This window comes from Trichosurus vulpecula, chromosome 1 (assembly GCF_011100635.1).
Source record: "Trichosurus vulpecula isolate mTriVul1 chromosome 1, mTriVul1.pri, whole genome shotgun sequence".
NCBI lineage: Eukaryota > Metazoa > Chordata > Mammalia > Diprotodontia > Phalangeridae > Trichosurus > Trichosurus vulpecula.
In genome coordinates, this window is record NC_050573.1 from 244011719 (window position 1) to 244255511 (window position 243793).

Here is a 243793-nt window from a genome sequence, read left to right on the forward strand (position 1 = left end):
CTGTGAATCAATCAATCATTGAAGGTCGAGGTGAAATTTTCAATTTTGACACCTATTATCTTGGAGGAATTCCACTCTCACTCCGGGAAAAGTAAGTCAATACGGTAGGAAAAAAAGAAAATTATTTTCTGTGATCTTTATTTGTTTAATTAATGTCTATACATCTATTGCATTTCTTTCCCCCAAAAAAGAACATAAAAGAAATTGTCCACCAGCTCGAATTGGGCAACTAGTCTGAATGGAAAAACCCAACAAGCAGAGAAAATACTGAAATAGATAATAAGGATAATAATCGCTCCCATTTACCTACCACTTTCTAAACATTTAAAAAGTATTCTACATGCATGATCTCATTTGTTAATTATGAGATTAACTGTAGAAAGAAAGCAGGTCAGGCGAAAGTCTCTCCTTGTGAGCCATCCAATGACTAGGGTACTTTCCATGCTGTTGAAGTATAGATTCTTTGGGTAATACTCAAAGCCGATTGGCATTATTTTTCCAGTTTATAAACTCTATGGAAGATTACCAGGCATTGCTCCTATGTGTTTCATTTAGGCATTTGGCAGAGGCAACTTCTCCTCTGAGGTCTTCCAAATTTTTATGGCATTTTATGAAAAAGGAATTCTTTGTGTTAATAGGACAAGTTTTAAGCCATCAGGATACCTCTAAGAAACCCAGAATGAGAAAACTTAAAAATATTATTTCAAGTAGAGCTGTATAATGTTTATATGTTATTCTTCTATTAGGTGCAAATTCTAAGTTCCCCATAATCTTGACTTTTATTCAATTAAATAGACTAATTTAAGGTTACTTGCTCTTTATAGTGTGCCAGAGAGCAGAAAGTAGAAGATAAAGCAACAAAGAGTCCGTGTGTTGAGCGATACAAAAATGAACTGGATTAGCACAAGTACTATAAAGAGGGATGAGACTTCAAGACAGCAGTGTCTGCTAGCAAACAGCTTTAGAATAGCAGTATCTAACATGTCCGTTGACCTGAGTAAAGATTTTCTTGGCTTACTTAACTAATTTGCAGACAACCTAAAGCCAAGAGTAGTGACTAGTCCAATGGATGACTGTCCATATCCAAAAATTTTTTGATAGTCTAGAACAGGGATTAGCAACCTATACCCTGCCACCTGTTTTTGTATGGCCCACAAAGTAAGAATGGTTTTTAAATTTATAATTACATTATTTATAAGATGTATGTGGTCTTCAGGCCATAGCTTGTAGACCCCCAGTCTAGAACACTGGCAAAATATACTAAGGGAAAATTTAGTTGGGATCAATGTAAATGCATACACTTGGTTTGAAAAAAGTCAAGATGGAAGACGAGTGACTTGACTGCCATCAGTCTCTGTGGAAGTGATCCGGAGGTTTTAGTGGATCGCAAGCTCGATATGAATCAACAATTTTTCTCTCCATTTTAAAAATGAGGAAGCCAAGACTCAGAGTAGCTAAGTGCCTTCCTCAAAACCACGCAGCTAGTGAGTGGGCAGCGTGAGTGCAGAAGCAGACCCTCTCACCCCAAATTCAGGTCCACAATAGCACATTGGGATAAACTGTCTTCCTGCCTAAAACTTTTTAGAGATCAAAGGGAGTTTATTAAGCTGAAAATATGTATAACGATTAGAAAAACTGTAAAAAAAAAAAAAGTCATACTTCCCCCTAGATCTGAGACAAAAAAAAAATGCATTTTGTTTTTAAAAAGGCTACAGTGCGATGAATATTTGTTTCCTCTTCTTTTTAATGATATTTCTCTTCATACATATTATATGCAGCTCAGCTGCTCATAATGAGTAAAGTAAAAATTAATACAAAAGCATTTCCATTTCGGGAAGAGAGCAACCTGAGAAATTCATAAGGAAATCTGCTTTGTGTTTTTCTTAGCATATCATTTGTTTAGGAAATCCAAGTCTTTTATCTAGCTAGCTAGCTTCGGGCAGCTCTGCCTAAATTCATATTCAGACAGATCCAAGGCCAAATCCAGATGCAAATGACTGAGGTGGCTGTGCCTTTGTCCTAGATGATGTTGTAGAAAGTACAGAGGGTTCTTCTCTCCCTTCTTTGTTTTTCAGCTGTGGTCCCCTTTCTCTCCTCCCAGTCAAAGTCAACTTCTCATCATTAAAACCTTGAAGTTCAAATACCTACAGCTTCTTGGTGTTCTACTTCACCAAGCCTTGGCTTCTTGCTCTGGATTGGCCACCCCTCACTAGCTTTATGATTATGGGCAAGTTGATTTTTGAGACTTTTAATTTCCTTATGGGTAAAAAAGTCGGAATTGGAATTGATCCCCTTTAGGGTACTCTCAGCTCTAAATCCGGCCTTCCTGTAGTGTCTCCATTCATTTTAGAGACTGGAAACACAGGTTTATAAGGACAAGAGTTGGACTCTCCCTTTGTCACAAAAGCCAGTCTCTTAACTCCTGTCTTTATATTCTATCTATTGTGACCACCTTGTGAGTTCTTCATGAGAACAAATAGCTAACTCTTGCAGCCACTGTGAGCTGAAAAATGCTACCAAGTACAAAATATTGCAATTAGCTCTGACACTCAAAAGGAATGGGAATGTTACACTAATCTCCTTTCCCCACCCCACCCCCCAAATCAGGTTTAACATATCCACTCCTGCTTTCCGAGGCTGCATGAAAAATCTGAAGAAAACCGTTGGGGTTGTTCGGTTGAATGATACCGTAGGAGTCACCAAAAAGTGCTCAGAAGACTGGAAGGTAATGTGGAGAATTGATTCATGACTAATTGTTATGAAGTTCCATGATTCCTGGATTCTAGTACTGACTGTCACTATCTGTGTAACCTTAGGCAATAATACTCTATGGACCTGTTTTCCTATCCATAAAATGAGGCCATTGGATTAAATGATCTCTAAGTTCCCTTTTAGCCATTAAAATCCTATAAATCTAAATATCCCAGCCCTTAAAGAGTGCAACTACCAAACCAATTTATTTTTCGTGTTCATGAAATTTTAATCGCATGACCTTTTCTAGTATAGTGCCATTGTGTTTACAATCAGAGATATCAGACTCAAATAGAAACAGATCCCTAAGGGCCACATATTGACTAAGAAAACCACAAATTAACATTATCTATGTTACACTGTATTTTTATTTATTTTGTTTAGCATTTCCCAATTACATTTTAATCTGGTTCTGTCATACTTGGGAGTTGTAGGGTGTCGTGCAGCCTGTGGGCCTCAAATTTCTGGTTTAAAGAATCACATGGTGTGCACAGATTATACAATATACAACCACCATGAATTTATAAAGCTAAGTTCTATACCTTTTATATATACATAGCAATATTATTATATGATGATCAATTGTCAATGAGTTAGCTATTCTCAGCAATACAATGATCTAAGACAATTCTGAAGGACTCATAATGAAAAATGCTATCCATCTCCAGAGAAAGAACTAATGGAGTCTGAATGTAGGTTGTAGCCTACTTTCTTTACCTTCTTTATTTTTCTTGGGAGTTTTTTTGGGTCTTTTTTTATTTCACAACACAGCTAATATAGAAATAAGTTTTGCATGACTGTACCTGTACAACCTATATCAAATTGCTTGCCTTCTCAATGAGTGGGAAAGGGAGAGGGGGAGGGAAAGAGAATTTGGATCTCAAAATTTTAAAAAACAAATGTTAAAAATGTGTAACATGTAATTGGAAAAAAGTTAAAATGTTTTTAAAAATAAATATACACAAAGTGCTTAGGAAAGACACAAATTTACAAAAGAAATACATGAGAACATAAAGATGGCTGACCTGCAATGTTGTCATAGAATATCTCTCATTTCTTTCTGAAGATGTTGAATAGATTTCAAACCACACGCAATTCTTCAGACAGAACCAGTGAGATCACCCAAGCCATAAATTTGTATTTTAATTTTAATAGCGAAATACATAAGCCACCAGTGACTGATTCCCTGTTTGTGTTTCAGCTTGTACGGACCGCATCACTCTCCAGAGAAGGACAGCTAAGTTTCATTGACGTGGGGCTGCCTAACCCCAACAACTTTCAGTCTTCGTTTGGGTTTCAGACCTTTCAACCCAATGGCATGTTATTAAGACACCAAATAGGGGTAGGAAAATGTTATTTACTTTAAATATGCAACCACTTTTTATAATCCAGTTCAAAGACTGTTGGTAGAAACAAGCTTTGGAGGTGATTGGTCAGTAAATACAATATGTTTACTCCACAGCACTCAGCAAACATTGATTAAATGCTCGTCATGGGCAGACCCCTGTTGTGCCACTTTTTTGAATTAATACATCAAATGTAATATTTTTCAGATACACAATGAGCTATGCCTTCAGGCCTGAGCCGAAAAGAAATCAAACTCATAAAAATTAAATATTTAGGTAATACGCAGATCTTTATTGTGCATATTCATGGAAATATGTCAATTAAAATAAATAATAAGTTATTATTCTATTCAGTGGCACAGCTAGACATTTTGGGGCCCTTAAGAAATAAATATATTTAAAAGAATCCCCACAAAAGAACACTGGACTTGGAGTCAGAAGCCCTAGGTCTGTATTCTTATCATTTAAATTTTCTGAGTCTGTTTGCTTATCTGCAAAGCAGGGAAAATGCTTTCTCTAACTACCTCACTGGGCTGTTGTAAAGATTAAGTGAGGCCATTTATGTGGAGACAATTACCAAACAGCCATATGAACGTTAGCTATTATTGTTGTAATGATCTCCGGACCTTCTATAGTACAGGGGTGTGAAGAGAAGTATTTACTTCCCAGGAAGGACCAAAAAAAGGATGTAGGCAGACTTTCCATGCAGGTCCACAGTAGGCCTCTGCAGCTAGCTGAGAACTTATCTTCAGCTAATAGTGGATAATAGAACCTGGGACTTAGAGCCAGGAAGACTTTAAGTTCAAATCCCACCTCAGACGCTTAATAGCTGCATGACCGAGGGCATGCCTCAGTTTTCTCATCTGTAAAGTGGGGGTAATAATAGCACCTAACCCCCAGGTTGGTTGTGAGGATCAAGTGTGAAAATATGAGTTACTACATTTTTGCCTCTTTTTATATGACCAGCGCTTAGCGCACAGCACGTGGCACATAGTAGGCACTTAATGTTTATTGATTCATTGATTGACATACCTGAAGTAAATATGTAAATGTGTTCTGCTGGGCCTTATACATCATGAAATTTTACAAAGTTCTAGCATTTTTTAAAAAATTCTCCTATTGAGCTGTCAGAACTCTAAATTAGGCTGAGATAGCTTCTCCTTATAGTTCCCCTACTCTGATTTCTTCCGGTCAAAGTCTTGTTCCTTGAAGGAGATAACTTCTTTTCGTTTTGTCTTTGTACTCCCAGGGCCCTGCACGGTCCTTTGCTCCTCGTAACTCCTCACTGATTCTGGGATGGTTGCTTAAGTTGCCTTTGGCCTCTGTGCCCCCAAACCTGGCGGAGGCCGCTTTAGAAGTAGTGATTCTTACGGTTGTACAATATTAGAAATGCTCAACCTTTTGTGGGGCACAGAGGGGAGGAGCAAACAACTATCTTTAAACCCGTAGGGCTTGTCTTGGCTCAGGGGAAAGCCCATACTATCTATTCCCTAGACAAGATTTTGGTAATGAGTTTGCCATGTGAAATATTCATATTTAAATGAAAATTCATTGCATTGCTCATTGTGTGGGGTTTTGTGTTGTTTTCAGACAAATACCCTACAAATCTCTCTGGAAGATGGTTACATCGAATTAAGCTCTAGAGATCGGGGCACTATTCTGAAATCTCGCCAGACATATATGGATGGTTTATTGCATTATGTGTCTATAATAAAAGATGATACTGGGTAAGTACACATGTATTCGTGCTAGAGGAAAGGATTTCAAAATATCTTTGATCTTTATCAGTGTACATGCTGCTTTAAACAATACAAAATGTGACCCTTTCACTCCTTAGTAAACAGTTTCGTGAGTTGGCTCTGGCCATGAAAACCTGTCACCTACTGGCCAACTTTGTGGCGATGGGCCTTTCCGTAGCTAGGCAGGTTGGTCTTCAGACAACAAGGACAGAGTCCATCATGAGCCTGTAGTCCAAGGCTTTCCTATCTAGTAGGACCTGCCAGTGCTTGTGCTACATACATATGCGCGTTGATCTTTGAGAATTCAGGGTCACCTTGACACCCCACCTTAGAGAAGCATCAGAATAGAACGCTCCAAATAGAGAAAATGAAAAATGTTGATTTAACCTTTTTTCAGGGAATTAGCTATCAGGTTTTCTGATTTTTTATAAGACATGTAGAGGCCACTGTTTTGTAGTGGTATAAAGAGCTCCCCTCAGAGCCAAGAAGCCTTGGGTTTAAGTCCTGCCTGTGACTCATACTAGCTGTGTGACCCTAGGCAGGTGACTCAATCTGTCAGTACTCTAGGCAACTCTCTTCAGACTATAAGTTATAGAGAAGGTGCCAGCATGTATTGGTAGAAGGAATGTCCTCATCAGGGAGTTCCCTATATCGATTAAATCACAACTCTAGTCACTCTCCCCTTATAAGACACACTATCTTTGATTCCACCATGACCTTGCTTCTGAATACAGAAGTTCCTTCAATTTTATGTATTGATTTCCTCATAAAGAAAAAAATAATGGTGACAAAAGTTATGCAGGGTATTCCTAAAGTCTGGACACATAGGCAAAAATGCATATTTTAAAGAAATGAAGTGAACGAAATTTTCAACAACATTTTATTTAATTGAAATCTTAACAAATAACATCTTCAATATTATTTCCATCATTTGTGATACAAAGGTTGATGCCCTTTGCAAGATTCACTTTAACTCAATGCAATAACTCCACATTGCCACCAATTTTAGCACATTCACTCTCTATGCGTTCAATCAAGTGTGCTGCATCTGTGATTTTCATTGAGTACACCTTCTCCTTTAGCATATCCCAGAAAAAGAAGTCGCTGAACAATACAGAGTATACAGTGAAACAGTTAATGTTATGTTAATGATATTTCCTATGTGTCCAGACTTTAGGGACACCCTGTAGAATAGATTGATTAATGGGCTATTTTCTGTAAAGAATTTGAATATGTTAAAAATGTTGGCTAGTTTCTTCTCTAGGCATATTTCACTTGCATTGGGGCAGCTGGCTAGCAAGGTGGAAAGAGTACCGGGCCTGGAGTCAGGAAGACCTAAGTGCACATCCAGCCTTAGACATGTACTAGCTGTGTGACCTTGAGCAAGTCATTTAACCTCTGTTTGCCTCGGTTTCCTCATCTGTAAAATGGGGATAATAACGGCACCTACCTCCCAGGGTGGTTGCAAGGATCAAATGAGATAATAATTGTAAAGCGCTTAGCATAGTGCACATAGTAAACACTATGAAATATTAATCATCATCACCGTTATTATCATCTTCCCAGACTAAGTCTTCTGATTGATGACAAGTCTCAAAGAGACGACCAAAGGCTGCGGATATTCCCAGACTCACAGCAATCCCTACGCTTTGGTGGGAGTGATTTTGAAGGATGTATCACTAATGTGTTTTTCCAGAGGTATGTGTTTTTTAAGTTTTTAATCATTGAGATTCAAGTAAGGTATTACTCACATTCACCTTCATAGAAATGAGTTAGATTTTGTTTTTGTCCTGATATAGGAAGGATTCTTTTTGTCTATTGGTGACTAGGCATATGCACAGAGCCAGAATTTTGAATGTGGGCTTCTGCATTACTCTCATAAAATCCAAATGTCTACAAGACCTTTGTTTATACGCTACACAAATGTTTGAAAAATACATGCACACAATTAACCTGCAAGCGTGTTTTTTTTTTTTTCAGAAGAAATGTGACCCGAGTACTCATGGCTTGAGCATGCCTGATGTTCCTTGCATGGGCTCTCTCCTTTCTCCTTTCTTCCTTGATGTTCCTCAAGACTCTATTTCCCTCCTGCAGGATATGGGCTTCCTCTTGCACTTCCTTCTGGAAAGCCCAATCTTCCTAGGACTTCCCTTCTCTTGAGATCTCACCCTGTTCCCCCAGCAGCTCGCTTTACTATGCTGCTCATTGGTGCCAGTGATAGTGAGGGCTGTTTGGTGGTGAGAGAAAGAAGGAGAAGAAAAGGTGAAAGAGTGTCCTACCTACCGCTCCATCTTGTATAATAAAACAGGGAGACTGAAATGGGGAACCAGGTAGCTTGTGTTAGCCTGCATAAGGCACTGAACTTTGTCTCCTTGGTTGGCAAGGGCTAGAATGAAGGGAAAAGGCAAGATGGAGAATGCAGGTATATTCTTCAAACTCTGAAGGCAATTTCCCACAAAAATATTTTTACATGAAGTAGTTAAGTTCTTGGGGCGTTTAGGTGGTACAGTGGATAGAGCACTGGGCCTGGAGTCAGGAGACCTAAGTTCAAATGCGGCCTCAGACATTTACTAGCTCTGTGACCCTGGGCAAGTCACTTAACCCCTATTTGCCTCGGTTCCTCATCTGTAAAATGGAGACACACTGGAGAAGGAAATGACAAATCACTCTAGTATCTTTTCCAGGAAAACCCCTTGGACAAGTTCATGAGGTCATGAAGAGTCAGATATGACTGAACAACAACAGTTAGATTCTACACTTCAGATGCATAACATAACGTGTAAAAATGATATTTTTGAAGCAAGATACCTCCGGATATTAAGTTCCTAAATAATGTTTCCAGATTTGAAGAACTTTTGGAGCAGGGGTTCTTAGGGGTGTGTGTGTGCGTGTGTGTGTGCGTGTGCGTGTGTGTGTGTGTAGTGGGGGGATGTCCGTAAATATTTTGTAAATATTTTGATAATTATATTTCAACCTAACTGGTTTCCTTTGTAATCTTGTTTATTTTATTTTATGCATTCAAAAAACATTCTCAGAAGAGGTCCATAGTCTTCACCAGATCATCAGAGGGGCTCATCATTCAAAACAGGGCAAGAAGCCCTGCTTTGGTAGTACCTGGTAGTTTGTATGTAGGAGCTGTCCAAGGTGATCCAGATAAATGTTCCTTTCTTTCTCTTTTTTTCCAGGTTAGCACAGAGTCCTGAGGTTCTCAATTTAGTCAGTCATACTCGGAGGGAAAAGGAAAAGGTGTCCCTAGGAGTCTGCAACTTAAATAAACCACCTTTTCTCCTGCTGCTGAAAAACTCAGCAAAGATCAGCACACCCAGGGCATTCAACATTGATAGGGTATGCATCATAGCCATCAACTTTGCTTTCTCTCTATCCACAAGCTTCCTCTGCTAGAGGTTCAAGTGTTCTCATTTATTGCCTAGATACCAACAGAGACTGAAAAGTCAATGACCTACTTTATGACCAGGGGAGAGATTGAAAGCCTCACAGTAGGCCCAGTGCTAGATTAGGAGTTTAGCTAGGGAACCTGGGTTGTAGCCCCAGCCTGATTATGTGACCGTGAGCCAATAATGTCTCCTCTCAGTTAATGGAGAGCAAAGTGAGATTTGGATACCTGTCTCTCTCTCTGAGATACAGAAATGCTTTGAGCCTCAGTTTCCTCATCTGTAAATTAGATTGCCATGAGGAAAGTGCTTGATGACATCTATAGTGCTATGTAAATGGATGCCTGGATTATTAATATTTTTACAGTATTGCCCATATTATTACAACCCAACTCTGGCAGGGGGAAGAAGTAGAAAGATTCACTGGGCTTGGCTCCTGATTAGATGAGGGAGAGAGAAAATGAAGGATCCGCAATGACTGCAGTTTTGAGTCTTGATGACTGGGAGAAGGGCAATGCCTTTAATAGAAAGAGAGAAGTCAGATGGCAAGGTATACCGACACATCCCATTAGCTGTGATTCTAACTTAATGCTATAAATATCTGTGAAAAAAGGGAGTGCGGCTTAATAGCATAAATGACAGCCCAGAAGCCCAAGGGTTTTTATGAATTCTAATCCTAGCGTGGTCCATTGTTGCTCTCCTGGGACCTTTTGTCAAGTCTCAGCATTCTTGTCTCATGGTTTTTCCTGTAGTTAAACTTCTGTCCTGGAGATACAAAGAGTAAGAAAGAGTCACTGTGTGACATATGAGAAAACCATGATAAAATAAATGTGAAGTTATAGGACCTATCTTACCTCAGTCGTAATTTCTAACTTTTCTCCCCCATCCTTTTGTACAGCTACAAGGGGATATGCGTCCTGCCTCCCTGATGAAGAAAGAAGTTCAGACAAACACCCAGCACTGCCTTGAGTCGACTCAGTCCCAGACTTCTAAAGGAGCTTATCAGTTTGGAGACAGTCCCACCAGCCACTTGGTGTACACCTTCCCTAATGAGATGCTGAAAGACAGGTATTGGTATATTGTTTTGAAATTTTATTTTACTCCAACTCAATCAAAGTACTTAGCTATGTTTCTAAAAGCCCTAAAATAGGACGAATAGAGAAGAATTATTTAATGAGAAGGAAGGAAAAGGGACCTGGCTCTTTAATCAACCAACAAACATTTATTAAGCACAGTGTGCTAGGCAGTGTTTCAAGGGATACAAAGAATAGACAAACCCTTGCCTTCAAGGAGCTTACATTCTAATCACAGAGAGATGGACTATTTGGCTAATGAGTCCATTTCCCTGACTCTTTCTCTATAGGATGGCCACTCATGAAGCTAGGTTAATCTTGGTGATAATACATGACGTTCATACAATACTTAAATAGCAGCTAGATGGAGCCACGGATAGAGTGTTGGGCCTGACATCAGGAAGACTCATCTTCCTAAGTTCAAATCTGACCTCAGACAATTACTAGCTAGGTGACCCTGGGCAAGTCATTTAACCTTGTTGGCCTCAGTTTCCTCAGCTGTAAAATGATCTGGAGAAGAAAAGGGCAAACCACTCCACTATCTTTGCCAAGAAAACCTCGAATAGGGTCGTGAAGAGTAAGACACAACAGAAATGACTCAACAAAAACAATGACACTTTAAGGTCCATGAAGCGCTTTACATACACTATCTCTTGGTCCACACCACAACCTTGTGACATAGGTAGGGTCATTATTTTTGTCCCCATTTTACAGATAGGGAAACAGTCACTTGTCCAAAGTCAGACAGCTAAGTAACACAGTGAGGCTTCGTATCCCTAACAAATACTAAGTATTAGGGTGTTATGTGGAAAATGCACAAATGCAAGCTATCATCGTAAGGAGCACGTCAGATTTCTGTCTCCTTTGCCAATGGTCTCCCATAGTTATAAAATAAAAACAGCAGCACACTGAAATGCAGAGGGGATTGCTGACAACACTGAGCTCAGCTTCAGTAGACCTATTTGTAAAAAATCCTTTAGCTCCAACTATTCACACTGCTCCTTTGCTATTTACATTTGCAGAAAGATGCAAGGGTTTTGTGTATTCCACACCTCTTGCTCTCATTTAGGCTCTCTCCCAGTCGCATGCCTCCTCTGACTCTCATTTGATGCACCATACAATTAATTTAGCCCTTAGGCAACTTGGGGGGAAAAGTGTAACTGTCACACAAATTTCTGTCTGGTCCCTTTTCCCTCAGCGATATAAGGGCCATCGGTGATCATTATTTGCATTAATGAGAACTGTAACTATGCAACAGAATGTAACATCCCAGATATTTAGCTCTCTCACTGACTTTCCTGAGCATCAGCCAGTCCTCAGAAGCAGAAAGCTGCTTCTTTAAGATACAACTTTGCTATAAAACACATTTTATATATGACATTTATCCATAGATGTGATGAACCTCAGCTTTGTAGTTTTCATTTACTCATTCCCAAAGTCAGGAAGACCTGAGCCTCAAATCCGAGTTTGATTCCGGCCTCAGATGCTTACTGACTGTGTGACCCGGGACAAGTCACTTAACCTGTTTGCCTCAAATTCTTTATCTATAGTTATTCACTCATTTCAGTCATGTCTGACCCTTTGTGTGACCCCTTTTGGGGTTTTCTTGGCAAAGATACTGGAGCGGTTTGTCATTTCCTTCAGCAGCTCATTTTAGAGATGAGGAAACTGAGGCAAATAGGGTTAAGTGACTTGCCCAAGGTCATGTTGCTAGCTAGTGTCCAGGCTGTATTTCAACTCAGGAAGATGAGTCTTCCTGATTCCAAGCCCAGTGCCCTATTGCCTGTGCCGCCTAGCTGCCTCTACCATACCTCCTCCTGTATAAGACGAGAATAATAATAGCGCCATGTCTCTTGGAATTGTTTTGAAGATAAAAATCATATATTTATAAAGCACTATGAACCCCTGCAAGTGCTATGTGAATGCTAATTATTAACCTCCAGCCTCTTCTCACTCACCCTTTTGTGAACATATATAAAAAGTGATACATATATTTAGGGGCATAAAAATTCTACCTTGCTATCCAATATATGATTATGCATCTAGCTAAATCTCACCATAAAATTTCATTGCAACTTGCTGGGAGAGCAGATAAATAGCAGCACTCGAGCTGGGAAGAGTTCCTCTAGGATGACTCCGAAGAATATGGGAAAGGTCGGATACGTGACCTGGGGCAAGTCTCTTCTTTCTGCACCTCATTTTCTGAAAGATTCTACAAATTATTTTTTTTCCTAACAAAATTTCCCTTCATTCTGAGCTTAACAAATACCAGATGAAATGAATATTTGCATATATGTATAGTAGAACAGAATAAAAGAAAATTGTACATGAAAATTCAGATCTCTATTATGTACAGCTTGGTTTCCTTTTTTGGGTGAATGATAGTTTTCAAAGCTACCTGGCTTGTCTGTGCTTCTTTCTGGCCTCCCCTTTGTTCTCTTGGTTTTCTTCCATTTATGAGTGGCAGCAAGAGGCTTCATACTCGGTCTTTGGCTCTTTGTCTCCTTCAGTTACAGGTCACAGTTTGCTGTGGATATGCAGACAACTTCTAGTGCTTCAGGACTGATGTTTTTTGTGGGGAGTAAGAGCTCCTCCTCTATGGTGCTTTACATGTCAAAGGGACGTATTATCTTCTTGGTGAGGGCAGAAGGAAAGAAATTAAGACTGAAAACCAAAGAGAAATTCGATGATGGGAAGTGGCACACGGTAAGAGCTGCTATAACAGTGGAAAACTCACAGCCCAAACTACTGAAAAGTGTGCACTATGGACACCACCCTTCACAGACCCAATGTGCTTAAGAGAGAAAAATAAAGGCAGGAATCCACCTCTGGGTATAGGTCCTATGCCTAGAGGCCTGATAAGGACCAGTAAGAGGCAATATTACACCTTCCCATACAGTCATTGTTTTAAATATTTAACACACTGTATCTATGCAACTTTTTCTTGATACTGAGTAGCTTATAAAATATAATGTTATAAAAGACACCAAGACAGAATGAACTTTTTTATTCCCTTATTTATTTATCTGTGTTACCCTGCCTCCCTGGTCTTTTCCAGATCCCTAGGTCATAATCATCATCATAATAATTGTAATAATGGTAGCTGGCATTCATATAGAACTTTTAAGTTTTTACAAAGTGATTTACATAAATTATCTTGCTTAAAACCACACTTAAGAGGCAGATACTACAGGCCTCATTGTCCCCAATTTACAGATGAGTTAACCGAGTCTTAGAAGTTAGTGCTATGCCCCTAGTCACATAACTCAAAGTGTGAGATCACAAGCTCATAGATGTAGAGCCAGAAAGACCCTTAGAGATTATCTAGTTCGACCCCTTCATTTTCTAGGTGGCAAGTGTGAGATTAGGAAGATTAAGTGACTTTGCGGATGGTCACGTAGCTAGTAAGTGTCAGATGTATGATTTGAACTAAGGTCCCCTAGATTCTAAGTCTGAACTCTGTCCATGGTGCCAAGCTACATCCTTATCCTGAATCCACATCCAGTGCTTCTCCAAGCTGGCTATTACCCCTCCATCTAAGCAAACTGATTAATATCTTCTTCATCCAATTGTACCCCTATTCTGCCTGAGATGTCCTCCCCACAGCTTCCCAGACCCTCTCCTCTTCCCCATTCAGGCTGCTTTCATAATCTCATTTATCATGTAAGGCCTCTCTCGATTTCTAGTTGTATAAAATGTTAATGTCAGTACCCTGGAGCCAACTCAAACCAATTTATGAGAGCCAATTGTTATATTTTCTGCGGGAGCATTCACCCTCTCGGAAAAGCAGCAAACAGTACAAATGAGGCTTTGATTTATTGTTTTGTTTATTGTCTAGCCTTAAGATTAAGTGACGGAGAAAAATGCAGATTAATAATGCAGATTAAATTTAAAAGTGTGTCATACATATGTGGGAGGGGAGGGTGGAGTTGAAATACCAGCTGTTAAGCATTTACCAGTACACCCCTAAGAGACATCATCTACTCCAACCATCTTCTTCCTGAAGATGAAACTAAGACCCAGTTTTATGACTTGCTAGTTGGTGTCAATTGAGACTAGAAGCCAGGTTTCCTGACATCCATCTCGGTCCTCATACCCCATAGCCTCTCTTACAAGAAAGCATAATGTCATGAGAGTATGGCAGAATGAAAAGAGACCAGAGCTGGCCTCAGGACCCTGGGGTTCCAGTCATAGCTTTGACACTGACTGGTTGTGGGGACAATGGCCAAGTCCCACCGCTGAACTGGCTGAAGTGCCACCAGAGTCAAGTTCTTCTCTTTTTGATTCTAGTCACCAGTGGCAGAGTTCAGCTTCAACTATACCCAGTCAAAGAGGAATCTAAATCTGAATGTTTTCTTTCTCTCCAAGGTCATGTTTGGGCATGAGGGAAGGAAAGCCCATCTTGTCATAGATGGTCTAAAGGCCCAGGAAGGAAGCTTGACTGGAAATTCTATCTTTCCTGTCAAACCGATGTTGATCTACCTGGGGGCCTCTCCTAGGGTGAAACTGAAGGTAAATACATGAAGGGATGAAAATATTCCACCTGTGGAGTTGTAACCATAATCATGATATAGGATGCCTTACTTCTAGACTGCTGAGTTGTTGCTTTTTAAATCTACTTAATACCCAGAAACCCCAAATTCTACTCCCAGAGAAGTTCTTTCTTCATCCCTCAGCATTCCTAAGGAGCTTATAAGACCCAGACTGAATTGACAGAGACCAATCTTCCCATGATGGCCATGCTAGCTGGAATTCTTACTGTCTTCACTCCAGGATATGCAGGAATGGAATAAAGATTTCTTCATAGCTTGTCCATAGCTCACTGGTTCAGCACATCATGCTGGGTCACCTTGGGGCCCTTAATTACTAAATATTATAGTCAGCCCATAGGGATCATTATTGCATAATTAATTTTAAATTGTGTTCAGCCACAAGAATCTGAATCCTGATGGATTTGAAATACAGACTGATTCAGTGAGTGAAGTTAAGTCATAGGAACTTTTTTTTATGCCATAGGGATTCAAACCAGTTGTCTGTCCTTAGCAGTACAATGTATCTTGTCTCTGACATTGATACCAAATTGCTGCAGAATTTCAGAGTAGAAAGGGACTTCAGAGTTCATCTGGACTAAGCCATGCCCACACCTAAAGGAGAAACCGCTCTGCAAAACACACACACATACGCACACACGCACACCCTCCCCCACCATGGCATCATTGAACCTCCCCTTGAAGAGCTCCTATAAATGGGAATTCACTCTTCCAGAGTGCAGCCCTTTCCACTGCAAGTCCATCCTCCATGGTGCCTTATCTGACTGTGAATGTTTGTTCTACCCGGTGCAACATTTATTTAGCGCCTATTCTGGGTGAAGGATCGAATAAACAGCGTGCCCCTAAGATCATTTGCTCTTCTTTAATTCAGCCCATTATTATTTGTCTATTTATTAATTAAATCCTTTTTAGATAGATCACAACATCCGTCACAAGATAGGCCATATTACTTGTTGACCTCATTAGAAAAATGGGGTTAGTGCAAGTGAATGTCTGTGAATTGCATTTAACTCTCTTCACAACAGGCACCCACTGGGTTTAATGAGTGTTTCTCAATAATTCAAACTATCGCAGTGGTGCATAATATCCTCACTTGCCTTCTAATTTAATTGTGGAACATTTATGAAGTATCAGGACTTGATGCATTTGATGATGTGGTTAGCAGCTTTCCCCTTGATCATATTTTTAGAACTTTGTGATTCACTGGCCCCTTTTCATACACCAGAACTGCCTTTCATTAAACTCTTAACTCAATCAGAAAAAAATCTAGAACATGTTTTGTGCCTTCAAGGAAGTGAGGTGACAGGTGTGAAAACTGTAAGACAGAGGTCTCTCCTGCTGCACATCTCACCTCCCTGTTGTGTGTGTATATATGTATACTTACATGTATGTATGTACATATGTATGTGTGTAACTACACGCATACGTGTTTATATATGGGAAAACATGCACACAGTTGTATAAATGTGCTTGTGTATATTATACTCTATATAGGATGTATGTATATATTGTAGCATGTACATATGCATATATACACACATATCGTATATGGAAAATACGCACACAGTTGTATAACTGTGCTTGTATGCTCTATATATATATCATATATATAGTGGTATATATGTTATATGTGTTTGTATATCTCTCTAAATGTGTTCGTCGTATATACATAGATATATATATATATTCACACCTACATGTAGGAACATATATTTATGCATATGCATGTCCATCTAGTATATAGTGATATATATGATTGCATATGTATACACACATGGATTGCATATGCATAGTATATACATATTTTATCTATATATGGAAGGAGAAAAGGCAGACTCTTCCCTTCAGCCAAGCCCAACCATCCCTTATTTTCTAATAAGCCATCCTTGGCCTTTCCTTCGCTCATCTACGTACATATGCTGTTTAAAGCTGTTTATTTCCTCTAATTAAAGTTCCCTTTTTTCTCCAAACATTTGCAGAGCCTCCCCAAAAGCAGTTTTGTGGGATGCCTGAGGAACTTTCAGTTGGATGGAAAGGCCTTGGACACCCCCTCTCAAAACTTTGGGGTAACCCCCTGTTTGGGTGGCCCTCTTGAGAAAGGGGTGTATTTCTCCCAAGAAGGAGGGCACATCAGCTTTGGTAAGGAACAACTGAATGGAGTTTCTGTCTCTGAGTCTTGAGTTCACCCTCCTTTTTGTTTGAGCATTTTGATAAACAGTTCTAACTATTTTTATTTTTAAAAGATGACTCCTGGATGCAGGGAGAGGAATTTAAAATAGTTGTCAGCATTCGTCCAAGAAGCCTCAGTGGAATCTTAATGCATTTTGGAAGACAAGCTGGGAAGCATTTAAGTGTTTATATGGAGGAAGGAAAGGTGAGTGATAGCTGTATTTCCATTGCAATAGGAATTGGAATGGGAAGCACTGGCTATGGATAAGGCTGGAGCCCATTTCCCCAAGGCTGTGATTGACAAGCATGTAGGAGAGGACAGAGTAATAGCTCTGGAGTTTAGGGAACTACTTTATCTTTATCATATCACTTAATATTCATGTGCCACACTTCCTCACTTATGAAGCGGGGATAATAATCCCTTTATAATAAGTCAGTAAAATGAACCTGCTCGTGAACTACTATAATTATATCCCACCCTTACTCAAAAAATCACCCCCACTGCTCTTGGGTTCAGCTCTGGGGACCGCATTTTAGGAACAGCATTGATAAGCTGGAGACGGTCTGGAGGACAGTAACCAACATGCACTATGAGCAACTGGCCAATCAACAGACCTTTATTAAGCATGCTTTTTGTTCAAGGCGCTGTGCTAGGTGCCTGGGATGTGATAACAGAAACAAACAATCCCTGGTTGCAAGGAGATGCTTGCTTTCTCAGGGGCAGCAGGGAGATGGAATGCAATGTATACACATAAGTAAATAAAAATATATACAATGCGAATACAAAGAAATTTCAAGGGAGTTCTAGTAGCTAGCAGAGATCAGGACTGGCTTTGTGTGGAAGGCAGTACGTGAGCTGAGCTTTGCAGGGTGGGGGAAGGAAGGACTGTTCAGGATTATAACAGGTGAAAGGAAGGAGGGAACACCTTCCAGAAATGGAGGACAACCTGTGTAAAGGCATGTAGGAAGGAGATGGAATGATGTGTGAGGTACAGCAAGCAGCCCAGCTTGGGATGGAGACTACTTGAAAGTGAATGATGTCTATCAGGGTTGTGAAGGCCTTTAAATGCCAAACAAGGGAGGTTTTATTTTATCTTGGAGGCAGTAGGGAGCCAGTGAAGCTTTTAGAGGAGAGGAATGCTGCGGGCAGACACCCGTGCTTCAGGAATATCGCTTAGCAGCTTTGTGGAGGTGGGTGGATTAGATGAGAGAGTTGAGAGAAGGAAACTAATTAGGAGCCGGTAGGATGGCATGAGTAATGGGAGCAGGTAGATGGCAGAGTGGATAAAGGGCTGGCCTGCAGACAAGAAGACCTGAATTCAGATCCAGCCTCAGGTACTAGTTATGTGACCTTGGGAGAGTCATCTAACCTCAGTTTCCTCAACTATAAAATGGGGATTATCTCAACTCCTGCCTCACTGTGTTGTTGTGAAGATCAAATAAGATCATATTTGTAAAGCGCTTAGCTAGTGCCTGGCACACAGTAGGTACCATATAATTGCTAGCCATTATTATTAGGGGCCTGAACTAGGGTGTAAGCCATGTGACCGCAGAAAAGCAGATGCTGTTAGTGGAGGCAAAATTGTCGATAGCTGGCAACTGATTGGATGTGGAGCGTGAGAGTCAAAGGTAATCAGTTTAAGGAACTAGAGAGAGAAAAGGAAGCTTGATGAAAGGAAGGAGATCATGGCTGTCTTCGAGTATTTTGTCACACAAAATCGGGCTTGCTCCGTCTGGTCACAGAGGGCAAAACTAGGCGTAATGGGTAGAATCTGCAAAGACACATATTTAGATTTGCTGTAATGAAAAATGTCCCAGTAATGGCATCTGTCCAAAAATGTAATGGGCTCCCTCGTTCCCCTAGCGATGAGTGACCTTTCTGTGTGACCCTGGGCCAGCTGGGAAAGCTGCTGGATGTGAAATGATGAACCACAAGGAAAATCAAGAACTCTCCACTTGAAGGAAGACAATGACATAGTTTCATTTAGTTCAAACACTGCCAGAAAAGGCCACATCATCTAATTGTGCGCAGATTTTATGTAAATAATATGTAAATATCACCCAGTTTTCCTCACTTGGAAATTTGTTGTGCCATTAGTAATGCCTAGAAAGCATTTTTAATTTCCTCAAAGATACCATAAAAATGCAAGGTATTCTTTTGTCATTTTTATCCAGCTGGCTACCCAGCCCTTGCACCAGGTCCTGTGCCCCAGCCAGCAACACCTTTCCCCTGTCAAAGCTCACCCCCTGACAGATGCAAAGCCAGATGTACTTCTGTATAAATTGCAGGAAGGCCTTTTCATCTAATTTACTGATCACTAATATTTACCAATCATATTTGAATAGCAAATAAAAACATCTTAAGAGTTTGGACATGAGCGACATTACTGCTCTGCATCATTGGTCATTCTTTGGCACTGGAGGCATCTCATTTAGCTTTGGATAATCAGGAATATGCAATGGGAGCAGTGAGCACAAGTTGTAGATTCGTTGTGATCACTCTTATGTGCTCAACACCCAGGCTGTTCCTAGGGAATGTCAGTGGAATGAATGGGGCATGAGGGACAGAACTAGGAAAACCTCTTCTCTTCCTGGAAGAACTCATGGAAAAAGTCCTTGTGTGTTTCAGGTCATTGCTTCTGTGGACAGTGGGGCTGGTGAGATGCTGATATCAGTTGCACCAAAGCAGTCTCTATGTGATGGACAGTGGCACTCTGTGGCAGGTATGGTAGCAGATGCTAGGAAAAATGACTTCCCATTTCAAAATGGACTGTTTCCAAACTTTTTAAAGGAAGTAAACATTTGGGACCTTTTTTAGTTAATGCTAATACTGGCGGTCAATGCCTGCCAGCAATGAGGAAGTTAATAACTGTATCTCTGTTCTAAGATAGATCTGCTCTAAGCCTCTAAAATGTGTATATGACTTAAGAACTCTATTTCCCTTGTCTGTTATCACATTAATATGATATTTGAACCTGGCAAGTGGATTCAAAGGACAGCTCACATTTATATGGACTTCTCACTAAAATCTTCTAAGGCAGGCAGTACAAGATTTATAATCCCTATTTTACCGATTAGAAAAACAAGGTTTAGGAATATGAATTGACTTGTCCTCCATTACACAGCTAATTAACTTCAGAGCTGGGGCTACAATGAAGGTCTTTTGACATCAAAGCCAACGCTCTCCTCACCAAACACCAAATCAGCTATGTGTTCCTGTGGGTGAATGTTGGGGTGGGCTTTTTTTTTGCTTTAAAAAATACCTTTTGAATGGGCTTAATGAGGGCAATTAAATAAACAAGCAAATCCTTAGGCTGAAAAGAAAAGCAATGGGGCAGCTGTGTGGCGCAGTGAGTAGAGCACCAGCCCTAGAGTCAGGAGGAACTGAATTCAAATGCGACCTCAGACACTTGGCATACTAGCTATGTGACCTTGGCAAGTCACTTAACCCCAACTGCTCTGCCTTCCCCTCTCCAAAAAAAAAGAAGAGAGAAGAAGAAAAGAAAAACAACACAGGCAACATTAGTTCATGGAAGTGTGTGGCTGTGGAAAGTGGCCTTCTCTTGGAAACAAGGATCAGGGTTCTAATTCACAGCTTTGACAGTTCAGTGGGCTTCAGTGGCCTCAAAATGGGGCCAACAGATACTTACACTGCCTAGGTCTCAGGACTGTTGTGAGAAACGCCTTTGGTCCACTTACTTAAAGCACTACAAAAATGTAAGATGTTGTCACTAGTGGGCACTGTCTTCAAACCCCTGCATGTGCACAATATGTAAACAAACACATGTACATGCATATATACGTGCATAATGTATGTATACATGCATATTCGTATATTTTACCCTGTGCTTTCATCATGATAGAGAGTTCCTTGTGAGTCTTTTCCTCTACCAATTAAGTCAGTGCCTGCTCTGTAAGTCAGAGAATGGCTTGGGACCCTGTGAGGTTAAATAACTTGCCCAAGGTCACCCAGCCAGAAAGTGGCAGAACCAGAATTTGAATCCAGATCTTTCTAACTCCAAGGCCAGTTGTCCATCCACTATGCTATACTGCCTCTCTGCACATACATATACACATATAAGTATGAATTTATGCTAACAATCTCTTTGATGTTTAAAGTTAAGATCTTTTGTATTTTTATTAGCTTAAAGGGGCCTTCTGTGATAACATTATAATTATGAAATTATTAACATGGGCTAAGTGTTTGTTTGGGTTGGGGAATGGGCTTCAGCAGCTTACACAGAGCTATGTTCTGTGACAGGATGAATTTGGAATCAGCTATTGAAAACCATGTTTCCACAGGACAAGTATAAATAAACACATGTACAGGCCAAACTGATGTCATAGTTCAAATAGCTCCACAGACGTGGGGAAATCTCACTGCAGGGAAGGAGCGTAACTGACTGACTTCATTTTCCACACAGTCATTCTAAAGGAGAATTTGCTGCAGCTCGACGTGGACACAGATAGCCGTTACAAGACTGGAGAGCTGCCTAGCCTGCTGGCCAGCATCCAGCAGCCTTTGTATTTGGGAGGCATTCCAGGTGACTATTCTTCAGACTGATTACATCGGTTTCCCTTAACCTTCTCAGACAATCACATCAAATCCAGTTACTAGATTTATGGATTGGCGACTAGATGCCAAGAGCAGCTATGTGCTGGTTTTCTCAGGAATGCTTGGGCTTGGGGCCTTGGAGATCTTGAGGCATCTTTGTAATCAAGGACCCAAAGTATCAGTATAACAGGCCCATTTGGGAGCTGGGGTGATGCCGCTGGAGCCCTTGTATTTGCTGGTTCAAATAGCTGCTGCTACTGACCCCTGCCTCATTTGGACAGTTCTCTAGGTACCTTTCAAAGCCGCATAAGAAGCTGAATTAACTTAGCATGTTGATTAGAACAGAGGATTGAGGAGAGAAGTGAAAGAAAAGAGATCTTCCTTCTCCATCATCTGCTCTCCACTAGCAAGCTGGTGAGCATTGTGGAGACTAAGGCAAGCCGAACGTAGGCAAGATAAGGGATCACGGGCTCTGAGAGCTAGAAATTAGAAGGGACCTCAGAGGCCATGTGGCCCAGCTTTCTCATTTTACAGGTGAAAAAACTGAGGCCTGGGAAGGTTAAGGGACTTTTCCCAGGACACACAGATTGTAGGCATAAGTAGTGGGATTTGAACTCAGTTCTCTGATTCCTAGGATGGCTAGAAATAATGGCACAAATCATCAAAATAAATATTAAATGCCTGTAAATATCTCTCTGCTCTCCTGATGAGTTTATTTGTCCCCAAAAGTAGGTTAGGTATCAGCTTTATATTCCATGCCCTTAAACTTAGCCTAGGGCAGAAGTTATAAAACATTGATGTGCCTTCCTTGAAGACCTTAAAGAATCAGCTTGATCTCAATTTACTAGCATGTAGTTTAGGAATATCCTGCATAGGGTCAGGGAGAAGAGGGACTGGATGATTTTTTAGTCCTGTTTTTTAATTCCTACAAGAATCTGAAGAAATTTTTAAAATACAGTGTTTGCCCTATCTGTTATTTTAACCATACAGGTCATATTTTAAGTGTCTCTCTCTTTCTTCTCTCAGCCAACTTGATGACGCTGAGGCTGCCTGTACAAAAACCCTTCTTTGGCTGCCTAAAGAAGGTCACGATCAACAACGTAGCTGTCTCTGTCACCAAGGCCTCAGAAGTCCAGGGAGCTGTCAGTCTGAATGGCTGTCCTGTCCACTAACTCTAACCAATGATGTGCATAATGAGAAAGCCCTTGGAATGAAAGCTTGATAGCTATGGATAGAGCCGTCCAAGGTCCTGAATGGCATGGAATTCACCTTCTTGAATACTGACTCCAAGATACACACATTTTCCACTCTTTTCAAAATAATTCCTGAATCAAAATGTTGTCCAAAGTAACTTAACGGCCAATCTCATGCTTATTGAGGGCCCCATACATCCCTCTCTTATTGGCATTGTACAAATCTTTGACATTCATGTGTATTTTATATAAAAATGTTGTTTATTTGTAAAGATGAGCAAAATACTGTATGTTTATAAAATAGAACATAATTTCTTATTTGTTAAAAAATAACATTAATGGAAATTGAAGCACTTTAAAGTGAAATTTTGGCACATGTTACACAAGGTCATAATTTATGGGGCCAAATAAATGCAACATACCCTTCCAGTTTTCTGATGTTTTACATAACATTAGCACAAAATTATACCAGAAAGATCTAATTGTACTAATTTGTATGCTTACTGTTCAGTAGTTTACCTGTAACAAATACATGACTTTGTGTCATAAGACTCTCAGGACCCTAAGGACATTAAAGAGGTATAAAGCAAAATTTCTGGTTCTGACTACAATCACATATTGACATTATTTGGGGGCTGTGGCCAAAATAACTTATCTAAGGGATAGTAGAAGGATGACAAATGGAAATGCCAACTTGAAATTCTGCCCAGTCATCATCAAAATGATGCTTTGCTGGGCAGTATTGGGCTTAACAGGAAGCCCCAGGTCACAGCCTATTCTTCGCAGTTGTACTCACCCATTTGTGGTAAATCAGGAATGGTTACTTGGGTGTGTTCTTACTAAAAGAATAGTTCTCCTTTCAGCTGTACTTCTGACTCTCTAGATTTTGTCACCAAATGAAGCTTCCTTCTCCCTCTGAAACTTCTCTTAGGGCCTAGGGCTGCTCACCCTGGAACATCCCACCATGCTGATCCCCTTCTCCCATCAGTGAATTCCTTCTGATACCTCCATTTTGGGGATGGGCCCAGGCCATCTATGCTTCATTCCTCTCCTGGGTGTACTTCTTTATCACAATGCTTCTGAGGGTACCTTTCCTCCCTACCCTCTTTTTCAACTCTCCCTGAAAACTTGCCTTTCCTCATTAAAATGTAAGCTCCTTAAGGGCAGAAACATTTTTTTCCTTGTATTTGTATCTTCAGTGCTTAACCATTGTTCCTGATTATAGGGAGGGTATAATAAATACTCCTTGCTATTTAAATATAGAGGGAAAGTGAAGGATATATCTAGGGAAGAATCAGAAAAAGTTGCTAGAACACAGAGAAACCCATCCTTCCTCCCATTGAATGCCTCTGGGAATAGAGAGGCCATGCTGAATTTGGAAAGAACCCAGCCTCAGAGACTGAAGAGGTTACTGGGATGGAGGGAAAGGTGTCAGAAATGGGAGGATTTATTAGCTAGTGCTTTTGGCATATACTGACCATATAAAGTAGGTCTAAGTTAACTTTCTTAAAAGACAAGTAAAAGTCTAACTGTCCGTGAGCTACCAACTAACTGAACTATTTCTACTCAAGCAGATTAAAGGGAGATTGAGAATGTGTATAAGCAAATTTCCATGTAATTCAAAAAGCATAAAGGAGAGTGACCCTGCAGAAGGAACAGTTCCAAGTTCCAGACTGAAAAGTTCTATCAATAATTCTTCTACCTAACATCTAGTACTTAGCAAACATGTTAAAGTTGGCTAAGGGCATCTAGGCTGCACAGTAGATAGAGCACTGGGCTTGGAATCAGGAAGACTCATCTTCTTGAGTTCAAATCCAGCCTCAGACACTTACTAGCTGTGTGACCCTGGGCAAGTCATTTTACCCTGTTTGTCTTAATCCACTGGAGAAGGAAACAACAAACCACTTCAGCACCTGTATCAGGAGGGCAGAGTTTATAATCTCAAAGAAGATCATAAACATGTCTGAAAGGTTCGGAATCGCCGGATAGAAGAAACTCTCAAAGTAGAAGGCAGAAGAATCAAAACATTTATTTAGGCTCCACAGTAACCAACCCATGAACCAGAAGCCCCATTTTGATATGTTGGTCATAATCTTCCAGGCCCAATAGGTACGCCTTGAAAGAGTAACCAGGAGGCTACAGAGAAACATGATTGCGTAAAGCAAAATCATGTTTCCCCCTTGATGGTAATAAGATTACCCACTGGACTGAAGTCTTTGTTCAGCTTCCTCCCGTAGATCAGCTCTGCTGCTGGCAGCTCCTGCCTCAGCTGTGTCTGTTTCTGAAACTGAAGCTGCAACTGAAACTGACGATGTAACGGTCGTAACTGCCTCTGTAACGGTCGTTGTAACTGCCTCTGGCTCCAACCGGAAAAGGAAAGAGAGGAAGAATCTTCAAGCTGTCCTCTCCCCTCTTATAGGGTTTCTGACATCATCAAGCTCCGCCCAAATGACCAGGGCCGATTGGTTCCTGAGTTGGCTCCTCCCCCTAGGGTAGACCAGGTTCTGGAGCTAACACCTCCCCTCAGCCAGCCCCATGACTCCCCACACAGGAAGCCGTCTGCCTCCCAGCATGCTCCCCGGGCCTCCTGCCCCGGAAGAGCAAGCCACAGTGTCCAGAGGCTCAATGAGGCAAGCTGAGCCATTCAAAGAAAACAAAAGCCATTATGGCTACACTCCACCCCTTGTTATAGGATACATAATCTAATCAGCCATGTATCCTAGAACATACATTGTGATTCAATTACAAAGGAAACTAAAACATATCATTCATTATAAAGCAAAACATATCATTTGGTGACATTCCTAAATATTGGTTTACGATTCAAATGCGATCCACCCCTAGATCCCAGCAAAATAATCTCTTCAATCAATCATCCCCAAAATAATTATTAATAATTCAAATGTCCACCCCTAAATCCTTGTATCCATTACATAGGATCAATAATATCATAACAATAAAACAACACAGCAAGGATAACACAAAATAAGTAAACAGAACACTATCATCATTTCCACCCCCCTTGAACGATTGGGGCTCAAAATCTTGGGGTGAGGGGTGAAGGTCTCATTTTCCATAGCTTCTTCATGCTGAAATTGGATGTAGAGATGGCCCTGCCCCCAAAAAGTCCCATTCCAGAGGTCATTTCTTTAACGAGCTGGCAGGAATTCCAAGAATGCTACATGCTTAGGCAGTCACCGGAAAGTGCAGGGTGCTTAAGCCTGAAGGAAACAAAACTAGCAACAAGGTTAGCCAAAACAAAGGACAAAAAGAATAGTCAAGTATGGACTATAATTCTTCAAATAAAATCATCTCAAGTTTGGTTGAGATTTCAGTTATGCAAAGATCCAACATCAGAGCCAAACTCAGGTGGGAAATGTTTCTTTTCAAAAGGAACATAATGAGGAAGCCAAGAGGATCCCACCCTAGATATAGACTAAGATTGTCCTCCCAGCCTTTCCCCAAATGTACAAGTTTTCATCCGTTAATCACACAAGGTCACCTTCACTCTGAGTGGCTTGTGGGCTTGCAGGAGCAGTTCTTATTTCCCTATTTCTCGTGTTATCAAGTCCTCTATACATTCTGTATAATTCATTGGTTGGAATTCCATCTATCATTTCAAAACCTACCCCTGCTCTCAATAAAGTAGTAAACATTTCTTTCCTTGTTACTCTCCTTTGGCGCCAAGTTTGCTGGTTATACACTCTTCTCTCTCGAGGAGATCTATCCCTTCCCCAGTCACCTAAGTCATATAACTGTAAAATCTTATTTATCACTGTTGTAAGACGGCTCCCTACTTCTCCAAGCAATAAATTCAAAATTAGTTGTTTATAAGCAGGGGGAGCTGTCCTAATTATTAAATTCCTATGAGGCAGTTCCATTGAATCATTGTAATATTTGTCTGCAGTTCCTGTCATAATGGCAGTCTTCATTACCTCCTCCTTTAGTCTCATGATACAATCTCTAAGTGAATACCAGGGTCTGTGCTCAGTGGGCCACATAGAATCAGTATCATATCTCTTATTGCATCCCACAGCGGCTAATGCCAACAGAGTAGTCCTGCTATCACCATCTCCTTGCTGATGATGTTCCCTAAAAGCTTGTTGAACTAGAGGATCATGGCTGATACCTATGAATCTCATGCAGTCTGTCCCATCTACTGATATTCCACCGGCCCCTTGATCACTGAGTCTTACCATCCAAGATATCAATGGTTCTCCTATTCTTTGGCTGAATCTACTCAAAATATCTGTGACCTCTTGCGGTGAGAAATCTTCCTGAATTTCCCTTGTAACTGAATCTTCACCTCGGGTTTCTGTCTTCCTCCTTTGTATGGGTCGAGCCCTTGTCTGATCATTTAACCATCTCCTATTCTCTGTGTGAGGCACATCCTGAACCCCAGTAGTGTTTTGTGCCTCAGCCGGCTCTTTCTGGGCTGGGTTGAAATGCACTCTGGGCTTTTTTGGTCTCCTGTTGCTCTTAGCCACATTAATAGAAAAGTTCTCATTTGAGTCAGTTTGGTCTTCTGCTATCTGAGATTTCCCTTCTTCCTGTGGGGTAGGAGTGCCCCCATGTCTTTCACTTAATCTCAATCTTTCGTATACTAGCCGGTAGGCTGATAACACTATCCAGCTTTGCCTAGATAGTGATGCCCCTGACTGAATCCCAACTTCTCGTAAACACTTTTCCAAATCCCTAGGATCTCCTTTCCGTAGCCTTGGTTCCCAGTTTTCACAGGGTCCAGCTTTTTTAGCCAATTCTTTTGCTAGGGAGGAATAAAATGGATCCTCCCATCCTGGGATATTTATCTCCTCCTCTGGAATTGTTCTGCTTCTAAATAGAGATCTTATACCTAGCGATCCTGTTCGTGACGCCAAATGTATCAGGAGGGCAGAGTTTATAATCTCAAAGAAGATCATAAACATGTCTGAAAGGTTCGGAATCGCCGGATAGAAGAAACTCTCAAAGTAGAAGGCAGAAGAATCAAAACATTTATTTAGGCTCCACAGTAACCAACCCATGAACCAGAAGCCCCATTTTGATATGTTGGTCATAATCTTCCAGGCCCAATAGGTACGCCTTGAAAGAGTAACCAGGAGGCTACAGAGAAACATGATTGCGTAAAGCAAAATCATGTTTCCCCCTTGATGGTAATAAGATTACCCACTGGACTGAAGTCTTTGTTCAGCTTCCTCCCGTAGATCAGCTCTGCTGCTGGCAGCTCCTGCCTCAGCTGTGTCTGTTTCTGAAACTGAAGCTGCAACTGAAACTGACGATGTAACGGTCGTAACTGCCTCTGTAACGGTCGTTGTAACTGCCTCTGGCTCCAACCGGAAAAGGAAAGAGAGGAAGAATCTTCAAGCTGTCCTCTCCCCTCTTATAGGGTTTCTGACATCATCAAGCTCCGCCCAAATGACCAGGGCCGATTGGTTCCTGAGTTGGCTCCTCCCCCTAGGGTAGACCAGGTTCTGGAGCTAACACCTCCCCTCAGCCAGCCCCATGACTCCCCACACAGGAAGCCGTCTGCCTCCCGGCATGCTCCCCGGGCCTCCTGCCCCGGAAGAGCAAGCCACAGTGTCCAGAGGCTCAATGAGGCAAGCTGAGCCATTCAAAGAAAACAAAAGCCATTATGGCTACAGCACCTTTGCCAAGAAAACCCCAAGTGGGGTCATGAAGGGTCAGAAACAACTGAACTGAACTTATTACTACTATCACATTCAATATAACAACTCTGGGAGGTAGATACTAACATGATACCCATTTTTGGAGATGAGCAAATGGAGGTAGACAGGTTAGGTGACTTGCCCAGAGTCACACAACTAGGAAATATTAGGCTGGATTTGAATTCAGGTCTTCCTGACTCCAGGTCCTGTGCTCTATTCATTGGGCCACTACCTGCTCAGTCATGAATAGTCCCCTTTATCTCTGGCCTATGGATGTTTAGTTTTGTTTTTGGTTTCATCAACATGGACATGGGAAGTTAAAGTAGGTGCAATCTCAGATCTGGTTCCTTTTATAAACTAACATATGACAAGGAAGAGAAACTTGTCTCAGTTTTGTCATATCTTGGGTTTGCAGCAGTCTGTGAAGATGATAAAAATAAACACCAGGAGAAAAAAATGCTGATAGTGACAGTTCAGAAAAGGAGACTGATTCTATAAAGTTCCATGTGGCAGAAGTTACATCCAGTGAGCTGGAAAGATCAAAGGAGTAGAGATGAGAGAAGTACCGGTGGACTTGGAGTCAGGAAGAGTTGTGTTCAAATCCTGCCTCAGACACCTATTTGCTGTATGACCTTTGACAAACAAATCACTTACCTTTCTAGGGTGTCAATTGTCTCATCTTCCTCCCAAGTTATTTTGAAAATCAAATGAGATAATATTTGCAAGATAGTATATAAATGCTATAATTATTAAACATCCATATAATACTGGCCATGAAGTCCAGGAGCTATTGTGGAAATACCCATGCATTCATTGGGCAGCTAGGTAGCACAGAGGATACAGCCCTGGGCTCGGAATTGGGAAGACATCCTTGTGAGTTCAAATCCATCCTCAGACACATACTAGCTGAGTGACCCCGAGCAAGTCATTTAACCCTGTTTGTCTCAGTTCCTCATCTGTAAAATGAGCTGGAAAAGGAAAGGGCAAACTCTTCCAGTATCTTTGCCAAGAAAATTCCAAATGCGGTCACAAAGAGTCAGACACAACTGAAATGCCTCAGCAACATAGATCCATCGGTAGATACAGCCTGGCAACTAGAACTATCAATACTCAGAGATTTAGGAGGCACAACCCAGATTTATTATACTTCAATATAATGAAAAAATACAGTCTTTTGGGATTATAGCTGCCAGAACCAGGAGAAAGTAAAGATTTGCATTACAAAGTTAAGAAGAAAATCACATCCAATCCAGTTTATGAAAAAAAATCACTAAAAAGGGAGGAATCTAGAATTTACAACTGCAGGGTAGGTATTATAAATCATCTTATCACCATTCTGTTTCTTGATAAAAATAATTGAGAATCACAGGAAAATCCCAGCCATCTACTTTGTGATTTTTGTGGCTTCTCTTACAATTTTGACTTTCTTCACAATAAAAGTGGCCATGCTAGACCCAAAATAATAATGGAGGAAAAAGGAATTTTAAAAACTCTTACAATACAACATAATAATTTGTTTTACAACTGTAACCTGTAGCCCTAGAGCAAAAGCCCTGCATTCCCCTGGACCTGAGTTCAAGCTTGAAGGCATTTCAATAATCAATATTGTCCATAGCTTATGTTTATCACTCCTTGTAGTTTCTCTGGGAAAATCAGAATCTGGGTCATTTTACCTCTTCCCTAAGGATATTCTATTCTCCTGCCATTAACTGAAGTCTTGCTCAGCTGATTTGGGGCAGCAAGGTGGCTCAGTGGATAGAGTGCTGGGCCTGGAGACTCATCTTCCTGAGTTCAACTCTGGACTTAAACACTTACTAGCTATGTGACCAGGGGCAAGTCACTTAACCCTGTTTGTATCAGTTTCCTTATCTGAAAAATGAGCTAGAGAAGGAAATGGCAAACCACTCTAGTATCTTGGCCAAGAAAACCCCAAATGGGGTCATGAAGAGTTAGACACAACTGAAAAAATGACTGAATGATGCTCAGCTGACTTCCTGTTTCTAATAGGCCTTATGACTTTGCAAAAGTCTTCCCATGCTTCTTCTTACTTCCCTGATTCAGAAACTTTCATTATGAAACCTCTGACTCACATTTCCTACACATAATGGTTTTTCCCTTTATTCATTCTACAAGTATTATCAAGTGTCTACCTACTATGTGCAGAAAAATGTACTGTACTAACCCATAGGGATCTATGATTTTTTGCTCTGTATGAGTATTCTCTCTGCCAATACAAATCACAAACCCTTTTCAACTTTAGGAAATGGCCTTTGAAATTTGCTACATCTAAAAAACATGTAACCCTATATCCAACCTGGTGATAAGCCTTTCCAAACTTAGGGAGGCTGATCTTTGAATGGTAGATATATAACCTACCACCAGGTCTGTGCTCAAAGCCTCTTCCATTTAGTAGAATCTCACTGGGGTTTGTGTTCTGCTGAAAAAAGCCTTTCAAAACCAGGGCCACTTCCACTCTCCAATGAGGTGTCAGAGGACAACTTTATTAGAGACTGGGGTGAAGGGAGATTATAAAGATTAAATATAAGAAATTGCAGTGTGTAGTTTTATGGGTGGCAAGTGATACCTAGAGGTTGTTTATTTTGCATTTCTCTGATTACTGGTGATTTTGAACATTACTTTAGGTGGTTTAGGTGGTAATTTATATTTCTTCATATGAAAATTGTTCATATCCTTTAGTTACTACTGAAGATGGCTCTTGGTCTTAGAGATTTGTGTTAATTCCCTGTAAGCTTTGGGTGACAGACTTCTCTCAGAGATATTGAGTGCAAAGATTTCTCTATCTCCTCCAAACCACATCTGATGTGACTAATACTGCCTTTTATGATTTCCTCTATATCTGGTTACAAGATAGCTGTAATCATAAAAGGTACAGACTGTTTTGCTAATTTTGAGACATATCTCTCAATATTTAGATTATTCATTTGGAATTTATTATGGTATACAGTATAAGATTCTAATGGGAGCCAATTTTTCCCCAGATGGCTTTCTCTTTCACCCAGTAGTTCTTATAGAACCAGGAATTTCTATATTGGAGTTAATCCACTTAGCCACTAGATAGCATTGACAGACACCCAAGTCTGTTCAGCTCTGAGGATCCCCATCCTGAGGAATTCCAAACTTACCCTATTGGTTTGTGCAAGCCCTTCTGGGCAGAAGTACTAAATGCCCTGCTTTCTGTGATTCTCACAGAATCAGCAACTTTTTATCTCTCAGTTCTGCCTTTTTCTATGGAACAGTGCTGACTCACTATCAAGGGGTGTGTTCATTTATGGATTTATTGAATCTGAAACATCTTTGGAAACATTACCTACTGGCAAATCCCAATCCTTTCTTGAATGTGCTGTGTTCAGTGAGCCCTAACCACATGATCTCGACATAATGGATTTGGCTTTCCACAGAAGAAAAAAAAAGCTTGAATACTGCATAGTTGTTTTCTCTCCTAAACAAATAAGCAATGTATAATTAACCATCTACCAAGTAGTGGCAAACTCGCTACCTTAACCCTGGAAGCCCTGCCCCCCTCCCCATAACACAAAAACTGCTTCAAAACCAAGAGTTCTAGAATCATAGGGTTATGGATTTAGAGCTGGAAGGAGCCTTTGGCTCCACTTAGCCAAACCTCCTCATTTCACAAATGAGGAAACTGGGGTGCAATGATGTTAAGGGATTTACCCAAGGTCACACAGCAAGTTACAGAGGCAGGATTTGAACCCAACCCCTCTACCCCTGAATCTAAAACCCTTTCCCCCAAACCATCCTCCATGGGTTGAGCAAAAACGTGCTATTTGTCAAATAAAATTGCAAAAATTTTGTACGTGGGATCTCAGCGCAGCCTGAGGTACAGATTGTGGGTTCTGATGTAAACTAGAACTCATAACAATCTGGGCTTTTTTCAGTCCTGTCTTGTCCCTGAAAAGGACCTCTGACCTCTTTTGGCCATAGAAAACCCATTGCAGAACGGGGCTAAGGGCACTCACCACCAACAAGAGGCACACCACCATCTTGCCAACATTGCATTTCTCAATTACCTTGAACTCTGCTTCCAAATGATATTGTGTCCCTTCCTCTCTTGCCCCCCAGTTCCAAAGCATCCTTCCCCTAAGCAGCAACAAGGGACATTAAGGCTAGATTGCTATGGAAATTTCTTCTAGGTCTTGCTTAGCAAGTCTATCCCATCGATCTATCTTTCTGGTTGTTTTTTTTTATCCAGGATCAGATAATTTTGATATTTATTACTTTACAGTATATTTTGAGATCTCATACCACAAAGACCTACTTGTGCCTACATTTTTTATTATATCCCTTGAATATTCTTGACTATTTATTTTTCCAGATGACATACATTATGATTTTGCCTAATAAGACTATTCCTTTGGCAATTTATGGATTAAATCTGTAATTTGAATAATATTGCCATTTGTTCTATATCAGCAGGTCACAGCTACTGACTATCCCTTTGTTATCTTGGTCTTTTATTTCTATAAAGAGTATTTTATAGATCTATTTAAGCCTTGCATTTGTCTTGATAGGTTAATTCCCAGATATTAAATACATTTGGTTGTTGTCTTAATTGGAATTTCTCTTTCTGTCTCTTTCTCCTGAGTTTTATCAGTAAAATGCAAAAATAGAAATTGACCAGTCCCTCCACAAAGATGTACAGTTATCTCTTCCACATCATGACTTTCCCCATCACAGCTTTGCCATATCATGGGTTGGCATAAGAAATTAAATGGGAATTTTGGGGGAGTTTTATGGAAGCCACAGACAAATCATGAAAGCCAGCAGATGGCACAGAGCCTATGACCAAATATTTAACCCAAATTTTACAATAAATTACTGTAAACACCCCATAAAAGAAAAAAGAAAAAAATTCAGACTTCTTCTTTGGTAGGGAGGGAGAGCCAAAAAATTTTACATAGATATTCCAGTTCATGGGGATGGGGAACCTATGGCCTTGAGGCCACATATGGCCCTCTAAGGTCCTCAAGTGAGGCCCTATGACTGAATCCAAACTTCACAAAGTTCAGCAGCATGTGGCCTCAAGGCCACAGATTCATCACCCCTGGGATAACTGTACTTCAATGCCTCCTTGTGCTGGAAGGGTCACCCTGGAACCTTGCACACTATTCCAGCAGGGACCACATGAGTTTCAAATATGGTCCTAACAACAGACTATGTCTTCTTCCTAAGGACTAACAGAGAGGCTCGGAGTCAATAGACTATACAGTTGATGAAGAATTCTACATCCGTGGCAACACATGGAGGAAGGAAGCAAAAATAATCAGCCAACAACCATTTTTCACTATGTCCTGTGCCGGCGATACAAGAAAAGGCAAAAGACAGTCCTTTCTTTCAAAAAGTTCAGAGTCTAATGGAGGAGACAACATGCACATGACTATGTACAAACAAGATGTACAAGATAAAATGGCCTTTAGTCCTGTGCAGCCACCTTCCATGTACACAATGATGGGCAAGGAGTGTCAGAAAAGGGGGCACATAGTGCTAAGAGTCACATAGTCAACATTAACAACTATTGATACTTTGAAAATGAGAACCAGTTGGCTAAGTGACCAACAAATGGACCATTGGAGGACCTAAATCTCATCAAACCTCGTATAGTAGCAATTTAGATTTGAAGATCTTTCCCACCCATTAATATACCATGTGACCTGCTTGCATCATGGGAAGCCTAAGTCACATGTGGTGGGAAGAGTTTCCTGACAGGAAAAGGAAGTTATGTCACAGGAAATGGAGAGGCCTTGTCTTTTGTATGCTTAAGGAAGTGCCAGTAGTCACATCTACAACATTCATAGGGAACAGCATGGATAGTCAAAAATTCCAAGGGAACACTTTCCTCCTAAAAAGTTTATCATATTGATCTGGAAACTTCTTAATCAACTTTCCTCCTCCTCCCCTCTTACGCTTGCCCCTGGCAGCATGCCCACTAGAAACTGCATTAAGATCTCTGATCAGGAACCAAGATTAAATCAAGAAGATAAAACAGGGAGAAAAGAGAGCCTATGAAGCAAAACATTCTACTTAATTAACCTTGTCCAAGTCTAGTCTGGGACATCAGGCACAGCATAAGCAGAAGAGATGAAATATAAAATATTAATCACGGTGGGGGGGAATCTTCATTTTGGCATTTTCAATAACAAAAGACTGAAAGGAACATAGTGTGAAAACAAGTATCATTTGGTAGTCAGACAGTATGAGGTACACATGCTGCCTTCATACCTTTCTCCTTCCTCTTGAGCAAAACTCCCTAAGTAAGGGGGGGAGGAAAGATCAAAGGAACAAAGATTTTTAAGGTTTTCAGATCCTCCTCTCATTTACACTTAAGTACTTTAATTCTATAAAAAAGATGAAAGGAAAATTAATCCGTTATGAAGTTTCCCAAGCTGTCAGGTACAATCCCCAAGGGGGAAAAAGACGGCACTGGGGAGTAGTTACATAACACAATGGCAAAAATTATTGGATATTTTTTATTGTAACTCCTATATAAATACACTCCCTTTTTTAGTGAAAATTACTTCAAATTAAAGATAATAAAAACAAGACTAACATGGTTGATTCATTCCAACTGACTGTGAATGCAGTGAATAATAATAATAGTAATAACTAGGATTTATAGAATGCTTTAAGGTTTGCTTTACAAATATCATCTCATTTTTTAAACCCTGGGAAGTCGATGCTATCATTCTCCCCATTTGACAATTGAGGAAACTGAGGCACAGAGCAGTTAAGTGGCTTGAGCAGAATCGCAGAGCTAGTGAGTGTCAAAGGCTGGATTTGAAGCGAAGTCTTTCTGACTCCACATCCAGCACTGTGCTAGCCAGTTTCAAAAGGGGCCAAATTTGTGGATTCTCATTGAGGATACCACCTGTCATTGTCACCATCAGTCAGTGAGCTGGGTCATTGTGCTACTTGCTGTTTGGGTGAAGGGCACATCGTTGAATTTATATAATCTTTACATGGAAGGTAAAAGTCCTATAATGGCTATTGTACTTCCCAACATCATTCATTTTGCTAAGTACAGCATAATAATTTCATTTTTTTAAAAACTGCAACTTTTAAAAAAATAAAATAACTGACAAGTGGTTATAGGTAATTATTTGAAATTACTAAGAATTACATTTAATTGTCTTAATTTTATTGTCACTACTTTTTAAAGTGAAATAATATCCTTTCATGATAGATAAATACATAACATAACTGACTTGCAGAAAAAAATCTACCAAGCAGCTGAACCTAATACAAGCAAAAACAACAGAGAACTAAAGTAGCAGAAACAAAAACTTTAAAGCCAAATCCAGAAAATATAATTCATTTCTATCATTGGTATTTTAAATAGTATTTTATTTTTTCCAATTGCATGCAAAGATAATTTTTAATATTTTTTAGTGTAAGCAATCGGTGTTAAGTGACATGTCTAGGGTCATACAACTATTGAGTTTCTGAGGATGGATTTGAACTTAGGTCCTCCTGACCACAGGGCCAATGCTCTATCCACTGCACCATCTAGCCGTACCTAACATTCATTTTCTATAAACTTTGAGTTCCAAATTTTCTCCCTCCCTCCACTTGCCCTCCCTAAATCAGTAAGCAATTTGATACAGATTATATATATATATATATATATATATATATATATATATATATATATATATATATATACATATATATACATATACATATATTATTGGTATTTATAACTTATGTGGTTATAAATATTGTTGGAGATAATGTGGTAAGGTGGAAAGAACTCAAAGCACTGAACTAAAGTTATTGGACCTGAGTTCAAATCCTGATTTTACTACTTGTCATTTAACCTCCTTGGGTCTCTGTTTCCTCATCTGTAAAGTGAAAGGGCTCCGCTAAATGAGCTCTAAGTTCCTTTCAGCTTTATATCTATGATCCTGTTTGTTTTGTATGAATGCTTTCATCATAGAAAGCATGAAATCTGATCATTTTCTCCAGAGACAATTAGTTGCTTTTAGAGTGGGGGAAAAAACATTTTCCAAAACTATGTCTGTGAAATCAAAAAGACTGCTCACACTGTATGAAGTTGTTTACAGAATTGTTAAGTGTACAAAGCCTCATTCAATAGGAGAAACCTGGGCGCTAGCAGCAGCTATTAACATAATCAAAACAATGCTTAGTAAATCTTATTTAAAGCAGCTTCAAGTGGTTTCACTTGCAGATAATACAGTGAGAAGGATATTTATTTATATGTTGGAAGACCTTTGTGACCAATTAACCAAGGAACTAAAATCTTCCTATTCTGCATTTCCAGTGGATAAAACAACAGATTTGATTACATATGTAGGCATATATAACATATGTATGGTTTGTTATTGAAATTTATATTAAGAAAGATATGTTCCTTTGCAAATCTATTGATTGCAATTCCATCTCAAGACAAGATTTCAATGTAATTGATGGATTTGGTAAATGAAAATGATTTTATATGGGAGGACAAAACAGATCTACAAGCAATAGTTTCTGTTGTTATAAAATTTCAATAAATTCTTAATTTTATTTAAATAAAATATGAACTAAATTATTTGCATAGATTATGAAAAGTTTGAGATGGCGATGACAATCTTTTTGTGTAAAAAGGGGGCTTTACTATACAAAGTTTAGAGATGAATCCATTAAAGTTTGTTTCAGAAAAAAATAAGAGAGCTCTACTTGGCCACCCATTATTTTGTGAAACCAGGGGGTGGGGAGTGGAGGAGTGGGGGAGGGAGAGAAGCACCTTAGTCTTGCTGGAATTAAATGGACATCATAGTAGAAAAGCTGCCACCTATAGGCAAAGGATATTGAAGGATGCATTTGGAGCTCTGGTTCTGGATATGAATACTTTTCCACTTGTTCTATTGTATGTCACATGACTGGGACAAACATTAGATGCTAATTTTGAAAGAGCCCTCCCACACCTCCTGTTTCATAGGAGTCCTGTAAAACCAGTCCTTTTCTTCTTCAAACTCACAATCAGAAAGAATGCACTACAACCTAAGAATAGAAAACAAAGAACACCACTTAAAGCTTTCAATGTCCAAAAGGCCAAAACAAATTAAAGCCCTAGGGAGCAAGATAGGGAACTCTTCCCTGCTTGCAAATGAGCTCCTGCTAGTTTACTTCATGTTTCTTCCATTCTTGTTTTTATCCGAGGGTGGGAATTTGTGAACTCATAGGTGAACTCTAACAACTGTGACTGATCTGGTACATTAACTTCTAAGCAGAAGCAAATTTAATTCTGCCTCAGAATATTATGTTCCAAAATCATCCAGATGAGGAAGAACCTAGTCTAGCATCTTGTGGGTGGTTGAGAATTCTCTCGGAAATCAAGAGGACATCCATCTATTTCCAACATGAGTCATCAGACTCTTTCATTTTAAAAGCTTTAAACAAGGCACCTCTTTAGCCCCTCCCCACCCCCAAATAATAAGGTTAGTTTCAGTTTATCTTTTGACCACAGGAAAGATTTACTTCCCCTCCTTAGCACCCCACCTCCCTTCCTTTCCATGGGCAATCTTCTGATAACAGCAGGATGCTTTTGGAGAAGAGTTAAAGTTAGCTACCTAGAGACAGCTGACCAAATTCACATGCCTATAACAGATAATTAAGCTCATGAGTCTGGTTGAAAATAGTAATTAATCACCAAAATAGCTCTCCGTTTCTGTTCCTTGCTTGTTTGTCTGCCCCTTGTTTCATTTCCTGGCATGTTGCAACACTAATCGCTCATCATCTATTGAATGGCTTTCATGTATCCCTGATTTTAGTGAACCTTTGCTTCTTTTTAAACAACTTCTGTAAAGAAATAGTAAGTTATTTAGTGGCCTGAAGACTGAGAAACCTAAGGTCACCTAAATCCTATGTCTTCTTTAAAAGACTCCCTTGTAAAATTTAAACGTGGTCTCATTTAGGCCAGCTAGCTTTCAATCACTTATGTCAGGCGGATGATATGACCCCAAAGAGCCTTTTTCAGCCTTCATTATAAATTTTTTGTCCTTGAATGACTAAAGTTTGGTGGGACTCTTGGGGATTCCTCGGGGATTCACTTCAGTGAATTGGTGGCATCATTCATGTGGGTGCTGATTCTGACAGTGCAAAACTTACCCTTGTCCATGTCCTTCCATAGATGCTCCCAAGGAGGCCAAGACCAACAGACTGGAGAACCTTTCCTCTGGGTCTCTTAATATGACATGAGTACAAGTTCAAGTTCATGTTCAAGTTATATCACCTCACATTTTTATAATATGACGGAACTTTGTTTTACATTCATCTTCTCTCTCATATCTCTTTACACTACTTTTTATATGAAATTCATAATAAATAACATGTCTATTTATACCCATCATGTATCTCTATATTACCCTTTGGATGACCCACAATTTTGACTCCATATGGGCTGTGTAGTTCCATGATTTGCAACCGCATCGAACTTTGATTTTTTTAAAAAATGTGTTCTTGTTTCAAGCATTCCTCTATTTTCTAAATTCAATCAAGCCTGCTTTCTTCTTTCTGCTCAATTCTAGGTCCAGCTTTTTGTCCATTCATAGTGCCTATACAATATATAAATTAATGACCCAGCTCTACGGTTTGCCCATCCAGCTGCATAAACAAGCATTCTTCATCCGCTTAGATTTCTTGTGTAAATTAGTAAAGATGAATTCTTTTGAATAATTATGAATCACATTTAGGACATTTTGCAGAGCTTGATGTAATCAGAAAGTTGTTATCAGTAAAAGCATCTGGGGGTCCTCAAATCCCTAAAGAAATCTCTCTTCATTTAGACTCTGCTCTGGACATCTTCCATGACAGTGGCAAATACCTTTGGTGAGCATATCTTCCTATGTCATGTCATTTGATATTAATAATCAGAGAGTCATACAAATTACCTCTTGTGTCTATCAAGGAATTCTTTAGTGATTTTAACATATACATAAGCCACCAAGGGTCTCAACCTGGTGTCCATGGACCTAGTATTTTTTAATACTTTAATAACTATTTCAAAATAACTGGTTTTCTTTATGTTTGTTGTTGCTCAGTCATTTCTAGTCATGTCCAAATCTTTGAGACCCTGTTTAGGGTTTTCTTGGCAAAGATTTAATTTGCCATTTCTTTCTCCAGCTCATTTTACAGATAAGGAAACTAAGGTAAGCAGAGTTAAGTGACTTGTTCAAGGTCACACAGGTATTAAGTGTCAAAGGCCAGATCTGAACTCAGGAAGATGTCTTCCTGAGTCTACTATGCCACCTAGCTGTCCCTTTATGTGTGCCCCTTTATTTCTTTATGGAATCCCATGTATTTTAGTTTATGTCTTTAAAAATATCACTCTGAGAAAGGGTCCATAGGCTTCACCATGACACACACAAAAATGGATAAGAACCTCTGATATAAAGAAGAAATCTTGGTATAGGAGCTATCTTGTTGGAGGAGCACCTATAAGGCATCTACAAAATCAAATGATTTTTTTAATCCAACAAACATAAGCACCATGGTATTTTGTAGTCTCAGCCCCTTTCAATCTGCTTGTGACTGCCTGCTATTGTAGAGCTTCTTAAACATTTTCCACTCACAGCCTCTTTTCATCTGAGAAATTTTTACTTGACCCCAGGTATATAGGTATATAAAATAGGTACCCAAATCAAACATTTACTGATAATAAATGATAAAGAAATTTATTTTAAGGCAATTCTTTAGTATACTTACAATTTTACCATTTATTAAAGACAAAAGCAAATCTGCATACTAATGAGATGGATGTGCTTGTTTATTTTGACATAAAGAATTAAATCTTGGCAGAATATTTGATATTGCAAGATGTAGAGAATCTTCAACATTTTTCAGAGTTGATCGATATTTTGATTTTATAATTGTCTTTGCTGAGAATGCTGCTTCACATAAATATATAGTTTAACATGGCAGAAGTATGTTTAGGGCTATTTCAGAAATTACTGGAAATGCTGTCCTAATCCCAAACCGAAATTCATTTAACGATTTTGTGTATACAGTAAAAAACACTGCAATTAATAAATACAATAATCTCGAATTTGAGCCAAGATGTTTCTGGCAGTGTTCATTGGCATTGTGTGGCATGATGGCATGGGCAGTACAAAGTGTGCATGTTGTATGTTCAGAACCAAGGCTGCAGTGAAGTTGCCTGATGCACCATGGGATGAAACACCTTGGATTCATTACACATTTGATTTTTAATTAAGTTTTGGTCGTTGCGTGTTCAGAAAACTTTTACTATTGCCAAATTTTTCTCAACCCCCACATTCAGTTACACAACCTCATGTGGGGTCACAACCCACAGTTTAAGAAGCATTGTTCTATAGAATAAAATTTGCAAGAACTTACCTTTTCCTTTCTTATATTTTTCATCAAGGATTTCCTTTATACATGTGTGAGTTATTCTCATACAGGTCTTAAAGACTAAGTAAGCATATAGATTAGGAGATAGTTATATTTTCTTGATTGCAATTTTTCAAGAGGTAAGAGTACCCATGATTTTTCTGCACCATATAAATCTGAGTTATTAATATTATTATTACTACTACTATTTTAGGATCGTTGTAGTTGGGAGGATGTGCCACAGATGAAGGAGTGCCAGAGCCCAAGACCCAAAACACCAAAGCCTCCCAGATTACTTACCATTTTATCATTTCACCTGCTGAGCCACATCCAGCACTCACCACAATGACCACCTCTCCTTCTGTTCCTCTACTGCTCTCGTGCATGACTCACACTTGACACTGTCTCTCCTTCCATGCTACTGTACCATAAACTTCAACTCTCTGGCTACTTCCTAACGCTCCTAAATACCCCCTTGCAGAGTCTTGAACACTTACCATCCTTTTCTGAGTATGAGAGAGAACATCATAGACTCCCAGTTGGAACAAGTGTTAAAGCCCATCTAACCCAACCATCTCACTTTATGGATAAGGAAACTGAAATCTGGAGGTGTTAAATGAGTTGCTCAGGACGATATTGTTAGTAGGTAGGAAATGTGATTTTTTTTCTTTAAATTTTTTTTTGATTTTCTAAACTTGGCAAACATCAACAAACATTAGAATTTCAACATACAAGGAAGAACTGGGGGCAAAAAAAAGATTCTATAATATACCCCACATCTCCACTGCATTTAGCTTTCTTTTTTAAATTATATAATACATTTAAAGTGTTCATTTCAAAGCTGTCTTACTTTTCTGTGCTTCCTAAATGTTAGTATTATGTTAACATTTTTTCAAGTGAAACTTTTTATATTTTATTTTTTCCAGTTACATGTAAAATAATTTTTAGCATTTGTTTTTAAAAATTTTGAGTTCCAAATTCTCTTTCTCCCTCCCCTCCACCCACCTAGAGAAGGCAAGCAATTTGTTACATGTACAATCATGCAAAACACATCTCCCTATTAACCATGTTAAGTTAACAACTGTCATTTGAACTCAAATCCTCTGACTCCAAATCGAGGATTCTTTACAATTTCATAGCAGCTTGAAGAAAATCTTCCTGTTGGAGGAGCAACACCCACATCTACCCTCTTCTCTTCATTCCCTAGATTTCCAAGTTCCTGATGCTTCCCTATCTGGAATCCTTCACTCAAACTGTTTCCTATACCAGAAACGTTCTTCTCCCTTCTTTGCTTTTGATTCTCTTTCTTCTTCTAAATTTTTTTTTATTTTTAATTTATAGAAAAAATATGAAATACAAATTTATTTTAATTTATGGAATAAAATTTATGGAAATATAGAATAAATAAAAGCATTTGCATAATACAGTATAACTAAAAATTTTGATTATACATGAAATTGCAAATCTATTATGTAAATTTGCTATTCCTTTTAAATATATAATAATGTTATCATGTACATTTATTTTTCCTTTCTATTTTCTTTCCTCCCCTGCCTTCCTCCACCCTGGAAATGGCTACCATTCAACACAAACGTGAGAGAGAGAGAGAGAGAGAGAGAGAGAGAGAGAGAGAGAGAGTGTGTGTGTGTGTGTGTGTGTGTGTGTGTGTGTGTGAAATCATTCTATACATACTTCCATTTATCCGTTCTTTCTCTGGATGCTGATAATGTCTTTTTCATAGGTTCTTTGTAGTTAATTCAGGTATTTATAAGTTCTTCTTAAAATAACATTGCTTTTACCATGTACAGTGTTCTCTTGGTTTTGCTCATTTCTCTCCATTGTCTCATGCAAACATCATCATTTCTTATAGCACAATAGCATTCCATCACAACCCTCTACCACGACTTGTTCAGCCATTCCCCTATTGATGGGCATCTCTACAATTTCCAGTTCTTTGTCACCACAAAGAGAGCTGCTATAAATATTTTAGAACAGGTTCTTTTCCTTTTTTCCTAGTCATCTTTGGAAATAGGCCTAGTAGTGGTATTGCTGGGTCAAAGTGTATAGGCAATCTAATAACTCTTTGGGCATAATTCCAGATTCCTCTCCAAAATGGTTGGATCAGTTCATAATTCCACTAACAATGAATCAGAGTCCCCATTTTTCCGTATCCCCTCCAAAATTGTTGCTTTCCCCTTCCATCATTTTAGCCAATCTGATAGGTGTAAAATGATATCTCAAGGTTGTTTTAATTTACATTTCTCTAATTAATAATAATTTAGAGCATTTTTCACATGACTATAAATTATTTCGATTTCTTTATCTAAAAACTACCTGTTCATAGCCTTTGACCATTTATCAATTGGGAAATAACTGATATTTCTAATTTCTGACAGTCCTTTACAATCCAGCTCAAACGTCACTTCCTCCAGAAAGCCTTTCCTGATCACCTTTGTCAGTAACAACCTGCCCCCTCAAATCTTACATAGCACTTCACTATGTAATTCTTTAACATGCTTACCATGTAGCACTACATACATGTTTGTATCTCATCCATCTTCTAGTCTCTAAGTTCCATAAGGGTAGGGAACATGTCGTATCTGAATTATTTATATTCCCCAGTGCCTAGAATCCTACTTTCTTCAAGAAGGATATTTAATGAATGAATAAATGAATGAATGAAATTTCTGGTGTTTGAAATTCTACTCATCTTAAAATGTGAGATTTCATATTTTATTCATTAATTGCTTTTTATTTGCAAATGTTCTTACTGTGATTGATGGCTTTGGGAGTCACTAATGATCTTAAAGAGTCATTAGCACAATAAAATGGAGCCTCATCATTTTAGTCTATTCTGGACCTTCTGAAAATACATATGACGTGATGAAATAGACACAGCGGAGGAATTAATAGTTAATGCCAATGTGGTCACTGCTTCACGTAGAAAGAACAACATCCTATGAGTCTTCCACAAAGAAGGATAGAAGCAAGCTATCCTAGCAGCACCCCAGAATGCCGTTGAACAAAATAAGCCCACATTGTTGTGTGTGTGGATGACATAATTACTTGCTCATCTCTTGTCTGCCAAGTTTGTCAGCTTGTTAACCTGTTCTAGGTAGCGACCTAACCCAATGCTGAGCTCTTCAGCAATTCACAAAGCCATTTGGTTTTTATAAAATTCTGTATATTCACATGTTGTTTGGCCATTAGGTGGCCTGTGAATTATAATCCACAATTGTACAACCCAGCTCTTGACCTTCTTAACTTCATTAATAATATTAATTGCCAGTAGATTGTGTGAGTTTACTAAAATGCCTAACAGCAGTAGCTCACATTTCCCCTGGGGATTGGTAATAAAAGGACAACTTATTGGAATTTAGATTCATAGTAACAGAATCAGAAAGCTAGAAGGAATCGTGATTACCTTCCTGAACTTCCCACTCAGTGCAAGAATCCCATAACTGTAGAAATCCCTGTGCTTAGTAATAACTGGCCCCTAAAAAAAGACTAAAAAGAAAAAGAAAGGAAAAAAAGGAAAAAAAAAAAAGGAATCCAGGTAGTAAATTCACTGAGGCTTTCATTTACTGGCTGATGGGTGGGGGCGGGGTAGGAGGTGAGGCTTGCTGAGTTCTCTTCTAATGAGTCTATTACTCATTGCTTCTATTATTGATTTACCTAAGTGTGGAGTTGGCAGCTGTCAGCAGCTTTTGAATGTCGGCAAACGAATTCCTCATGTCTCAGAAATAAAAAGCCTGCTGCAGGTGAAGCGTTTCTGCTGCCAGCACTGCCCTCAGCACCTTCATCTCTTTTCTTCTGGTGGCTCTGAATCTTTAGTGAGCTCAGTCTCCCCAAAATGTGTTGGGGGTGGTGGTGTTTTTCTAGAGAGATGAGTATCTTCTTCAAATTATGGGATCATAGGATCTATAGGTGACTTATATGTGCATGTATGCATAGATACGTGTGTTCAAAAATGGAGGAAGATTACTAATAGCTAATAATATTCATACTTCGAGGCCAAAATCTGAAGTGAAACTAGATGACTTCTGGCCCAATGTAGCTGTACCAACTAGCTCCAATTTCAATGTAAGAAAACCCCAAAAAACCTTATTGTGGTCTGCAGCTGACTTCAACAACATTTTGACAAAGTTTACCTTCAGAGCCCTTCCGCTTCACCTTTCCATGTCCCTAACTCCATTTCTCCCTTTTCTCTAAATCCTTCCTGCCCACACCTTGTTAGGCACACAGGGCCCTTTATAGAGCTTTAGCCCCACACTCCCGTACTCCATGCTCCCACAGAGCTCCTATCTCTACCTCCAACCATCCCCATTAGCACCCTTTAAACTTACCTGTCCCTCGCCCCATTCCTCAGGGCCCTGCTTTCCACTTGGGTTGGTAATGGACTAATTGGATAGATTAATTGTGGAAACACATTAGTTAGTTGATGTGTGTGTGTGTGTGTGTGTGTGTCTGTGTCTGTGTCTGTGTGTGTGTGTGTGTGTTTTACCTCCTCGGCAACGTGCCTCTCCCAAGACAATGCTATACAGTAAGGTAGGTTCTTTCAATATAAAATATGGACAAGGCCAGCACACTGATGACCATGATGACAGAAAGGCCACCTTCCTCTCTGCCTCTGCTGCTCACTCTGAGTAAGTGGTGTCATTCTGGCCCAGAACTCCTTCTTCCAGACCAGCACATTTTGTTGCTTGAGCTTTTTTCTTTTCAAGATTCTTTCAGAGGTAGTAACAAACAGCAAAGGGGTCAAATGAAAAAGTCCCCAAAGGAAAGAGACCTTGGAAAGAACCCTGAACTGAGCAAGCAGGCCCTGCAAAACTGAGAATGAGTTAGTGGGGCTCTTTTGTTCTTGTATCTCAAATAAAAGAGGAGGAAAGAGAAAGACATGCACTTGCTAACATTCTTTATCAGGCTTAAACACTCTAACTCTCTTCCCAAGAATCTTTTTACCTTTAACTGAATAAAAATAATCTGCAATGAAAGCCAAAAATATGGAGCTTGTAAGGAATGAAGGAGTTAGTACATTGCTTAAAAGTTTCAGAGTGTGCTGTCAATTTAAAAAAAGAAGAAATACTGTTAAATTTAAAAAAAAAAACCCTAGTGATGACTCTTAAATCTAAAAAAGACAGGACATGTTGATGACAGACTTTGAACAACAAAGGAAAACATAGGCTGGCTGTTCGAGAAAAAAAAAACAGTCAAGTCTGTCTACCCAGGATCCTTCAGAACCACTCAGGGAACACAGTGCTAGTGTTTCAAACATGACCTCTGTCTTTATAAAAATATCACATATCCCCAGAGTAGCCCAGAAAGTAATGCAGTCTTGACAAGGGGATTTAATCAAAGCTCAGAGTAAGAGGATGACACATTGGATGGCTATTTACAAACCAAAAACGAGACAGTGCAGTAATGTCCACGAGCCCACATCTACTAGAGAGCAGCAGAGAGGTTGCTATGATTAGTAAAGCTGGTGTGATTTAAGCAGCTCCACAGACTCTCTTGGTCCACAAATGTATTACATTCCATTCCTCCCAGTCCTTCACTGGCTACCTTGCACAGTTGTTGCAACAATCAAATGAGATAATAATTATAAAGTATGTGCCTGGCACATAACAAGCTCTATATAAATGTTAGCTTTCATTATTATTATTAAATAGGATAATACTTTTAAAGCACTTACCACAGTACCTGGCACATAGGTAGTGCTATATTGTTGTCATTCTTCACTTGTTCAGTCCTGTTTGACTCTTCATGACACCACGGACCAGCGCACGCCAGGCTCTTCTATCTCCTGAAGTCTGTGCAAACTCATGTTCATTGCTTCCATGACATTATCTATCCATCTAATCTTCTGCCACCCCCTTTTCCGTTTGCCTTCAACCTTTCCCAACATCAGGGTCTTTTCCAACGAGTCCTTCCTTCTCATTAGGTATTTGAGCTTTAGCTTCAGTATTTGACCTTCCAGTGAATAGCCTGAATTAATTTCTTTAAGTATTGACTGATTTGACTTCCTTGCTGCCCAAGGGGCTCTCAGAAGTCTTCTCCAGCCCCACAAATTGAAAACATCAATTCTGCCACTCTCAGCTTTCCTCATTGTCCGGCTCTTACAGCCATACATCGCTACTGGAAAAACCATAGCTTTGATTATATGAATCTTTAAGCGAGCTGATGTCTTGGCTCTTATAGTATGCTGTCCAGATTTGCCATAGCTCTCCTTCCAAGGAACAAGCATCTTTTAATTTCATGGCTGCAGTTGTCATCAGCAGTGATCTTTGAGCCCAAGAATAAAAAAGCTGACACTGCTTCCCTTACTTCTCGCTCTAGTTGCCAGGAAATGATGGGACGAGTTGCCAAGACCTTAGGTTAAGCTTCAAGTCAACTTTTACACCCTCCTCTTTCACCCTCATCAAGGGCTTCTTAATTCTTCTTCACTTTCTGCCATCAGAGTGCATACCTGAGATTGTTGATATTTCTCCCAGCATCCTTAATTCTGACTTTTTGATTCCTCCAGTCTGGCACTTTGCATGATATACTCTGCATATAAGTTAAATAAATAAGGTGACAATATACAGCCTCATAATACTCCTTTACCAATCATACACCAATCAGTTGTTCAATGCTCAGTTCTAACTATTGCTTCTTAGCCGGTATACAAGTTCTTTAGGAGACATGTAAGATGATCAGGTAGTCCCACCTCTTTGAGGACTTGCCACATTTTATTGTGATCCACACAATCGAAGGCTTTAGGGTAGTCAATGAAGCAGAAGTAGATGTTTTTCTGGAACTCTTTTGCTTTTTCCATAATCCAGTGAATGTTGGCAAATTGGTCCCTAGTTCCTCTGCCTCTTCAAAATCCAGCCTGTTCTGGCAATTCTCAGTTCGTATATTGCTGAAGCCTAGCTCGCAGAATCTTAAGTGTAACCTTGCTGACTTATGAAATGAGTATAATCGTTCAGTGATTTAAACATTCCTTGGCATTGCCATTCTTTAGGATTGGGATGTAAACTAATCTTTTCCAATCTAGTGGTCACTGTTGTGTTTTCCAAGTCTGCTGGCACGTTGAGTGAAGCACTTTAACAGTATCATCTTTTAAGGTTTTAAATAGTACAACTGGAATTCCATCACCTCCACTAGCTGTATTGTTAGCAATGCTTCCTAAAGCCCATTTGACTTCATTCTTCAGGATGTCTGGCTCTAGATGGGTAACCACACCTTTGTGGTTATTTGTGATGTAATAGTTCTTCTGTGTATTCTTGCCACCTCTTCTTAATCTCTTCTGCTTCTGTTAAATCCCTACCATTTTTGTCTTTCATCATGCCCATTTTTGCATGAAACTTTCTTGAAGAGACCTCTTGTCTTTCCCATTCTATTGTTTTCTTCTATTTTTTTCATTCCACTTAAAACCTTTTTATCTCTCATTATTCTCTGGAATTTCTTAAGACGATCCATTATGGCGAATCTGTAATAAACTTTATCTTTCTTTGGCTGTGGAAAAAAAAGAAAGAAATCTCACCCTTTGTGATGCTCGTTTTCACAAGCCGGCCAGATTCCATCCGGAATCTGAGTCCCTTCATGGAGGCAAGATGAAACTTATATACTCAAAGATTGTGGGAGGGATCTAGGGTGGTCCTGGGGTTTAGGGAGGGTCTTGAGGAGGAATCTAAGGAGGAGCTTGATGGGACTGGGATGAGGTCAGACTCCAGGAACCAAGAGAATGGATTAAGGGTGGAAAGTAGCTGAAGGCTACCTGGAGATAACAGACAAGGTAGGGCTAGGCTAGTTTAAAGGGTAACAAATTTGGGCATAGTCACTTTGATAGGATCAAGGGCGGAAACTAGCCAGACAATGGAGGGCTAGGCTAGGTTAAAGTAACCTAGCCTAGAGATTTGGGCCTAGAGGTAATGAAAAGCTTGTGGCTTCAGGCAAATGCCTCATCTAGTGGGAAGATTCAAGGGGTCTCCCACAGTCTCAACCTCATCAATACCTAGATGTCTGATGGTTTTCCTTAATTTCTTCAATTTAACTTTGAATTTTGCAATAAGAAGCTCATGATCTGATCCACAGTCAGCTCCAGGTCTTGTTTTAACTGACTGTATAGTGCTTCTCCACCCATAGCTGCAAGGATTGTAATCAATCTAATTTCTATATTGTCCATCTGGCAATATCCATGTGTAGAGTTGCTTTTGGGTTGTTGAGAAAGAATGTTTGCTATAAGCAGGCGTGATCTTGACAAAACACTGCCCTGCTTCATTTTGTACCCCAAGACTTGCCTATTATCCCAATTATCTTTTGATTTCCTATTTTAGCATTCCAGTCCCCTATGACATCTCTTTTTTGGTGTTATCTCTAGAAGATGTTGTAGGTCTTCATAGAATGAATCAACTTTGGTTTCTTCAGAATCAGTGGCTGGAGCATAGATTTGTATTTGTCTTGGATTCAAACGCATACATTTGGGTCATTTTTGAGCTTATACCCCAGTACTGCGTTTCTTACACTTTCATTGACTATGAGGGCTACTGGATTTCTTCTAAAAGATTCTTGACTGTAGTAGTATGTGTAGTGATCATTTGAATCAAATTCGCCCATTCCCGTACATTGACACCCAAGATACAGATGTTTAATTCTTTCCATCTCCTATTTAACCACATCCAGCTTGGTTCATTGATCTTACATTCCAGGTTCCTATGCAATATTAATCTTTATGGCATTGGACTTTCCTTTCATTACCAGATGCATCCACAGCTAAGCTTCCTTTCAGCATTGGCCCAGCTGCTTCATCAGTCCTGGGGCTACTTGTAGTTGTCCTCCACTCTTTCCCAGTAGTGTACTGGACACCTTCTGACCTGAGGGGCTCGTCTTCTGATGTCATCTCTTTTATTATTCAGATACTATCCACGGGGTTTTCTTGGCAAAGATACTGGAGTGGTTTGCCATTTCCTTCTCCAGTGGATCACCTTTTGTCAGAACTCTCTACTGTGACCTGTCTGTCTTTGGTAACCCTGAACAGCATAGCTCATAGTTTCATTGTGCTAAGCAAGCCGCTCTATCATGAAAAGGCAATGATCCAGGGGGGAGGTGCTATATAAATGTTAGCTAGTATTATCTCATGTAATAATAATAATAAATAAGTGCTATACAAATGTTAGCTAATATAATTATTATTAAACAAGATAATAATTATAAAGCACTTATCATAGTACCTGGCGCATAGTAAGTCCTATATAAATGTTAGCTATCATTATTATTATTAAATGGGATATTTGTAAAGCACTTACCACAGTACCTGGCATGTAGTAGGCTTTATATAAATAGTTATTCCCTTCCCTTCCCATCTCTCCCTCAGCACCCCTGAAGTCACTTCATATATCTGCATCTGTAAGGCCAGGGCCCTATATCTAAAATTTCGTTGTCACCAGGTGAATAATAGTGCTTGGTTTATAGTTGTGTGACCAAATGTGTTAGGTTTGTCTTCTTAGGCATGGATAACCAAGAACATAGAATGACATGTGATTTAGTCATTGTTTCTTTTTCTATAAAATATAACCACTGAAAATGAAGAATAAGAATATTTAATCAATCACTGTTAATTATGAAATAGGTAATTGACATCTTGAACACAAGATGAAGTAGAAAAAACCCTCTATTTGAATCATGGGACCTGGATTCAAATGCAGACTCTGCCACTTAGTATTTGTGTCACCTTAAATATATCAAGTTAATTTCTCTGGGCCTCAGTTTTCTCATCCATAAAAGAGGACATTCGACTAGATCAGAGGTTCCCAAACTTATTTGGCCTACTGCCAACTTTAAAAAAAAAATTATTCAGTGCCCCCAGCCCCCTGAGAAATCTACTTCCATTAACCCTTTAGAAGTTTTTTGAAATTTGAATGAAATTTAATAATTTATTGTAAATTTGTGGGTTTTTTTCTGCATTGAAATTTTGAGCATGTAATATTGTGTCGTGTAACCATATGGTATCATATTGTATATTCCTGCTAATGCATGCTGAACTTCCTGACAATGTGGGACACACTTGCCTGCCAACACTTGCTTGTTAAGACCTGTTGGCAGACTTGACCATTGACTAGTTTTAACTTGCATTTTGTGTGTTTATTTGGAAAATAATGTAGTCACTATGACTTTAACTCTGTTACACACCAGAGGAAACATGTACAAATGGTTTTTCAAAATTTTCTTATCCTGTCTTTTTTCCTTATGCTTCCACTGCCCCTGTATTTTTATTCAACACCCCCCAGTCGCACCCAAGGCTATTACTGCCCCCCTGAATCATTTCAGCATCCCCCAGGGGGTGGTATCACCCACTTTGGGAGCCTATGCTAGATAATCTATAAGGTTTGGGTTGTGAATGAAGTGAGTGAGCTCCACATGAGGAGAAAGACGTTTGTGTTTGGAAGAGGGGAGGAAGAACACAGTGTATCTCAGACATTTCATTGCTCTCTAATTATTTCATCTGAATGTAAAACTTCCTCCTCCAACTAGATTATGTCTTAGATTTTGAATAGCAGAGTGTGCAGTACTGAAGCAACTCTCTCTGCTTTCTCTTACAAAACTCTACCAATAGGTGCCTTCACTTTCTCTCCTCCCACTCTCTTTGTAAGGGGTTAACCTTTACAATGGGGTTTCTGAACTTATCATTCTATCAAAATTGCTCTCTCCAAAGCTATCGGTGATCTCTTAGTTGCCAGATCCAGTGGTCTTTTCTCAGTCCTCATTCTCCTTGACATCTCTGCAACCTTTGACACTGTCAATCACTCCCTCTTCCTGGATACTCTTTGCTCTCTGGATTTTCAGCACACCTCCCCTCTCCTAGATTTCCTCCTACCTATCTGACCACTCCTTCTCAGGCTCCCTTGCTGGGTCCTCATCCAGCTCATTTCCTCTAACCATAGGTGTCCCTCAGGGTTCTATCCAGGGTCTTCTTTTCTTCTTCTTCTATACTACTTAATTTGGTGTTTTAATTACCACCCCTATGCTAATGATTCTCAGATCTTCTTTTCCTGTTCCAGTCTCTCAGATGACCTCAAATCTTGCATCTCTAATTGGCTTTGAGCACTTCAAACTGGATGTCCACTAGACAGCTTAAATTCAACAGGTCCAAACAGGATTCATTATCTTTCCCCCTACACCCTCCTTTCTCCTCCCTTCCTTATCACTGTGAAGGGCAACACCATCCTCCAAGTCTCTCAGGCTCACAACCTAGGAGTCATCCTGGATTCCTCACTACTTCACCCCCATAATCAAAGCTGTTACCAAGACCTGTTGATTTCACCTTTGCTGCATCTCTTGTATACACCTCTTCTCTCCTCTGACACTGCCACTACCCTAGTGTAGGTCCTAATCACCTCACACTGGGATTATTACAACAGCTGCTGGTGGGTCAGCCTGCCTCAAGTCTCTCCCCACTCCAATCCATCCAACATTCAGTCACCAAAGTGATTTTCCTAAAGTGCAGGTCTGAACATGCCATGCCCCTACTCAGCATTACTTCCAGGATCAAATAAATACAAAGTCCTTTGTTTGGCATCCAAAACCCTCCCTAACCTACTTTTCCCATCTTCTTATCCCTTACGTTCCACAATATGTTTTTCGATCCAGTGATATTGGCTTTCTGGCTGTTTCACAAACAAGACACTCCATCTCTTACCTCCAATCATTTTCTTTGGCTGTTTCCCATGGTTGAGATGCTCTTCCTCCTCTGCCCTGACTGCTGACTTCCCTGGGTCCTTCAAGTCCCAACTGTATTCCCATCTTTTACAGGAAGACTTCCCCAGCCCTTATTTCTAGTGCCTTCCCCCTGTTAATTATTTCCTGCTTATCCTGTATATAGCTTGCTTTGTATATATTTGTTTGAATTTTGTCTCTCCCATTAGATTGTAAGCTGCTTGAGGAAACAGAATGGTTTTTGCTTCTTTTTGTATCGCCAATACTTAGTACAGTGCCTGGCACATAGTAGGCACTTACTAAATGTTTATTCATTGGTAGACAGTCAATAAATACTTGTGGATTGATTGTCAACTTTCAATAAGCGAAGCTTGGCCACAGAGGGCCATGCATGGCCATGGCCAGTGTGTCATCCATGATGGACAGATGCCAAAAAGTATGAAGAATAGAGAATGTGGAAGGAAAAGTACAATAAAATGAGGAAACCTGCCTTGTTTGCAGGTTTTTTTTCCCAGGGCCAGTCATGGTAATAAGTAAGTCTGAAATTTCACCAAAGGGCAAGCATAAGACAATTAGGAGGTAGCATTGTATAGGGTAGAGAGTGCTGAGTCTGGAGCCAGAGCATGTGGGTGTCAGTACTGGCCCTATCCCTTGGGACATCATTTCTCCTCCCTTGGTCTCAGTTTCTTCATCTGTAAAATGAAGGAGGTAGAGTAGATGGCGTCTGAGATCCCTTCCAGCTCTAGATAATATGATCCTACGAATCTATATCCTTCTATCTCCTGATTCCCTGCCTTTTCACTGGCCATCTCCCATCCCTTGCCCTGTTGGCTTCCCAGAATCTGCTTCTGCAGGAGGTCTTTCTTGTTCCCCCTGCCTCTCCATCCCATCTCCTTCCCACTGTTAATGCATGCCCCTGAGGTTGCCTTTCTCTTACACTTTTGTATCATGTATTTTTTTAAGTTGTCTATTCTCATTAGAGGTAGCAAAGTGGGTAGAGCTCTGGGCTTACAGGCAAGAAGCCCTGAATTCAATCTTTCCTCAGATACTAGCTGAGTAACCTGGGCAACTCACTTAACCGCTCTCTGCCTCAGTTTTCTCATCTGTAAAATAAGGATCTATCTTATTTTTTTTAGTACCTACCTCATAGGATTGTTGCAAGAATCAAATGAGGTAAAATTTACGAAGTGCTTAGCCCAGTGCCTGGCACAGAGTAGCCACTCAGGAAATGCTTATGCCCCCTTCTCTTCCCTCCTCCCCCATTAGACTGTGAGCTCCTTGAGGTCAGAGACCGTGTTTTGCCTTCCTTCATATCCCTAGCGTTTATCACTGTACCTGGCACATAGTAAACACTTAATAAATGTTTGTTGACTGATATGACAACGTAAATAACTCACAGAAGGAGGCTATCCAGAGGGATGTGGCTTGTGTGGCTCCACTCGACCACAGTTTCACTGAGGCTAGCCACAGTGTCACTTTCAAAGCCAAGAGGAGAACTGAGGCAATTATTAAAGTGATTCCAGAAAAAACCTTCACTTTTGACTGTCAAGTAAATGTCAAGAGTCATCATCATAATTTCCACTCATCACAGTAAACCCATAGCCAACATTTCATTAAGTCAGGTGGTATTTCCCAGGATCACATTTAAAAACAAGCACTGAAGAGAAGGGATTAGGAAATCCACTCTTCCCTTGGCACATGAAAGCTCTGATGAAAAATAAATGTCCTCTTAAAGAAGCTAACCTCCAGAGACTATCTGAAAAACAGCTGTTGCTCTAGATGAACACTACTGGCAAGGTTAAATTAATTTGCCAATTCATATGTTGAACAATTTTACGTTTACATTGCTGTTGAGTCACTTTTGCAATTGTGTCTGACTCTCTGTGACCCCATTTGGAGTTTTCTTGGCAAAGATATTGGGGTGGTTTGTCATTTCCTTCTCCAGCTCATTTTACAGATAAGGAAACTGAGGCAAACAGGGTTACATGACTTGCCCGGGGTCACACAGCTAGTAAGTATCTGAGCTGGATTTGAACTCTGGTCCTCCTGACTCCAGGGCTGGTGCTCTATCCATTATGCCACCTAGCTGCCCTTGACATATACATATCACCTCAATGAAAGTAACTGACAGGTTACCAGTTTAACCAGGTTGAGGATAACCAAGAGGCCTCAAACTGTCAGTTAGATAGGGGGTGTCTACCCCAAGCATGTGAAGACTTTCCCTAGTGGAATGGGCAGATGAGAACAATTTGTTCCAATAGCAATTTAGGAGGCTATAGTGGGCACTGTGGGATGCTTAGAGTTTGGTCAAACATCAAAGACACCAAGGTCATCCAATGCCTCCCAGGCCATTGCCAATCCTGTGGCCTTTTGTTTTACCACTGGACTTTGGTGACTCTGGTAGAGAGTAAAGCTGACAACTTTGTGCTACTGTGCTTCACTTAAATCCAGTTCACAGGCACAGACATTTGACCTAGAGCTCTGTTCCAAGCCTCAATGTGCTAGCACCCCTACATCCTCGAAGTTAATGCCTATGGAACACAAGTTTTGGCAAGTTCCAACCGGGTAGAAAGGCTTTGGGACTGAGCCGGTACAGTATGTATCGACGGTACAGTATGTCTGCTGTCTGTTACCCAATGCCAATCCTAAGTGAGTTTGAAAAGGCATCTAACCAGGCTGACCACAGAGAAATGTGTTTTTCAGCCATAGAAACTCAGTACATATCATGGAGAAAGTCATCACTGGCATCAGTAGAGGGAATGCCAGCACTAACCTACCATAGATTCTGGAAGTGTTAAAGTACACAGTTAGAATGACCAATAAAAGACACATGGCCAATCACATGTGATCAGTAAGTAGTGAGGCAAAATGAAAAGAGTCCTACATTTGGAGTCAGTAAATACAAATGTTCCACTTATTTGGGGGAAACAATTTAGCCTGAAATGGAGTTTTACTAACTTTGAGCAGAAGTAACTCTATTTTGGCTTTAACAGGATTGCTCTAGTTTGTAGGGAAAGCAAAAAATATATATAATAATTCCTATCAATGGAAAACTATGCTCTATCATGTGAACAGATGTTTCTTAACTATATTTAATTGTCTGTGCTATATATCAATAACCCGTTATAATTGACTGTACCATATATCACCTTTACCTTTTTAAATCAGAAGTTTCTTCATGATGAGAATATTATTTTTTAATCCTATATATTTCTGCATCCTATTAGTAAGAATGTCTTGTTATCATAAAATACCTTGTTAGTGTGGCCAAGTGGAATAAAGCAAGTAACTCCTATGTTTCATTTTTTTTTTCTTTTCCATATGAACAAAAGCATATAGAAAATGAGTTCAGAGATGTCTCTCTTTGTGTGCATCTCCCTTCAGTTCAACTCAATAAATATTTATTAAGTACCTACTATGTGCTTGACACTTATTAAGCTTGATATTAACCAAATAATATTCTCACAAGCCCTTGAGCTAATTGTCTCCATACCATTACCAAGAATTAAAAGACCCTAACTTATACAAGACCCTATACAAGGGCCTTTTAAACTACCCTAACTTATACAGGAACACACACAGGAACACTAGTTCCAGTCCCATAGCAACTTAAAATGTTCGGTAATCAATTATTTTTTTTAAATCACTATTTATTTATTTAATATTTTTCATTTTCAGCATTAATTTTCACAAGAGTTTGAATTAGAAACTTTCTCCCCATTTCTACCCTCCCCCCACACCAAGATGGCATATATTCTGATTGCCCCACTCCCCAGTCAGCCCTCCATTCTGTCACCCCACTCCCCCCATCCCCTTTTCCCCTACTTTCTTGTAGGGCAAGATAGATGTTTATGCCCCATTGCCTGTATATCTTATTTCCTAGTTGCATGTGAAAATTTTTTTTGAACATCTTCTTTTAAAACTTTGAGTTCCAAATTCTCTCTCCTCTTCCTTCCCCACCCACCCTCCCTAAGAAGGCAGGCAATTCAACATAGGCCACATGTGTATCATTATGCAAAACCCTTCCACAATACTCGTGTTGTGAAAGACTAATTATACTTTGCTCCTTCCTATCCTATCCCCCTTTATCCAATTTTCTCCCTTGACACTGTCCCTTTTCAAAAGTGTTTGCTTTTGATTACCTCCTCCCCCTATCTGCCCTCCCTTCTATCATCCCCCCATTTTTTATCTCCTTCCTCCTACTTTCTTGTGGGGTAAGATATCCAATTGAGTGTGTATGTTATTCCCTCCTCAGGTCAAATCCGATGAGAGCAAGATTCATTCATTCCCCCTCACCTGCCCCCACTTCCCTCCCAACAGAACTGCTTTTTCTTGCCACTTTTGAGATAATTTATCCCATTCTATCTCTCCCTTTCTCCCTCTCTTAATACATTCCTCTCTCATCCCTTAATTTTATTTCATTTTTTTAGATATCATCCTCACCCTCTCTCTCTCTCTCTCTCTCTCTCTCTCTCTATATATATATATATATATATATATATATATATATATATATATATATATATATATATATATATATATATATATATGTATGTATGTATATTCCCTTCAGTTACCCTAATACTGAGGTCTCATGAATTATACGCATCATCTTTCCATGTAGGCATGTAAACAAAACAGTTCAACTTTAGTAGGTCCCTTATGATTTCTCTTTCTTATTTACCTTTTCATTCTGCTCTTGATTCTTGTGTTTGAAAGTCAAATTTTCTATTCAGCTTTGGTCTTTTCACTGAGAAAGCTTGAAAGTCCTCTATTTTGTTGAAAATACATATTTTGCCTTGGAGCATGATACTCAGTTTTGCTGGGTAGGTGATTCTTGGTTTTAATCCTAGCTCCATTGACCTCTGGAATATCATATTCCAAGCCCTTCGATCCCTTAATGTAGAAGCTGTTAGATCTTGTATTATTCTGATTGTGTTTACACAGTACTCAAATTGTTTCTTTTTGGCTGCTTGCAGTATTTTCTCCTTAATCTGGGAGCTCTGGAATTTGGCAACAATATTCCTAGGAGTTTTCTTTTGGGGATCTTTTTCAGGAGGTGATGGTTGGATTCTTTCAATTTCTATTTTACTCTCTGGCTCTAGAATATCAGGGCAGTTCTCCTTGATAATTTCTTGAAAGATGATATCTAGGCTCTTTTTTTGATCGTGGCTTTCAGGTAGTCCAATAATTTTTAAATTATCTCTCCTGGATCTATTCTCCAGGTCAGTGGTTTTTCCAATGAGATATTTCACATTGTCATCTACTTTTTCATTCCTTTGGTTCTGTTTTATTATATCTTGATTTCTCATCAAGTCACTAGCTTCCACTTGCTCCAATCTAATTTTTATGGTAGTGTTTTCTTCAGTGGTCTTTTGGACCTCCTTTTCTATTTGGCTAATTCTGCCTTTCAAGGCATTCTTCTCCTCATTGGCTTTTTGGAGCTCTTTTGCCATTTGAGTTAGTCTATTTTTTAAGGTGTTATTTTCTTCAGTATTTTTTGGGTCTCCTTTAGCAAGTCATTGACTTGTTTTTCATGGTTTTCTCGCATCACTATCATTTCTCTTCCCAATTTTTCCTCTACTTTTCTAACTTGCTTTTCCAACTCCTTTTTGAGCTCTTCCATGGACTGAGACCAGTTCATGTTTTTCTTGGAGGCTTTTGACATAAGCTCTTTGACTTTGCTGATTTCTTCTGGCTGTATGTTTTGGTATTTTTTGTCACTAAAGAAAGATTCCAAAGTCTGAGTCTGAATCTGAGTCCGTTTTCACTGCCTGGCCATGTTCCCAGCCAACTACTTGACCCTTGAGTTTTTTGTCAGGGTATGACTGCTTGTAGAGTAGAGAGTACTTTGTTCCAAGCTTGAGGGGATGTGCTGTTGTTTTCAGAGCTATTTCTATACAGCAAGCTCTGCCACACCAGCACTCCTCCTCCCCCAAGAACCGCCAACCTGGACTGAACTCAGATCTTAAGCAGGCTCTGCACTCCTGCTCTGATCCACCACTTAATTCCTCCCACCAGGTGGGCCTGGGGCCAGAAGCAACTGCAGCTGTGGTTCTGTAGCTGCACCACCTCTGCTGCCCCCGGGTGGTGGCTGAACTGCGAATTCCTTTCATTCTGTCCCCTGCAGCTTTTCCCACTAACCTTCTCTGTTGTCTTTGGTGTTTGTGGGTTGAGAAGTCTGGTAACTTCCACAGCTCACTGATTCAGGGCACTAGGGCCTGTTCTGCCTGGCTCCCGGTCTGGTTGGTCTGGGCACAGCCCACACTGGGCTCTGCTCCATTCCACTCCCAGCTCCATGCGCAATAGACCTTACCCAGTGACCATCCAGGCTGTCTTGGCCTGGAGCCCTGCTTCCCTCTGCTATTCTGTGGGTTCTGCAGTTCTAGAATTTGTTCATAGCCATTTTTATGGGTGTTTGGTGGGTCCTGGGGGAGAGCTGTAGGCAAGTCCCTGCTTTCCAGTCATCATCTTGGCTCCACCCCCCCCATAATCAATTGTTTTAATAGATTTGTTACTATACTTACAAAACCTTCTGATCATAGAAATTCTCCACCAAGAGATTAGGGACTTATAGTAAGGGGACGGTATTTCCTCAGCTTCCTGTCCACTACAAGCAGACGTTGTGTCAAACTACAAGCTGCACTGAGCCAGGCTTAAAGTCTGCCAGGTTCCAGTTACGGAAGTCAAGAGAGTCCCATCTCAGCACATGCAGAAGTTGCTTTCTCAACTTTACCAAGAAATCATACCTGCCCTCCACAGGGCTGCTGGCATCCTGGATCAGTGGCTCAGACAGCCTTCCTTGATATTCACTTCTGGAATTAGACTCAGAAAAACAGTCAGTTAACAGTCCTATTAAGTCTTTGAATAGCAAGTTCCAATAATTAGTTTATGATATGACTATAATCTCACATTGCTTAAGGAACATCCTCAAAGTGAGCCTTAAGTAGTTTGCATGCATTTCCTCCCTTATTCATAAAATCTTCCCATTAAGATCATAAGTTATTGCTCTAACACATTTGCATCAGTTTCCCAGGCTCTTCTATTCTCCCCTAACTATGCCTGATTTGAAAGAATGAGATTTTCTTCAAGAATTTATCCATATAATTATGATAGGTTCAAATACTAACTCTATCTTTATGTTTCAGACAATGGAATGAATTCAAATCCAAATAACCACATTTAACTTTCCACATCAATGCAAAAATATTCTACAATTTATCTTTCTTTAAGGAACACCGAAATTATTTTCCCCAAACTGAAAATGTCTCTGATTTAATTCCAGTAATTAATTAAACCATTTGTCTTAGTACCCAATTGCTCTTACATCACTTTGAAACATTTTAAGGACCTTATTCCACGTAGATACAAAGTAGCTTTAAATCCCCACCTTAGTCTATGGGATTATGATTCAACATTACATTTGTATTCTTATTTCACCAACTTCTTTTTCGTTTGTCTAACTACTCCCACTAATATTTAGAAAGAACATCACTTCATATGACTATATAAGAGTACCAATTTATTCAATCATTTGACTAAAAATAGCAAGATTTCACATATTTGCATTAATCAAATTTTCCATTTTTCCCATCCCTAGGAATCAGTTCTGCTGACTTTAAAAAGCTAGGTTTGGAGGTAGGCTGGCTTCTGACCCCTGCTGTTCTCTTTATTTCAGTAAAACTTAAATCCCAGTAACTTCTGCCCCTCCCCCCTCCTTCCTTTCTACCAAAGAGTAGGTGTTGCCAAGGAATGCCATTTGACAGGCCTACATTCTGGGAAGGGAGTTATATTAAAATCAGTTCTGGGGTAGACGCAGGTCACTGGATCCTGATCAAAGAGATATCAATTTCCACCTCATTCAACAAAGGGGGGTGTTAACATTTGCCCAGACCTGTGTTCCTATCTCTATGAGGCACATTCAGCTTGTGCATATCTCCCTATCATTTGGTCCCAACCAGAGACTCATAAGGTTAAAGATTTTACACAGAGTTGATAAGAATTTATGTCCAAAATTCTTGTTTTAGTTAACAGCCTCAATTCTTGATTAAGTACAATTCTTAATCTAACAACATCTAGATTATAAGGGGAATTGCTGTTCATAAATTCCAAAGTACTCTAACACTGGACATGATCGACAAAAATTAATTTCAACAATAATTCAATAACAGCTTTTTAACCTCTTCATCATTTTTCTCTGATAGTACAATTCTTAACACCATTTAAACCATACAAATATATGTTTAAACCATACAAATTTAATGTCTTACACATTTTTATGTAATAATCAGTAAACTTTTATGAAGAAAATTAGTTGGAAAGTTTTAAAATGATAGAAATCTCTTTCTTCTTCCTTAAAACAAAAATAAACTTTTAAATATTGGAATTCATCAAAACTGAATTGGTGCAAAAGTCCTTAAGCAAAATAAATTCCAAAGTATTATCAAGAAACTAAATTCCTAGTTATTACAGCAAAAAGTGCTTGTAATGGAGAGGACACAGTTTCTATAAGTCAAGAAGAACATACCCAATTAAATAACAGATAACAATAACAAATTTTACCAAACCTTTCCTTAGATGAAACAGGTTTAAAAATCACACCCCTATTTTTTTTAAATCAATCCTACATAACAAAATTCGGACCTCACAAGGGTCTCTCAAATTTTACAGCCTAAGAGAACTCTAAAAATACAGTTTAGAAAGAAGATGACTCCAATTACATTTTCAGATTATCACATATAGATATTATTAGTCCTATTACTTCTGGTATTTATATATTAATACATATATAACATATATTAATACATTAATACCTTAAATATTAGCTAAGCCAAAATAGAATACCTAAGGAATTTGAGGGAGGTGTGGCCACTTCCCTTCCAAGCAAAAAGCTTTGGACTCTTTAAAAAGTCCTCTAGTCCTATTCCAAGTTAAAATACTTCCTGGAGACCCTTCTAAGAACAAAATAGCTAGTCCTTTTTAGATACGCTACTACAAAACCTTGGATTACTAACCAATCAGCCTACAAGCTTCTTTCTGCCCCAGCTCCGGATTGACCCACCCACAGTCTTCCAATGTGGGGTGGGGGAGGGGTAGCTAACAGCACATGGACTCAAAGCCACGTGGACTTAAGCTGTACTCACCCCCACTCAAATAATTTCAATTTCTTTTTCCCAATCTTTACTAAAACATTTTACCCTCTGTATTCTCACTCCAATTTCAATCTCTTTCCTAATCTTGACCCAAACTACCTCAAACATTTCAAGTAAATAAAAAAACTACTCACCCAGCTTTTCTTTTCCAGTTGAAAACTGAAGTTTAATGACTGATAATTTGCATACTAAAGGAGCACATTTCAGTCTCCCAACCTGTTTTCTTCCTCCACAGCCTTCCAGGGGCCCTTCTTTTGCTAATTAACTAACATAAAACTTTCTTAAACACACAGACAAGACATCAGACAAGACACTGCACAAATTAGACATTGCCGGCATTTTTATTTTCCCTTGTCTTTCTTTCCTTTTCTACTTTGGCAGTCCATCCCAATCTTTAAGCCTACTCCCAAGAGGACTATCTTCTGGAATATTGGGATTTTTTTTTTCATGCTAGACACTTTTGATTGTTCTTTCTGCCATGGTTCATGAGATCTTGTTCTTTTATCAGAACTCAGTCTTACTGAATTCCTTGAAGAGGGAGCCTTACAGACTCAAACCTCCTAGGCCTTCCCTTCTTCCCTAATGAATTCCTTTTAAAGGAGAGTGAGCCTTATGGACTCTAACTGCCTAGGCCTTCCCTTCCTCCCTCCCTAAGGGTCACCCAGGGGCTCACCCATCTTGTCCTCTAGAGGACTCAGGGATCTTGCTTACCTCGGTTGTGCACACAACTTATGTGCCTGGGATTCAATTTTCTCTATGGACAGTCTTGGCTAGCATGTCTGGAGCTCCCCTTACTTTTCATTTCCACTTTCTCTGAGGAACTCTCTTCAGGTCTGTTCCTTAAGAGTGAAAGGAAATCTCGTCAGTCGCTCCAGGACTGCTAGCAAATGGCAGCTGGTGCCTGTCCTTGGATTGACTGGGAGACCCTTCCTCAAATAAGGGGGATCCCAGATGAGCCCCAAAAGCTGTGTGAGACAGCAACCCTTTCCAAAATTAAATTCAGAGGTTTCTCAAGGTAGAAAGTAGAAAGGAATTTTATTGCTTTCTCATGAGAAAATATGCCACCCAAGTGTGGGTGTTTTAATTATGTTTTACATTTATTCAGTCTGAATAAATGGGTACATCCCCTGAACAGAGTACAGGAGAGTACAAAGGACTCAGATGGACACCAGTCCCTTTATTGACTTCTTCCACCAGGCTCTTCATTGGCCAGATACAACCCCCTGACCGCCTATGTCATGCCATCATCAAATGGCTCGTTTAATCATGCTCACAAGCCTCTGACCTTTCACCCAACCAACCTGAGGCCTGGTTTCTGCTAGATCAGAGCTCTGACTGGAAGTAGTTCCAATCAGTCATCTGAATTACATTCTGCTAAAGCTGGGGTGGGGGAGGGGTAGAAGGACTCCTTCAATTCTATGGAAACAAAACCCTTCCCCCCATCTCTTATAGTTTCCTCATCTGTAAACTGTAAGTACTTTCATTCCAGACTTCACAGGATTGTTATGAAGATCAAATGAGACAGGAGATAAAATACTTTATGAAGTATAAACTCTAGTCAAACGTCTACTGTTACTATTATAAGAAAGATGGGAACAATTAATGGAACTTTTCTCCAATAAAACATGAATTTGCTGAGTATATTAGTGGTGTATGAAAATAGTGCTTAGAAATCCAAGACAAAAACAAGTCACTGGGGTCAAAAGTTTTAAAGAAACCAGAAAATAATTTTAAGCTAAACATGATAGTGAATGGGCAGACACGTGAGACAGCTACCATTACAACTCATCACTTTGAGGCCTTCTCAAGAAAAGTGCTACTGAGTCACTGCCCCCTTGGGAAGGAAGATACATCACATGAGGCCCTGGAGAGAAGGCAGCAACACCTAAGAATCTAATGTTAGGATTCTGCAACAAAATTAAATAGCATGCTGAAGCACAGCTGCCAAATAATCATCCAGGAGTCCAGATGGTGTGAGCAAATGAGCAAGGCATCCTTATATGATGCCATCCAGACCCTGCTTCAGAGGCCAACCTTTGCCCTGGAGCCATTCACCACCAAAACTGCTGAACAAGTCAAAATAGAAAAGGGACAGGAAAGAGTAGGTGGAAGGAAATGTCCTCATCCTGGCAGAAAGAGCACTAGATTTGGAGTCAGATGACCTGGGTGAAAGGTCTGACTCTGAATAGTAATATCATGAGCACATTTCTTCATTTGTAAACCGAAGTGTATTGGAGTGAGCCTTCTCTAACAAAAGTTCTAACTCTAAAATCCTCACATCAAGTGTAAACCACAATAAAAATAATGCCAAAGATTTGTATCATTCTTCCCCTTCAGGAAGTCTTTAAGGCATTAATTAAAGAGTGGTTAATTAAGATGAAATTTGTTTTGTTGTTGTTCAGCCGTGTCTGACTCTTTGTGACCCCATTTAGGATTTTCTTGGTCGAGATACTAGAGTGGCTTGTCATTTCCTTCTCCAGCTCATTTTACAGATGAGGAAACTGAGGCAAACAGGTTAAGTAACTTGCTGGGGTCACACAGCTAGTAAGGGTCTGAGGCCAGATTTGAACTCAGGAAGATGAGTCTTCCTGACTCCAGGCCCAGCTCTCTATCCACTGCACTACCTAGCTATTCCTAATTAGTGATAAGAATTTTCAAATTTTCAGACCCAGTGAAATTCCTCTGGTTTTCTAGATTACTTCTTGCTGTTAAGTGTTTGAAGTAAGATCTGAACTCAGGTCTTTCTGACTAAAAGTTTAGTACCCTCTCTGCTATACCATACTGCCTCACTGCAACTTCAATAAAATATAAGATGTAGCATTTATAAGGTTCCATGTTTGACAAATATGCAGAAGAAAAACCTGGGTATTAATTAACTTATTTTTATTTTCATTTTATTTTTTCTCAATTACATGTACACAAAATTTTTTTCTGTCAACCCATAATTTTATTTATTTTAAGAGTATTTTTCTGATTACATATGAAAACAATTTTTAACATTCATTTTTTAAATTTTGAGTTTGAAATATTTCTCCCTCCTTTCCCTCCCCCTCCCCAAAATGATCAAAATTTGATATAGGTTATATATGCGCAATCATGTAAAATATTTCCATATTAGTCATGTTTAAACAAAAATTTTTAACATTTTTAAAAATTTTGAATTCCAAATTCTCTCCCTCCCTCCTTCCCCTCCCTCTCCTTGGGAAGCAAGTAATTTGACAGAGGTTACACATGTGCAATTGTGCAAAACATTTCCATATTAGCAGGTTGCAAAAGAAAATGCAGACCAAAAAGAAAACACCACCAACATTAATAAAGAAAGTTTTGTAAGTATGCTTTAATCTGCATTCAGACTTTATAATTCTTTTTTGGAAGTGGATTGCATTTTTCATCATAAGCCCTTCAGAATTGTCTTGGATCATTGTATTGCTGAGAATGCATTCACTAAATCATTCACAGTTGATCATCATAGAATATTGCTGTTACTATGTACAACGTTCTCCTGGTTCTGCTCACTTCACCTTGCATGAGTTCATATGAGTCTTCCCAGGTTTTTCTGAAGGCATCCTGGTTGTTATTTCTTATAATAAATAGTATTCCATCACAATCATATACCATAACTTGTTCAGCTAATTCCCAATTAATGGGCATCCCCTTGATTTCCAATTCTTTGCCACTAGGTAATAATTGAACAAGATAGGTCCTGCCTCCAGCTTCTGCAGAGCAAAATGGCCCAGATCTGCCTCAGAGTCCAGCCTTTGCCCTGGAGCTATGGACCACAAAAAAAACTGCTGAGCAAGTCAAAATATAAAAGAGATGGGGGAAATGTCCTCTTCTGGCAGAAAAGCTCAATAAAAATTAGATGCGCCTTACCTGACCCCAATGTTATTGAACTTAAAAGAAGAGGCAGTAGAATCAACTCATGCCAAGGATTCACTAGCTGGAATTGTTTTATTGTTATACCCAATTTGGAAGAGCAATGATCATTTTTACTTAACATTTGCTATAAACCAAGGACATGGTAGACATGCTCAGACTTGCTAAACTTTGAAATTAATTACTGAGTTGGCTAATGAAATCTTTTCCCAAGGGATATTTAAAATTAAGATAATTATTTGCCTTTATAAGATGAGCTAGGTATACTCTGATATCTGAGGGAGAAGAGACAAATGGACCTGGTCATCTCCCACACACTCTTCCATTCCTCTGATCCCCTGTGACAGTCAAGGCATTGAAAGTCACTGATGTCTCTACCTTTTATGTAGTATTGCGAGGTCAATATGTAAATTCTGAGCCAGAGAGTCAACTTGTACAATGCAGGACATATTAATGCCTAACCAAGGCTTGTTGAATAGAATTAAATTAAATTGAAAACATCAAATTAATTCTTCTTCCCTACAATTTCAGTACCAAGCTGAATTTGTTTGATTACATCAAACAACCAAGACATTCCTCACTGTACTGGCTCCTGACCCATTTAGTTTTTCATCTTTGGATCATCCCCTGGAGCACAGTCCCTTGCAAATAGTGAGCACTTAATAAAGGCTTGTTGAATGCATGAATGAATGGCTGTCTCATTGTAGACTTATTTAACTACAATTTTAGGTCTGCATGAGAGCGACAGTCATTGTTCCGTTTGGTCTCAACTGTAATGGTCATTCTGTTTAAAATATTAGCAGTTGCTGTGCTCTTCTTGACTTTCAGGGACAGGGTTGCCACAACCTAATAAGCAGAGCATACTTCTCATGCAACACAGATTGTGGAATCATGGGAAAACAAGATAAGCCCACAGATCAGATTAATGCACAACAAGCAGAAGTAGGTGGCCTGTTTTAGATTAAATGTGATGCAGAATGCCTCAGACAGTATTCATGAATGGGCTGTATGGAAAAGACCATTGGGGTTATGTATCTAGTTTTCCAGCCACATTTACTAGGAGATGGGGAAAGACAGAGATCTTTTTTCAAGATTCCCTTTTTTGCTTCCTCAAAGCCCTGGCAAGCTGCAAAAATTACATTTGTGATGATGCTAATACAGCTACCAGATCCCCTCTCCCTCTGCCCCCCAAAAAAGCTTTGCTGAATACTTATTTTTCCTATTAACTGAGCTCTGTGTTTTCCAGAATTTCACTTTTATTAAATTCCATGCTCCCTTTGTGACAAGTGGGTGGATATGACATGATTAGGGACCAAGAAGAAAAACCCTTGTCATTCAGGGTCATTTCATTTCATTATCACACATTTTAATGTATTAATCCAGTTGACCAGGGACATGAACCCACCCTAGTAATCTAACTAAAGTGATAGAAAGAAGGGCCTGCCAATACAGAAAGAGAAAGAAACAGTCTAAAATACATCTACAAGCACAAGTTTCTATAAAAGCAAGAAGACTTCCTCAGAGGGAGAGATCAAAGCTTTGAACCTTTCTCATTGTCCAAGACAAATGACAAAATGAGATAAATACCACCTTTTCCCATTCCCATGGCGTGATTTGGTTAGAAAAATGTATATACAATTGATAAACAGAAAGCACAACTCCAATGTAATCCTCAGTGCTCAGCAGATATTCAATAGAGGCTGCAAAATGTATTGAGGGCAAGGAGAAGCCTGCCAGGCATGAAGCTCAAAATTTCACCTATTTTGGAGCAGCTATTAGAGAAATGACAGCTCAAAGTTCATTGTTCATAAATATTTAATCAGTGCCACAATAAGCAGTGACATTCTGGATGGCTGTAGGGTGTCTGAGTGATATTGTAAGGCACAAAACCAAAGGCTGACTAATTATAGAAAAATAATTACTACAATAATCCACTTAAAATATACCATTCAGGTCATCAGGACCTCAGAGTACAGAAGCTAGGACTGCCATGGAAGATTGCTTAACATTCTATGACATCACCAACATCCAACCAGAATGCTTCCTATCCATCTTAAATTCTAATGAGCAATTATAATTAACAAAGCACTCATGTTTATAGCTCAGCTAGGGCAGCTACAGAGATTTTGTTCTTTGTATTATTTTTTGGAGTATTTAAAATTTTACTATTAAATTTTAAAGTATTAGGGAATACAACTCTGAAAAGATGTGAAACAAAAAAGAAAATCCAATAGTGAGAAACAAATGTAGGCTATGGTATAAGAAAACAGAAGACTGAATTAAGTTTTAAAAAGTAGTGTCAACGTGCCTAGTATGGAAATATGTTTTGCCTGGTTTCATATGTATAACTGATATATTGCTTGCCTTCTCAATGGGTATGAGAGGAGTAGGAAGGAGGGAGAGAATTTGGAACTCGAAATTTTCATAAATGAACAGTTAACTTTTTTTACATGTAATTGGGAAATATTTTGCGAAATAAACAAAAATACATATTAAAAAGAGCAAATAAAAAAGATACCCCAAAAAGAGCAAGAAACACACACAAGCAAGGCAATGTTGGAACTGCCACATTAAATTTAATATGTCCTTTTTTTAAAAAAAAATCTATAAATAACAAAGATTTGAGGTTTCATATAAATCTTTTTCTGTGCTTTGTATATGGAAATGTTCATATCTTTTTATGTTATCTTTTTATCATAATAAAAAAGAAAATTAAAATTAAAAATAAATAAAATGAAAGTCGGGCCACTCATTGGTTTTCTTTGGAATGCTGAGCAGCAGGATCCTGTCATAGCAATCTAAAAAACATCAATTATGCTGACTAAACACAAAAACACAAAAAAGAACCACATTTTGTGTTATTGTTGTTTTTGCCACAATCTCTTTTTGTCCCCATCAGCTTTCAACTGGTTCAAATAAAAATTGTGTTGCTGCTTAGTCGTGTCCAACCCTAACCCTACCTGACCCCATTTGGGGTTTTCTTGGCAAAGATACTGGAGTGGTTTGCCATTTCCTTCTCCAGCTCATTTTACAGATGAGAAACTGAGGCAAAGATGGTTAAGTTTCCAAAGTAACACAGCTAGTAAGTGTCTAAGGCCAGATTTGAACTCAGGAAGATTTCTTCCTGACTCCAGATCCAGCACTCTACCCACTGTGCCACCTAACTGCCCTCAAATAAAGATTACTGCGGAAAAGTGAAAGTGATGGCAAAGGACATTACAATGAAATGATAAAAATCCTGGTCTTCAGTCCCTTAGGACCCTTTTGACAGGTGCTTTACAGATACCTAAGTCGATAAGTTGTTGGTTGCATCTGTTTTTATGACTTCATACCTAAAACAGTGAGAAGTTTTGATTTTTTTTTTTTTGCTGGAAGGGGACTAAAAATGGGAACCTTTCTTACCCTCACTTAAAACTAAATGCGTTCCTCCTCCCCCCCACCCCGTACCCTTGCTGCCTCATCGCCAAAGCTCTGTTTTCACACTAACTGAGATTGCTAGCTTTTGTCTTTACATCTTAACTTCTGAATGTATCCCTCCCCATCTGCCACCCAAGAACTTGTCCCTTGTCCCAGAGAATGAAAGTGAAAGAGAAAAAAAGGCAAGTCAGCAAAACTAAAAATCATGTTAATCCAGGGCTGCAGGATATGTAAGTTTCACCCCCACTCTAGGTTCTCTACCTCTGCATTTTCTGAGCTCTTCTGGAAGACCAAGCTTGACCATTTTACTTCTACAAGATTCAGTTTTGATGGGGTTTTTTTTCTTCCTCATTTACGTTTTTGTTACACTAATCTAGTTAATGATTCTCAGACCTCCACGAACATTGTGTGTGTTAGAGCTATCTGTTATGAAGGCAGTGGAATGTAATGCCAACACCACTGGATCTAGATTCAGTGCCTAGGTTTGACTTCTTCCTCCAACACTTAGGATCATAACAGAGGGCTGAAAAAAGGCTTAGAGACCATCCAGTCCAAACTTTATTTTTCTCTTTTTTTCTTCCTTAATTTTTTGAGAAAATTGAGTCCTGGAAAGTTCAAGTGATTTGACCAAGGTCACACAGGTAGTAAGAAGCAGAACTATGTGATTATGGGTGAGTTATTGACCTCTCTGAGTTCAGTTTCCTTATCGTAAAATGAGGATGGGCAGCTATATCTGGCACCAGATAGAGCCCTGGGCTTGGAATCAGGAAGACTCATCTCCCTGAGTTCGAAGCCGGACTCAGACACTTAAGAGCTACGTGATCCTGAGCAAGTCACTTCACCCTATTTGCCTCAGGTTCCTTATCTGTAAAATGAGCTGGAGAAGGAAATGGCAAACCATTCCAGTATCTTTGCCAAGAAAGTCCCAAAACGGGACCACAATGAGTCAGATATGACTGAACAACAATACAGAAATGAGGGAAGGAGTAGATGAACCCTGAATACCCAGCTATATATGACTTAATGACTACAAAATGTAGATAAAAACCATCTCAGGCATTATCGAGAAGAGGCGTAGCACACGGGGTAAAGCATTGGCCTTGGAAATGTGGAGGAAGTGCACTTAAGTGCTCTCTTACACATACTAGTTGTGTGACTGTAGGCAAGTCACCCTCTTAGCACCCTGTCAATTTTCTATGACTACATTACAGACAGATTGAAAACCTGCAATGGTGGAGGGAGTTTCCACACTGGCAACTCCCCACATGAATGGAATCACATCTATCTCATAGGGTTGTTTTGAGGCTCAAAGGAGAATGATGAGTGTAAACCACATTTCAAAGATTAGTTATCATCCATGTTACTATCTTGAATCCTTAGTAGACTCTCAGCTCGAAAAAGATAGAGCTATCCAAACTTTATATTTCACCAAACACCTATCCCTATGTTTTGTATGCCATAGATGCTTAAGAAATGTTTTATTGAATGAATAAAGGAATAAATGAGTGAATGAATAAATGCCTACTAAATCTAATAACGGTCTAGTTTTAAATATATATATTTATCAATTATTACTTTGCAACAGATACTAGAGATCAAAGTATTGCTGCACCTCAACAGAGGTTTGTTGCTTACTTTCCTACAGAGATGAAAGGGAGTAGAATCTGTGGATAAAACAACCAATTATAATAATCCTTTTAGATGGCTGCAAATAAGTTGCCGCACCCATTGCTGACATTCAAATATTGGTTTGAATGCTCTGCAAATTAAATAAGATCTGAGTTTTTTAATGAAAAAATTCACAAATATGTTTTTATAGCACTGGATGATCTATTTTTTTTATTTCTGCCAATGGAATTAATGACTAAGCACTACTTTTAAACTATATTCATTAGATGTGCATTGATTGCAGAATGGCTAAATAGATTGTGGTACATAAATTTAATGGGGAAGAAAAGAATAAGCATTTATATAGCACCTCCTGTATGCCAGACACCCTGCTAAATGTTCTACAGATATTATCTCATTCTATCCTCAAAACAACCCTAGAAAGGTGCTACTATTATTCTCATTTTACAGTTAAGGAAACTAAGGCAATCAGGGGTCAAATGACTTGCCCAGAGTTACACAGCTACTGTGTCCAAGGCCAGATTTGAATTCAGGTCTTCCTGACTCTAGGCCCAGCACTCTATCTGCTAAGCCACTTAGTTGCCTGAATAAAGGAATGCAATGGAATATTACTGTGCTGTAAGAAATGATGTATGATGAATACAGAGAAGCATGGAAAATTACTTGAACTAATGCAGAGTGAAGTGAGCAGGACCAAGAAAATATGCAAAATGACTACAACAATATAAATGAAAAGAACAACCACACACCAAAAAATCAAAAGCAAATGTAACCATTATAAAGATCAAGCAGCACTCAAATGAAGACTATGAAGAGACACCCCTAATCCACCCCTTTGTGGAGGTGGGAAATCCATAAGTGTTACACATTGCATATGTTTTTGAAATTTTTCAATGTATTCATTAGTTGTGTTGATTTTTTCCTTTTCTTTTTTTGTCTTTAAAAACCGCTATTTTTTATGTGGGATGGCTCTCCGGGAGTAAGGTGAGAAATATTGGGGATAGCTATGCTCGTGTAAAACATAGAAACCAGCAATAAAAACTCATTTTTGAAAAAAAATAAAAATAAAAGCAAGAAAATATTCATTCCTGCATTCATTTATTCCTTCAGCAAATATTTATTAGGCACAGTCTAGATGCTCCAGATGTTCCAGATGCTCCTATTTGCAGAATATATTGTGCTTATTGCATCAAGCCCCAGAATACTATAGAAAAGTGGTTGGCTGTTATTGTATGACCCATTTTGGGCTCGAAGTCCATACAAAAGCAGGCAGTGGGCCATGGTTTACTCATCCCTGCTATAGATTCTCTTCAGAGAGATCCACAACCACTGAAAAGATAATAATCTTCATAGGAAAAATCAAGTACCTGGGAAGAAGACTGCTTATTGTTTAGCCTATGGTATGCAATGGAATAGGCAGCCCAGTGAGTTAGTCCATCAGCACATGGTCTTTGCACAGGTGCTGAAGATTTAGCTCATTTTTCAATTCAACATTTATTGAGCACCTACAATATGCCAGGCACTGTGCCAGATGCTGGAAGAAGTCTCTACTCTCTAATGGGTGTTGGAAGGGAGATAACATGTAGGTAGCTAGGCATTCACTAAGTACGTAGAATACACATAAAAGTAAATAACATATTATTAATCAATAAACATTTATTAAGTGCTTATTATGTGCCAAGCATTGTGCTAAGTGCTAGGGATAGAAAAAGAGGCAAAAGATAGTCCCTGCCCTCAGGGAGTTTACAATCTATTTATCCATCCATCTATCTCTGTTTCTAGCCATCTACATCTATCTATCCATCTATCTGTCTATCTGTCTATCTATCTATCTGTCTGCCTGTAACAAATTACAACACACAAATTAATTGTGTAATTATGAACAAAACACAAATTAATTGGGAGAGAGGGAAGAGCACTAACAAATAGGGAAAATCAGGAAAGGCATTCTGTTGGAGGGAGTTCCTAAAGATGCTTTGAAGAAAACTAAGGATTCTATGCAATAGAGGTGAAGAAGAAGCAATTTCTAGGCGTGGGGAATGACCTGTACAAAGGAATGGGAGAAAATCGAATGTCATGTGTAAGGAACAAGAAATGGAAGTCTATGGCTAGACTATAAAGTACATGAAGTCAAATAATGTATGATTCTTCTAGAAACACAGTTTGGAGCTAGATTGCAAAGGCTTTTACGTGCTAGACAGAGAAGCTTGTATTATATCCCAGAGGAAATAAGGAGACTTTGAGTGTGAGGATGACATGGTCAGATTTTCAGAGGAAGTGGGCCCAGAATTGACTAGAAGAATGAGGACAAACAAAATTGATTTAGAAAATTGCATAGTGATTTTAATGGTCCCAAGCTGCTCTCTGACAAAAAGAAAATCCTATAGATATGTAACCCAAAAATATCCCATATATACATATACAGATGTAATTATATGTATAAGAATATATATAAATAATATTTTTTTTGTCAGGGAGCAGCTTGTGATTTTAATGGTCCCACACTTCTCCCTGACCAAAAAACCCAAACAAATCATATATGCATATATATGTATATATTTATATACCATTTGGGGGGGTTATACATACATATATATTTTTGTATGATTTTTTTGTCAAAGAGCAGCTTGAAACCATTAAAATCACTATACAGTTTTCTAAATCTATCCATATACATATATATCAATAAATCAATACACAGATACACATTTATATGTAAATAAATAATATGTAAAAGCACCAATACTCTAATGCCATGGGTCGCATGGAATACTATAATACCTGAAGAATAAAAATTGTGGGTGTTCAAAAGAGCAATAAAGAAGTGTACAAGAGGCTTAATAGACTGTAGCAATTTACCAGTGATGACATAAACACAAAAAATAGACAGAAAATGAATAATTGGGAAGGAAGGCAGGCTCATCATGTAGTAGGAACAAAGGATAACAGACATACCTATTCACCACAATGGTCCCCATGGGATGTTAAGAGACTTAGAAGGAAAACTGCAACATTTTAGTTCAAACTTTCATGAAATATGGGACAGGGGGGACACAAATGAGGCCTCAATGTGGTAACAAGGGATAGAGGAGATCATTGAAGAGATGAAAGAAATATGTGCAAAGCATTCTATTTTCTGCATCTCTAATTATTGCTCCATTTGAATCTTGCAAACCCAATCAATTCCCTTCCATTTCATTCTACTTCATCCCATTCAATAAATATTGATATGTACCTAATGTTATGTCCAGTATTATGCTATGTCTGGGTAGGGAAAAAAAAAGGAGTAGATGCTACACCAAGGAGTTTACAATATAATGGGAGAAGGAGGTGGGAGGAAGGAAGTTGTGTTGATAAGCTATGTGAAAAAGTAAGAATGGTACAAGGCACAATGTGCTGTAAGTAAAAGAGAGTTGGAAAAGTTGCTATGAGAAACGGAAGGAGGAAGAGGTTCCTTACTGGAGAGGGACCAGAAATGGGGGAGGCTTCTCTTGAGGCAAGTTTTGTGCTGCTGTTATTTTTTTAAGCTGAGTTTTGAAAGAAGGGAGAGATTTCAGTCAGTGGGTATAGTGCAAAGACAACAGTAGTGGTAGTGAGGAGACCATTTTAGGGAAGGAGGGTGATATGAGCCAGCCCAGGAGACGGGAGAAGGTTGTCCAAGAACAGAAAACAGTGATTAGCCCAGAAATGCAGCAACAGGAGAGCTTCTTAGTAGGTCTGAACTGGATGGTTTAAAAATAATTTACTCCTTTAATTGCTACTGAGGAATTTGTGAGTATGCAAAAGAAAAGTCCACATGCTTTAAACAAAATCCTGTGTCTCAGAGGTCCACAGGACAAAGTTGCCATTTTTACACATTCAGATGAAATCCCTTTTGTTTTTGAGACTATTTCTTGCTAGTTTGTAACTGAAGCAGGATTTGAATCTAGACCCTCCTGACTCCAGGACCCTTATCGGTGATGTAAAACTCAAAGAGAAATATATCCCTATGGGCCACATACTGACTTAGAAAACAACAAATTAAGATTATCTATGTTGTATTTTTATTTATTTTGTTAAACATTTGCCGATTACATTTTAATTTGGTTCCAGATTTTTGCAGTCCAGGCCTCAGTTTGGCACATTTGCCTACACCTCCCTGCCTGACTTAAATTTCCTCCGAATATAAAGCAGTTTAATTTACCTAGGCATTTCATATTTCACCTGGAACCTGTAGTATCCAGACAACTCTTGGTACATGTCTGAGATGGTAAGATGGCTAGGCTTAAACCAATCTTCTTGCTGGTAGCCATTCTTTCTAAGAGGTCTGCAGTCTAAATTCCTGGGACCTTCTCCCTGTGCCATCATTCATGTCTGGGTCAATGGGTTCCAGGATCTTTCCTTCCTTCATTGGTACCACTTTTCAACAGCATCTGCAACAATAAAACATAGTCAGATTTCATCCACCTGTACAACTAATCAAATATGTGGGACACTAAGGGTAAACACCCTATATAACTGAGGAGAATCATAACTGAATATTTCAAAGAGCCAAGATTTTGGCAGTGTGGGCCCTTCTTCCATGGATAAAGATAGCAACCCTTCTATTATTTAGCAGATAGTCCTAGGTCAGCCTAGAGACATCACTTTATTAGCCCCTTTCTTTGTTCTGGACACTCAGTCTCTTGCTAAGCTATCTATCTTCAGCATGTTTTAGTTCATCTAGTTCATCTCTTTCCAACCACCCAGTTCTCTCTTCTCTTTCTTTTTTAATGGGATGAATACTTTTAAATCTTCCACTTATCCTGGGGTTCTCTCCCAGCCCTGAATCCACAATTATTCCAAAAACCCCCTCCCCAATAACTCTTTACAATTTGCCCCCATTGTTGCCAGTCTGCCTCAATGACAGGGAAGCCAGATAAGTCATTAATATGTTAAAAACATCTTTATGGTTAATTACTAGTTCAACTTCTCTGATTTCAGCCAAGCTGCTTACTTCCAAAATCTAACTGTCACAGGGTAGAGCAATGGGCAAGTATAGGATGAAATTTCTTTTTATATGTTTATATTTTTACATATTAGGTACTCATTGTCAATGAATTAGAGAATCTTAAGAGCTGAAAAATTACCTGTAAAGGTTTCTTAATTATTTACCTCTTTCTTGCTTGCTTGCTTGCTTACTCTTTTACTTAATATTCCTCCCTTCCTTCCTGCCTTCCTTTCTTCCTTCGTTCTTCTCTCTCTGTCTCTATCTTCCTCCCTCTTCCTTCCTTCCTTCCTTCCTCTCTTCCTTCCTTCCTTCCTTCCTTCCGTCCTTCCTTCCTTTCCTTCTTTCTTTCTTTTTTTTCTCTTTCTTTCTTTCTTTCTTTCTTTCTTTCTTTCTTTCTTTCTTTCTTTCTTTCCTTCTTTCTTTCTTTCTGCAGATGAGGCCACCAAAGTTTAGACAGGGTATGTGTTCTATTACAGAGTCCAGCAGGTCATACCTCAAGGGCACATGACTAATAAGTGGCAGAACCAGGACCCAAATCCCGATTCCCAGCCCAGTTTTTCCCCTTCACTGTGCTGTACTCCTTCCCTAAATATTGTGGAAGAAAATACATCCTTTAACAACTAACCTTGTTTAAGGCAGTGATGAAGTTTCAACCTCCCCGGGGAGTTGTTTTCATTTCCAGACTAGCAGAAGAAATGAGATTGCTCTGAGTTCAGCCATGCATTGTTCCTCCACTAGCTCTTGTGAATGAAAACACAAGTCCCTTGAGTCTCAGGGTATTACGTTTCTCAGTCTGTGGATATAAAGTTCTTTCTCATTTCTCCCATCACACAACATTCTATAATTTCACAGTTTGCTTCCCAAAAGAGGTCGCAGAATGAAGAGATTGAGGAGACATGAAGAAAGATGTTTTATTTTTTAGCCATAATGCAGCTTTCCACTCTGTTCCTTCTTTCACAAGTACCTATTTAATTAAATTTTCAGGGTTAGGGTTTAAATGAATTCGAAGGGCATGCTTCTCAGACTTCCTTACTTAACAAAGGCCTATTCCTTAGCCAATGAACAAATTCAATGTTTGACTCATCAATGAAGAGTGCATCTATGCTAAAATAGAACAGTTTGACCTTACTCCAAAATAGTATACTGTATAAACCACTAATGAGTAGAATGCATTACTGGATGGACATTTGTTAGGAATGTTATAGTGAGGATTCGGTTAGGTTATGCGTATGATGGCACCCACTTGGATCACAGAGGTCCCTTCCAAATCTAAAATTCAATGATTCTGTGGTGTTCTTAAGATGTTGTATGATATATCTTTGTTTTGAAAGTCATAATAGTACACATGGTGAAAAGGACTATTTTTGTTCTAATTTTATAGTCAAATGATAGCTAATGATAGTCAAATGATCCATGAATCATTTCCATTGATTCTTTTTAATTTATAATTGATACCTAGATCCTTCCCATTCTTCTACCCAGAGAACTTTCCCTTGCAGCATTCAAAAAGAGAAAAAAAAAGTTCAATAAAACCAACCAACATATTTAGTACATCTGACAATATATGCGATATTCTAAACTCATAGACACCTACCTCTTCACGAAAAGGGAGGGAGTTGCTTTTTATCAATTTTTTTTCTGGGACCAGACTCAGTCATTGTAATTACACAGTGTGAATATTCATTTTATTGTGCCAGGATATAACAATACATTTAGACCCAGTTAAAGTAGATGTACAGGACTACTTGTTCTTAAAATTAATTTTTTTCCATGTAACAAAAATGTATTTTCTCTCCCACTCACTTCACTAGAAAAAAAAAGTAAAAATGAAATCCTTTTAATAAATATTCAGGGTCAAAAAACCCCACAAAATTCCTCATTGACCATATACACAAAATATATATGTCTCTATTTACACTCTAAGTCCATCACCCTGTTAAGAGGTGTGTACCAGGTTTCACCATAGGTCTTCTGTAATTATGTTTTTGTCATTGCATTAGTCGGAGTTCTTAAATCCTTAAAAGTTGCTTCTCTTTTCAATGTTATTGTTACTGTATGAATTGTTCTCCTGGTTTTGCTCACTTCATTCTGCCTCAGTTCATACAAATGAAATGAGACCCAATGTGTGTAGCAAGGCCCCTCATGTTGTGAGGATTGATCCCCCAACTGTGTAGCTTAAAAAGAGGCAGAATAGACATCCCTAGCCTTTTCTCCCAGGGAGATTTTCATTCTTGCCAGGAGGGGAAGCAGGAGGTGGGAGGGAGAGGTCACTTGATTCTCCTCAGCATGAGAGAGAGAGAGAGAATACCAGGCTAGAATTGTACCTATCTTCTCCCTTAGATTTTGTTCATCTAGGGGACATAATTAGGTTCAGTCTAACTTCTGAGTCATTATTGTGGTGAAATGAGAACCCCAACTCTATATCCAGGGCTTTCCTACCAAATACCAGTTCCACAATGAAAGAATATATCGCAGGTAGCCAAGAAACCCATTCATTCAAATCGTTAGCAAAATAGAAATCAGATAAGGTATACATAGGATGACATATACCAGACAATACAGAGTGAAGGAGCTCTCTCATTGGGAGTGAGTTAGTTTAATCAAAAGAGGGAGTCTCAGATCTTACCCAAAGGGAAATTCCTCCAAATCTCTGTATCAAACTGGGGATAGGCACATGATGGAGCTTTTCTCATATCTTCCCACAGTCTTCTCATTCAGCAACCTGAAATGGGGTTGGTTTCATCCAACTTTCTTCTTGAAGCTGGGAAACAAAAGCACCGAAAGTGATTCAAAGCTTGAAGGAGATTCGGATAAGAACTGAGTTTCCCTGAGTTCTCTCACTCTCACCAACTCCTCCCCACCCCTTATGCAGGACAAGGCATTCATGCCCACCAATCAGGAGAAAGTCCTTTGTCAATGGGCTTTGGGACTAGGGTTTCACAAGTGTTCCCAGGTTTCTCTGAAATCATCCCCTTCATCATTTCTTGTGGCAGAATAGTATTCTATTACCTTTACATACTACAATTTGCTCATTCATTCTTTAATTGATGGGCACCGCCTTAATTTCTAGTTTTTGCCACCACATAAAAAAGATGATATAAATATATTTTATATCATAGGTCTTTTTTCCTTTTTATCTTTTTGAGGTGCTGACCTAGTAGAGGCATTACTGGATCAAAGATAATGGACAGCTGAGTAACTTTTTGGCCACTATTTGGCTTGCTTTCCACAGTGGCTGGACCAAATTCACAGCTCTACCAACAACGTATTAAGGTACCTGTTTTCCCACATCTCATGCAATATTTATCATTTTCTCTTTTTTCAGCCTTGCCAATCTGAAAAGTTTGATTTGGAACCTTAGAGTTGATTTAATTTGCTTTAATTGTTAATAAGTTACTTTAATTTCTCTATTAGTGATTTGAATAGGGTAATTGCAGAGGATAATTGATAGCTTGAATGTCTTCCTTTGACAACTGCCTGTTCATATCCTTTGATCATTTATCAAATGGGAATTGACTCTTATTCTTACAAATTTGAATCAGTTTCCAACGTATCTTAGAAATGAGATCTTTATCAGGGAAACTTGCTGTAAAGTTCTACGCCTCCCACACTCCCCACCCTACGCACACAGTTATCTTTTTCCCTTATAATTTAGTTCCTTTGCTTTTGTTTGTGTAAAAACTTTTTAATTTTAAATAATCAAAGTTGTCCACTTTATCTTCTGTGATCCTCTCTATCCCTGAACTCTCCACCTATCTATAAATCTGAAAGGTCTTCCTTGATCCTATCATTTGTTTATCATCCTTTACATCTAAGTTACATGCTGATTTAAAGTTTGTCTTGGTATGTGGTATGGAATGTTAGTCTATTACATGGTGATGATAGGGGAAAGGGAGAGATAACTGATTGAGAACTCATATGCTTCAGTGTCATCTCTTGGTGCCAGGAGAAAATGAAAAAGGCCACAGTATGCTGGGCAGACTTCCTGTGGTGAACATACAGGAGAATACGAATGAGAAAGGGTAGGATGGACAAGCGTAGATGGGTTTTGGTCTGCATCCTAGGAGGGGATATCCACATTGATGACATCATAGCTTTATTCGATTATTTGAATACTCAAGTATCCCTAGAGCCTACCATAATGTCTCACAAATAGCTCTTAAGAAGTATTTATTGAATTGAACTAATTTGACTTTGCTGTCAAATTGTTTTGATTATAAAATGTCTTCATACAGATTAGGCATTACTCATTTTCTACTACCACTCTTCAAAGCGAAGGCAAACCCAGAGTAATGGATAATAATTCAAGAAAGCTCAGATTTAAATGAACCTTTTTTTTTTTACATTTTTATAGATTTTGAAGAAAATCTACTCATGCTTTTTCCTCAAGCTGCATTAACTTGTGCCAAATTGTTTAGTGTATGGTAATAATTATTTCTATTTAGATGTCTTCTCTGGATGCATATTGAAAAAAGAATTGCTAAGGATTAGGTAGAAAAATTGAAGGTCTTAAGAGCACAGGTGGTGTTATTATCATCACTATCCACTGGAAAGGGCATTTACAAAGAAATGAACAGCTGGTTAAAATTGTATTGAGAATATGATTTGGTATTGTAGATCCTGGCTTAAAATGTAGAAATCAGGGACACCTTGAGAGTGTGCCTAGTAAGGGCCAGAAAGAATGGATCTGCCTAGAGCCCTCAAGTCTAACTAAATGAGCTCTAAATTGAAAAGGAAGGAAGAGGGAGAAAACTGTGAACGTACATCCACCAAGCTAGATATCATAAAGAAGAGGTATGGTGTAGGAAATAATGGCAGCAGAGATGCTTGGAAATTCATAGGAGACAATCCAGTAAAGAAGCCAGAAATAAAACTCATTGTTTTAGATATCAATTCCTCTCTGGCCTACCTCTCCCAGAGTGAGGAAGATTACATCTCCCCTCTCCTAGAAGGTTACATTCCAGGGGTATCCCAAGGGGTTGGAATGAAATAAGCATTTATATAATACCAGGCGCTACGCTAAATATTTCTTTAAAATATCTCATTTAATCTTTACAAGGACCCTGAGAAGTACGTGCCATTTTACAGTTGAGGAAAATGAAGCTGAGAGAGGTCAAGTGATTCATCCGGGGTCACACAGCTGGTAAGTATCTGAGGCCAGAGTTGAACTCAGGTCTTCCTGACTACAGGCCCAACATTCTATCCACTGTGCCACCAGCTGTCTCAGTTAGGAATTGGATGGGGATTATTTTTCCTACTGGAATTAGCTCAAGTCCCAATTCCAATGTCCCCCTCCCCTCAACTGTTAACTACTAGTTATTAATGCCCAGATTCATTTAACCAATTCACATCAATTAGCTTTTACAAAAGTATATTTGCTTTGAGGATATAGCAAGGATAGGATTACCAACAGTTCCCCCTGACACCTGGTGGGGGAAGAAATGAGTGAGGCATACAGTCTCCTCAATATCACTTTGCTCCCTAGGGAAAGAATGTTCAGACTTAATAAGGTTTGTGCATAGTACTGGTCCCACCAAGTTTCCATCCAAATATGGCACAGCCTATGGATGAGTTAGTGTCTCAGTGACCACTGGGCTGGAGTCTGAAGGTCATTCGTTGTTTTTGGAGTCTTGATGTCGAAACTAGTTGGCTATAAAACCCTGTATGGAGTCCGTTCCTAGACCGCCTGGGGATTCTTTTTTCTGACCTCTCAAAGTTCACAGTCATAACCATCTTCAAACTCCTTCACCTAAAACAGGAAAGAACAAATGTCAAAGCAAAACCTGAGCCCCATATTCTCAGGCCATATTTTAGCATCAGATGGCAAGTCAGATGCCTCTCCCTTCTTGTCTCACTGAAAAATGGCCAGGCTGGAAGGAATCAGACCAAAGTACTGTCTCTGGATGGCTACATGGCCAATAAGAAAGGCTCTGTTTTATCATATGGTTAGCAGACTAGGAATCAGTCACAGAATGTTTGTGCATGCTCCAGATCTCTCCAAGGTACTTGTATTATATTTCAGCATGCCTCTTTGGAAGCAGGGCCCCAACTCTCCTCCAGAGAGGGTGGGGACTACATCAGCTGAGCGTATTGATGCCTGCTCATCAGCTCTTCGTTACACGTATAATAAGAACAATGTACTTGAGATTCTAATTCAAGGAGGCAAATTTGATTTCATAGGTACCTATGAAATTTAGCAGAACAAGACTCATGCCTTTGACTTTAAGAGCTTAGCCTATCTCAAAAGGAACACAATAGTTAAAAAGGGGGGGGTAGAGAAATGGAAAAGCCTTGTATGATAAAAATATGCATTCATGTGAAGAAATCCAAGAGCCAGCAGAAGTAGCATTGCAGAGAGCATTTGGGTAAAAATTGGGAGAGGTAAAAAAAGAAATGATATGACCATTAAAGCATGATACAGGCCACTTGAACAGAAAGGCAGGAAAAACTGATGAGTTTGGAAACATTTCAAATCTTGTACAAAGGCATAATATTGATACAATGGAAGACTTCAATTATTCAGACATCTGTTTAAGTTCTCCCAATAATTTCATGACTTGCATTAATGATAATTTTATCCTTAGAAAGGAGGAATAATTAGAATAGAAATTCTAGAATTGATTCTCACCAATAATTAATTAGCTTTGTGTTTTGTTTTGTTTTAAAGTGGAAATGATGGAAACCTTGGTAGGAAACTGCTACTCCATTTTAGAATTTGAAGAAACTCTTAATACTCCACCATTACCCTTGGTCATTACCTTCTCTTTGTTTGGGAAAGTCCACTATCAAGAACTCTTCTCTCTTGCCAAATGGGTAAGGAAGCTGCTGGCAAAAACCTGAGAAAAGAAAAAGAGAAAAGAAAAGAAAATCCCATGTTCCCCTGTGTAACTCTGTAGCACACAGTAGGTGCTTAATAAATGCATATTGATTCCCTGATGTGCTTCTGTCTCAAGGCTGCCATTAAGCTACTCTGGGTAGGTAACTATATAGAAACAAGTTTCTCTGTCCACCCTCCTTCCCGACCTTCCATCTCCACCCTGGTCTGTTTTGCTAAGCTCTGGTTGATTCTCCATACAAAGAAATATCATACACTGAAAAGAAGATGAGCAGTTCCTTCACTTTTCTAGGCCCTCAGGAGAGGATAGTTCCTCTCACAAGAGTCCATCTCTCAATTAGGAGAACACTGTACATAGTAACAGCAACATTGTGCAATGATCACTATGACCAACTTAGCTCTTCTCAGCAATACAATGATGCAAGACAATTCCAAAAGACTCGTGATGGAAAATGCTATTCACATCCAGAGAAAGAACTATGAAAACTGAATGCAGATCAAAGCACACCATTTTCAATTTTGGGGGCTTTTTTGTGGTTTTTCCCTTTTGTTCTGTTTCTTCTTTTACAAGATTCCTAATGTGAGAATATGCTTAACATGATTGTATATGTATAACCTATGTCAGATTGCTTGCTGTCTTGGGGAGGGAGGGAAAAAATTTGGAACTCAAAATATTATAAAAAATGAATATCGAAAACTATCTTTACATGTAATTGGGGAAAAAAATAAAATACTATTTACCAAAAAAATCCATCCTTCCAAGACTCTCAACTAACTTATGATCTTTGGGGCAGATGAGACTACTCATTGGAAGCCAGTCAGGGGTTGTCTTATCCTCTAAATAACTACCAAGAGGCATATCCCTGATTCTAGAGCAGGGAAAGGGATGGCAAGTAAATTGATCTGGGGAACTCCCCTGATTATCTCCATTTACAGCAAACTAATAGCAGGCTAAATTAAGCTATTAGGTTTAAGCTGTTCTCAAATACTTGAAGGAGTAAGAGAAATTAGATTTGTTTGGTTTGGTCTCAATGGACAAAACTAGTAGTGATGGGTAGAAGCTTCAAAGAGACAAAATTATGCTTGATATTAGAAGGAAAAACTTCCTAAAAATTAGAGCTATGCCAAAGTGGAATGTACTGTTATCTCAGTCCTTACCAATAGTTAAGGGACTTTGAAGATATTTCATGAATGAATCAGATAAACTGATAACATATGAGGTAATATGTTTTTATTACTGTTCATTTTAAGTCTCTCAAGCAGAGGTTTGTGTTCTAAAAGAAACATGGGGAGATAGCAACATGGGGAATCAGAAGGGAATTAGGGACTATTTAGACAAAGGATTGTCTCAGGCAGTTGCCAGAGGAGTCAGTTGCCACAGCATGGGGAGAAAGGTCAGTGCCAGCTTTTTGGAGAGACCTCCTTCAGACTTGGCACACCCAGGTCCACCAAGCTCACTGTCTGGTTTGTTTCTCACGAGTGATGTCACAGTCAGGGAGACACTAGGTATTGGTTGGGGTCAGGGGTGGGCTGGTAGAATTAAATAAACAGTACAAACATTAAAGTAGAACAATATAAGTACTGAAAGGACATTTATAGCAGATGACAGTATCAGGGAACATGTTAGACAGGATAAGAGGGCATATCCAATGTCTAGAGCAGAGGCAGCTTGCCACAAATGAGTTTTATTGGTCTCAGAGAGGTTTATAGGTTCCAGGTATTTGTACTGACATAGCTATTTGGGGAAGAATTCTCACTAGAGGTCTTCAAGAAAGCCTAAAATGGAGGTTTTCAACCTGAAGGTCTATGGAGAGATTTCAGGGAATTTGGATAAGAAAAAAAAGTTACATCTTTGTTTTTCTTGATCTGTTGTTGAAATTTAAAAATATTTCATTTCATTACAAATGTAGGCCACAAACCACAGCAATGTTAGTAGTACCTGTGACTTTAGCACCAATACAAATTATGGTTATTTTCATACCACATTATGGTTGAAAATTCATTAGATGTCCAAAATGACATGTATTGTTGCTTTGTCAAAGACCACCCTGCAGTTTAATGTTCTTTTTCAAGCTAAGCAACAATTTTCATATTGTTTATTTAAAAATAAAAATAAAACTTTAACATACCTGTATTTTAAATGTATTGTCCTGTTATTTAATGCGTTAGTAAAGAAGCATATATATAATACTACATAGCAATTTAAAAAATATTTTGTTAACTGTATTTCAATACAATTGGTTTCCTTTTACAATCCTATGTATTTTATGCCTTTAAAATATTATTCTAAGGAGGGTTTATAGGCTTCAGGAGATAGCCAAAAAGTTAAGAGCATCTGTCCTAGATTAACCTCATTTTTGATACATTGTTGAGGAAATTCTTGTTCAGGGTCAGATCATACTAGATGTCTATATCATTAAGGCAGAATTCATGACTTCAAAGATAACCATGAATATGCCTGAATGTTCCAGAATCGCAGGATATAAGGAATTCTCTAAGTAGAAGGCAGAGGAGTTAAAGCATTTATTGAAACTCAAAAGTAGCAGACCCACAGACCAGTGTCCCCAATTCGACATCCTGGCAAGAACCTTCCAAAACCAGTATGCCCATCTCACACTAGTGACCAGAAGGACACAGAAAAACATTATGGCAGCAAGCCAAGCCATACTGGTGCTTCCCAACCCCCCCCACTCCTCCCCCCCCCCTCCACCCCCCCCCCATGCCAGGGCCCTCCAGCAAGAAGACCACCCACTGGCCTCAAGTCCCTGCTCAGCACTCTCCAGTCTCACGAGGGTCAGTCCTCCTTTTTTGTAGCGCCCGCCACAGTCACTGCCACTTCTGCCGCAATCTCCAAGCTGTGTTCCAGCTAGCTGACTACTTCCTCTCTCCTTCAGCTCTTAACTGCTCTCACCAACTGCCTCTTAGCTCTGCTCCAACCATTCAGCAAGCTCCTCTCACCACAGGCTTCATGTCATCACATGGACCAGAACCCAGGCGCCTACCATTGGCTCCAGTCCTAGCCACTCCCCCCAGAACCCTGAGAGCCCCACCCCCAAAGCCCAGTGAATGGGCAGGAAAGATCTACCCATTCACTGATTGCCTTTACAATGTCCTTTCTCTAAAGTCCCTTCCAACACTTAAGTTCTGTGTCTACACTCAGCATCTGAATTTTAATTCAAATTGCTTCACCACTTTTTGGGTAGATATTTGAAGAGTACAATATTGATAGGTAAGTTATGTTTTTAATAGCAAAGTGCTTTTTGAAGCAGTATTGCCAATTGGTTAGAGAACTGGCTGTAGAGTTAGAAAAACCTAACTTCATCTTTGAATCCCACCTCTGACACTTATTAGCTGAAAGACTTCTTTTTTCATTATTATAAAGAATCTATTTCCTGATTTTATTTTATTTATTTTATTTTTTTAACCTTTTTTGGTTTATTTTCTTAAGTAATATTTGAATTTTCCCAATTACATGTAAAAGCAATTTTAAACATTCGTTTTAAAAAAATTTACATTCCAAACTCTTTCTCTCTCCCTTCCTCCCTCCCCAAGATGATAAGCAATTTTATATAGGTTATGCATGTGCAATCATGCAAAACATTTTCACATTAGTCGTGTTGTAAAAGAAAACCTAGAACAAAAAAAATCCATGAAAAAGAGTGAAAAAAATAGAATACTTTGATCTGCATTTAAACCCCATGAGTTCTTTCTTTGGAGATGGATAGCATTTTTCGTTATGAGTTCCTTTGGAACTGTCTTGGATCATTGTATTGCTAAGAAGAGCTAAGCTTAGTAGATGTAAGACTTTTAACAAATCACAACCACAGTTTCCTCATTTACAAAGGAAGACAGTAGTACCTAGCTTATAAAGCTACTGTGATGTTCAAATGTGTATAAAGTGCTATATAAAATCACAATATTATTTGAATAGCTTCCAATAGTAACCTTTTTGTTCACTTACACACTATTCCAAATCATCTTTTTCACATTTAGAAACAAATCCATGGAAGAATTTAAAATGCAACATTAATGATGATGTTGCTTCTGCACATCTAAATTCTATATCCCATGTGCCCTAAAATCACTTCTGTTAAACTAAAACTTGCCAAATCTTAACTTCTGGATATTCAGGAGCCTGAATCTGTTTCATTAAAATAGAACAGTGTAAGAAGCAATTTTCTCTTCTTTCTTGTAATTGTAAACATTTGGGATTCCATTCATTCAATAATATTCAGTCATTCAGTTAACAAATCCTACAGTCTTTTTCCAGTCTTCATTCTTTATGATACTTTTGCGACTTTTGGTGTTGTTGAACAAGTTCTTCAGAACATTCTCAATCCCTTGGGCTTCATTGATAATATATCCTTTTGATTCTCTGGCTCCTTTAAGCACGCCTTCTCTGTCTTTTTTTTTTCTGGTTCCTCATCATCTTTATCTCTTACTATATAGGTGTTCATCAAAGGTCTCTTTTTGTCTTTTTCTTTTCTTTTCTGTATCATATATATGTGTATGTACACGTACACATATACACTTACACATGTAGACATATATAGATGTAGATATATAGACATATATCATATATCTCTTCTATATCATATCCTTTGGCAGTTTCATTCATTCCTGTGGCTTCAACTATGACTTCTAGACAGGTAAAAACCAAGAGTCTTGAGCTCTCTTTTGAGTTCCAGATTTGTATCGCCAATTGTTTAAATGCTAATTCTACCTGAACTGATAATACTTCAAATCACCATGTTATCTATCTCTCTAAACCTGCTCTTCCTTCTGACTTGACTCTTTCTATTTGTGACATCATGTCACCTAGTTTCCCGTGTTCAAAACCTTAGGAGTAACTTTAATTGTTTACTCTTCTTCATTTTTGATACCCAGTTACCAAGTCCCACGAATTCCATCTCTACAATATCCTTTACAGCCATCTCCTCCTCTCTATTTCCACCACAACCAGCCTAGTACCATCTTTCAGACCACTGGGAGAATAATATAAAAGTTCTTCATAACCTTACCCTCATACTCCACCCCCTTTTTCATTCTTCTTTTACTTTATATTCTCTCCCATTCATGTACTCTGAGGTTCAGGGTCATTGGCCTCCTAACTGTTCCTCACACAAGACACTCCATGTCTCAACTCCAACCATTTTTACTGACTGGTTCCTTTGCCTCGAATGCTCTTTCTTCCCTCTCTACCTCCTGCTTTCCCTAGCTTTCTTCAAGTTGCAGCTAAAATTCCATCTTCTAATGGAAACTTTTCCTGTTTCCCCCTTAATTCTAGTGTTTTCCCTCTGTGGTTATTTCCAATTTTTCCCATGTATTGTAGCTTATTTCCCAAAAGTTCTTTGTATATTTTCTCCCGCATTGGATTGTGAGCTCCTTGAGAGCAAGGACTATCTTTTTACCTTTTGTTGTATATGTAGCACTTGACAATGCCTGGCACATAGTAGGTGTTTATTAAATGTTTATTGACTGACTAATACAGAAATAGTCGTGTCACTCCTTTGAACAAACATCTTCAGTAGCTTCTTATGGCAATATTAAGTAAAGTTATATTTCACCTGTCTGGCATTCAGATACCCCCACAACCTGGTGCTGTCCTATCTTTTCAGCTTATCTTATATCAACCTTCCCTATGCTATGTTCTTTAGCCAAACTGGACTCTTTGCCCTGCCCCTAAATGCTGTTCCATATGTCTGAATGTTCTCCCTCAGCATTTTTGCCTACTGAATTCCTACACATCTTTTAAAGTCTAACTAAAATGTCATATCCTACACAAAGCCTTCTCTGATTTTCCTGTTGATAGGAACTCTCCTTGATCCTTACATACTGCTTTTCTTTAAAAAAAAAAGGCTTTAGGCTACTCACATCAGAATGAGTAGTATAAGAGTAGAGAGATAAGGGAGAGAGACTAGACTGATACATTCTGGAGGCATGTGGGATGGAGGTCACAGAGTGTTTTTTGAATTCTTTAGGTTGAAGAGCAGTTGCTATTTGCCTGAAACAGAGAGGGGCTGCTTAAGGTGAGGTTTGCACAGTTTTCCTGCTAGAGTGTTTTATAATACCTTTTGTGTTGAGAAAGAAGAGTACTGGGAAGTTTTACTTTAATGAGAGGGTATGATAAGCTCTAAGAACTACAGTATGATGGGTTTCTGACAAGTTAAGTGACATTTGAACTGAGACACCCAAGAGGCAGTAGAGCAAAGTTCAGCGAAAGAAAGTTGAAGATTAGCTTAAGAGAGAGTTCTGGAAGAGAGGAAATTAAGGGCAGAATGCTAGAAAGAGTTCAAAGGGCAGACTTGAACTTTGTCTCTATACTCTCTGATATAGCTAGGCTGAGAGGACATTTTTCTTAGCCATTGTCTGAGAATGCTGATTGAGGATAGCCAAAATTAATCTTGAGTCTATTCTGTTTATATCATATAAGTACATTGCTATCTACATGTTGTTATCCCCTTTTAGAAGGTGAAGTCCTTGAAGGCAAAGCCAAACACTTAACAAAATAGCTGGCACATAGAAATAACTTAATAAATGTTTGCTGACTCATTGTAGTCTTCCCTGAAGAAGGTTTATTAATTAAACGACCTACAAGTGAATGATGGAGGTGGCCCAAAGAGTTGTCACCATAATATCTCTATGTTGTACTGGGTATTAGGTAATCCTGAAAATAGCTAGAGTTGACAACCATAGGGAATGAAAAGTAATGCCTGGTGGGGAGTAAAAGCAGAGACTGAGGTCTGGCAGGGAGTAGATCTAGCAGAAAACAGCTTTGCAGCATGGGAAGTATAAATTGACCCTCTATGCATGTGCTCTAGTCACATGTACATCACTTCACATAGGAGTCCTGTTTACGTGTATTTCTTAGGTGTGGATTCCCTACCCTCTACCTCTGTAAAGGTCCCTGTTCCCTCTTAGTTTATTTTTGGGAGAATAACTCAAGGTTTTTGGGGGGAGGGGAGGAAGAGGAGAGGGCAGGGATTGTTCTTTAGTTACTCTACTTGCCTTACTAGTTAATGAAAATGCTTTTGTTATGAACTAAATCTATCAATCTAACTGACTGGTTAAAAGTAAAATGTACACTGGGGGATTATAAGCTATGGTTTAAAGAGGATTAGAACCTAAATTAGCTAAATTAAGGGCTCAGAGTGTGACACTAGATCCATAACTATCTTTGTTGGCATTTTATTTTCCTACTAGTCTGTGAACTCCATGTATCTCCCCTGATAGTGCCTAGCACGGTGTTCTGCATATTGGAGATGCTTAATAAATGTCCAAAGCTCAGTTGTAGTTATTCATTCAAATATTTATAAGTTTCTTCTATGTACAAGGCAGTATGCTAGATGCTGGGGGAGATAAACAGCCTGACATTATCCTTTGCCCTCGAGGAGCTTACCACCTAATATCAACATTTATGGTTGAAGGTCAGCATTTTAGGGGAAATATAAGCAATATGCACTGTGGGGCTACTGCCTTACTAATGTCTTCAGATATTTTGTTGTTCAGTTGTTTAAGCCATGTCCGCTCTTCATGACCCCATTTGAGATTTTCTTGGCAAAGATATTGGAGTAGTTTGCCATTTTCTTCTCCAGCTCATTTCACATATGGGGGAAACTGAGGCAAACAGGGTTAAGATACTTGCCTGGGGTCACACAGCTAGTGTCTGAGGCCAGATTTGAACTCAGGAAGATGAGTCTTCTTGACTCCAGGCTTCGTGCATCTAGTTGCCCCTTAAATGAGATATAGAAGTCATGTATTATTTTTGATTGTAAGGACTAGGGAACATGTGACTGACACATATATTTTCAGTTCTTTATTGCTGATTGGCCTTAAAGGTGTGTCTTATTTTAAGTATACTTAATTGTGATAATCCAGATTGATATAAAAGATAAGTAAGGTGTGGTTATAATCTGTATAAAAACATTCTTTACTTTGCCAAAGAACATACACTGGGATTCTTTAACTTAAACTTTCTGTTTTTCCAATAAGAATAAATTTACACCCAACTTTTTACAAGAATATACCTCTATTGTGTAAAAGGAAGTCCTTATGTGTAGAAATAATTCACTTCTGACCAAGCTTTATGTTTCATTTTTATTGTAAAGCGCATAAACATACATTAATCTGCTGAAGAGAGCCTAAAAGAAATACTTTCCTATTATTGTGAGAGGCAGTGTACACAGTGAACAGAGAAAAGTCTCAAAGCCAGGAGAACTTACTTTCTAATCCTACTTCTGATATGAACTGGTAGTACGACCCTGGGCAAGTCATGTAACTTCTCAGTCTCAATACTCTAGGGTCAGTCCCTGAAACTATAAATCGCAGAGAACACAAATGCTGGCCTGTATTTGTAGAGACAGTGTCTTCATTCCAGAATTCCTATTCTAGTGAAGTCATGGCTCCAGTTCCTATCATTAAGTGTTGTGATCAAAGATTCAGATCTCTCGAACAACTTCCTAGGTAGATTGGTAGGTCCTATTCTGTCGAAGTCAGTTTTCCTGAAGATTATATTAACTCTTTAGTTAAATGTCAGTCCAGCCCAAATCCTCAAGTCTAGGGGTTCCCTGGAAAACTAGCAGAGATCTAGTTGTTGTTTTCCCTTCAGTAGGGAATAAATACATACATTAGTAAATTCCTAGATTTATTTCTGTCTTCATTTACTAGTTATGTGACCCTAAGAAAGGCACTTAAAGCTCTGTCTGCCTCATTTTCTTCATCTGTAAAATGGGGATAATAATAGTGCCTGACCTCCCAGAGCTGTTGTCAGAATAAAATGAGATATTTGGAAAGTATTTTTGCAAACCTTCTTTGTTGTTGTTCCAACTCTTTGTGACCCCATTTGGGGTTTTCTTGGCAGATACTGGAGTGATTTGCCATTTCCTTCTCCAGCTCATTTTGCAGATGGGGGACTGAGGCAAAAAGGGTTAAGTGACTTGTCCAGGGTCACACAGCTAGTACATGGGAAAGGTCAGATTTGAACTCAGGTCATCCTGATCCTAGGGCTAGCACTCTATATCCACTGCACCAGATAGCTGCCTGCTTTGCAGACCTCTAAAACACTATATGAATACTAGCAATTTCAAAAATAATTTTTATACCCCTACTCAATTTCATCAGTATTTACTCAATTCATTGTGATTTAATGGGTATCAGCGATTATACTAGTGAGTTAAATAGAATTAAGTTTAATTTACTTATGTTAATTAATGCTGTAAGAATAACAGCCATAATTAATTGACTACATATCGATCATAATGTTACTCCGAATTGATCTATAGGCTAGATCTATACTTTGTTAGGTCTGATATTAACTTGTATTAGGAGTTTGCTGTGCTAGCACCACCTCCCTCCCCCACTCCTAAGTGTACTGTGAGAGAACTAGGCTTGTAAACCATAGTTTACTTTCCTCATTCATCGACATTAAATGTTCTTACAAGTCTTACAGCTTGTGGAAAACCCCAGAGTACTGCTGACGCTGAGGAAAGCTCCTGAATATTGCTGACAAAGTGTGATAAAAAGTTTAGTGATTGATGGACATTTCCCTTAGCCAATCAAAGGAGTTCACAGATACTGAAGGTGACCAATCATGAATTTTAACTCCTCTTTCTACTTTTACAGACCTTCCAAGGTCTATAAAACCCCCTTGCTGATGAGCAGAGGCATGGCTGTGAGGAATGTCTTGGATCTAATTGCTTAGGGACCGCCAGTCTTCCTAATAAATTGGTTGTGCTCCAAGCTCTGCCTCAGTTACCCTTTGTTATGGATCAGAATTTTTTTGACCCACACTATTAGAGAATAATCTATTGCAAAATAAAATATGCGCTCGACAGTCTCCTACCAGAAGTAATGGGATACAGTAGTAGTGAGAGCCAATCATAGCTGCTCCATACATCTCGTACGTCTCTATGGCTGGTCTTTCCAAACTATAAGCTTCTGTAGGAGAGGGACTATTTTTGGATCTCTTTGTACTCCTACTGCCTATTTAACAGGGTTGGGGAACCTGTGGCCTTGAGGCAGAAAGTTCCCCCCTGACTAGCATATGGCAGGATCTGGGCAGGGGGAGGGGAGGAAGGGGAGTGATTGATAATCATAGGAGCATATACCATATAATGATATATTTAGAGCTGGAAGGGGTCTTAAAAGTTGTTCAGTCTAACCCCTGCTTTAAAAAAACCCAACCATTAGTAAAGTCAAGTTTAGAGAGGTTGTGACTTGCCCAAGATTCTTGGGAGGAAAGGGCAAACTTGGGATTCTGCCCCAGGTGCTCCACACACCCATAATGACATCATACCAGGTGTTTGGGCATTTATAGCAATCACCTATAAAACTGAGATAATACTTGCACAACCTCACCCACCGGGTAACAATTCCATTAGTGCCTGCTATGTGCTAGGCGTTGGATCAAATGACCTAATGTAGGGAAAAGTACTTTGTATCCTTAAAGTCAGAGGTTTGCTACAATTGTTAAAATTTCAGTGTTAGCATTTACTTCGTGGGAATCCACAAATCAGGGCTTGGTTTGTTTTGTTCATTGTCTAGATCGGGGCTGTCCGACCTTAGGTTTATTGAAACAATAGACTATATATTTTGAGTTGCCATTTTAGGGAGAGCTCTGCTTCATTTGCTACTAGTAGTCAGAAAGACCTAGATTCAGATCCTGCCTCTGACATGAACAGGCTCGAGGACCATGGGCCTTTTTCAGTGTACGACACAGTGTACAACACAGATTCCTGGGTCTGGAGTGAGCACCTGAACTCAAATGCTACTTCTGATCCTTCATTTGCCACCTGCTACTCTGCCTGGTTCCAATTCAATCATTATCTTCACGATGCTCCACACATGATAAACTCATCACCAGAAAACTGGAGATTCTTTCAGCTGTGCAATCCATTCTTCTTCAGCACCCTCAGTTGCTTCTGCCTCTCAGATTGGAAGGCTGGAGGCTGGAGCAAAATCCTCCTCCTACAGCCTCCCTTGAAAGAGGATTTAAAATGCCCGACATCTCTTTTGTCCCCAAGTGCTCTGCTTGGTTTTGACTCCATTTTATCATGTCATACCCTTGTACTGTACATGGTACCCTGTTCCCCCTCCTTTTCAGCTTCCTTCTATGTATTGTCTTCCCCTGATAGATTATAAGCTCCTGTTCTTTCTTATTTGTATCCTCTTAGCACAGTGCCTGGCACATAGCAGGCTCTCAATAATGTTTCTCTTACTTTTACTACACATTAGACCCAGGGCAAGTCACTTAACTTCATTGGGCCTCAGTTTCCTCAACCATAAAATGAGAGAGTTGGACTGACTCGCTTCTAAGGTAACTTTTCTGCTCTTTTCCTAGGATTTTGAGAAATTATAACTTGAATCACTGATCTGGATCCATAGAGGCAGTTTCTTTAAAGAGATGAAATCATAGCTTTTGATGAAAACACACACATGCACAAGCCCAAACCAAAAACCCAAGCCCTTAAAAGACTTGCAAAGCACCATATGGCACAAATTAAATTCTTAGAGGACTTGAAAATAGAAGTCCAAATAGGCTACCAGTAACCTGGGAGGGCTGCAAAGGAGTATGGAGTAATGGAAAGAGGCCTCAGTTCAGATCCTACCTCTAGACCAGGGGTGGGGAACCTTTGGCCTTGAGGCCACATGTGGCCCTCTAGGTCCTTAAGTGTGGCCCTTTGAATCCAAACTTCACAAACACCCTTAATAAAAAGATTTGTTCTGTAAAACTTGGACTGTCAAAATGCCACACTTGAGGACCTCGAGAGCCACATGTGGCCTCAAGGCCAAAGGTTGCCTACCCCTAGTCTAGACTGTACTGTCTGGGTGACCATGGGTAAATAATTTTAGGCCTCAGTTTCCTCATCAGTAAAATGAGGGGACTGGATTAGACTGAGGTCCCTTTGGGCTCTAAATCTGAGCCTACAAACTAATTGGCAAATCAAGACTACATGGAATACGGCAGTGACATGGAATATGGTGTCAAGGTCAAACCCTGATGCCTCTTGAACCGTTGACCCACTTTGTTGTGTAGTCCACGTCCCAACTTGTCTTCTCTCTGAATGAATAGGCTCTTCCAAAAGCACCAGGGTAAATTAATGAGTAGAAATGGACCTAGGAAAGGGGAGCGGGGGAGAGGGGGGAATGTGGGTGGAGAGGGTGAAGCCGTGTAGGCAGAATGACTGTCGTTCCCTTCTGCTTTTCTACTTTTTTTTCTGAACAGTAAGGGAATTTTCTGGTCTTCGGAGTTTTCAATTTTACATTTTCAAGATATCCTAAAGTGCACAAAGAAAAAAAAACAGGCAGGATCTACATGCTTCTAAGAGCCAGTGAGAGGAAGAAGAACCCTCCCGGGTCGTGACACCTTTGGGGCACTCCCAGGAAGCAAACGTGGCCTCAGAGATGGACGGAGCTCAGCAACCCCTAACAAAGCTAGAGGCAACGAGCCTTCGCCTTGGCAGGAAGCCCCCACGTGCCCGAGCTGCTTGCCCCTCCCCTTTCTTCCCTCCTCCCTAGGGATTGGCTGCTGTAGAGAGAGGGAGGAGCCCAGCTGTCAGAATGAAAAAAGAGGCTTGCTGGCGTGTGTGGAACCAGCAGCACTAGGGGGAAAGAGCTTGCTCCTATGAGCCACTTGGGGCCTAGGAATGTGACATAAGCACTGAGGGTAGAGGGGAACAGCAGGTGGAGGTTGTTTCTGTACCCCATCCTTCCTCGAGTTTCTTGGTTTATAGCCAAAGTTCTTTTTCAGACTCGATTTTCATACTCGTCTTCCTTCTCTCCCTCGTTCTTCTTTTCTCCAATCGGCGATTCTTCTCAGTCCCCACATACTTCCCCCCCTTCGCGTTTTCTCAGGATGGTTCAGCCCGGGATGAGGGGGGGCGGTGTGCTCTGTCTTCGCCGGTGCTGCTTAGGAGCTGCCAGGCTTGCACGAGGCTCCAGGAAACCTAGAGCTGGCGCGGGAGAGAGCGGGGGGCCCTCTGCCGGAGCTACCTGCCGGGTGCACCCCGCAGCCCGGCAGTGGCTTGGAGCGGGCGGTGGCGTGGCTTTGGGATTGGGGGCTGAGACGCCCGGGCCACTGCAGCTCCGCTACGTGCGGGGAGGAGGGCCCAGTGGGCCGGCCCCGCGTGGGATTCCCGGGGGCGGGCAGTTCATCTCTTCGCCTTTCTCAGGCTTACGGCCAGCTTTTCACCCGGGCTGGCGGACTGGCGGCAGTGAGGGCCCGGGAGAGTGGCAGCGGGCGGGGGGAAGGGGAAGAGGGCTGAGCCTGGAGCAGGGACTTCAGAAGGGGAGAGCGCTGCAGGAAGTGGGGGCGGCGCCGCAGCCCCTCGGGGGACCGGCGGAGAGGGGTCTGAGGCACCCCGGAAACGGATTTCACCTCGGTGCCACCGCGATTTCCGAGCGTGGGGAGAGGAGAGAGACCTGCTGGCCCCAAGCGGCTGCTGAGTAATTGCCGGCGGCAGCGGCAGCCGCCGCCACGCGAGGGTTTGGCTTCCACGTCCTATCGACGAACTGCAGGCACAGTAGTTGCTGCAGCAGTAGCGGCTCCACAGCAGCAGCTCCAGCTCCTCCTCCCGGTTCTTCCCCTGCAGCTGCCGCCGCTTAGGCTCTTCTCCGGGCCAGTGCCCCTTGTCCCTGGGGCTTCTCAGAGCCCCCCTCCCCTTTTCTCCCCTCGCTGCCTCCTCCTCCTCCATGTCGGAGCAGCAGCAGCCGCCTCGGCGGCGCGAGGAAGAGAGCGAGCCGGACTCGGCGGCCGCGGCGCCCCTGCACGATGCGGAGCTGGCCCTGGCCGGCATCAACATGCTGCTTAACAACGGTTTCCGAGAGTCCGACCAGCTCTTCAAACAATACAGGTGACACCTCCCCCCCCCCCATCTTCTGGACCCGCTTTCTCTTCCTCCTTTACTGCTCATTTAACCCTCTTCTTCCATTTCCCTCCACTGGGTCAGGGCGCTGCCCCTGCAGCTGGGCACCGAGCCTTCCTGGCTCTCTCTGTCCAGCCCTTCCCGCTCCCAAATTGTTGCCCATCACTGCGCCCACCGCACCTGATCTACGTCCTCCCCTTCCGAAAAGAAGACGCGCTGTATTTAGCCTTGATTCCTTTCTACCTTCTCGTATTTAGCCTTGGCTCGCTCTCTCCCTTCTCCCACTTAGTTCTTTCTGCAGCTGCTTTTTTCCATCCATCTCTTTCCCTCTCCAGGGAGGTATGAGGGCATGCGTGCCCGTATGTGTTTTTTACGTGTTCGTTTCCCGCTCTCACACCGTGGTGTCCCCTCTTCATCTCTTCTTGTTTGGAGATCATTTTATGTTTGGACCAGTACTTCTTGAAGGAGGAACCTGAGTCGGAATTGCCTTGTTGTGCTTAGGCTTTGGAGAGAGAACATTTCCTTGTCAATGTTGTGCAAGGATTTGTAGAAGGCTTGCGGATTCCCTCTGGTCGTTAACTATTTAGTGGGTACTTCTAGCTTCTCTAGGCGCTTTACCTTCGTGGTCTGAAAAAATCTGCTCTTTGAAGATAAGATACATAATTGCCATTCGACACCAGACTGAACTCTGTATCTTTATCTCTCCCCAGTCTTCTGAAAACACCCTAAAATATGGTGTGAAGAGTTTGGAAAGTATTAGAAATTTGTTTCTCCTAAGATATATAATGTAAGAGGAGAGGAGGAAGAAATAGGGGTGTGTGTGCGTATATACATATATGTGTGTATATGTATATACGTACACACACACATATATCACATATATAAAATCTCAAAACACTGCCCTCCACCTGCAGGATATATTGGTCTGCATCTATGTAGATAGCTTGGGAGATATTTACTGAACTTCTGCAGCAGTTTTGTCCATAGTAGGTGCTTAACAAGTATTGGATTTTTATGATGAGTAAGAAAAAGAAGCAGGATTTCGTCGTTTGGGCTTTTATAGAGAGAATATAGCTAAAAGTTAGCCGGATCGTAGACACATCCTTGAAGATGGTGGGAGAACATTTTATTATAAGCATCTTTTTTTTTTCTGGCTAAGCAAGTAGGCATATGTTTTGAAGGATGACAAGACCCAGTAGTCTTTTACTCACATTTACTGTTAAATATCTTTCCTGAAAAGTTTCAGCTGTCATCCACTTTGCATATTAAAATTTGGTTTGGTTGAAGTAATAGTACATGATAGACTTACTACAAGATCTTCAAGAATAACTAAAAATTACAAATGAGTCCACTTAAAGAATGTTATTTCAGTATAATGCCTTTAAAGATGTTAGATCTCTCGAAGTGTTAGTAATTACTTCAGCTAAGTTGGAACTGGTACATTGTTTTCACCAGGCAAGGAATAAGTCTTTTTAGGCAAATGAACTTTTTAGGTGAACATGTCACATTTTTAGATTTTTTTTTCTCTTTAACACAAAGCTCATTTTCATCCGGGTTTAAGTTTACTGCACTATTTTGAAAGACAATGAAGGTGACAGTTTTAAAAGATTCATTTGTTTATAGTCTTTCTTGTTAAATAATTAATTGTCAACATGCTATGTTTTATAGTTACCATACTATGACTTGTTGCAGAACAGTGAGGGAATTCACAGTGTTTGGTTTTTACCCTTGCAAGGTTTGGTATACTGGGCTATTTAAAAGGATTCATTTGTTTGTAGGCTTTCTTGTTAAACAATTAATTGCACACATGCTATGTTTTATAGTATTTATTCAGGACCTCACATATGCCAATTTTAGTAGTTGTCTCCTCTCCCATGGCATTGATAGCCCCTTTCCCAACAATATGTTATATGGTGTGCAAACTCTTCTGGTCATCTTTAAATGATTGGTGTGTCTGTCATCCAAATTATACTTTTTTTATCCAGAGACTTGTTTAAACAAATATTTGAGGAGACTGATGTAAAGTGAGGAAACCACTGCTGGTGGAAATGACATGCAGATAGGTAGCCTTTGTCTGAAGTAAAAAATTAAAGCTATTAATATGATTTAATAGTTTAGTTCCTGCTTCCTTGGCCTTTTCCTCTCCACTCATGCTTCCCCAAACAATATTTTAAAAGTTTGAAAAATATTGTCACTATTTATTACATGTTCTGTTGGTTTTTTTAAGTATCAGATTTGTGATGTTGAAAGCCACAGTGCTCTTCATAATTCCCAACAATGCTACTTTTCTAACACTTTTGCTTAAAATTCATTTTGGTCAGCTTGGTTATTGGGTTTTCATTTTATCTGGCTAACCTAACATTAGGAAACAGTGTCTTTAAGGCTGTTTTAATTATTACAGTTTGGATGCTGAACTTAGAAAATTGCAGATTTCAGTTTACATTGGCATGTTGCATTCTTGTGTTGCTGTCCATCCCCTTCCTACCACTGCTTCTCTGGAAAGCAGTACAGTGTAGGGTGTACGGTATTGGCCTTGGATTCAGAACCTGGAATTTCAATCTGGAAGATCCCATTCAGCTCTGAATCCTATGATCTCTATTTTTTTTCTTATTAGCTGTGTCACCACGGGCCAGTCATTTCACTTTTCTGTACCTCAGTTTCTTTTTCTGTAAAACAGGGATAATGATACCTGTAATAATTACCTCATAATTTTGTTATGAAGAGTAAATGAGATAATGTACATAAAGGACTTTGCAAACTTAAAAATGAATGCTATTTAAATGTTATCTTCTTTTCCTGCCAGCAACTCATACTATTAGAACAAGGGAAAAAAAAAAGCTATCTTTACCTGTGGGAAATAGTTATTTATAGAAGTATATTCTCATGGAAATGAAGAAAAGGAAATAGTTTAAAGTAGGTAATTAACTTAATTTATACAGGACAATTAGGATAAAGGCTTTTTTTTTTTTGAATCATGCTTTGTATCTATTTCTACAAATAGATTGGTTTAGGAGCTCCTGGGGAGGAAATTCCCTCTATTTGTGCCAGTCAAACTTCTGGTCTTAGAAAGTTGCCTGGAGGCACTGAGAGGTTAAGTGACTTGTCTCCTGTCACATTGACAGGATGTGTCAGAGGCAGGAATTGAATCTAGGTCTTTATCCACTACGCCATAATATATTTGTTAATGAAGTTTTATTATTTGGAAGTACACTACATGTACCAGCCTAAAAAATATTAGTTAAAAACAGCATAATAGACTGTCTTCTATAGAGAGAGAAGAGGCTACTTGTCCATCTTTGAGGGGCTTTTTGATTAGTGGTGACAGATTTTTGTGATCCATGTCTTGTGTTCTTGGTTGTCTTAGAGCATAATATGTGGTCATCCAACACAGCAAAGTTAACCGGGCCCATGGATTCAAACCCCAGGACCTTGTGTTTGTTATTTACTTAATGCACTAACCATAGTGAGCTCACCAGGCATAGGCATATTGCAGACATATTTGTATTTAAATGGATGTTTTGAAAGTGCTTGAAAAGGATGTTCTTTTCAGTAGACAAACATTACCCTGGAAATCTTTTTATTTATACTATTCGTTTGCTTGTCATACATGCCTTCTTTTCATACATAGACTTTAGTTCCAGTCAACAAATATTTGTTAAGCTACCAACTATATGGAAAGACAAAGGTAAACTTTAACTTAATCCCTGCCCATAACAAATTAGTGATGGCCAAATTAATGACTTTTTCTATGTTTTTTCCCCCAACACCACTGAGCTTTCCAACTCTCTTGGGAAAAAAGTTAACTCCTTTTTAGATTTATTGGCAAGTGAGTTAGGGGTTAGGATTTGGGAGTGATAAGTGCGAACACTGTAAAGATGGGGGTGGAGGGCAGGTTATGAAGGGCTTTGAATGCTAAACAAAGGATTTATATTTGATCATGGAGGTAAAAGGGAGCCACTGGACTTTGTTGGGCATAGGAGAATGATATGATTAGACCTGCACTTTAGGAAATCATTTTGATAGGTAAGTGTAGGATGGATAGTAGAGGAATAAGACTTGAGACAAGGAGACCAATTATCAGTGTATTGAAGTAGTCCATGAGGTGATAACACTTCACTGGACTGGTGCCAGTGTCAGAGGAGAGAAGGAGGCATATACAAGAGAAGGTATGAAGGTGAAATTGACAGGCCTTGATAATAGATTGGACATGGGAAGATGAGGAGAGGTGAAAGAGTGAGGAATCTAGGATGACTCCTAAGCTATGAGCCTGTATTACTGAGAAGATGGTAGTACCTTCCACAGTAATCTGAAATTTAGGAATATAGGAGGGTTTCTGGGGAAGATAACAGATTTAGTTTGGGACATGTTGAGTTTAAGATGTCTGTAGGATATCTGGATGGTCAGAGATATGCTAAAGGCAGTTGGAGATTCAAGGCCGGAGATTGGGAGAGAGGTTAGGACAAGTAGATAGATGCCCTACAAAAGTTTGTCAGTTGCTAGTAACGAGAATTTTTTTCCCACAATAAAACAAAGGTTGTTAGTTTCTAGGTTAGCCCACAAAAGTTTTTTAAACTTGTATCTAAACCATAGTACTATCAGCATGTACTAATAGCACTAGCCTAACAAACATTGGGTTCTGGAGCCAAGAGAAGTGGACTTGAGGAAGTGGAATATTTTTCCCTCCTTTCCTGGCTTAGGGACAAACCTAAACAAAATTTACAAAGGTTGTCTTTGACACTTGTTCTTTCTCTTTCCTTTTCTCTGCTTCTGTCTCACTTCATGATGTTGTTCTCCATAAACACCTTATTGTTCTGAGTTTCCCATTGTAAGCACACTTACTTTGAGGTAAAGGACACAATAGGCCTGGCTTACACTCCAAGGCACTCCATGTTCCAACACCCCCCAGCCGACAGATACTCTAAGGTTTTCAAGTATTTTGTTGTTGCTTTTATGCTGCCTCACTTGTCAACAAGAAGGACCTTCACCTGAGAGAGAGGGAGGGGGATATTTTAAAGTTGTGGATACTCCACTGAACACCTAGCAGTAATAGGTATACAATAGGCATTCAAATATCTATTCAGTTTGCTATGCCTTTGGAATGGTTTTTCCAAGAGAGGCTATGTTTTGCTCTGAGCCATTGGTGATCTTTTACTAACCTTCTAAACCCAACCTCTTTCTAACCTTGCTGTTATTGTTGAGGGTTCACCATTCCTCTAGTCAATCAGATTTACAACCTTGAAGTCAACCTCGATTCTCAGCTAGTTAATAAATATGTAAGTGCTTATGGTATGCCAGGTCCCATGCTTTTGTGTGATTCTAGTCAGTTGCAAGTCTTGTTAATTTTGCTACTATAACATCTCATATATCAATCCCTTTCTGACCACTTATAGGAACACTACCCAAGTTGAGACCCTCATCACCTCTTCTTGGATTATTAGAGTAGCCTCCTAATTGGTCTTCCTGCCTGCTTTTTTTCTCTTTTTTAATCTATTTTCCATCCAGCTGCCAATTTGATATCCCTAAAGCACAGAATAGACAGTGTTCAAGAAACTCCATTTATGCCTCTGGGATAAAATACAAACTCTTCATTTTGGCCTTAAAAACCTGGACAGTCTATCCACTAGCTACCTTCTCAGACTAATCTCATGTTACTTCCCTTCATGCACATCACATATCATCCCAATTGGCCTATTTGCTCCTCTCTATACATGATATTCAACATTCCACATCCTGTCTCTTTGCTGTTGTTCTGGGCTTGCCTTCCCTACCTGGAACATTCTTCTTTACTTCTTTTTTTTAAATAATAATTTATTTTCCCCCCAATTACCTGTTAAAACAGTTTTTAACTTTTTAAAAAAAGTTTTAAGGTCCAAATCCTCTCTCTCCCCCCTACTCCTCCCTGAGATTCTAAGCAATTTGATGTAGGATACACATGTGCAATCATATAAAACATTTCCGTATTAATCACTTTGTACAAGAAGACTTGAACAAAAAAAAAAAAACAAAGAAAGTGAAAAATATATGCTTCAGTCTGTATTCAGACATCAGTCCTTTTTCTGGAGGTGATAGTATTTTTCATCATGAATCTGTTGGGATTGTCTTGGATCATTGTATTATGGAGAATAGCTGTCGTTACTGTTACTTTGTACAGCATTTTCCTGGTTCTGCTCATTTTGCTTTGCATCAGTTGATGTAAGTCTTTATAGGTTTTTATGAAATCATCCTGCTTACCATTTCTTATAGCATAATAGTGTTCTGTCACAATCATATACCACAGCTTGTTCAGCCATTCTCCAATTGATAAGCAACTGATGAAAATGATTTCTTATTCTTAGCCACCACCAAAAAAAAGCTGTTATAAGTATTTTTGTACAAGTAGGTTCTTTTCCCCTTTTTTGGATCTCTTTGGGATATAGACTTAACAGTGGTATTGCTGGATCAAAGGTCTACTTTACTTCTTAGAACTCAAAACTTCTCTCAAGGCTCAACCTAATCACCTCCTACAAGAGGCCTTATCTGATTTTCCTTGGTTATTACTGCTTCTCCCCATCTTAAAGTTACTTTCTATTTATTTGGATAAATATTTTACATTTACTTCTGTGTAAATGTTGTCCCTCAGTAGAATGTAATCTCCTTGAAGGTAGGAACACTCATTGTGACCTTTGCATCTCTAACTGCATAATCAATGCCAAATAAAGGTTTATTAATTGAAGATCTTTGAGGACTAACCTTCTGCCTCATGAGGCAGCCCCTTCAATTTTTTTTAATAACTCTAAATTTTAGGAAGTTTTTTTTCCTTATATTAAACCTAAATACTTTCCTTGTGACTTTCAGCTGTTGCTTCTGGTGTATCTGTCTAGGGCCAAGTAGAACAGTCCAGCTTGTCCCTTCAGATATTTTGTAGAAGCATAGAATTTAGAATTGAAAGTCAGTCAATAAGCATTTATTAAGTGCCTGTGTCAGGTACTGTAGTAAGTGCTGTGGACACAACGGAAGACAAAAGACAGTCCCTGCCCTCGAGGAGCTCACAATCTAATGGGGAGACACCATGCAAATAATATCTATGTACAAATAAGATATGTACACGATAAATGGAAAATAATCAACATAGGGGAGGCATTAGAATGAAGGGAGACTGGGAAAGACTTTCTGTAGAAGGTGGGATTTTAGCTCAGACTTGAAGAAAGCCAGGGGAGCCAGGAGTTGGAGATGCAGATGGAAAGTATTCCAAGCATGGGGGATAGCTAGAGAAGATGTCTAGAACTAAGCGATGAAGTGTCTGTGGAACAACCAGGTCCCTGGGTCAAAGAGTACTCAGGAGGGGGTAGGACTGGGGGTGGGGAGTAATAAGTGTAAGAAAACTGGAAAGGGTGTGTGTGTGTGTGTGTGTGGTGGGTGGTGGGTGTGTGTGTGTAGATTGGTTTTGAAGGGCTTTGAACACTAATAAGAACCTGGAGGCGATAGGGAGCCAATAGACTTTATTGAGTAGGGGGATAGTATGGTCAAACCTGTTCTTTAGGAGAATCATTTTGGCAGCTGAATGAAGAATGGGTTGGAATAGGGAGACCAACCAGCAGGCTATTCTAGTAGTCCAGGTATGAGAAGGTGAACACAGTAGCAGTATCTGAGGAGAGAAGAGAGCTTCTTTGAGAGAGGTTTCAAAGGTGAAATGGATAGACCTTGGCCACAGATTGGCTATGGAGGGTGAGAGAGAATAGGGATTGAGGAGATCACCTAGGTTTCGAGCCTGGGGGAGAGGGAGGTTGGTGGTACCTTGACAGTAATAGGGAAGTTATGAATGGGGGAGAGTTTAGGGAAAAAGATTATGAGTTTAATTTTGGACATGTTGAGTTTAAGATGTCTACAGGACATCCACTTCAAGATGTCTGAGAAGCAGTTGGAGATGCAAAACTGGAAGTCAGCGAAGAGGAATATTAGAGATCATTTGGCCCTGCCTCCCTTGCTGGTAAATTTATAACTCAGTACTTTTGACAGATTAGAAGAGAAGTGATTTGAAACAATAAATTAAGCGTTTATTAAGTACTTAATATGTACCAAGCACTTTGCTAAGGGCTTGGATACAAAACCAAAAATGAGAGCACCTGCTTTCAAAGAAACTATATTCCATCGAGAAAAACAACCTTTACTTATAGAAGTATGTGCTGAATTAAATGCAAAACAAATACATGACAGTTAAATAGAAGTTGGTTAAAGAGGGCACTAGCAGTTGTGGAGATCTGGAAGGTATAGTGTAGAAGGTGGTGCTTACAAACTGCAGCTTGAAGGAAAATAGGAACTCTGAGAAAGTAGTGCATTCCAGGTATCGGGGGACAGTTGATGCAAAGGCATGGAGATGGTAAATGGGGGTGCCGTGGATGAAGAACGGAGAGGTCTCTGCTTTTTGGACAAAGTGTGGAAAGGGGAACAATGTATAATGAGGTTGGAAAGATAGGTTGGGGCCAAGTTGTGAAGGGCTTTAAAAGCCAAACATGAGTTTACATTTGATCCTAGAAGCAACAGGAAGCCACAGAAGCTAATTAAATAGGGGGTTAACACAGGTCTATGCTTACGGAAAATAATGTTGGTCACTGTGTGAAAGGAGGATTGGAATGGGATAGACTTGAGGCAGGGAGACCAGTTAGGAAGTCATTGCAATTATTGGGGTGAAGAGTGGGGAACCTGTGGCCTCAAGGCCACATGTGGCCCTCTACATCCTCAAGTTCCACACTTTGACTGAATCCAAACTTCACAGAACAAATCCACTTAATAAAAGGATTTAGGCTTGTTCTGTGTGGCCCCAGAGGATAGAACCAGGAAAAATGGGGTGGAAGTTGCAAAGAGGCTAGTTTAGGCTTGATGTGAAGAAAAACTTCCTGACAACTAGTGCTGTCTGTGAGTGAAATGGATTGCCTCAGAGGTAGTAGGTTCCCTCTTCCTTGAAAGTTGTCAAGCAGTCACATGGCCACTTGATGGTTACATTATAGTGAGGATTCCTTTCCAGTCCACACTGAACTAGATGGCTACAGAGGTGGCTTTCCACCCAAATTCAGTTTGTTTTTTAGTGGATGGAAAGAAACCAAATTTAAAATTTAATCTGGGATGCATAGGATTACTTTTATTCTAGTGAATTACTATCTTAGCTTTGAATTTGTTTTGTTTTCTTTGAATTTAGAATCTCAAAAGCTTTTCCTGTGAGCTGTTATGTAATGTAAGAAGGAGCTTGAGGTCTGTGTGGCCTATAAAGTAAGCATATATTTGCCTACCTCTTTTATTTAGATCTGGAATAAAGAAGTGGGCTAAAGTCATTAGCTGCACGTTTATCTGGTGGTATGAGAGAGTGCTTTTCTAAGCCTAGAATTGTTAGTGGAATAATGGTGTTCCAGACTTTCTTCCCCATTATTACCAAAATCTACAGGTTCTGTAAAAGGTTCGGTTTACATAGGAACACTGTTTGCTTCGGATATTCCATGTCAGATTACCCTTTGGACATGTATGCTTCCATGAGCCAATAATTTTGGAATTAATCAAAATTTCCGGTTGTGCTAGAAATTATTCCTGAAGTAACAAAGAGAAGGCTAAGGAGCACTAGTATTATGGTCAACAATTAAACACCTTTTGTGTCAGGCATTGGGAAAGGGAAAAAATTAGCTAAGACCTAGTCCCTGCCTTCTTGCAGCTTACTGTCTAGGAGGAGAATAAGGGCCATCCATTGCATATTTAGTGATGATAATAGGTGCTGAGTTTATTGGAGGGTTGCAAAAGTGAAGTGCTTAGTCTGAGTGGAATAGTTCTCTGTGATGATTCTATGTGGGGGGCTTTTGGGAGCCAGTGACTTTTGGGTTGGGTTCTAACAATTGCATAAGATTTCAAGAATTGGGCAATGATCTTTACAGTCAGTGTTGAACTATGCCTGTTTGTTCAGCATCCATAAACACAAATATTAATGGGAGTTGTACTTGAGGTCTAATTAGAGTCCTATTCTAGAGACATTGCCAAGGTAAAATTGGCAAGATATGAGAGGTGGATTGAACATTCGTGGACAGGTTTTACCTTTGGTCTGGGCTGATTTTCTGTAGTTTACAACAATTGAGACTAAAGGAGTTTTGGATGATTCTCTTGATGCAGAGTTGAAGTGTTATTGTCTCAGATAGTTGTATTGGGCATTTAAGAGTTCTGAACTCTTCTTGGGACTTAAAGAATAATAAAGCCAAATGAATGGAACCATGGTATTTAAGGCTAGTCCCAAACTAAAGGAAGGCAAATTGCCTGCTATTTCATTATTCAGGAAAGGAAATTCAGTTCCTAGTTACAAAGCTCTTTGAGGAAATACTTTTAAAATTGCAAAAGAATGCATTTTCCTGAAAGTAATAGTGTGATCTACTATGTGTCTCATATATATGAAACCATTTTTATTCCTGCTGATTTGTATTCTTTCAATAAATTTTGATTTTTTAAGTAGTCTTTTCAAATTGTGGATTATTGTATTTCGTTGTATTGTTGGTTAGCATCCCTTTGAGTTTGTAGGGGAGATAACAAAGGGATGAAAATTCAGTTTCATTTTCCTCCTTTTTTTTAGTTGCACTGGTGAAAAGTTTGGGAAGCAGCTTAAAGCATATCTTATTTGTTTCTGTATTTCTCTTAAGGCCTAATAAGTATTCTTTGTATTGAATTGTAAATGAAGTTTAAGGATAATCTGGATTTCATTTTCTCATGTTAGCCTTGGCTTTAATAGCATAGATAACTGATAATGGCAGTGAATTGTATTCATAGTAAAGAGGAGAGCAGAAGAGAAGGAAACAAGTGTTTATTTAGTGCCTACTATGTGCCACACATTGTGCTAAGTGCTTTAAAAATGCTGTCTGACTTGATAATGAGATAGAACTAAAATAGATGCTGGCATGCCCTACCAGATTGGACCCACCAACAAAGTTTTACAAGGCGTTTATAATCACATCCCACCAAAATGTTGGGAAATGCTTTTGTATAGCTTGTATAGATTACAGTAGACTCACCCATTTGACTTCGCTTCTCCCATTTGTCATGTTTCTGTCCTGTCTGCTCAGCTCAGTTTTGAAGTAACTTGCCCTTGGAATGTATGTCTCATAGTAGGGCCAACTAATGGTGGTAGATGAGGCATATCTGTAGACCAGAATGATGTTGCATTAGCCTAATTAGGAGAAGTGCTAAAAGGGGAAAAGTGATCCTAGTTTAACTAGCCTTGACTTGAAGAGTATGCTTCAGGTTATGTCACTTAACTTGAATGACTGAAGCTTAGGTAAAGTTCTCAGTGGGAAAAACAAATAATGAAATAAGATAAACTAGAAACAGCTATTTTAAAAAAACACCATTTAGGATTGCAGTACTTGGATGTACTGTGAGATTACAGCTTCTAAATAATTTCGACGCATAAAGCAAAAGTCTTGCCTGCTGCTAGTGCCTTCTCTTTCAAACTTCTTTTTATTTAATTACTTTGCATTTATTTGTATTATCCATATTTATTCTTTATATACTCATATTTGTACTTGTCTTCCCTATTACAACATTCATAAGGTCCTTGTGTGTAGGGTTTGTTTAATTCACTATGTTTGTATTCTCAGCACCTAGCATGTTGCTTGGTACATAGTAGGTACTTAATGCTTTTGGATTTGGTGATGACATTTTTGGCCTATGGTGTTGGTCTTACTCTCAACCACCAGCTTATAAAGGGATTCTGTTCTGTTTGCTTTATAATCTTCCCTGCAATCTTTTGAATGCCCAATTCATTATAGTTCCCAGTTGCCTAGGCTTGAAATTCTGAAATCATCTTTAACTCTTCTGACTTCTTTACCCCTCACTTCCAATCAGTCATTAAGTTCTGCAGTAGCTACACCTTTCTTTCTTCCCTCTCTCCCAGTCCCTCATTACCTTTGTCTGGATGATTAGATGACTCATATGCCTCCCATCTCCTCCCTCCATCCTATTATGCTCTAGAAAGATTAATTCACCAGTAATTAATAGAATAGTTTGGAGTCTTCTCAGTGTACTTCCTAAACTATCCTTTACATTGTTCCCACAGCAAAGTCATCATTTTGCCCCCCTGTTCATTAGGTAGTGGATAGCCATTGAAGATTTTTGAGCAAAGTTCAAATTCTTCAGCGATTCAAAGTCATCCTTGTTGGGGCTGCAAATTACTTTAAGACCTAATCTTTTACTATTCCCTTTCATGTAGCCCATAGTGCAGCTACCTTAGGGTTATTCTGTTTTCAGACTTCCTTCCTTGGGTTGGGCTGTCTCCTTTACTTGTTGACTTGACTCTGTCCTTTTCCTCCTTTTCTCCTATCTCCCATTCCCTGTCCAAATCTTACACATTCTTAAAAGCTTGGACATGTCTTCTCTCATTTAGCCATTCTGTGGTTTTTTCCTCCCAGTCCCCCAAGAAAAAGAAAAGAACAATTGGAAGTTCTCTTTCCTTCCTCTGTGTGTTCATTCCATCTTGTTAATTCTCTTACAGGCATCTATTACATTTTTTCTGCTTTGTATTATAGTTATTTTATGCATGTTTTACCTCCCCTACCTATCAACTCCTGATGGCAAGGACTGAGCCTTTTTTGTAATTTTATCTACCTTATTGCTTTGTACATAGTGAGAACTCAATAAACGTTTGCTGACTAAGTGGGAGACTCAACTGAGTTGCTCAGTGTTATGTCCCAATGCCTTAGCAGGAATAGCTTAGCTAGAATTGTGAGACGTGGTATGTAGGGTGAATCCAAAATACACAGCTCGTCACTGCCTCTTCTTGCCTTTCTCAACAACATAGTGAGGTAATGGCTTGGGAAGCACCTGGCAGTTGTGGATGGTGAAGTACAGGGAACATGCACATTGCTTATACTCAAAGGTTGTTAGGGTCTCCTTGGTGACTGTTCATTTACACCACCTCAGAGAGAAAGGAGAAGGAAGATACAGGGAGCCATAAACCACTTTCTTGCTGCCTCTTTCTCATTTTCATGAATCTTAGCCAGTTTTTAATCCTGCAATTTGCCCACATGGGTCATATTCTAGCTTACCAGCATCATCTAATAGCACATTATAATATATATCAGACAGTGGCATATCGACCAGTTTAAAGAGTTTATCGGTGCACTTTCTGGACCTTAACTCATTTGAAATAATCTCCCTGCTACAGCCTTGCATAGACAAAAAAGACCTGGAACTGCTGGCTGTGTTAGATTTCACTTGTATTTCAGTCGGTCAGCAAACATTTAAGTACCTACTATGTACCAGGCACTGTAGATACAAAGAAAGGTACAAGACATTCCCTGCTCTCATGGAGCTCACAGGCTAAACGGGGGAGATAATATGCAACCAACTCTGTACAAACATGCTGTATGTAATATGAATTAGAGCTAATCAACAGGGGGATGATACTGACATGAAGGGGGGTCAGGAAAAACTTAGGTAGGATTTAGCTGGGACTTGAAGGAATGAAGATAGCAAGGAGACAGGGATGAGGGGGAAGAGAGTTTCAGGCATGGAAGACAACCAGTGAAAATACTCATTCAGGAAATGGACTATCTCATGGGAGGATCAGCAAGGAGGCCAGTGTCACTGAACTACCAAGTATGGCAGGAAAGGGCATGTGGATGGTATAAGGGATAAGAAAGACTGGCAAGGTGAGGAGGGAGGCAAGTTATGAAGACTTGAATGCCGAACAGAGGATTTTACATTTGATCCAGAGGTGATAGTAAGGTGACATGGTCAAACCTGTGCTTTTGGAAGATCACCTTTGCTGCTGAATGGAGGAGGATGGATTATAGTGGGGATACCCTTGTGTCAGGGAGACATTCAGCAGTTTTTTATAAGAGTCTAGGCATGAGGTGATGAGGGCTTGCACCAGTCTGGCAGCAGTCTCAGAGAGGAGGGGGCATATACAAAGATTAGCTATGAAGTAAGATCCAGAGGCTTTAGCCACAGAATGGATATGGTGGGGGGAGAGAGTGAGGATTCAAGGATTACACCTGCGTGGTGAGCTTGGCTCTCTTGGAGAGTGGTAGGACCCTGGACAGTAAACGGGAAATTTGGGGTGGGTTAGGGGAGGGGGTAATGAGTTCCGTTTTGTATATGTTGAGTTTAGGATGGATCATCTTGACCAGTGAGTTGAGGGAAATGAGTTAAAATGCAGCCAACACTGGATGGCTGTCTCTTCAAGCAGGAGCTGGGTCTCAGTGAGAGCCAGAAGAGGGAAGGAGTGGGAAAGGAAAAGATTTAAAATGAAAGCAAGTTTGTTGCTTTGTATTTTGTTGCATGTGTACTTTTAGTGGAACATGGGAATGGGGTGGGAGAAGATTTGGGTTGAGGAGGATTGGATTAGGGAATTGGTCAGATCAGGATTCAAATAATGGGAGCTGGTGGGGTCATGGCAGTTCAGAATCACTGAGAGGTAGAGTGTATGACTTGGGAGGCATTCGTTAATCATTTGATGAGTAAGTTCAGGTGGGGTTATCAACATCAATAGGGCTTTGGTTATAGTTCACTGACCTCTTTATTTATTTTTTTAAGCATTTCCCAGTTATGTTTTAATCTGGTTCTGGCAACACTAGCACTTGGGAGTTTGACATTCTGACACCTCTCCTCTAGTCCAACTCTCTCCTTTTACGTGTGAAGAAACCAAGGTGCAAAAACTCAGGTGACTTGCCCAAAGTCGCATAGTCGTAACAAAACTTGAGAACAAAAGTATGAGCATAAGTGCCATAGGAGGGTAATACTCATTTTTAATCCTTTGAATTAATCTGATCCATTCTTTTCAAATTTATCATTATTTGAATGTGAAATAATGCGTATGAGTTCTCTTGGAAAAGGCACTGATATTGAACTATGTTTAACCAAAATAATTTTTTAAATTACAGATATTTAATCTTGAACGTAATGATGCATATTTCCCTAGTCTATATGCTAATATATTTACTTTTTAGTGTCAAAATCATTGAATGTTAAAATGTACGTTTGATTACCCATTATGTTCCTTTTAAAATTTTCAATTCATGACTTTCTTATGGTAATTCATATGGTTCACATGTAGACTTTAATTATGTACATAAAAAACAACTACATACATTTCACTATAGAACTGTAGCAAACCCCATTAAAACAGTTGAGAAAAGCAAATGTAGGTTTTTTATAAGCTATTATACAGTAAAGATATTAAAGGCTTGGGAAAAAATGTCAGATCTTATTATTGACCCATACTGCTTTCCCATCTGTACAAAAATTTTATGAGAATAATTGAAATACAAATCAGAGACATATTTGATGAAGGTATGAAAAATATATGATATAGTGATTTTTAAAAAGCCCGAGAATGGAAAAATTTCTCAACAGTTATGAGAGCTGCAGTGAATCCAAGAAAAAAGGGAGCAGAGAGAACTGCTGAAAGAATGTTGGATCACAAAAAGAGCTAATAAATGGAACTTTTTCTTTTGCAGTTTTTGTTCAGCTGAGAACATAAGCTGTTAGGCCACTAATAAAATTATTTAAAATGATCAGTTTTGGAAATTGTCCCATGCTCTTTATTGCCACTGCTAAAAGCTTTGTTGATTTAAAGAGACTCTAAACAATGCTTTACACTCCATTTCTTAAGGTTGATAGGATCATCATTAATTGGTTAACAAGGAAATAGAAACCCATTGGGTCATTAAGTATGATGCTATCCTGCCTTTACCTTAAAAGGACCAGGGCTAATGAAGTTGAGATTGGGAGCTACATAAGTATGCAGTACTTCATTTCCATTCAGTAGCTGTTCATTCACTAAGTCATTCAACAAGCATTTATGAAACACTTACTGTATAGAAATCCCTGTGCTAGGCACTGGAATAGATAAAAATTTAGATTAGAATTGGTCTGTGCCCTAAAGAAGCTTCTGTTTGAGTAAAAAAGGCCTGTTAGCATTGGAGTATTATCGTTAATAAGTACATTGCAGAGTTGCCACAGCACTTTGTGAGGTTTGAGGGGGGCAATCTGGGAAGGCTTCTTTGAGGAGGTAGCATTTGCATTAGGCCTTAAAGTATGGGGAGGAATTTAAAAAGACTGTTGATTTTCTTGTTAACAGTAACAAAAGCAAATCATTTTAATTTTATCCCAATAAATTTGTAGATTTTATTTGTGAAAGTTCAAATAGTATCGAATAGACTCTAATGATATTTCATATTTACAGCCCAAAAGCTCTCTTAGACTATGCTGACATTGTAAATAATTACTAAGTTTTTATTAAAAAAATCTTAGTGCTGTGTATGTTATTTCCCTTATTTAAAATAATTCTGCTCACAGGAGACAGAAAATAGAAGTACTTGAACATCTTATTAGAGTCCAAAGATTACTTCTCTGCACTACAGCCAAGAGCTATATAAGAAATCATTTACTTTTAAAGATTTAAAAAGCAGTGGAATGTAAAAATATTTATACAAGTTAAATAAGATGTATTGAAAAATTGACCATTAGCAGCAAAACCACTTCTCAAATTACTTTGTATTGACTTATTTGTTACATTATCCATCCCACTAGAATATAGTCTTCTTAAGGGCAAGGACTGTTTTGGTTTTGCCTTGTATTATCAACACCTAGCACAGAGAACTGTACATACATAGTTAAGTTTTTAAATAAATTCAATTCAATTATTATTCAGAGTCATGGTGTTTTTTTCATCAGATATTTTAATGAGATGCTGCGGGGGTATAGAAAAGAAATGAGCTGGCCTCAGCTCTCCAGAAGGTTATAATCTAGTTGAAATTATGCAATATATATGCACAAAAGATTTGGTAATTCTTTTTTTAATATTATCTGTTTTATTGTATTTGAATTTATTTTGTTAAACGTTTTCCAATTACAATTTATATTTTTTTTGGATTTTTTTGTATGTCTGATTCAAGTTTATTATACTTAATATTTTTAGTTTTCAGCATTGATTTTCACAAGAGTTTGAATTACAAATTTTCTCCCCATTTCTACCCTTCCCCCCCACTCCAAGATGGCATATATTCTGGTTACTCCATTCCCCAGTCAGCCCTCCGTTCTGTCACTCCACTCCCCCCATCCCCTTTTTCCTTACATTCTTGTAGGGCAAGATAGATTTTTATGCCCCATTGCCTGTATATCTTATTTCCTAGTTGCATGTAAAAACTTTTTTTTTGAACATCTGTTTTTAAAACATAGAATTCCAGATTCTCTCTCCTCTTCCCTCCCCCCCCACCCTCCCTAAGAAGACAAGCAATTCAACATAGGCCACATGTGTATCATTATGTAAAACCCTTCCACAATACTGATGTTGTAAAAGACTAACTATATTTTGCTCCTTCCTATCCTATCCACCTTTATCCAATTTTCTCCTCTGACCCTGTCCCTTTTCAAAAGTGTTTCTTTTTGATTGCCTCCTCCCCCTATCTGCCCTCCTTTCTATCGTCCCCCCCTTTTTTATCTTCTTCCTCCTTCTTTCCTGTGGGGTAAGATACCCAATTGAGTGTGTATGTTATTCCCTCCTTAGGTCAAATCTGATGAGAGCAAGATTCACTCATTCCCCCTCACCTGCCCCCTCTTCCCTTCCTACAGAACCACTTTTTCTTGCCACTTTTATGTGAGATAATTTACCCCATTTTATCTCTCCCTTTCTCCCTCTCTCAATATATTCCTCTCTCATCCCTTAATTTGATTTTATTTTTTTAGATATCATCCCTTCATATTCAACTCATCCTGTGCCCTCTCTCTCTCTCTCTATATATATATGTATATTCCCTTCAGCTACCCGAATACTGAGGTCTCATGAATTACACACATCATCTTGCCATGTAGGAATGCAAACAAAACAGTTCAACTTTAGTAAGTCCCTTGTGATTTCTCTTTCTTGTTTACCTTTTCATGCTTCTTTTGATTCTTGTGGTTGAAAGTCAGATTTTCTATCCACCTCTGGTCTTTTCACTGAGAAAGCTTGAAAGTCCTCTGTTTTATTGAAAATCCATATTTTGCCTTGGAGCATGATACTTAGTTTTGCTGGGTAGGTGATTCTTGGTTTTAATCCTAGCTCCATTGACCTCTAGAATATCGTATTCCAAGTCCTTTGATCCCTTAATGTAGAAGCTGCTAGATCTTGTGTTATTCTGATTGTGTTTCCACAGTACTCAAATTGTTTCTTTCTAGCTGCTTGCAATATTTTCTCCTTGATCTGGGAGCTCTGGAATTTGGCAACAATATTCCTAGGAGTTTTCTTTTTTGGATCTTTTTGAGGAGGCGATCTGTGGAGTCTTTCAATTTCTGTATTACCCTCTGGCTCTAGAATATCAGGGCAGTTCTCCTTGATAAATTCTCGAAAGATGATATCTAGGCTCTTTTTTTTGATCATGGCTTTCAGGTAGTCCAGTAATTTTTAAATTATCTTTCCTGGATCTATTTTCCAGGTCAGTGGTTTTTCCAATGAGATATTTCACATTGTCTTCCATTTTTTCATTCCTTTAGTTCTGTTTTATAATCCTGATTTCTCATCAAGTCACTAGCTTCCACTTGCTCCAATCTCATTTTTAAGGTGGTATTTTCTTCAGTGGTCTTTTGGATCTCCTTTTACATTTGACTAATTCTGCCTTTCAAGGCATTCTTCTCCTCATTGGCTTTTTGGAGCTCTTTTGCCATTTGAGTTAGTCTATTTTTTAAGGTGTTATTTTCATCAGTATTTTTTGGGATCTCCTTTAGCCAGTCATTGACTTGTTTTTTGTGTTTTTCTCACATCCCTCTCATTTCTCTTCCCAATTTTTCCTCTACTTCTCTAACTTGCTTTTCCAAATCTTTTTTTTTGAAGGAGGAAGGTAGGGCAGTTGGGGTTAAGTGACTTGCCCAAGGTCACACAGCTAGTAAGTGTGTCAAGTGTCTGAGGCCAGATTTGAACTTGGGTCCTCCTGGCTCCAGGGCTGGTGCTCTACTTACTGTGCCACCTAGCTGCCCCCTCCAAATCCTTTTTGAGCTCTTCCATGGACTGAGACCAGCTCATGTTTTTCTTGGAGGCTTTTGATGTAGGCTCTTTGACTTTGTTGACTTTTTCTGGCTGTACGTTTTGGTCTTATTTGTCACCAAAGAAAGATTCCAAAGTCTGAGTCTGAATCTGAGTCCATTTTCACTACCTGGCCAAGTTCCCAGCTAACTTACTTGACCCTTGAGTTTTTAATGGGGGTATGACTGCTTGTAGCATGTAGAGTACTTTGTCCCAAGCTTGAGGGCCTGAGCTGTTGTTTTCAGAGCTACACAGCAAGCTCTGCCACACCAGCACTATTCCTCCCCCAGGAACTGCCTACTGGACTGGACTCAGATCTAAGCTGGCTCTGCACTCCAGCTCTAATCCACCATTTAATTCCTCCCACCAGGTGGGCCTGGGGTCAGAAGCAACTGCAGCTGTAGTTTTGTAGCTGCACCACCTCTGCTGCCCCTGGGGCAGTGGCCGGACTGCTGTTTCCACAATCTTGCTAGCAGCTTCTGTGGGGGTGTAAGATCCACCAACAACCAGCACCCAGAAAGCTGCCAGCATGCTGCAAAAGCACAGGTTCTTTTGATCTGCTTAACTAAGGAAAGCAAGGTTTAAGGGGTTGACAAGCTTCCTTTTAATTCAGCATACAAATATTATTCACTTAGCTCAGGGGAAAAAGCCAGCATGCTGAACTTCAGAATAAAATACAAACAAAGTACAACCATCAACAGACAGACCTTGTCTGATTCAAATCCCAATACATAGTTACCAGAGTTTAACAAAGTCCCAGCATGGGGTTACAAGCTGGAATCTCTGCATCAGCACCATCATGAGTAAGAGCCCTGTGCAAATGGCTCTGTCCTCTCTTCTTATAGGGCTTCAGACATCATCAAACATCATCTGAATGACCGGAACGTAGGCTGCTATGATTGGCTCTTGAGTTAGCTCCTCGCCTTAGGACCCTGGGAGGTTCACATCCACATAGGTTAGGTTAACACCTAATAGGGGTTTGGGCCTGGGGCTTAGCACCTAGTAAGACTCAATGAAATACACTGAATTACTCAAAGGAAACAAAAGGCCAACTAAGTGCTAAGAGCCCATTTTGCTTACCAGCACAACTGCGAACTCCTTTCACTCTGTCCCAGCAGCTTTTCCCACTATCCTGCTCTGTTGTCTTTGGTGTTTGTGGGTTGAGAAGTCTGGTAACTGCCACAGCTCACTGATTCAGGGCGCTAGGGCCTGTTCCACCCAGCTCCCGGTCTGGTTGGTCCAGGCGCAGCTCATGCTGGGCTCTGCTCAGCTTGGCTCCCAGCTCCACTGGATAGACCTTACCCCGCAACTATCCAGGCTGTCATGGACTGGAACCCTGCTTCCCTCTGCTATTTTGTGAGTTCTGCAGTTCTAGAATTTGTTCAGAGACATTTTGGTATAGGTGTTTGGAGGGACCTGGAGGGGAGCTCATGCAAGTCCCTGCTTTCCAGCTGCCATCTTGGTGTCGCCCCTCAAGACTTGGCGATTCTTAAAAAACACTATGTAAATGCAGATTAATTTAAATAGTACCTTGCCCTTTATATGCTTCACACTTTTTCCTTTGCCTGTAGTGCCCTCTTGTCATCAACTGCCATTGAATTCCTAGCAGTCTAGCTTAGATGTCACCTCTTGGAAATCTTTCCTGATTTTTCTTATTCCCATGACTTCCCTTCCCAAATCAGTGATTATCAGTGCCTTTCCCTGCCTTCAACCCATCACAATATTTTGCCTGCATCTCTATGATCTGCTTAATATATTTTGTACTTAAATATATAACATACGTGTGTGTGTGTGTGTGTGTGTGTGTGTGTGTGTCTATACCTTGTCATTTCTCTGTACTAGACTGGAAGTTCTGTAAGACTTTTCCATACTTAATTATCTGATCTAATAGGAAGGCATTCTAAATGGCAGCAATGATACAATATCTGGGAAGTATGAAAGCAAGCTGTGTCTTAGCTAACTTTTTATTTTTCACAGCAGTGCTTTGTATACTTTGTTATTTAGTCATTGCAGTCTCTGCGACCTCATTTGGGATTTTCTTGGCAAAAATGATGGAGTAGTTTGACATTTTTCTCCAGGTCATTTTTTTACAGATGAGGAAACTGAGGCAAACAGGGTTAAGTGACTTGCCCAGGGTCACATATAGTGTCTGAGGCTGGATTTAACTCAGGAAGATGAGTCTGGCACCCTATCCTCTGTGCCATGCTCTGCACACAGTAGGTACTTAATAAATATTTGTATTGAATTTGTGTTTTAAAAAGTAGATAGAGCATATGCCGTATCTGATTTAAAAAGAACAGAAATCAGACCAGACATCCTCTTCCCCCAGCCAGGTTTTTTAGCTTTAGAGAATTAATTGATTAATCAGAGAAGTTTTTTTTTCCTCTGCATGCCACATATGGGCATGAAGCCTCAAACATAAGAACTTATTAGTACATTTGGTGTAGTACATAGTAACACCAGCTGGAGGATATTACAACACAACCGACTTTATAAATTTTCTGACCAAAGAAACATAAAATTGTAGATGTAGAACCCGGAAGTTCCTGTGAAAAATTAATATTGATTTTATATTTGATATTACTGTGTAAGTGATTTTATTCTGTATCTATATTCTGTATTCTAAGGCTTTTCTCTGTCTCTGAGCAAAGAAAACGGAGTCCAAAGGTTCAGTCTTTATCTCTGGTTAGATGAGCTTTTCTCACAGTCACTGTTAAAAGAAAAAACTCTATTCTCAATACTCTCATAAAGCATTATCTCAGTATTTCCTGTAAGGTTTGTGTGTTATCCTTGAGAAGCTGAATTAATTGACCTTGTCCCATCTTCCAAAAAGATGATCTTGTCTAATCCCTGAGTCGCCAGTAAGTCTATATAACTGAGCCCTTATTGGTAACCTCAGGATGCAGCTAGAACCCACAAAATTCATAAAAGCATTCCTTAGAGAGAGGTGGTCTTCATCCCTGTTGGAGCTATGCCTACTTAACTTAAGGTAACCAATCATAATCTCTCTCTCTCTCCCTCTCTCTAAAGCTGGCCAGTTACATGTTTTTTGTTTGGTTCGTTATTTATAAAAATGAGTTGCATTTTCAATTCTGGGTCTTTGACATAAATGCAGGCAATCCACTGATCCTTTATTATCAGGTTGCATGCCCCTGTTAATAAATGATATCTTGCTTGGAAAGAACTGCCTCAGTTTACCTCTTTGTTAAATTTTATATGCAAAATCCCCTAGGCATGGACTCTAAAGCAGAATGGGTGAGTTAAGATGTTGTCAAGGAGATAAATAGTGTTGGGGGGAACACCGCAGAATTGGAAAAGTGATTGGTGTACTCTTTAGTAAGAATAATGCTGCTGTGTCACAGCACATCTAAACTCCATGACAGAACTCCAATTTTAAACTCTTAATTGACAGGGAAATTTTTCTACAAGAATATATTTTATTTTTCATAACAGTCAACAGAAAGGTCAGATTTGCTTCATAACTGATTGTACTGAGGACATATTCCTACCCTATTGCCTCATTGTGGTGAGGTGATATTGAATTCTGAAGGGCCATGCCAGTGAAGCCTGAGCTCTACCAAGTCCCTGCAGGCCATAAAGGCTTTGAACATTGTCCCAGACACAGACTAGGTATGCTTTCCAAAAACCAGCCTCATTCTGTTGAGAGAGACTTATCAGCACTAGATAATGATTGCTTTGACCAAACAACTAGTGAAAGTATTTCATAAAAACAAGCCATACCTCTTACATTAGTATTGAGCAGTTGCAGATTAGAGGAATGTTTGTAAATTGTGGGGGAGAGAGAGAAGATGCTTTGAAAAGGGTGAATTGCTTTTAACCCAAGTCTTGAAGGAGAGGAGGAATATGAATTTACCCTGTCACATATGTTCAGAAAGTTAAGGCTCCCTCTTCACCATTAATGTTATGCCTCTGGCTTGTGTCGTCATTATCCTCCTCACCTTTTGGTGATTTGTAGAAAACTCTGATGATAAAAATATCATTTCTCTCTCTCCTTAAGTTGACCTGTACTGCTTCCTGATCTGTACTGGTTCTGGAATGCCCTCATGTAAGTGTGCTATTCTGTCCACTTTGTACCATGTAAGTACTGCTCTGTTTGGAGTCAGAATACTTGAATTTGAATCCAGATCTTGTTATTTACTGCTTTTGCGACCTTGAACAAATCACAACTTCTCATCTGTGAATAGAATTTGGAATTCTAAGGTCTTTCCATCTCTAAATCTCCAATACAGTGGGGAGGGCATTCTAAATGGCAGCAGCTGCAATGTACACTATCTGGGAAGCAGCAGATCAGCATGAAGGCCAGGAGAGGAGTGAAGTCAGAGATGTGCTTAGCTGCCGCAGAGAGTCTTGATTCAGGGAGAAGCTATAAATAAAGTCAGTGAGATGAAGAGGTACACTGTTGGAGGACCTTCAAGGTCACGACTTGTAGTTATATCTGTTAAGCTGAGCTCTAGAAAGCCTTTGGTAGCTTTTAGCAAAGGAGCGACATGATGAAAACTATATTTAGGAAAGATGGTTTGAGCAGCTGCTTCGAGTGGATTGGAGAGAAGTAGCAGAGGATCTGCTAGGAGCTGTCACAGTAGCCCAGTTATGAGGTAATAAGAACCTGGACAAGGGAAGTGACTAGAAATTAAAAAAAAAAAAGGAGAGGAGGAGCAGATTGCAAAGGAAGAAGCAGAAGAACTTGGTGGTGAATTGAATATGGAGGGAAAAGGAAACAGAGGAGCCTCAGATTCCAAGGATCTAAGCTTGGGAGAACATGATGGTGGTTGATCACGGGAAGGAGTGTCATAGGGGGTAAGATTTTAAAGCTTAAGGCAAATTAAAATAGTTGCATGACAAATATTTGATGTTTGATTTTCTTGTTTCTGTTTCCAGGTGGGAAAACAGAGAAGACATCTTCCTGTTTTCCTCACTTTGTAATAAGTGGTAGTCTAAATTATAAATTATTTGTGGCTCTGGCTTGTTTATTCTTTATTTATATTACTCATTTTTTTTTACAAAAATTCAAACTTATTCCCCACTAAGACCCCCAACTTGATTTATTATAGTAATGGTCTTATAACTTCTTTTTAAAAAAAAGACTTATTATTTAACCCATCTTACTCTATTGAGAGAGTTATTATTCTTAGTAATACCATTAGCATGATCTTGAGAATTGATAACAAGTATTCACTCCTGCTATTTTGAAATTTGAATGCATTTGTATTTTTTGGGAGTGTACATTTAAAGTATGTAAACAATATATTCACAAATTTATTATGAAAATCACTTGTTTTGAGGGGACCCTTCCAATTTTAAAAAATTTAAATAATCATAATTATGTTGCTGTCCCTAGATAGCATTCAATCCAAACTACCCTACTATAAAAGCCCTTTTTCATGGAGCTTAGTATTTCTTTAATTGATTTTATCCTTACAGTGACATTTTTACTTCATATTATTTTTGGAAGTAGGCTTTAAAAATGGAAGTGTTTTTAAATGAATTGTTCTTTTCGTGGGTATGCAGCATCCTACCTGTTCAATCTCAACAGCTTTATAAAACTTGTCAGTGAATTACAGCCACTTTAATATTCAATTGCAGTATAATATTGCCTTATCTATGTTTTCAGGGAGGAGGAGAGTGGTGGATTAGTCAGAACTAGCCTTAAATTATATCAGTAATGATAATAATAATAATTATTGCTTATTAAAGTTCCTTTCTAGCTTTATTTATGTGTCCTTGAGTAAAACCTTTTCAGTTCACCTCTCAGCCAAAAACTGAACTCTTCGTATTCTTTGCTTCCTTTGATCCTTAATCATATCTTACTATGCATTATACTTATTTGCATATCTCTCCTCTCCCTGTGTAAACTAGAAACTTTTGGAAAGAAAGATAAATAAAACACTCTGTTTACCCTTGGTACCTTATAGCATAGTAGCAAATAATTGACTTGTATAGAGTTTTCTTTAAGATAGAGATATTGAAGTAATTCAGATTTCAAATGCTGACAGTATGATGGCGTGTATCGTTCTGGGTGTTTTGGAGTAGAGCTACATGGTTTGATAAAGGTTTATAGAAGGCACAACACTATTTCCCGTTCATTCAACCTTGGAAGAATTAAGTGAAAATAACTTCAACCATCATTCTTCTGACAAAAGATTTCAGTGTGCCCCTAAACAAACACTGTTTCCCATGGATTTCAGTAAGTGGAAGTAGAATGGGAACAGCCTAGCTTAATGGTGTCTTACATAATAAATAAAGGTGTTAAATGCAAGGTCCTGTAGTCTTCTGTAATGTGACACCACTAACTAGTAGAAATGCAAATCAAAGGCAGAAATGTGCTTAAAATACTATGTGAGAGAGGTAAGCTTTGGGTTGCATCCTTAAACAAAAGGTACAGGTAGTAAAACTTGTCTCAAAAGTGAATTAATAAGTGCATTGCAGAAGAATATAACAGGTTTTACTACACATTCACTCTTACCGTATTTTAAGCCTGTAACAGGCTAATGGCAGTGGGTAGTCACACATAGTTTATTTAGATCTTTTTTTGGTGTTTTGTTTGTTTTTAGTAAGAGTAGTAAATGCTTTAACTGAAAGGTAGTGAACTACTTTTCACTAAAAGGAAGACAAAGTAACCAAACCATCCCCACCGACCACCACTCTTGTAAGGTGGAACCTGCTTAGAAGCACTTTTCTTTTGAGCAAGTGATGGGATGGGAGAAAAAGGGAGGAGGAGAGTAGGAATTTTTTTAGGAAAAAAGATTTTTTTAAGATTTTGTTCGTAAGAGAAATAATGAATTATGGTCAAAATGTGTTTTATCTTTTTGAATTGCAATTTCATCCATGGTTTTAGTGGGGCTGTGTGGGTGGGTGTGAGTATGTGTGTACATGGGAACCCAACTGATTTTTAGAAGGCTTTTCAAATATTGATTCTGTCAGTTGTTCACCAGTAACTGTAAAAGTGAAACAAAGAATACAGTTGTCATAATTTATGAAGTGGCTGAAATTAATGACTTCCCTACCCTCCCCCATTCCCACCCCTTCCTTAGTCGTTTATTGCCTATGTGACCTTATAGATGTCACTTTAGTTTCCTAGGTCTCAGTGGCCTTATCTGTGAAATTATTGGGTTTGGACTGGGTGACTTCTAAGGTCCTGTCTCTGATATTCAATTATCCATTGAAATTCAATTTTTCATGGAAAATGCTTTTTTGTTAGAATTTAACAGTATTTTAATTTTAAGATGTTAAACTCAAAGCTATCAATAATGAATGGGATTATTATACCTAAATTACACCTACAATTTAGGCATAGGTGCTTTTAGAGGTATATTATACTTTAGGTATGTGTGTGTATATATATATATATATATATAGTGTGTGTGTATATACATATATATGCATATATTTTTAAAGTATATATTCATATACATGCATACACACTCTTTAAAAGAAAAGTTCACTTAGGTCACTGTAGGATCTCCTTCGAATGAGATCGCCAGTGGAATGGGATTTAAAATGATTTTATTTGAAACCCAATTTCTTCTGGTTAGTTGCTTGTAATAGAAATAATACAGTATCATATAGAGCACACATAGTGTCCCATCTTCAAACAACTGACTTAGGAATAACTTTTACTTTACCTATCCCATTGTTTCTTTCCACTGCCTCTGCCCTTCTCCCTTTAACTCCCAGTTGATGCCCCCTAACGGGCTCTTTTCTTCACCTTTCCTCTATTATTAGGAATTGTTCTCTCCTGTTACAGATTCTTTGCTGCAGTTTCATGCTAGCTGACTGATTAGTCTACCCTCAAGTCCATCTCTTCTAACTCCCTCGATTGTTAAGTTCTCTTTGCCTGTTAGGGACTGGACACTAAGTTGTGAGGTTTCACATTTACAGCCCAGTTGCCCTGCTTTTTAGAGGTGGGAATGAGCCTAGACCTGTGATTTCATCGTTGTAGGGAATTCCTGGTATGTAATACCAGAGCAGATCTCTGACTTAGGTGGCTCCTCCCTCTCCTCCAGCCACTGAAGGGAAGAGGAGAAAAGGATATTAGACCATTATGCCCGGCTTTTCCTCTGCCTAATCTTCATGAATCTTCTTCTGGCTTAGTTCCCAGCCTCTGGTGAATGTGGGAGGGAGAGAACCAGATGCAGTACCATTGTAGCTCTTGTCTGACCTCTGGCCTCTGGGGGGAAGAGGAGAAGCACCATTCTATCATCAAGTCTCCTGAGGCTGAAATGAGGGAAAAGAGCACCCTTCTATCAAATTTCCAGCATGGTCTCTTTGCTGCAGGAAAGGAGAATATCAACTACTCTTACAGCTCCAAGTTCTTGGTTCTTCGCCTGAAGTGTCCAAGACTCCTAAAGGACTCTTCCTTGAGATCACAATGCTATTGATCTTGAAAATATCACAGAAATGTCCACTTAATGATTGACAAACTGCCTCCCATCCAGTCATACCCTCCTCATCCCAGTGATTCTGAAATCCCATAGATCATTACCCAAACGTCATTCCCCATCTTCTCCAACCTCCCAGCCCCTCCCCAAAAGTCTCAACCAAAAGCTACACGCCTTTTCCTGCGTCCTCTAGGATGCCTGTTCCGTAGACAATAAACCTGTTTTCATCTTAAGTCTTTTCCTTTCCTCCTCTTTTTCTTTTGGCTCTCACTGAGACCTGGCTTTCCCCTGATGACACAGACACCCTGGCCACACTTTCCAGCACTAGCTGCACTTTGATTCATTATCCCCCAATCACTAGTCAACATGGGGAATTTGGAATGCTCCTTGCCCCCTATTGCTACTTCCAGATTTTCTCCCTACTGTCACTGAGTAACCTCTCCTCTCTTGAGGTTCACATATCCACATTTCCACCCAATCAAAATTCTGATAGCTTTGGTCTATTATCTTCAGGATAATCCCTTTCCTTCACCAGTGAATTTGGTACCTGGATCACAGACTTTGTTTCTTCCTCAACTCCAGCCCTTATTCTGGGTTTGTTCAGTGTACCTATTAATACTTCCTCAGAAACCCTAATCTCTTTCATGAACAACTCATTCCCCATAACTTACTCTTCTACCTCACCTCAGAAACGATCATGCCCTTGATCTTGCCCGCCCAGAAGTATTCTACCTCCAGATTCATGAACTCTAAAATTCCCTTATCTCATCAGTCTCTCCCTCTGCCTTCCACTGCTGAACTCTGACTTTTATCCACATTGTGACCTCCAATCACTTGATCCCTCAGTTCTCCCCCAGGCTGTCACTGCTTACACTAGTCACCCTCTCTTTCTTTCCTCATCTTGTCCACTTGGTGAGCCAGTTCAACTCTCTATGTATTCTTTTTAGTCCCTTGTTTCTCTTATCACATAGTTGATTGTATGCTGCCAAGCTTCAGCCTTGGATCCCTCTTACCTTCCTCTGCCTTTACGCCAGCACATGTGCTGCTGAACACAGCTGGGGAAAACCATGCAATCATTCTGACTAGGTCCACTACAGATTTGTTATATAACATTAACTGGGCCCTTGCTGCTGCTAGTCAGCTTTTTTTTTTTACACCTCCCTAATCCCTTCACTATCCCACTCACCATAGTGGCTCTTCCAACGTTTTCATCCCTCCTTAAGCTTCCTATGGCTCCCCCTCCCTCACTTTCTCTCCCACTAAGAACCTTTCCTCATATTTTACTGAAAGTACTGAAACCATTCACCAACGGCTCCTCCTTCTGTCCTCATCTCACCTCACCTGGATGACTTCTACCAACTTCTCCCTCAACTCTCTCACATGATGCCAAGGCCAAGTGCTTCCATTCCATTCTGTCTCCTCCAAGAGAATCTCCATTCTCTCTCTCTACCAGATCCTTCCCTACTGCCTACAAGTATGCCTGTGTCTCCCCCAGACTCAAAAAGCTCTTGTTTGATCCTTTTATACTTATTAACTGTTATCCCATATCTCTCCTGCCTTTTGTGGCAAAATTCCTTGAAAAGGTCATCTACTTCTCTCATGCTCTGCTTAACTCTCTATAGTCTGGCTTCTGACCTCATCATTCAACCAGTATTGCTGTCTTAATTTCCAAACTCAATGGCCTTTTTCTTAGCCCTCATCCTTCTTGACCTCTCTGTAGGCCTTGACATCGTCAATAAATCACCCTGTTATTGATATTCTCTTCTCTTTAGCTTCTTTTGACAATACTCTCTCCTGATTCTCCTCCTACCTAACTGACCATTCCTCTTTAGTCTCCTTCTGGATCCTCATCCAGGTCATGTCCATTAACCATGGGTATCCTACAGGATTCCATCCTGGGCCCTCTTCTCTTCTCCCTCTATACTATTTTACTTGGTGATCTCATTGGCTCCCCATCATTCAGTCATCATCTCTATGCTGATGATTCTCAGATCTCCTTATCAGGCCTTAACCTCTCTACTGACCTCCAGTCTTACATCTCCAGCTGCCTATTAGACGTCTTGAACTGAGATGTCCTAAATTCACCATGTCTAAACTCATTATTTCTCCCAAGACTGTTCCCCACTTCAAACTTTCCTATTGTTGTTGAAGGTACTACTGCCCTCTCATTTGCCCAGGCTCACAACTTGGGTGTCTTCCTCACCCCCTGTAATCAGTCTATTGCCAAGGTCTGTCCCCTTTGCTGTATCTCTCAATATGCTCCCTTCCCTCCTCTGATACTGACACAGTCTGGTACATGTCCTCATTTCCTCATGCCTGGATTATAGCAGTTGGTCTGCCTGCCACAAGTGTTTCCCCATTACTAATTCATTCTACTACTACTACATTCTCCACTTAGCTACCAAAGTAATTTTTCTTAAGCCAAGGTCCAACCGTGTCACTCCCCTACTCAATAAACTGCAGTGGCTCCCAGTCACCTCTAGGATCAAATACAAAAATCCTCCATTTGGTGTTTAAAGCCCTTCATAACCCCCACCCCAGACTTCTTATTTCTTACACTTTACACCCCATGCTGTGTTTATTGATTGACTGCAATTTATAATTTGAGAGAGTTGCCAAAAGCACTGAAAAGTTAGATGACTTGCCCTGCAGTCACATAGGATGTGTTAGCCAGCAGAATTTGAACCCAGGCCTTCCTGACTTTAAGGCCACCCTTTAAGGCCACTACTGGATGCTGCTTCTCTGTCTTATTTTTTCGACTTATGCAGCCAGACTAAGACTGGGTTCAGGTAGCTCACCATGATAGCTAGGTGTCCTTGGGAAATATAATCAATTTGAGAAAATCAGTATTGAGTCCATTTCAGAGTGTCCAAATGAAGTGTTCTTTTTGGATTGAGAATACTCTGAATCTAAAATAACTTGAAATTTAGAGCAGTAAAAAAGTAATAATACAGCTTGAATACCAAAATATCAATAGTGAACAGCAGTCCTAAGGAGATAATTCTCCAGGCCTTCCAGTTTCCTATCTATGAGTCTTCCCTCTTGTGCTTAGAGGTTACTGGGCACACATTTTCTGCTTTGGCTCTTTGGTATAAATATTATTATTGTTATTTTTATTTTTTAAACTCATTCATTTATGTAACTTTGAAGTGATAAGAAATGGCGGGGGGAGGCGAAGGGAGGGAAGAACTGTTGAAAGGGAAATCTTTTTTCTAGTATAAGAATGCTAGTTCAGTAGTCCAGGTAGTAGGAAAGTACGTAAACTTAGCTAAAAATTGCACTTTCAAAAATTTTTATTAAGAAGATTTAGGGGATATAGTTAATGAGGAGGTCAGAAGCCAGATTTCAGAGAATTTAGAAGAGAGTAAGAAGAGACAGTTTTCTTAAGAAATATAGCAAGTTAAGGAAAACAAATGGGCATGGTAGGACCAGACTGGGTTGTTGTAAGGATCAAATGAGATAATGTAGGTAAAACAGTCAGTAACCCTTACAGTGGTTTACTGTATGTAAATACAGGCTCACTTACTATATATAAATATAGACTATTATTATCTAGAACAGATAGGGCCAGAGTGTCAGAAAAAAGTGTTTTATTTTTTTAAAAGTTAGTTTAGTTAAATCCCAAGTAATGAACAAGTAATTTTGAGCTCTTTGTTACTGTTCAAGCAATGAAGGGACCAAAAAAACTGGATCAAATAGAAAAGGAGGATAATTGAGAGGGAGGGTGGGTTTACTTCTAAGATGCTGTGTCCTGTTTGGGGTTGCTCAAAATACCAGTACCTAGCTCAGTAGCTTGCTTAGAGAAGGAAAATTGATAAATATTTGCTGAGCAAATGAAAATCACTGCCCTTTTCCTTTTGCCCCTGAACTATGAATATTAATGCATCTATTGAAAATTTAATAAATAGGGAAGAGAAACTTTTTATCATGAAGTAGATTAAAGTTACATGCATTTAAGGACCAGGTACAGTTTGGTTTTACCCTTTGTATCTTTGGACATTGGATATTATTTGGATATATTATTTGTAAATTATTTTCTAGTTAATAAACACTTATTGAGTATGTATTACATGCCAGGGCCTGTACTAAGCTCTTGGGATACAGATAGGGAAAAAGAAAGATAGTTCTTGCCCTGTAAGGAACTTATAATTTAACAGGGGAAGACCACATCAAGAGGTAGCTGACCCTGGGGCATGATGGAGAAATCAAAGGAGTGCAGCCAGGTGGGAAGTAAAGAGATAGCCAGCCTGGGCACCCTCCTTAAATGGAGGTTTTGGAACTCATTGCTCCAGCTTCCAGTTCCAGGGACAGAGGGTACTGGGAAACTGATGTTTTTGCCTCCCATTCCTTGTTTTTTCTTCTTGACAAACTGAGAGATAGGATTCTGGGTTTGTTACTTCTTTTTAGACCATAAAATAATGAGCATCTTTAATTGATTTAATTTGTATTTGATTTTGACTTCTTATACTTTTTATCTTTGGTATACATCTGGAAATACGATAATAGTAATAGTTAAGTAATTTAAATGAGTAATTTCAGGGAGCACTTTTAATTCTTCATGTTATTATGACTATAAGAAGCACATTTCACTGGCTCATAGGTGCAGAGCTTGAAAAAGGTTTAGAGGTCACATAGTTCACTGTCCTCTCTAATGCCCTCCACCCCCCACTGCCTGTTTTGCCGATGAGAGACCTAAAGCCCAGAGAGGTTGCTTAAACTCTTGCCTAAACCCACATAAGTAATAACTGGAAGATCCAGGATGTGGATCCAGGTCTTATGCCTCCAAACCCACTTTTTCTGTTATAGAATACTCTATTCTTTAATTCCCTCCACCCAGTAGCCTTTATTGTTGTTTAGTTGTTTCAGTCATGTCTGACTCGTTGGAACCCCACTTGGGGTTTTCTTGGCAGAGATACTTTGGGTAGTTTGCCATTTCCTTCTTGTATCATTAAGGCAAAGTTCATGACCTCGAAGAGGACCATGAGCATGCCTGAATTGTTTAGAATCGCAGGATGTAAGGAATTCTCTAAGTAGAAGGCAGAGGAATTAAAGCATTTATTTAAACTCCAAAGGACCAGACCCAAGGACCAACGCCCCCAGTTCGATATTGTGGCAAGAACCTTCCAAATAAGCCCATCTCACAATAGTAACCAGGAAGTTACAGAAAAATGTTATGGCAGCAAGCCAAGCCATACCTGTGCTCCCTCCAATGCTAGGGCCCTCCTTTAAGAAGATTACTGAGGAGTCCCAAGCCCCTGCTCAGCACCCTCTTATCTGTATGCTCTGGAAGCTGGCTCTTGGCTCTCTGCCCCATTCTCAGTCCTCCTTATCCTCAGTTTCTCTAGCCTCTGCTGCTTCTTCAACTTCTCAACTTCGGTTCCTTCAGTTTCTACTGCTCAGGCTTCTACTGGTTCTGCTTCTGCTGCTCCTCCTTTCACCATCATGTCTGCTTCTCCAAGCTCTGTTCTCTCTTTTTATACAGTCCTTAGCCATCATCCCATTGACTAGAAGTCATCTGATTGACCAGAACTCAGGCACATACCATTGGCTCTGGTCTTAGCAACTCCCCTTAGGGCCCTGAGGGCTTCACGCCCACATGGGCTTAGCACCTAGTAAGTAGGGGTTTGGGGCCTACTTAGGAGCAAAGATCTAATTAGACCTCCCTTCTTGGCCCCACGGGGAGGGGAGGGGAGGGAAGGGTATTCTGTGTATGAGGGCAGCCAGTGAAAATGCCAGGAGTCAGAGTTAGGAGATACGAACTGTCTAGTTTGAGGAACAGACTGAGGCCCGTCTCACTAGAACACAGAGTATGGGAGAGAGGGGTGCATGGTAACTGGAAAGGTTGGGGAGGGGGTCCGATAATCTTTGCAAAGCACTGTGTTAAGTAAGCACTGGAGATAAAATGAGAAAAGTAACCCAGTCCCTGGGGAGCTCATAGTCTAGTGGGGAAGACACTCCAGCTGCAAGTCAGATGGAAAGATCCCTTGGTCCTTACAGTATAGCAGCAAAACAGATGGTAATGCCTAGCATAAATAATTCCTACTTATGTTATCATGCAATTGGAAGGCATGGACAGAACTGACTGACCACGTCCTCATTCAATGTCATTTCCACTGAAAAAGTCATATCAGTTTTTGAAGTTGTATCATGTGACATTGCCAAGGTTTTTGGTGACAAGAACCATTTTCTATAACTTCACTAGATATGTCTGTAGCACCTGTAGGAGCACTGGAATGGAAACACTGGTATTTAATGCCGTCAGCTAGGTGAAGCCCGCCCCTCAAAATGCAGAGGAGTCCAAGCTGGGTTGAAAGCAGAAAAGTTTTATTATGAAAATCAGACATTAGTACCAAGCCCCCCCCCCCCCTTCCCCCGCCAAGGTACAAAGGAGCCCATAGGCCCAAGAGAAGCAGGGGAGATTTATGCCTGAAAACTCCAAAGGGAGGTTCAGGGAGGGGTTGGGAAAAAGAATGGACAATCTATCCCAGGAACAGGTAGACACAGAAACTGGACGTTTTGCAGGAACAGTTGATCTCAAGGCTAGTTTGGTCCAGTTTGGGGGTCACAGCTCAGCAAGGTCAGCCAGTGAACTCCACCAAAGGCATCTGGGAGTGAGCAAGACTTTGGCTCCTCTCAGCAAACAGACTTACCAGGACATCTGCCTGGTAAGGTAACTCATAGAAAACAGATATATTAAACTCAGAGGCACTTCTACAATACCTATATTGAGTACTGTATAGAATATAATCTTTTTATAAATCTTACACTATTGGCTTTGATCTTTCTGTAAATATGTAAATGAATGCACTGCCTGGATGGCTCCCCACTCCAGAGAAGCCTCTTGATTTCTTGGTTTGTGTTTGAGAAAATTTCATCTGCCTGAGGTACTGAAGAATTTTTACCTTTCCATTGCAAAGGTTTTATCATTATAACGATTTATCATGCTTTTAAAAGGGTGCATCACGATTAACACAGGAATAATTTTTATGTTTCCTTAACAGAAATCACAGCCCATTAATGAGTTTTGGAGCCAGCTTTGTCAGTTTTTTGGTAAGTTGATCTGGGAATAGAACAAGGGGAGAAGAGGATAGATAGGTTCTATAAGCCTATTCTTTACCTACTGTTTGGAAAAGATCATATAGAGTTTGAAACCGAGAGTAAGCCTGAATTATTAAGCAATGTCTACTGGATCATTTTTCTTATTTTAAAACTAATGCGCTTATGAATTCTATACTTTTTCATTTTTCTATTTTCTTTATTTTAAAAAATCAATTGTTAAAATAAAGATACAATTGAAAAGGATTATTAAAACAGTTGAGATTTGAGTTTAAGTAATAAAATTATACTGTAATATAATTGTGAATGTGGGTCAAGATAGCCAAACCAAAGTTGCCAATTATTGTCCCATTAGAAGCCCAGCTGTAGGAAATTAGGGAAGAAGGATGGAATTTGCTTATACAATACATTGAATAGTGCGTAAGAGTTCATAGTTTGGGTACTTTTTATTAACTCATACTTTAAAAAGTATAAGATATTGTGCAAACATTTAAACCAAGTATATTTTTTAAAATGTTGGCAATAGACGGATTTTTACAGAATCATTCCTTACCTCCAGTTATAAATTGGCAAGCAGAGGTACAAACAACAGGAAAGAAAAAAAAATAGATCAGACTATAGAAGGAGTAGTAATGATAATAATGATCACAGTCATAGCAGCTGATATTTATATTGCATTTGCTATTTGCCAGGCACTGTACTAAGTGCTTTAAAATTGTTTTCTCATTTAATCCTCACAGCACTATGGGAGGTAAGTGCTGTTATTATCCCCATTTTACAGATAAGGAAACTGAGGCAGATGGAAGTTAAGTGACTTGTCCAGGGTCACACAGCCAGTACGTGTCTGAGACCTAATTTTTAACTCAGATCTTCCTGACTACAGGCCCTACACTATATCTACTGCACCACCTAGCTGTCTCAATTAGCATTGGCATTAACTCAGTATTAGTGGAGAAACAGGAAATGATACAAACCAGAAAAGCAAATAAGATGGTCCATGTTGCTGCTTTGGCCATTCTGTTAAAGAGGAATCTTGCTGCATAAGAAAGTCGTTAGATAGTAGGATTCAGAGAACCTTATTTTTTCTGATCCCTTTTTTTTCTACTCACATACTAGCCAAGTGACCTTAGGAAAAAGACTTAATCTCTTAACTTTTCTCATATATAAAATGGATGTGCCTGTCCTGTCTTACCTCACAGAGGTGTGGGAAAAGTTAATAGAGATGGGCGGTAGTTTGGGATTTTTGTTTATTTGTTTATATGTGAAAGTACTAAAGGATGTGAAGTGGTATTGGAGATGATGATGGTATTAGTAAAGGTTATTATTACTGCCTTTTCTTCCTGCCCTTGCCTAGAGCTCGTTGAGCAGGAAAACATGACTGGAAGCTAGGTCTCACTGTACCTTTTTACTGAGGACAGCATAATCTTTGGAGTTTTCAGTAGGACTACTCTGTTAGTAGCCCTCTAAAATCATTGTTATTTCAAAAGACTCTCCAAGGTTAGATTAGATGATTTCTGAGAGCATGTCTAGTTCTGACACTTTAGGAGTCTATGATTATCATGGTAGTGTAGAAAACCCACAGGCTCAAGAGTCCATAAATTGGATTTTGGTTTCATTTTTTTAGCTAAATAGCAGTGACCTCAAATGAGCCACGTTATAGCTCTCTCAGCTGTGAAATGAGGAAATTGAGTTTGGATGATCTACAATCAACATTCTGAGTCTGTTCTAAAAGAGCTTACACTTTGTATTTGTTTCACTTGAACTTCTTCGAAACATGTTGTAGAGCCAGGGATCTTCTGGGCAGGCAGAGTGGATTTAGGACTGTGAACCCAGGGTGAAAGCTGCTGCCTTCAGTGTGCTAATCAGAAAGTAAAAGGTCTTTGTTACTTCTTATAGTTATAAAACACTCAAATTTAATGTAGTAAGGATTGTTTCTGTCAATAATTGCATACATAATTTACTGTTAAAATTTTTCTTTGCAGATGTCATATAGTAGCTTTTTATATTAGATTTTATTGGTATTTATCGTATTAGGTTTATTTAGATTTATTTATTAGATTAGATTTTACTGGACTCTTAAGGTAAATTCTGATTCTGGAAAATTTAAAGCCTTTATTAATTTTTTTCTTTTGTAAGAACTAATTGAAGGAGAATAACTTTTTTTTTTCTTTTTGGGGCTAGTGTAACTTTGTGTATATTAATCATTTTTTTCCTGTCAAAATTTAGGTATAATAAACTGTCTTAAATTTTCTGACACTCTGTGATTCAATCTTTCACATTTTTATTTTTGGAAGAATGCCATGATGACATTTGAGGAAGAAAAAATGCAGTTGGCGTGTGATGACTTAAAAACAACAGAGAAATTATGTGAAAGTGAAGAAGCTGGGGTTATTGAAACCATCAAGAATAAAATCAAGAAGAATGTAAGTACAACATCATCTCAGTGATGAACTTGGCACATTTGGAAAGATTGCTGCTTGGTTCTGACATTAATTACTACTGTGCCACGCTTCTGGCAGTTAGAACACAAATTTCATATTGTTAAAAAGAGTAAGAAACTAATTTGTGTATTTATCGATCAGAACTGTTTTCTGATTAATAGAACACTTAAAAGGCACTGCCGTCTTTCAGCATATAATATTCAGTAATATGAAGATTCTGTAGATGCAAGGTGATGATTTGGCTTAAGAAGTAAGCTTCCTATTTAGAGGTATCTGTTCTACTTCCCTTGTACACTCTTTGGGTGACCCCTAAGTTTCCTTCCACCTTTCTTATGAGTTACTTACCAAGGACAGGTAGATATTTCTCGAAGTCAGCAATTTGGCATCTACACATTTGGAAATTAGGGTGGGAGAGATGGGAAGGTTTGATGTTAATTTCTCTCTTATGAATGCATTTTTAGTATTTGGATAGTCTTTATTTTCCAGTTGTTGTCCTTTGACACCTGAAGAGTATCTTTAACTAATTACTCTTAAATGAAGAAAACCTCTTCCCTATCCAATATTGTTCCTGAGATTTCAAGTGTACAAGGAAAAACTATAGGGAAACATTGCCGGGATTATTTCAGTCCATTTGTATTGATGTATTTCAAAACAAAACAAACTACTACCTAACATCATTTAAGCACTAAAATATTTTCTTCAGCACACAGCAGTAATGTGGTCATAATATGGTTTTGTGTTCTTTTTTAAAGAGGTAAATAAAAAGATAAAGTAAAAAAAATATGAACTATATTACTTTGTAAATTTGTCCAGTAGTGTGTCTCTTCAACATCTACATAGATTCTTTTAAAAAAAGTCTCTTTATTTTCCAATGTTGAGTATAGTGACTTGCATAAAATAGGTAGTTAACATTTGTTGAATTGAATTTTCAGCATGCATTTGTAATTTTTTGTTTTCTTACTGCTATTTTAAATGTACTTGTAGGATTATAAGTTAAAGTGTTGGCATATTTTAAAAAGATATTGTGGAATCCTTAGAATATATTATTAAATTTCATTTAGCCTTTTCTGTAAAACTACATTCTAGAAATATTTTCACTGTATATTTCTGTGAAAAGTTCAGAAATGTTATCCTGACTATATTTGTCGATGTTAATCACAGTAGCTAAAATCTAAAAGTTATCTGTTGATAATTTGAAACTCTTATGTCCCCTTTTCTTATTGTATAGAATTTTTATTTTTTTAATTTAGATTTATTTATTTATTTCTGGTTTTCAGCATTCACTTTTATAAGATTTTGAGTTCTAAATTCCTCCCCGCCCCAAGATGGCATTAGAATTAGAATGCATAGAATTTTTAAAAGTTTATTTTTGACTAATCTAAAATTTATAGTAATTTTTCCTATAATCATGATGTTCTTCAGTAGTCATTTCTGTAACTATTAGATAAGCTCTAACTATTTAATCTTCTTAGAATAACTTTTATAGGGTCCAGTGAGAAAAATCATTTAATGAAGAAACTCACAGATAGCTTTATGCTTTCTTGGCAATATGCAGAAGCTCTTTGTCACAGTCATTATGTTAAGCTTGTGACAAACCATTAGTCAAATTCACTCCTATTATTATTCAACCTCACAATAGTTTTATCAGAGTTAGAACACTGAGTTATTTTTCTCTAAGTAGGGTAAAAAAGTTTTTTTTTTTATAGTCATCTTCCATTTTAGTTTTGTTTCTCATTTAAATCCTCTGTTCTTGAAGCTTCAAACTCAATTCACTCTAAGGGAGAGTTTCTTAACCTGTGTCTGTGAACCTGCTTTACATACATATGTATATATATGCACACACACCTACACATATATATTGATATATATATATTGATAAATGTATTTCAGTATAACTGATTTCCTTTGTAATCCTATATATTTTGTTTTATGCATTTAAAAACATTATTCTGAGAAGGGGTCCATATCCATAGGTTTCATCAGCTTGCCAAAGGTGTATCCTTGACACAAAAATGATGAATAACTCTAATGGATTAAACTTCTTGAGAAATGTTGGTTGTTGTTTTTTTAAGGGGTATGGTCCAAGGAGGTTGTGGTGGAAATTAATTGCTTTGTAGCCAAGATTTTGCCTTTTTAGAAAAAATTGAAAAGAATCCCTGTGACAGTGAAGCCATTTAAAAAATCATGCCAGATTGCCATTTAGTACATTTGAGCACAGAAAAGATAAACATCAAAATGGAATTGCCCTCACTGCTGTGAATGAAGCTTAGCTTAGCTTCCCTTTTGTCTCCCTGCATTCTCCTAATAGACTCTCCTCTTCTGAAGGCACTCAATGGCCTTCCCAGTATTTGGGATAGAAATCTGTTGAGCTTTTAATCTTGTGACCATTAGTTGGCACCTTGGTTCTCTTACCTTCCTCACAGGATTGTTATAAGGATAACATTGAGATATATAACAAAGGTAAAACACCATTCAGGTTTGAATCATTGTCATTATTATCATTAGGATCTTTAATTTTGTTGATGCGGGTACTTCTAATGTCTTTGCAGGTTTCAACCCTTCCATGCGTTTATTGATGGTTTGAAGTGGCATGGCCAAAAATTTGATCACATGGTACTTGAACCTTGCCAGGCTTGGCTAGGTTTATTTACTGATGAATAAACACTCTAGATCAGGGGTTCTTAACCTGGGGTCCATGAACTTGTTTTTTAAATATTTTGATAAATGAAATTGTTTATTGTCTCAGGGAGGGAGGAAGGGATAGAACTTGGAACTTAAAAATTTTTAAAAATGAATGTTAAAAATTGTTTTTACGTGTAATTGGGGGAAAAGATTTAAAAATCAAATTCTGTAAAAATATTTTGATAAATGCAATTTGATATAATTTATAAACCTATATATTTTATTTATGTACTTTAAAACACGATACAAAAAATGTCTAGACTATAAGCAAAGCCTTTACAGCTTAGTGTAATAGCCAGTTGGGCTTTGCTAGGTTAGCACTCAACTGTCTGTCCCCCCATGCCATAATGAAACATAGGAATGGGGCTTTATTTCTATACATCTACAAAGATGATATGTTTTATATATTTTTAAAAGACAAGTTTAACTTGATACATGAGAGGATGGGTGTTACTCATAATTCTAATATGTGTTGCCTACCATATTCAAAACACTGTGAATGTTGATGAGGGCATACAAAAGCAAAATGGAAACAGCCCCTACCCTGAAGGAACTTCCATTCTAGTGGAGGAACAAGATGTTGAATAGGAAAACTTGATGCTTTGATGCTTAGGTTCTGTCATTTCACTGGTGTCTGTACTCCTTCCTGTGGAATTCTTGTCCATGTTTCTATAAATTTTCCATAATGGAAAGCCATACAGCATCACTTGGAGAATAGTTCAAGAGATGGGCTTTTGTTGCAGCCAGCAAGAATCATTGTGTAATTATATAATTGTATAAAACCACTTGGTAATTTCTCAAATATAATCCATTCCAAATTCCTTCCCCCAATTCTGAGGCTCAGCTCCCTGTCCATCTGTATCCAAAATCCATCTTTCTGAAATATGTATTACAGAATCATAAGATCTGAGAATTGGAAAGGACTGTGTTATGTAGCTCACTCGGTAGCATTCCTAACAAATGCAATACTCCTGGCTTGATGGAGAAATTCGCTATCTCCCAAGATCGTCTATTCAGCTTTTTAGGAATTTTTTCCCTTGTATAACAACATCTGCTTTTGTGTAACTTTAGTACGTTGCTCCTACTTTTATTTTAAGGGAAAGCAAAGCAAATCTAATACCTCGTCTCCTTGCCAGTCATTCAAGCACATAATTTATATCCAACAAATATTTATTACTTGCAAAGCAGAGTGCTAGGTCCCAAGAATACATAAAGACAAAAACCCAAGAGAGAAACCATCCTCAAGGAACTTGCGTTTTATGTACCAAGTACAGTTCATCCAAAGGTCTTTCATACTGAAACAATATTTAGAAATTCCATTCCCAGATCTATCCTGTTTTATTTTGCTATATTTCTTAAAAAGCTTTTTCTAGCAATGCTCCAGAAGTAGGTAAGACTAGAATTATACTGCTGCCACCTTTCATAGAGTCAGCATTGCATGAGAATGTGAAATTCAATTGTGCATGAGGGGGAAGACAGCCATCATCCCCCGGACTCAGCATCTCTTTATACTGAATTTCTTTATGTTCTTCATCTTACTATCTGAGAACAAACATGGTTTCCACTCTCTTCACAGTTCTTGTGGCCTTTTGAACACTCCCCAGACTGGCAGTGTTCTTCCCAAAATTCTACAAACAGAACTAAAATCAGTATTCCATATTTGATCTCACCAGGGCATACTACAACAGATTTTTTTCTCCCTTTACCAGTCCATCAAAACTCCTTCATCTCTTTCACATGATGACTGTTATGTAGCCATACTTTCCCTATCCTGTATCTGTTCAGTTGATTTTTTTTGAACCAGTGTATAGTTCTTAACATTTATTCAAATTAAACATTTATTAAGTAATAACTGTGTGCAAAGCAATATGCTAGGTACTGGTGATACAAAGACAAAAATTGAATAAATATGTCTTTACCCTCAAAGAGTTTACATTCTGCTGGGGCCATATGACATCCACACTGTACGCATGAAAGTGTGACCCATTGTTTGAGCAGCTGGGGCTGATATTAGGGAAGACTTTGTAGAGGTGGGGCACCTCATCTAGATTTGAAGTAAGAAGAGGATTTTGAAAGACAGATGAGGCAGTAGTACATACCAAAGATGGGAGACAGTTTGTATGAATGCATGGAGACAGGAGATGAAATGTTGAGGTGGGTAAACAGTTAATAGTCTAATTTTCCTGAAATGTAGAGAACATGAAGGGGAACAGTAATATAAGACATACTAATGAAGTTTAGATAGGAGCTAGATTGTATAATGGGCGGCACAGTGGATAGAGCGCAGGGCCTGGAGTCAGGATGACCCATCTTCTCCCGTGTTCAAATCTGGCCTTAGAGACTTACTAGCTATATGACTCTGGGCAAGTCACTTAACTCTTTTGGCCTTCTTCATCTGTAAAATGAGCTGGAGAAGGAAATGGCAAACCACTCCAGTATCTTTACTGAGAAAACCCCAAAGGGGATCACGAGGAGTCAGACACAACTGAAACGACTAAACAAGATTGTATGAAGCATTAAATGCCAGGCTAGACAGCCTGTATTTCATCCTAGAGCTAGTAGGGAAAAGTTTTTGAGCAGGGAAGCAATCGTCACATCTGTGCATTAGAATATTTTTGCCAGATGTCATAGATTAGATGGGAGAGAGACCAAAAACAAGGAGACCCATTAGGAGACTTATAGTAGTCTAGGCAAGAGATGTGAGTGGAAATCAAAGGACAAGTGAGAGAAATGTTGTGTAGGCAGAACCGATCGGACTTATTTAGCGAGTGATTTGGATATTAAGGCTAAGAGAGAAGGAAGAGTGGAGGATGATTCCCAGGTATGAACCTAGGTGGATAGGAGGGCGCTAGTAATCTCAATACAAACAAGAAGGTTGGGAGAAAGTGAGTGGGGGAGGGGAACATAAGTTTAGTTCTTGACATGTTCAGCTTGAGGCCCCAGGTGGAGGTGTCCAGAAAACATAAAGCGCAGGGACAGAGCCTAGGATTTAGGACAGGATCACCATGGTGTAGAGAAAGAAAGAAAAGCATGGCCCAGGGCAGCGCTTGGAGGATGGGAATTGGATGGTGATTTTTTAGCAAAGGAGGCCAAAGAAAGATCAGTCGTACAAATATAAGGAGAATCCCATAAAGAACAATATCATGGAAGCCAAAGGAAGACAGGATTTAGATAGTGGTCAATGGTATAAAAAATGGCACAATAAGGACCGAGGACAGAAATAATCAAATTTAGCAGTTGAAGTTATTGGTAATCTTTGGAAGAGCTGTTACTTCTGTTAAATTTCATTTGGGTGTTTCAGAGCTTGAATTTACGTGGCACTTTACAGTTTTACAAACTACTTTCTCTTCCTAACCCTCTGAACTAGGTAACACGAGTATTTTTATCCCCATTTTATAGATGCAGATACTGAGGCTACCCAAAATCACATAACTAGTCATTGACAGAGTCAAGACTTGAACCCAGGTCATCTGATTCCAGGTTTAGCACTCTTTCCATCATTCTAGTCTTCTATAGCGTGGCAGCTTGTTAATTGTTGAACAAAGGTCATTCCTTAAGAATAGGAACGATTTAATGTTTTCAGACAGTTTAAGAATTGCGTGATTTTTAGCACCTTCATACCACTGTTCAGATGTTATCACTACAGAAACACGATGGTGCCGTAAGGTTGAGAAACGTTCAAAAGCTCAAAAGCTTTTTTAGTACCATAAACTGCTACAACTAGCAGTCCTGGATTCTCCTGGCATAAACCTTCAAGAACCCAGGTCAATGCCACAACAAAAGAGTCATCAGGATAGGATTATTTTTGTGGAGAAGCTAATCTCTATGCCTTTTGAAATTCAGTGTCTAACTTTTATTTTGGTCAGACAGACTCTTCACATCCTGTCTTATGACATCTAAGAAACCACAGATAGAAGAAAATTTGCCCTTCAGACTGCAGTAGGAATTAGTAACAATTCTTTTTTTTCCCATATTAGAGGGTGGATGACAACGATGAGAAGGCTATTACCTCCACCCTTTTTATTACAGGGCAGTTTTGAGGGGTGTTGGACAGAACCCAAATGTCCACAGTGAAGTGTTTTTTAAATTTTAAATTTTTTACAGAACAGCTTGTTAAAAATTAGTTTCCTTCTATGGAGCTTTGTGGTCAGTCTTGGGTCCCCAAGTCCTTTTCTCCTGCTTTCCCACAGTCTCTCCAAGAACCAAATTGAGCCTAAAGCTTGAGTTTCTTCCAAACTGACCCTCAGGCCAGCTCCTTCTTTCATTTGGGCAACGGACGCTTCTGTGTTGAAGCTTGGGAGTATTTTTGGTGGTGGTCCCACTATTAATTAAAGAAACAGAGAAAGGAGAGAGACAGGTAGAGTCTCTGGGAATGGAAGGACAAGAAAGAATATTAGTCATACCGGCGCTTTTGATCATTAAGCCCCATCCCTCACATCCTGTCAGAGAAGCATAATAAGATGATGCTTAACAAAGAAACCCGAAGTTGAGGAATTGTTCACAGATGCCTATTTCTGCCTTACCCACATTATATCTTGGTTTAAATTTCATAAGAGAAGCTTTAATTCTCCATGTTTAGTTGCAAACTTATAGACCGCATCTTGTTTTCATCTTTAGAAAATAATATCCCTCCTCGTGTACCACTCGCAAGCATGTTTGCTGTGAAAGGAGGCAGCCAGGAGTCTCCAGGGATAGAGTCAGGAAGAATCTAGGTGGAATGTGGCCTCAGGCGCTCCCTAGCCACGTGACCTCGGGCGGTTCTTTTAGCTTCTGTTTGCCTTAGTTTTCTCACCTGTAAAATAGGAGTAAGGATGACACCTGACTGGAAGGGTGTTGGGAGGATCCGATGCCTACCCCTTATTACTGTTATTATGGTTGCTAATACACAGGCATTCATACAATACTTTAAGGTTTGTAAATGATGGCGTGTATCATCTGATCCTCCTGGTGACCTGGACAGGTAGATGCTGTCCTCATTCCCGTTTTACAGGTGCTCACATTCACACAGGATTTGAACTCAGTTCTTCCTGACTACAGTTTCCACACTCCACCTGCTATACTACTTAGCTGTCCCCTACCAGACAGTATTTGTAATCCCCTTCAGCTGTAGTCACCCTGCCCTGAGCATGTATGCCTGTGGCAGAGCCTTCAGAGACATCAGGTCTCTCCCCTTTGCACCACCATGAGGAGACACCAGAGTAGGACTTTGTGGAGGGAGAGGGGACATTGGTATAGTAAGTGGAAAATCTTGCTTTTATGATACAGATCTAAGTTATAGGGGCCCCTTCCCTACCTCCCCACCTTACTAAAAGTACATAGTTGGGGGGGAGGTGAATTTTAATTTCAACTAAGCATTCATTTCCCTTTATGAATTTTCCAAAGTTTCTTTTTAAGGCTAGGCTAGTTTTTTTTTTTTTAACTCAGTCATCCATTAGATTCCTAGGCATTTCCATCCTAACTGCACATACTCTGCAACCTCTTAGCTACCTGTAATATCAGTTAAGTAGAGATTTTCTTACTGTTTTAAAATGATTAAGTGTCTTTGATTGAGTCTTACTAGGTGCTAAGCCCCAGGCCCAAATCCCTATCTATTAGGTGCTAAGCCTATGTGGGCTTGAATTAGTAACTAAGGTGGGGCTCCAGGTGGAGCCAATGAAGGGAGGTCTGATTATATCTTCGCTCCCAAGTAGGCCCAAAACCCCTAGCTATTAGGTGCTAAGTCGATGTGGGCGTGAAGCCCTCAAGGTCCTAGGGGGAGGTACTACCTCCAGAGCCAATAGTAAGAGCTTAAGTTCTGGTCACTCAGATGACGTTTGATGACTGCTGAAGAGTCCATAAAAAGGGAAAGCAGAGCTTTTTGCTTGGGGCTTTCACTCGTGCTGATGTGGAGACTCTGGGCAGCTGTTGCTAAGAGCCCTCCAGCTTGTAAACCTGGATGTTTGGACTTGGTTTTCTTGGTAACTATGAATTGTATTTGGTCTGTTGATGTCTGTAATTTGTTGGTATTTGCTCTGAAGTTCAGGGTGCTGGCTTTTTCCCCTGAACTAAGTGAATGATATTTGCATGCTGGATTAAATTGAGATTAACCCCTCAACGTTGCTTTTCTTAGTAAAGCAAATCAAAATCAAAAGAATCTGGGCTTGCAGCTTTCTGTGAGCTGGTTGTTGTTGGTTTTACACCCCCACAGTAGCTGCTAGCAGGATTGTTGAAACACTACCAAGAGCCAGGTTACTATAGGATCATGAACTGACTTTAGCATAAGCCTAAAGGAAACATAATCAGGGTGGCAAATATTTCAAATTAACTTTTAGATTCTTTACTCTGAGTATTTATTTGTACCATCATTTCCCTCTTTTAGCTTTGCAGAAATGAGAATTGACTGTTTAACAAAAAGGTAAAGAAACCGAGAGCTGCAACATTAGAATGATTTTTTTTGGCAGGGCAATTGGGATTAAGTGACTTGCCCAAGGTCACACAGCTAGTAAATGTGTCAAGTGTCTGAGGCCTGATTTGAACTCGGGTCCTCCTGACTCCAGGGCCGGTGCTCTACTCTCTGTTCCACCTAGCTGCCCCGACATTAGAATGATTAAGCCTGACCCCAGAGAAGACATATAAGAAGCAATCCCACTCCCCTTCTATAGACTTAGAACACTGGGAAGTAATAAAAAAACAAACATGTTAATAAAAATTTATTCTTATAAACAAGGTAAAGAAAGATATGCAGACTTGAATAGATTCACTTTTATTTAAATTATTTAAATTATTAAATTATTTAAATTCACTTTTAGTTATATAATGTTTTGATATATTTCCTTCTAATCTTATAAATTTGGCTAGATATTCCATAGGCAACACTCTTAAAATAACAAGTCGTGTCAATGGAGCTGTAAAATGTAAAACACTTAAATTATGACACATTTTTGAGCAATTATGTTTCACAATTCTAATTTTGGAATTGTTTCATTCAGTAAAAAGAAAAGATATCTCAAAAGGGTAGTGTATAGGATTGCTAATTTTATGTTTTATTATGACATTGCCTTTCCTTTTTTGCATTATTCAAACAGGTTGATGCCCGAAAATCTGCACCATCTATGGTTGATCGACTTCAGAGGCAAATAATTATAGCAGACTGTCAGGTTTACTTGGCTGTACTTTCTTTTGTGAAACAAGAGTTGTCAGGTAATGCTGAAACATTTTTAACATTTTACTCCATTTCAGTGGATAAATTATCAATAGGACTCTGCTTTTTAGAAAGCTACCTATTTCAGCCTCTGAAAATATACCAGATGTTTCTTCTTATTACTTAAGAAAGGTAAACCAAACACACAAGCAAATACTTCGCAAAACAGCCATAGTAGCTGCACGTCTCTGCTTCATCCTCTTGTCTCAGCAATGTTTACCAAGGGTGGGGAACCTTGGGCCTCAAGGCCCTTTAGGTCCTCAAGTGTGGCCCTTTGACTGACTCCAAACTTCACAGAACAGATCCTTTTATTAAAGATTAATAAATTAAATTAAAGGATTTATTAGTCCTTTATTAAGAAAATCTCTTCATATTGGTGATGAAAGTAGAGATGGCCATTGTCTTCTGTTTCATACTTAGTTTCTGTATGGAAAACAGTATGGTGTTATGAACCTTAAAAATGAGAAATTACTGGTTGGAGCTCTGTCTTTAGGATATAGATTTTGAAGGCTGAAAAAAGACATTACTGATAATCTAGTTTCCTTGAATGAAGAACATTTTTATTTTCATTTTAAAAATATAAACATCTCTTTTTTGTTTGATCATAGAAAAGTTCTATGTGCTTCTTCCCTTTACCCATCCAAGAGAATCAGATTTCCTAACCAGAAAGTAATGTCTAAATTTAGCAAAATAAACTACTTTTTCAAATATTCATTGTCAAGGGCTTATTCAATACCGCAAGCAAAAACCTATCTCACAAATAGGCAAAAACCCTTTGACAAGAAAAATCTAATACTAAATTTTATTTTAAAATGGTGAAGGATATTTTGATGGTTAGTTGAGATACAAACTTTCCTCATCCTACAATGTTCTGAAGTCATTTTCATACATTATTTGAAGAATCAAAGATGTTTGGCTTCTATTCTAGTATATTAATACCATAAAACTTTGACATTTCACTAACATGGATGCAACCTGCCCTTGTTAGATCTTTTCATTTTCATCATCTCAAATCTCTTCCAGTATACTTGTCCGATGAAGGGCCTACAAATCAGAAGACGTGGACGCTGCACTGGGCTGCAAAAAGGGAATAGTACAATATTATTTTAAAATTAACCATTTTCCTTTATCCACTACAGTGTACTAGAAATGAAAGAGTAATAGAATTTATCAGGAATTCTTTACTCAAAAACAGGACACTAAAGTCTGCTCTGTAGGGTTCTCATACTAAGCTTGTAAACCTTCCTTTTTTTTTCCTTCTGATACTTAAAAGTCCCTTGGAAAGAAAGCTGCTTTTAGACAGAAGTTGAGGCAAGAGTTAATTATTTCATCAGTCTTGGTTTTTTGCAGGATCAGTTCATTTGAGTTATATTTAGTCTTTGCTGTTTTGACAATGTACCTACCTGGTTCTTTCTGCAGCTAAACAACCTTGTATGGATGTTGAAATGAAATTGTGACAGACAAGACATTCTCAGATTCCAACAAAAATAGCTTTCTGCTGAGTACCTTCACATATATTTCAAAGCAGCAATATGCATAATAGAAATGTGCTTAACTTGCCTGTCAGTAGCCCACTGGGCTACCATTTTATTTTCTTTTATGATGATTTTGTGTTTTGGGATTTTTTCTTAGGTGTTTTTTGAATGGACATTTTTCCTATGAGATGTCATCCTCCCAGGCATGGCAGTATTCAGGTGTTTGTTACGGGAGTTCCTCTCTTCTCTCTGGAGGGGTGGGCAAGCTAGGGAGGTATGGAAGCGTGTTCCCAGCCTCCGTGGATAAGGCGACTTGGCCACCAGGCAAGATGAGCAGTGGGTAGTGGCATAAGGGGACCATGTGGCCAGAATAGTAGTAATAATATTCACTCACGTTTTTGTACGTTATATTTTAAAGTTATTCTTATGCCAATCTTGTGGGGTTACAGAGAAGTGGTGTGGTAATCGTCATCTTCCTTGTTGCCCAAGATCTCACAGCTTTGTTTATTGTTGTTATTTTTCATCCAGGAGAGGTGGAAATACAAATAGAAAATGAATACAAAATAAAAATCTAAAATCTGGTGACCTGAGTGAGTAGCCTTCTATCCAGGGTCGCCTTCCCTTCTTTATGGTTCCTTGGCCCTTGTGGGAAGAGTCAGTCTCTGGGGTGTGAGGATAGTTATGGGCCGGGGAGTGTAGGGAGGGTTTCACCCAATCCCTACCTGGGAAGCAGGGTAGCTACGGGGAGGGTATGGCCAGAGAAGGGTGTGACGGACTGGGACTCAGGTGGAAGAATAGAGAGGCCAGGGCTCCAGAACAAAAGAGAAAGGCTTGTGGTAATTAGGGATGGAGTGAGGACTGACGTTCAGGGTGCCTGATCTCTTAGACGGTCCTTTTTGCGCTGTACCATGCTTAGTCTCTTGTGAGGTTGGGTCTTGGGCAGGAGGAGGGGATTCATGATAGGGATTGGTTCCAAAGACACCTGTTGGCCAAGGGACATTGAAGACTGTAGGGAAAGAAGTTTGCTACCAGACAGCCAAAAAACCACTCAGATAAATGGTTTTATCCTATAATGTGGGTGGAGGGCATTTGGAGGAATACCTGTGGTAAGTATGCTAGGACACAGATACAACAGTATTTGTAGTGTAGGCAGCTAGATGGTTTTCTGGAGAAAGTACTGAGTTCAAATCCTGCCTCAGACACTTAGTAGCCGTGTGACCCTGGGCAAGTGACTTTATTTCTCTCAGCCTCATTTTCCTCATCAGTAAAGTGAGGTTAATAGTAGCATCTTCCTAACAGGGTTGTTGTTTATCTCAATGAGATAACATATGTAAAGTGCTTTTGCAAACCCTTAAAGCATTACATAGATGCTAATTATATAATTAATCAATAATGTTTGTAAAGTGCCTACTATGTGCCAAGAGCTGAGGTTATTGTTATTAATCGCAGTGGTAGCAGTAGATTCATCATCCTACCCCCTTTTCCCTCAGCCTCCACCCCCCATCCCACTCAGTCACCATAAAAATTTAGTAATGTCAGTGTATCTTGATATGTTGATTTCACAATTAAAACCTCTACCCGTTACCATCAAAGGGAACAGAGACCCCAGTCCTGCTTCCTAGCTAGCTTGGGCCATGACTTTATTCCAACCAACTAGGCAGATTGTCTGTGGTGTTCTGTTTGTGCCAATGAGTCATCCCACTGGTACAGCCTTTCAGGAGCTGAGGGACTGATTGTATGTGACATTTCAGAGGGGCATCTCATCATTAAGAGATGAGAACAGAGTGTGGGGGGGGGCGGGGGCGGGGAGGAGACAGGTTATCGCCCGTTCCCTCACCGCTGCTGTGTGGTGAGTGTGACATCACTAACTGCATTGCTGCACACAACTGGCCTTGCAGGTTTTGTTCTGTAAGCTGCAGTACTCTTGAATATGCAGTACAAACTGAGACTGGTCTGAAGTTCCCTCAGTCTCCATCTGGCCGAGCTTTGCTGTGTTTAGAATTTTATGGAATCATAATTATGGAAACAGTGCAGTGAGAAGGTTATCATAGCCCCAAACTGTACTTAGGCACTACCATAAATAGTAAGAATAAAATGTTCCTTTATATGAAAAAAATTTTATTTTGAATTTCATTGCAACCAGTTCTTTGTCTAAAATTGCTTAGATCTAAATTTAGGGTTCTGTTTACCAGCCTACAGTTGAGAGCAGTAAAATTTGTGGAATTTTATTATTTTTATGTGTTTTCAGTAACAAAAAAGTTGTGATGTTAGATTCTATAATAGGCTCTATTCATTTCATTTTCATTTTAAAGTGGATTTTACTTTTTTAAAGGGATCTCTATGAAATATGCACAATGATGAGATTTCCTTTTTTGAGGGGGGCAGGATAATATTCCTACTGTTTCTACCCTTTTCTGGGCTCTTATTACTTCCAGGTGGAATAATTTTAGCAAACCTCCTATCTGACCTCTTTTGTCCCTTTCCATTCTGTCTTGCATACACTGCTGTGAAAGTAATTGTCCATAAACATTCTTTTTGTCATGTCCCTCTTCTGTTTAGAGGCCAGTCGGAGTTGGCTTTTTCCTACTATATCAAGAACATACTCTTCTGCCTGGCTTTCAAAATTCTCCATGCTCTGGGCCCACCCTTTCTCTAATCTGTTTTTATCCTGCTTTCCAACATGTACCCTCTAAACACCTGGGAGCACACTATGTTGGCCTGATAACATCTTTTATTGCCTCCACAAAAACATAACGTTAAAGTAATATTATAGTGGGGCAGATGGTTCTATCAGAATGGTGATGAGCTGTGGTCATCTGCAGGCTGCCCTCTGGACCTTCTCCACCATGCTCCAAGCTTTTCTTCACCCTTCAGCCATGGAATTCACATCTTGGAAGTACCCTCTTCCCCTGAGGCCTCTCCCTCTGATTGAATATTTCCTCCCAGAATTTCCAGTGAGATATGTCCAATGAGATAATATTTGTAAAGGACTTTCCACAATGCCTATCATCATGTTATTGCAAAATGACACTGGTTGAGGCCGTGGCACAAGTATGCCAGTGTTTGTTGGCAATTTTAGCAATTTAGTGTAATTAGCAGTTAATTATTTGCTGTTTTACATTGTTCATTTTTAGTTTCATGTGCATTTGTGTCTTCCCAATTGTTAACTCTTTGAGGGCATAAAACTGCCCTTTAAATCTCGGTGCTAAATGCAGTTTGCATAATTCTTACTCAGCACATAGTTGCTTGGCTAACAATTTTAGGTTTTTATAAATCTTCAGGTTCAAGCATTTTATTTGTACCTCATTCTTTCACATTTTCAAGCCTGCTTTTTAAATTTTGGATTTATTTGTTTCTTATTTGCTAATCTTTTGCCACCTTTTAATTAATCATCTTTTTCATCTGTATGTACTTGTGATAATTGTCATTTTGAGATCTGCTTTCTTTAGGTTGCAGACGTATTACATTATTTTGGCTGTTCTTTTTTTTTTTTTTTGGCGCTCTCATTAAGGAGGGAAAAATAATCTAGTACTTTGTGGGCCCATTTATCTCTTTTCCTTCGTTCTTCTGACACACAGATGTGGTAAAAGAACATTAGTCTTAGAATCAAGAGACCTATGTTTGAATCCCAGTTCCATCACTCATTTACTGTGTGCCCACAGGCAAGTCACTGGACCTGTTTAAGTGGGAATAATGATACTTACATTATGTGCTTCATGGTGTTGTGAGAAAAGTGCATTATAGTACTGTATAAATTTGAAGTATTTTTTGTAAATTTTGTTCTAAAAAGACTCATACATCAATAACCTATAACTTTTAGACTGGATGTATTATTAATGTTGACCCCCACAGGAGACATGATAATCATTGGTTAGTGAACTGGTGTCTCCAAATGAAATAGAATGCCAGTTCTTTCATCCATTCTTGGTCACCTGAATTCTTAATAAAATTTTCCTGAAACTTGAAAGTATTTTTGTCTCTCCTTGCACAAAGCCATTGATTTCATCCTTCTCCCTGTGTTTCCCATTGATCACAAGTCTGTAGTGTGTACATTTTTGCTAGTTACTACTTTGCAGATGAGGAAAGTATATACATTTGCCCCATAACTACCACTGAAATTCCTTACAAAGATATCCTCTTCCCTGAATTTGTGTTATGGAAGTGATCATCAGAGTCAAACTTTTAAAGATTCAAATTGCCTTTTTCTTTACTCATAAAAATGTTATTGGGGAAGGGCCCATGCCAAAAGCCCACCTCTGGATGGTGTGATGTGTTATGCACCTGTTAGTATTTTTGTTGCCTTCTTGGTGGCTCGTGTTTTGAGCTACATTCTGGTAAAGTAAAAGTATATAGCAACATAGTGGGGGAATCTTGAAAGTAATAGTAGGAAAAGAGCTTATTCCTTGGACTCTCTTGTCGCTGGACATCCTTTTTGAATGAGAAGTCTGTGTGTGACATACATGCAGGGAATAAGGGTGTGTGAAAAGACGCTAATATTGTAGACTGGAAAAAAAAGCATCAAACCAACAATTTAGATTGTGTACCCACAACTTAAGTGATCACATATGGAATTTTGACTATTTTAATATTTAAAGCGAAAAACTTTGGGTAGTCTTCGTATGAAATTTGGAATCTACTGTATTTTAATATTTAAAATGAAACACTTTGGATAGTCTTCATATGAAATTTGGAATCCATGCTGTTCCCTCTTAAAAATTGGCCTGGTTTTCATGTTGGCTGTAAATATGTAATACTGAAAGTTCTCATAACTGCTCTTATATTCAGAATATGGTAATTTATACTTTAAAAACCAATTTTTTTTTCTCTTAGCATACATAAAAGGTGGATGGATCCTTAGAAAAGCCTGGAAAATCTACAACAAATGCTACGTAGACATCAATGCTCTACAAGAACTGTATCAGAAAAAGCTAACCGAGGAACCCTCTGATGCTGCAAATGATAACCACGTTGCTGTGGAAGGGGTATCAGAGGAATCTCTAAATAGACTGAAAGGGGCTGTTAGCTTTGGATATGGACTGTTTCATCTCTGTATATCTATGGTGCCCCCAAACCTTCTCAAAATCATCAACCTGCTGGGTTTTCCTGGAGACCGACTGCAAGGCCTTTCTTCATTGATGTATGCCAGTGAAAGTAAGGACATGAAGGCTCCTTTAGCTACGTGAGTAGCTATATTGCAATGCTTTGGTAGATATTCTAGTGTTGAAAGTAAGTAAGCTACAATCAAAGATGAGACTTTAAAGGAAACAGCAGGTGAAACAATCAGCTGTTTGACACAATGTGATGCCTTATAAAACTTGTCACGTCATTGGTGGCTTTTACTCTGTTGGAGGATCCTGTAATGGAGACTTTTAGGTAGACCATTCACTCTCTTAAAATGCTAATGAGGATTTTAATTGTACTTTAATCTGGTTAAGTGAAGCAGTCATAAAATCAGAGACTTAGAGCTGGAAAGGCAGCACCACCTTAGAGGCCCTCTAGAGCAGCTTCTCATTTTACAATTTCAAATGCTTTTTGGAGTTGTACAAATACTGTGTTTTTGAGATTAGCTTCCCTGATTTGGGTTTGAAATTGTGAAAGTTCATTATAAATTTTTACATGTTCCTAAGAATTCTGCACTTCCAGAGACTTGAAATGTTTGGAAATCTAGTTCTGTGTCACATTAATCAGCGAGCTGGTGTCATAAGTATGATCGACATTTTACACATCAGTCAAACTCAGCCATATTATTTTATTCTGTCGGTGCAATAAATGGAAACACAGGTGCTGGAACAGGTGGGTGGAGAAGCTGCTTCTCTCCAGCTAGAACAAAGGGTTATTAGGCAAGTCTCTTAATTCTGTGAGTCGCCAGTGACATCATTGAAGGTTGTCTTTGGGAAATTGACTGTCAATTGACATAAAATAATGATACAAGAGAACTTCTTTCTAGAGTTACACTTTACCCTTACCTGTCAAATACCTCAGATAAGGCAAAGCTATCAAAGGAAGCCTTTCTGAATTATTGATTTAAATACAATGCCTGGCACCTTGTAAGTGCTTAATAATGCTTGTTGACTGACTAACATGCAAGAGAATTTGCTCTCTAATTCAAGATTCTTATTTATTTACATGATGTAGTGGATAGGACTGGCTGAAGCCAGGAAGAACGGGGTTCAAGGCTTGCCTCTGACATATAACTGTCTGTGTGACTCCAGGCAAATTATTTATCCTTTCCATGTTCTATGCAATACTGTGTTACACTCTTATATCTATGCAATTCTCTGAGACTCTTAAGTTGAGAGAAGGGGCCGGACCTGTGTTGGTAAAGGGAGTTTCTGCCCATGCCCGTGAAATCATCCCTATTTTGCTATCATTTTGAAAAGTATTTACCAATACAGTCCTGTGAAAATAATAGAAACCATAGACTTACATTCACTAAATCTGAGTTGAAAGGAACCCTAGAAGTCTTCTAGCCCAACCCATGCCTGAGAGGATTGCCTGCTGTCATTTATCCTACAAGTGGTTATCCTGTCTCTGCATCAGAACCTCCAGGGAGGAGGAACCCACCACCTCAGAGGCAGCCCAGTCCACTTGTGGGATAACTTTAACAATTCAGTTTTGGCTGACATTGAGGCTGGATTCTCTCTGTAACTTCCAACCATTGCTTCTGGTTCTTATCTCCAGGCTTAGCTAGGGAGAGTGTGGTTCCTTTTCTACTTGACAGTCCATCAAATGCTTGAATAGAGCTATTACGTCCCTCAAGCTTTTTCTTCTCTGGGTTAACATCCCCAGTTCTTTCAACTGATCCTTATATGACATGAACTGAAGGCCCTTCACCGTCCCATTTGCTCTCTTCTCCAATGTGACAATGTCCTTCCTAATCTGGGATGACCAGAATTTGGCACAGTATTCCAAATGTGACCCAATCAGGGTAGAACACAGCAGTACCTTCTTATTCCTGGAAGCTAGGCAGCTCACAATGGCACTTCCTCTTTTTGCTTGCTTATTCATGTGGACCCCATTGATTTTGAAGTTTTAATGAACTCATCCTATCCCATATCTGAATAGTCCTTTGCACTGATCGAACAAACAAGCTAGTAATGGAAAAACAATTGTCAGAGAGATACTTGTTCTTCTTAAGAAAACAGACTAAACCTTCTAGAATTTTGTGGAAAGTGGAAAGATCAGTGGATTTGGAATGAGAAGACTTAAATCAAGTCCCAACCCCGCCATTGAACTACCTGTATGACCATTAACCTCTCTATGCCTCAGTTTCTCTATTGGTTCAGTGGGGATGCTAATATTTGCACTACCTACTTCTCGCTATTGTTGTGAGGAAAGTGTTTTTACATATTTTAGAGTGCTATAGAAATGTGACTGATTACTGCACGTGCTCATTTATCTACAATTATCATGCCAGTTATCCATCATTTTTATTTATTCATTTAAACAAATATTTTGTTAGATTATATTAAGTGATGATAATTCCTTATAAGCAATAAACATTTCTTTTAACACATTCTATAAGTCATATTGGCTTTTTCAGCGATTTTATTGAATTTTTAAAAGCTGATTATATTATAATCATCTATTCCAGCCAATAGCTAGGTGTAATTTATGATTAAGTTTTAGAATGGTGAGGAAAAGGTTCTATCTTTTTGTTTTCAGGTCATTTGTCTACTTTAATCCAGTCATTGTAATTTAAGGCTGTAGCATGTAATTTTCAATTATCATTGTCAAGTTCTGAGTTTTATAACCACTAACCTTTGTGAGTTACATCTGTTAACATTTATTATGGTTTGTATCAAAGTGTATTTGTTTATTATAAGTATAATTAGCTATCTTTGTTGTGAAGAAGGCAAATTATACACTCACTTGAAAAAGTGGAAAGGACATAGTAATTCTCTTAAGGAGCTAAAAGTACATAGGATCTTAGATTTAGAGTTGGAAAGGATCACATGGTACAGATGTGGAAACTGAGGCCGCTGGTTGAAGGGCTAAGGTTTCTAATTTGTGCGTTGATTTCATTTACATTGCACTTTTGTTTGCATTCAAGTAAATAATTATTTGAATTTTGACTAGCTGTTTGTTTGACTTGACCCTCTAAGCTATCATTTTTCAATGACCCAGGAAACAGAAATATTTCTATTACCTTTTTTAAATTAGTCATCTAATTGCAAAAAATAGACTGCTTTTTATCTTGTACTTAACTCTTTAATTTGAGATTTTCAAGAGTATTGACATAACTAAAATATATCAAAAGACAGTCTTTTTATCTCTAAGGGCTATACAAATCCAGATCTGGGTCAAAATAATGTTTTGAGTGTGCTAATTGAAAGGTGTTTGGGGGATGCAGGATATGTGCCCTTAAAAATAAAGGTTAAAATACCAGTGAAATTGTTTACTTAACTTCACTGTCCTAATTTTCTTTAGATTAGCTCTACTGTGGTATCACACTGTAGTTCGTCCTTTCTTTGCCTTGGATGGCGGCGATAACAAGGCAGGCTTGGATGAAGCCAAGGAGATTCTCCTGAAGAAAGAAGCTGCTTATCCAAATTCTTCCCTGTTTATGTTCTTCAAGGGACGAATACAGAGATTAGAGGTACAATATATCTGATTTTTAAAAGAAAAATATTCATCACGTTTTATACTAATTTCAATAAGGACGTTAAAAAACAATGTCAGCTTGAATTATATGCATTTTTATTGGAATTCCTACAGAATGTTCTTTTCATCGTTGTCTGTGGGTAAGTTTTAAGATAATATTTCATATTCCACAAAGTGAACCAGAAGTATCATGGAGGGTAGTCTTATTCCTTGTCCTCTTGTGGTGTTATTGTCAGTAAACAAAATGGCAGGAATATTCAGTTATTTCCTTTTTAGATGAAGGAGGGGATGATACAAGATAAGTGTATTTTAAGCTTAAGAGAGAGAAAATTTGGGATTTGGGATCACTTCTCACAGATATTAATGAAACAGTTGTATAATAATTTGTTAATAATTTATTAAACAGTTGTTTAAACAATCAGGCATTGTGCCAGAGCTGGAAATACAAAAAGTGGAATAATCCATGCTCTCAAGAAGCTTACATTCTATCCAGGTCCCCCAGCTCCAGATCCAACACTGTCCCGTGCCCACACAGCCAAATTCCTGCTTCTAGAGTGCTATATCAAAAGCCTTGCTTTAGATCTAGAGAGGCAGCATCTATTTTAGAACTCTTTAGAAATTCAGTAGAATTTCTTATGGGTCTCATCTCTTTTGCCTACCTTTTTTTTTAAACCACTCATTGATGGTAAATGCTGCTGGTTCTAGGAAGTCTTTTACTTCTTGATAATTTAGAATACGACAGAAATACTAATTATAGAGTTGGATGCATAAACAAAAAGCTATGTAATCTAAATGCAAGTGGCTATTGATAGAGCAAATGTGGGCTGACCCACAGTGTAATTGAGTAGTTGAGAGGTTTAGCATCAGCTACCTGCCATCCATCAGATTAATTTTCTACTCTAATGTCCAGTAAAGGTTTTTAGCCAGCTGTAGTCTTCCATGAGAACTGTGATGATTCACTCTATATGCTAAGAACTTTTTTCACCTTCTTATTAGCTCCTTAATGTATGAGAGTGCCTTAATGTTGCTTTTCTCTTAGGGGTAATATCACTCTGTTAATTACATGCATTCCCTACTTAATGCAATTATTGTCCCACCATAAATACTGCATTAGGGAAAGATAATTTAAAGTGGCACTTAGTTTTCTATATGACACTAAACAACAAAAGAGCTATATATTTTCACAGCAGCTTTATTCATAATTGCACAAAAAATAATCTGGAAGTAGTCTGAATATTCAACAGTAGGGAAATGATTAAATAAATTGTAGTGCATTCATGCAGTAGGATATTATAATTCCATGAAGACAGACAAGTATGAAGAATATAAGGAAATATGGGAAGCTTTTATAAAATAAGACAAACAAAAAAAAGCAGAATCCAAAGAACAGAGTTCATACTGATTATGAACATATCAGAGAAAAAGTAACTATGAATAAATGGACAAAAAATTTTATTCAGGACAAACTGAAAAGTTATGACATTTTATAATTTGAATTTTATTTACTTAAATGTAAATTGGTGCAAGGTTTAATCTGTTGTATTTATGTTTTATTATTATATAAAATATTTCTTAAAAACCAAATGTGACAGTAAGCCAACTGACTAAAATCAGTCAGTCAACAAACATTGATTAAATTCCTACTGTGCGCCAGGTGCCAGGCTAAGCACTGAGGATACAAAGAAAAGCAAAAGACAGTCCCTAATCTTGAGACATTCAAAGTCTAATGGGCAAGATAGCATGCACACACAGACATATACAAAGGAAAATTAACCTTGCTACGTCTTAAATGCTAACTTATGTTATCACCAGCCCATTTGATTTATGATTTGGGCCATTGGCAAATGGTCATTAAATCAAGGTTCAGTTATATTCAAATAGGTCCATGATCTCATTAATGTGGGTTTTCCCTCCTGCTGCAACCCATCATTTCGCTGCTCATCTTATCAGACTTTGGTCCATGTCCTCCCATAACTTTACCCCAGGATATCTTTCCAACTTACTGAGCACTTTCCTTGTATTCTTTTGACATTGCAAGACTATCAAGGAAGCATTTGTGCTGTCCCATCAGTATTCTTTGTTCTCTATGAGACCAGCCTATCTTTTCTTTCTTTTTTTCTTTTCCTCTTTTCTTTTCTCCTTTTCTTTTCTTTCTTTTTTCCTTTACACCAGTTATTCTTTACAATTCCTTGTGTATAATATGTTGTCACCTGCTCTATTTTGGTGATATTCAGTTTCAGTTCTTCAGAGACTATAGTATTTGATGACTTACTCCCATTCAAACACCTTTGGAAGTATGTTGATGTTAAGTGACAGTGTTTTTGTTTGGTTTGAGCAAGAAGCTTGACATATTAAAAGGACTTTGTTATTTTCAAAAGGCAATCCATGTTTTATTTATTTTTATTTATACTAATGTACAACCTGCATAGTTTGTCCATTCAACATCATCGAATCATCCAGACAGTAGACTTTCTTTTTTGTTTTAATTTATTTAATATATTTAGTTTTCAGCATTGATTTTCACAAAAGTTTGAATTACAAATTTTTTCCCCGTTTCTACCCTCCCCCCACTCCAAGATGACGTATATTCTGGTTGCCCCATTCCCCAGTCAGCCCTCCCATCTGTCACCCCACTCCCCTCCCATCCCCCTTTCCCTTCTTCTCTTGTAGGGCAAGATAAATTTCTATGCCCCATTGCCTGTGTATCTTCTTTTCTAATTGCATGAAAAAACTTTTTTTGTTGTTGTTGTTTTTGAACGTCTGTTTTTAAAACTTTGAGTTCCAAATTCTCTCCCGTCTTCCCTCCCCACCCACCCTCCCTAAGAAGGAAAGCATTTCAACATAGGCCACATGCATATCATTATATAAAACCCTTCCACAATACTCATGTTGTGAAAGATTAACTATGTTTTGCTCCTTCCTAACCTATCCCCCTTTATTGAATTTTCTCCCTTGACCCTGTCCCTTTTCAAAAATGTTTGTTTTTTATTACCTCTTTCCCCCGTCTGCCCTCCCTTCTATCATCCCCCCTTTTTTATCTTCTTCATCCTACTTTCCTGTGGGGTAAGATACCCAACTGAGTCTGTATGGTATTCCCTCCTCAGGTCAAATCCGATGAGAGCAAGATTTACTCATTCCCCCTCACCTGCCCCCTCTTCCCTTCCTACAGAACCACTTTTTCTTGCCACTTTTATGCGAGATAATTTACCCCATTCTATCTCTCCCTTTCTCCCTCTCTCAATATATTTCTCTATTATGCCTTAAATTGATTTTATTTTTTTAGATATCATCCCTTCATATTCAACTCACCCTGTGCCCTTTGTGTGTATACACACACACACATACCTACATATATACATACATAGACACACACACACATATATATATATAATATATATATAGACATATGTATATATGCATATTCCTTTCAGCTACTATGATATTGAGGTCTCGTGAATCATACACATCATCTTTCTCTGTAGGAATGTAAACAAAACAGTTCAACTTTAGTAAGTCTCTTATGATTTCTCTTTCTTGTTTACCTTTTCATGCTTCTCTTGATTCTTGTGTTCGAAAGTCAAATTTTCTATTCAGCTCTGGTCTTTTCACTGAGAAAGCTTGAAAGTCCTCTGTTTTATTGAAAATCCATATTTTGCCTTGGAGCATGATACTCAGTTTTGCTGGGTAGGTGATTCTTGGTTTTAATCCTAGCTCCATTGACTTCCGGAATATCATATTCCAAGCCCTTCGGTCCCTTAATGTAGAAGCTGCTAGATCCTGTGTTATCCTGATTGTTTTTCCACAATATTCAAATTGTTTCTTTCTGGCTGTTTGCAGTATTTTCTCCTTGATCTGGGAGCTCTGGAATTTGGCGACAATGTTCCTAGGAGATTTCTTTTTGGGATCTATTTGAGGAGGTGATCTGTGGATTCTTTCAATTTCTATTTTACCCTCTGGCTCTAGAATATCAGGGCAGTTCTCCTTGATAATTTCTTGAAAGATGATATCTAGGCTCTTTTTTTGATCATGGCTTTCAGGTAGTCCAATAATTTTTAAATTATCTCTCCTGGATCTATTTTCCAGGTCAGTGGTTTTTCCAATGAGATATTTCACATTATCTTCCATTTTTTCATTCCTTTGGCTCTGTTTTATAATATCTTGATTTCTCATAAAATCACTAGCTTCCACTTGCTCCAATCTCATTTTTAAGGTAGTATTTTCTTCAGTGGTCTTTTGGACCTCCTTTTCCATTTGGCTAACTCTGCCTTTCAAGGCATTCTTCTCCTCATTGGCTTTTTGGAGCTCTTTTGCCATTTGAGTTAGTCTGTCTTTTAAAGTGTTGTTTTCTTGAATATTTTTTTGGGTCTCCTTTAGCAAGTCATTGACTTGTTTTCATGGTTTTCTTGCATCCCTCTCATTTCTCTTCCCAATTTTTCCTCTACTCCTCTAACTTGCTTTTCCAACTCCTTTTTGAGCTCTTCCATGGCCTGAGACCAGTTCATGTTTTTCTTGGAGGCTTTTGATGTAGGCTTTTTGACTTTGTTGCCTTCTTCGGGCTGTATGTTTTGGTCTTCTTTGTCACCAAAGAAAGATTTCAAAGTCTGAGACTGAGTCTGGGTGCATTTTCGCTGCCTGGCCATGTTCCCAGCCAACTTACTTGACCCTTGAGTTTTTTGTCAGGGTATGACTGCTTGTAGAGCACAGAGTACTTTGTTCCAAGCTTGAGGGGATGCACCGTTGATTTCAGAGCTATTTCTATATAGCCAGCTCTGCCACCCCAGCACTCCTCCTTCCTCAAGAACCACCAACCCAGACCTGACTCAAATCTTCAGCAGGCTCTGCACTGCTGCTCTGATCAGGCACTTAATTCCTCCCACCACCTGGGTCTGGGGCCGGAAGTAACTGCAGCTGTAGTTCTGTAGCTGCACCTCCCCTGCTGCCCCTGGGGCAGTGGCCGAACCCCGAACTCTGTCCCCCACAGCTTTTCCCACTAACCTTCTCTGTTGTCTTTGGTGTTTGTGAGTTGAGAAGTCTGGTAACTGCCACAGCTCACTGATTCAGGGTGCTAGGGCCTGTCCTGCCCGGCTCCTAGTCTGGTTGGTACTGCTGCCTCCCATGCTGAGCTCTGCTCCCCTCCACTCTGTGCGCAATAGACCTCATCCAGCAACCATCCAGGCTGTCCTGGGCTGGATCCCCGCTTCCCTCTGCTATTTTGTGGGTTCTGCAGTTTTAGAATTTGTTCAGAGCCATTTTTTATAGGTTTTTGGAGGGACGTGGTGGGGAGCTCACGCAAGTCCCTGCTTTCCAGCTGCCATCTTGGCTCCCGACAGTAGACTTTCTACATTTACTTGGTTTTACCTGTGTGGATAGTTAGGCCAAATTCCTTTGATTGTGGATCTCTTTTAAAATATGCTTTAGTGTTCCAGGTCTTGATGCAAGTATCTGTAAATGGGAGTGTCTAGAGGACCTCTTTATCTTTAGAAAGCCCTTCCTGGATTTAGACTCTGCACTGGATCTTCTCTCTGACAGTGCTGAATACCTTTGTTGCAAAACAATTCTTGAATTTTTTTTCTTGGCAATGGCAATCAGAATCTAAAATTGATTGGTCTTTGGTTACCTTCTCTCTTTTTCTCTTGTTTTCATCAACAATATTAAGTAACTAGACTGAGATTTATCTAGCAAATTTTTCAGAATTCTTTCCTCTAGAGTTTTGGGTTATCTATGTATTATAGCTGGAGGTATTATATCCTAAATATAATGCCTTTCAAGGTATTTTATAAAAGCCAGTTACCATCGGGGTATATCATATATAAATATGGAAATTTTAAACTGATTTCAGCCTTTGTACCTTGAGAACTATTTCAGAGACCAAAGTTGGTCTAGTAGGTAGTAACCTCCTTTTTTAGAACATGAGTTCTGAGAAGATTTAACAGAGATACTTAAAAAAAACGAAACCAGCCAACCAAAAAACTGATTATACTGCTGTCTCTTTCAAGTAGGACTTTAATAAATGTCAATTAATTTTAGCTGTGGAGGTTAAAATAGTGTTCTTCAGAGTCAAAAATAAAGGATTCTTTTTTTAAAACTTAGTTGGCTACATTATATTAGCAATATTATATTGACTAGGAAAGAACTCTATTTTAAGATTTTCTTGAAAGCAACTAAACAACCATATAGAATAAGCATTTCTGTCTTGAGACTTTCCTTCTGTTTCTGGTTATAACCAAATGATTTTGAGCTAACATTTCCTTTTTAAACTGCTTGATCTGGTTGTGAATTTTGGTTCCACTTATAGGCCTTTTTCTCACTTTAAAACAAAATGAATTTTTCTACCTCAGTTAGTTTCTTCCAGGGACCGGGAAGATGACTGACAAGTAAGTGGACCCTGTTATTGATATGACTCTGGAAATAAATCAAAACATCACAGAAACTAATAGCTATGGCTTGATTGAGTCCTAATCTGACAAATTTTCATACTTGCTGAATTTGTGCTCCATATAATTAAATTAGTATTCTGTTCTCTTGCTATGATGTTATTTGCCAAATAGTGGAAATCAGCATTTGGCATTCAAGGTTAGTTATTCCAAGTTCCAAAGTGGTCTTGTTATGAAAGTTTCCATATAATGAATATCCAATAACAATATTATGACTCCTTTGAATATGTGTGTGTTTATGTAATATCTAATCCAATAATCATTTATTAAGTATGTCTTGCCAGGAACCATGCTAAGTGCTGAAGATACAATTAATCAAAAGAAAAATGGCCCCCGTCCTCAAAGTTTACATTCTAAGGGGGAGACCACATACAAAAGGAGGCAGGAAATTGGCAAAGGGACATCCGGGGTAACTGATGTAGGGACATCTTGTTCCTTGAAACCAGTCACAGTACTAGATGCAAAGTGGAGTGAGCTGCGCGTCCAGGAAGGAATTGGAAAGAGTTTGGTATTCTGCCCTTCAGCCCTTTAGTCGGAGGGGAGAGGTGGCTGAGGGAGGTGCTATCAGTCAAGCTTGAGTTAACAGCGTAGTGGCGAGTTTAAAAGTGATGAGCTTGTTCTGAGAGACGCAGCTTGTTCTGTGCAGTCAAACCTGTGTGTGTGTGTGTGTGTGTGTATGTATATCTACTTGTGCATATGTATATATACATACGCATATATACATACACACCCCTAAAAGTGTCATCTGTGTTAAGAGAAACAGATGTAATTAACAACATTTCCTACGTAAATTCAGATACTGTAAAAAATACATTCAGCTTTTAGAAAAGACAATTTAGGGACAGGTAACACTAAAGAACATAAACTTAAGAGATTCTTTTTCAGTTTTTGTGTTTTCTATGTAAGAATTTCCATTTTTTGCCCAAGTATTCATTTACAGATCACTGAATATTTGACAGGATAAGGCATGAGGATTTTTCAGATAAACTGTTAGAAGCTACTCCTGTTGAAAATCATTCCAAAATGAAGATAGTCCAGCCTCAGACACTTGACATATTTACTAGCTGTGTGACCTTGGGCAAGTCACTTAACCCCAATTGCCCTGCCTTCTCTCCTGCAAAAAAAAAATGAAGATAAAGTATTGCCAGAATCTAAGTGGGTTGGAAAAAAGTGGTTTGGTTTGAACAGATTTTCAGGAGCACAGTTCCTGTGTAAAATGAAGTATAGCCACACAGTCAACTCTTGATCATTCATGACATGTTTAATCTTTGCCTTAATAAGTCTGTGATCTGATTGTAGACTGATGACTGATTCAGAAATGATGTAACAACCATTATAGGTCATTCCCTATCTGTTAAAATCATTTTTATATTTTGGTATGTCATTTAGTGCCTTCCATGTTGAACACCTTTTAATTTTTTTCTTGAAAAAAGTATTCATTCTGTAGAGGCGTGAGGCTTTTATATAATCTACAAGTCTTTGGTATCTTATTCCTCACTCCTGAACTGTATTTTCCTTTTTTTTTTTTTTTTTTTTGGAGGGGGGAAGGCAGGGCAATTGGGGTTAAGTGACTTGCCCAAGGTCACACAGCTAGTAAGTGTGTCAAGTGTCTGAGGCTAGATTTGAACTCAGGTCCTCCTGACTCCAGGGTCAGTGCTTTACTTACTGCACCACCTAGCTGCCCCCCTGAACTGTATTTTCCAATATATTTTTTTGCTCTCATCATGTATGCCTACCTTCGAATTAAAGTGGCTGAGAATCTAAGTATGTGTAGCTTTAATTTCAAGGCTCTTAATTGAATTCTTTGCAGAAATTCTTCATATAATCATTCTTTACAACAGATTCTGACACATAAATTACAGTTTTTTTTCATGGTCTTTTTGCAACACGAGAAGATCCAAATATACCATCAAATTGTGTTTAGCCTTTGAATGCATAGCAAAACCAACTCTACCAATTTCTTTGCCTCTCCAAGGAGAACCTATGAATGGTATTTACATTTAACTGCTCCCTTCTAGCGCTTCTTCTTTTGATCTCATTTCTAGCATAAACGTTTATATTTCAGTAGTTTATGTCCTCCTCTAGTCTGGCTACTTATTGATTACTGGACAAGAATCTCACACTTGTAATACCAATTGCTAAATTAATAATTATACAAGGTCTAAAAACTCTATGATTCTTAACACCCTTTGCAATTTTTTGTTGTTCTACCACTATCGTTATGGAAGTAGAAAATATAGAACTAACAACCATTTTGCATTTTTCTTTGTTTTATGGGTGGCTATGGCCGAAGAATTGATCACCAAGTGACCTACCTATTGGTGATGAGCCTATCTATAATTAGCTAGGCTGGTCCTTGGAAATTTGATACGATGATATAAGACATGAGTGGTATGAACAGTAATGGCTTATAAGAGTTCAGAGAAGGGAACCACAATTTCTGACTAGGGCGGTCAACAAAGACTTCAAATGGGATGTGATCTAGGTCTGGAAGGATGGGTAGTATTTAGATAGGCAGAGCACGGGGGGAAGGAAACCGGCAAGGGCATACTGATGAGAGTAAGGGACTGTCAAAACTTAACAGAATAACTCTAAACAAAATTTTTCTATTTAACATCAGTATCTGAGTTATTTTAACTTATCTTTATCAAAATTAGAGCATTACTTTGAGATTTTCCTGTCCTCTTCCTCTCATTTTCCTCCTGTTCTTTGAAACATTCTTCTAAAACAGTCAATGATTTAGCCACATCTGACACATTTTTTAAGAAGCTGGCTAATAGTTTTGTTTGTTTTAAATTTATCTTCTTGCCTGGAAGGTTTGTTTATTGTTTGAAGACCACCTTGAAATTAATGTCTCTGTATGTTTGCTTCTCAGATTTGCATTTTTTATTTTCATGGAGCATTACCAAGTTTTGCTAGGTAGATAATTATGGACCATGGTTCACGGAACAGGCATGTTGTTGTTCGTCCTTTGTTCTTGAAGAAGACCAGTGACTTCACGCAGGTAATGTCTTGACTTGCACATGAACTGGATTTGAATGAGGCAGAGCTGTGAAAAATTGTCAGCCTCACTCTCTCTTCCGGTCATCAGAGTCCGGTGGCAAGACTAAGGTCAAGATGATTGGCGATGGCCTGGGATGCAGTGAGTGACCTTGGCTTTTCTACATTAAGGTCTTTCCCAGGTCTTAGTTTGTGTGAGGCTGTGCCTATTCAGTGACTAAGGGGTTGGCGAGAAGTTGGCAGGACAGAAGATGGCCCAAGTTACCATCCAGAGACACCAATCTGGGAGGGGAAGACCCTCAGAGTTTCTGGCCAGAATCAGAAAACAGTTGCTATTTACATTCATTCTAAGCCATTGAACCTAACAGTGAGCCACAGAGGCTTGGACTGGGCCTGTTAGTGGCTATTCAACAAGAGCCAGAATGATTTCAGCCAGTCAGTATCACTTATTAAGAGCCTGTATGTGCCAGATGTTGCTCTAGGTACTGGATTTCTACAATCCCCTTTTCATCCTTGAAAATCCATTGTGATAATAATTATTCTTCTTTGACAAGTGCTTTCTGCACTACTTCTGGGAGCTCATAGTTGAAAGGGAGGCAACATGACATAATGGAAAGAACACAGGATTTAAAGTCAAAGGACCTAAGTTCAAATCCAGAATCCATTAACAACTCCAGCCTTCAGCCTCCTCATCCATAAAATTAAGAATTGGGCTAGATAACGACAGAGCTCTATTTCAGCTTTAAATCTGTGATAAAGTTACATTTTAATGATGGTTTGTTTAGGTATATTAAATCTTTCTTCCTTGTCACTGGTCTTCTGGATTCTTTGTCTTTGTACTCTATCAGTTTTTACCAATACTAGAAATTTTTCTTTGTCAATTTCCTGGGGGAAAAGTATCTAGATTATTTGGTTTTTCTAAGGTCTCTGGGATATCACTAATTCTACTATTTCACTGTGATCCTTCAGTCAGTCATTCAGTAAGTCAGCATTTACTAAGTGCCTCTGTGTGCCAGGCACTCACTGTATAAAGTGCTAAAGATACAAAAAAGATGAGTCCTTCCTCACCCTGAGCTCATGATCTAATGGTGTCTGGATGTTTTCAAATAGGTTAGATAGTTCCGTGTTGGGTTTTTGTGAGTTTGTACTTATAATATTTCCAACTATCCTGCATTGTGTGCAATTCTCTTTTTAATTTTAAGCCTGCTATTCGTTGCTTTTGGATTTTTTTTTGAAGTTTTCTGTTGTGTTCTTCTTGGTCATTATCATCACTATTTCTTCTCATTCATTTTTCACCATCTCTTAATTTTTGCTTAATTTTCTCATGTGATTTTTAAGCTTCCTTCCAGCTCTTATTTGGTCTCGTGAATCTCTCAGTGTTATCATTTCCTCTTTTTTTTTTCTTTAAATGTGGTGGCTATTCATTCAAGGACTTCTTGCAAGAAATAGTTTCTTTTTCCATCTCTGTTACTTCATAGGATTTTCTACTGATTCAGTTGCTCCACAGTGTTTTAAAACTGCATTAGCACTCATTTTCGCTTCACTATTCTCTGATTTTGTTTTGTTTTTATTTTCCTTTTTGATTTTTAATCCATTTCTCTTGCTTTTGATGTTTCTTTGTTGTTTTTTTGGTGAGGTATATGGGGAGCCTGACACTTTTCAATCTAATCACTCCAACATTTTGTATCACTCTTCTCTCCCAAGGTTGTTGTGTAGTTCAAACGATAATGGATGGGATGTGAAAATTTTAAAGTACCATAAAAATACAAGTAACTGTTACAGTAGTAGTTGTTATGGTTGACCTTGAACAGTACTGTTTTATTGACAGGGTTGGTTCAGATGCCAAGGAATTGCCAATAAACAGCAAAAAAAAAAACCGCAAGGTTTTTAGGAGACAGTGTAGCAAGGAAATAAAAGCAATAAGGATTTTGCATCCTTCAGATTGTGCTTGTGCCTTGATTGTCTAGTAAAGTGTGACATAAATGTTGTAAAGCTGGAAATACGGTTTACATATTTGAACGCAAATTTTTACTAGCAGTAGAATAAACTAGAAGCTCAAAGAGTGGTGCTGTCTGGAATTTCACAATTTTGTTCAGTCATTTTTCAGTTGTTTCTGACTTTTTGTGACTCCACTTGGGGTGTTCTTGGTAAGGACACTGGAGTGCTTTGCCATCTCCTTCTCCAGCGCACTTTCAGATGAGGAAGCTTATAAGTGACTTGCCCAGGGTCACACAGCTAGTAAGTGTCTGGGGCCAGATTTGAACTCAGATGAGTCTTCCTGATTCGAGGCCTGGCACTCTATACACTGTGGTACCACCTAATTGCCCATTGTATGGTGATTGGCAACTCTGTCGGCCTAACTTCTATCACTTTTTCTCTATCCTCATACTTCTTGACCACTGTGGAAAGTGGTAGTCAAGACATTAGACGCTCTCTGGCTGCTTCTTAGTCTTCTTGGCTGGACCACCCATCTATGTCCCACCCTCCAATTACAGGAGACTTCTAAGGTTCTGTCCTGAGTAGTCTTCTTTTTTCTCTCTGTACTCCTTTATGTGGTACTCAATCAGCTCTCATAGTTTGAGTATCATCATGTCTCCTGTGGTGATTTCCTGGATCCAGCCCTTTTCTTTCTCTTGAACTCCAGTTCCATGTCACCAGCTACCTATCTGATGTCTCCAAAAGTATATCTTTAAAGTACCTCAAACTTAGCATATTGGAAGTGGAACTCGTTATCTTTCCCGTTAAATCCACTCTGCCTCCACACTCTCCCATCTTTGTTGAGGGTACCACCATCCTTCTAGGTGCCCAAGTTCCCAATGTAAGTGTCATCTACAATTTCCATATGAAATCCACTGACAAACTGTGTCAGTCAACGTTCCTAACATCTACTGCGTCTATCAATCCATAAATGAGTATTTATTAAGTGCCTACTACATGACAGGTAACATGGTAGTACAAAGGAGAGACAAAAACATAGATGTAATAATTCAGTTCTATCAGGGAAAAAACTACATACAGGACATAAGTATATACAAAGGATCTACAAACTAAATACAAAATGTTTCCTGGGAAGGTACTATTAGCTAAGCAGATCAGGAAAGGTCTCAGGTAGGAGGTGGCCTTGGAGCTGAGCTTTGAAAGGACATGGAGATTCTAAAAGAAGACAAGGAATGAATACATTCCAGCCATAAGAGACTGCTTCTTTCCACTCACACCCCCTTCCCTCCCAGTTCAGGCCCTTACCGCCTCTCAACTAGAATATAGCAAGAGCTTCGTAATCCTCCTCCCTGGCTCCAGTTTCTCCCCTTATCAGGCTATCTTCTATATAGCTGTCAAATTGATATTCTTAAAGCACAGGTCTGACCATATCACTTTTTTTTGTTCAAGAATCTTGGGGTGGTTCCCTGTTATTCCTAGGATAAAATACATACCCTTACATTTGTCATTGTAAGTCCTTCACAGTCTTTCTCCAGCCAGCCTTTCTTTCCAGTTGATTTCACATTATCCTCCTCATTCTCATGCATTTTCCATTACAGCCAGACTAGATTATTTGCTGTTTTTGATATGCAACATTCCATTTTCCACTTCAGCATCTTTTCTCAGGTTATCTCTCCTCCCTGGAATGCACCCCTTTCTCACCTTGTCTCTTGGAAGAATCCCTAGCTTCCTTCGAATCTCAGTTCAGTTGACAGGTATCTCCTGTATGAATCATTCCTATTCCTCCCCCAGTTGTTAGTTTTCTTCCCTACCAAATTACTTAGTATGTATTTTGTATCTATATCTTATATTTACTTATCTGTCTATATGTTGTTTCTCCCAAGTAGGAAAAATTGAAGGCACCTCAAGCAAGAGTTGTTTTATTTTTATCTTTGTCTTCTTGTCCCCTAACGCAGTGCCTTGCATGCAGCAGATACTTACATAAATGCTTGTAGAATGAATATAAAGGGGTATTATTGCTCACCATTTCAAGGTTGTTTGAGTATAGGCTTACTCTAAATCAGGGGTGGGGAGCCTGCGGCCTCCAGACCAAGTCCCCCACCCCTGCTCTAAATCCTACAGATTCTTCATTATCAGGGGATAATGACATGAGTTGTGGTGGTCCCTGCTGCTAGGGAGACTAAGGCTGGTGGATCTCTTGAGCTTGGGACTTCTGAGATCAGTAGGGATAAAATTATTCACATTGAGTCTAGTATTAATATGATGAGCTCCCAGGAGAAGGAGCCACAGAGCTACCCAAGGAGGGGCAGACTGTCCCAGGTCAAGAAATAGAGAAGGTCAAAGCTTCGGTGCTGATCAGCAGTGGGATTGGGCCCATGAGCGGCCACTGCACTTCCAAACTGAGTGAGGTGTGGAGACGCGTGATGATAGTTCTGACTTGACGCCAGACTAAAACATTTTTCAGCCTCTCTGTAATATTTTAATTTGAACGCAGTTCCACACCCAACCAGGTTTAGAAATGACAGCTTAAATATTATTATGAGATTGATGCCTGCATGATGGGACAACTTTCTCAGGAGATTTTTCCTGTAATAACATGTCATTTTGAAGAACACTCTGATCTAGAGGCTGAATCATCCAGGTTTATGGTAAAAATATTAACTGTTACCGCAGAGGAGGCTTTGTACTTGGTCAGCAGTAGAAGAACCTGCATGTGTAAGCCTATGGCTTTGAAATGTCGTTGTCCTTTGTCCTTATTTCTCAGAAAGAACCAATGATATCATGAAGGTGCTGTCGCATTGAAATGATCTTTCACTGAAGGTATAGGAAGGTTATAGAACTAATTGGAAGAAATTATTTTGGCTATTCATTCCTTAGTTTTCATTCTAGAAGCAACAGGAAAATGTTTGACACCATTGTAGGCTCTGGGACAGTGACAGGGATTTTATATTGTGTGAACTGGCAGAATGAGCATGCATAAAAACTGTTAAACATACTTATTCTGCTTAAATCTACGGGAGTCTGATTGACTGGTATCTTCACACTGGCCAACAGCCATGAAGGTGGTTGACTTTTATCAGAATTTTAGAATATGTTCAAGAGATAGACTTCAAGAAATGAATTTTTAGGAAAGTATCACACAGTTCTTCTGTACCAACATGATTGTTTTTTTTTTAAGTTTCTCATAAATTGGTTTTTCATTGGCTTTTGCTTGTCTTCTACTGTCATTATTTCATTTTGAACCGCCAAAGCCTCTGGTCTAAAAATATATATGATTCAGTTAACTGCCTTGGTTCATACAAATATTTTGCCTTTTCATTGAGTATTAGACCAAAACTAAGAATACATTCTCATCTTTTCTCTTTTTCTAGACAACAAAAATTCCTATAGAATTTGACATAGTTTCTCTTATTTAAATGGGTATATTATATATAACAATAATAATTATTATTATATCTGGCATTTATATATCAAAGGTTTGCAAAGCAGTTCACAGATATTATCACCTTTTAATCTTACAGCAACCTTGGGAGTTAGGTGCTATTATTATCCCCATCTTATAGATAAGGAAACTGAGACAGGTTAAGGAACTTACCCAGGGTCACACAGCTATTAAGAGTCTGAAATGGCCCAGTACTTTATCCACTGTACCACCTGGATGACCACTGTCCATCCCAAATGGGTAGCCCTTTGTTCTCCGCTTTACTTTTGCTCATGTTTTAACGCTTTTAACACGTTCTCCCCTGACCGCTACCTCACCTGCTCAATTCTTACTTGTCTTTTTTTAAAATTTTATCATTTTTATTTAATGTTTTAGTTCTCAACACTGATTTCCACAAGATTTTGAGTTACATATTTTCTCCCCATTTCTACCCTCCCCCCCACTACAAGATGGCATATATTCTGATTGCCCTGTTCCCCAGTCAGCCCTCCCTTCTGTCATCCTGCTCCCCATCCCCATCCCCTTTCCCCTTACTTTCTTGTAGGGCAGGATAGATTTCTATGCCCCATTCCCTATATATCTTGTTTCCCAGCAACATACAAAAACAAATTTTTTTTGAGCATCTGCTTTTAAAAATTTGAGTTACAAATTCTCTCCCCTCTTCCCTCCCCACCCACCCTCCCTAGGAAGGCAAGCAATTCAATATAGGTTATACATGTATCATTATATAAAACACTTCCACAATACTCATGTTGTGAAAGGCTAACTATATTTCCTTCCATCCTATCCTGTCCCCCTTTGTTCAATTTTCTCTCTTGATACTGTCCCTTTTCAAAAGTGTTTGCTTTTGATTACCTCCTCCCCCTATCTGCCCTCCCTTCTATCATCCCCCCTTTTTTATCCCATTCCCCTCACTTTCCTGTGGAGTAAGATACCCAATTGAGTGTGTATGTTAGTCCCTCCTCAGGTCAAATCTGACAAGAGCAAGATTCACTCATTCCCCCTCCCCTGCCCCCTCTTCCCTTCCAACAGAACTGCTTTTTCTTGCCACTTTTATGTGAGATAATTTACCCCATTCTATCTCTCCCTTTCTCCCTCTCGCAACGTATTCCTCTCTCACCTCTTAATTTAATTTTTTTAGATATCATCCCTTCATATTCAACTCACCCTGTGCCCTCTGTCTATATATCTATATCTGTATCTATATCTATTCCCTTCAACTGCCCTAATACTGAGAAAGGTCTCATGAATTACACACATCATCTTTCCATGTAGGAATGTAAACAAAATAGTTCAACTTTAGTAACTCCCTTATGAATTCTTTTTGTTGTTTACGTTTTCATGCTTCTCTTGATTCTTGTATTTGAAAGTCAAATTTTCTATTTGGCTCTGGTCTTTTCATTGAGAAAGCTTGAAAGTTCTCTATTTTATTGAAAATCCATATTTTGCCTTGGAGCATGATACTCAGTTTTGCTGGGTAGGTGATTCTTGGTTTTAATCCTAGCTTCTTTGACCTCTGGAATATTGTATTCCAAGCCCTTTGATCTCTTAATGTAGAAGCTGCTAGATTTTGTGTTATCCTGATTGTGTTTCCACAATACTCAAATTGTTTCTTTCTGGCTGCTTGCAGTATCTTCTCCTTGACCTAGAAACTCTGGAATTTGGCAACAATATTCCTAGGAGTTTTCTTTTGGGGATCTTTTTGAGGAGGCAATCTGTGGATTCTTTCACTTTCTGTTTTACCCTCTGGCCCTAGAATATCAGGGCAGTTCTCCTTGATAATTTCTTGAAAGATGATGTCTAGGCTCTTTTTTTGATCATGGCTGTCAGGTAGTCCAATAATTTTTAAATTATCTCTCCTGGATCTATTTTCCAGGTCAGTGGTTTTTCCAATGAGATATTCACATTGTCTTCCATTTTTTCATTCCTTTGGTTCTGTTTTATAATATCTTGATTTCACATCAAGTCACTAGCTTTCACTTGCTCCAATCTAATTTTTAAGGTAGTATTTTCTTCAGTGTTCTTTTGGACCTCCTTTTCCATTTGGCTAATTCTGCCTTTCAAGGCATTCTTCTCTTCATTGGCTTCTTGGAGCTCTTTTGACATTTGGGTTAGTCTATTCTTTAAGGTGTTATTTTTTTCAATTTTTTTTGGGTCTCCTTTAGCAGGTCATTGACTTGTTTTTCATGATTTTCTTGCATCACTCTCATTTCTCTTCCCAATTTTTCTGCTACTTCTCTTACTTGCTTTTCCAAATCCTTTTTGAGCTCTTCCATGGCCTGAGACCAGTTCACATTTTTCTTGGAGGCTTTTGATGTAGGCTCTTTAACTTTGTTGACTTCTTCTGGCTGTATGTTTTGATCTTCTTTGTCACCAAAAAAGGAATCTAGAGTTTGAGTTTGAGTCTGAGTTCCTTTTCGCTGCCTGTTCATGTTCCCAGCCAACTACTTGACCCTTGAACTTTTTGTCAGGATATGACTGCTTGTGGAGTAGAGAGTACTTTGTCCCAAGCTTTAGGGTCCAAGCGCTGCTGTTTTCAGACCTACTTCTACTCCACCGTCACTGCAGCAGCGCTCCTCCTCCCCCAAGAACTGCCAACCAGGACCACAATCCAGATCCAAGCAGAGCACAGCAAGAGAAACTGCCCCTGTGCCCACAAAGTGCTCCTTGCATTCCTGCTCTGATCCACTGCTAGATTCCTCCCACCATGTGAGCCAGAGAGTTGGGAAGCAGCTGACACTGGAGCTCTGGAAGCAGTATCAGGAGCTTCCTGCTGCTGCCACTGCCACCGCTGCACCACTTCCACCTCCCCCAGGGATGGGGCCAGACCCCACTAAACTTGATCCCACAGTTTCCCACTAACCTGCTCTTTGGCGTTTGTGGGTTGAGAAGTCTGGTAACTGCCATGGCTCAATGATTCATGGCCCTAAGGTCTATTCCGGCCGCTAACTCCAGGTCTGGTCTGTCCTGGCGCGGCCCAGGCTGGGCAGTGCTCCGCTCCCAGCACCGTGCAATAGACCCTTCCCAGCAACCATCTAGGCTCTCCTGGGCTGGAGACCTGTTAACCCCTGGTATTTCGTGTGTTCTGCAGCTCTAGAATTTGTTCAGAGCCATTTTTTACAGGGGTTTGGAGGGACCTGGGGGAGAGCTTAAGCAAGTCCCTGCTTTCCAGCTGCCATCTTGGCTCTGCCCCCGCTTACCTGTCTTTTTAAAATCAACTCATATGCTGCCGGTGTGCATAAAGCCTTTCTTGTTTCCCTCTGGAAGTAATGTTGCCTTCCCTCTTGGACCTCATATGTAACACTTCATTTTTCACCTTTCTAGCATATCATTATATCTTACATATAATATTGTATATTATATTTACATGTGTTGGTGACTCCAGCAAGGACCTTATGTCTACCCCAGCACTTAACATAGTGCTTTGTACAAAATAGAAATTTAATGAACATATGGAGCATTGGATTTATCTCATATAGTGCTGCTGCACAGTTTTAGCTCTTACAATGTCTCCAAAGAATTTTAATAGCTGAGCCCTGATAGCAGATGGATCAATATTATACTTGACCTATTAGTATTTCACTGCATTGGCCTTTTCAAGTCACATAAGGATGAATGTCTTTTCTCTCAAGCTTCTTCCCTTTTCCTTTGGATCTGAGTGTTTTCAGATAGGTTAGATAATTGAATGAATTTTTTTGAATCCATATTTCCAATATTTGCAACTGTTCTACATCGTTTGCAGTTTTTTTTTGTTTGTTTCCCATAGGTAAAAGGTAGAAGAGAGGGAAATGTGAATTGCATTGTGATTAAAGAAAATATACTCATGTGAAAATGCAGGAACCAGAATGGGAAGCATTTGAGGGGAAGATAAACAGAAGCAGAAACAGGAAAGTTACTGTCATTGGAGTATATTCAGACCCACCCCCTAGACAGAAAGAAAAAATGGATGAAGACTTCAGGGAAGCCTAACACAAAGGCAGCCATGATAGTGAAAGATATCGAGTTCATGCTCTGTGGGACTGGTTGAAGGAGCTAGGAATGTTTCCAGTCAGTAAACTTTCCTTAAATGCCCACTATATTTAGGTAGCGTACTAAGTGCTGGGGATACACAGAAAGGCAAAAGATAGTTCCTGCTTTCAAGGAATTCACAGTCTTGTCAGGGAGACAACATGAAAACAATCACGTACAAAAAACAATGTACAGGAAAAATGGGAGTGATCAGCAGAAGAAAGGTACTAGCAATGAAGAGTAATTGAAGAGTCCCCTTGGAGACTTTTGAAGGATAGATGACATCTTCCTCTCACTTGTGGGCTTTTTCCTCTGTTAATGTCTAATATTTGTTGGAACTGTTAACTCTACTGTTTTAAACAAAGTTATAGCTTTTGGGGACTAATTATGCTTCCTGGGTGCTCAGGGACTATTTCTTTACCCCCTCAACACATCAAGTAGACCTCCTTTGAAGGAGGTAGACAGGAGTCACAAATATGTGTAGTCAACCAAAACTATCCCATCAGTTTTTTCAGTGAAGTATGAGACAAGGTCCTCAGCTTGAGAAGGTGGAGGAGATATTCTGAAGAAGCTTGGGGAAGGATGAAAAGGCCTGGAAAAGCTGCTATGGTGGGTGGCATCGCAAACTTGATTAGGGAGGCATAAAAGGAGTGTCTTGCTGTAGTGAGGGTCTAGGAGAGATTATATAACATACATTTGTACCGCAGTCCACAAATTTGGACCTAGTTGGCCTGGTTTGGTGACTTTCTCTAGTCACCAAGCCCCATGTGATTAGCACCAGCACCATGTGAATAGGAGCAATAAAGATGGCCAGTGGTACGATCAATGAAGGAAGCAAAGGATTTTAGACTAAAGGATAATGTAGAGTTGAGTTGGGGTGTGGCAAAAGACGGGAAATGAGGGAAAGTAGGGGTTTTTTTTTGTTTGTTTTAGTTTTTTGTAGGGCGGCTAGGTGGCGCAGTGGATGAAGTGCCAGGCCTGGAGTCAGGAAGACTCATCTTCATGAATTCAAATCTGGCCTCAGACAGTCACTAGCTGAGTGACCCTGGGCAAGTTAAGTTGCTTAACCTTGTTTGTCTCAGTTTCCTCATCTGTAAAATGAGCTGGAGAAGAAAATGGCAAACCACTCTAGGATCTTTGCCAAGAAAACCCCAAATGGGGTCACGAAGGCTTGCACATGACTGGAAAGATTGAACAACCGCAATAAGTTCTTTTGGTTAATTTAAAAAAACCAAATATCCCTAAAAAACTGTCACTTGATCCCCACCATCCCCACCAACTCTCACCCCATAATTCTCCCTTTTGTGGCTAAACTTGAGAGGCCACTAGGTGCTTCCACCTCCTCTTCTCTTACTCTCTTCTAAAAATCCCTCTGCAGCCTGACTTGAGACCTCCTCATTCAACTGAAACTGCTCCCTGCAAAGCTGCCAGTGATGTCTTAACTGCCAAATATACTGGCGTTTTTTCCAATCCTCATCCTTCTTGACCTCCCTATGCAGTCTCTGATACTGTCAGTCACTCCCTCCTGAACACAATTGTGTAGTCAGATGCCGAGTCAAGTGAGCAGGAGAACAATTTATACTGTAATAGCAACACCATGAAAACGGACAACTTTGAAAAAAATAAAAAACTGGTCAGCCCAGTGGTCAAGAGTCAGTGGACTAAATGTGCAGAATGAGATGGACATCCTTGGACAGAGCCAACATGAGAGTTTGTTTTGCTTGGACATGCCTGTTTATTACAAGGGCTTTCTTTTTCTTTCTAGTGGTGGGAAGGGGGTGGGAAAAAGACAGAGAGAGAGAAGAAGTGCTTGTTAATTAAAAAAATTTTTTAAACACACCAATATGGTATAGTGAAAAGAGCGCTGGATTTAAAGTCATCCCACCTGAGTTTGAAATCTGGCCTTACAGCTTATTGCCTTTGTAACGTTGGGCGCGTCATCTCGCCTTTGTGGACCTCCGTTCCCTCTGCCTACGGACGCTGAGGATTAACTGGATGACCTCTCTGTCCCTTCCAGTCCTAAAGCTGTGATCCTATTTTTGTACTTGAAGCAACGACTCAAATTTATGTAATATTTTATGTTAACAAAATGTTTCATTTACATTCTACAATCTGTCTTTCCAGTCTCATCATTATACGTTATTTCCTTCCCACCTTCTAGAGACTCAAACTGGCATTCTGCCGTTCCCATCACTTTGAGCCTGGGATGCTCTCGGTCCTCATCCCAACCTCTTAGAATGTTTCACTTGTTTCAGAACTCGGCTCATGCATTCTTTAAACACCTTAATAACAACAATAATAGTTAGGCTTTATATAGTGCTTCAAGGTTTGCAGGGTGCCCTACAGATACCATTCCATCGTCACAACAACCCTGAGAGGCGGGCGTCGTTATTATCCCTCTTTTACAGATGAGATAACTGAGGCAAACGGGTTAAGTCATTTGCCTGGAGTCCCACAGATAGTACCAGCCTAAGGCTGGATTTGAACTCATGTCTTCTGGACTCTAGGCCCAACACTCTATTCGGCGTACTACCTAGTTCCCTTTTCCTTAGAACATTTTCTTCCCTGATAGAACCTGAGCTTGAGAACAGGGCATGTTTAATTTTTGTCTTTGCATCCCCGTTGCTTGGCGTAGGGCCTGGTGTATCGTAGGTGTTAAATAATTGCTTGATGCTTGATTGATTGAAATTCAGTGTGATCTTGACAACAAGCCTGGGAATGAAAAATGTGACTTCTATTAGCCTCCTTTTACAAATACTATAATACTAATACCTTTCACTTGCATAGTACGTATAATACATACGATACGTAGAATGTATTATGTAATATATAGTATACATATAATGTATATTCACTTATATAGTACATATAATGCATACATAGCAGCCAGGTGACTCAGTGGATAGGAGTGCTAGGCCTGGAGTCAGGAAGACCTGAGTTCGAATCCAGTCTTGCATACTTACTAGCTGTGTGACCCTGGGCAAGTCACTTCATCTCTGTTTGCCTTAATCCACTGGAGAAGGAAATGACAACCACTCCACTATCTTTGCCAAGAAAACCCATAAGGTCCTGGAGAGTCAGACGTGACTGAACGACGAATATAGTGCTTACCATGTGCCAGATACATCCCCATTTTAGAGGTTAGAGCAGCTTGTCCAAGGTCATAGGATTAGTGAATGCCGGAGCCAGGGTTCCACCCAGTGCTACTTCTGACTTCCTGGCTCTCTCTACCACGTGCTTTAGTGCCCCTCTGATGTTTGGAGCTGGCATATTTGCTGCTTAGCTTTTAAGGAAACAGCATTTTTACTCTTGACTATTAACTAACTTTTGTCACTTCCAGTACCCTTCATTTGCTGATGAATAGAGCACAAGGTCGTAAACTCAGAGTCCAGTGGATTAAGGACTTGCCCAAGATAACACAACTAGTGTCTGAATTTGAATTCACGTCTTCCTGACTTTAGGCCTCGTGGTCTATCCATTGAGCCACCTAGCTACTTCCTAAAATCCTATACAATTACTCCTCGGTCATTGCTTGGATGCTTCCCCTCTTCCCCATCCCACTGCCTTCATACAATATACCCGGCCCACGTCTCATTTTCCTTTGTGTAGTTTAATAGCCTCTTATGAGCCAATTCCACTTAGTCTTACAACCTAAAGGTTTCATCGTAGCATTAGCTACAAGAGTCCAAATAATTTTTGTTCCCTCCACTGTTCTCCATTAGCTCGTATTTTATTATGGTAAAATGAGGCTTTTTACTCTTCTATTATTCCGTGATTCTTAGGAGAATCAGATCTGAGTCTCAGTAGAACGAGATAGTTCTGTGTTGCTCTGGTGTTCAGCAAATTAATTAGAAAGGTAAAGTGACTAAAAGTTAAATGAGAAAAATATTCCGCTAGCATATGGGCAATTCATTTGTGGGCACTGGCAAGTGTGGAAGCTGAACTCTCAAATGATTAACCTCTCTGCTGTCCCTGTATCCACGGCATTTGGTGGCAGAGTGTTTCATTGCATCTGCTGAAGGGCAAGCCTTCCCCCTGTAATGGAACAGCTTGCTGTATCAGCATGATGTAATGGTTTTATTTATAGAGTGAGAAAGAGATACCACGAGGGAAATAGTTTCCAGAAATCCAGTTAATTGTAGTCTTCTCTCTCTTCTTACTATCCGGTTCTCTTCTTTATTTCAGTCAAAAGATGCTGTTTGTTAAAAAGTATTCAGTCAGGGAAGGAAATGGAATTAATCCTTAGGTAGAGGTGACTAAGAACATATTTTTAGTTTCTATTTGCTGAAAAGGGAAGCTGTGCTCCGTGGCTTAATGACTCCCTTTCATCCCAGCAAACAGAAAGATGACAGAAATGCTCATAAGATAAGACATCTTTGCCTGTTCTGTATTTTAGCCCTTTCTGTGCAGGCTGTCCGGGTGGAGCAGATTTATAGGTCATTCTTTATCTATCATTCATACTTCTAAGTGTACTAATTATATGAATAAGAGGATCAGCTTTCATTTATTCTCAAGAGCCCAAATCCTAGGGATGGAGGTGAGATGCACAATCTGTTGTTAGAGCCTCCTTGAGAACCACCTTGTTAGGATATTGATTCTGCTACGTAGCAGAAATTAGTACAGGGTTACATAGAAGCAAAATACCATTATTCTGATTTCTATGTAGAAATTAGAAATTTTCATTTTCTTTTTTTGGTCAGTTTGCCATATTTTTTCATTAGAAATTTTAAGCAACTCTAAATGACAAGAGCCTAATAAATATAAACTTTTTTAATAACACTTCACATTACCTTTAAATATTCATTGAGGTACACGAATTCATGCTTCATGATTGTAATGAGGGTATTATAATCATATTATTTGTGTTTTCCTTAGAATTAGTTCATATAAACATTTCTGGGTATTGATAGTAGTTTCATATCATTTTTAAATAGCCAACATGGAATTTTATTAAGTATTATCTGGGTTGTTCCTCCTTATAGAGTTCCTGTTCAGTGTTTCTCTTCATAGAATATTAGACATCACTTTCATTTTCTAGGTGAAGAAAATAAGGGTACATAGTAGTAAGTACAAGGAATAGTGTTTGAACAAACTAGTCCTTCTGACTCCCAGTGAATATGTGTGTGTGTGTGTGTGTGTGTGTGTACATATAAACATATATATATACACACACACATATAAGAATAAATACTATTCATAGAATAATATTCATACATAAATACTATACGTATATCAATAAAAGAATAAAGACAATTATAAATTGTCTTTATTCTTTTTTTTAACTTTTGGGTTTTTTTCCTTGAGTTATGTTCCCAGAAGTAGAAATACAAAATGAAATAGCTTTAGTACATATTGTGAGATTATACTATCAAAACATTTAAATCAGTTTGTGGCATCATAAGCAGCGTGTAATACTTGTCTCCTTATATACTCATCAATATTAAGCTTTTTATATTAAGCTTTTTTCATGATTTTAACAGATATGTAATGATAACTTGAAGCTGTTCTAATTTTTATTTCTTTAATGGCTGATGAGACTAGACATTTTTCCATGTGATAATTTGCTGCCTATTTTTCCTCTGGAAGGCAGTATATTAAAACAGAAAAGGCTCTGTCTCTTTCAGAGTCTCAGGACCTGTGTTCAAATCTCACCTCTGGGGCTTACTATTTGTGTACCTGTGGGCAAGTTAGTTTCCTTATCTTTAAAATGAGACAGATTAGATAAATGCCTTCTGTGGTCACTTGCAGCTCCAGAAATATGATCCTATGATCCTTGTGCATAAATTTGCTTCTTTTAACCACTTATAAATAGAATGTGTTGTCTTTGTACATTTTTGCAGGTAGTAAGTACCATTTACCATAAAGTTTCCCTAATCCTTTTCCTTTTACATTATTATATCATTATAGTATTATTTAATTTTCAAAATTTTAATTTCGTAGACTTGATCCCAACCATCTTGTCTGATAATTGTCTTCTACTTTTTTCCCTGGTGTTGGGGAAAAATTGAAGGCTGAAGGAAAAGGGGGTGGTAGAGGATGCAATGGACAGATAGTGTCATGGAAGCAACAAACATGGAAGCAACAAACAGATAGTGTTGTGGAAGCAGCAAAAACAGGACAGACTTTGGAGGTAGCAAAGGATAGAAGGCCTGTCATTCTGTGGTCCGTGGAGTCTCAAAGAATTGGACACAACCGAACGACACGTTTTTTCAGTAGTCACAAAATTTTCCTCCTTCTCCTGCTGGGAGAGACACTGTTCTAATGTTCTTTTTGTTTAACTCTGACTCATCCAGAGTTTATTGAAGTAGATGGCGTGAGATCTGCTCCAATAACAGTCATTAACTAAGTAATTCTTGTCTCACGTGTATCACTCCTGGTTTATTATTTATTGTTCTTATAGCAGTTTGAGGATATTTCTGGAATATCATTCTCCTCTTTTATGTGGTTTTCTTTTGTAGCTCAATACCATGAAGTTAAAATCTAGTATAAGCCCATTGTTTAATCTGTGCACGTACACACACTTTGTAGATCCATAATTCCATTAGTTACTGTGAATACTTTCACCACTGAGTGTGTTAAGGTTTCCATGCCTTAACAGATGATTTCAAGAGTTACAGTGACCAAAAAAACAAAACAGAACAAAAACACCTGATCACAAACCTTCTTGAAATAAGCTCCTCTGAACTTAGCTAGTCTGGTCCTTAGCAAGGTCTGCCAATAAAATCAGAGATCTTTCAGGTATTAAAGCTTGTACACACACACACACACACACTCTCTCTCTCTCTCTCTCTCTCTCTCTCTCTCTCATCATTATAACTTATATTTGCCCAGCAAAAGTATTTAACTCTATTTAATGAAATTGTGCCAGTGCAATCCTTCAAGAATTAAGTAATTGGTACAGTCAGCGATTTAGATTGTGACCCCTCTGTAATTTAGTAATGGTCTTGGGAGAGTGGCTCTGACCAAAAAATAGAGCTCTTGTTACCTTAGTTAAGCAAATACCAAAGTATTAGCTCCTGGTTGTTGAAAGTCTTTTTCTTCCTTTTGTGGAGGACTCAAGATATTCATTTTAGGCATCATATAGCTTTCTGTTGGGCTGCTTGTGGTCTTGAGGTTACCTTTTCTTAGTGCGTCTAGCCAGTCATTGCTGTTCCTGGGACAGCGATAGGATGCCATTGAGAAGTTAGAATCCTCCTACCCTCCTTTGTTCACAAGGTTGCCATCTGGTGGAGGTGGGAAATGGGGAAACCAAGAATCTACTCTTTCCCCTCCAAAGTAGTTCCATTTCCAGGACTTGCCTGAAACTGCTCCCTCCTTTAAATTGCTGGAGTTTGAATCTCAGATTCTAGACTGGCTTACTATTTTATAGAAGATCCTTGGAAAATAACAAGGGATTACATTAGTTTAATACCATTTATTCAGTAAAACTATTCTTACCTGATGAGGGCATAGAGTATTTTGTTAGGTACCTTATTGGTCTGGAGTGATTACTTCAAGGGATACGTATAAGCCTTGTTCACACCTAATTTAATACGTCAAGAAAGGAAGAAGACCCAATAACCCCACCCTTACATAAATATATATACACACATACATTATTTATAAAGATCTCTTTAATATTAAATACTAGTCTTTGTAATACTTTATTAAATAGGAATGGTAACAAACAGCAAGCATACCCAGTCCTTGTTCTTAAAAGGAATTATTAGCTAATATTTTCTCCATTAAATATAATACTGATTCATTATAAAAATATATATTCTTTACTATGCAAACACATCTTCCATTCCATGTTAAAAATAGACTATATACAGAATAAGTGCTCCATTTTATCAAATAATTTTTTGGCCTCTATTGAGATAATTATATAATTTTTAATATTGTCTTACTGTATTGATGAACAAGCATTTATAACATGTTTTCTATATGCCAGGCTCTATATTGATCACTGAATATGCAAAAAGAATAGAAAAATAAGCCCTCTCCTCAAGAAGCTTACATTCTAATAGAAAGACAGCATGTGCATTTATTTAAAAAAATACAGGCTATATACAAAATAGATCGAAGATGAAAAAGGCACTGGTAGATGGGAGCGGCTTGGAAAGCCCTCCTGCTGGTGGTACTCAAGCTAAGTCTTGGAGGAAACTGGGGAATTTCTTTTAAGATGAGTTAAGTTGTCAAAAGTTTTGCTCTTTTCTTTGCTAAGACTTTATTTAGGATTTTTGTATGTATAATTGGTCTAAAAGTTTCCTTCTGGTAATGTCCTTCTGATTTATAACATTTTTTTGGTTTATAAAAACCTGTGAAGTCCTGTTTTTTTTTTCTTTTAGAGTTTAAAACTGTATAAGTAGGTGAGGTTTGTGGGGAGGAACAGATGAGTTAGGAAAATGAGGTTGATCAGTCTTCGTGATGTTCATGAATGGAGTTCCATGCCAGGTTACTGATACCCTTGCTGAGATTACCTAGGACGTTTTATTGTGTCTCGGATTAGAACTACTGCGTTTATTGCCTTTTCTCTTTCCTCAGGGCCTACTATTATTTGCAGATTGCATTTCTTTCATCAGTTTTCTAGGTTTGACAGTTTTTCTCAAATTATCTTCTGTGTAATTTGGCTGTGATTTTTTTGACTGCAAGCAACTGGCTTCTATGAAACAGATTCTTAATTTTGTTGAGTCAGTTCTGTTCCTTTAAGTTTCCACTGCTATTATCAGTGTCTTTGCATAACTTATTTTTAAAACAACAACAAAAATATACAGTTCCCTACAAATGCAGTATCATTTTTCAGGAGGTTATCCCTTCATTCTAGAAGAATTATGTTCTTCTGTAAAGTCTTTTCATTTGTCCCTGTCTTTTGGTCTTTTAGCTGCCGTGAAATCGTTACGGACTCGTTATCCTTTGGAATTGCTGTAGTTGGACCTTTCCTTATTTAGGATATATTTCAACAAGATCCGATGTGTCAAGTGCCTAAAACTCACTGTCTAGTCACTCGCTTGACACCTGTCGTAGAGCTCATATTGGGGTTGGAGTTAGTTAAATTTGAGTATGCATGTCTTATCTCTCCCCAAATTCTAAGATCCTGGATGGACCATCAGGGACTATATCCAACATTTCTTCATAACCCTCTAGTACCGATCAAAGTACCCTACATATTTTGTTATTGTTCAGTCTAACTCTTTGTGAGTCCACTTGGGGTTTTCTTAGCAAAAACATTTCTTTCACCGACTCATTTTACAGATGAGGAAACTGAGGCAAACAGGATTAAGCGACTTGACTAAGGTCACATAGCTGATAAGTGTCCAAGGTGAGATTTGAAGTCAGGTCTTCCTTACTCCAGGCCCTGGTGCTCCATCTGCTGTACCCACCTAGCTTCCCTACCTTGCATGTAGTAAGTGTTTTTACTTGTTGATTGATCTTGCATTCTGCCAGTGTCACTGTTGTAAACATTCACTGCAAATATAGAAGAAAGAGCGGGCTGAATTTATACTGACACCTGAGTTTATACTTCTCAACCTGCTTCTTTCTATAATAACAAAACAATTTCCTATCAAACTGTTTTAAAGTATTTCCCTTTTCCTACTTAAAGCAGAATGCCAAAGAAATTAAATTAATTGAAAAATTATTGTGTATTGAACAGTGGGACACTAAGTACCTAGAGAATTTCCTCTAGCATTGAAATAATTGTCTATAGTGGCATCTCAGATATCTAAATATCTCAATATAAATTCCTCAGAGAATGGAGATAGCTACCAGAAGCTGGCATTCTGGCACCCCTTTCAACTTGGGAGTTCCAGCTCCAAATGGCAAAATGATTATAAAAGGCGTGATGGTGGGCAGGTATTGGTGGATGGCCATACATGCTATGAGTACAAACTAAGCCTCTAGAATTGATTTGACAAGCTGGACCCAGAGATCAAAGAAGTATTTGAAGCAAAGCAGATTATGCACCAACAGCTGTGGCTCTTAGAAACTTGATTAAGGACACAGCTAGGGATGTGTGCATCGTGATCTGTGGTTCTAATTAAGAAGCATGAGCACCATGATGAAATAGCATAGTCAGAGAGATCTAGGGTTATGTGTGTAGCAGTGCCTCCAGAGTCAGAGAGTTCAAATTCTACTTGTGTGATCTTGGGCATGTCCTTTCATCCCCTTCAACCTCAGTTTCCTCATCTTTTAAAATAAGGTATTTGGACGACATGGCCTCTGAGGTTCCTTCTAGCCTTAAATCTACGATGCTATTATCAATGGTGTCCCCTCAACCCATCTGATGAAATTTCAGTATTTAAGGGACAGGTACGTGGAGACAATGAGATGTTAAGGTTTTACTTAGATAAATTGCTTGTCAAATTTACAAGGTAGATCAGATTGGCTAATATGACAAAAGAAAAATGATAAATGTTGGAGAGAATGTGGGAAAATTAAAGCACTAATGCATTGTGGGTGAAGTTGTGAACTGATCCAACTATTCTGGAGAGCAATTAAGAACTATGCCCAAAGGGCTATAAAACTGTGCATACCCAGGTTTTGACCCAGCAATACCACTACTAGGTTTGTATCCCAAAGAAGTTTAAAAAAAAGGGACAGGACCTATTTGTACAAAAATATTTGTAGCAGCTCTTTTTGTGGTGGCAAAAAGTGGGGAATGGCTAAACAAGTTGTGGTATTTGAATGTAATGGAATACTATTGTGCTATAAGAAAGGACAAGTGGGCTGATTTCAGAAAAACTGAACTGCTGCAAAGTGAAGAGAGCAGAACCCGGAGTAACAGTGTCAGCAGTGTTGTAGGGCAATCAACTCTGAATGACATAGACATTCTCAGGAATACAATGATCCAAGACAATTCCAAAGGACTTATGATGAAAAATGCTGTCCGCCTCTAGAGAAAGAACTGATGGAGTCCAAATGCAGATCAAAGAATTCTATTTTTCACTTCCTTTTTTTGTGGTTTTTCTTTTGGTCTATTTTTTTTTACAATATGACTAATATGGAAATATTTTGTGTGATTTCACATGTATAATCTATATTAGATTGCTCACCATCTCAAGGAGGGGCTGGAGGAGAAAGGGAGAGAAGTTGGAACTCAAAATTTCAAAAAAAAAAAAACAAACCCAAATGTCAAAATTTGTTTGTACATGCAATTGAGAAAAATAAAATATTGTTTTTAAAAAGATTTGCAAGGTGGAAGGACTAGCTAGAAGGAATAGCTAATGGATGACAGTTACCAAAGCATTCTTGATAGGTCAGAACTCTGGGCTGAACATAATGAGAAAATTAATAGGGATCAGAGAGCTTCACAAGTACAAGATAGAAAAGGCGTATTGAGTAATGGCTAGTTTGAAAGAGATCTAGGGGTTTGGAGTGGATTCCAAAGACAGACTGGACTGCTTTAGAGTAGTGAATAATCTTGCTAAGAGTCTTCGGATGAAGATTGGATAACCACTTGGGAATGTTGTAGATAGTATGTTTGGTCAGGTATGGGCTAGAACGGGATGAGGATCCTGTGGTCTTGAGGCGACATGTAGCTTCCTAGATCCTTGGGTCAAAGTTTTACAGAACAAATCTTTTTATTAAAGGGATTCCTTAAAAAAGGAGTTCCTGAGGACTCTTCCAACTCTGACACTCAGTGATTCTGTGCAGTTCACTTATGTTCAGCATTCCCTCATTACAAAGGCAGGAACCTGGGCCAATATGGGAAGTGTGTTCATGTGCTCCTTTCTGCTGCTGGTGAGATTGTACTCAGTCATTCATGGCAAATTCACATGACTTTGAAGGCTTAATCATTATTCTAGCTGTGATCAAGAAACTTTCCCAGCAGGCCTGAAACAAGTTGATAGAAACTTGTCATTTATTGTCAGTATTTACTTTAAATATAAAGTAGGTTTACTCATTGTTATTGGCAGATGTTTTACTGGTGATTATTTACTCACACTGTGAGTTTTACAGAAAAGAATGACTTCTCTAGGGTCAAATATTATGTTGGTTGTGAACTAGGGACTATAAGTACACTTGACTTAAATTAGTATACTCTGTCTTAAATTATGCCACTGCTCAAGGAAAAATTTCTATATGAAATTATATGTTTCTTGTCTCTTCTTACCTTCCTTGAAAAAGAGAAGTAAATATATCCAAAACGACATGAAGCTAAATAAGCTAGGTTTTATTTTCTGTCACTATATAAAATATTAGGGCCTAAAATTCACAGCTACCATTGGACCAATTTTATGATTATTTGGTGAATGGAAAATTGAGTCCTTAGCTTCTTCAGAAACTGATAGTTAAATGGAATCCTAGAGGTCATCTTGTCCAACCCTTTGTCCAGGGGTTTTCCATGTTCTCCATGGCATCCCTGATAAATGGTCATTTGGGTTTGCGTGAACACTTTCATCGACTTTGAGCTCAAATCTGTTTCTTTGCAGCTTCTGTTTCCTACCCCTAGATTTCACCTCTGGAATCATACAAAACAAGTCCAGAGTGATAGTTTTTCTTTATCTCAAACACATAATTCCAATAAAGCAGGTGCTTATCACAGGCGATGATGTTGTTGTTGTATCATGCTCTGGGTATGTGGACAAATGCTTCTCCTAGTCTCCAATCTGCCTCTTCTTTTCCTCTCCCTTTGATTCAATAAATACATATGAAGCAGTCTCCATATGCTGTCAGTAAGTTTTTCAAGAGAGACAAGAGGAAAGAAAGGGAGCACATTCAAGAGATGCTGCAAAGGTGAAATCAACAGGCCTTGGCAACAACTTGGATATGGAGGCGGGGTGAGAGATAGTAAGGACAACAGGATGACTCTGAGGTTATGAGCCTGAGGGACCAGGAGGAGGGTGTTGCCCTCTGCAGTAAGAGGGAAGGTAGGAGGGGTGGAGGGTTTAGGGGAAAAGATAATGATTTCTGTTTTGGACATGTTGGGTTTAATCCATCTACTGGACATCTAGCTTGAAATGTCTGAGAGGCAGTTGGAGAGGCAAGATTGGAGCTCAGCAGAGGTTAGGGCAGGACAGGTAGATATAAAAATCATCAGCATAGAGATGGTAATTAAATCCACGATAACTGATGAGATGACCAAGTGAAGTAGTATAGAGGAAGATGAGAAGAGGGCCCAGGACAGAACCCTGAGGGACACTTAGAGGGAATGATCTGGGAGAGGATTCATCAAAGGAGACACAGTAGATTTGATCAGATAGGTAGGAGGAGAACCAGCAGAGAGAGGGGTGTCTCTAAAACCTAAAAAGAAAAGAGTATCAAAGAGAGAGAGAGAGAGAGTCATCGACAGCGTCAAAGGCTGCAGAGCGGTCAAGGAGAATGAGGACTGAGAAGAGGCCGTTTGATTTAGCAAATAAGAGATCGTTAGTAACTTTGGTGAGAGCAGTGTCAGTGGAATAATTAAGTCAGAAGCTGGATTATAAGGGGTTAAGAAGAGAGTAGGAGGAGAGAAAGTAGGGGCACCTATTGTAAATGGCCAGAGATGTAGGAAAATAGTAGGAATGGAAGGATCGAGTGAGTGTTTTTTCAGGATAGGGGAGAGACATAGGAAGGCTTGTAGACAGTGGGAAATGAATCAGTAGCAAGGGAGAAACTGAAAATAAATGACAGAGAAGAACAATTTGTAACTGTGGCCAAAGGGCAATAAAACTGTGTATACCCTTTGGCTCAGCAGTAACACTAAGTGTCTATCCCAAAGAGATCAAAGAAAAGGGAAAAAACCCATGTGTACAAAAATATGTATTTGCTATTCAGTTGTTTTTTCAGTAGTGTCTGACTCTTCGTGACCCCATATGGGGTTTTCTTGGCAAAGATGCTGAAGTGGTCTGCCATTTCTTTCTCCAGCTCACTTTACAGATGAGGAAGCTGAAGCAAATAGGGTGAAGTGACTTGCCCAGGGTCACATAGGTAGTAAGTGTCTAAGGCCAGATTATGTGTAACATAAATTAGGTCAGTCAAAATGGTGGCATGATTTTCTCCATGTTTGTGGAGCAACACATGAATAGGAGCAAAGGTAGCAGATGGTGGGAATGATCCAAAGCTGAGGCTTGGCAAGGTGTAATTGGTGACACAGTGGGGGCCTGTGGGGTAGGGATTCAAGAGAGGAGGGCAGTGTAGAGTTGAATTGGTTCACCAAGGAGTCAAGATGGGGAGAAGAGGCATAGAGTTTGTGTCTGCTATTTCTGCCTAGCCTTGACATTCTGTCATATTATGACTTCACTCAGAATTAATCTATTTTAAGTCCAGTAAAGTGTTATTCCAGTACATCTTTTGGCATGGAGGGGGACCCTGGGTTTTTTAAGGTCAATGCCCCCAAAGCACATTTGAAGGAAGGCTTTGATCACAAATCGGGCTCTGTGCCTGTTATCCAAGATCCAGGTTAGCCAAGATTAGGGAGATGCATCACCAAAAAGGTGGTCACAAAATAGTGAATTCCTCTGGTTATGGTAACTTATGAAGAATATTACTAAAGTATATTGTTTTTATTCAGTCATGTCCTACCCTTTGTTACCCTGTGGACCACATCATCCATGGGGTTTTCTTGGCAAAGACACTGGAGTGGTTTGCCATTTCCTGCTCCAACTCATTTTACAAATGAGGAAAGTGAAGCAAACAGGGTTAAATGACTTGCCCAGGGTCATGTGGCTATTGAGTGTCTGAGTCTGGATATGAACTTAGGTCTTCTTGACTCCAGGTCCAGTCCTCTGTCCACTGAGCCACCTAGCTGCCTCCACTAAAACGTATAGGAGCTTCTTCTTTTGGTGGAAAATGTACCTTTAATATTGAGGAAATCAGATATTTAGAATTTTTTGATTACTGTTTTAAACCAACTGGCTCATCATTGCTGTTTTTTAGTAATTTGTGTCCTGTTTCAAATATTATTTTCTCAGTCATCCAACCAGTCAGAAAATATTTATTAGGCTCCTGTTATATGCCAGGCAGTCTACTGAGCACAGAGGATCCAAAGAAAGGTAGAAGATAGTCCCTGTTCTCAAGGGACTCAGAGTCTAACAGGGGAAAGACAACGTGCAAAAACTATAAAACATGATGCATACAAGATAAATTGGAGAGGGCATTAGCATTAAGGGGGATTAGAAAAAGGTGGAATGTTAGCTGGGTCTTAAAGGAAGCCAGGAAGTGGAGATGAGGAGGGAGAACAATCCAAGCATGAGGGACAGCCTGAGAAAATGTCTAGAGCCTAAGAAAATGTGAAATATCTTGGGTGAGGTCCAGCAAGGAGGCCAATGTCACTGGACCTCAGAGTTAATACAAAAAAGTATGGTGTAAAAAAGAATTTTTAATATAGAAGGAAAACAGTTGTCCATTTTTTCTTTCAATAATCAATACTTTGATGGACCTACAGCCTTGAAGACAGGCAGAGGCAACATGGTGGAAAGATTATTAGATTTGGAGTCAAAGGTCCTGAGTCGGAATCTTGGCTTTACCATTTGCTTCCCATGTGGTGCTGGAAGACTTATTTTCTCTCTTTGGGCCTCAGCTTCCTCATATATAAAGTGAGACAACTGGACTAGATCAAGCAACTCTTAACATTTTTTGTATCATGGAACCCCTTTGGCAGTCTGGTGAAGTCTATGGACCCCTTCTAAGAATGATAATTGTAAAGGAAGCCAATTACATTGAAATAAGCTATAAAAATATTTTTAAAAAACAAGTTAGTGGATTCCAGATTTTAAAGATCTCTGGACTAGATAGATTCTGAGGTGCCTTTTCAGCTACCTCTCTATAATCCCATGTTCATCAGCGCCTGCCCTTCCTTCACAAACAATCATACCCCAGCATTACTTTCTTGTGTAATTTTTGTCCTTGTCTTTCCATAGGACCTCCAAAGTTATTTAGTGCCTCAGAAGGCATCTTTTTGTTTCTTTTTAGTATTTCATGAACACCGCTACAGGACTTGGGTCTTGGATTTTTCCTTCACTCACACTCGTAATAGCTAGCATTTACATAGTACTTTGGGGTTTGTGAAGTTGTGTACATGTTACTTCATTTTTTTCCCCTCACTACAACCCAGGAGGTAGGTTCTATTTTATCCTCCTTTTACAGATGAGGAAACTGAGGCAGATAGAGGTTAAGTGACCCTTGCTCAGAGTCACACAGTAAGTGTCTGAGGCCAGATTTTAACTCAGGTCTTCCTGACTCTTGGTTGTGCCACTTAGCTGCTTACATTACTAGTCCACCTCCTTTCCACAACTTTGTATGTGCAAGTCCTCATCTAAACTATGCTTCGGTCCACTTATACTTACTGTGCCTTTTTTTTCCATTGTCCTTTGGGTCACTTAAAATTTTAATTCTTCTGACATTGAGATATTTCATGGTTTTATAATCATTTAAATATCCTGAAGAATATTAACTTTAAAAAGATAGGCTTTTGCAACAGGGAACAATTTTTGGGACCATTGAAGGAGCCATTCATTTTCCCAGATGCCATGCAGCCTAGCTTGTTTTCTCTTTGTAAGCTCTGTCCAGGATATACAGTTATCCTTTCCACATCATAAGGCAAGTTTGGGGTATGGTACCCCCTGTGATCTGAAAAATTTGCATAAAATTTTTTGGCCCTCTCTTTGTATCAGAAGTCTGAATTATTATGGTATTGAAAGATAAAATATCTTAATATTATACAATGCTATACATATGTTTTATACATTTCTGAGTTTCTAAACTTTTTTGTATCGTCTACAGCTTTCTCAAAACTCCCCCAAAATTCCCATTTAATTTCTTATGCTTACCCGCGATGGGGAAAGTTGCAATGTTTTCTAACAGACTAAATCAGTAGGGCTTCTTATCTGCCAATTCAACTAACTGTGCGTCATAATCTGAGCAATAACAGTCTCATTCACATCATTTTTCAGGTGTATATTGGCACCTCAGTCCATTTTTAGTGGTTGTAGCACTGCTTGATGAAACCTTGTAGTAATCCAAAGCTTGATGTAATTGGCAAAATGTCACAAGGAGAGCTTCTGGAAAGCCTCATGGTCTTTAGGGAGGTCATCTTCTGTTTGGCCTTTGTGCAGGCCAGCATCCATGACAATGGCAAACTCCTGTAACTGATCAGCATGAGGACCCTAAAACGTTCAGGTAATGGGAAAATCTTTGGGCACTCTAGCAGTAAGAACGTGCTTCATGGAGAAGTCAGACTGGAATTATGTTTGGAAACATACGTGGAATTTAGATAGTGGAAGAAGCATTTTCAGGAGTTATACTTTTTCAGTAGTTCATGGTAGCAGCTGTGACACCTTTGCATCATGATGATACCTATTGCAGATACAATTTGAGATAGTAGACGTTAATTCAGTTTTGTGGGTTTTGTTTTTGTTTTTCTTTTCCTTAGTGTCAGATCAACAGTGCCTTGACGTCTTTCCATACGGCTCTGGAACTTGCAGTAGATCAGCGAGAAATTCAACATGTCTGTCTCTATGAAATTGGTAAATATAAAGTTCATGCCTCTTGCTGTCATAGGATATCTCTGTTGGGGTCTGCTTCCTGCTTAATGCATTTCAAGCTGTGTATATTTTTAAAAGCTTCCTATCTTCTTTAATAACAAGGGCCATCACAGAGCTAGCAGAGGATGAAATAAAATCTGCTCTTCTAGTTTGGCTTCCTATCACTACTCTGAGATAGTATTGTTTTAATTGTAAAGGTCATGGGAAAATGTTAGGATGAGTATTAGAATACAAAATGTAACTGTTCGAGTTTCACTTACACCATCTATTTCTTTGCTTTAAGTGAGTTTATAAAACAAACATTTGAAATAAGCCATTAATTTGCATTCTCCTTCCCTGTCCTTTTTCAATCCTCCAGCACTTTGTAGTTGATGTGGCTTTTCTTTAAAGAGAATATTTAAACTCGACAGTTTATGGAAGTGAATGTTGAAAACTAAAATTAAATAAATTAATTTAAAAAAGAAAATTTTTTTTGCATGACTTCCCATGTATAATAGGTATGGTGTAGCTTGCCTTCTAGGGGAGTGGGAAAAGGGCTTAAGTGAAGGAGAAAATTTGGAACTCAAAACTTTTTTAAAATGAATGCTAAAAATAAATAAGACAAAAAACAAAACAAATATTTCAAATTGATTAAAATACTAGACAGAAAAGCAGAACACTTGTCCACTCCATTATGTAATTCCTTACCCAAACATAGGTACTTATCAACAGAAAAATAACAAATAAAGCAAACAAATCTTTTCAGCACTTTAACCAACAGTCCTTTCAACTAAAGGTCAATATTTCTTGATAAGATATTCCTAATTAAGAGGGAAAAAAGCTTTGATGTGGCCTTTTGGTCACTTTTCCTAGAGTCCCTTATTGGTGTGCTTTAATACATCATTCATTATGTAGCTGCTGCCTCATTCCAAAGTCTAGATACAAATAATTTCTTCTCAAAATGATTCAGTAATTGATATTAAATTTTGAAATATCCTTGTAATAACAGAAAATGATTAAGTACAGCCATAAAATATGTTATCATCTGCAGATTTCTGAAATTTAATGTGATGTAATCTGCATTTTACTGAAATTTAATAGCCGTAAAACAACACTGAAATGTGTCCCAATGAAATTGAATGAAATGACACTATATCTTTTTTACCCCTACTCAAGATTTTTTTGATTCTACATCATGACTTTATAGTAACATAAATTAAAACCTCACTGTGCTCTCAGAATTTGGGAATAATTAGTTGACTCAAGACTTGCTTACGAAATACATAGGCTTCCTATCATAAGCCAATGTCAGAACCTGACGTTGAATTCTGCAGGAGCTGAATGCACAAGTCTTTTTATTTGAAGATACCTTTACCCATTCCTGTAGCTAACCATTAGGAATAAAATTCCTTTTGCGTGTCTTATTATTAGCATAACCGATATTAAACCTTTTCAGGACACTCTAATGGGCAGGAATTGAATTGGGAAATGAGATTCCTTTAGTGGCTTCATGACTCTCTTATTAAAAAATTGTTAACCGAGTGACTTTAGCCTTTCGCATCTATTTTCTCATCTATTAAAAAGATTCTGCTTGGTTATTCTATTTCATATGATAATTGAGAATTCCTGCCATGAATCAGAAAAATGCTTTAAACATCTTTGGAACTGACACCTTGTATTATACTCTTCATGGTGGTGGCAGTATTTGAAAGCCTGCTTTAGTTCATTGCATAAAATGCTGTTAATATAAGCACAAGAACATATATGTTGATATGCACATTTGTTTTTATAGGCTTCTATTTATATTAATAGGGAACAATTTGTATTCAGTGAATTTTTCACATCCTACATTTCTATGAGCGTATACTTATATAATTGTACTTTTAGTTTGACTAATACAAGTCTGAGAGGCAACCTACTGTGTTTTTCTAGGAATTTTTAAATCATTCCTTCCTATATTCAATCTGATCCTGAAATCAAGAAGTGCTTTGCCTTATTTATAGCTTCCACATTAAATATTTTTCTGGGGATGAGGAAGGTTGTGCTATAAGTTTTCAGATAGCACACTTCTGATGGCTGAAGATAGAAACAACAAATCAGCTGTTCAGAATTCTGTAGTTAATTTTTAAAAAAAAGGTGGTTCTATAAAACTCTTTACTTGTCAGTGATCATTTTAAAAATATTTCTTTTGTAGGTTGGTGCAGTATGATAGAACTGAACTTTAAAGATGCTTTCACTTCCTTTGAAAGACTCAAAAATGAGTCAAGGTGGTCTCAATGCTATTATGCATATTTAACTGCAGGTGAGTGGAGGTCTTTTCTCTGGCACGAGTGAGTTGTTCAGAATCCTGTGGCTTTGCAAATGAGCATGAGTAGGGAACTGCTGCCCCTTAGTGGAGGGAAAGTCACAGCTGGTGACAGATCTACCATCTGATATATAATTTTATATTTCTGTAATTTCAAATTAGAAGAGAGCCTAAGAGATTATCTAGTTTTCTGCACGCTTTCATGCGCTCATTCTAGGCAGATGTCATGAATGTGGTTTAATCAAAAGAATGTGATTGAAGAATTAAACTGCTGTACATGCTGTACACTGGAGAACAATAGGCTGTTCTGTAAGCTTATCATTTGAGATCAAAATTATGGAGGTTCATTATTATCCCACATAAGAGTTTAAGATTAGTTTTAACATTGCTTTCAAATATTTCCTTCTATGGTATATTTGACTTTCACAAAATACCACTTCTCCTTTCCACCCCTAAAAAGTGAAATGCAGCTAATTATGAGATGTAGTTTAGTGTACTATGAATATCTTAATATATAGATAATCTCCCATCAGCCTTGTTGTTGAAAAGGGCTTTATTGCTTTCTGAGGTTCAAATGCATTTATGTGTTTATGTTTGCTTATTGTTATCCCAAACGGACAGTTATTTTTATGTACTATTGGCTCATGTTTACAAACTATTAATTTGCAATTGATTGGTTACAATGTGATACATGCTTAAGGCAATATTCAGAATTTGCAGGGGCTCAGAGGAGGAAATTAATCAGCAAGTAATTAATTTAGTGTCTTGAATATGTCAGCATATTGAAGGGGTTGGAAGGTGAGTCTTATTAGTAGAAGTTAAATGAATTAGGTATGTTTATCCAAGAGAAGGGTAGGTTGTAGGGTAATTTGATAATTTTTAAATTACCCATAGACCGACAGTGAAAACTTTGAAGCTTATGAAAACTTTTACCATCTTTACTGAGCGTAGACCATGACAATAAGTTCAAATGTAGTGTGAGGAGTTTGTTTGACAATAGGGTATTGCTTTAGCAAGTATTTATTTTGTGCCTCCTCTCCAGGTCTATTACCCTGCCTTCCTGAGTCTGTGATAACACCAATACAGAGGCCCAGGCCCACAGGTTTATGACAAGGCTCTATGTTAGGTTCTATGAAGAGGAAGGTGTAGAGGACCAGCCTCAGAGCCAGGAAGATCTGGCGTCAAATCTTGCCTTGCCTTTGACATACTGGCTGTGTGACCGTGGGCAAGTCAGACTAACTTCTCTGTGCTCTAGGCAGCTCTCTAGAGAAGATGCCAGCCTGAACTGGCAGTAGGAGATGCCTCTTCAGAGCATTCGCTATGCCAGTGAAATCACAGGTCCATGTCTTAATCCTATGAAAGATTTAAAAGGTGGTTTCTGCCCTCAAAACTTTGTCATCTTGTGGAGCAGCTAAGGCAGATACACAAAATGAAAAAGCCGGAACAGGATGCAGTTAGGAAGGAGTCCCTGCAGCCAAGGTTATAAGGGAAGATAACTTAGCAGCACTTCAGCTGGTCCATGAGTAAATGAATGAATGAAAGAATGAACTTCTAGTTTCAGCTCAAAATTTCAACTTCCTTCATATGAAACTTTTCCCAATATTCCAGCCTTTACTGCTCTCACTCTCTCTTTCTCTCTCTGAACTTGTATATCTTTTAGCCTATTCTGCTATAATCTAGCATTTAATTACATATCCTCTTCTAAAGTTAGCTAGCTGCTTACAGGTGTAGGTAGATATCCTTCCCAGCAAGGTAGAAGAGCTTAGAAAACAGAGCACATGTCTCCCACATCTAGTATCCTCCACAGCTCTGGGAATATAAGCACCTAATCAGCAAATGCTAATTTGACAAATTTTTCTCAAAATGTTGCAGCCCTTAAATATTTGTCTTCTCTCTAAAAATACTTACTTTTGTTTGTTTGCTCTTCTGTAAAGTATGCAGGATGTGATAAATGTTGGCTTCCCTTGGTTACCTGTTCTGATATCCTAAAAAATGTTGTCATGATTTCTTACAGTTTGCCAGGGAGCCACTGGTGATGTGGATGGGGCACAGGTCGTATTCAGAGAGGTACAAAGGCTTTTCAAAAGGAAAAACAACCAAATTGAGCAATTCTCAGTCAAAAAGGTACCCTGAAACTGATATTGTATTTGGCATTTAATGGTTACCATCATTTATAACCAATACTACTTTTGAGGAGGTATCAGATAATTATATTAAAAACGAGTAACTTTAGCTGGGCATGGAGACCCATGCCTGTAATCCCAGCTACAGGAGAGGCTGAGGATAGTGGATGCCTTGAACTGGAGAATTTTGAGTTTTAGCAGGCTAAACTTATCAGATATCTGCACTAAATCCCCAGGGAACAGGGGACCACCACGTTGTCTGTGGATAATCCATCTAAAGATTGGAGGAAGGGTTGGCAAATGCTGGGAAAGAAGTAACAGGTACATGGTTTTCTAAATTGGAGAGCCCAAAAAACATTCAGATCTTGACTCAAGAGAAACAAGAGTATGCCAGAATTGCTCACCAAAGAAGGCTAAGTTCTAAGGAGCTACCTCCCAAATTAGATATTAATTTAGTTTAATTATCTTGGGTTATGTGATACTTAAATATATTTTGTACTTTATTCTTGTTTTAGATTTATTAGGTTTGAAAGAAAGGTAATTTAATGAAATAGTTTAGCATGTATTAGAGTTTATATGAGGATATAGCTGAAAGTAATGAAATTGAATAAAATTCAATAAAATCATAGACCAAAAAATCCAACTTCACAGATCCCATTAAAAAAAACCTCATTATCTAGCAGGGGTTCTGAATATTTTTATGAGTTAACATTACTTCCTTTTTCATTTACATTCCTAAAATTTCCATGTCTTGATAGCATGTCAGGTATAAGTGAGGCAGATTTGCATGTATTCAGGATGTCAAAGCACAATTCTTTAAAATATTGTAAAGATGCAAATTCATTAGATATAAAATTATTAGCATGACTGTTATTCATGCTGAGCGGGAATTAGGTATAGGCATATCCTATATAAAGTTACCTTAATGAACATTGATTCATAATGTCTTTACCACAGTCAGTCCTCTCAATGTAGCACATTTAATTTTCATGGCTTCAAGCATTCTCATCATTTTATTATTAGTAACCTCATTTTCACTTTCATGTGCTGGCTACTGTACACATTCCTGGCTGCATGCAACAGAGGAAAAAAAGTGAGAGGCTCAAGCACACAAGTTTGTGGAACAGCTGGTATCCTACAAGGTCCTTCCCTGGTCCTTGCTCACTCCATTGTTGTAAAGAGCTGCCTCTGCATTCATTGTGTATTTTCACTGTTTACCTTTAAAACTCAAGTTTTTGTGTTGCAGTTATGCCCCTGAAGCATAGTGGAAGTCCTTTGGGCTCCAAGCACAAGTGTGCAAAGTCAGTGATGAAGCTTAGTGAGAAAATAAAGGTGTTAGATAAACTTCATGCCAGAATGTCCACAGCTGCTGTCAACCATGAGTTTGGTGTTAATGAATGGATGATTCATTGTATTTGCAAAAAGGAGCAAAGTATTTATGGCACTCTAGATTTCATGTGTTATGAATGAGAAGTGAATATTGTCTCAAATTAAGGTTTGGGTCGTTTGGCCTTTTTTTTTTTTTTTGAAGATGTTAGCACAAATGGTCACAGAATTCTAGGGAAATGCTAGTGAGAAAAAAAATGTTTTGCATGTTACCAGTTTTATTTTGTGTACTGCATTTTATGGGTTATATCATGTTACTATGTTAGGAAAAGTGCATATTATCAGAATTAATGTTTCGATTTAAAGAATTATATGCAGAAAAGTGTATTTTCAGCAATCTCTAGCAAAATTACAATTTCTGGTGGTTGCATGAACCCAGCCCCCTGTTTCCTGTAGGTTCAATGTATCAACATTTGTGTACCATTTTCAAGGTATGCTACCCTTGTGAAAGCTGAGAATTGACTACATTAAAACCAAATCTCACTGTAAGTGGGAAACCTATTTTAAAGTATTATAAACATTTCCCCAAAACAGCCCATTTCAGCAGCCCTCTGTTGTGATCTGTTATTCACTTCTAAGGCCCAGATGAATTTATACAAGTTCACTATTCCCACTGGTTATCTATTTCCTCTTCTAGAAAAAAGAAGGGGAAACAGGAATTTGGTTCCTGGATGCTGAAGCTTTAATTACTTATCTTTTTTTGTCCACATGTTGTAATGAGGTTCAGCATTTTTCCATTGTCCCATTCCTCAGGAAAGATGGGTCATACTGTTCCTAGTAGTGGACATATTTCTTTTGTTATTGAGGATAAAGCTGCTTGCACATACTGATATATCTAAGATACGGGGGAACGCCCCCTCAGGTCAGCAGAAATGCCCCCAGTGTTTAATGGAGCACAATTGAACACTATGGAAAAAACAAGCTATTGGTGAATGTATGGAAGGCTCCCCAACTGGAAGTAGGTGACTTAGTGGATAGTGATATGTTTCAGAGACTGAATGACAGAGCTACCAGGCATGGGAAAAGAGAATCTTTCACCCTAGGGATCCCCTTGCTTTAAACCTCTAGTTTAAGATCTGATCACATAGCCTCAGTTGGCCTCAGTGTCACCATCTGTTAATAACAGGACCTATCTCCTAAGGTTGTTGTGCTGATAAAACCAGATCACATTTGGAAAGCACTTGCAAAACTTGAAGTGCTGTATAAATACCAGGCATCATGATTTATTATTTTAACAATTTACAGGCAGAGAGATTTCGTAAGCAAACACCGACCAAAGAGCTCTGTGTACTAGCATCCATTGAAGTGCTGTATTTGTGGAAAGCCCTTCCAAACTGTTCCTTTCCCAACCTACAGAGAATGAGCCAAGGTAAAAGGTTTATTTATTTCTTGCTTTGTTTTTCTAGTGATGTTTTTTTCCTGTTATTAACAGTATCTGATTCATACGGGGCAAAGATATTTTTCTTAGATAAAAGATATCATGGCTAAGAACATTTAATAAAAAGCAGCAGAATAAATTAGGATATAAAGATAAGATGTACTTGTATTATCAGAAATACATGGTGACAAAATAATTTTATTTACTACATATACTGTACTTATAATCAGTTAAATGGGGATTCATATTCCAAGAGTGAATGTGCTAAAATTGACAGTGATTTGGAGTTATTGAGTTATTACATCACATTCACATGAATCTTGCAAAGCACATCAACCTGTACATCACAAATGATGGAAATCATATTGAAGATGTTATTCGTTAATATTCCAATTAAATAAAATGTTGAAAACTTTGATCATTTCATTTCTTGAAAAATGCATTTTTGCCTATGTGTCCAGACTTTAGGAACACCCTGTACAACCATATTTTTCTGTCCATTTATTAAAGAAACAAGGCACAAATATGTTATTGCAATCAGTTATTGAGTATCTTAATATGTAAAATACTTCACATGAATTAAAGAGGAACAGATCAGACTTTAAAATGTAGTCTTGGTTTTTTGGTATTTTGTTTTTATTTGTAAATAAAAAATGAATTATCTTTCTTGTGGTGTAACTCACTTAAATTAGAGCTCCACAAGTTTTACTGCAAAATGAGATGGATTTTTAGAAAAAGAAATGTACCAGAACTTAGACATCCAGATGCCAGGTGATCTTCAAAGAACCTTGGAAGGTTCTACACTTAGTCTAGTTATGCTGCCACCATACATTTTGGGAACACCTCTTTTGGAATTGCCTTTGGAGCCTGCAGCTTACTCTTCGGAGTAGCTTCAGTGATGACAAGTCTTTGCATTTGATTTTCTGAAACAGCTCAAAGTCACCTTGAACTAAATTTGATGAATAAAGTGGGTACTCAACCTGGATGAAAATTGTTTTTCGTTTAAAAAAAAAAACAGTTGGTGATTAAAGTCATGAGATCGATTTTCTTATGATGGGGGGCTGGGCCTGAGAGTTCAAACCCAGCCTTACTTAGTTCCTGGCTGTATAATCCTACTTAACCTCTCTTTCCTTCAGTTTCCTTAACAGTAAAAGGAGAAGAATAATGGCACCTACTTCGCATTAAACGAAATAACATTTGTAAAAAATTCTTAGCACAGTCCTTGGCACATAGACCTTGCTATATAAGTGCTTGTTCCCTTCCCTTATGTGGCTCATGAACTGGCTCTGAAGACATGTCCGAAAATGGGGTTCCAAAAGTTGTTTTGAGTATTGGCAGTATCGTTGAAATAAGTTTATTGCTACCCCGCTACAAGTTCTGGTATATTTGTTTAAGAATGTGTCACATTCCTTTGGGCAAGTCACTTAACCCCAACTGCCTTACCTTCTGCCCCTTCCCCCGCAATGTGTCACATTGCTTTATTATAGTCTCACCTTAAAAAATGAAGAAAACACAGAGTGCGTCAAAAATCCACCCAGTGGGAGCTACCAAATACCAGAGATTATGGGAATATTTTGGTGCTTGTATTTAAATTTAGTTTCATTAGGGGAAATTGCCACATAAATCCTCTAAAGGGAAAATGAACAATAAATGTACAAGATGGACACACTTAACTCATGGTTGAAATAATAACTGATATTTAAAGAACGCTTTAAGGTTTATAAAGCACCTTTATATACAGCTCTGTAAGGTTAATACTGTATTATCCCCATTCGAAAGGAAGAAAACAGGCATTTATTAAGCACCTACTGTGTGTCAAGTGCTTTACAAATAATATCTCATTTGATCCTCACAACAGCCCTGCCAGGTAGGATTTTATCCCCTTTTTACATTTGGAGAAACTGAAGCAGAGAGAAGTTAAGTTAGTTGCCCAGGATCACACAGGAAGTATCTGAGACTGGACTTTGAATTCAGGTTTTCCTGACTCCAGGCCCAGCATTCTCTCCACTGTGCCACCAGCCGCTTGGGTAAAACGAAGACTTAATTTAAGTTCATGTATGTGGACTGGCAAGCATCTTCTTTGAAGCCTGTACTCTCTTCACTGTGTCAGATCTAGTATTGTTAGCGAAATCTTAAACTGAACATGAGTAGATGTGATTCAGTGAAATAATTCTAGGTTAAAAAGCCAACATAGTCCAGAGACTTTCTGATAATGTAGCAATGTAGTATCTAGAACTGATACTCAGAACTGGGCCAGCCATATACAACATAGCTTCTAGTTTTGAGTTCAATATTTTAAGGAGCTCTGGGGGAAACTGGGTAAGCGCCAAAGAAGACTGAATAATCGACAGATTATGATAAGAAAGTAGGAAAGTGTTAGCATCGCTTACTCTGGAGAAAAGAACGCTAGCGGGTAATTGATTTTATTCCTATGATGATTTTCTGAGATCACTGATGATGTGTATTTTATATCTTTAGTCAAATTAGAACAAAAGGAAATAGGCCTAATGAAAGAATGAATTTGCTGAAAATGAGGATTGCAAAACAAATTTCTGAGCTCTCTAGAGAGGTTTGGGAATTTAATTTACTAAAGTTCACTAGATTAACATAATAGTCCAACTATGTTAAAGGACATGGAACTTTGTGAAATTTCTTCAGATAGATGCCATAATCGAATTACTTAGTTTACTAAGTCAGTAATTCTTTTTTTAAAAAAAATAAACTTTTTTAAAATGGTGATTGCCTGTTTTCAAATGGACTGTGTTTCTTGAGTCTTATCAAATATAATGATTCTGGGACTCTTGTCTTCTCTACAGTGTTAAACTGTGACAACCAGCACTTCTCTCCTCTCTCCTTTAATTCTGTCTATAGAGCATTTCTAATTAGATATTTTGCCTTGCCTCGAGCTCAAAAGGTAAAGATGGCCTTGTATCCCAAGTCTTTTTTGTAGCCTATCCTTTATCACTCACATGGTCTTCAGAAGCTTCCAGTGATCCTCCATCACTTGTCACATGGAAATTTCATCAGAATTAAGGGGCTAATCTCCCAACATCTATCATATCCTCCTCTTTCCTATCCTGTTCCTTCTGCCATACTCCTCTTTCCTTTGTTTCTGTGACAAATTTTCAGTCTCTACCCAAGACCACGAAGAAACCTCCCCCATTCCCTTTAATTTCATTTCAGTAAACACCTTCAAGTCCCTACTACCAAACCTTGAGGGCACAAAGATGGAAAATGGCACAGACTCTGCCTTTTTGTAGCCTACAGTTTAACAGGAGACATTGGTTACACAAAATATAATACAACATAGGGTTGTTGTGTTGCGGGTAAAGGGTAAAGGAAAGAACCATAGCATGATTTCTTAGTATTCAAAGAGAAATCATTTGGAGGTTAGGGAAAAGGTCTAGGGAAGTCTTTATGGATGAGATGGCTGGCACCTGAGGATGTCAACAGCCCAGTTTCCTTCATCATAGTCTGAAATGTACCTCTTCCAGAAGGTAATTCTTTTTAAATTGAAAACGATAGCTGGATTATCTGCCCAGTTCCTGGTACCCTCCCTTATAATCACTCCAAAGCATCATGTTTAACTACCATGTGTATTGGAAATGCCTACTCTTCTATTTTCTTTGAAAATTTACCTTGTCAGTGTCATATACAGCACATTTTTGCTTTTTAATGGCATTTTGGTATTTTATCTGTATTAGATGCTGAGATCCTAAGAGATAAATACCATGACTTTTTAATGGGCTTGTCTGTTTTAGATGATATTTATTCTTAGGGTAAAATCTCGTTATAGTACCTAGAATTACTCCATCAATTATCCCTTTTTTCTTTGCCCCTTCAGTCTCTCCTTCTCAACTGATTCTTTCTGATTTCCCTCTCCATGTAAATATTCTCATGTTTCTGCTATTAAAAAAATCCTTCCCTGTCATCTAGAGTTACTTGGCCATCTTCTTCCTTTCACTACCAGGTTTTTCAGAGTAGTCTGCACTTGGCTACCTTCCCTTCCTCATCACCCATGTACTCCTTTGTTTCTCAGACTTCTGCCATCACCACTGAACTAAAACTTCTTCTCAAAGGTCACAAGTGACCTTCAAATTACCTGTCTCTTTGATAAAGTCTTCACTTATTCACTTATCCAGGAATTTATTAAATACCCACTATGTGCCAAGTACTGTGCTAGGAGCTAGAGATACAGAGTTAAAAATTAAGGAATCCCTGACCTGAAGAAACTTGCATTTTGTTTGGGGGGCGGAGGTAATGGTCAACAACATGTACAGAGCAATCAGATGGTAAGTAAATACAAAGTAATTTTCCAGGGACAGAGTATTAGCCCTGGAAGGACTGGGCTTCCTGTTGGAAGTTGCGAGAGTGGAGCTTTTAGGGAAAACTTGGATTTCTCCAAATTGGAAATGAAAAGTACATTCCAGGCTTGGAAGACAAACTGAGCAAGAGCCTGGAAATAGTAGGCCAGTTTGTCTGGAGTGTGAAGTATGCAAAAGATAATAATCACGATGTACAATAAGCCTAGAAAGGTAGGACGGAGCAGACTTGGGAAGGACTTTAAAAGCCAAATAGAGGTGCTAGTATTTTGTTCCTTGGCTTCCATGATGATATTATTATGTGAATTCTCTTCCTATCTTCCCCCCACTCTTCGTCTTTATCCTTCTTTAACACTTCCTCCTCCTCCTATCCCTAAATATAGATATCCCCTTCAAGTCTTTGAGGTGGGATTCGGTGGCCTCTAAGATCCCTTAAGTCTGTAATCCTATGACCCTTCAAGGTTCAGCTCCAATGTCCCATCTGCCATGAAACTTTCCTTGCCCCTCCTCTCTGTCCAAGCCAGAAACATCACCTCTATCCTCTGAACTCCTGTAAAACGTCATGCCTTCCTTACGGAATTTACTACATTTTGTATTTGCTGGATTATAATTCTTTGAAGGTAGGAACCGTATCTTTTCTTTCTATCACCGTAGATGCCTCTTGCATATAGTAAGCACTTAAATAATTACTGAATGAATGAATAGATGCTCATCCAGCTAAGTCCAGCAATAGCATTTTTGTTTAGCTCTTAAAATACCTATATATCAAGGGACAAAGTTTGAGGCTCAGAAACATAAGCTTGACAGGTAAGCTAAAAAGGTGAAGTATTTGCTTAAAAGTGTTGATGATAGTTAAGTTTTTAGTTATCCTTCCTCCTGTAATCTCCTTCTCATCTCTCCAAGCTTGCCACGAGGTTGATGATTCGTCTGCTGTTGGATTGAAAAATTTGCTTCTTGGTGCCATACATAAATGTTTGGGAAATTCAGAAGATGCTATTCAGGTAATTTGCTAATGTTTCTCCTATAGCCAAAGAAAATAAGTCTTGAAAGTCATTTGAGTGTGTGTTTGGGAGTAGCAGAAAATGAAGCGTTTTTAAAAACCTATACCACCTCTTCACAGACTCTGTGTGTGTGTGTGTGTGTGTAGAGCCTCTAGTCTTCCTGATTTATTTATAACTGACAGTAAGAAAATGTCCTTCATATTCTGTAATTGAAATTTTATTTAAAATAATACCTTATGAGGAACACCTATCCTGGAGGTTCTAAGATACACACAGGGGTGAACTGGCAATTTTGTTGCCCACTACCTAGTTCTGGATTACAGATCCTAGGGAGAGGGGGCTCGTGCCTGTTGTCTAGAGTAAACAGGAGATGTTGTGCTTCTGTTACCCCGAACCAGAAGACCTTCTCAGCAGGCTGAGAGAAGCTGAGTCCAGTAGTATCTGCTATTGCTCAGAACCAAACTCAGGTCAGGAGCTTGCAGACATCAGACCAAGGGGCCAAAATCAGATTTTATCCAGAATCAGGCCACTTAGCAAGCACAGAAAGCTTATAGGTCGCCAGGATCCTACAACAGCACAATACTCAGTACTACAAGAAAGTAGCAACAGGACAAACCCAGATCTTCCCTCCTGAAGTGCACAAATCCTAGTCTTAACATTAAGTTCAAAGTCAGGAGGTAGGCTGGAAGAATTAGCAAACAAAAAAAATCCCACTATTAAAAAATGGTGACGGAAACTCAAGGCACAAACTCAGAGGAGAATGTCTTAAAAACATCTACAAACAAAACCTCAAAGGAAAACACAGCTTGGTCCCAGATTCAGCTAGAATTCCTAGACCTAAAAGAAATGAAGCAAGAGTTAAAGAAAAGGTCGGACTGTGTTTTTTGTCAATGAAATGAGAACACCAAATGAAATAATTTTAAAATGACAGCTATAGAAGAAAGAATTAGAAAGGGAATTAATAGCTTGGCGTAAAAGGTACAAAACGCCCAAACAACAAACTCTCTGAAAATTAGAATGCACCAAAGTAGAAGCCAGTGATTCTATGAGACAATAAGAAATATTAAAAGAAAGTAAGAGACTAGAATAATAGAAGAAAATGTGAACCATCTCATAGCAAAAAGAAATGAACTGGAAAACAGATTGAAGAAAAAAAAATCTAAGAATCATCAGACTGCCTGAATGCCACTGCTAAAAGAAGAGCCTAGACATCCCATTTCAAGAAATCTTAAAAGAAATTTTACCAGATCTCCTAGAGCCAGAGGGCAAAATGGAAATAGAAAGAATCCACCTGTCATCTCCTGAAAGAAACCCCCAAAAGAAAACTCCCCAGAATGTTATAACTAGAATCCAGAGCTTCCAGTCAAAGAAAAAAAATACTGCAAGTAGCTAGAAAGAAAAAACTCAAGTACTGCAGAGGTGCAGTCAGAATCATACATGATTTAGCAGCTACCACTTTTCAAGGGGCAGGGAAGTTAGAATATAATAGTTCAGAAGGCAAAGGATATAGACTTATAGCCAAGAATAGGTTATGCAAGTAATCATCTGTACAGATAAGAGGGAGCTGATGCTTCAACTTCACTCTAAGTCTGAACTGGTTAAAGTGTGAAAGAATATACACAGGAAGGGGACTACAGAAATACATTTCACTTAAAAGGGAAATGGGAGGAAAGGGGGAGAAGAGGTGAGGAGGAATTAGAAGGAGGGATTAATCCTAAGCACAACAAGCTCCAAATTAGTACAAAAATATTCATAGCACTTTTTGAGGTAGCAAAAAATGAGGGTGCCTGTAAACCAGGGAATGACTGAACAAGTTATGAACTATGTGAGGTAGAATGCTATTGTGTTACAAGAAATGATAGGGGGATGGTTTCAGAGAAATCTTGCTAGACTTACCTGATCTTACACAGAGTGAAGTGAACAGAAGCAGGAGAACAATTTTTGCAAAGACAACAATATGGTAAAGATAAACCATTTTGAAAAAATTAGCAGTTCTTATCAATGTAAAGACCAATCATAATTCCAGAGGACTCATGATGAAACATGCCACTCACCTCCTGATAGAGAGGTGAAGGACTGAGAGGCAGGTTTGAGAATGAGGCGTTTGTTTTTGGACATGGCCAGTGTGGAAATTTGTTTTGCTTGACAATACATGTTTGTAATCAATGTTTTGTTTTTATCTCATTCTCATTTGGGGAGAGATAAGGAGAAAAGGTGAATTTTTGGTGACTAAAAAAATGAAACATAATTTTAAAATTAATACTTTAAATTTGTATAATGTTTTATAGTTGCTAAAGTGCTTTCATCTTTTTAATCTTGTTCCTGAAAACAATGCTATGAAGTTGGTAAGTTAGATAGGATATCCATTTTACAGAGGGGAGAAAAGATGGTTATAGTGTTAATTGTCCAGAATCATATGAATAGAATTATGGTCATTTTAGAGATGCTGCTGTATAGTATACATAGACATGTTTTGACATGGTGTGTTACCAAAGATGCTAGTTGAAATTGAAAGAGATTGAAAATGAAATTCGCAAGGGAGTAGAAAAATTTGATGCATGAGTAACAACCTTACTTAAATGAGCAGGAGTCAAAACATCCTTTTACTTCCTATTCTGCTTCTGTCTCTGCAGAGATTGTAGAGTCACTGTTTGAGATAGGATGGTTGTTGATAAAGGGTTCTGAATAGCTTCTATAGATAAGCACAACACATGGTTTTTCAATAGAGCTACAAAAGTATTTTTCAAACTTAATTTTAGTTTTTCTAAGACATAGATTCCTAACATTAAATGAGATCATTCCCAGGTAAGAGTTAATGTTCAGTGCCATCAGCTTTGATTTTAAATCCTTATCTATTAAACCTATAGAATACACTCTTTAAAATTAATCTTAATGTGAGTTTGAGCTGAAATTAATACATTCAAATGGTTGTATTGTAGACCAAATAGCAAAGTATTAAAGTTTGTGGCTGTTAAAACTGTGTTGTCCATGACAGTAGGCTCTCAGTACTTTATGGTGGGTACCCTTTTGCTTCTACAGTGTTGTTAACAGAGAAAACAAACTTGCAATGTTTAGATTGTAAAAACTAACTTACATGGTTGGGTCGTGCAGTGGATTAAATGCTAGGCTTAGAGGGAGCAAGATTCATCTTCCTAAGTTCAAATCTGGCCCCAGACATGTAGTAGCTGTGGGACCCTGGGCAAGTCACTTAACCCTGTCTGCCTCAGTTTCCTCACCTATAAAATGAGCTAGAGGAGAAAATGGCAACCCACTCTAATATCTTTGCAAGAAAACCCCTATTAGGGTCACAAAAAGTCAGATGCGACTGAAATAACAACAGTAACAACAAAGAACTAAATCAATTCTTAGTACTGTTACGTGTGAATTCTTGTACAGTGACCAACAAGTTGGCATACTACTGGAGGAAGTGTAATGAAGGAGGCCAGAGGCTTTTTATCAGAAATTTCATTTTTATTCTGAATTTTTTCTTTAAGAAAATATATGGAAGTTTCTGGATGAACATCACAAAAAATGAAATTGATTTTATCATAACAGACAGGAAAGCAATAGTTACTGATATAGAAGTCCTTTCTGAATCACTTGTTTGTGTGCTGTTAGACCCAATGATTAACAAAGGTTGAAATCAACACCAAATTAGAAAGATAAAAATGATGAGACATTACACGCAATTATAACAGCTCCATCTCTTTGTACAAACAGTAATCAACATTAAAAACTGGGGGGGGGGGGGAGGTTGGTGGGGATATAGATAATAGACTATCACCATATTGTAGAAAAGCTTACTACAACAAAGCAGTTGTTAACAATTATAAAAACGTATCCTAGAAATTTCCTTAGACAACAAACATTCGGTCTCCACCCTAGATGCAGAATATAGTCTTGATTGCAAAATGTTGGTGGAAGATTATGAACAGTATCACCTCACAAAAAAATCAGAAGGCAGTGGGCGAAAAAAAATGAGTCTGCAGAAATCTTGGTGAGACCCAGCCATGTCAGCCCATTCCAAGAGCCTTTTTACACAAAGTTGGAAGGACGACAACACACAAATAAATAATGGAGTGAATTCGTTAAGCAGTTTTGTAAGAGAATAATTTTATCAGTGATAACAGTGGATTCACCACGTTTGGACTCACCTCAGGTCCCACTCTGTTATGAGAGCAAATCGCACAAAGGAAAGAGAAGCCGATTCAAATGACACGTAGAAGAAAGACATTCTTAAGGGGGTCTAATTTGGAAACGTTGAAGGTTTGACATCTGAAAGATGGGAAGATATTAAATGATTCACAAGTCATGCGTTGTCATTATCATCATAAAGAGAGGTGATCAGGAACTTGTAGCTATGTGAATAAAGTCTGTATTGTAGATTTATGGGAGGAATAGATGAACATAGTACAATATGAGAAGGCACAGGTGGTTTGTGATCTGTACTAGGAGTGAAAGTGGGAGTAGGAAAGGAACAAGCATTTATATAGTACCTATTGTATGCCAGGTTCTGTGCCGAGTGCTTTACAAATGTAATTTCATTTGTTCCTCACAACAGCCCTCTCAAGTAGATAATGTTATTATTCCCACTTTTATAGTCAAGGAAACTGAGGCAAATGGAGGCTAGACGAGTTGCCTAATGTCCTACAGCTGGCTGTTAAGTACACGAAACTCCAGTGTTGGTCATATCATGTATACATTGAAATTTTGAAGTATTTTAATTCTGACAAAGTATTTGATGTACCAAGACAGAGGATTACTTAGTTGCTGTGTCCTAAATAGGAAGTAAGTGTGTAACCTAAAAAGATAGGAGGTAGGCTGATTTAGTGGAAATAACACTCAGTTTGGAGTCAGAGAACTGGGTTTCTGGTCCCGGCTCTCTCTTCTGCACCTGTATCACCTTGGATAGGTCATAGTCCCTCTGATCCCTCACGTACTCCCATCTCCAAATACAGCAGAACCTGTACGTAGCCAAGGAGAAGGCACTATAGTACATGTATTTTACATGAAGGAACTTGGTAGAAAAGGTAATGAAAATGTCAAGGCTTTGAAACAAGCATTAAGAAAGAAGGAAGTAGAGGCCTTAAAGTGAGTCAAGCTGGAGTATAAGAAATAAGAAGAAATCCAGAAAGCCGTAGAATGGAGAAGGAAAACCAGATCCAAAGGAAATTCTTGTTCAGCTATAAATGTAAAAAGTAACTAACTAAATAACATTTATTTTACTTACAGTTTTTTCAGAGAGCTGTCAAAGATGAGTTGTGCCGTCAGAATAATTTATATGTTCAACCATATGCTTGTTATGAACTCGGGTGTCTCCTGTTGGATAACCCAGAGGTAAGATCATATACTTTGTATAAATTAACATAACTAAAAATGTGCAAAGAGACATAGCTAAAGCAGCCTTTATATAAATTAGTACAATTAATTATATTATATAAATAAATTAATTTTTTAAGTTATAAGGGATACCTATTCCATGTTTTCTTGTATTTAGGTACTTATATTTTACTTTAAAAGTTACCAGAGGATCTCTTAATTGCTCCATTAAGTTTTAGTTCTCAATATTGCCTAGTGGTTTTCCTTTCCCCAAACTCCCAAGAATCTACTGTTTAGAAATAAGAAATAAGCCCTTTCTTATTTCCTCATTTCGAGCTAGGTATGCATCTCCTTTGGAATTAGAATGATAAATAATACTCTTTGGACAATGGTAGTCCATTTTGAGGAAGTATCATCTGTGAATTCTAACTCAGTATAGGATGGAGGACAGGGTCATGGTGTTAGACCCTACAAACCCAACTCGTATTACCCTAATTGTCTTTATCTTGAGTTGATACATAACTGGGGTATATTCTTGGTACTTTCTTTTAGAAAGTTAATTATATATTAAGTGATTTAATGAATTTTTATCTTCAGTAAATTCAATTGCTTATAGGTAGATTCTAGAAATTAAACTAAAGTAGCAAAATTGTGGCACTGGTTCTTTCTTTTCCAGACTGAATTATAATCCTAACAATTTTCTTACTGGAGACATCTGTATTTCATTTAAGGAAATATTTTAAATTTAAAGTTGAGGTAAAAATTTTATAAATTTGAGAAGGTAGAGTGAAATCTTATTTCTTTTCATATTGTTTATAGTCTTTATCACAATGATCTTGACTCATAATGCTATTTTCAAAAGACTCATCCTAGCCTATTTAATAAAAATGACTTTTCATATCCTCTAATCTGTCTCATTAAAAGAAAGCAGTTCCTGAATTTAAAATAGAACTGTCGAGTATTATTAATGATGCTTAGAATGCTTCAGTAGTTACCAGTGCTCTAAGCCACTGCTAGTCAAGTTTGGGTTTTTTTTTAATTCAACTACATCCTTTTAAGTAATAATCTTGGGGAGTATGAAAATTGTTTATCAACTGACTTCTTATATTATCATATTATAAAAGAAAAGTTTCAGTTAATTCACATAAGCAAGTGATCCAATCTCTTTTCACTATGAATTTAGTGATTATAGTCATCTTTATATAAAGGTTCTAAGTTAAAAACAAATAATAAAACCACCCAAGTTAAGATTAAATGATTGTCATCAGAGTATGTAGAGCAGGCTTGAAAAAATTTTATGCTTACTCGACAATTGTACTTTGTTTTTAGTGCAATGTATTATTTTTTAACAGTTCAACAAACACTTTTAAGCATCTTACCATGTGCCATTTGAATCTGAGCATGTTAACTGCTACACTTCATGTACATTTTCAGTTAAAACATCTTTTTGTTCTACCTAAAATTTGTTTTGTTTTTTCAACTTGAAAGATCATTAATAGCTTTTTTCACTTTTGTAGACTGTGGCGAGAGGCAGAACTCTGCTTTTACAAGCAAAGGTAAAAACACTAATTCAGCTAGTTATTCCCCACTCTCACCTTACCCTTCCTGAAAGATAAAGATGTATTTTTCAGTTCAAAATTGAGTGTTGAAAATTTTCAGAAAGTCGTTATATAAAAGGGAGGGGGAATAATAGAGGCTAATACAATGAGCACAAGATCTGCCTGATACTACTAATATGTTTATTTATTTGGAAGTTTGTGTGTCTTTTTGTTTTGGAGACAATTTGGGGTTAAGTGACGTACCCAGGGTCACGTAGGTAGTTAGTAAGTGCCTGAGGTCACATTTGAACTCACATCCTCCTGACTCCAGGGCCAGTGTTCTACCCACTGCACCACCTAGCTGCCCCACTATTAATATATTTTTAAAATAGACACCTTTGTATTTTTGTAAATGTGTTTTAGTCTTTTTTTTTATAAATTTCTTTATTTATTTTTAGTTTACCACACACGGTTCTACATAGTGTTTTAGTCTTAATACTTAAATCTTTAAATGTGTCTATTCTTTAAGGTGCAAGAGTATCATTTGACTGTATAGCTACATTATTCTTGTAACTAGGACTTGGTAATACTCTCTTATGTGGAACATAAGACTAATTCTGGGGCCAACATGGGGGATTTTCTTCACAAATGAACATTCTTAGCGTTTCTATATGAAGTTTATAAAGTACATGCTTAATTTGAGCCTTCTGGGTGATAATAGAATGTTCTTAACATCTTAATTAGTTGAAGAATTATGCATTTTATTTCATTGTGACAGACTATAGCCCTTTATGCTATTTTAATTAACATTCAGTAATTATATTTGTTCTTACAGGAGGAATTCACTGGCTACGACTTTGAAAACAGATTACATGTCCGCATCCATGCAGCCTTAGCCTCTTTGAGGGAAGTGGTACCTCAGTGACAGACCAGAAGTCTTGATTTATCCCATGCCACACAGTTTTCTGCACTTTAAAACACATGCAGAGGATAGAGCTATTGGGAAGATCAGCTTTGGCTTTTCTTCTGAAAACCACCTGTGCCAGAGATACATTTTTGGAGTTGGGCTGACACATTAAAAATCTCCTCTTCTAAACAAATTACTTTTTAAAAAGTCAGCTGGTGAGAGGGTTAAGTGACCTTGTTCAAACAATTTAGGTTTTTTCATTTTAATTTTTGTTTGTCAAATATAGTTGACCTGTAATCATTCAGGAAAAATTATTATAAGCACACATTTGACTTGATGACATTAACAATTGTATTATAAAAAGTAAAATTAATAATCATAGTACCACCAACATTTGTGTTGCGCTTTGAAACAATAAAAACACCTTCCAGTCTTTTTACTTTATCCTTATAATGTTCCTATGAAATATATATAACATTATCCCAGTATTACAGATGACAAGACACAGGCCCAGAGAGATTTTTAACTTGGTCCAGGTTGCACAGTGAGTTAATGATGGAGCAGGGTCTCCTAGTACAATTATCCTACCAACCCAATATTCTTTTATTGGGAAAAAAAATCATATATGACAGACCTCTGCATTTTTTCTTTTAGCTCAGATGATATAATCTAAAATAATTATCTCTCCAGATTATTTCAGTATTTTTCAAAATAGCAAGGACCAGAATTTTTTTTTCTCAAGACAACTAAAAAAATGAGGGAAACAGAAATTAATTATTTAGCCAGGACTATAGCTGTTGAGCAAACTTAATTTAATAGCTTATTCTAAAAACTGGATATTAGATATTTAAATTATAGGATTTTTCACCTTTTCTGTGATAAATTGTGAAATTACTTAAATCCTTAGTTTTGGAGTCCAATTAGTTTTCTTATTACAATTTTTTTGCTTAACTTGAGTTGAGGGGGTGTGTTAACTTGCAATATTCAATTGAATAATGATTTTCTGGGTTAGGTGTTACTAGAGTTCAACTATTTTTTCCCTGTGGTCCAATCTTAGATGATTAAATATTGTAACAAGGTAGTTCAAAGTCAGGTTTAAGTCCCCTAATTCCTAATTTTTTAATGTTACCTAACTTAACCACCCTGTATAGTATATTACACTTGCGATATTGACATATCTAAATTCCTCAATCAATTTTACTCCCTTTTTTTAGTTTTACTCACTTCTACCATGACTGTGTTGGATTTGAACAAATCTGAAGTACTTCCTAACTATGATTTCTCACGACTTAACACTAGTCATCCCTTTAGAGAATCCATTTCCTCATGTAGCCTTTGCACTGAGGTCAACCCTTATGCAATAGTAACATTTTGATTTTACTTTTCAAAGTTCACAAAGGGGGAGAATTTGACCAGAATATTGGTGAACTTTAATAAACTCTTGGGATTGATTTTTGAGGAAATGAAAGTAATGGTAACTTCTTTGAAAACAGTTGTTATTTCTTACTCTGGCTAGGCAATCATCAAATGTTTCCTCCTCTGTTACTGGATACTTTTTGGTGGACCAAGTTGCCAAAGTGTTTTTCCAGACCTTACTTGATTCAGGAAATCCATCCTGCATTGGTCTAGGCACCAGGGAAAAAAGATTGGGTTCTCCCATTTGCTAAGTGATTAAATTCAGAAGCCAAATAAATGTTTCCTGAATAGAAATATTGGGGGACTTCCATCAAGATGGCTGAGTGACCTCTTTTTAAAAAGTCAGTGGGTTGCACTCGAATTCCCTGGTTTTTCTGGGCTAAAGGGAAAAATTATGAATCTTTAGAATGTATCTTAATGCAACTTTTGTTCTCTTCTAACCAATAGTATGTGTAGCTATTCATTTTAACAGACATTAAACATCTCTCTAATGTGTTTTAAGGATCATTTTGAGTGCAAGTCGTCCTTCAGTGTTGAGCTGTACTTAAATTGTCAAGTCAGGCAAAAATACCGATAAACCTATTATTCATTATGTAAAGGTTATTCATAAGCCCTGTGATTTAGAAGTAGTTTTAAATGTAGCTGGATTTTTTTTAACTTTTTTGTTTGCTTTTTGTTTCTTTTAAAATCAAGCACAGTTCACTCTGACAGATTGTTTACACTCTTCCTCACTTAGAGTAACTTTAATATTTCAGGTCTAGGTTTAAAAATGGGCCATTCTTCCCAGTCAGCCCAGTTACTCCTATAGTACCTTTATGTTAACATTATGGGAGAGATGTGGAAGACACTAATCACTAAAACAACTGAAGCCTGTATTTTCTCGAAGAAGTTGAGTAAACGTTTTGAATTGATACAATTTAGAAACAGGATTTTCTAGCCCATGTGCTATGATTTAATTTTACCCAATGTGTTTACTATGATTGTGATCTGCACTGTAATTCATTTCTGTGTAAATGTGCTTCTCCTTGCCCCTACTAATTCAGAAAATAATCACTTAAGTGGGACAGACTGTATATGTGTATTATTTGGGGTTTTTTTGTTTTTTCTGTTTCTGCCACCTTCCTCTTCCTACTTTGGGAGATTCTTTGGAGCATCTCCAATTTATAATTGTCAAATATCCTTTTATATTAGATTATGCCTGTGATGAGAACAATATCAAATGTATATAATGTCATCTGCATATGTTTTTATAATTTGGAAAACTCGGAGGCGTGATCTAATAGCAATAATAGAATATGCATCTCGCTAACTAACCAATATTCTCAAGATTTTATCTTTAATAAAAGATCAGGCATCTTTATTTTTAGCTTACTATGGCTATGTCTCCTACTGAGTTTTAAAAAAAAGAATTTTTAGATGTCACTGAAAATTAGAATATTTATTGTGGTGTATTGTAAAAGTAAATAATTTATAGAACTTGCACTTTTATATTTCTGCCAAGTAAAAAGAAAAGAAAACAGAAACTGGTGGATTTTTTTTCAAACATTGCTGTAAAAACCAAACCCTTTCTAGACTGCTTCCTTAGGCAGTCTTGAAGTAAATAATTAAAAATGGCTTTCGTTGTGGTTGAGAAGCCATTTGTTTGGAATTACCTGTATTGTGTTCAGTCATCACTATGTGGGTGAGTTTGTTTGTGTCAGTTGAAGGAACTGGGTAGGTTGGCCTAGAAGGCACAAGGGAATGATTGCTATCTCCAGGGATTTGATCATCTGTCTTGTTATATTTGTTCTGCTTGGCCACAGGGCACAAAAACAGGAGCAGTCTTGGAAGCTGCCAACAGGCCAATTTAGACTTGCTGTCAAGATAGCCTTCATGTCAGTTCAGTCATTTCAGTTGTGTCCAACTTTGTGACCTCATTTGAGGTTTTCTTGACAAAGATGCTGGAATGGTTTGCCATTTCCTTCTCTAGCTCATTTTACAGATGAGGAAACTGAGGGTTAGGTGTCTTGTCCAGGGTCCCACAGCTATTAAGTGTCGGAAGCCAGATTTGAACTTGGGGAGATGAGTCTTCCTGACTCCAGGCCTGGCACTCTGTGCTCTATGGTGCCATCTAGCTGCCCTTCATATCATTTGGAGCTATCTGAAAGTAGAATGACTTGCCTTAAGAATTGGTGGCTTCCAAGGAAGCAGGGACTGGATGAGATTACCTGACAGGTATGTTATAATGGAGATTCCCTGACTATATGAATTAGACTAGGTAGCTTCTGAGCCTCCTTCAAACTCTCCAATTCTGTGACTTTGTAAAGAGGGTGATGCACTAAAGAATGGTAAAGTGATGAAAGTTCATCCAGTCACGGTGTGGAGAAGAGAGCAAGACATTCCACCTTGTGGCCTTTAGTTTCTTCATCTACAAAACAAGGGATTTGGACTCTGACTCCTAAGGTCTTTCTCAGCTCGACATATATAATTCTATGACCTACGAACTCATCAGATGAGTGATGGCAGTTGGCAACTTCTTGATGAGGAATACTAAAGTTATCTTCATCTACTTAACAGAGAGGGCTGCTGTCTCTCTGGGGTATGCCAGGTGGGCAGAAATGATACTTTTCAGAGGAAGTTTTAAAGCATCGTTGAGGGTTGGAAGAAACAGCATAGATTGACATCTCATGCCGTATGCCAAGATAAGGTCAGAATGGAAAAGTGATTTAGACATAAAGGGTGATATCATAAGTAAATTAAGGGAGTATGGAAAAGTGTATCTGTCAGATCAGTGGATAAGGGAAAAGTTTATGACCAAACACGAGATAGAAAAGGTCATGGGAAGTAAATAATTTTGATGTCATGAAATTAAAAGGTGTTTGCACAAACAAAACTAATGCAGCCAAAGTTAGAAGGAAAACACAAAAGTGGAAGAAAATTTTACATCAAGTTTCTCAGATAAAGGCCTTATTTCTCAAATATATAGGAATTGTACCAAATTTATAAAAATAAGAGCCGTTCTTCAGTTGGTATGTGGTCTAAGTATATGAACAGGAAGTTTTCAGAAGAAGAAATCAAAATTATCAATAGTCACATGAAAAATATTCTCTAAATTACTACTGATTAGATAAATGCAAATTAAAACAACCCTGAGATACCACATCACACTTAGATTAACATGACAGAAAAGGAAAATGACAAATGCTAGAGGGGATGTGGAAGAATTGGGACACTAATGCACTGTTGGTGGAGTTGTGGACTAGTCCAACCATTTTGGAGAACAATTTGGAACTACACCCAGAGGACTACAAAACTGCATACTTCTTTGACGCAGCAATATCACTACTAGATCTGTATCCCAAAGAGATCAAAGAAAGGAGGAAAGAACCTATTTGTACAAAAATATTTATATTAACTCTTTTGGTGGTGGCAAAGACTTGGAAGTCAAGGGGATGCCCATCAATTGGGGCATCTAAACAAGTTGTGGTATGTAATTGGGGTGAGTTTGGGTTTTTTTTTTTTGAGCCACCAGGGCATTTCATCTATTTATTTATTTCATGTTCACTCATGCAAAACATTTCCTTATTAGCTACTCTGCAAAAGAAAACAGAGACAAAAAAAGAAAAGTTTTAAAAGTATGCTTTGATCTACATTCAGACTCTACCAGTTCTCTCTCTCTCTGTCTCTCTCTGGGTAGCATTTTTCATCATGGGTCCTTCGGAATTATCTTGGATCATTGTCTTGATCAAAGTAGCTAACTCACAGTTGATTATCATTATAAAGTTGTTACTATGTACGATGTTTTCCTGGTTCTGCTCGTTTCATTTTGCATGAGTTCATATAAGTCTTCCCAGGTTTTTCTGAAAACATCCTGCTTGTGATTTCTTATAGCACCATATGTGATATATGCTTATGATGGATTACTATTGTGCTATGGGAAATGATGAGAGGATGTGTATATAATCCCTTTATATGTATTCTTATATACACAAACATCATATGCATGTACATACACATATTTTATACAAATAATAGACTATATGTATTACACATGTATGAGACACACAATGTATATGTATGTGCAGTGTATTGTAAAATGTACATCTATACACACAATATAAAGGGGTTATATACAGATTACCTTTACATATGTATTTTATACATGATGCATTGTATATACATGTGTATGGATAATATGCACATGTAGGCATGCACACATTCCCTTTTTACCCTCACAACATCCCTGGGAGGTGGATAGGTGCATATATGTGCGTGTATGACGGTGGACTGTAAGCTCAAGGCAAATCAACAGCATGATATTTCAAACTAATATAACCTTAGGCCACATGAAGAGAAGCGTAGTTCTCATGAGAAAGGAGGTGAGTACCATTCTGTTCTGTCCTGGGAACTGTATCTGGGAAACTATTGAATTCTAGGTGCCACAGAAAGCAACCAGGATGTTGAAGAAAATGGAGACCATGTCATATGAGGATTAGTTGAAATATGTATGTTTAGCCTGAGAAAGAGAAGACCTGTGAAAAGGATTCAATTTATTCCACCTTCTCCCAGAGAACAATCAGGAGCAATGAATGGAAGTTGTAGAGAGGTAGATTTTAGATCAATGTGAGGAAAGACTTCCTAAAATTGAAGCTATCCAATACTTGAATTGGCTCACTTTTTAGGTGATTGGTATGCCCATACTGGAAAGTCTTTCCAGAGAGGCTGGATGACCACAAGTCAGGGGACATGCTTTGTCTGTTGTGACTTGAACTAGATGGTCTATGAATTCCCTTCCAGCTCCTAGACTCAGTATTTTATTAATAGCCAGACAGGATTATCGAAATCACTAGCAACAAAGATAATGTGAGATATTAAAAAGGCAACTTCATTAGGGGCATCTGCAATTCCATGATCTTTACATAAGCAGAATGACTGGATACATATTAATGAAAACAATGACATCCATTTAATTAGCCTTCTGTTAAGTTAGTAGTGGACCTTTTCTTCAACATAGATCTAACAGAATTTTTTAGTCTTTTGTTGGGATAGAGTAGGGTGCAGTGGGTATGTTCACATGTGTACACTCCCATATGGGGACAGATGTGGAAAAGTATGTTACCTAGTAGAAAAATATGTTTTGTGTTCCACATGGGAGGCAGGATGGTCAGTGGGGAGGAACACTGGATTTGGAAGGAGAGGACCTGGGATGCAAATCCCAATTGACTACCTATGTGACCTTTGGACAAGTCACTCAAGCAATCTGTACCTCAGTTCCTCATCTATAAATTGAGGCGGTTGGCCTAGACCATCTCAGATGGTCTCCAAGTCCCTTCTGTTTCTAAACCTATGATCCTATGGTGTGAAGCAGAGTTGAGTTTATAGTATCCAAATGCATGGAAAGATTTAAAATTTTACCTTCTCTCCTTATGAAGAAGCCTTGAAGCAGTGCTGTAAAAAAAAAAAAGATTAGTAAATATTTCCTCTAATTTTTTTTAATTTGAAGTTTAATTTGTACTGAAAAAAAACAGCAGGTTATGTGATCTTGTAAATGATTTTATTGAAGCACTTATAAAATTTCAAATAGTAATAGAGAGTAGACAGATTAGCTCATTAGCAAAGGACCCCCCCCCCATGAGAAAACTCCCTCTACCCATGCACGTTAGCTAACACTTCCACAGGTGAGCATAGTTTCTGAGAAAGTTAATGACTTGACCAGAATTACCCAGCCAGCAAGCATAATGGGAAAATGACAAGGTCAAGGCTTTATAGACTTCACAGAAGCCTTCTGCCTTTATGTCATTAATATGTTGTTTGCAAAAATAACTAGGCTCCGGATATGGCAAGCACTGAATAACACTGCAAAAATACAAAATGAAATTTTTTTAGCATATAGGAAAAGACTAGCTATTTTCTAAGATTCCTCCCTGAATCAGCTGTGTGTACCATCATACTACATACTTAGAGCAAAGATCAGAATTAGAACAAAATTAGAAGAAAGAATAGTAAAAATCTGGTATGCAATTGAAAGAACTCACTAATGAACTATGTATCTATAAAATAAATGCAAAGAATGTTACCCACCTCCTAACAGAGAAGGAATAGGCTAAACATGCAGAATGAAACAATTTTGGACGAGCTCCTCCTGGACCACTGCCTTGTTGTGGCAGAGGGGCTTGCATAGCTCAATGCAACTATGAGCTATGCTATTCAGGGTTACCCAAAACAAACAGGTCATATTGGAGAATTCTGACAAAAAGTGCTCTCCTGGAGAAAGAAATGGCAAACCTCTCCTGTATCCTTACCAAGGAAATCCCATGGACAGAGCCTGGAGGGCTATGGTCTCAGGGGTCACGAAGTCAGACATGACCAAAGGAGTGCACAACAATGGGAAAATTTATTCTACTTGACCACACGTATTTGTTACAAGTGTTCTGTTTTTCCCTTTTTCACTCCAATGAGATGGAAAGGATAGAAAATAAATGCTTATTAATTAGGGAGAAAATATACTATGCACAAATACTATATGTACATCTATATATGTATCTCCATATATGCATAGATATACATATGTGTATACATATATACATGTATATACATATATTAGGGAGAGGCATTAACAGCAAGGAGACTCAGAAAAGGCTTCATTCAAATGGCACTTGAACGGTCTTGAAGGAAGCTAGGGATTAAGAGAGTCCAAGCCTGAGAGTCAGCCAGTGCAATGGCATGGAGGTGGAAGAGGTGTTGTATATGAAGAATAGTAAGGCTGGTCTGGCTGGATGTTAAGGGTAGGGGTGGGTGTGGGGAGATATATAATTACACATTTCTTTGCGAGATATGAAGAAGATGAATTTTGGATTATTAGGATGAAGCAGTATATTGCCTTATTAATAAGCAGAGAAAAACAGTGGAGGGTAAAAGCTGATCCTCCAAAATGTAACTTTTTAAAAATTCAGAAAACATAAGAGTGGTTTTTGGAGTCAAAAGACCTACTAGCATGTAGATCCCAGTCTTGCTCCTCCTACATTATTTGACCTTGGACATGCCACTTCCCCCATCTGGGCATCAGTTTTTTCATCTTTAAAATGAACAAATTGGACTTGATGATGTTTCGTGTCCCAGCTCCAAGTCCAGAGTTTATGAACAGCAGGTGCCATAAAAGGCACCTTTCACAGAAGATGTACTATATTGTCATCATTTCACACTTGCTTCTAACTTTCTATGGATTTGTGGTGGAAAAGGGTGTGTTAACTGTAATGACCTGTTGGTGGGTTTTGTTAATTGTTTTGAGTTTTTGTTTTGTTTTGCTTTTCTGTTCTGCTCATATTCTTGTGTATCACAACGGACACTGGCATAGATGATTCTTTTAAGAGTTACCAAAGCGGAAGGTGGAAATTTTCTACAGAATAGAGTAGGGTGAAGCGCTTATGAAATTTGCTCCTTTCTCCTTTTAAAAAACAAAAACCTATCTCGTTTTATTGTCCGGCAAGTAAAGGACGAGTCCACAGCTGTCCTGCCATCTCCCTTGAATCCTATTTTCCTTAGGAATTGCCTTTTCCCTTCCATTAAGAAGTTCCCTGCCTGGCCGACGCACAGGTACCTATGGACGGGAAAGAAAGGAGGTCGGTCCAAGAATTTTGAGAAAGCTCCCGGCAACTGATGCATGTTCCCTCCTTTGTGCTTAGGGCTTTCTCATTGGCCGTGGACCCCCGAGGCCCCGCCCCCTTTTCGTTGGTGACCGGGGAGCACGAGCAAGTGGACCGCTAGCCCATTGTGACAGCACTGGACCCTCAGTGGGGGGCCCCGCCCCTGCCGGTATAAAAGGGCCCGCTTGCGTTGCGCCCCTTTACAGGAGCCGCCGGCAAGGGGGCAACGAGGAAGCGCTTGAGCGTAGCTGAGAAGGAAAAGGTGTGGGGGATCACGGAGAGAAAAGAGAGATTTAGCTGAGGGCCGGGCACATTCCCTGCCCTCGCGGATGCGAGTGGCCCTTGGAGGGCTGGATGCACAGCGCGGGATCCGCGGGAGCCCCTGGAGAGGACGGGACCGCGGGGGGACACCGCATGCCCTGCCCAGGAGAAGGGGCGGAGGCTGGAGGGTGGATGGGGGCGAACTGGGGAGGCCTGTGAGTGGTAGTCGCAGGGGGCGAGGACGAGAAACTGGCAAATTGCCTCCTGTCCCGGTTAGGGTTGGACTGGGTCAACAGTTGCTTTTGTATAGAAAAGGCATCATTGTAAAATCAGCGACTTCGAACAAAAAGAAACACATGAAAAGGAAAAAAAAAAACCCAAAAACCCTAGGTAGCCAGAAAGAATGAGGCCAAAACCACCTGGACTGGGGGAGTCAGAGAGAGGAATGTACCTTCTTTGGGGCTTCTTTTCCCGGGAAGTCCGGTTATATAAAATACGCCCCCCGCCCCCTCAGGCAAATTAAAAAAAAAAGGAAGGAAAAAAACCAAACCTAGAACTGGGCTTAAATATGTTTGTTGCTACTTTTGGGTATTTTCAGTTTTATTTGGTTTTACTCTTTTTTTATGGGATATATGAAAAGGGCAAGATGTGGCATCCTTTTTCCTTGTGAGAATTTAAACCTCACGTGATTTTTCCCGTTTTGTAAATAAATTATACACCGATGACCCTCTCCAGGCCTTTGCTTTCGCCCCTTAGCAAAGTGCTAATTTAAGGAGATGAAACTATGACAATAAATTGGGCCTCTGCTCTGCACACCTCCACACCCACTTTCATTCCCCCTATTGGTCAGCTTTTTCCCAAGCTTCATAGTGTCTTGTCCGTTCCTCTGACAACAAAGGGGTGGTGAAGCATTTTTTTTTTTGGTATGTCAAGAAATTTTTTAAGAACCTTTTTAAAATATGTTATTTTGTTTATGTAACTTTTCATAGTTTTAAGAAGCTTAAAAATTTTTAAAGTAACCATCCTCCAAGGCCAGTATGAAAGCCCAGTTTCTAACAGTAATGTGAAATGTGTTTTTAAATAGCTAGCATTTTTGCTATTTCAAGTTGCTCCAATATTAATGGGTCAGCAACATCTGCTTTTGCCACCAAGGAAGATGCATGGAGAAGGCTGTGGGTCTCACAAATAGACCTAAATAAGGAAAGGGAGAAAGCACAGGAGGAGGTTTGGGAGGGTGAGGAAAAGAAAGAAGAAATATGGTTTGAGTGACATGGTAAATGTATGCCTGCTCTGCCAATGATACAAAAATGGGGTTAATTTAACCTATACACACATTTTACTGTGAAATAAAGAGGAAGTGACTCTTCATGCTTTTGGAGACCTTTGGTGTGCTGGTTACTTTCCATGATGGAGAATCACTTCATTCATACTGGCAAAGGCGAGAGATGATATTCCGGGATATTTTTTTTTTAAAAAAAAGATTTATTTACTGTTGCTTTTTTTATGTAGAAAACTACTTGTTTCAAGCCCTACCCTGCCTTTTCCTTATTTGAACCATCAGCAAGATCAGCCATAAAAACCAAAGATGAATGTCTACAAGTTTGAAATGAAGGTAGTAATTATAATAGGAGGTTGATTAATTAGTAGAAATTTCGTTCATAGCATTCGGTCATAGGGGAAATATTATTTGTTCATAGAAAACACATTTGTGACTTTATTCCTCTGTTGTAGTTGAGAGACTGCAAAGAAATAACAACGTCGGCATCGGCACCAACTACCAAAATGATTTCTTCAAAACCCAGGCTTGTGGTTCCTTATGGCCTGAAGACTCTACTAGAAGGAGTTAGCAGAGCCATTCTCAAAACCAATCCAGGGAATATCACCCAATTTGCAGCTCTTTATTTTAAAGAGCTTATTTTGTTCAGAGAAGGTTTGTTTTTTTTTAATGTAAGATTCTTTTAGATCCATTACTTGGTAAACCAAAGCATTTAATGGAGACACTAACTATATTCTTTATTTCCTTTAGCAAATTCTTCATTGGACATAAAAGATTTGGTTAAACAATTTCATCAGATCAAAGGTAAGAGAATTTTGCTTACCATAACTTGCTAGACTTTTAATATTTGCAGGTGACACATTTTGGAGAATTTTCCAGTCCTTAAAAAATTCACACATATTTTCAGTTATAATTTAAAAAAAAAAACTTTATCTTCATGAGATAGAGAATTGAGTTTACCATTAAAGATGTAACAAAGTGAAACTTTACAGACGTATCTTTTTTGGGTTTGTTAAGACAAGGGGCTCACCCCTTGCATATTTTTCCTATGATGAGTTAAATAAAATTCAGTCTATAAAGAAGGCCTTTTAGGGAATTTAATCTTGTTCAGTAATTTTACTCTATGGTGAACTTTTTTTTTGCTCCAGGAATGAAGATTTGTAAGAGAAATCAGTTTAATATTATCGGAGAAATATGGGTATTGTGGGATTACCATGAACTTCGTTTGTTTGCAGATTAACATGTCTAGGGAACAAAAAGTCAGAAAAGACATTAGCAGAAATGAAAATATTTACATAGGAAGAATGAGAATATTTTCTAGCATCTGCAAACCAATGAAGTTGTTCAATACCGGTGTCTTTATTTTGCCACCTCTTGGATGTTTTGCTTGATAGCTTGTTGTCAGAGGAAAAAAATTTCTTTATGATAAATTAACAAGAAAATATGGTATTTTCACTTGATGTATCCTATATAAATCATGACCAATCAATCATCAATCAAAAAGAGGTATTCAAGGCATGGGTGAGTTGCTACTTTTTTTTTTAATTTTACCTTCCTTTAAGGTATCTGAAGCAGCAAGGTTTTAATGTTTGCTTATGGTTTGGTTTTGTTTTTTGTATTGCGTGGTTTTTTTGCATCAAGTAGCTGTAGGTGATACTACATAGTTTCTGATTTTAGGTTTGGGAAAGTTTAAGGAAGAGTCAGATGTAGGCTTTCAGGATCAATAGACTTTATTGATAATGACATGATAGTGGAATTTTGGATGAGCATGTACGGGACAGAATGTAATTTGCAGAGCTCAATTTTAATCTGTAGGGATTAACATAGCCTACCTAAATGGAGAAATTTATGTTATTTTGGCTTCTATGGGACAAAGTTGATTATATGACTCAATCAAGCAGGATTAGGATCCCTCAGACTCATTTTTAAAAATAGTAATGGTAATAGTAATGTGCAATACAATCCATTTTAAAATCTTTATTGTAAATAATAGTAAATAGCTCACATTTTGCAAAGCACTTATGTAATAAATGATTTAATTTTGATCCTCACACAACACATAGGTACTAATCTTTTTATAGATGAGGGAAGCAATTGTAATAATTAATTACAATAATAAATAACATCCTATATAAAAGTGCTTTAATGTTTACAAAAAGCCAAGCCCTTTACATATATTATCATTTGGAAACCTACAGCTCAGGAAATTTCATAGACCTAATTTTCTCCAAGAGCATGCAGTTCTAGCCCTTTTTTATAACTACTTCACCATACGTATCCATAGGCTCTCCAGGGCCCATATAGACAGGTATATGTCTGCACAATGTTGTTAAGTGAGAACTAGGCCTGGTTGTCTGAGGCTTAAACTTAACCCATAAGAACAAGTAGGTATGGCCAGCGGTGGGGTGCCTTTTAATTTAGATTACAGAGAGAATGGAATTTCTCCAGGGAAGGAAGCATTGGGGGCATCCCTTAACTCTGCTAGAAGAGGATAAGTTAATCATTAACATAACATATAAGGTATATTTATTTTATACATAGGCGTTTAGGCACAGATTCTAGGCAACGATAGAAGTTATATTTATGGTAAATGTGTGAGGTTTAACTCCCAAGGATCACAATGCATTTCCAAATGTTTTTTAGGCCTTAAGAAGAAGAAAGTATTTTCTTGTGGGGAGCATGTCCATTGAGAGCCATGATAATTTGAATCTTGAGTGCTAGATCTTGGGAGTCAGAAAGCTTTGGGTGACCCGATGTGTAATCAATCACACTTGGGTTCCAGTTTGAAAATAGTTAACTTGTTTAGTCTGACCCTAGGTCAGAAAAAAATATTGTTTTGAAGCCAAATGAGCAAAATTATTGCTTTTGCAAACCTTTCAAAGCTTAAATTTAGCTATACATATAAATATTGACATGATATTGATGATGACATATATTCAGCTACTAAATTACAAAAAAAATCAACAAATCAAATTATTTGGCAAGTCAAGTTAAGGTCCTCCTGCTTGCTGCCTTGCAGGAAGGAATCACTGAGTCCACAAAGAACAAAAATGAAAAACAGTCTCAGTCTCTGTGCTCATGTCAACAGTCATTTTACTGAGCACCTGAAACGTGCATGTGCCAGGAACAAGGCTAAATTTAAAAGAGGAGATATAAAAGAAAGGCAAAAACTCTCTGGCCACAGGGAGCTCACAGTCCAACAAGGGAGACAATGTGGCACAAACAAGAATATGAACAGAATGTATTGGAAATAATTACAGAGAAAACAGTAATACGTACAGGAGGGGGGGTATGTTGGAAATAATCAGGAAGAAAAAAGGCTATTATATATTATATATGGTATATATTACATATGGTATATTGGAGATAATCACAGAAATTTCAAGGAAAATCAGCATATAATAAATGTAAAGTAATTCTCGAGGGTCTTGGGGCCTACATCACAGGAAAGGCCTTAAAAAGTGACCCTTCGGGTCAAGCGGAACTTTGAACGAAATTACAGAGGTGTAGTTGTCCAGGCATAGAAAGGTTATAGAATGATTGTAAAGAGCTTTTTTCACAGATGAGTTTATAACTTGGTCTCAACATGTAATTGGAGGGTGGGGGCAAGGTAGTTCATTGAACTCCAAGCAAAGTGGACAGGACCTTTACACCTATTAGGAAAACCACCTTGACAAAGCTGTAAGGAAGGACGGGTTTTGTTGAGACTGGTGGAGAAATGAAGCACGGAAATGAATTAGGAGGGTTTAAGCATAGGATCTAGGTGTGATAGGGGTGACGGAGTATAAATAATAATAACATATTTTATAAACATGACACTTTTAAGGTTCTTAAGCACTTTAAAAACATATGCATTTATACATTACCTCATTTGTAAATATCTGGAGGTAACATTTTGTTGTACAGTCCTTTATCAACTACATTGATTGCTTTGTTTGCCTATCAACGAAACCCCCAGGGAAGATCACCTGCCTTGAAAATTTTTTGATCAAGGTGCACGTGACATATCCCTGCAATGTAAGCCAAGACTTTCTTAATCCTTCTATATCTGGAGCCTACCTTAACAAACCATCGGATGGATAACTGGCCTAAGTTTGTGCCCTCTTTCATTAAAGAAATTGACTGATAAGCAGGCATGTAAAAATGCTGTTTTGTTGTTCAGCAGGCTGGTTGGGATAATGAACTATAGAACTACTGTGGCATATCTAATAAGCTCTTTGTGTTTCAGAATGAAGAGGGGGAATAATTCAGCAAACTGGTAATGTTTTGCAATCTGACTTGGACCACTGGCCCTAGGAAAGAATATCAAGAATACTTTAAGCCAACCATATACCTGACTCCCTAAGCTGGGGAGACTCCAAAGGTAGAAAAATCTCGTGGAGGGAGAAAGAGCCCAGGTCCACAAGGCCAATTCTTGGCAATGTTTAAGGCTCTTGGTAGCAGACTAAGGTCTAAAATGGGAAAATATTACAAGGCCCTAACTATCCTGATGGATGGTGGAGAGAAACTTAGTTGTTTGTAAGTATTCTAAGTTCCAGTGACAAGTATCAGCATCCTCAGAAGCCGTGGTATTTCATGTCATGAAGACAGGCTGCTACAAAGTTGTTTTTCTTTTCCTTAGGCTAATTACATCAGTATTTTTTGGTCCGGCAAATTATATATGGTGAGGAATCCAACATTGTTCTTGTCCCTGGATGTTTCTTGTTTAGAATCCTGGTGTGGTTCATGGAGAGTACAAGGCCTGGAATTAGAGAAGACCAGGATTCAAATCATGCCTCAGATGCTTTAGGAGCTTGGGTGACATGACGCTGGCAGTTTTCACTTTATTTCTCTGGGCCTGAGTTCCTTCATATCTAAAAAGAAAAAGTTGGATTCAGATTCATTGACCTCCAAAGTCCCTTCCAAGCTTCTAATACTATTCTAAATCTATGTTAAGATCAGTTTTGGAGATGAGAACTTGTTGGAGAGTAGGGGGTACTATTAATAAAAAAAAAAAAGTCTTGTCTTTAGGGTTTCTTCATGATCATCTTTTGCAGTTCTGAAGGCTCACATAAAATACATGAGGTTTTCCCCCATAGGAACATGAGAATACTATTTGTGGAAAACTGATCCATAAATGAATCCCAGGAACTACTGCAGGGCCTTCACTCTGAGGTGTAGGGGTTGGCCACACAACTTGAGCTTGTATATTTTGACTCTTGTGGTTTGATATAAAAGCCGATTGCATAGTTCTGTGGAATAAGAGAGTTCTTTTCTAATTTATAGATGAAGTTGGTTATTCCTTTAATTAGCAGTGAAAACATGTTGCATCTGCCCATCTTTGTTTGTGGGTTTGAGCCAAGAAATATTATCCAAGATGTCCAACAGGCATTCTTGATGATTAGGTCGTTTGACTGTGGCTGGTAGGCACATCTTGGCTCACACCAAAAAACATCACAATATTCAGAATGTTCATATGGAATGCAGATGGATCTGTGGCATCAAAGATGATGAAATTACTATGTGTGCAAGCAGCATTCTATTTCAAACTTAACGTCTCAATGTACTTACTTTTCTGTCCACTGGCTTTCTATTAATATCTTTAACAAAGAAAACATTGCTTAATCAGGAATGTTAAAAGATCTAAGAAAAGCCCTTCATTTAAGGCAATTGTCCATGTATGTAAAGAATTACTTTGGGTTTGGGTCTGAAAGGACATGTTTTGAACCTACTGAGAGATGGCAATTTGTTTAGTGGGATGGTTGAATAAAGTTATCTCCACAGTCAAATCTGTTCCAGTGCCTTTGTATATTTTTATTGTATTCATGGTGATGCCATGATGCATGGAGAACTAACAAAGACCATGTTTGTCTTACTGAATTAAATCTTTGACTTTTGTAACAACAGTGCTACTTCCCACTACTGTGGCTGTATAAGGCCAACAACACCAGCACATAGGAGGGCTGCTAGCACAGATTCTTTGATATGCTTTTCTAAGGAAAGCAACTTTAAGGGGTTAAGAATCTCACTTTAATTAAATATACATATATCATTCACTTAGTTCAGGGGAAAAAGTCAGCATCCTGAACTTCAGAGCAAATACAAACAGAAAGTATAAACAGATCAACAGACAGGTTTTTGTCTGATCAAGACATCACATTCACAGTTACCAGAGAGAGAAACACCAACATCCGAGTTTTTCAAAGCTCCTTGACAGCTACTCAGAGCCTCATCACTAACACTCTTCTAATGAGTGTGCCCCCCAAAACAAAATGCTGACCTCTGAGTCTATATATGCTTCTTCAGGGTCAGAGGGCATCACAACCATGTGACTCAAACCTATGTGAACTAGGCTTTCTTGTTTCATCAAAGACTCCCGACTGAAACAAGGGCAAGACTCATTAAAGGCACTTGATTGCCTTAGCATTCCAAAAGAGAGAATGTAAAAAAAGTCCCACCCTGTTTAACATTACAACTTTTAACCATATACTTTAAAAAAATCAATATATTTTCTGAACTGCAGTTGGCTGTGTGATTCAGATGCGGTGTCTGCTGTAAAAAATCATCCTCTGAAAGTCATAACTATGTACAGTGTTTTCCACATTTTCTCCAGAATGGTTGGACCTCATCACTATCCGCCCATAGTCCATTAATGTACCTGTTTTGTACCTATTTCCCTTCCTCTTCCAGCATTTGTCATTTCCGATAGGTGTGAGGCGGTACCTCAGCATTTTTTATATGACGAGAGATAACTTTGCTTTCTTCTGAAAACTGCTTTTTCATATCCTTTACCCACTTATCAGTTGGGGAATGGCTCTTGTATAAACTTTATTCAATTCTCTATATATTTGAGAAATTAGGCCTTTATCAGAGAAACTTGCTGTAAAAAAATTTTGATATTATTACTTCACTATGTTACTTTTTAGCAAAATGTGTAGTTTCCCTAACTACCTCTTTTAATTAGGTCCTATTTTTGCCTTTGCTTTGTCAAAGATCTTGATTGCTACCTATGCTTTTTTTTTTTTTACTTCAGCTGAAGCATATTCTGCTGCAACCCTTTTAACTCTGTGTATATCTTTGTTTCAAGTAAGTCTCTTGTACACAACAAATTGTTGGATCCTGGTTTCTAATCCATTCTGCCGTCTGCTTCTGTTTTATGGGTCAGCTCCATTCACACCATTCGCATTCAGTTATGATTACTATATTTTCTACTCCATCCTGTTTTCTTCTGTTCTCTCTTTTTATCCTGTCCCACCTCCAAAGGCTTTTTTTAAAGCTTCTGATCTCCGCCTCCCTAAATACACCTCCCTTTTCTCATGCCCCCTTTCTATCATCCTCCTCCCCTCCCATTTTCCTACTGGGTAAGATAGATTATTTTACCCAACTGAGTGTGTATATACTCCCTGCTTTGAACCAAATCTGATGAGAGTGAGGTTCCAGCATTGCCCTTTCCACTGTAAAAGCCTTGCATGCCTCTTTTATTTGAGAAATTTTTTTTTTCCCATTCTACTTCTTCCTTCTTCCCTTTCTCACCCCTTCATTTTTTGGAGAGATCATTCCAACATAACTCACATCCAATTCTCTTGTCTATGTAAACTCCTTTTAATTGCCATAAGGTAGATAAAGTTCTCAGGAGTTACATGAATCATCTTTCCATATAGGAATCTAAAGTTTCACCTTATTGAGTCTCTTGTGATTTCTTTTTAATATTTACTGTTTTATCCTTTTCTCAAGCCTTGTGTTTGAATGTCAGATTATCTATTCACCTCTGGTCTTTTCATCAGGAATGCTTTTGAAAGTCCTCTATTTCATTAAATGACAATTTTTCCCCTTGAAGGATTATATACTCAGTTTTGCTGGGTAGATTATATAGTTGTTTGTAATTCTAGCTCCTTTGCTTACAGGATATCATATTCCAAGCCCTCCACTCTAATGTGGAAGCTGCTAAATTTTGTGTGATATTCCTTTCTGGCTGCTTACAATATTTTCTCCTTGACCTGGGAGTTCTAGAACTTGGATATTAAAATATTTCTGGGAGTTTTCATTTTGGGATCTCTTTGAGGTGGTGATCAGTGTATTCTTTCCATTTCTGTTTTATTCTTTGGTTCTAAGATTTCTTGAAATATGATGTCTAGGCTCTTTTTTTTGATTGTGGCTTTCTGGTAGGTCAGTAATTCCTAAATTCTCTCTCCTTGTTCTATATGTGTGTGCTATGTGTATGTGTGTATACACATATACATGTATATATACATATATACCATCAATGGATGCTGTGTAACTTTTTTCTGACCAGTTGTCCAACCCCCTTACCATCTACCATCTCTAGGCTGAGAACCACCTATATCCTAGAGCATTTTCCTAGGCACTGAGAAGTTTGGGATAGGGGTAGAGAAAGATATAGAAAAAATTAAAGAGACAGTTCTTTGGTTCTCAAGGAATTTAACCTACTTCATAGGTATTAGAATAAGTTTACTTTAAGCTTCTGTGAATGTTTTCTTTTGGGGTCGTGGACAAAATGAGTTAGACGTAATTTCTGCTTTTGTGGAAGCTTGAAATGTAGGTAAACTTGCCAGGCAGAAACTACTTATAAATAACTGAACAAACATCAAAAGATTGCAGGAAATCAATCAAGGTATTTATCAAATGTACTGGCAGAGGTCTCCCAGCATATTGTAGAGGGTACCCAGTTGGCATCTTTATAGAAAAGTTACATATTTAGATGGGGTGGGGCCAGGGCAGATTTGCTCTCTCTCTCTCTATTGTAGTTAGTAAGGGAGAATTCATAGTAGAAGTATGTAGTTTTCTGTGACTTGTCTAGGGAAAAGTGGGAGAATAGGTCTTGTGAGTTCTGGGTGATAACAAAGAAAGCACAGGATGTTGGTAAGGGAAGGACTGCCCACGAGGCAGGTAGGTGGGAATGGGTTGCCCTTTTCTATGCTCTCTGCTCCTTCATCCCCAACAGACAATTGTGGGTCATCTTTTAAAGTTAGAGAGATTCCCAGTAGGGACAGATTAGAAATGGTTTTGGTGGGGGGATACTGTATTTGGGGGATTGTATGTACATGGTTAAATACAGTGGTGGATGTTCCAGTTTGGCGCACTATTGTCTTGAAGATACTTTCGGCACTTTTCCATTTGTTGCTTATTCTGCCCCTTCAAGCCACACCATAAGAGTGTTGTTCCAGCCGGTGGATTCTTTTGATTCCACACTTACAGTTTCTAGAACATAGCTAGTCTCTTGCGTCATTTATCTTGGCATGTAGTAACCTCTAATCTAATTAGGCAACAATATTATATTCTACCAGGAGGTGTCACCATCTGTTGGCCTGAGAATTCCCTAATGTTTCAGTCTTGATGTTTTTTAAAACAAATTAGTATCAAGCTCTGTCAGTTTTCTAAATTCAAAATTTTGTACAAATTTTCTTAAAATGAAGGGCTGAGATACTTTTGTTAACAATAATGGCATTATTATACTAGTCTTGCTTTTAGTGTCTTTAAGCTCAGCACCTAACAGAATGCCTGACATTTCATAAATGTATATTGATTAATTTGATTGATTCTCATCAATTACAACTAACATTTATAATATGTATTATATCTTATACATTATCACATATTATATATTATATTTGGATATATTTTTATATAATATATATTATCATCGAATATATTATATATTACAATAAATAGTGGCAGAATAAATCAGAAGTTTTTTTTTTAAGGTTTCAGGCAAAGGACTTCCTAGTCCTACTCCTCTAGTTATTGTATCGATTGCTAAATGTGGTCAGTAGTTTCTTTTCTTTATAAGTTTACAACTTGCATATATTTGGGCACAAGCTTGTGGTTGTTTTCCTGAAGGTGACAAGGTTAATGGTTTGTTGTTGTTAGGTCATTTCAGTCATGTCTGACTTTTGGTGACCTCATTTGGGGTTTTCTTGACACAGATACAATACTGAAGTGGTTTGCCACTTCCTTCTCCAGCTCAGTTTACAGATGAGGAAACCAGGGCAAACAGGGTTAAGTGACTTGCCCAGGGTCCCACGGCTAGTAAGTGTCTGAGGCTAGATTTGAACTCAGGAGGATGTCTTCCTGACTCCAGGCCCAGACCTCTGTCCACTACGCCACCTAGCTGCCCCCCCAGCCTGCATATATTTGGACAAAAGCTTGGGCTTGTTTTCCTGATGATGACAAGGTTTATGCCATTTTTTATACCCCTATGTTATAGCAGATATTTGCTTCACAAGGGGTGGTGCAAGGGTTAAATGAGATAATGTATCCCAAAGTGCTTTTTGTAATTTATGAAGTGTCATGTGAATATAAATTGTTGTTATATCTTAACTACATGTATAAATTGTCTAAACCAAAAAAGTACGTTAGAGGCTCTTGGAGGAACGGCAGGAAAATGCCACATTGGATACTAACTCCGTTGTCCAAAGAGATGGCCAAACCCCCCTGAAGACTGTATGTTCTCCGTTCTGAACGAAGCTCTTAAGGTCTTTCTTGGGGCGGGGGGCAAGGAGCCGGGCACACCCGCTAACTTACCTTTAACCCTTCTGCTGTTCTATTTATCTAGTAGAGAAATGGTCAGAAGGAACCCAGGAGAAGAAACCAGAGAGTGCAAAAGAGCCCGAGCCATCATCTCTGATTTCTGAAGAACCAAAACGGAAAGAGAAGTCCACGGACACGGAGGAGGACAACATCACCGGCCCGCTGTTCAGCAACAAAACCACCCAGTTCCCATCGGTTCACGCTGAGCTCGCAGAGCCGGAAGAGACATCCGAGTCAATCAGTGAGCACTCCCCCAAAGCCTCCACCCCCAAGGTATCCACCCCGCCGTCCTCACCATCTCCGCTGGCCGCTGCTTCGCCGGAATTTGCCTACGTCCCAGCCGACCCGGCACAGCTAGCTGCCCAGATGTTAGGTAACGTTGCATCTGTTCATTCTGAAGTGTTAATGGTGGATGTGGCAACAAGCATGCCTTCTCTTCCCGATTTGTTCTTGTCCCCAGAGGTTACTGAAGAGAGCTCCTCCGCCTGCCTTTCAGATTTAACGCCTCAGCTTCTGAGTCAGACATCCATCCGTATAGAGTTAGGTTCCAAAGAAACTAAGGCTGAAACCTCGGCTTCCTCACACCCCTTGCAGGGTGAACAAGACCTTCCTGCTCACGATCAAGCTCCTGACGTCCCTTTCCAGGCTGATATTGAAATTACATCAACCATTCAATGTGTTTCACCTGAATTTCATGAGCCTGAGACCGAAGGAGCAGCTTTTGTAGAGCAAATATCGGAGCACATAATGGTCCCTTTTGATGAACCAATGGCAAGTCTTAATGAGACTGAGCAGCCACCATCAGAAAGCCAAATTCACATAGCTCACGAGACAGCCTCCATGGTGTCTGCAAAGTCCGTAGCTTCTGCAAAATCCTTAGCCTCCGCAAAATCAGTAGCCTCTGCAAAATCCTTAGCCTCCGCAAAATCCGTAGCCTCTGCAAAATCCATAGCCTCCGAAAAATCCGTAGCCTCCGAAAACTCCATAGCCTACGCAAAATCCGTAGTCTCCGAAAAATCCGTAGCCTCCGCAAAATCCGTAGCCTCTGAAAAATCCGTAGCCTCCGCAAAATCCGTAGCCTCTGAAAAATCCGTAGCCTCCGCAAAATCCCTAGCCTCTGAAAAATCCGTAACCTCCGCAAAATCCCTAGCCTCTGAAAAATCCGTAGCCTCCGCAAAATCCCTAGCCTCTGAAAAATCCGTAGCCTCCGCAAAATCCCTAGCCTCTGAAAAATCCGTAGCCTCCGCAAAATCTGTAGCCTCTGAAAAATCTGCACCCTTAGAGGAGCTTATAAAACATGGAGCATCAATATCCTCTGCAAAATCAGGACTCTTAGCTGATGGAGAGGCAGAGGTAGAGCCTCAGGAGGAGGCCTCTGCAAGGTCTCTGCTTGCAGAGACTTCTGCAAGGTCTCTGCAGGCTGAGGCCTCCGCAAAGTGTCTGCATGAGGAGGCCTCTGCAAAGTCTGTGCATGAGGAGGCCTCTGCAAAGTCTGTGCATGAGGAGGCCTCTGCAAAGTCTGTGCATGAGGAGGCCTCTGCAAAGTCTCTGCATGAGGAGGCCTCTGCAAAGTCTGTGCATGAGGAGGCCTCTGCAAAATCTGTGCATGAGGAGGCCTCTGCAAAGTCTCTGCACACTGCTGAAGGGTCTGCAAAATCCCTGCAAGTTGAGGGGTCTGTAAAATCTGTGCACACTGCTGAAGGGTCTGTAAAATCTGTGCACACTGCTGAAGGGTCTGCAAAATCCCTGCATACTGCTGAAGGGTCTGCAAAATCCCTGCACACTGCTGAAGGGTCTGCAAAATCCCTGCAAGTTGAGGGATCTATAAAATCAGTGCACACTGCCGAAGGGTCTGTAAAATCCTTGAATGCTGAGGGGTCTATAAAATCCGTGCACACTGCTGAAGGGTCTGCAAAATCCCTGCAAGTTGAGGGATCTATAAAATCAGTGCACACTGCCGAAGGGTCTGTAAAATCCTTGAATGCTGAGGGGTCTGTAAAATCCGTGCACATTGCTGAAGGGTCTGCAAAATCCCTGTACACTGCTGAAGGGTCTGCAAAATCCCTGCAAGCTGAGGGTTCTGCAAAATCCTTGCATGCTGAGGGGTCTGTAAAATCTGTGCACACTGCTGAAGGGTCTGCAAAATCCCTGAATGTTGAGGGGTCTGCAAAATCCCTGCACGCTGCTGAAGGGTCTGCAAAATCCCTGCAAGCTGAGGGGTCTGCAAAATCCTTGCATGCTGAGGGGTCTGTAAAATCTGTGCACACTGCTGAAGGGTCTGCAAAATCCCTGAATGTTGAGGGGTCTGTAAAATCCCTGCACGCTGCTGAAGGGTCTGCAAAATCCCTGCAAGCTGAGGGGTCTGCAAAATCCTTGCATGCTGAGGGGTCTGTAAAATCTGTGCACACTGCTGAAGGGTCTGCAAAATCCCTGAATATTGAGGGGTCTGCAAAATCCCTGCATGCTGAGGCGTCTGCAAAATCCATGCATGTTGAGGGGTCTGTAAAATCTTTGCATGCTGAGGGTTCTATTAAATCCGTACATGCTGAAGGTTCTGCAAAATCTGTTCACGCTGAGGGTTCTGCAAAATCTGTTCACGCTGAAGGGTCTATAAAATCCGTGCACACTGAGGGTTCTGTAAAATCTGTACATGCTGAAGGTTCTGCAAAATCTGTGGCTGCTGAGGGGTCGGCATATTCTGTGCATGCTGAAGGGTCTCCAGAATCCATTCACTCTGGATCAAGGGTCAATTCTGCATCCGCGGAGGAAACCACAAATGTCATTTCTGGGGGAACTCCAAAATCAGTGCGCTCCATGATATCTGTAAAAACTGCAGCTAGTGGGGCCCCTCAGGTCCCAGAAGGTCTTACTGAAACAGAAAATGAGCCAGAAGGGGAATTCGAAGGGGAAGCAGCGCCTGAAGAAGGTTTGGTGCCACAAGGTAAGAAAATTAGATATTTATGCAATCTATTTTACAGGTGGCATGTTAGCTCTCTGAAGTCCCATTCATAAGGTCTTTAACTTCCATTGCGTATTTTTAAATGTCAAGTACTTTTAAATGCCTTATTGTAGTTTGAGATTTTACATTCACAGGAGTGAGGATTTTAAAAATTGAATCCCAGGAAATATGCCAGCTTGGCCATGCTGCACAATTGGGGGGGCTCATCAGTTTAAAAAACAAAAACTGAATGAAGGGTACTGTTAAGGACTTGACCATCACTTTGAAATTTCTCACTTCTGTAAAAGTAAAATATCTTCTATTGCAATGCATTTACATAGGTGGTGGCATTTAAACCTCCTCTTCAAAAATAGGGAATAAATGGTGGTGTGTTCAACTGCTTTCGCACTGGGTTGGGAGAATTCTGCATCTAGGCTGGAGGAACTGGGTCAGGCATTAAGTTCCTCTCCTCCCCCGCCCCCAGCCCCTGCCACTCTGGAGGCTTCCTGCAGCTGAGTAAGCAATACAACAGTTGTATGGAGAGAGGAAAAGTTGGGGTGAACTCTTAGTTATTGGGGGCATCACAGATGGCTTTGGTAGCTAAAAGGACAGCCAAGTTTCTTGTTCAGGGATTGCTGTGGTTCAGGTGACTAGCCTTCATCTCCATTCCTCTCCTGAGGTATACTAACAACAAGCCCTCTTCTCAGCTGCCAGGTCATTTCTCATGTTACCCTCTAATACACTAATTTGTCCATCTCGATCCAGCTATAGAAGGAGGCAGTTTGCAGCTCCTTTACAACAGTTGCAGAAATCCTTTTAATTTTTCTTCAGGGAAGGAACATGCATGATCTAATCCCCCCATTCCCTTCTGCAGAATCTCTCTCAACCTGGGCTCCTAAAGGAGCCAAGTGTGACTAGGAGAAGTGTTAGCAAAGCAGGTTTTAAGAAAAACATCAAATTCTGTTTGGCAATATGAGAGGGGCTCAGTACTAATGCAAAAGCAGAACACAGCTGGGGTTGGTAGCATGTGGGATGGTCATTAGGCTTGTAGCTTTAGGCGGCACTTCCATCCCAAGTTCCTGTCTTCAAGTGCTTAAGTATTTTTAAAGGAGAAAAAATGTCCACATTTTTGAGCTGACGTTTGATCAGGTTTTATCAGCAGCAGCTCTAAGAAGGATATTTTCACTCATTGAGATTGAGCTATCAGAATATCCAGCGCTTAAAAAAACCCTAACTTGACATTTATCTCAGGTATTTGCCTAGGGCTCTGATAACTCAAACTGTTTAACTGTTTGAAAGGAAGACTTGGCATTCGCATATTATGTATATATGTGCATGTGTGTATGTATATATGTATATCTATATATACACATATACACACATATATATATATATATACTAACAAAAGGTCAGTTGAAAACATGGCTTTGGCTGTTGAAAACATCATTCTAAGCATGTGCATAATGGTCTTTTCCTTTACTGAAAGAAGGCTGCATTAGGGGGTAAATCCCTGCTGTGCTAAAGATGAAGTCAGCATATCGACTAAAGCAAAACTCTGGTTCCCCTCTTTGGGAAACATTGGGTCCTCTTTCTCCCTTCCCCTGTTCTGGGACTCAGTTCCCCAAGACAGCACGTCTCCTCTAGGCAAACCAGAATTGACATGATAGACTTGGTAGGGTAGTGGATAATCTGCCGAACCTGTGGCGGTCTCTCTTCTTTGAAGGGGAAGCCCTGGTGGGACCTCAGCAGACTGTTTACTGCCACTCTGGATCTAGCATTTCAAACCGTGCCTAGGTTGGAAGTGCTCTCTGGGGCAGTGAGTCTGGGAGCATGAGTCATTTCATATGCAAAGTCCTATGAATGGGGAGATTGTTGGTGCTCGCGGGTAACCGGAATTATTCGCTCTATTCTTTGGTAAAAGTGCCCAAAAGATGGCCCATAGTGCTGACTTCTCTCGGTAGGGAAAACATCATTCTGCAGGTGCATTAATGGCACTGATGCTGTTTTCAATAGCTCAGCACCCTTCTCAGCTGATGTTTTTGTAAAGCTGAATTTAAATACCAATGTCCTCTTCGGAGGACTCCCCGGAAGCTATGTCTGAATTTTGCTTAAGCACGAGGAAACAGGAGCTTGGAATGAAAGGGGCCTCCTGAGCCACAACTCTCATGTCCCTGCTACTTGCCACCAGCCGCAACACTGTTCTTCTTTTTCAACCGTACAAAACCCCTCTTTTTCCTTCATGTTACCAAACACAATTCTTGTAGCCCTCTCTATAGCATGCTTTATGGCACATAACGTTATCACTTGTTGATATGGAAAAGAACTGCAAAGACATTTCTGTGCATAGCGCTTGATACAGAGACCACCTTTAATGCCTGCAAATTGTTTTTTGTTTTTTATAGCGATAGCAGCAAGTGAAGCAGGACAACCACCACCATATTCTAACATGTGGACCCTTTATTGTCTAACTGATATGAACCAACAAAGCCGCCCATCACCGCCACCTGCACCCGGGCCTTTTTCCCAAGCAACCCTCTATCTGTCTAATGCTAAGGAGCCACAGTTTCTGCAGCATCCACCGAAAGTTACTTCTCCAACTTATGTGATGATGGACGACTCCAAGAGGACCGGTGCCCCACCTTTTATTTTAGTAGGCTCAAATGTTCAGGAAACCCAGGAGTGGAAACCTCTTCCTGGACATGCTGTTATTTCACAGCCAGATCCCTCGAAGAGATACACTGCAGTCCAAGTTCCCATTGCTGTTCCTACAGAACAGCAGAAATTCCAGAAACACCCCCCAGCCCCCCAGAATGGTAGCTCTCCTCCGAATGGACCAGATGCCCCCAGGCCACAAAGCCCAGTTTTTGTTTCTGTTGCTATCCCAATAGAAGATGTAGCCAAAAAGGGTTCAGGATCTGGTGACAAACGTACGCCCTTTGCAGGAAGTTACGGTATTGCTGGAGAAATTACCTTGACCACTGCCCACCGCAGAACAGACACTTAAAAGTGGTAGGTAAATTTCCCTACCATAGAATGTGACCTTTTGGAGGAAGTCTGGAAATCTTAACATTGAGCTTCAGAGTCTTGATTTGTTTCATCTAGAGAGTGACTTTTTTTAAAAAAGAAAAGAGAAAAAGGAAAATTAAATTGAATTGAATCGAGTTAACGTGTGATGAGTTGGGATATATTCTTAACTTGCTCTGTTCATTGTCTCTCCAAATTTCCTCATTATCAGTTGATATTAAACACACCCATCAGGTGCATACCAGGCCCGTGGCAAGGATTCAGTACATAAAATAAGAGACAACCCCACAAACCCACAAATTAAGTTATAAAACGAAAGATATGGCTCCTATTTCCAAGAAGCTTATTGGGTGGGATAAGACAAAGACAAAATAAATGCTGCTGCTTGAAAGGGGCGGGGGCTGGTATGAGGAAAGAGAATAGGGAGATCAGCGTGAGTGGAGTTAATAGGGAAGGCTTGACGTAGCATGTAAGACTTGAGTGGCCCTTGAAAGGTGGGTAAAATATGGCACATTGGGTTGAAACTAGCATGAACAAAGGCACAGAAATAGGAAGATTTGGGGTTGGGAAGGATGACAGTAAGGAAACTGGCCTAATTCTGGAGCAGGGTGCTTCTATTTGAAAGCAGTAGAAGACAGTATCAAACAGAAAAAAAAGAGGCCAGACTTTGTAGGACCTTGAATACTAGACTGACGAGTTTTGGTTTGAATTGGATAGGACCTAGGGAAATAGAAGCTTTTGAGTAGGGGGAATGTCGTAATGAAAGTATATTTTAGGAAGATTATTCGTGTGGCAGCATCATGGTTTGGATATGGGGAGAGGGACTGCCTTGAGAATAAGTGAGATTGGAGAGGAACATGTTCAAGAGAAACGTTAGAGGAGGCATGTACAGGACTTGATGAAGATGAACAAAGGCAGAAGAATGGGGAAAGTCTGAGATGATCCAGATATTGAGCCTTGGGAGAATGATGTAGGGCTATCCACAATAAAAATAAAAGCTTGTTTATATGACACTAAATGGAAAACCTTTCCTCATTCTAATCCTGAGGCATAGACATTTCAGTTTCATTCATGGGGTTGGAAGGGTCGTAGGATTTGAATCTCCAGCACTCTCTCACTGAATCACATGGCTTCTCAACATGTCAAAATTGGGAAGGAGCTAGTAGTTGGTTGTCTTTTGGCAGGGAGTAGGTAATGTGTAGTTGAAGATGATAAACTTGACATTCAGCATTGGGGAGTTTGAGATGATATGTGAAAGTGAAAATGCCTAAATACAAGAATAACTGGGAATATAGATCTGCATAAAGGCCATAGTAGTTGAAGTGGTGAAGGATAAGTATTCTCTCTAAAGGGGTAGGGGAGGTATAAAGAATGAAAGCAGAGAGCTGAGGACTAAGACTTAGGGGATTGGGAAGGGAGTGGAAGAAGAGAAATCAGATATGGTGTTTCAGAGCGTCTATCCTTATTAAATTAAATCTTTAGATTTGGGCCATCATTTCATACTAATGAGATCTCTTTAGATCTTGATTCTGCAATCTATTCTATAGACTCCCCCCACCCAACTTCCTGGCATGCTCATCAGAATTGCAGAAAACATCAGTGTGATTGAATAAAAAGATTCCAGGACTGACTCAGACCTGTGTTCAAGTCAGAGCTCCACCTTATTCTAACTAGCTGGGTGACCTTGAACTAAATGGCTTAAACTCTCTCAATATTACTTTCTCATTTACAAAATGGAGATGTAGCAGTACCAGTCCTTCTCAACTCAGTAAACTACCTGTGTTCAAAGCACTGTTCTCAACATGGGTGGCTGTAAGGAAACATTTTTAAAACTGTTAGTATTTTACTCTGTGTTTCCAAGTCATTTATTTTAAAAGGTTGGACAAAACAGGATCAAGAACAGAGAAGCCTGCAGCATATTAAGGACACTCCAATTTAGGTAGATGTTGATTTCACCTGGTCATTGACCCTAGTACCAAATCTACTTTGGTGAATTTATGTAATCCGGCCTCTCCCCCCATTCCCACCCCTGCCCTGCCCTGGCTATCTCCATCTTGTCCATAAGGCTTTATGAAGAAAAAAAAAGACTTTATTAGAATTAAAACTAAAATCTGGACATGTTCTATCTATAGCAGTTCTTTGACCTACTGGTCTCCTGTAGGTCTGTCCAAAAAGGGAATTAGGTTAGTCTAGCATTTGTAAAGAGTGCTTAGTAGTACATATCAGGCAACTATATAAATTATTCCATCACCCTTTCCCACTTGAACTCATTCTGGTTCATATCGGCCAGCACTTAATTTGTGTGTGCTCATTCAAGTCACCTGTTTAATGATTTGTTCAAAAATTTTGTCAGGAATCAGTTTTAATCCCATAAATATGTAATAATTGGGAAAATTCACCAGAAAATTGATAGAGCATTTGCCCATTTCCTCTTGTTTTCTGTCCATGGTTGTTCTAATAAGCCATTCAACAATCACATGCTCAGGCTGTCCTTTGTTCCAGCCAGGTGATTTGAATTCACCGAGGATTTCTAGGGCCTTAATATCTTCTTCATATTTCCTCACTTACCTCGTGTTTCAGTTCCCCCTGAATGATTTTTGTCCTATTATTCTAAGCTGAAGATACTTTCTGTTGTAGATAAAACAGAACCAGAACTAGTAGAAGTTGAGAGGCTCTGGTCTTTTATTTTCTTCCATTAGTGCTTATCATCTTATGTACTTTAAATGTCAGACTACTTTCTCACCTTCAACATAACGAAAAAAAATTCTTTTTTTTCTGTTATCTCTAGTATTTTTTCACTAGCCTCAACTTGTTTTGGGGTTTAGTTTGCCTTTCATCATCCTTATAGAGCCGTGACATTTCTTAAAAAATATTTTATGTCTGTCATATGCCCTTACTTTCATATTACATGTCTTCTTAAAAACAGACTTAATAAGTTCCCCATGCTGCCATTTCATTCTCTTTAAACATTTCCTCTCTTAGTCATCAGAATCATTTGTAATTGCATAATAGGAATTTCATTCTTGATTGTCACACCCCTTTTGTGTCCCGCAGTGCTGAGTGCATAGAAGATACACAATAAATGTTTATTGATTGACTACTTCCTACATTAAGATTTTCAAGTTCATTTTATTATTCATCCTTTCTGCACATCGGATTTGATCTGAGTAGTTTTTCTACTCTAATTTCCAATATTTTCTCCTATGAATTATCTTTCCCTCTATTTTCCCTCTATGCTATCCCATATATTTTCTCTAAAATTTTTGGAATTTGTTATCAAAAGTAAAAGTATGTCAGATTTTTATTTGTATTGTCATAGTCGTGTATATATTGTTCTAGTGCTGATGACTTTAATAGAGCAAAGAAATCAGTTGATGGTCACCTAGTTTTTTTCAAGTTTTTATTCATTTATTGTCATTTGCTCATTTGTTTACTTATTTATTTCACAGTTTTTTTCTGTCACAGAATGCTGCTATGACTATTTTGGCTACTGTTTGACTTCATTTTGGAGGTCTTCTCTTTGTTACTTTCTTCTAAGTTTTGAATGTCGTATCTCCTTATTCACCTCCTTATCTGACCACTCCTCAACCTCTTTTGCTGGATCTTCATTTAGGTCATACTTACAAAAACTGTAAGTGCCCTTAAAGGGCTTTATCCTAGGCCATCTTTTCTTCTCCCTCTATGCTACTAGGTGATCTCTTTGGCTCCCATGGTTTCCATTATCGTTTTGTGCTTGTGAATCTCAAATCAACTCATTCAACCCTAACATCTCTGCTGACTTCCAGTCATTTCTAGCGACCTATTAGATATCTTGAATGGGATGTCCTGTTGACATCTTAAACTTAACATGACCATAACAGAACTCATTGTCTTTCTCTCCAAAACATCCCACTTCCACTTCCAAACATCCCTGCTACTTTTGAGGGCAGTGCCATCCTCCCAGTTCCCAAGATGGTCAAACTAGGTGTGTCATCTTTAACTCACCTCCCCCCGCCCCCACTATCCCATCTATTGTCAAGGTCTGTTGATTTCACCTTCATAACATTTCCTCAATTCACCCTCTTCTCTCCTCTAATACTGCTACCACCTGGTGCAAGCCCTCATCTCTTCACACCTAGACTGCTGTAAGTGGTTGGTCTCCCTGCAACAAATTTCTTTCCTCTTACTCCATCCTCCATTCAGCCACCAAAGCGATTTTCCTAAAGCACAAGTCTGACCATGTCACCCCCCTCCTCAATAAACTCCAGTGGCTCCCTATTATCTCCAGGATCAAATATAAAATCTTCTGGTGTTCAAAGCCCCTCATAACCTAGTCCCCTTCCCATTTATATGCCCACCTTTTCACTCCCCTTCCCCCACACTCACACACTTTTTGATTTAGTGACACTATCCCCCTTGCTGTTCCTCTGAAAAGACAGGCCATCTCTCAGCTCTAGGCATTTCCTCTGGTTGTCCCCCATGCCAGAAATGCTCTTCCTCCTCATCTCCCATCTCCTGTCTTCCCTCATTTCCTTCAAGCCCAACCTAAAATCCTACCTTCTATAGAAAGCCTTTCCTAATCCTTAATTGTAGTGCCTTACCTCTGTTGATTACTTCCTATTTTTCCTGTACATAGCTTGTTTGTACATCCCAGAGTCACACAGCTAGTAAGTGTCTGAGGCAAGATTTGAACTCAGGAAGATAAGTCTTCCTGACTCCAGGTCTGGCAACTCTATTCACTGTGCCACCTACCTGGCCCCCAAGTGGCCATACCAGGTCAACATACCCCTTCTTTTGTAAACTCTGCCTCCTCCCAAGGAATTGTGAATATTAGGTTCTCTACCTTTTTTCTGGGGCTAATAATGGATTTCTTTATTTCTGCTTCATTCTGTGGAACACAGGATACTACCTTCTTCTCAAAAAGAGCCAGGTCCAGTCTCAGTGGGAAAAGTCTCAGGGTCCTTTCTTCTTTCTTTCTGTTTCATTGTTTTATCCTCCAATCTTTTGATAATAGTTTAGCTTATTCTTTGATTCATATCTTTGGTTTTCCCTTTGACTCATTTCTTCCATCTTATCAAAGATCCTGCTGCTCTGGCAAGCCAGAGAGTGAGGAAGCATTTTCCAGGTTCTTCCTCCTAGTCTCCTGGCAAGGAGGTGAACTTAGATTATAGCCTATGTATATCCACAATTGCTTACGTATACCTTTTCATTGCTCTTTGGGTGACCTGCCACTGTAAAGGCCCAGCGACTGTAGTTTACTACATCCAATCTACAATAATTGGAAGAATATTGTTGCAAATATAGTCCTTTGTTTTCAGAGAGACATTTGAAATCAGTAAAAGCACTAGTTCCCCTTGCAGCTTATTCTTCTATTAAATTCTGGGCCTAGTTCATCGTCCAACTGCAATAATTGTCCTAGATACATATTCTGATGGATCACCTGTCCAATCTAACTGTATGATACGGTCTGAACAACAAGCATTCTTCTTTCACTTGGCTTGTCCCAACTGGATAGTTAGAAATGCTTGGAATGATTTTGGATCTCTCCGAGAAGGCTCAGCGTCTTCTCTAGTGTAGTTTTGGGAATCAATACCAAATCATTGACAGAGAAGAATATTTGGAAGATTTAACCATCTCTATGGAATCTCTTTTCATTTGGAACTCTGTGTTAAATGTCCCTTATGACAACGACAAATGCTTTTGACAAGAATGTTTCCATGCTTTATTACTTAACTGATAAAAGGGTTTAACAGCTATTTCTGTTGTTGCTTCTTTCAAGGAATCTTGTATGATTTTATTTATTCATTTTAACTTACATGATTTTAAAATATGCATAGGAGACAAATTTTTGGAGGACAGCCTTTTAAGGTTGTATTTTGTATTAGCAAATCGCAATGCCCCCTTCCCCTTTCTAAATAGCTGACAATTATCTGTGAGAGTCTTCTATCCTCTTAACTTTTCAGATGACTTCTACCTTTAAAAAGGTGGTTTGTCAGAGAGTGTCATTTGTGATAACTTGCCTATTCCCTTTCCATGCCTTCCTTAAGAACGCCTTAGATGTATGTAGATTGTTCTTATTTGGATTTGATAGATGGTAATACTTAGTAGGAATTTTCAACTATTTTCTTTTTGGTAATGAGGTGTGTAATTTTTTGGAGGGCGCGGTTTGGTACCCTCTCCACTTTCAGGTTTGGTAATTGATCCTTCAACATCCTCACAATTATGGATCACTATTCAGCATGGATTTCCTCTGTACTTGCTTTAGTCCAACTGTTTTTCCCATTTTTAATTTTTTTAGTGCCACTTCCACTTTCTTATGTAGCATATCAGGGACTGTGATTTTAAGAGTCGATATGTAGTGGCTTCACTACATCAGTGGCATCACTGATCAAGAGCTTGTTATAGAAATACTGAGGTTTCCCCTGCCCCATTTCTTATGAGTATTATCCTCTCACCTTCATCCTTAAATGCTTTCAGAATGATAAAGCTTAATTTGATTTTATTGAGTTTTCTGAAAATGTTTTCCCTCCCTACTGTCTCTTGATGCTTTATACTATGATGTTATCCATAATTACCTACTATACTCCTTTGTAAGATTTTACAAATGTTTAAATTCTAATACAAATGAGTTTAAATTCTAAACTGTTTCCTGTGACCAACATATCTCTACTTGTCAAAGATACCAAGTGTTTGATGGTTAAGGTGGCTTATAGGATCTTTTGGAGGTCTTATTATGACATTTGATTTGAACTTTGTTAAACCTCCTTCAGAAATGGTGATCTGTTTCAGTATCTGTTCATCAATTTCACATTATTCAATGTCATTCTATCAATTCAGATCTTCCTCAATTGAACACCGTTATCTTTTGATTTTAATTTTCTGGTTTGATAGTCTTTGATAATTGTTCTAATACCAATAGTCTGTATACAGACAATTTGGAAAGTGTCATCAGTAACCTATCCTTTCCTGTCAAAATATAATCAACTTCATTCTTTGTAATGTCATTTAATGCTAATCATACCCAGCATCTTTCAATCCTCTTGCAAAGAACATTTCATTTATCGGTATAAGGCATCTGTATAGTTCATAAACCTCTGGCCTTTCATTTCTTACTCTTGAACTGCTTTAAAAAACATT

At 38.8% G+C, this 243793-nt stretch overlaps 3 protein-coding genes across 3 annotated transcripts in view; all 3 read left to right on the top strand.

Moving 5' to 3' along the window:
• The window catches only part of LAMA3 (laminin subunit alpha 3), a 318911-nt gene extending 295570 nt beyond the window's left edge, over nt 1-23341 (top strand). The window contains exons 63-76 of the mRNA XM_036743735.1: nt 1-91; nt 2608-2725; nt 3953-4093; nt 5688-5824; nt 7403-7534; nt 9022-9181; nt 10127-10296; nt 12812-13007; nt 14670-14813; nt 16831-16990; nt 17095-17225; nt 19650-19743; nt 21445-21564; nt 22602-23341. The exon at nt 1-91 is cut by the window's left edge and continues 43 nt beyond it. Of these exons, the coding sequence (XP_036599630.1) occupies nt 1-91; nt 2608-2725; nt 3953-4093; nt 5688-5824; nt 7403-7534; nt 9022-9181; nt 10127-10296; nt 12812-13007; nt 14670-14813; nt 16831-16990; nt 17095-17225; nt 19650-19743; nt 21445-21564; nt 22602-22747 (1940 nt within the window). The 3' untranslated portion in view covers nt 22748-23341. The remainder of the gene's footprint in view (nt 92-2607; nt 2726-3952; nt 4094-5687; nt 5825-7402; nt 7535-9021; nt 9182-10126; nt 10297-12811; nt 13008-14669; nt 14814-16830; nt 16991-17094; nt 17226-19649; nt 19744-21444; nt 21565-22601) is intronic.
• A 71939-nt stretch (nt 23342-95280) lies between these two features.
• On the top strand, nt 95281-211076 carry TTC39C (tetratricopeptide repeat domain 39C). Its single transcript, XM_036739443.1, has 14 exons — nt 95281-96240; nt 130653-130701; nt 133002-133130; nt 142895-143009; nt 149316-149664; nt 152916-153084; nt 189244-189337; nt 191529-191636; nt 193654-193763; nt 196394-196517; nt 201752-201849; nt 207082-207186; nt 208686-208724; nt 209542-211076. Exons 1-14 carry the CDS (start codon nt 96080-96082, stop codon nt 209629-209631), a joined length of 1740 nt encoding a protein of 579 aa, XP_036595338.1. The 5' UTR covers nt 95281-96079; the 3' UTR covers nt 209632-211076.
• Nucleotides 211077-220694: 9618 nt separating this feature from the next.
• Nucleotides 220695-236657, top strand: CABYR (calcium binding tyrosine phosphorylation regulated). The gene is made up of 4 exons (XM_036737787.1): nt 220695-220842; nt 220939-220992; nt 230741-231088; nt 236056-236657. The coding sequence occupies exons 1-4, from the start codon at nt 220695-220697 to the stop codon at nt 236655-236657; spliced, it is 1152 nt and encodes a 383-aa protein (XP_036593682.1).
• The last annotated feature ends 7136 nt before the right edge of the window (nt 236658-243793 follow it).

Coding starts and splice junctions, on each gene's coding strand:
- TTC39C (XM_036739443.1), top strand. CDS start 96,080: ATGTCGGAGCAGCAGCAGCCGCCTCGGCGGCGCGAGGAAGAGAGCGAG. Junction 133,131..142,894: donor AGAATAAAATCAAGAAGAAT/GTAAGTACAACA, acceptor TTATTCAAACAG/GTTGATGCCCGAAAATCTGC. Junction 153,085..189,243: donor GACGAATACAGAGATTAGAG/GTACAATATATC, acceptor TCTTTTCCTTAG/TGTCAGATCAACAGTGCCTT.
- CABYR (XM_036737787.1), top strand. CDS start 220,695: ATGATTTCTTCAAAACCCAGGCTTGTGGTTCCTTATGGCCTGAAGACT. Junction 220,993..230,740: donor ACAATTTCATCAGATCAAAG/GTAAGAGAATTT, acceptor CTATTTATCTAG/TAGAGAAATGGTCAGAAGGA. Junction 231,089..236,055: donor GCTAGCTGCCCAGATGTTAG/GTAACGTTGCAT, acceptor TGTTTTTTATAG/CGATAGCAGCAAGTGAAGCA.